Source organism: Anarhichas minor, unplaced genomic scaffold, assembly GCF_050575085.1.
Source record: "Anarhichas minor isolate MPS153535 unplaced genomic scaffold, ASM5057508v1 ptg000033l, whole genome shotgun sequence".
Taxonomy (NCBI): domain Eukaryota; kingdom Metazoa; phylum Chordata; class Actinopteri; order Perciformes; family Anarhichadidae; genus Anarhichas; species Anarhichas minor.
Genome location: NW_027466479.1, coordinates 6,213,845 through 6,437,414, shown reverse-complemented (window position 1 = coordinate 6,437,414; position 223,570 = coordinate 6,213,845). Strand labels below are relative to the sequence as shown.

The following is a 223,570-nucleotide window of genomic DNA, read 5'->3' as shown; positions in this document are numbered from 1 at the left end:
TTGGATTTTCTAGGTGAAAACTTAAGCTTTCATTTGCCATTGTACCACATTTCATCACCATGAGGTCCTGGGTGTGTTGGTTCGCCCGCAGCGGCCGCAGCAGCCAGCGAACAAAGCGGGATCTGTTGCAGGGTGAGTTGTGTCAGAAAACACCCATGCAGCATCGGAATATTAATATTTCGGAAAACAGACGACTTGTTGTTGTGGCTGATTCTTATTTCAAGTCAGAAAGTAACTTGTAGCAATCCAAAACAAAACTGTGTGGCAAACAGATGGATCTGTTTTCATATGACACATGAAAGCAGCACTTTAGAGGAGCAGCTGCAGAATTTCAGAAATTAGTTTCCATTCTCATATCCTGCTGCTTTTATAATGAAGCAAAAATCCAGATGAGCATAATAAGAAGAGAAAAAAAATAACAATGACAAACTGAAAAAAAACAGATTTAAGCTTTGACTACATTTGAGTGACAACCAAGCAGTCAGAGGTGTATTGGACTGAAATAAGCTCAGGAAATATACTCAAAATACTCAATCTAAATGAAAACACGTGGCATGCCTTCTATATAAAACAGGGTGTGAGGAGACTATAAGGAGCTATTTCCTATTTTCTCTCACTGACAAAGCACACAAGATTAAGACGTTTTCTCGGTGGATTAGATTCCCGGCCGACAGACTGTTTGTTTCTGATGCAGCGTGTGAACGGCCGTACAACGTGAGACACATAACGAGTAATACTTGACCGGCTTATGGACTCTCACAGAGGGAGGCCGACCGTGTGCGCTAATCGTGGTTTCTCTCTTTTCCAGTCCTCCCTGCTGATGTCTACACGGGGCAGAGGAGATGGACATTTCTCTCCCTTCACATGAAGATGGGTTTCTTATAAGTGCATTTATTATGAGCTGATATTAGTGGCTGCATTCCAGTTTGGTAAAAGCCACATCATTTCCTCTGAATCCTGATGATTCAGAAGAAAGTCCTCATAAAAACGGAGAAACTCGATCTTTAAAATGAAAGCGTGGGAAGCTTTCATCTAAGCACCCATATCACTGAAGTCTATGGAGGCATCATAGTTGCATAGTTTCCTGTACAAACACATTAAAATGGGGATGGACTCAGAGGGGGCCATGTTTGTCCACTCTGCCTCGCACACAGTGCTCCATCTGTTCGTCCCGCAGGGCCGAGCCTCGGCGCAGCACCCACGGGCCTGACAGAGGTAGGGTACAGGAATGCAGAGAGTGGGCTGGCCACGCTGCTTGTGCCCTCGCGTCCAGAAGAGTCTTGGATTTGTCCCCGGGGCTGGAAGGTTGAGGCCGAGCGCGGGGCAAACAATAGCGGCCATTGCCATAGAGCTGTGGGACACAAACGGGAGATATCCTTGAACCCTGGCAGGAATGTCGATCTAGACCAAAGACGCCCACTCAGAAAGGCAGCTGAATATCTATCTGCTGCTGGAGGGAGAGGGAGAAAGAAAGCCTTCCTCTGTTCCATCACATGTGCACACACAGTTTGGGCTTTTCCAGTAATTGATTAAAACTCTTTTAATGACCTCTGTGAGAAAACAGATGCAGCCATCAGCATGTTTGTAAAAATATCCCAATGCCAGATTTAAAACTAGCAACTAGCGGTTCTACTGTAGAGATGCAGATGCAGGTTGGTCACCACTTTGGTCCAATTTGAAATATCTCAACATTAATTGGATGGATTGCTATGAAACTCTTATGATATATTCATGGTCGCCAGAGGATGGATCTTATCAACTTTAGAGACTCTTTCTCCAGCGCCACAAGCAGGTCAGTTTTCACATATCATGTCAAATATCTCAATATCTACACAATGGATTAGGATAAAACATGGTACTGACATTCATGGTGCCCAGATGAAGAATCACAGAGGGTTTGGCGATTTTCTGACTTTTCTAACGCCACCATGAAGTTAAAACTTCTGGTCTTGAGCGAAAGGTGACGATAGCTATAAGATAGATTGCCATGAAGCTCTGCACATATATTCATTGTGCCCTGAGAATGGATCTTACCAACTTTGGAGAACCCCAGACTATTTCTCCAGCGCCACAAGCAGATTATTTTTACTTATCATGTCAAATATCTCTACATCTACAGGATGCATTCGCATACAACTTGCTACGGACATTTATGGTGCCCAGATGAAGACTCACAGAGGCTTTGGAGATCTTCCGACTTTTATAGCGCCACCATGAGGTTGATATCTGTGGTTTTGAGTGAAATGCGTCGATAGCTATTGGATGAATTGCCATGAAATTTGCCGACGTTCATATCCCCCGCAGGGTGAATTGTTGTAACTTTGTTGATCTCTTAACTTTACATCATGTCATCAGGTCGAAATTGTGCTTCATTCAATGCTTTGGTTTATAACCTAATGACCAACTAATGACCTCAACTTGCTGTGCTGTCGTCGGGAGTCTTGACGTCGGTGTGGTTTTCACGCTACATGACTGACCGGTGACAGGAGGAATCCCTGATGTGTATGTCTGGTCTCCAAACTGAAAAATTTGTGCTAAAGTTGTGTAGTGTGAACTAGACTTTAATGTTTAGTGCTGTTTAGCAGGCAAATGTTAGCATGCTAACATGCAAAACTACACGGAACACAGAAAACCTGTTAACAACATGTTAGCATTGTCATTGTGAGCATGTTAGCGTGTTGACTTAAGCATTTAGCTCGAAGTACAACTCCACAGAGCCGCTAGCATGGCTTTAGACTCCTTTCATGTCTGACTTGACGATATGTCAAAAGTGTTGAAATGCGTCAAACTTGTTTTTCAGTCACAATAAATCAGTCTGACCCTAAAAGCTGCCGTTAAACAACAACAAAGGATTGTTTTCTGTCACTCATTGACAGATTTGTTGTCACTGAAGATCTGTCTCATAAAAGCTTTATAGCCTTTAAGTCTGTAGAGAAGATCAGACAGTGTTACACAAGTTGATTGTTGAAGTGTCGAATTGCTGTGTTCCACTTATTTTTCTCAAATCCAGCACGTATTGACAGGGACTCAAGGTAAAAGCAGGATTCTATGTGAAACCACGGTCAACTAACTGGCTTTAGGAGTGAAAAGCCTTTGTGTTGCTGTGTGTCTTTGTCACCCTGGATGACCTCCTCCTATCGCATCCAGCCCCTGCCGTCTATAGATGACAACATAACTATGATGCTCAGGAGCTGATGTCACCATTCATTGGATGCTCAGGCCAAGAAAAGTCTCACTTCCTCCAACATCATTGTGTCTAACTTCACCTTTTGTGTTCGATAAAACAAAGAACTATTGCCTTTAAAACTTGATGTGCTGCTGATTTTCTGACGCATTTTGTGTCTCTATTGTCTCCGAAAATTCCCATTGTTTGAACTAATAGGATCATCCCTAAGTTGTGAATGGTTTTCTTTTCCCACAGTGCGTCCTCACAGCGAATCCTTTTGGCCGGTAAACAACTCAATGCAAATGTCTTGGTGGTCAGAAGCCAAGTGATTCCATCAACATTTGGCAGGAGCCGCCGCACAGCGCTTGGGCATAATGCTATCATTTGTTTAGCATCTCAACAATATCATTCTCTCTGGTTTCAAAGGGAGGGCCAGCTGCTGTAAATGAAGGAATGATGCAAACAGGAGACTTCTTCTGATGTTAAATGTCAGAAAAGAAGAGAAGTTCGACAGTGATGGTCTTTAATCATTTGCTTTTCTTTTAGGCATTTTCCAATTCCAATTATTTGCATTCACCTTGAGATTTTCACTTCACCATCAGATTTGGGAAAGAAAAGCATGACACACTACGAATGGATGTAATTTCAAGCCTTTTGGGGAATTATGGTTTTCATAGTCCGTCATCTTTGCAGGGCATCTGAAAAATGATCATAATGTTCTCTATAATATAATATGTCATTTTGACATAGATAGTTTATTGAGATAAATTCTTCTTTTCCTCCAGTTCCCCTCCAGATAAACACTCTCAGCTCTTTCTCTCTTTCTCTCATTGTTTGCACCGTTGGCGGCAAATTAAAGGCACAGCCATGTTGAGAGCCACATTGAGCCAATTCCTCAATCATAGATATTCTCTGCAGATTGAATTTAGCATCTATAAACTAAAGATTTATTTTATCAAATGACACTAATTCCTAAAAGATAATTGTATGCGTCTCTGGTGCATCAAAATGTGTGTAATCGACTCATCATCTAATATGTCTTTCTCTTTACTCATTCTTCTGCCTCACACCTGTGAAATAATGTGCAAATGAGATTTTCTCATGCATACAGAAGTTCACAGCGTCCTTTGATTATCACCCGACAGTCACTGCTTCCTATTCATTAGATCCACAGATGTGTTCTCACAAATCTCCTGCGCTGGGTCTAAAAATGGCCACACTTTTGCACCTGGTGCACCCACAGACAGTGGGTGCACCAGGGGGGATGTTAAGTAAATCTTTTTTGGCCATGATGGCTTAAATATCAGAGCTTCCTGTCATATGTGAAAACAGTAAATCCCTCCTGGGATTGGAGGCCGACTGCATCCTCGTGGTACAACCCCGCTGACTGTAACGTATTGGTGGGCAACCAAGGTCACTGAATACAACAAGATGATTCACAGAAGTAGACTAACTGTCACAGCTCTGCCACTATTATCCTGTTTTTCCCATCTCTCACCATAATCAGTTTATTCAGCGCACCTGCCACTCCCACCTCGTCAGTTAATTTCTCTCACCTGCTCACTCCACTGCAGCCACTATCTAAACCCCAGTCACATACACACTCACTGCCAGATCATTTTCATGTCTACCCGCCCGTTTGGCTCGTCTTGTTCCCGGTTTTCACGTCTGCCTGCCTCGCAGAATCGTCTTATTCAGTTCTGAATATATATTATGTCCCTCCTATTTATCTGAACAGAAGAATCTGAGATGTCGTCTCTGCATTTTTCATGTCCTTTTGTTTGGATGAAAAAGTCTGCGTCCACCTTAAGATATTAACACAAATGTTTATTTAAACATTTGTTTAAATTATAATATGTATATATATAAATATATATATAATAATATTCATCTGTAGTCTTTTCTTATTTCTGTCATCTTTTACAGTAAACATGATTGTAATGTTTTAAGATCTTCTTTTCCAAATCTATTCTTTGTACATACACCTTAATATATTTGCCCTCTTTTCAGAATATAAAGGACAAATGACAGGATGCTGCAGATGATTATCGTTGCAGAATGAATGAAAACAGGTGGTTGGCCCGGTACCTCCAACTGCACTTCACACAGTGGTGGGCCGTCAGGGCCAGCTAAGCCTTCTCTGCTGGCCTAGACAGAATCACAAAGTTATAGCTATTTTATAATTTAATAATTTTTCATAAATACACTACATATATTATAATTTTTTTCCCCATTATCTTATTTTCTCATTGCACAGCTCCTGTCTTCCTCAGTTGCTCTGCTTCCAGTGCAGCTTGTTTTAAGTAGAGCTTTTATCCAATCAGATTTCACCTCTGTGTCTCTAGGTAAGAAGAGAGGCCCGAGGCCTGCAGACTCTCAAGTGAATCTCTTTGCAGTTTAAGTGAATGGGGACGATATTGTTGATTGTCATATTCTTCAACCAATCAGATCTTTAGTTTGACATGTTGGGCGTATTCTTTGACGTGCCAGAGCCTGCTAGCTGGCCTACAAGTACGTGATTGGTCAGTGGGCTAGCGTGACATGTTGGGCGGTGACAATCCCAATATCTGCTGCCTCTGCCGAGCAGACATTTTCAGCCTCAAACACATTAAAACGTATTCAAGAAATACAACTGGGGAGGCTCGACTGTCTTCACTGGCGTCCATGAATGGAGAAGGACTTCTTACTGGAACTAAAACAGACGGATGTACTGAACAACCGTGAGATTAAACTCTTTATTAACAAAGAAAGGAGGATGGACTTTGTCTTTAAATAGTGAACAGCAGCTCTGGTAAGTGAACTGCTTTTGTTTTTACATCTGCAGCAGCTTTAATATGCTTGTTTATATATTATTATTTGTACAACTTGTTTTTATGAAGATGGATTTTTGTTTTGTTCTATATGTGATAGGAACTATTGTTACGTCCAATGTAACTGGGGACATATTTAGCCGGTGCCAGTGTTGCCAACTTGGCGACTGTTTTTGTCAAAAGCTACTAGCGACAAATCTAGCGACTTGTACTGGTGTTGTTGGAGACTTTTCTGGTGTTTTGACTCTGATGTGAAAGCACGTACGTTCTGCACTGTCGTGAACGAGCAGCAGGTGCTGTCGTGAGCCGCCCCAAAGCACTCACAGGCGGCTACTCTCACAGCAGCCTCGTGCAGCGGTCCCAGCTGCAGTCAGAGCAGAGAGGAGACACACTCTCTGTGTATTCACGTATCTGCACTCTGCAGTTAGTGTATTTATAGGTGTTGAGCTTCATTTTTACACAAAACAAATAATAACCATAGCTGTGGTGTCATAATGAGGTGTTTCAGCTGCAGGACAGCAATCAAGGCCCAGGTATAAAATGCATGGCCAGCCACTGCACTTTAGGGAAGATGAATGGCCGTTGCAATGACTGGAGTGTGGAGGCAAACCTCCCTCACTCCCTCTGCTGCTGGTGCGAGGAACTGTGCCGGATGGTTTAATACTCTTTAATAATCAATTCAAAAGCATGCAATTAAAAGCACTGGCACTGTGTTGACTCGACTCGATGGTAATCAACGCCTCTCTGACTTACAGTGTCAAATATAAATGCTTGACTCGGCGAGATTTGTCTTGACAGCAGATTGTCCAGTGGTTGAAAGTAACTAAATACATTTACTGAAGTATACCATTATTTTAAGGTACTTCTACTTTACTTACGTATTTCCATTTCATGCCACGTCCTACTTCTACTCCATGACATCTGCAGAGGGAAATTGTCATTGTTACTCGACATTTATCTGAGAGCGTCAGTTAGTTACTTTACAGATTAAGATTTTACAGACAAAACATACCATCAATTTATACGATGTGAAACTGTACTTTATCATTTTAAATAACCTATCCTACATAAAGTACTTCAAATATATTCCGCCTCCACCATTAAATTAAAATGCAGCATTTTAATAATATGATATTGTCATATCTGCCCTGCTCACTGTTTTTATTTTATTTTTATATAATACATGCTTAGTGTTTTCTGTTTTATTTTGTTACCTCTCCTCTGATTTCTGATACTTTCTCATATATATATATATATATGAGAGAGAGATCTTGTAAAAAGGTCCTGTCTTGTATTGTGACAATACATTTGAGAAATAAATTCAATGTATTCATTACAAATGCCTCAATATGAAAAATAACCAGTAAATTAAAATGAAAAATGTGTAATATTTTGAAAATGGTCTTTGACTTTAGTCAAAGGTCAGACTTTAAGTGACGTCATCACCCTCTGCATTTCCCGAAACTCAAACGACCATCATTATCCGAAGACGTACTTTTTGTACGGCTGACCAAAACAAAACACCGCGCTTAATCACCCAAATGGCCAATTACTGACGTAAATGGATGTGCTGTTGCTGTGGTCTCCTCTCACGGCTCAGTGTCATGGTAACAACAGGTCTGAGCAGCAGGGTCCAAAGCAGCTTATCATCTTAAGTTTCTACCAAGGTTGGTAAAGAAGATCACAGAGGCGGGAGGGAGACGATGCAGAGACACTGTAGTGTGATATCATGATATCGCCGTGTACTCGAGCTGAAACACAAATTGAGAGCCTCGTGATTCTGCCCTTTAAGACTTCATTAGTCTGCTTCAGTGGTTTATTTGGGGACTTCTTCTCTGCCTCATGTCTTATTCTGTCGCAACAAAAGTGGATCTCTTCACAGGGCACAAAATCCCAATCTGTACAACACTCCCAAGGTGCAGTTTGATGACAATAGTCAGAAAGATAATGTAGTGTTGCTAAAAAAGCAGGTGCTTTCCTTCATTCAAACCAGGAAGGTTCTTTGTTTTCTCGTTGGAAAACAGGAGAGTTAGATAAAACCTGATTTTGCTAAATGGGTTCAATCTCTAATCCCAAGGACTCTGCCCTCATTTGTTCTATTTGTTCTTCACTGTTCTTCTGTCGTATCGTGTCTTTATGTATTGTATTGAAGAAGTTAATTAAAAAACACTTGATTTACAAGAAGAAAGTATGATATTCAGAAAATATTAAGTATGATCAATTGTAATAAGACTAAAAACAGTAAAGAAGTTATTCTTCAGACATTTTTAGAAAGCAAAAACATGCAGTTGCTCTCATGCTACAAAGAAACGCAACAAAACTGCCCTCTTGGATGCCTTTGTGTTATATTAAAATGATGAAGTGCGCTCGAGGGTGCTCTTCCAGTGGAGAAAACATGAAGTGCCCTCTTTAATGTCTCTACGGTAGATAAAACATAACAAGCACTCTGGGGTGCCCTTCCAGTGGAGAAAACCATCACAAAGTGCCTTCTTGGATGCCCTTACGGTATAGCTTAAACATGATGCCCTCTAGGAGGACTGTTTCAGTGGGGAAAACGAGATGCAGTGCAGTAATGGGTGCCCTTAAATGGAGAAAACGTGATGCAGTGCAACATAGGCTGCCCTATGCTAAAAAATGTTCTGCACGCTGGTGCTCCTGACATGCAGCTGCGATTTTGTGATCTGAGCTGTCGACAGATGAGCTGAAATAATTCAGCACCATGGACAGATATTTCTTAAAATAAATATATGACATTGTCACGATAGATTATATGTTTCTTGAAAAAATTGGATGCTGTCTCAAGGCTTCGGCCTTTCTTCTCCCCAGCAGAGAGATGGATAACATCTTGGTCGATGGAGTACAGAGTTGCCATGGAAACTTCAGGCTGCTTCAGGACCAATTACAAAACAACAGCCATGCTCCCCAAAGTATAATAGGTCAGTGATATAATGGCTGCTATCAAGGTTCAGCTCAAAAAACCCATCACCGGATCATTGCCGTCATCATCTTCACTATCCTTAGGTTTTTCAAAGAGTACTGCATCTGTGTTTAATTCACCTGATCAACACCAGCAAATGAACTACACGCGTGTACAATAGCATCTTCAAAACGTGTGCAATCACCTGAGGACAAGTGGAACCCAAGATAACATCAGCCTCTGCTCTCACGTTACATAGCATGTGCATCATCTCTGTCGTCATTTCCAGATGGTTATCCCCGCGCGGATCTCTCAGCATTGGTTCACCTGAAAACTCACACGCTTGCATAATGATAATTAAATCTGTTCCCAGACCTGGTCAGAGCGGATCAGTAGCGCAGGCTGAAGGCTGAGGACGATCGATGGAAAAATCACAAAGTATTTCCTAGTGAAGTCACGAGCACGTTCACTTATAGTATTCGACCCTTAAGAAAAGGGAGATTTTAGAAGTATTATATCAAAATGTTCTTAAATATTTCAGGAAATTAACGAGCTTATCCACTACTTTCATTTTGCACTTTTAGCCATGCTAGTGGCATCGCTTTAGGGATGACGATGTTGGTCTGTCGGCCGGCTGGCCGGTCAACATATCCTAACAACTACTGGATGGATTATCACGTAATTCTGTATAAACATCTGGCTCTATATAGGGCCCCTCATGCTTTATCTGCTTTCTAATTCACGCTTGGCACGTGGGAGCTTTGGGAATCTGCAACCTCGCCGCTAGATGCCTCCAAAACCTACACACTGGCCCTTTAATTGGTTTTATTATAATATATTATATTATATTCTTTTTGTTTTGTTTGTTTGTTTGTTTGTTCTGTTTGTCCCTGCCTTGTAAAGCGTCTTTGGGTAGTTTGAAAAGCGCTATAGAAAATTGATATATTATTATTATTATTATTATTATTATTATTAAAGACTGGACCCTTTGGGAAAAGTAAAAAGTCTTCTGTTTAATGTAGGCAGACAGATTCATTACACTGCAGAAAAAGTTAGTCATATTAAATCATACGTAATCATACATATTAAAGGCAGACTTAACACACACACTTGAATTCTTAAACATTTATAACTGTAATAACTGTCATGTAATGTGGAATACATTGAATTAATCTGTTTTTGCTAATATTGCAGAAGACATTGTCACTTTTCATATACTCTAAAATGAATAAAATAATAGCAATAATATCTGAATGTGTACATTACGTTTGGTAACACATTCTTGAATAGCAGCCATCATATGTCAACATGTGTTGATGCACTTGTTTGGATAAAGTAACACTGAGTGCTTGATGATGCGTGTACGTGTACGAGAGTTTCTGTTTGTTCCCATCTCACTGGAAACAGTGGAAAGGTATTGGCGCGATGTGTTGCGCGCGGCATGGTGACGTTGCAAAGGAAGGCAGGGGAGGTAGCCTGCACGCGCATGAGTTTCCATCCAGCCTTTGTTCAGGAGAAATTCCAAACCTGAGCTTCAGCGCATCAACATGTAACTTCTCTTCACTGGCTTGAAAAGAACAAAAAGATGGAGCTGCAGGTGGAGAACCAAAGTCAGCCTTTCAACACCAACACTCTGCGGCTGCCAGCTAAACCCGTTTTGGGGATGGGTGTGGATAACTTTATTTCTCTTCTGATATTTGCACTTATTTTCATCCTCGGCGTGCTGGGGAACACTATGGTGATCACGGTGCTGGCGCGCAGCAAACCGGGACAGCCGAGGAGCACCACCAACATCTTCATCCTCAACCTGAGCGTGGCGGACCTGTCCTACCTCCTCTTCTGCGTCCCCTTCCAGTCCACCATCTACATGCTGCCCACGTGGGTGCTGGGAGCGTTCATCTGCAAGTTCATCCACTACTTCTTCACCGTGTCCATGCTGGTCAGCATTTTCACGCTGTCGGCGATGTCCGTGGACCGCTACGTGGCCATCGTCCACGCCAGGAGGTCCTCGTCGATCCGGGTCGGGAGGCACGCCATTCTCGGGGTGGTGCTCATCTGGATCCTGTCCCTGGCCATGGCTGCGCCCGTTGCGCACTACCAGAGCATCGTGGAGAGGGAGGACAACAACACCTTCTGCTGGGAGGTCTGGCCGGACCACCAGAGGAAAGTCTACGTGATGTGCACGTTTGTTTTCGGATACGTCCTGCCTCTCACTTTGATATCGGTCTGCTATGCAAAGGTGGGTGCGCACGGGTCCGTGTGCGCGTAAAATTGCAGACAGATCTCACAGTTTGGAGCAAGCACATATGACTGCAAAGTTAAACATGATGCAAACATTGTGGCTTCAATCTCCATAAAATTCATTTTTTGATATAAAAAGATTGACTTTCAGCTGCAGTGGTTTGTAATTGACAAATGAAACGATCTGTACTCTGATGACCGGTGCTGCGTCGATTGATCATTTACAGTAAATAGTTAAGAATGCATTAAAGATAAAACGTTTATCTTTAATGATACTTTTGTTGTTGCAGGTTTTAAACCATCTGCATAAAAAGCTGAAGAATGTCTCCAAAAAATCAGAGAAGTCCAAAAAGAAGGTTGGTGGGAGCTTATTTCTGTCCCTCTATATGTGTTCATCGTGTTATATTGTAGTGTTGTGACTGGAAACGTGGGAACAGGGAATGTGGACATGCTTCTCTGCAGCTGATGGTTTAGTGATGGACCAGGTCTGTGTCTCTCAAGGGATGCTCAAAAGGAAACTGAGCACAATCCTCACTGGGGGGGGGGGGGGGGGGTAGACATAATAGACTTAGAATACAGAACCGAAATTAGTCTCAAACTATTTTAATTGTTTTCGATAGTTTAATTTAAAAAATGTCTGGAATTTGCTGGCTAGAGCTTCTTAAATATGAGGATTTGCTTCTTTATTGTCTCATATTATAAGAATAAATTAAATATCTTCAGGTTTTGGACAGTTGGTCGGACAAAACTTGACTTTTGAAGATTCTGAGAAACTGGGATGGGCAGTTTTTACTACCTTTTGACATTTCAGGGACTGTCAGTCAGGACGTCATTCTCTCCGCTCCATTCACATGGACTCAAGGATGAACTGATTTGAATTTGTTGGAGGAAGGTCAAAGGTCACTGTGACCTCATAAAAACTTAAGAATTCATGTGCTAATTATGACAAGTTCACTCAAAATGTCTACTAGAATTAAATGATGACGCGGTGATCTGGTGTTGCTCCGCCTCCACAGACTGTCCTGTTACAGTAACATGCGATAACATGACAACAACCAATCATTACCTCCGCAGACCGCCCAGACGGTCCTGGTGGTGGTCGTGGTCTTCTGTCTGTCTTGGTTGCCTCACCACGTCGTCCACCTGTGGGTGGAGTTCGGCTCCTTCCCCCTGAACCAGGCCTCCTTCGTCTTCAGGATGGTGGCTCACTGCTTGGCCTACAGCAACTCCTCCGTCAACCCCATCATCTATGCTTTCCTGTCTGAGAACTTCCGGAACTCCTACAAGCAGGTCTTCTGGTGCCGGGTGCCGAGCACTTGTCCCGTGAAAGACAGCAGGGGGCTGCGCAGAAGGATGCCGCCAACCAACATCAGTGTGACTCACAAAGGTCACGACTCCCAGATCAGTAAAATGCTTTGATGTCGCCGCTGGTGTTGAGAGCATCGTGTTCTAAATAAATACTGGATTTTTGAGGCCAATATGTATATTGAGATTTTAAAAAAAAAGATATTCATTGCCGATATGTTTTACATTTCTTTTTAATGTATTGTAAACTGACCCTACGGATCTTTATCAAAGTCATTAACATGACCTTTTATGGATAAGCTACTCCTGACGGGCACTGTTGCCGTCGTTTGCACCGTTATCTGCTAGCCAACAGCTTAGCCGTCGCCATGTTGAGAGCCGTGTGGAGGCAATCCCTCAATGCTCTGAATTTGGAATATACACGTATCACTGTTTCTAAATCTTTGTTTTTGAAATTTCCTTCCAGATCGGCAGACAAAAACATGTTATATTGCTTTTCTGCAACAAAGCATCGACCTGGGGGTCAAAGGTGGATCATGGGTTAAGCATGGAAAGTACGCAGCCATTTTTAAACCATTTTTGGAAAACAAAGCACAGACAGATTTACAAAAGAATCACCTGTTCAATCTCACACCTATGCATTCAATCATCTTACCCTTTCATGTGAGCCTATTCATCACAGCCACGACGAACACAAAAGGCACCATTCTCTTCCCATATGGGAGCATGGTGAGCTCAGCCTCTGATTGTTTGTGGTATAGGCTGGGTACACACTGTAGGTTGGCACCATACCAGAGATCATGAGGTTACATGTAAATAATAATGCAGCATTTAAATAACCATTCTGTCTCCAAAGACAAAAAGGGCGACGGATAAAGAAAGCCCTTCGCTGGTTCACATCTGAGCTACCAGAGGAACTGGGAGGTCGAGCTCATCACATTCTCATTAGTAGTTTTCAGCAGATTCCCTCCTGCTAGAGTCCATGTCCGCAGGGAAAAGGATTAGAACAAGTAGCTCATTTCCTCCTATTTCTCTTTAATATAATCCCACGGTCACACATGCAGATGCACACATCACACCTGTTGTTTGCGTTTGATTTTCCCCAGTTTTCAATTACTGGGAACCTCTGCGTCAGTGTCTGTACTATAAAGTTAACGTCACTGTGAATGATTTTGTCTTGTTATTATATAAGCAAACGAATGCTTTAAAGTAAGGACAAATAAATAAGTAAACAATGTGCATGTGAAGAGATGAATACAAAGAGATGAATAAATAATATCGCAAACAAATCGATTATTTACTCATGTTTTTAGAAAGAAAAGGCCCCTCTCATACGTGCATGGAGCACAGCTGTAATCAGTGATTTTGTACAGTTTGTAATCAGTTTTAGCAGAGCTGGCGTACCTGGCTCTCTGATCTGCAAAAGGCAGCATTTGATTAAGATGACTTTTGCAAACAGATAGTGCTGCACGTTCCTCTCTAACCCCCTGCAGCCATTTAATATGTTACAGCAGCCTGGCCTTTCACGCTGCCTCAGAAAGCAAAGAAAAGGGATTTGCTTCTCAGTATTACGACGTCATGTAAAGCATGGAAGGATTTAATGTGTGAAAATAAGGTTTATTGTAAAGAAACAGTGCACATAATGTCTGGTGAGGTGTCTCTTTCATGACATTGATAGTAACATGTTTCATAGAAAACATGTGCGTCTCATTTTGATATCCTGTGTGTTGCATAAGGCAGCCTGCTGTTATATAAAGAAGGCAAATGCTCCAAATGACTTGTAAATACTAGAGGAGCTGTCTGGTTCTTGTTTACAGTAAACAACCGATACAAGCAGCAGACACACGGCACAAACATCTCTCTTTTTATTTGTTGTTTTCTTGTTTTTCTGTGTCAGGAATTCAAATGTGTTTTGTTTTTTTCAATACGTCTGAATAAAGATATTAAAATAACAAATGTTTGACAACATACTTAGAAATATGATTAAGATGATTCCTGTTACAAAACCATATTTTCAAATTTCATGTCTTTAAAGAATGAAAATGGAGAGTTAGTACATGCAGCCAATAACCTCACTACAATATGAGATGAAGATTCACCTTGTGCTCGCTCAGCTTACGGTCCTCCAGCAGTGTGAGTACAGCCACCACGGTGCTACATTACTGGAGGACTTAATGGTGAGTTTGTAATTAGGGAGAAATGAGTAAATAAGGCCGCTGAGACATTATTAATAAGGCCTCCTCATGTTTACTAATTGAATTTATTGTGATTGAAAAGTTAGAAATTATGTTCTGTTAATGTTGAACATATTTCTTGATATCAACACAAAAATAAATGAATGAATATAAATAAAACTATAATGCATTCACAGTAGATACAGGGGAATCCCACGTTGAAATGGACCAATATTTTTCACAATTTTGAGGTTCATGGCTTTAAATAACCCTCTCAGCTACAAGTTACCCTGACAGATAAATGATGTAAAAACCTGCATCATCTACCACTTTATTAAAGCATTAAAGCAATGATCTCGACAGAAGACAAAGAACATTTTGTTAACCAGGTAAAACTAAGTTGTTTTATTTTCTCTCTAAAGGACGCTTTAGATCCTCCTCATCCTGTTGTTGTGTCAGGTGATTCATTGATAAAGATGTCGCCGCTGTGCCACGTGCGTAAAATGCGCAGTCGCGCCTCTCTCAATGTGGAGACAACACTGTCAAACACTCGACGATTTGACAGTGGGACAGTCCTGAACCCTCACGCACTTCGCGGGAGCGCGCCTCAAAGTCCGTGAGTCCGTAAGGGGGGACATTGGGATTGGGCCCCAGATGCTGCTGGAAAGACCGGAAGCAGCTTATTTTATGAACTTGAAGAGAAAAGAAAACGACATATGAACAGTAATGATGGACACGAAGTTGCAGTTAAGACTCTGTGTCAAACTTTAAAAAGACGTGTAGCCCAGCTGTTGATGAGACTGGAGACAAACTTCTATCACACAATATGACTGAGGACGCAGACAGATGTGGACATGTCTTCATAGTCACATGTGGACTTGATCTCAGGCCTTTTTGCAGGCTGATCGGATGAACCTTCAGACCATTACAGAGGTGAGATGTGACCGCAAATATGGATACCTAACACGTGAGCACAACATGGACGTGAAGGATTCTATGGTTGTTTCGTCTCCAGGTGCGTGTAGTTTATAGGAGATCATCTTTTAAACAAAAACAAAGCTTCCAGCAGCGAAGAAAAGTTTTTTTAAACAAGTTTCAGTTGACGATTTCATTCAAATTCTGGCTTCTACTGAGGACTTGTTGCATCCTGACAAAGACTAAAGACTTTGTAACATAAGGTTAATGTTTAGGCCTATCTTTACAAACTATAGGGAAATATAGGACTATAGAGAACATAGCTTAACAATATATATTTATTAAATAGTTGTTATTATAGTGTATAGATCAGTTGAGCTTGTATTTCTTCTTTCTGAATTCTTTGACAAGCCATAATAAAACATAATGATAACAGGCTTGTCTTACTATTGTTGGTGTGGATACAAAGTCTGCACATTTTGACTAACCCATTTTTTACTTTCAAACATGTTTACACAAGTAGCCTACTGTACAAATGTATTTCAAAGTAACAGTATCTATACTTCTTTCCATCACTGCTGCTCCTGTAGATGCAGACATGTAATACTTTGCTCACAGGCTGTTATAACCCGAGCTGAACAGCAGATGTCAGGCTTAGACAAGTTTTGAGTTTCTTTCTTTCTTTCTTTCTTTCTTATCTTGGCACAATGTTTGGGGAATACTTGTAGGTTTCATCTTTAAACCACTCTCCATACAAACACATGTCTGTGTGTTTAAATGAGCACTTTGGGATTGGGTTTCTGGGGCTCAAGTCTTTAAAAAACAAAAAGCTGCAACCTGTCTCTCCAAAAACAGGATCCCAGTTACTTTGGCTTCTTGTGTGACGTCGGGGAGATTTCTTCTCCGTGTCGTCTTAAAGTCAACCGGGATTTCTTCCCCCACCGGTGGGAAAATCATTTCTCCATCTTTTATGCTCATCAATAACAGCCTGATAAACTCTCCCATTTCTCATTTCCCTGTGTGGCAGCTGAGGTCTCTATCCCTCCCCTGAGACGCCCACTCCGCCTATTCAAAGTGTCATAAATAATACGGGCTAATTAGATATGAATTGATTGTGTAGAGGCTGCGGCCGTTTTCATCCATCACTCTAAAAGCTGTTTAACAATAGATTACCACCCAGCAACTCCCCATGGAGCCGCAGTGAATGGAGCTGTGGGCTACTTCAGCCTTGTTTGGTACGGGGGGGGGTCATAAATCTGCAAAATAATATATATTACTGTGGTCCATTCTTTCAGTGCTGGAGGTGGTTTTATTAATACAGAGGAAGTTATGAATCATTACAGGACTTCACTGGAGGGTTCTGGGTTGCAACGGAGTAACTCATGATTGTTTGTGTGGATTATTTCTGGCATTTTTATTCTGCTTTTACACTTACGCTCCTCTCCTCTTGCTCAGATTTTCTTTCTTCTTTTTTTTTGAGATCTTTGTGTTCATGTCATTGAAGTTTAGGCACGATGTGAATGTCAACATCGAGTTAAGATCTTCCCCTAACTTGTGAGGGTGACATCGCCTCATTTTACTGCAACGAATGCACATTTACACCAGAAACGTGAGGCTTGATTACCAAGCTGGTGTGGTGAGCCACTGGTTGGTGCTAGTTCAATTTGTAATGTCTGTGGGAATATGCAGCAATAAAGCACAAAGACTGAACTGCATTATCTCTTAATCCTGACGACCCCAGTGTCAAAATCTACTGTGAGACCTTAATTATGTCATTATTGTTGTGCTTGCACTTTTCTATTCCATATTATACTAATTCATGAATTGAATCACCTTATGACACCACTAACCTGGGGGGGGGGGGGGGGGGAGGGGGGGAGTAGTAGCTTATTGTATCAAAACAACAACAAAATAAACTGAATTTAATCAGAAAACAGCAGAATTATTGAGGGCCCAGCAGTTCCTTTTGACCCCTGGGGCCCTCCGGCAGGTGAACCAGTGTATGAGCTTCCTGTTCATTTGAACGTATCCTAGCGTCATGTTGAAACCAGCTACTGTGTATTGCTCTCTGGCCATCTAAATGTTACGTTGGCATTTTCGCTGTGTGCGACAGAAACTGTAGGACTCTACAATGTGCAGAACGCTGCGTTTCCGTTACCGGGTGCTTTACGAAGGAAGGAGTTATAACCTCTCTGGAACTCTTTAACAAAAAAAAGACGGACTTTCTCTTGGACACGACAGCTAACTGTTGGTGTACTGAAAAGGTTCTGTCAGAAAGAGTCGCAAGCGTCACTGCAACAGCGTTGACAACGACACATTGAATGATTTGACACACGGGCAGACAAATCAGTGTTGAATTTAGATGCTTGGTGAATTGTTTGTGCTTTTTCTACTGGGTTGGGAAATAATTGTTCAAGACGAGTATATTATTATTATTATTATTAATTCTGCTGAAAACCGGGACAGTTTGTATTGATCCTGGACAAACCAAAACGTCCGATCACCATGAGTTAAGGGCGTGGTCGCTTCGAGTGACAGGTGGGTGCCATCTCTGGTCGCTCGCCGCAAGCCATCTGCTCTGCTGCGCCACCCGTTTGGCCTCAGCTCCACCGACGATCCACCTATTTTCCCATTTTGGGATTAGCCGGGATGTAGGCCTTATTTTATACGGTTTTATACGGTCTATGAATGTCACACGGAGATATTTTTCAGGGGCTTTGATACGACTATTGCACTACTTCTTACTTCTGACGTGTATTTCCGCTATCTTGAGCTTCCAAACTACAAATTGTGAACTACATTTCCCATGTGTAGCCTCCCTACCACTCCCTACCACTACACTCTTTTTGAACTTTATTATAAAGATTCAATCATTTGCGGTGATGAAGTTGAGTTGAGTAAAAACTTCTTGTGGAAACGCTCAGGTTTGGAGATGGAAATATCTCGGCCCGTGTTGTGACAGAACACCGGAGGTTTAATCTCCATCAACCTCTCCTGGACTCCTCAGCTTTCTCAGTGTATGGTGCGGCTCTCTCTCTGACGACAACCACAGCCGGCCTGGCTGTCACCCTCTCTGATTAATGGCCCTGCTGAAACATGTCCAGCCACATTAGAGCCCCATGTATCTCCCAGAGTCCACACAGGCCCGGCTCTTTGTTCTGATGGGAAATGGTGTCAGCCGCTCACTGCTGCTCGCCCAGAAACAGATAAAGATTTACTGTCATCAGAGGCCAGATTAAAGTGCACAAACGCAGACATTGATTTCTGAGAGGGAGAGAGAGAGGGAGGAGGAGGGGAAGAAAACGACACATTTTGGGTAGGAAACTCATTCCAGGGCCGGCGGAGATATGATCAGCTTATTTGGGAGGTGGATAATATGGAGCCCTCTCCCAGAATGAACTTTGAAAGAAGTAAATTGTAAATATTGATTTCTGAAATGAACTGTCAATCTCACTTGGCGAGATTATTCCTATCATCTTGTCGAGAGGGGGCCGATGAATTCAAAACAGCGGACAAAGAGGGGGGGGGGGGGGGGCGTGCTGGATTTCTGTTAGGGGGCACTCAAAAGAGCTTTATTCGCTTAGTAAAGGTTGTTCAATTTCATCAGATAATAGCTGCGATCCCATCGGCACGGAAGAAATAAAAGGAAGTGCGACTCCGCGTCCAGATCGCTGCTGTCGTCCAGACTGAGATCACCAGAGGAACCCAGTCCACTTCATTACTGGTCCCCACTGGTGGGAACAAAGACCTCCTTCCTGTCTCACCCAGAGGTCAAGCCTGAGGGCCAGTTTGTCGAGGTGCTGACGTTTTGTTAGCCATGCTGGTTTTGGTTTTATTTGTTTTTATTCTTTATTTGGTGTTTTGTGGTGCTCAAAGCAGCAGAAGTCAAAGAAATTGTGAACAATATTCACTCAAAGAAGCTGAATAAATCCTCCCGATCGACCTGCTGCGTTCACGTTATTTGTCCTCAGTTGTCTTTTATTGATTCTAATGCAAAGGGCCAAAGACAATTCAACACTATAAAGCAACAAAAACAACGAACTGGAAACTGTTGCCGTTGTGCTCAAGAGAAACCGAGACCTTTGTTTCTGCAAAGGGACGTTGCCGTTGAGCTATTCAAATGTACTTCAGCAATACTTTGAGCACCTCAAATGAAACTCCATTCACCTCCATTGTTTCTGGGTTAGGAATAAGTAAGAGAACTGCCCCTTTAAAGAGGACGGATGCCAGAAGTCTTCTTCATTTGATAACATAGATACCGAGAGCAAGAAAAAAAAGTCCAAAAACACTTTTTTTGTTTGCTTGTTTGTTTGAGAAGCAGCAAACAAGATGGTATAAAAATGAAGCTTGTGCAGAAGACAATAAGTGGTTGCTGTATTGAAGGTGTTAGAATTAGGAAATCATTGTCTTTCTTATATGTAACTCTGTTAATAGTTCCTGGGTTAGACTCAAAACTGAAAAGAGATTTGCTGGCCTTCAAACTGTCTAAAAATTGTTGTGTGTTATCAGAGACTCCCATTGAATCTCTACTAAAGACAATTGTTGTATTAATTTGCATTTCTGCACTATAGCTGGTCTTTTTTAAAGCTGTCTTTTAATGTTTTCTGACTCATTTTTTGTCCGTCATTTCTGCCATGTTAATTAGTTTTCTGTCCTTTTGAAAGCACTGTTATTTTGTCTTTAAAGTTATTTTTACCATTATTATTTGTACTATTATTACCATCCAGCAACGAGTAAGAAGTCAATTGTAAACCTGGCGTCGTTCTTGCTCTCATCTCTGAGCTTTTGCATAAAAATCTCTCACTAGGTGGCAGTGCCATCCTATGCAAATCATCTCCAATTCCCCTCTGCTGTCTGTGCTGTCAGACAAGCTCTGTGCATCCATTGCTGATTGTTGCCCTCCTCCCCTCTCTTCTTCTTCTCTTCCCCACCCTGGACATCCGACCCCCCCCCCCCCCCTTCGATTACACCGAGAGCCCTTTGAGTTAAAGTGAAACTAATGATGCTCGTTTTGAGCAGCACACCTCAGCACTCCGTCTCCATCATCTATCAGTGTTGTGTTCAGGCCGTGTGGAGTGGACTCAAAAGTTTGGATTTCGGACAAGCGGAGAAAGTAATGTCATCTACAATGTGCACACAGAGTACAGGGTAGATACTGGGTTGTGAACTAATCACTCTGATCACTTTTTCTATTAAACTTAATTGATTTAATGCATAGTGCCAGACCCCCCCCCCCCCCCCCCCCCCCCCCCCCGCCTCATTTTGACAAATGAGGTTCAGAGGCCAGAGGCTTTCAGCAGCTGGGTGTGTTCCTATCAAAACCAACCGTGAAACGCAAGGACAACGCCTGCAGCACTTAGTGTCCTTTAATTGCCATTTACATAGTAGGCTAATCATTATTTTTTTTTTATGTCCCCTATTACCCACGATCACCACTCCGTGCTCCCTCTCTGCGTCTCTGAGGGCTAAAACAATAAGCTGTTTGTCAGAAGTGATGCTCTGATGGTCGGCTCACTGATGGAGGACACGAGAGACAACAGACAGCAGCGAGTGTTTGGATCGACGCTGCGGTTTTTACCGCTCAAAGAAGGTGAACGGTTCTTTTTCAGCACTTTCACGCTCCCACCCCAGTAATGTATTGTCCTGGATGTTCAAGTATATTTAGTTTTCCTTTTTTCCTTTAAATAATGTCTCATGTTGTCCCACTATTTCTAACAGTTACTGTTGACTCCCACCTAAACCCAGCTTGGGCCTCAATTAACAATACATTTTTGATTAGTATACAGATTATTCTTCATCGTATTTGAATAATCGTTTCGTCAAAAACAAATAAAAAAAAGCCAGAAAGTCCAAATCCAAAGATATTCAGTTTACGATGATACAAACAAAAGAAAGACAGATTTAAATGTTGAGAAGCTGGGCAGCAAAACAAAGCATTCACAGCCTCTTGTCTCAGGCTGCACCATGTGGAGTGCAGTGGTGGGCCGTGCATTTTATACCTGGGCCTTCTGTGCTGTCCTACTGAGCTACGGTCATTATTCGTTTCTAGGGGTGTAACAATACACGTATTCGCATTAAACCGTTCAATACGTTTGAATTATACTAGTGCATTTGGAAAATGCAGAAGCTTAAATTGTGGGAAATATAATGTTTTCGGTGGACTGCGCTCACGTAGGAGACAACGGGCTGTGACCTTTTGAACCTGGAACAATAACAAAAAACAGCTGAGGCCCCGCGTGTGTTCAGGGAGGCTAAGCTAAACTAGCTTAGCGGGGAAACAACAGCAGTTAGCTGTTCCCTACTGAACAGAGAATCAAATGTCTGAAATAACCCCGCGATGACGGGATGCTTCGTCATTAACGAACAAGTCAGAATCAATGTAATTAACACAATGACAAGAACCAGTCACATATATTTATATGACAACAAAGCAACAAATCAATCCAGCAACACAGCAGCGCACAAGCATTCATATTATTCATAAAAACATCACGATAGACAAATGAACACAGTAGAAACGCTACTGCAGATGTAAGAAAACAAAAGCAGTTGACTTACCAAAGCTGCTGTTCACTTAAAGACAAAGCCATGGCCACCTCAAACTCCAGTTTCTGATTATCCACTTCAGCAATAAATAAATTCATTCCTGACCAAACTTCAACAAACAAACAAAAAACTTTACCCAAGGTCCACATAAGAGCACTTGGGCTGCTGCACAGAAAATGCATTCGTTCAAACTTTTTAGTATCAAAAGTAAAAGTACTCATTACGTGTCCTTATTATGGCATGCCGTTAAATCAATTAATCATGTATGTAAAGAGAACTGAAAATCTGATAATATTAAATATTGAATAGTAGCTTCGCTGTATCTGCACAAGTGAGCCGGTTACAAATATGGTGGCAACAATCTAGATGTAATAATGATTAGTTATTAGTATTTTCGAACCTCCAAACCGGGACCGTTAGGCGTACTGCACGATCATGCCACATGCATATGGCACCTAACAAGCGCACCTTTCAACACCATGGACAGCAGATTAAAAATTACATTTTGTTCCACCCAAAATCCACCAAAGTATAGTTAATTAAAAAACGGTATAATAACACTAGCAAACACAAAACGCAAGGATTGCATTGGTGTACTATCACAGAGTATAATTATTATATTTACGAGGCCTTTGTGGTCACTTTGTCCTCTAAGGTTATTTGTCTTGTTATATTGTTTGTTATAAAGCATTTGAAAAGCACTTTGTGACTTATGTCTATGAGAAGCGCTATATAAATACATTTCACTTACTTACCTACTGACATAATTGTTGATTGTAGGATACATTTTAAAACTAAACACAAGGTATTAGTCAGCGTGCTCAAGCGCAGGCTGCCGGCTAAATGGGCGACTGTGACACATTCTCTGCCAGCTACTGTACTTTGCTGTCAGGCCGTCTTAATATGACGCCATTTCCACCACACGTGTCCAAAAAATGTACTCTGGCAGTTTGTGCAGAACGCAGCGTTTTCGTTGAGGGGTACTTTACGATTTAAGGAGTCAGCCTCCTGGAGTTCTTTTAGAAAAGATGACTTTCTCTTCGGCATGAAAGCTAACTGTTAGCGTACTAAACTGTCAGAAAAGAGGCGCAACAGCCTTATCAGCGGCACATTGATCGATGAACAAATCAGTGTTGAATTCAGACGCGTTCGTGCCTTGTTTGTTTTTCTATTGATGAAGGTAATAATGATGAGAACTGAGACATTTTAATATTTTACAGATATTTGTCAGGACTCGGGACAAACAGGGATGTCTGGTCACCGTAGTTCACCAGATCTCTGCAGCCCGCTGCTCAGAGGCTCCAGGCTACGTTAGCTGCTGCTAGCATGACACACCCGCATCTGAGACCGAATCTGTCGGAGAATTGCGTGAGTGTGTGTTGGAGTTGCATTGTGGGTAATGTAGGTGCTTGTTTTCACAAGAAGTAGAATGCATGGAACAACGACAAAACACATCTCTGGTTCTGCTCTGTCAATTGTGATTACATTTTTCCGATTGTGAGTCCGACGACGTTAGAAATGCGTTTAATGCTAAATGTGTGGAGTACTCTTTTAAATGGAAAAAACAACTTTCGTTTCGTGTTGATTCTTGCGGTCCTTGTGGACAAAAGCGGTAACGTAGAAAACCTCTCATTTTTACTGCAGCAGGGTCTGACAGTCTGCTCCGCTCAGTCCTGGTTCTCCCTTCCCTTCAGGGGGCCCGGCAATAAGGCCTGGGCCTCCAGCAGCGTGGTGTTCCACCCACGTGGTGTTGGCTCCTATAGTGGAGACCGGCGGAGCATTGAGGTGCAGCTCTGCTCCTGGCTGGAGGAGGAGACGCTGTTGCTGAGCTCTCAGCTCTCCTCCTTCAGGTCGAAGGCCACAGTGAAGCCGGATCTGGGTCTGTCTGCTGTGGACCGGTCACTGACGACATCACTATTTAATTGAGACTGTTTTATAATTCTAAGAACAGTAGTTGAGTAAATGTACATAGTTATTTCCCACTGCTGGGTAGAACTAGACAAATTACTTCCTCTGTCTGGTCTGAGTTTGTATTTGGACTTTCCGAGGTGTTTGCTGCTCATTTTGAACTTTGATGAGTTGCTTGCTGTGCCAGACCTGACCGAACCCCCCCCCCCCCCCCCCTTCTCTCCCTCTCCACGCATCACAGAGTAATAATGACAAATCGGGCCGATGTTGACTAATGATTAGTAGAGATTGTTTCAGCTCACTTGTAAAAAGCCACATTTAAGAGCTATATTTATTGTTCCATTTGCACATTTTGCGAGTGTGTTTGAGAGAAGGACTAATCGTTATTAATTAGGGTCATTGTTCTAGTGTGTGCGCGTGCACGTCAGTTTATGTTTATGTGTCGTTCTTTTGTATGCTGATGTGTCTCTGTGCTTGTATCCGAACGTCTGTGTGTACGCGAGTGTCTGAGCATTCTGTGTGTGTGTTTGTGTGTGTAGCCCTGAAGCCATACTCAGCAAGCTGTGACAAAGGTCCATTACCTTGTCTGATCACAACGGCCTGTGATCTATTAGCATCATCTAAAAGCTACATTAGGATGAAGTGGAAGACACTCATAAACGGAGCGCTCTGATCAGGCCTTTTAATGGGTTCACTGGTTTTACATGGAGCCTCTCTGGCTTATTCCCCCTGGTTTGTAGGTTAATGCATTTTCAAGTACCCACCAGACAACACTCTATTGACAATGAGGCGTATACATCAGCTATTCAATCCGAAGCGAGCGAGGATCCACCAGTGAGTTCAGATGGGAAGTGAATGGCAGCTTTTGTTTTGGTATTGAGTTATTAATTCTGTATCTGAGGATGTCCCAATCCAATTAGAGAGTTGCAGAAAAAACATATATGCATGAATACATCCCTCGCTATCGTTTATATGCTTTAAATCAGTAGAGCCCAACCTGTTTGGCCTTCTTGCGACGCAAACTACAGCATCTCGAACATTATTCTGAGGTTGTTTTTTTTGTGTGTTGGGAAAAAAAAGACAGTCCTGTTGAAAATGTGTGCAGTACAGCACTATTCATTAATTCATGGTTATTTATGAATCTTCAAAGATGATCACTTTAACTCAAACATAACTTTAACACTTTCACTTTAACACTTTAACTTTAACACTTTGCACGGCGCAACATTGGACGTAACAATAGTTCCTATCACATATAAAACCAAACAAAAATCTTCATAAAAACAAGTTGTACAAATAATAATATATAAACAAGCATATTAAAGCTGCTGCAGATGTAAAAACAAAAGCAGTTCACTTACCAGAGCTGCTGTTCACTATTTAAAGACAAAGTCCATCCTCCTTTCTTTGTTAATAAAGAGTTTAATCTCACGGTTGTTCAGTACATCCGTGCGTTTTAGTTCCAGTAAGAAGTCCTTCTCCATTCATGGATGCCAGTGAAGACAGTCGAGCCTCCCCAGTTGTATTTCTTGAATACGTTTTAATGCGTTTGAGGGCTGAAAATGTCCGCTAGGCAGAGGCAGCAGATATTGGGATTGTCACCGCCCAACATGTCACGCTAGCCCACTGACCAATCACGTACTTGTAGGCCAGCTAGCAGGCTCTGGCACGTCAAAGAATACGCCCAACATGTCAAACTAAAGATCTGATTGGTTGAACACTATGACAATCAACAATATCGCCCCCAATATCGCTCACTTAAACTGCAAAGGGATGCACTTGTGAGTCTGCAGGCCTCGGGCAGATATTTTTTAACCTAGCGACAGTATAGGGGCAAAATCTGATTGGATAAAAGCTCTACTTAAAACAAGCTGTGCTGGAAGCAGAGCAACTAAGTAAGACAGTAGCTATGCAATGAGATAATAAGCTAATGGAAGAAATATTGTAATACATGTAGTGTATTTATGAAGAATAATTAAATTATAAAATAGCTATAACTTTGTGATTCTGTTCAGGCCAGCAGAGAAGGCCTTGCTGGCCCTGACGGCCCACCACGTTTAGGCGGAGGGTCGGCCAATGATTACAGGGTTGGTGGTTCGATTCCTGTCCCCACACACACACACACACACACACACACACACACACACATGTTCTCACTCCAATTCATCAAATACAGCAGCTTAAACAAATACAACAATAGCTATATTCAGAAATAATACAATTATGTTCTATGTTGGCTATCATAGACTGTACTGTCGGTCTATAAAATGCATACTTATATTGCTGTTTTACAGGCGGATGCTGGTTTTAAATTGATGTAAATACATTTATTTAAATATAGGTGAGTTTAAGTTTAATTTCTTTAGTGGAAAATTTGACTTTGTCGTGCTCTGGTCTATTTAGAGATTTTGGGCTATCTTACTTCCATAACATCTTTCAGTCTAGTGGAAAGAAAACATCCAAAATACACATTTATATGTTTATTTCACTACTTTGTCTGTTTGCGTCTGTAGATTTCTCCTAAATTCACCAAAAGTTACCATTAGATAATGACTCATTTGCATATTTATACATAATATTTTATAAAACCTTTAATACAAAAAAAAAGAATTGTCTTAATGTGAGTAATCAGCTGAGGAAGTTTCATGGTGATTTTTAGTAGTTTGTTTTACCCTGTTCACCTGTAGTGTCTTCAACATGTCTGTAATTTTACAAAATTTGTTTTTTCTCAGACTGATCCATAAATCTCCACTTCAGTAGCTCTTACACACACCACACTTTACAGTTTCATTCATCTCTATATTCTGGGGTTTGTTCAGATATCACTCATAGACTGATTTATACGACATCAACAGTATTTTCTGATTTATGGAGTGAAACAAAATTCCCTCTGTAAAAACCTTTGACTCTAATATGTCAACAAACTAAAACAAGAATTTTGAACCTGGCTTTATCAAATGTTCAGGTTTCTGAACATTTGAAATGTATGCAAATTAGCACGTATTTAATAAGAAAATGCCAAATTTGAATATTTAAACACAATCTATGGCATTATCGATTAGTTTTCCCCCTATTCAACTGTAGTATCTCCACCTTTATGCTTCTTTCAGGCTTCAGAACAGAGGCATTTTACTTTGGTAGTGGTAGCTTTGTTTGGAATCGGTTGCATTTGGAACAGCTTCCTGCAAAGTCTCAGCAAAACCAAACGAGTGCACATATGTTGTTTACTTCTCTCTGTCACTTCTGTCTCTATCTCTCTTTTTCCTCCTTCATCTTCTTCATATGAAGCACATAGTAACTCCTGTTTTGAAATGTACAAAATAACAAAACTTGCTTGCTTAATCCAGATTTAAAGATTCTCCTCTTCTGCTGCTTTACAGTAATTTGACATTTCAACCTTCTTGAACCTTCTTACAGAAAACATTTTCTCTTTTCCTTTTGTGTTGTCTGTCTCTGAATTATATGTTTGTGCTAAGCTGCTTCGAAAAGATATTAAAGAGAAAGATATTTATTACCAGGATGGAAAAGAAACGAATAAATCATATTCACCATACTTCAAAGGTTTTACTTGTCATTTGCGGAGCTTTGGACCTGAATGTAAATGAGACCGACGGACTAATGCATGAGGTCATGCGGACATAAAAGAAATGTTATTGAGAGGGAGCAAATCAATAGAGTGAACTTGAAACACGATGGAATACATTTGCGACAGTACGATAGCTTTGGGGGCTCATATCTGCAGCTCGCGATCCCTTAATTATATTTTGCATGATATCTGAGATCTTTTCAGAACTAGAATGGTCGGGCGATTCTTCAGAAGAGAGATGAGATGAGTTTGGTCGCGCGGCACATAAACGGGTTGTGTTTTTGATATGCAGAGAGGGAGCATTGAGGCCTGCTTGTGTTATGAGGCTCATGCCAGCGGCCTCATTGTGTGAGGAAATTATCATAACCTCCTGTATACCTTCAGAGTCCTGCAAGATCGGGCTTTCAGCAGTCGCTAAGAGCTTCACTTTACAGGAAATGCAAATGGCCGTGTCTGCAAATTGGATTCTCATAAAAAATAATAAATAGAGGCAAATAGAAGAAGTGTCAAAATAATAAAAAACTGTCCGACACCGCGACAGGATAAACAAATAAAAGATGACAGTCTGCGGTGATGGAAAATAACAGCTCTGGCAATATCACCAAAAAAGACCCTGAGGAGTTTATGTATCGCTGCGTGTTCTCCATTAAGGTGGAGGAGAGGCCGGCGAGCGGCTGGCATATTGAGCTGATTGATATGCTACAGTGAGCCATATGGACACCGTGCTAATCGAATGAGGGACACATCTGTGAGGCGATTTATGATTTTGTTGTGATTTGTAAGCTGCGGGTTGCGTCAATGACATCATCAGCATTACTCAGCCCCCTTTCGCCTGTGATGCCAACACATTTCCTAATTGATGAAGAGAGACGACCAGCAGAGTGCGAAGATTATGGCGGACAAGACAGAGAAATACACATTACTTTACAGTATGGAGGAGTGTTGAGGCCATTGTTTTATCATTTATTATTAAGAGAAAAACAGTAATGAAGGATTTTAAAGAAATCAGTCACTTTAAAAGATACAATTATTCAGACTTAAGGCCTTTATTCACAAAAATTTGTCCGCGCCATTAATTTGTAGGTCACTATATTTTTTTGAACTCTGTACTCCTCCACCATGTCCACATCCTCTCCCCGAACATTCACCGGTTGTGGAGCCGTCATCTTCCTCCTGAAGTCGACCACCATCTCTCTGGTCTTGGCCACGTTCAGACGCAGGTGATTTCTACCAGACCACTCTACAAAGTCATCCACTACTGCCCTGTACTCATCCTCCCGTCCGTCCCTTATACACCCGACCACTGCAGAGTCATCAGAGAACTTCTGCAGATGGCATGACCCCGAGTTGTACTGGAAGTCAGTGGTGTACAAGGTGAACAGGAAGGGAGACAGGACTGTTCCCTGTGGGGCTCCAGTATCACTGACCACCGTATCAGACAGCACACGGCCCAGTCGGTCAAACTGTGGTCTGCCTGTGAGGTAGTCAGTGATCCAGGAGACGGTGGACGCGTTAACCCCCACCACCCGCAGCTTCTCACTCAGCAGCACTGGTTGGATGGTGTTGAATGCACTGGAGAAATCAAAGAAAGTGATTCTCACAGAGCCACCGGTTCCATCCAGGTGCGACTGAGCTCGTTGCAGCAGGTAGATGATGGCGTCGTCCACTCCTACATGAGGCTGGTATGCAAATTGCAGAGGGTCCAGTGAGGATTTCACCTGCGGACGGAGGTGGGCCAAGACCAGCCTCTCCAGCACCTTCATCACATGTGATGTGAGGGCAGCTGCCGGTAGTCATTGAGGCTAGATGGTGTCGTCTTTTTTGGTACAGGAACCAGGCACGACGTCTTCCACAGCACCGGGACTTCCTCCTGCTTCAGGCTCAGGTTGAAGATATGTTGCAGAACATCAGACAGCTGGACGGCGCAGGTCTTCAGGACCCTGGGGCTGATGCCATCAGGTCCTTCAGCTTTGCCTTGGTGGAGTCTCTCCAGCTGTCTTCTCACCTGGCCAGTCGTCACAGAGGGGGGGGGGGGGGGGGGGGGGGGAGGGTGGAAGAGCCCTTTGATGTTGAGGGCTCTGTGTCCATGCAGCTCACCAGGGGGGACAGAGGGGGAGGTGTTTGGGAGGTGTGGTGTGTGGAGGAGACAGATGAGGGCTGTGAACTAAACCTATTGAAGAAAGAGTTTAGCTCGTTGACCCTCTCCAGGGAGCCCCCTGGTTGTCTGCCTCCAACCTTGAAGCCGGTAATCTGCTTCATCCCCGTCCACACCTCCCTCACATTGTTCTGCTGGAGTTTGGCCTCCAGCTTCCTCCTGTAGGAGTCCTTGCACTCTCTGATCTTCATCTTCAGGTCGCGCTGGACTCTCCTTAGCTCATCCCTGTCCCCAGACCTGAAAGCTGCTTTCTTCTTATTAAGAAGAGCTTTCAGGTCACTGGTGATCCAAGGCTTGTTATTGGGGAAGAAAGAGAGAGCGGAAAGGAAACAAATGGAAGAACACAAAATACAGAAAATGCAGCAGGGAAGGTATGGAAGAGAAAGGAAAGGAAGGAAGCAACAGAACAGATAGGACCAAAGGAAAGGAAACCAGGGATCACATACATGTCCATTGACCCAGAATAATGACATGCTGGTAGTGGCGGTGTGACCCAGAGTTGTCATGAACACCTCCTCCACGCTCCTCAACCCCCCTTTAAGCACTTTATTTATTTACCTGCTCAACTAAATGATGGACGGGGCCTGAGCTTGAACTCTTACACAGCTGTCTAATTGAAGGGTTGAACAGCGCTAAAGTAAAAATTTTTTGTGTTTTGACATTAATGTGGTTGTTACCTCTGAGTCAAATGGAGGTGTCAGTGACAAGCAGCAACAACTGATTCTAAGCGACATTTAACTTCAAATATTCCCTTTTTATCCGCCCTGAGAGCACTCTTTATTAAAAACTGACTGAACACAACGGGCCTAATGCAAAAAGCACCCGTACGAACAGATTGGTTCTTAAGTGAGTTGTACGAGTGATTTAGGACAACTTATCACATGACCAATTTTTTCATATTTAGAATTTTCTCTTGGGTACCAACACAATTTTTGAGTAGTCCAGACCTGTCATAGGAGTCATGTGCAGTTTGTCTGCTGTTATCCAGGCCTGAGTTTTTCACTAACTGATTTCGTTACTTTAAAGCAATTTTCTGTTTGAAAACCGTGTATAAATGACACCTCATAATTATGTCGACATTACCCTGTTTGACTCTGCAATTTCGAATTATGATATAGTTCAAAATGGGCTAATGATGCTATTGTATAACAATACAATATCAATATGAGCATCTCAAGCTGCCAAACGACTTACAGTATGCGCTACGTTGAAGGTTGATTTGTCTCTGTAGATAAAAAGGTCAGACAGAAGTGTAACCAGGATCTTCTGGAGGCCTCAGAGCATCAGACCCTGGGAAGAGAGCGTATCTTCAGACAGCGTCTTGATGTTGGCGGAGACGGATGGATCGTTCTTCATATTCATCTTCAGATGCAGGTTCATGCACGTCGCTGTCCAGGGGAACGCTCTCCGTTGCCATGCCTGACAGTGCCACATCACCCACTATGGCACGCATTCTTTTGTCTTTCTCCGTGATGGACCTCCCTCCTGTTGCAGTCCCCGAACGCCTCACTGTTTCTCATATCGAAACCATTCCTTCTTTATTTCTGTGACAGTACGACCCTCAGATGACACGGCATTAACGACTCTCGTTATTCTTTCACCCGAACATAAAGGGGCATAGCCTTAAATGGTATTATTGGGGCGTTAATTGTGCCGTTTAAAAATTCTTGTTAACGTGCGCTCATTTGCGCACAGGTCACTCACACAGTTATCTGAGGTTAGGAGCGTTGCTGATTCTGACGTGGCTCACTCGTACGAGCCCACCATACGAAAAAAAAAAAAAAAGAAAAGAAAGTTAAGTTGGAATACGAAAAATGGTCTTGTATGAGGCCCGTTGATTCCAGTTATGATGGAGTCCGGTTTCCAGGGAAAAAAGTCCTCTGGTGCCCGGGAAGCGTAATTAAACAATGAAAAGAATGATTTCGCAAATTTTTAAAGAATTTATGCAGCTCAATACAATTTTTATTCTGTATGGTGGCCGACAAGGGCAAACACGCTAACACAGCCCAGTAGGAGAAACATGCTACAGCTTCAGAAAGGTTGCCAATTCGAAAATACATACGAAAAATACAACAACGGAACCGTGCCAAATGTAAAAAAACAATACGTACCTTTTTATGTTGCCTCATTACTCCACTTTTCGTCCAGCTTCAAGAACAAACACACCCTCTCGTCTGGTCTCTCTATCGGGTTGAAAATCAAGCCGCTCCACTTAGCGCTCCTCCTAGAGCTCCTCCTAGAGCTCCTCCTAGAGCTCCTCCTAGAGGCCTGGAGAACGTTCTTGTGTTGACCGGATATGCAGCGTTTTTCTCTTGCATTTTGGGGTTTGTGTGTGTAATCATCGACTTCACTACTGAGCTCAATTTAATGTTTTTTTGTTAGGGGCAAATATACTTAGAGAATTGCAATTTTGTTATTTGCATTAAAACTTTATTTATTTGTTTATTTTTATAAATAATAATTTATTTATTGTTAGCCCTTTACCTCTCTCTATTGTTTTTACTTTTCTATGAAGGGCCAAACCATCAACTGGCTTTGGACGGGCCTTCCTACCCAGACTGAGTAGTCCAATCCTGCACACGCATGCTCTTATTATATATAAGAAATAGAGTAATTTATATGCAAATAAATGAATAACAAAATAAAAGAATATATTTTTAGAAATATCAAATAACTTGTCTTTATATTTCCACATTTTTTCTACTTATATTTTGTTCACAAAATATCTATTTTGAATGCACTCCGATGCCTCCATAATCAGAGGTTTCAAGCAAATCCACAGTTTAAACACATTAACTAACTAAAGCCTTCGTTTGAGCGTCACAAATATGAGCCAAACTGTCTGATGTCACTGATGGAGGATCTCTCAGACCAACCTTGACTTTGTCCTACTGTGCTCACCATAGTCGTGGGAACTCACAATGCAACCTTCGTTTCTACTTTTTAGGAATGTACGGTTGCACAAAAATGATATTTCCCTTGTTGTGCACCTTATTATAGTTCAAATCCAATACAGTGTATGAATATTGTAAGTGCATGACAATGCACATTGTTATCTTAAACTGTGCAGTTGTGGTCTTGTGAAAAGGAATCGACTAATTATATTTTGTTTATGCTTTTGTTTTGTCCTTTAAAATAATCCTCCTCAGAATAACATTTGATCTCTGTCCATTTCTTAAGCTTTTCTCTTTTGTTAAAAGTAAAACAGCTTCCACTCTACAGTTTAAAGGGGCAACCCAAACAAATGTTAAATTAAATAATGTATCTTTTACCCGCAACGAGTAAAACCAGCCAACCAGCCAACATTCAGACTCTCCTGAGTGTCTTGTCACCACTAGAGGCAGCAGAAGGAAACTCCTGGTCAGCATTAGGAGAAATGAACATCCTTTAGGTTTTAGGGGATTGTGCTGAGTGTGCAGAACATTTGCCGTCAGAAAAAAAAAAGACAAAGTGACGTTTGTGCATCAATTGAAAGAATGTATTCACTCCAGAAACAACAATAGGAGCCTCTCCATGGGGCTGGCAGATTTTCAGCCAAACATACGAAAGGAAAAAAAACAACAACTAATCTCTCTGTAGGTCCTTCTTTAGGCGTGAGTCTTTAAAAGTAACAGATCAGACATATGACAACAGCAGCAGCAGCATCTCCCACTGACGGCTCAGAGTTTCCCTGGAGAGAAATCCTCTTTGTCTTGGCGGTCCGAGCCGGCCGTGTCTTTCAACAGGATATCCCAACAGAAGGTGAGGTCAACTATGAGCAAACTCTGCACAATGGGATCTGGAGCTGGATTTGATGTTTCACAAAGCAGTGGTCATATTCTTTGAAGATTTTGCCCCCCCGTCAAGTCTGTGAGAGTTAATTAAACATTGGACAGCTTGGGGTCAAGCCTCGGCTCAAAGTGAAAGAGAAAAAGACTTTGTTTTATCATCCCGTCATCTTGACAGGATGTTGCATGAATTATCGGTTGTTATGAAGTTTTTATCATCATGATAAAAACATTTTTTCTTTATTATTTTTCTGAAATTTCAACACATTTTACCACTCACACATCAACTGCTTTCAGTTGTCACATTTAAAATCACAACTGTTTTACGCCAACTGAACTTTTCACTGCATTCATCACGGTTTCTTTTTCTTTCAATGCTTAAACTTTGACACTTTTAGGTTTTCAACGGTTGAACATCAAGTACATACACAATTTACTTTCACTGCTTTCAGTATTTACACTTCAACTTTAGCTGACATCGTCTTTCAGTTTATACACTTTCTTCTCTACACTTCCAGCTCAATTCATCATCTACACTTAAAGTCTTTGCCAACCGAGTCCATATTTTTCCTCCGAAATTGTTGTACCTTTAATATAAATACAACTTCACGTTGTGTCAATCATATTCACACACCAACTCCCAAACTTCCACCTGTCGTTAAAGTTTAAGGAACAGGTTCGATTTTTTTTGTGCTTTTTTTCCACTTCCGTTAGAGTTCACCACCGTAAATGCAAAACGTCATCATCAATAATTGCAACAGATTAGCTGATTCACTTCATTCATTCGTCTTACAGCTCAAAGCACTTTGCGACAAACAAATTAAAGAATGCAGTGATTCGGAATGTAAAGATCGATTGTGGTCGGTGATTGCAGAACTGCTTGGAATCGGGGAGGGTCGCGAAACAAATGATGTAACGTAAGGAAAGACAGTAAGGATTGTGCTCGAGGCAGATAAATGACAGCTTCTTGATAATGTAATTTGGTTACTAGCGCTATCTATCGCACCCACGTTATTAGTCCAGTTCTGTTTTGTATTGCGAATTTTCGCAACAAATAAAATAATTAACCGAATCTCACGCAGATTTCTGTGCTTAGTGATTTTTATTTTTATCAGATTAAGGATTGAAGATTTGCATACTAAAAATGCAGACCCGGTGTGAAAGTGTAACATTTCAACTCAACAAGTTTATGAATTTGAATCTTGAAACAACTGAATCTTTAACTACTTACTGTACTTTCATTATTCTTTCAGTTATTTTTTGACTGCCACTTTAAGTTCAACTTTTTGCAATATTTAAGCTCTTTAGTAAACTTTTTTTTTCATTGGTCTCATGTACGGTAAAAAACAGTTGACACTTCAATTTATCACTTTACATTTTGTCTGACATTTCAACTGCTTTCAGATATTCATCTTCAAGTGAATCTTTCAGTACATTCATCATTTTCATTTCAACTGATACAGATCCAATTATTCAGTCAACGCGTACTCTTAGTTTGACCCTCTTCAACTTCCTTCATTGCGTACATTTAAACTTCAACTTCTTTGACCACTTCCATTTAAACTGCAATATCAACTTCTTTGAGTATTTGTAGTTCAACCGCCACTTAAAAACAACTTCAACTTTTTCGGCATTCCCAAAAATATTAATGCTGCAAAATAAAAAAAAACATGTTGTCTTGCTGTTTTTATGTCACTCTAATGTAAAAGCCTAAATTAATATTGGTAAATGTATGAGGGTTTGAACCCTAGTTATTTTTCATTCCCCTCTTGAGTGAATTTGGCAGAGCGCTCGCCGAAGCTGAGCTGTTGGCTGCCCTTCCATGTCTTCTGTTGTTGTTTTCTGGAGGCCTCAATGGGATGGGTAGTTTGTGAAATGACAGGACATGCCAACAAATTGCATCACTTCTGGCTCAGCGGCCAAGGACAATGCCATGCCATATGCCAATCGGGGGGGTCATGGGTAGAGGGCTGAATGGGGTCTCATTTCCATGTGCTCCCTTCAAAGCCCCCCCCCAAAAAAGAGAAAAAAAATCGCCCGACTCCAAACTCTCTGTTACAACCACACACACATTCACACCCAGAAGGCCCTGTCGGGAGGCTGCCTTGGCCAGTGGTGTGACACAGACATACGAGCTGACACATCAGCCATTAGCCAAAACAACCAGAGATTCATTTCAATACACGGGCGGGCCTGCTGATCTTTCTGTTCCCACAGTCGACAGAGTCATCAGAGCCACGCATACTGTACACACTTTCACTTTCACCTTCTTTTACTCAACGGCTCACAAGTTTGACTTGATTTTCTTTCCTTTTTATTCTCTATTTCATGTATTTTCTAATTTGCGTTGATTTTGGTTTTACTTTCTATTTTGTATCTATTTTGTACTAATTTTGTTTCCACTCTACATGTTGTATCTGCTTCCTCCTTGGTATCTGTTTTGTATCAACCTTCTGCTTTGTATCTACTTTAGATACATTTTTTGTTTACTTTCTACATTCTCTATCTACTTTGTCTATGTTGTATCCACTTTATAATTGTGTATCATCTCTCAACAGTGTATGCACTTCGTAATATGATGCTTGTGATTTTTATGATGAAACATTTGAACTCCTACAAAATATTTGGAGTGAAAATTTTGAAATAAGACTTTTACAGGTATTTTGTTTTACCAATTATTACTATTATTGCTGGTCCTAATTCTCTTGCACTTGTTTCACTCCTAACTGTCTCTGTTCTGTGTCTTTGGGATCACAGATTAAAATAGTGTGAGGTAATTTGACCAGGGAGTGAGGAGCAGTGATTTAGGAGCTGTTGTTTGGTTGACACGATACAAATGAGGATGGTACTAGAAGGTCAAGCAGCCTGCTCCATCGCCATAATCGTGCTAATTGGGACAATATGTGTGTGATAAATCAAAACGGCCTGCCAATCGGATCCTCTAATCGCTTTCATTTTGGTTGAAAAAGTATCATTACACTCACCACGTTTTTTGTTGAAAATTTGCTTTTTTTTTGCGTTTTCATTCAAGATTTGATGTTTTGTTTCCGACCATATGTTTTTAAAGAGCATATGTTCTGTGCTAATGCTGCTGAGGGAGGGAGGGAGGAAACCGTGAAAGGGTTTTAACCTTCTACGAGGGGGAAGTTGTGCGGTTAATACTCCAGCCACCTCTTCACTGGGCCGGTGCCAAGTGTTCCTCCAGCCTCGGCTCTACGAGGGAGGGGAGGACGAGTCCCCTCTACCTCGCAGCCAGATGCCAAGAGGATAAACTCTGGTAGCTTCAGGACAACAACATCAAGGTTGTGTCCAAAACTGGAGCCTGTGATATTAGTCATGGAGAGGGCGTGATGTATGATGCCAGTTTGTGTTCTGGCTCAGCAACATCTGAAATCACAAGAAATTACAACGTAAAATTCATTATATTCATTATAGTATGATGTAATTAACGAGACAGAAAGTTTTACTTCAGTAGAAGAACATTGGTGTAAAACTCTTTGTATGCAGCTGTCAATTTACATAACAATCTACAGCAAACCAGCGAGCAAATATCTAAAACCAATCATTTAAAAAAACATCATCGCCTTCATTAATGTCACTGAATGTACATTAGCTGAACTAAATGCATCAAATGACAAACGTTTGGCTTATGCTAGCACGCAAGTTTGGCTAATAAAGCTAGCATAAAGCTGTTAAAGTAGTTGAGTTTGAAGGGGGTGTAGATGCAAAAAACAAATCAATATATTGATGAATTACGTTTAAGTTTCTGAATGTAATATGATTTGATCCACAAAAGCAAAGAGTGTAGTGACACATAAAAAAGAAAGAAATGATGTTAGCCTACTTTCTATGCTAAGTCATGCTATGTTGGCTAGTATATTTTACTCACCTTATTGAACCTATTCAAACCAATTAATTGAATATTTGCAATTAAACCAACTGTTTGATAGAAGTAAAGCTAATGTTAGCTTGTAAATGAAGCTAATGTAGCTAGCATTGTTATCAATGCAGTCGAGTTTATAGAGGGTTTGGATACAAGGAACAAAATGAATCGGCTAAGAAAAAAAGATCAAAGGAAGTGTGACAGAATTTGTAATCCGTAGTGCCGTTAATTTGACTTCAATTACTGATTTCAAAAGGTACAAATACATCAAAGTAGCCTAACACTCACACACTGACTCCAAACCACAAGCCGATACACTTTAGTGACCTGCATGGTTAAAGTCCACCAATTAGACTATTACAGTTATGGCTCTCGTAACCATTAATAAACATTTTGACCAGATGAAGATCCGTCTTGGATGGAAACATCTATTTGAAATGAGTTTTTGGTTTGGAGTCAGTGTGCAGGTGTTAACAACTTGCACCTGCGTGTCTACACATACAAATGGAACAAACAGAACTCCGTTAAGAGAGTAAGCTTCCAGCTTTGCTAATTAGCCATTTGCAGAAGTTGTTGCTGTGAGAAAAGGAAAAAAAAGTCAAATTAGGACAGCAAATACAGGACATGGAGTACGGAGAATGTGTCACCTTCCTTTGCTAAAGCCCGACTGGTTAAAGTTGTTTCTTTTCTTGCCAGTTATTATGTGAACTGTTGTTTTCTTATGGCTCTGCGTCTGTCTCGGTGTACAGCTCACTTAAAGTAATTAACAGTCTTCAGAAAAGCTGCACACGCAAATGTGGGAACATGTATAATTCATAATTATACATGCAGATTTATTCTATCGATCTTACATAATCTTTTTCTCTCTTGTTTTTAGTTTTTTTTTTTTACAGATAACTATGGGGAGGGAGGGAGTGGGGGAGACAGAGGGAGGGGGGGGGGGGAGACCTGTGGATGATTAGCTTCTTTTTGTCCTCTGTTTTTTCTCTGCTTTATTTTCCCTGAGAAGATTAAATATTTCTGCTTGAGAAAATCTTTTCAAACGGCCACTGACTGCTGTCCTGGCCCCCTCTGTCACTGGCTGAGCACACGGGGTCCCCCTCCAAAAAACCCCACAGTTCTCCCCCATTTTGTCATTCCAAAATGTGGTGAAAAAATGTAATCTTCTAACAAAGAATAGAAAAGGGTGGCTATAGAGGAATTTTTTTTTCTGCAAGTGGCCTCTTTATTGGGTGGGGGATGGGCGGCGGAGGGCTCCTTCACAGTATCCACACACAACAGGGCTCCAATCTGTCAAATAATTAGCCAGTGTGGGAGGACAAAGGATTTTATTTGCCCGAATTTCATACATCACTGCTTGAATACATCATCACTGTATTGTGACGGGTCATGGGAACTTCAGCTCGGAGACGGAGGGACGGAGACGCAGAGAGGTCTCGAAAACTGATAATGGAAAGACCAAACTGACCGGAGAATCTATAAAGATGTTTTAGACGTACGACAGCAGTTTTTTATGCTCATCTGAAATAGTCTTTTTGAAATGTTTGCGCAGAAGTACCGTACTGGTTCTGAACTGAAGCGATCGATTGATCGGCTGATTAAAACCTTTATTTATAAAAGGCAAACTCTCTTCTTTTAAGAGTGTCAAGTTTAGATTTGTCTATCAAACTTTGCCTAAGGCCTAAAAGTCATCTTCAAATTGCTTGTTTTGTCCGACCGAACAGTCCAAAACCAAAAGATATTCAGTTTACCAGAGAAGAGCAGCAAATCCTCACACTTCCACCGCTGGAACTAGAAAAAGTTTTGTTTTAAAACGAGACTGAAATGACTAATCGATTATCAAAATACTCAACAAATCGATTATTAACTAGCCGTTTCAGCTCAAACTGGCTTTTGTTGCATGTCGATGTTTATTCATCGCATTAAAGATTGTTTTAAAAAAACAAACAATAAATGTCAACATATCAAACATTTTTTTACGCGTTTGCTTGATTAATGGTATAATCTATTGTTGTTAATTAATTTGTCATCAAGTGACAATTTAAGATGGCCACTAAAAATTCAAAGTCACATTCAGCTCGTGGTAATCCTTCGATGATTGATGCAAACAGGGAGAGAGAAAAAAAAAAAGTGTCCCGCACACTAACACGGGGGTGAAATAAAGAGGCTCCTCAGATTTAAAGGATATATTTGTACATCCATAGTTTTGTTGTCACCTTACAAGAATCTTGTCCAATGTTCTGGCGCTGTTAAACTTGATTCAAGAGCGCAAACATTTTTACATTCAGCCTCCTAAAAACTAGGACCCGATACAACGAAACTGCGTTGTGTATCATGTTTAGAAGGAAAACTATTTTGTCATGAATTACGTTTGCTTTTGACGTATCACAAATACTCTGAAGACTATTAGTGTCCTGTGTGAACTGGAAAACTACATTTTTGTTGCCTAAACATAACCAAGTACCTCTGTTGAATTTTTGTTTGGTTTTGTTCCGTAGTCATTTTAAACCAAACCATGGTGTTATTTAACACAACCTAACAAAACCTAGTTTTACAGCATTTTCTGTTTGTTATTTTCTTTACATTTACAGCCTTTAACCGTGTAGTTCAAACTGTTACATTTTATAAAATATGTTTCCCTCAAAAGGCGGTGTAGTGCTGTTTACTTGTAGGGGAATGTTATTTCGCAGGAGAAAGAGTTGCTTAAATTATAGGTATTCCGAGAGTCTCAAAATTACAATTCGACAATTTGCACAAAGTCAATGGTGAAAAAGCATTGATGAAGACTTCTAAGTCACCCCTCTCTGTCCCTGCGATAATGGCTGAAAAGTGAAAACAGCTTCAATTCGTCAAGTTTTTAGAGAAAGGAGGCGTTGGAGTGACACTTGGGGTGAAGTTGTGTGAGGCGGAGCGCTGCTTTAGCTTTCAGCGTGTGCGTTTATTTGAGGTGTCTGTCAAAATAAGCTCCGTCCGTTGGATATTTAGACAAGCGAGCAGGGGATTGAACTGTAATTGGCCCTCGGGGGAAACTTTTCTTTCTGTGCTCGTAGAAAATCAGAAGAGAAAAAGTTATCAGGAGCTCGATATTGTCTGCTTCCACAAAGCAGCCGCTCCTTTCACCTCGGAGTTCCCGTGCGAGAGGAATAGACCTCTGCGTGGCCATTGTTTGGTGTGATTGCAGCGGCCCGTCGCACGTCCCTCTGAAGGATTAGATTGATCCACTGACTGAAGGTGAAGTCCTGGTGTCTGTACTGCACCCAGCAACACAAGGGCCAGGAGGGGCTTGTGGTCCTGAAGCTGCTTTTGTCCTTTTTTTTGTTTTTTACTGGGAACTGACATTAATTACCCATTTTAAGCAACTGGGAACCATTGTGTGTGTGTGTGTGTGTGTGTGTGTGTGTGTGTTTGCAGCTGGAAGGTGAATCCTTTAACATGTGCAGGAGTGAAGGTCTAGGGTGAATAAAGTGTCCAGAGAAGTTAAGTAATCTAAAGTAAAAATATCTAAAGTGAAATACTGAACAAAAGCTCAAGATTGTCTATAAAGAGAATATTAGTTATTCAAATTTACCAATTTATCACAAGGTTACCATGAAATTGCATTTTCATTTAGATTTAGATCTTGAGTCAGTGTTTTTTTGTTTTGTTGAGATTTCAATCAATATTCGGATATTAGACACACACACACTTTTTACATACAGCATGTAAAGAATATTATTGACAGTCTCCTTCCACAATTCTATCCTCCATTTTTAAGTTTTCAAAAAGTGCAACTTTTAATACATCTGCATCTGAAGAAGACGCATTCAACATTTTGTCAGAGATTTTGGGTTTTTGCACAAATATTGTATTAAAAAAATGATTGAATGAATTCCAAATAACCAACATTTTTAACTGTCATTTATTTTATTTTTTTTAGAATAATGTCTTTTCATTTTATTTTTTCTAGATAGTTTAAAGTAATAAGCATTTGTCTTTGTTGGTGTCAGTGTGCGGGTGATGCCGTTCGTCACGTCCCCTGATGTGCTGATATTTTGGGATATGTTTTAACACACATAATATATATATATATATGTATATATATATATACTGTATATATATAAATATAGCAGTGTTGCATTTTCCAAAAGATATGACTTATGTTAACATTATTCTGGTCTATTTCTTTCCCTCCTCTCTTAATTTACTGCTCCTCCCTTTTTTTTCTGGATGAAATAATGAATAAAGTCCAGACAGGGAAGAGGACAAGCGGCACATAAAATCAGAAAGTTAAACACACTCTTAATTGTCATGTGTGACTGAGTGACATTCTCAAATCTCGTCTCGGACTGAATGTTTCCCTCCCCTCGTCTTTTTTTTCTCTCTCTCTCTCTCAGGCTGATTTATACACACAACATGTTGCACAATGGGAGCCTTGTTTGCTAAATGGGATAGCCTTAATGGAGACTTATATTTCCAGGATTATATCTGTATTCAGTTGCAAATGATTTGGAGGGGTGGGGGGGATGGGGGCCCGTTTCAATACTCTTCCTCTGTCTATGAATAATAGTATCATTTGAATTAAGTGGACACCTGGTGCAGTGGGTAAGGCTCTGAGGCGCGCTGTTGACCCGCCACCACTGCCAACTTCCCTTTTTCCCAGCCTGTCCTTATCCGTCCCTCCGAGCCTCCGATTTCATTCTCCCTTGCACTAAATGCCACACACTTGTAACTTTAGTCTCCCTTCAGCAAAAAACTTTGCTCTCCCCCTGAAAGGCGAAGGGGTAAGAGAGGGAGAGGAAAAAAAAAAAAAACTTAAAGAGAGGGGGAGAAATTCTTATCAATCTCCTCTTAGATTTGGGGCAAAGTCATTTGAAAGCGCGGTGTAACGTTTCAGGGAAAACTTCCAATTAAATACTGTAAAAAAAAAGATAAAATAACAGTATCCCGGAGCTGCCTGGTGCTCGTATTAAAGCCCCCTTTTGTTGATTTATTGTACATTAGCCACTGAGCCATGCAGGGAAGGGGACATTTCAGAGGGGATTCTATTTGTATGCATCCTGCGTCTACTCCACACACAATCAGGCCTGTATTGCGTTTTGCAAATTTATACCAGGATGTAGGTTTAGAGTGTCCCCCCCCCCCCCTCCCTGCTCCCCTCCCCTGAAAGAAAAAGAAAGTTTTTCAAGTAAGTGTCTGCTTTCATGAGCACAAGTGATTGAGGCTCACAAACAAAGCGTTGTTTCTAAACTCACAGATGTACAGCCCCGCCGTAGCTTTGTCCTCCGCCCCCGAGAAGCATTCATAGATTTTCTATTAGAGCACAACATTGGATTGTTTGGAAATACTCTTTTTCTTTTTTTTAAGAGTGGACATTCAATAATAACCCAAAGCTTTCCCAGGGCTGTATCTTTCACCCAGGAGGAGGAAACGAAAGAAGTCTTTTCTGTCCAGATATCAGATTTAAAATAAAAAGGAAGTGCATCTTTCTTTTTTTCATTCTTTCCTCATGATTTCGCTTTTGTAAAACGCATCGAGAAACTAACAAGACCCGGAGCTCATTCGATCGAACGACAGCAATAATATTTGGCCCTTTAACTCGTTAATGAGAGTTCCGGGAGCAATACAAGTGTCTTATGTTTTAAGACACTTTATAGTGGTGGAGAGTACACTTCTCCTTCATACTTATACCACATCCCAGAGGCAACTATTGTAATTTTACTTCCCTACATTTGTCTGATATCTTCAATTACTAATTCCATAAAACAAACATAATCTTAAATCTCCAACCTCTTAGGCTTGTAACTCTTATAAAAACTAAAATCAGTGTCTAGTCGCGGTCCGTTGTCATGTTTCAGATGTCTATCAGCTGTTAGCAGCAGTGAACCTCTAAACTTCCCACATGGTTTCATTCAATATATGAAAAGAAAAGCAAAGAGCAGAGAAAAATGGAAAAGTGAACACAAATTCATCACAGGATTCTGTTTTCACTAACCAGCTCACGACCCCACCAGGGTTGATCTTGTGACCCTTTGGAGGGGCCTGACCCTCAGGTTGGTGACCGCCTGACTAAAATACCCAACTGTGTACAAAGTACTTAAACGTAGCTCCACCTCGGCCAGTACATGTACATCGATGCATCAGTATCGCTGACCTGCCATCTTTCAGATCGAGTACTTTTACTTATGATACTTTAAGAACGTTGAACTGATAATACTTCTGTACTTCTACATGAGTAGGTAAAAAAAACATCCACATGGCACATCATTTTAAACTCTCCTACAAACTTACATTCCCTCATAACTAAACTCTCAATTGCGTCTCAGAGGAAACGTATTTTCTCACCAGATCACAGTCGTTAACGTTGTGAATTGAAACCAAACAAAAAAATGATACAAAACTACTTTGCCAGCTTTAGGCAACAGAACTACTAATCGGTTATGTTTGTCATATGTTTGGTGTCCAGTCTCCAGTCTCCTCCATCCTACCTGGACTTCAGGGGGACTCGTTTGAAACGTATTTGCGATACGTCAAAAGCAAAAGCAAACATAATCCATGACAAAATACGTTTTTCCCTCGAAACGTAATTCACAATGCACTTTCGTGGCAACGGAATTTTTAAGAGACGGGGCTGTTTTTATTCTGCACACAATTTGAACGTAAATCAACTAATTGTGCATATACATTTCAATTTGTCTTAAATATGTTATATATATATAAAGGTTATTCTTTACTCAGTTTTCAATACAAGTGAGGTGCTTTCTGACAACAGATGACTCTTTAACTTCAAGAAAGTCCCAATGTCAGTCTTTGTACAGACAGCACAGGGAGGAAACACACACACACACACACACACACACACACTGACACTCAGGAAGAGATAGAGGAGGACGGTCATGTTAGAGTTAGATGACGGAGGAACAATTATCCCTCTAATTCTCTTGTCGATGCAGTTATGTCTTATGTGGTCGATGGACATGCGGTTGTTATCCCTGATCGATGCTGAGACACTTCATAACACATCTGAGCGTGATAGAAGCTGATATCCCGCGCGACACCTCCTGATCCCCATTTAGCTATGATTGCAGGCGTGGATCTGCTGGGCTGGTTATGGATTAGCTACTTTGGCCCTGAAGTGGCCGCCGTCGACGATGTGATTAAATCAATGATCATCTCTCCGAAGGCTCTTTGATTCCGTCTCGTTTGGCCGTGCAGCAGAACAGAGCCGACTGTCTCAGCAGCGCCGGGACAAATTACACAGGCGTTCACTGTCTGGATACTGAAGGAGAAATGTATGAGATTTTAAGTGTAGTGTAATGTAGTGCAGTTCATTATTTACCTTGTGTGTGATGGGATGATTTAGACTCAAGGTCCACTTGCTTGCTTTTTTCACCCGCATCTCATTATCTACATCAGTAGTACCAGTAAATGGATTTCTAATAGTTTTTTTGAAAGGTTTTTGAGTTGTTTTTGTGGTATTTTTTTAAAGATGTTTAAGATTCCTGGTTTTTCTGTTTAGAATTTCTCTTTGAATTGTTTATTGAAGGTTTGTAGTTTTAGAAATCTAAGAATTTTAGGGATTTCCATAGCTTTTAAGGTATTTTTAAAATGATGTTTTAGTGTATTTTAAGATTGTTGTTTGAATATTTTTTTTTTCTTCAGGAGTTTTTGTTTGAGAATTTTTGAGTTTATTTTGAGACATTTTTAGCATGTTTAAAGGTTTTTAATTGCATTTTTAGGGACAAAAAAGGTGAAAGGGTTTAAAGGTAATTGATTGTTAGGATTTAGGCTTTCCCTAAAAAAAATTGTTTTTCGGGGGGGATTTTTGAGACTTTTATGGCTTTCTCAAGGATTTTAAAGAAATTTTAAACAGGTTTTTACTGTGTTTTGTAAAATCTCCTCCTTTGTGACCGATATCAGTCTTATAATGGCACTCCATATCATTTACCTTCATCTTCAGTGGCCTTATTAATGAAAAGAAGACATTTCACACAGTCAACGCTGTAACTACTACATCTTGACTAAATCTTTGTCATTTCATTGGTCTCGCAAAACCGCTTCTTTTCCTACACGTGACGATTACTGAGTGCTGCTGCGGCTCGGCCTCGGTTGTGTCTAGACAACAGGAAATGCAAAATTGCATTTGTTTACAGCCTCGCGGAGCTCAGGGCGGGTGGTGGTTTCAAAGTGCAGCAGCCGGCGAGGACGGCGGAGAGTTGGCGAGGCCGCCGCGAACAGGTCGGATGTGAGAGTGAGGGTTTGTCTTCAGGCCGCCGGCGAGGCTCGGCCCAGGATGTGCTGTAAAAACTGCTGTAAAGCAGATTGGACTCTGTTTACTGTTTGCATCGCATGACGTTAGTGTGTGTGTGTGTCTCTCTCTCTATCTCTCTCTCTTCACTCCCCCTATCCTGCCTCCTCCGCTCTCTCGTTTGATGCACGTTCTGCCATTTTCGTGGTGGAGTCCGCCACGTCGTGGCTGCAGGACAACAAGAGTGCGAGGCGGGTAAACATTTACTGGGTTTGATTGAGGCCAAAGTCTTCTCTCCTTTTCATTTCTCTGTAAACACCAGTCCCCGTCAAAAAAGTGACGACGAGCCCCTGGCAGCATCAGGATGTTTGCGGGTTCCTACGCCCGCAGGACCAGACATAATACAAACACAACCCCGATGACAGATCTTGTCAGCTGTCCGGCTGTCTGTCCATCCAGCTATTGATTGTCCTTCAGCAGCAGGTCATAAATGACCCGTGATCATCTGGCTGAAAAACATATTCTCAACATCTGACCTGTCACTAGAGGTTAATCAAATAAACCGTGCCGGCCCTACGGAGCATGACTTTGCAATTATCCGTAACCTGCACCTCCCGTGCTGCCTTTTATTGCATCATTAATACGTGGGGAGCCGGGGTGACAGCTGAGGGTTATGGAACCTCCAAAAAAAACTAAAAACTACACACTACTCGGTGTGTTTAGTTGATTTAACTTCGAGGGGTAATGTGCTAAATCTGATCTTATAAGAGAGAGCATGAACCTATCAAAGCGTTAACAGAGGGAAAAAACAAAGTAATGCCAATAAATGACAAGTTTACTGTCTATCTTAATCCCAGTGGCTTTGATGCCAAGATATTTATTTACAAGGAGACGAATGCATCACCGCAACATCTGCTATGATGGATGTTTGTAAAAATGTGCATCACGAGGGATACCTCGTCTTTCTACTGCGAACAAAATCTACCTGTGGGAATAAATAATAAATAATTATGACCCGAACCGTAACTGTTTATATCTACGATGATTTACATCCAAAGATCTAGTCTCACTGTTTGATTAATTGTTTCTAATTTCAGCTTCAGCTAGCAAATACTGCTTCAGTTGTGAGTCTGATGAGGACCAGCAGAGGCCGAAACGTCGCTGATTAAACCACCGAGAGCATTTCAAGTTGAGTTACTTCCCTGTTGGATCCGCTCCCATGTGCCAAAATATATCCCAAACATATTTGTGACCAAACACGAATGCTGGCTCTCTGGCGTCGCTACGACGAGTGAAATAGAAAACAATCTTACCTATAACTTTAAAATATCCATTCCTGGCATTTCAGGGTTAAAAAACAAACTATTTAAAAACGTAGCCTCTTGTAGAGGGCCTGAACCAGAATGGGAGACCAGCAGCAGGCAAACTGTAACCCTGGGAATGTGTGCCATCCTGCATGATAAATATCAGTGATTTGCTCCAGGCTTCAGACTGTTACTCACAGGAAGTCACTGTTTGAGTGGGTTTACACAGATGGAGACCATTCTTAGTCAACATTCACATAAAAATCAGTCCGGGCCCTTTTTAGTTTCTGTTTTTTTTCTTCTTCTTCTTGCTGGCCTCCTTTTCATTGTGTGTAGACAGTGGCGGAGACTTTGCTGTTTTACTGGGCGGGAGACGACACCTTTATTTGTTTGAGAGCTTTAAACTTCACATTTCACGAGGATCCGCAGCTTCGCACGGACACGAGTAAGCTCGGCCTCATCATTCATGTTTGTCACAAAAGGAAAAAAAAATGTTTTTAACACGTCATGGGAGTTACAATTCTTTAAGACTACTATCATGTAGACAGACAACTGGTTTCATTCTCTTCAGTGTTGCGCTCCCAACCCTACGGGAGCCCTGAGAGGCCAGTGAGAATAAAGTATATACAGAACTATGATGCGTCCATGGTGTCCACATCTGTCCACATCTGTCTGTGATTTATTGTTTTCTTTCCTGTGTTTATGACTTAAGTACAGTGGAAAAAAATCTCAAAGGATGATCTTTCTTTGGAAATAGACAATTTTGTACTTTTGTCACAATCATTCAATTGTTGTTGAAATACTCATTTCCTATATTCAACATGGGGTAGTGGCGCATTTCAATATCTTGTGGCTGAAATGAATATTACAATAATAAACACTCTTACGTACAAATGAACCCCTCCAAAACGTTTTTGTTTTCACAAATTGTAAAAAATGTAAAAAATATCCAGGCAAAAATTTTCCCCGCCACCGGTTTCACCATTTCTTCATCTGTTCTTAAGTCATAAACACAGGAGAAAATCATTTCCATCCGACTTATTTATTTATTTTTTCCTCACTGGCCTCTCAGGGCTTCCGTACAATTGTGATGATGATGATGTGGCAGGAGAAAATTACCAGCAGTTATTGGCCTTCTGGTCTAAGTTATGAGGAAACTCTGTTTCACCTGATGTGCTCCAGGATGAGTTTCCTAATTGTTAGTCCGTCTGCTGTCTGTCTGCTGATGAGAGCCACGCTGGACCAGGAGGCTCAAGCATCCTCACATATGTTGCTCTAACGCGGCGGAGAGGCCTGCAGGCCTCCTCTTACTGCTGCAGTGTGCGTTTGAGCAACTGGTGGCAAAGGTGATCAGATACTAGTAGCAGTGAGCATTTTATATGCAGTTGGGCATTTTAATCTGTAACAATGGAACATTATGTTATGAGTTGATATTATGCTTATATTTAAAATGTTTGTCTGCTAAATAACTCGTAACTATGAGTGTTAAGGAAGGAAAACAATACAGTTACCACTTAAATGTTATCAAGTAGAAGTAGAAAGTTAGAGGCAATGGTAATGCTATAAAATAATAGTATTTTTAGGGATCTATAAAGCATTTAAGGGATTCTCAAAGGTTTTTAAGAATTTCAAGATATTTAAATTCAAATGTTTTTTTAAAAACTATTTCAAAGGAATTTCTTTTTGTATCAAATGTAAAATCTTTAACTTGTTGGCTTCTTTTGTGACCGCGTTTGATCATGTGAATCAGCAATATTTTATTTTACCTACAATATTCTGATCAGTGGACTTCATTAAAAGAGAACGGTGTCCCTGACATTCTGTACAGTTCACACATGTAAAGCATTTAAAATAAATCTTTTCATCATTTTAACTATTTTCTAAACTTTTTACTCCAGCAAAGTACAAGTACCTGAAAATTGTACTTCGACAGAGCCCTTGCACTTAATCTCCGTCACGCGGTGTTGCAAGAAGTCGCATTTAGTTTCAAAAGACATGATTCGTTGTCTGCAGATTCTTACCTTGAATATAAAAGCATTTTGTTTCCCAGATTAAGTGAATGCAAACTAGAATGTTTGTCAGAGTTGATAGGAAATGCTGTTTCTGTTAATGCTCGAGTTGAAACAAAGAGCTACCTGTGGCTAGCCTGCTTTGTTAGTCAGCCCTGAAAAGACCTCTTCCTTTCACTTTGATCTGGAAATACCTATTCTTATTCGAGACATTTGTGCTGTCTAATTGTGTCCGGGATAAGAAAGCGGCATCCCGCTGGCACATTCAAGGCGTTCTCCTCTTTGTTTTAAGAAATCTATTGCCTGAGAAGTCCCTCTTCATTTGAAATGTAACGCTTTCAGCTAAGATGCTTCCACTAAATCTGGTTAAAAAAAACCTGTCACATCAGGCACTGGTGTATTTCATGTAAAGGGGGCGACTGCATTTCATTGTAGTTGTTTCCTCTACCGGCCTCAGATGTTATACTCGCTCTAAGGTTGTAATTAACTACTGTTTTATAGCAGCCATTGTTGTAATTAGCACGCAAGTTTGTGAGAAGGAATAATTTCCTCTTTTTTTTTCCCCCCTGAAATTTGCAGTTTTTTCTTTTTTGCCGTTAGGTTCGTTGTCATGTAAGCTTGCACGTCAACAAAGCCCCAAACACATCATTATGGAGCTTTTATGTGTAAGACAAACAGCAGCCGCGGAGGTGTTTTAATCTGCGTCCTTGGTTCTCCCATGCTGCTCTCAATGGAGAGATTATCTCAACACCTTCACCACAAGTTTCTTCAAAACAACAACAAAAAAGTTACCAGGAGCAAATATTCTCCTTTTTTCTTGCTTGTGCTGCCACAAAATATTGACACCGACGCGATATTATCCTCACACTTTTAGAAATACGTTTCATTTTCGGCCATTCCTTTCCACCTCAGCCAATCTCCCCCCTTTTCGGATCCCAGTTCGCCGGTCTCATCAGCTTCCTCATTTACGGCTTGAAGGCGATCCTGACACCCGGGACGTCATGTGAAACCATGAAGGACAGGAGGCAATAAGTCGGGAGAATAGCAGCAATCTTCGGGAAAGTTCTCCATTCACTCTCACTCCCGTAGTTCTCTGTCCTCTTATCCAGCCTTGAAGATAAAGAAAAAAAAATCAATACAGAAACACAGTGTTAGATAAAAGCGGAGAGGGGGGGAGGGGGACAGGGCCAAGTTGGGTGTAGTGAATTAAAGCGATCAGAAATTTCCCGGCCACTCAGCCCCTCAGTCTACATAACCTAACAGCCCTGTCTCAGTGCTGTCTATCACTCTCCGCTCTCTGCTCAATCCCTCTTTGTTCACTTTTGATTTATTTTTGGTCTATTCCCCGTTTGCTTTGTGTTTTGGGATGAAGGACCTGCTCCCCATTCAGCTACAATAACTGCTGAGTGAAGGTTTTGGATATTGCGAGGGAGCCCGTCTGAGCTTCCATATCGGCGTTGACGATTGCTGGTCTCTCTGGAGCAGAGGTAGCCAACACGGTGCCCGCGGGCACCCTGTCGCCCTCAGGGACCACGTGAGTCGCCCGCAAGGCAAAATAGCACTAGTCACCATGGAGCTCCGTCTAAAATTGTAGTTGCTGTTCTTTTTTAATCAAAAACGCTTGCAGAGAGTTAAGAGAGTTGGGTACCCGGAGGTGCACGGCGGACAGCCAGGACGAGGCCGCCGCACCGCACTAGGTTTTCAGGTTCTGAATGGCGGGCGCTTCCCGTTGGCGCCAGGCGCGCGCCGCGAGCGCACCCCGTCGTCAGGTCCGTAAATCCTCGGAACAGGCCGCGGGGCGATCCGACCGAAAAGGCCCAGACTAGAGGTTTGAACGCGGGCGCCCGAAGACGCTCGCGCGCCTCGGAGGGTTGGATCCCCCGCTCGGCTATAGACGAGACTTTTTACTGGTTTCTTCGTGGAGAAAAAGGTACCATTGGAAAAGCTGGTGTCGGTGACAACAGACGGGGCTCCCGCGATGACGGGCCGGCATGCAGGCTTCATTGCGCAATGCAACGGTGACCCAGACTTCGCAAAATGTCTACATTACCACTGGATCATTCACCAGCAGGCGCTATGTGCAAATGTAACCGGCTTTGATCATGTGATGATACAAAAATATCAGAGATGTGATACCTCTGACTTTCAAATGTTGAAACAGATTTACAGAAATAAAAGTTGCATGCTTAAATATGTATGTGTAGCTATACCATCATTGTTGTGGAAATCATTCTTAATAATTATTGTGAGGAATAATTAACTGACATGTGATCAAACAGTCTCTTCACATATATTATTATTATTAAGGTGATCTGTGCAACTTTGTTATTCAGGAAGTTTGTATCAAACAAGTAGCCCTTCGTACTACTCGGTACCCTTGAAGTAGCTCTCAGTTTAAAAAAGGTTGGTGACCCCTGCTCTGGAGGGACGTTAGGACGGTCTGGAGTGATCAGTCCCTTTGTTTTTAGGCGTGTTTAGCAGCGTGGCTCTATGTTGGTCGGTCAGCCCACCACTTTGGTTCAGACTGAAATATCTGATTTCTATTGGATGGATAGCCAAGATTTGTTTGTGCAGACTTTCATTGTCCCAGAGGATGAACCCTGATGACTTTACTGATCCTCTGACTTCCCTTTTAGCGCCACCATGAGGTTCACATTTGAGTTAAATGTCTTAACCATAAATAGGTTGCCATGAAATTGAGTAGACATGTTCATGTTCCCTGGATTAACTAAAAATGGATGATGCTCCACTGCTTTTTTTTAGAGCCATCATCTGGACAAAATGTGTATTTGTCCAACACTGTTTACAGCTAAATAGCAAGCGTTAGCAGGCTACCACGCTACCATTAAAATCATCATCATCATTCTGCACAAGACCATCAGCGAGAAGATTGTCTATTGTCTAATGCTGTGTTAACACCAAACGCGGCGTAAAATTATTCATGCGAGTAGACGCGATGAGACTGGAGTGACGCGAATTGCCGATGGCGGTATTGGCGGGATTGGCGTGAATGGCGCGGCGTGAATAATGCACATTTGCGTCAATCGTGAGAGTAGACATTTTTCAACTTCGGCGAAACTGCGGGCAGCAGACCGTCAGGCCCTGCTGCAGTATAATGAGAGGCTTTCTAAAGGGACACTGGTGCTCGGGAACACTACCACTTTTGTCCACCGGGATCGCCAAAATCAACAGAATGAAAGTTCCTCCGAGTAACTTTGAAATATCTTTGTATTGTCTTATATACAGTAATGCTTTTGAGTGAATTATAAGTACTTACACAAATCTAAAAAGGAAAACATTCATTATTGAAACAATCATACTTTAACATCAGCTTGTTATGTTGCCCTTGTGAGCATGTTATCCCGCTAATGTTAGCATGTAGCCCAAACGTCGCCATGCCTACTATGAGTAAAGCCTCACAGCACTGCTAATTTAAGTGCCTTAGTCTTGTTTTACCTGCTTCTTGTTCAAATATATATACACCCTTGTTCCCTCTGTCTCTCAGGTCTTCGGCCCTTCACCTCCTCAGGCACCAGATCACACCGACATCTGATGAGCTGTAACAGACACCAGGGTCGCATGTGATGCTCTGCAGGACGTATTTCAAAAGGGGTTGAGGTCATATTTCACCGTTTCAGGCTGAGGCCCGGTCATGTATTAATTAAAATCCAAATACCCTGTATTGATTGTGTTATCAGGCTAGTGCAGCCTGGCCACGGCGTATTGATCCGGCCTGTGATTTATGATCATTTTCGAGAAAAAATCCTTTTGTGTGATTATATGAGGAAACAGAGCCCGAGTGAGTGTAATTCTTTTAGATCTATTATGTAGCGCGGGGCTGGTGGTGGCGGGCCAGACAGACTGCCAGCCTGAAGCCCCCTACAAGAGAGATATTTTTCAACGAAACAATTGTTATGATCCAGTTGGTTTCATTGAAACGTAAATCAAATGAGGCAGCAGGCTCCACAGAGTTATGTGTTTCAAAGTGAGGCTGCACTTCTTACCGTTGGATACTTCTAATCATAGGATTTGACTTTATGCTTGAAAGGGTTAGCTCATCTAATTCGCATATCTTTATCAGAGCAAGTGACGCACAACAAGCAAATCATAGACCAAGTGACGTAGCATATCGAACCACCGATGTTGAAAGTTACATGGTACAACAACGAGTAGAACATTCAAGAAAGTCCTATGGGTGGGTGGGAGTGATGGTGGATGGGTCAAACAAACACAGGACTTTCACCCAGGAGACCTCTGATTATGTCTGATTATGTTAAATCATAAGTAAACAATGACTTAACGCTTATGTAATGTTACGTAAGAAAAATCGGCTAGGTGGTTGTTATTTATTTACTTTAGTTACATTGTTATGTGAAGTTGTTACTTTATTATATTTTATTTTTGTTGCCGAAACCTAACCAATTACGTTTTCCACGTGGTGGCATTGTGCATTTCTGCAAGCGTGATACAAGGCTGATATGTAATGTATCCATAACACATAGTTTTGGTTCAGTAACGGCGAATTTCAACATACCTGCGGTTTGCAGAAACATGTAATGCTACATTTTTTTCTGCCGACTGAGATGGGGTTTGAGGTATTTACTTCATAAAGTGGTACCACCACGGAAATCCAATGGAGGTGAATGAATTTATTCATTTATATTGCTAGAAACAACATTGATATAAAATTGCTATCAAAAAATTGGTAAAAAAAATCCAATGCTAAGATTTGTTATTAAAATCTGTGAGTGCGGTGCGGTAAAGTATAGGGAGTGACTGTGGTTCCATTTTTAAAAAGTAAAAAATATTTAAAATTAGCTGGCAGATTGATGGGCCACAAACTCTCATGGCCATCCACCACTCGGACAACCACATCTATTCATTCTGCCTCGTTACATAAAGGGCACATCACTTCATACGTTACACCGCTGGCATGCTAACTGTGTGCTGCAGATTTTCCCAACTTGAACTTCATTTCTAGAGATACTTAGTTTGCTCAAAGTACTAAAGAAGCACATTAGAAGAGGTTGCCAACAAGGTGTCTTTCCAAAAAAGACAAAAAAAAAAGTACCGGATGAGACTGGGTTGTTTTGTTCAAATGTGTAAAACAACCAATGTTTTACATTGTCACATATATTCTGTACCGGGCCAATGGAATATTCTGGAGAATATCCTAGATGCCTTATGCATCCTTTTATACACGTTTCCTCTCAATTCAATCTCACATATTTGTTTACTTTATGATCTCCTCTAGAATTTAGGTTCTTGGGGTTTGAACAACCTTTGGCTGCACAGCATGAGTTAGCATCGGCCATTAGCTCGTCATCTCTCCATCTGAGGCCTCATGCTCCGAACACATACAGGAGCTCTCACATTCCTCAGCTGGCAGCGCTTCACAGGACGCTCCTCTGCGTTCAGCTGCTATTAACAGACATTTACTGTAATCTTTATATGGGCCTCCTCGCAGGTTCCCGTGGATCCTGGTTATACCTGGACCCAGTGGTGGGCCGTCAGGGCCAGCTAAGCCTTCTCTGCTGGCCTAAACAGAATCACAAAGTTATAGCTATTTTATAATTTAATAATTTTTCTTAAATACCCTACATGTATTATAATTTTCAGCCCTCAAACGCATTAAAACCTATTCAAGAAATACAACTGGGGAGGCTCGACTGTCTTCACTGGCGTCCATGAATGGAGAAGGACTTCTTACTGGGACTAAAACGCATGGATGTACTGAACAACCGTGAGATTAAACTCTTTATTAACAAAGAAAGGAGGATGGACTTTGTCTTTAAATAGTGAACAGCAGCTCTGGTAAGTGAACTGCTTTTGTTTTTACATCTGCAGTAGCTTTATTATGCTTGTTTATATATTATTATTTGTACAACTTGTTTTCATGAAGATGTATTTTTGTTTGGTTTTATATGTGATAGGAACTATTGTTACGTCCAATGTTGCTCTGGGGACATATTTAGGCGGTGCCAGTGTTGCCAATTTGGCGACTTTCCAAACCCTCATGGCGACTTTTTTCGTCAAAAGCTACTAGTGACAAATCTAGCGACTTGTTCTGGTGTTTGACTCGTTAAAGCACGTAGGTTCTGCACTGTCGTGAATGAGCAGCGGGTGCTGCCGTGAGCCCCTCCGCCGTCCCAAAGCACACACAGGCTTCACGCAGCAGTCCCAGCTGCAGTCAGAGCAGAGACGAGACGCACTCTATCTACAGGTGTTGGCTTCATTTTGACACGAAACAAATAATAACCGTAGCTGTGTCTCAGCTGCAGGACAGCAGTGAAGGCCCAGGTATAAAATGCACGTCCCGCCACTGCCTGGACCATGGTCTTGCCTCCTGCCGTGGTTCTGTCATATGCATTGAATGGGTTGTAACTCTGTTATGCTGTTCATTCTGTACACATGACATCTATTGCACTTCTGTCCATCCTGGGAGAGGGATCCCTCCTCTGTTGCTCTCCCACAGGTCTCTCCTGTTCCGATGTGAGGGTTCCGGGACAAGAGGATGTCGCATATGTACCGATTCTAAAGCCCTCTGAGGCAAATTTGTAATTCGTGATTTTAGGCTATACAAAAATAATTTGAATTGAATTGAATTGAATTAAAGCGGGGTGGCCGCAGGGAATATTTTCAATTATGCCGAATCCAAATTGTCACTTTCATATGGACAATACTTCTTTCTTGGTAACAATCGCAGAGTGTAGCTTAAAAGAAACTAAATAAAAGTCTACAAACTTACTATTACAGGGTGTTTTAAATGAAAACTATTTGTATGAATCGCTACCACTTTGTGAAGCCCTGCGTACAATCCCCATTTATTAATCAGCTTTCATCCGTACTTGATTTGTGTTACAGCAGCCCAGTGAGTTGGACAAAATACCATGAACAGCTGCGTGATACATCGCTGTAATTACTGTCATTTCATGAAGTTCTGAGTGTTCAGAGGTGTTAGATTGATGTCCAGAGGGTTGTCAAAGTAACAGAAACACCTCGGAGTTCATTGCAGTATGGTGTGGGAGTTTGCATTGTTCTGTCCATCAACTAAGACAAGAAACACAGTTTACCTTAAAATGTGGGGGATTAAAGAAACCTGTTACATTTTTAGTGGAAACGAGGACTGGATAATGATCACTTACAACTTATATTTTGAAATTTAGCCTCATTATGTCAGATCCCATGGCATACACTGAATGTAATATTGGGGTGAAAATAGCATTTGTGGTGTATTTATTAGTATTTGTAAAATATAAAATTAAATGAAACATCGGTTAAGATCACATCTATATTTCCTTGAAAATAAGAGGTTTGAGTCACTTAGTCTGGATATGATTAAATAGCAAAAAAATAGCAAAAGTCTTCTGGTTTATCATTTCCCAAACAAAGCGGGGAAAGCAAACTAACAAAACACCCAAAGTCTTTCCTGTAAAGGCCTCACGTACGATTTGTGACCTCAGTGTTTCTATTCTATAATTATATTGTAATCTAGTGCAACAACTCGACTAGAACTGTAATTAACTGGAGAGTTGAACCATTTAGACATTACATTACAGTCATTTAGCAGACGCTTTTATCCAAAGCAACTTACAATTCAGAGTCTATCACATTTCTATACCGTAGGCACAACTACGGGGTTAAGTGTCTTGCTCAAGGACACATCGACATGCGACTAGAAGAGCTGGAGCCGGGGATTGAACCGCCGACCCTCTGATTGAAAGATGGCCCTGTTATCCACTTAGCCACAGTCGCCCACAGCTTCACAGCTTCACAGCTGATGCTAATTCTGGTATTTAGTACAACTCCTGCATGTTTTGTTTTTTCCAATGTTTGGTGTAACTTCATGTATTCATTTACTTCCTGCAGCACTTTGATGAACTGAAAAGTTCACATTAAGCGTCATTTATCCTTGAATGTGTAATAATGTATTGAACTTACAAATCTGTCACTCATCACACTGAACAATATAAACTGATACAGTTGTTCCTCTAACAGATGTAGCGGGTACTTCAATTCAAGTGGCGCTCTTCTGGCGGCGTTGGTGCAAGCCGAGTTAGAACCTGGAAGACATATAGTCAAGTAGTTTGATTTTGTGTGCCGACGCTGGTTACAGAGAATCAATATCGAATCAAGGGTGGGGTAGAGGGGAGGTTGAGTTTCCAGATAAGCCCTCTCTTGGCCACTCTGGCTATTCATCATAAGTCTGTAGCAACCTGATAGGTCAGGAGAAATGATATTCCTGCAGGAGCAGTGGGGCCTCCTTATCTCTCCATAGCAGGGGAACAGCAGACACACCGATCAATACCAGGCTGTTGTGTAGTACTTGCAATTATCAACAGCTGATCCTGTCCTCCCCCAGCTGCATCTTTTAATACCACATAATTACAAGTTTTGGGACAATGCCTGGTGGAAAGGGATTACAGCTCTGGTGAAGTATGCTTCGTTCAATTCTCGTCTTTTGAAATCGCTACAGTCTGTGGAAGACAAGGGATCAAACAATAACACACACAAAAAACTGATTTTATTATGCACTTCACACGGCTTACGGCTTCATTCACCACCGTGGTCTTTTGGTTGATAGCTGCAGTGACAGTTTTTAACTGAAAACTGTGACCTGTGGTTGGAGGTCTGAATCACAGCAAAAAAAAACGAAAGTTCCACAAAAGAACTACAAAAGATGAAGTTCTCTTTTCCCCCTCTCATTAAAACGCCACTACATAAGATTACAAGAATGAGCCCAGCTCGGTTTGCCCTCCTCGCATCTCTGATCATCACTCAAAGGAAGGAGTTCTTTTGCAACTTCGAGACATTTTTTCAGCCCATTATGGCGCCAAAATTGTGGGAGGTCGCAGCAAAAGAAGCAAGTGCTCCAACACCTCCTGTGGTATCCTGGCAGTAGCCTATCGCAGGCGGCTGAAGGACATCTAATGATGGACCGGAGGCGGAGGCAACGAGGAGAGCGCCGGTGCTTCGGATAAACCGGGAGAGTCTCACTTCCGACAGCCACCGCTTTCAGATCGGACCTATCTGCGACCTGAGCGTGATTTCTTCACGCGCAAAGTTTTGACTTTACGCACGTGTAAATCCGTTTTTTTACGCAAGGATTGGACTTTACGCAGTTTTTGGAGACTCGGCCTATCGTCCTGTGGCAGGACGTTGGCTCCTGTTAGTGTGCTGCTCAGCTGTCTTACGTGTGTGTGTGTGTGAGGCGTCAGATTCAACCGCGACATCCATCCACATCTCAGGCTGAGAAGTCAGCTCAAACCGGAGCGTCTCTTTGGGCACAAACTCATCCAAGAGCGCACAGAGGAAACCTTTAAAACCTCAAACGGACCACACCGCGATGGCAACGAAGTTAAACCCGAAACGCGCGGGCCACCCACAGTGACTTCATGTCGGACTAAACCATGCCGGAGCTGCTCGGAGAGTTGTGCGTCAAAAAGAAGAAGAAAAGAAGCAGCAGCAGCCGCGCACCGGACAGGAAGTGAACTAATTATTATTAAACCCCATCCCTCATTTCCATATCTAGCGTGAGTTGGCTGGACAGCAGCCAATCCCCCCCCCCCCCCCCCCCCCCCGCCGAAGGGCAGCAGCGAGATTCGTAAAAGCATTATCCTTCCTCCATCACAATCACACTGACATGCGCAATCTGCGCACGGGCATCGACAGCAGCAGCAGTCGCCGTCCGCTTATTTCACCGGCCCCGCTCCCTCCGAAGGGTCCCATTCGCCGCTCGTAGATGAGTCGGCGGACGGCAAGCGGCGAGTCGCAGAGCGAGAGAGAGAGAGAGCAACATGTCCCGCCGCAAGCAAGCCAAGCCGCAGCACCTCCGGTCAGAGGAAGAGGCGACACGGAGCGGACTCCTCCGCGCAAGTGGTAGGCTTTAAAACACGTTTACTGTGTTTTACTTCAAGCTGCTGGACAGCTGCGTTTAGAGGCTTTTATCGCAGAGTATATATTTGACTATAAAGGAACAAATGACAATGATGGTGGATCTAAACATATCTGAAATAGTAGACAAAGTATTTCGTAAATTAAATAAACGTTTCTCCCCGACTCTAAATTATTATTGTTATTTTTTACCTTTTGACATTTTCTACTGCCAAATGAAAACATTATTAGTATTCAAAAAGTTTTTAAAATAATGTTTCGGTCACAAGAAGGGAATTAAATAGTGCATATTTGAATTCGTTTTTAATGTTTATCAACAAAATCTGATCCAGATATATTGGCTGACGATGTTGCCAGTACGCAGTGCTGATAGCAGGCTGCACAATACAAAACTATTTCATTTCATTTTTTTTTAAAATTGTTTTAGGGGGATGAATAGAAACATTGCCTGTTATGAACTGATAAATACACCAAAACGCAGAATAATCCCACCAGGCCAATAATTATATGTTAAAGGGTTATTATTTGTGCACGTTATTCTGGCTCAAGGCCTTCCTGTCAACTACTAAAACTTTCACATTTTAATGAGGAGAAAGGCATCTGAAATAAAAACGTGGCTTTGATCAAATTACTTATTATTTATGATCATAACATTGTATTTACATGTATTTTACTGTTAGTTCTTAATTATTGAATTTTCTATGTTTCATAAATAAGATGAAAAACAAAACAGATTAGATTAAATGGATCTGTATCTGGAGTGCATTGAAATAAACATAAAGAATCATCAGCCATGTATTATGTGTAATTAGATCTCACTTCTTTATCATGTTGCCAGCCTTTGTTGTGGTACACCAGACGCCTAACATCATTTCTAATATTTTAATATTCAATCAAACAATTAGGTTTTCTCCTCATGTACGTTGCAGGAAAGCCTGGATGTTATTTGAACCTTTTAATCAACACTTAACAGCTGAGCACTAACTCACACCAGCATCAGTATATTAACAGTTACACTAACCTTTAAACTGTCGGTTTCAGTCTTTTGGATTGAGTTTGGCCTGCGCTCTCTAGACTCTGTGAAAAAAAACGCTTTGAGAAATTGGCTCGTCCTACCTGGCTTTAACTGACAGTTCATAAATCTGTGTGAAAATGAAATCGAATGTAAAATGGTTCATTTGATTCATACGTGTTTATACCATCATCGACCTTGTTCATCATTAATGGCAAAAGCAAAAAGGTCTGAAAGCCAAATCCACACATTCATTTAAATCATCACCACAGCACTTGCTCACATGTTTGTCAGTGGTTTATTCATTTATTTATTTGTTATTTGTGTCTGTGAGAAGGTGTCGAGTGTGGAAGAGGCCCTCCTCTCTCGGGGGCCCTCCCACAGCCCTGCAGCCGGGCGGGGGGGCTCCGCCACTCGGAGATGGGTTTTGATTGAGCCTGCTGACTTAACCTTTGTCAGCCTCACCCTGCGAGGGGCAAGTGCTCCATGTCTGGATCATAATACAATTAGTACATGCGAACCGCTGACCTCTGCGGCCCCGGAGGTCACACACAGAGAGGCAAAGACTGAGCAGGGTCTGTTTGCTTTTCAGCAAAGAGTCACACCCCCCCCCCCCCCCCTCCTCCTCCTCCCATCTCCAAACCACACAGCAAGAAAACAAGACATAAATCTGTTTACTGCTCCTGACATTGTGGATGGATCGAGCGAGGGTGACATTTCTGTCGGCGTTATTGTATTTGGAAATATACTCAGAGCTTTAAATCAAAACTGATCTTTGCTTTTTCTGGAAGTAAATGTTGCAAAGCGCAGACGGAAACCCCGAGCGAAGACATTGAAAGTGTTTTGGCTCCTGTGTTTGCTGAATCGCCTTGGTGATCCTCAGACCACCCACATGGCGAGCCTGCCGCTCTTGATTATTTACCTTTTGACGAGTTTGACTTTCAAGCTGATTCGACCCACTCAGCCGTCTTTTGTCAACTAAAAAAAAAAAATAAATGATTCAAAATGATTTTTATTATGATCTCAGATACGAGACAGTTGGAAAGCTAAAGCCTGTAATGTATGAAGGGGAGACACTGCAGGGGAGTGTGAAACAGTTAACGAATAAATATTGCCATGAAACTTCCATAGTTGATTACAAGTTTTCTGTTATGTCAAAATATGCAAATTAGTCATTATATTATTAAATATGTGCTAATTCTCATAATTTTCCAGAACAGAAATCTGAACATTTGATAAAAGCCAGGTTTAAAATTCTTATTTAATTTTGTTGATATATTAGAGTTAAAGTTTTTTATAGAGAGAATTTTGAATATTTGGATTTTTGTCACGACAAAATATTACTGCCAAAATCCATTTTTGCCCCGTTTGTAGTAATAAAATGTTAATAAAGCAGGCTCTGAATGATATATGAACAAACCCCTTTTTAAAAACCTTCAGAATATAGAACGGAATAAAACTGTAAAGTTTAGTGCGTAATACTGAAGTGGAGATTTCTGGCTCAGGGTCTGAAAAAAAATGGCTTTTAACTTTAAAGGCCTTTTTCTATAAATTCGATTTTTTTTTTTCTCAGACTATATTGTAAAAATAATATACAGTTTCAAGACACTGCAGGGCAATAGGGTAATAATAAATAAATAATAGATATCATGAAACTTCCCCAGTTGGTTACGTATATTAAGACAATACTTATTTGTATTACAAGTTTTCTGGGATGTTATGTTTAGATATGTAATGAGTTATTATCTAATCCTTACTTTTGGTGTATTTGGGAGAAATCTAGATGCAAAAAAGACAAAGTAGTAAAATAAACCTGAATAAATGTGTATTTGGGATGTTTTCCTTCCACTGGTCTGAAAGATGTAATGGAAGCAAAATTTACAAAACAATCTCAGAATTGACCAGAGCATGAAAAACAATATTTTTGCCTGTAAGGTCTGACCGTTAACAAACACATACCATGAATACACACACTCTGTGTGTTTGCACCAGGATCGGTTGAGTGTAGCTGTAAACACACCAGACGTCCCAGTCTGTGTTTAGCTTGAGCACACTGGCACTCATTCGTTCAGGTGGTGAAACACGGTGATAACCGGAGTGTATTGACCACTTTGGAAACACGAACGCACACACACACACACACACACATGCACACACACATGCACGCACACATACTGGAGCACATACACACACATTCATGTTAAATTCAGCACTAAAACGTGCTTGTTAAAATTGTCCACATACACCGTGTTTAAGAAAAAAGGTGAAGCACATGTGTTGGCCACACACACACACACACACACACACACACACTCAACACACAGATTTAATTATGTAGCGGAAAGAAAATAATTTTTCATAAAAAGAGTAAATTATTGTCACATTGCAAACAAAAAATTTTGAGTGAAAAATAAATGTAATTGCATATTCATACCTAAACTTCACAATATCTTTGTACTTCTGGTCCTTTTTTAAATTGTTGATTTCATTGAGTTTGTTGTGGGGAAGCCCGAGTGTATGTAACAATACTGCACTATTGATTTTCCCAAATCTTTCCATCTGGTATTGCTGTCTGTTTCCTAATGGGGCAAAGCCTGAACAGATGAACATTCTAAAGTGTCAAATCTTAAAGATCTATTGTCAAACAATGCACGAGAGATTTGTCAAAATGTTTTAGATATGTGAGGTGTTTTTTTTTTTTTTCCTTTTTTACCAATATTTTGATTTAAAACGTAACAGTTGATTGATATCACAATGCCACATGAGTTAGGACTTAAAACAACTAATCCGTGTGTTATATATTCAGTTCACATCAAGAAATTCTGGGTCTTTTATTGGTTTATTCTACTTAGATTCAAGTTTGATTACAAAGCAAAAGGTGGCAAACTTTGCACATATCATTCAGGTTCCTACTGTAATAGAAACAACATCAGGTTGATGAAGCTGCTGTTGAAGGTCTGATTTTATATCATTGAGATAAATACACTTTGCCTGATGTTGTTGATGCAGCATCGCAAATGTGTTCTTCTGGAAATCAGAAGAATCGGTAATACAGTAATAATAAAAAATTGACAGCATGTGTTTGAAACTGCTTGGAAGACTAAATGGCTGTGATTCACTGCATTAAAAACACTTGAGTCACAGGGAAGTGTTACAGTTAAATTATCAGGTCTTACAATCAGGTTAGACCACTTTACAAACTAGTCATAGTTTTTTAAAGAAAATGTGGAAAGCGCCCAATTTTTGTGCATAAAGACGAGACACTGAAACATATGACTGCACAAAAACAGAAATCAATGTACAGTATTGGATTTCATTATCTGTCTGAATGCACAATCGAGAGGCCAGATAACTTTGTTGAACTTTATTGATTTGTCAGGGAGATTATTAACATCTGCAAAAGGGGAGTGAGTTTGGAACCTTGTTACGTTATTGTGGGGCCTGTTGAATATGAATGTTTTCTTTAACATCAAATGATCTGTTTCTACACGCATCATTGTATGAAAACCTCCTTGTAATTCAGCTTGACATGTTTGTTATCTTTGGACACTTTGGGATCGCTTGTGGAATTCCAAGTGCAGTGGGTTTGAACAATGCTTGTCCACACAACATGAGTTGAGGAAAGACGGACTCGCTGCTCTGTGTTGGGGATTAATTACAACGTGACGAAAGGAAATGTGTCCCTCTGGTGAAATATCAGGACGATAAAGGATCAATCATGCGTTCTTAATATATCTTTTTTTTTTTGCTTTCAGGCATCATTGAGGGCATGGAGAGAGATGAGACCGATGGACGCCGCCACAGCAGCGAGGACACACACATCTGTGACAAATGCTGTGCTGAGTTCTTCACTTGGACCGAACTGAGTGAACATCAGAAAGTCTGCACCGAGGAGCCCTTGGTGCTGATAGTGAAGGACGATGACGGAATGCCAGCTCCCGAGGAATCTCCTGTCGGACCCTCTCCAGTTCCCAGCGTGGCGTCCAGTGACTCGTCCACGGCCGAGTTCACGTATGGCGGCTTTGAGCTGGGGGAGACGCTGGCGAACGACAACGTCATTGTGGATAATTTAGAGGACGGCGTGGAGCGTGATGAGGCCATGGAGCTCGAGCGGGACAAATACACAGCGACCTCCAGCCCTCGGCCTCCAGATTCAGCCGAGTCCATCTCCCCCCAGGTGTTGGCTGCTGGCGACTACGGCGTGCAGAGCACAAACGTGACGCTGGAGATCCTCCACAGCACCAGGGTGGCCGTCGCTCAGTTCTCCCAGGGGTTCAGCAGCGGTGGCAAGGCGGCTTCAGCGGCAATCCCGGTGATCCTGGAGCACCTGCTGGCTCTGCAGCAGCAACAGGTCCATCAGCTGCAGCTCATCGAGCAGATCTGCAGCCAGGTCGCCATCATGAACCGACAACCGACACAGGCGGCGCTAAACCCGGCCTCCAGATCTCTGTCTCTGGCACCTAACTCTTTCCCTTGTCAAGGCATCGCCCCTCGTCCCATCCTGCCGCTGTCGGGAACGATGCCCTCCGCCGTCAACGGGCAGGCCGCGGTTTCTCTGTCCTCCGTGCTCGAGAAATCATACGGTCTCCCCTCACAAACTGTATGCGGCCAGTCCACCTATAGAGATGTGACATGTACCTCAGCTCCCTCGGAAAATTCAACCCGGCCTCTCTCCAGCTGCAGCAGCGGCACGTTACTGCCTCCTTACGCAGGCTCGCACACCGGCAGCGTGGGCTGTCCTCAGACACTGAGCTCCTCCAGCACGCTCCCCCTGGGGCCGAGCAGCCTCCTCAGCTCATCCTCCAGCCTCCCATTTCTACCTCAGAGCCCCCCCAGCGGCGTCATTTTCCCCAATCCCTTGGCAAGCATCGCCGCTACAGCCAATGCACTTGACCCCCTCGCAGCCCTGATGAAGCACAGGAAGGGCAAGCTGCCCAACGTGCCCTTGTTCGAAACCAAGCCCAGCCCAGAGGAGCCCTTCTTCAAGCATAAATGCAGGTTCTGTGCCAAAGTGTTTGGCAGCGACAGTGCTCTGCAGATCCACCTGCGCTCCCATACAGGAGAGCGGCCCTTCAAGTGCAACATCTGCGGCAATCGCTTCTCCACGAAAGGGAACTTAAAGGTGCACTTCCAGAGGCATAAAGAGAAGTATCCTCACGTTCAGATGAACCCTTACCCGGTGCCAGAGTATCTGGACAGCATGCCAACAAGTTCTGGGATTCCTTACGGAATGTCCTTCCCTCCAGAAAAACCCGCCTCCTCATGGCTGGAGAGCAAACCTGTTGTAGCAACTCTGCCAGCCACCATGGGCCTTCCACTTTCCTCCGCTATTACCAGCATCGGAGGCTCAAATGACCCTGTAAGCGTAACACCATCCGTTAAATCTCCCTACCAGCCAGCCCCTGGTGAATGTGTATCTTTGTCACCCAACCACAGGGGCAGCGAGGTTCATCCCTCTCCTGTTTCACCGTCTCCACAGTCCCACCGTGAGACAGAAGAGTCCAATAAACTGCAAACAGAGGGGGTGCACCTGCCCCAGAACTGCTCCCTGAGACAGAGGGCCAACCCAGTAACAGAAGCAACCAGCACTACGATCCCGTCCTTGGCCACCACGCCTGAACCCGTCCCCTCGGCGTCCCCTGTCTCCCACTCCCCGGCCCTCTCGTTCAGCTCCGACGAAGCTAAATTCCCAACCGGTGGTTTCCTGGACTCTATGCAAACATCCGAAACCTCGAAGCTCCAGCAGCTGGTGGAGAACATTGACAAAAAGATCTCAGACCCCAACCAGTGTGTCCTCTGTCACCGCGTCCTCAGCTGTCAGAGTGCGCTGAAGATGCACTACCGCATTCACACCGGCGAGAGGCCCTACAAATGCAAAGTGTGTGGCAGGGCTTTCACCACCAAGGGCAACCTGAAGACCCACGTCAGTGTCCACCGAGAAGATTCCCCCGTTCAGGTGCAACACTCGTGTCCCATTTGCCAGAAGAAGTTCACCAACGCTGTTGTCCTCCAGCAGCATATCCGTATGCACATGGTGGGGCAGATTCCGGACTCGACCCTGGTGGACGGGCTCCAGGAGATGGACGGCGATGCCTCCCTCAACGAGAGGAGCTTTGACAGCCTCAGCGACAATGACTTCATTGACGACATCTCAATGGAGGATGATGAGGAGGAGGGGGAGGTAGAAAACATGGAGGAGGTTGTAAATCCATCCAAACCCTTGATCTTTGAATATAATTCTCCTCCTAAGTCCTCCAGCATTGTTTCGAGTATAGCCGCACTGGAGAACCAAATGAGGATGATTGATTCCACTTTAAGCCTAAACCACTCCTTCGGCCTAAACCACTCCTTCGGCCTAAAAGCCCTGACAAATGGTTTCAATGACAGTGGCCAGCACAACGTTAAATGCTCGCTATCGGAGAAAAGGCCGGAGAATTGCAGCCCGAACGTGTCGGAGTCGTCCTGTTCCCCTCGTGTATCAGTGTCCACAGTTGAAAGCAGCTCAGAGGGCGTGACCATGAAATACCCTGCAGTGAGCAGCAACAGGCCAGAGCCCCAAGAGCCTTTGGCAGCCTCGGTGAAGAGAGAGCAATCTGAGTCTCCTACCTCTGCATCAGCAGCTGCAGCGGCCCAAGAGCTGAGAGGAATACAGGCCAGCAAGCTCTGTGTGAAAGAGGAGACTCCATATAGTATGTTGTTCCAGCTGAGCAGAGAAAGAGGTACTTTTACGCTGTTGTACTACTTAAGTAAAAATGGCCACGGCCTACTGAAGTTCAATGTGTTGTTTTTAAGGATGTCATTGATATTACATTCTAAGGGAGGAAAACTTTCATTTTTAGCTGCAGGTCACAGCATTCCCAGCCTGGTTACCAGCACGTCGTTGGGCCTGATAAAAGCCGAGGTAAATGGTCACAGCCACGGTCACCCGCACAACCCGCCCGAAGGCCAGCACCCACCATTCAGCGTCCACATCCCCCCGGCTTACGTGTCAGTCGGTAGCTCGGGGATGGCCTCCCTGCTCGGCCCCGCACCTCCCCGGCGAACACCGAAGCAGCACAACTGCAACGCCTGTGGGAAGAACTTCTCGTCAGCCAGCGCCCTGCAGATCCACGAGCGCACTCACACCGGAGAGAAACCGTTTGTGTGCTCCATCTGCGGCAGAGCGTTCACCACGAAAGGCAATCTGAAGGTAGATTTGTGCTGTTTGTGCTGTCCGGATTCAAGCCGATTGATATATTCAGTCAATTTTAAAGTTAAAATTCCACCATAGGTTTAGTGGGTCTATCTCTGCGTAGTGTTGTATAGTGGATAAGACCACACCTCCTGGGAACGTCTTTTAGCATTCACATGTTGTCTTGCATAAAGTCTTCTGTGTCTTCCCAGGGAAAAGTCCAGAATGAAAAGAGAAAGTAAAGCACGTTTGTGAATTTAAACTGCCGTTAAACTTTTCTGGTGCAACACAGAACAATCCCCTTTTATCAGACAATTTACAAATTCTAAATTGCAACATATTTATTTGCATACGCATGTTAGCTTTCACTTTCAAAATACAAGTCTGGGCTAAATCCACATAAGATACATTAGAGATGTATAAGGCCCTGTTCATAATTTAGTGCCACATCTGTCCTGTGATGTTTGTTTCTAGGTCTTTTCCTCTCCACTAAAAAGACAAAAACCCCAAAAGAAATATATCTGAAGCAAACCCCAAAGAGTTTTTCCACATCCATATCATTTCCCCCCCACATCTTTAGTGTGTCAGCTATTCACCACAATTGTCTAAAAAAATAAGTACAGGGCTGCAATTTACAATAATTTTCCTTATTGAGTAGTCTGCTGGTTATTTTCTCTATTAATCAATTATTTGTTTTGTTTATGAAATGTCAGAAAATAATAATGATAAAAATGTGCATCCCAAAGTGACATTTTCAAATTGTTTGTTTTGTCGAACCATCAGGCCAAAACCCAAAGATATTTCAGCTCACTTTCATATAATAAGACAAAGAATAGTGGAACATCTTTACATTTGAGAAGATGGAAACCAACAAATATTTGGCATTTTTTCTTGGAAATTCACTCAAACCATGAATTGATTAGCAAAATTATTGCTGATTAATTTTCCGTTGAATTGATTAATCAACTAATCGACATTCAAAAAAACAATTCCAGTGGAGCTATGGTATTGTCAGATCTTGTAAACACAGATGCCAATGAAAGATCTGTCCAAGTCAAACAAATACATATGAAATTCTTTAAAATTTGGATTTTTGTAATTCTTTTTTAAACATTTACCGAGACCACCCGTGCTAAACATGCTTGTTTAGCACCACAAAAAAAGTATCCACCACATCTAATGTCTTTGCGTGTCGTTTTCAGGTCCACATGGGAACCCACATGTGGAACAACGCACCGGCCAGGAGAGGCCGGCGGCTGTCGGTAGAGAACCCCATGGCCCTGCTAAGTGGGGAGGCGGCGAAGTTTGGAGAGATGTTTCAGAAGGACCTGGCCGCTCGAGCGATGAACGTAGACCCTGGATTTTGGAACCGCTACGCCACAGCCATCGCCAACAGCCTGGCCACCAAGAACAATGAGATCTCAGTGATCCAGAACAGAGGCATCTCTCATCTGCACCCTCTGACTGCAGGCATGAACAGAGTGAGCGCCGCAGGAAGTCCAATAACCAGTCTAACCAAGACAGGCATGGACCTGGGAAATAATAGGCATTTTTCTATGCTCATCGATGACAGCAAAGAAATTGGAATCAATTGAAAAGATGAATGGAGACTTGACACTTATGCAATCTATTGTGGACATTAAACTATTTGTAAATCACCTTGTTTGTTCTTATGTATTGTATATAGACTTAAACAAAAGAACTTTTTAAGAGTTCACAGAGAATTGTAGGGTATTCACATTTTGCTATTTTACTTTTCCGTCATTTGTTTATTTTTTCTTTTGTTCTCATTAAATACGTTGGTTAACTTGTACCTGAAGATTCCTACGGTGCTGAGACGTATGGTTGCTCTGAAGAAGGGGACATATGTTCAAATCAATAATGCAAAGAGTCTGTTATCTCCTCCGGACAGCTGCCCAATGCTGCTAGCGGGTGCAAAGCACAAAACACGCTCATAAATACCCACAATTACCAGTTGTGAGAATGGTTGGACCCGAATAAAAACTAGAACAAACAGTCTGTATGTTCAATTTACTTCCTCACTCTGTTTCAACACTGAAAAGAGCTTTCTTTCGAATAAAAGGTTATACTGAGCTCTTTCCTTTCATTAAGCTTCATCTCCATAACTTACCTCTCTTGGCTTTATGCTTGATGTTAGCAATATTTTTTAACAACTTCTGCATGAAGTTAAACAAGAGCAATCAAGCCTGGACAGACATGCACTCATAGACAAAATGCTTTTGTTAACATGTTGTTATTGTATGTTGGTTATATTTTATGTTGTTGTTGTAGGCCTGGAGCAATACTTATAATATTTTCAATTATAATAATAATTTTGGGGTGCAGTCAGTTTTCACTATTTTTTTTGTTTTTCAAATATTTCTTTACAAACTTTATGATGTAGAGACATGCACATCTTGCTGTTCATCTACAATGTGAGAGAATGATGCAGACGGGTCATTTTCCTCATCCTCACCGCATCATTTATCGGGAACACATCAGAAAGTGGAAGTTTTTCAGAGTAAACCGGAAATTTCTGTTGCTGTTTTTGGGAGACACACACCGATGAAAAACTCAATAAGCCAATTTATTTTGAATATCATCTGGTACTAGAAGAAAAATAAGCAAAGTAAGACAATGTGGTCAGCTTTAGACTTCTTGATAACAATAGAGTTGGGTTTAGGGAAGGCTTAAGTTGACTAATTGTTATTGTTGTTTTTCTATAACATTTTTTCCTAACCGTTAAAACAGTCTCAACTCAAAGGTTCCCTTATTAGCTTTTGGGAAGCTTTCAACCGCATCTCACGGTCTTAATCAGTATTCAGCAAATACATTATCTGCTCTAAATTAGTTTTCAACCGATCAGTTATGCTGCATTCGCTGACTCTCGGAAAGCGGAAACTCCCTAGCAATCTAGCTTCAATATAACGCCAACTTTTGGAAAGAAGACACATTCATTGTTTATTTTGCTTGCTTTAGAAATCCTTTGTTTTAGCGTTATGTTGTGCTACATTGACAGAATAACAGATATAAAAAGTAAAATACACCCTTTATGCTCTTTAATCGTAATCTACGCGTCACTGTACTTCTCATAGTTAAGTCATAGTTACGCTATTTCGGCACAGTCAGCGAACGCATCATAAATCCTAAACGATTTTTTTTAACGTGACGTCAGGATGTGTACTGCCCAGCCAAGATGGCTGACAGTATCCCGTTAAATCCGGTACGGAAGAACTCGAAGCGATTACCGTATTACAACTCAGCCAGACTTTCAAGGTATGGAGGGGGGGTAGCTGTGCTGGTTTCTTCGGCTGCGTACTAACGACTCCGCCGTTTATCTCAAATGTTCACATTTCGCCGCCTCGCTCGCTCGCTCGCGGGGTGGGTGCGTGTTTGTGTTTGGGTCGCGGCTGTTAGCTTGTGTCGCTAGCGCCGCTGCTGACAGCTCTGTCACATTATCTTGTTTGACAGCCGCTTGGCTCGCTCACACCAACACACATAGAGCTCAAAACTCGTCTAATATTTCATCTGCCTTTACGAGTGAACACCACCGACTCTATAGCCTCTTAGTGTGCGCTAGTAAATGGCATATAGCTGTTGAGCACTGCTCGGTCCCCTCCTGGCATTTAACTCACAGTCACATGATGGCTTGTCTGCGTTAACCAAGTTCGTCACATGCTATAAAAGTATTGTTGCATACTTTCACCGACATGCTCATTCTCAGACTGAACGAGGATGAGCTAATAAAGCCCCCAGGGTCAGGAATGGACAGTAAGTGGACTAATTACATGACCAGGTACTTTTAGACCAAGTCGTAGGTTTGTTACTAATTGACTACAAAGTGTAAGCTAATATGTTTAAATGGCAGCTCACAGCGAATGTGTAAACTGCACCACAAGCAGTTGTGATAATGTTTCTTGACCATCCCACATTTAAGCTTAGATAATAAGACACACAGCAGCTCTGCCTTTCTGTTTCCCTCAGTAATAAGATTCATGTGACAGTTAATTGGGCCCAGGAGGGGACTCGTCTGACCCCCCCCCCCCACACCGTGGAGGTCCTTCCTGCAGACTGCTGGGTCAGCTACAGAGCAGTGGTCCTGACTAGATAATAAAAAACACTTCTATGGCATTAATTCTCTGTTTGTATTTGTTGTTTTACACAGGTTTTAATCTGAGCCAGTGGTATCATCACATCTCAAGTTGAGTGAAATGAAAAATACAATTTGAAATCACTGTTTAGCTTGTGAGTGCCGTGCTTTGTTTTGTTTTTTTGCAGTCAGCTCTTAAGCGTTGGACGCTAAAGCTCCGTGCCACAAATAACTAACCTGTGAGAAACACTGCGTTCACACAGCAGTAATGTTAATTCACTTCAGTGCAAATTCCACGACGTATGTACGCCTTCGCTGTTCAGTTAATTATTCTTTGTTTCTTGTGTTGTGAATCGTCCCTCACAGAAGTCTTTGTACATTTTAAAACCGGGCTGGTATTTTTATCATCAGTCTGCTTTTTTGCTTCAAATTCACATCCTTTTGTGCGAAAAAAACATTTATCAGCAAAATGTTCAGCGAGTCTCAACACCTGCAGTTACCACCTCCTCAGCCTCTCACAGCAGGCTTTACACAAGCAAGAGAAGTGATAGATTTAGAAAATAAATGTTCCCCCAGTAGACTGTGATTTGTTTCCCTGAGAGCGTGTTTTTCCATCCAACATGTGGACCTGACACACTTGGTAACATGCACTATAAACCAGTGGCGGGCCGTGCATTTTATACCTGGGCCTTCTGTGCTGTCCTACTACACTTGAGCCAGCTCCTAATAAGCTCATTATGACACCACAGCTACGGTTGTTATTATTATTTGTTTATAGGAGTGTAACAATGCACGTATTCCTATTAAACCGTTCGGTACGAGGCTTACGAACCGAATACGTTTGAATAATACTAATGCATTTGGAAAATGCAGAAGCTTAAATTGTTTTCGGTGGACTGCGCTCATGTATTAGACAACGGGCTGTGTGACCTTTTGAACCCGGAACAATAACAAAAAACAGCTGTGTTCAGGGAGGCTAAGCTAAACTAGCTTAGCGGGGAAACAACAGCGGCACACAATCTACGAACTCTCCCCACAGCGTTTAGCTGTTCCCTACTGATTCAAACAGGACTAAAGCAATCGCCACACAATCCCCATTTCTCCAGACCATCATACTTGCCTTGTAAAAAGAAAACAGCCCGAACGGATTCAATTGTCCGGACAATAACCCCGCGCATGACGGGATGCTTCGTAATTAACGGATAATGCATACAGTCCAAATAAATGTAATTAACACAATGACAAGAACAAACTCACAAGAACCAGTCACATATATTCATATGACAACAAAGCAACAAATCAATCCAGCAACACTGCAGCGCTAGAGCACGAGCCATTCATATTATTCATAAAAACGACACGATAGACAAATGAACACAGTAGTAACGCTACTGCAGATGTAAAAAAACAAAAGCAGTTGACTTACCAAAGCTGCCTTCACTTAAAGACAAAGTCCATCCTCCTTTCTTTAACAAAGTCAGTAACTCCCAAATCCATTTCTCCTCCTCCTTCAGCCATTGAGTGTTAAAAAAACAAAGCTAGGTAAAAACAAAAAAAGAATCTACACCAAGCAAACGCTAAAAATGTCATAACTTCTCTTACACATGTTTCAACCTGAACTCTTACTAAACACTAAGATCTGCTAGCTAGCTTTCTGTTTGACAAAAGTCACGCTGGCCCACTGACCAATCACGGCGCACGTTAATGCAGACGTACTTAGCAGGCTACCTGGGTAGCAGTGGCACGTCAAAGAATACACCCAACATGTCAAACTAAAGATCTGATTGGTTGAACACTATGACAATCAACAATATCGTCCCCATTTACTTTAATCTGCAAAGGCTCTCTAGCGGGCCTCGGGCCTCTCTCCTTACATAGAGACACAGGGGTGAAATCTGATTGGATAAAAGCTCTATTAAAACAAGCTGCACTGGATGCAGAGCAACAGAGGAAGACAGGAGCTGTGCAATGAGAAAATAAGCTAATGGGAAAAAAAATTATAATACATGTAGTGTTTTTGCGAAAAATGATAAAATAGCTATAACTTTGTGATTGTGTTTAGGCCAGCAGAGAAGGCTTAGCTGGCCCTGACGGCCCACCACTGCTATAAACGTGACTGGATCTGAAGGTTTCCTCTCATGTCGTCACTTGCAATATGTCAGATATGAATGTTGATGTTTTGGTGTCTGAAACGCCTCATTGTGCTGGATCGGTGTGATCACCTTTGACATTAATGAAGTAGACGGCTTCCTTTACATCCTATTAATACCAGATTTAGGTTTGCACTGTAATTACTTGACAACTTCAAAACGGTGTTTGAAAACCGAAACCATCTGTCCCACAAACCAAAGATCTGACATTCAGCAGATAAGCAACCTGTGTTGTTTCTTCAGAAAACACAGTATTTTATCATGTTGGGCTACAGACTGCCTTTTATTTTTTCAGAGGGGCCTCATGAATTAGATCTCGGGGTCTTCTCAAGAGGGTTCCCACCGTGTCCTTCATGACGTGAATAGGAGACGTACTCCTGCGGTTCTTAGAGACGGAGGAGCTGGGTCAACTACGCTAACTAGCTTTAATCTTTGCCTTTGCCAGATGTGTAGCCTCCTCTCTTTCTTAAATCTCGACTGTCATCCGACTACAAAATGTCCATAGTTTGGCCACACAGCCTTTCTGTAATTCAGCATCCATGGGGATCAAAAGAGGAGCTTATCATCATGAGAAGAGTGCAGGTTGTATCTCAATGTGCTTCGTACAATTCAAGTTAAAAAATCGTCACGATTCGATGTATATCTGTTTAGATGAGTCTTCTAATGCTGGAACAGTCGTCTTCGTTCAAAATCTTGAGTCCTTCTGAACACAGTCTATCTCAGTTCAGTGTCTTTATGTGTGACGGCGCTCTGTCCTCGCAGATATTCCGTAGAAGATGAGCCCTCTAACCTGGACGAGATGCCTCTGATGATGTCGGAGGAAGGCTTCGAGAACGACGAGAGCGACTACCAGACGCTGCCCCGGGCCAGAGTCAACCAGAGACGGAGAGGCCTCGGCTGGTTCCTCCTAGGAGGCTGGAAAGTCCTCTGTGGCAGGTATTTCTACGCCATTGGAGTCGTTTGTGCGCTTTTATATTAACGCGCGTGACGACTCAAAGAAATGATGCACGGATCACTCTCTGGCCACATGGAGCTGGACCCTTGTCCCCTTGCTTCGGTCCAGTCCTGCTTCTGTTGCTGAAACAAAGTCTAAACAAAAAGCCGTGTAATATTCTCACAATTTCTGCTGTTTCATCTACTAACTACTGTCTGAGTGTCCTTGAATATAAAGTTTAATATAATATTCTTACTTTTAATACACTACTTGTATTAATAATGTATACGTACACAGTACACACATAAATACTGCTTTCCTATAATAAATTCCTCTGCTGCGCTGCAAAGTCACGTCACCAGTTATTGTCCCTCCGTTTGGACCTTTAACCGCTCTGAAAGTTGTCCGTGTTTTGTCATTCTGTAAATGTGTCACAGTGTATAATGTCAGTCAGCGCGCTCGTCGACGATCAGTTTGGATTTCAAACGCACCGGTAGCTGTGCGTGAAGCGCGGAGAGAGGATAAGGCTGTGTTTTCTTTTATTATTTATTTATTTTTGGTCGAGTTCCTCGATGCGCACCATCAACCCAAAAAGATGTGCTGCTCAAACGGAACGCTGCGGGTTTTATCCAGCTAATGATTCATTTGACAGGTTTTGCCCTCTAAAGATGCGGCTTTCTGAGGGGCGTGTGTTTGTTCACGGCAGAACAATAACACGTGACACTTATAAACAAATGTTTGCGCAGCACCAAACCCCAAAAAGAAACATTTACCGATGTAGGAATTTCATAGAATATTCTGTTTTCTGTGCCGTCCTGTCGTTAGTGGTGCGTCTCCGGTTGAAGGCTGCATATTGATTCCCCCCCCCCACTAATGAACAAATCGGATTTTTCACAGCTGACCAGTTTGATGCTTTCCAGTAATTTTATGTGTGCTTAGTGTGGGATTATAAAACACAAATAATTCACGCTGAATAAGCCCCGACTGTTCAAATGGCATATTATTTGAATAGCATTCATTTGCTCAAATAAATGTCTCTTATGAAAGTGGCCCCGGAGTGCACAGAGGCAGAGAACATCGAGGCCAACGCAAACAAGACTTTATTTTTTATTTTTTATACCAAAGTTGATTTATTTAGCTTTATGTTTTGCCAACTTGCTTAGAAAGTGGAAAAGCCAAGTCGATCAGCATGACGGTATACACCGACCCCCCCCCCCCCCCCCACCACTGCTCAGGTGCCAGTTTAGGTCACGCTCACAGCCGCTCTCATTGTAATTTACACCCACACTACACCTCTGTTTGCGTTTGATATCAGATATGCTAGATAAGCCCCAATGTAGTCATTAGCAGGTTGATGGAAAGTCAAATACTTTTTTTTTTTTTTAAAGTGAATGTCAACCCACAATCCATCTCTTCTTAGGACTTTGACAATCTCACAATAATAACACAGTTGTGTGTTCTTAGCATGTTAGAGTCAACATGAGGGGAAATCAGCCAAACGGTATAATGTGTGCGCACACACACATACAGCATACTCTGCTCTAAAACACAGCACTAGCAAAGGGACTTCCTTCCTTGAGAGAGACATTTAAAGCCCTGTAAGCAAATAGCTTCTTCATGAACGTGTGTCAAAAGAAGCCTGGAAGATCTAATTAACACGTTTATGAAAATATTATTGGCTGTAAAAAATAAATAAAATAAAAGGGTCTGTTGAAAAAACAAAATGTTTTAATGTAAAAACGTAAAATCCATGACAGATGCGAAGCAAAGCAAAAAAAAATGCCAAGCTATTTCCCAGCTTCTTAATTGTTAGTATTTTCTGCTTCTCTTTGTCCTACGTGATGGTGCTGCGAAGTGTATTTTCACCTCAGGTACTCATTCGTGTTTATGTGCGTCACTCACGCAAGATGGGCCAGTTAGGAGGAGGAGGAGCTTACCGCCATGTATATACCACATCCAGTTCACCGCAGCGGTATGAAACCAAAATACACAGAATTTGCTGTGATTTAATTGCAGCAAACGGACCAATAACTAGTTAATGATGATTTGTGAATGGAGTTTGGATCGATCACAGCCATGCTACGCTAACATTGTAGCTGCTCCACCAAACCTCAAAATAGCTTCATCTAGGCATAAATACGGCAGCGCATACACATTTATTCACGTCGCCCCGGCACAGATTGGCACCTATTCACATCTTGGCATTGACTTCGTATGTAATGAAAAAAACAAGCAACATAAAGATGTCACCAAGGCTTTGGGGAAATCTTTTTCTTTTTTTTTTTACATATATCTGGACGTTTTCCAAAGCAAATAATGAATCTATTGATGAAGAAAGTAATTGTCGGATTGATTTCATGATTAAATTGATTGTTAGTTTTGGGCCCGATCCATTTAGCAGCGTGTGTGGTTGGTGCGGCTTCCACTGAATCATATGGATGCGTTTCTCTCTCAGCTGCTGCGACTGCCTGGCCCGTTGCTGTCGGAGGAAGAAGGAGCTGAAGGCCAGGACGGTTTGGCTCGGCTGCCCGGAGAAGTGTGAGGAGAAGTACCCCAAAAACGCCATCAAAAACCAGAAGTACAACATCTTCACCTTTGTGCCTGGGGTGAGTCTGATTAGTGTTCGGTTCACCGTCCTTCCTTATGCAATGGATGTCACTTTAAATGCTCTGAAACACAGACGTTATGGCTTTTCTTTTGAGTCAATGTTCCCACAGTGGCACTTCGTCCCTTCCAGTTGAAATATGTCTCAGATTACCAGTATGTGAAGCACAGTAGCATGCGCTGGTTCTAATTGTTAACTGTTCTGTCATTAGGTTAAGGGTTTACACTGTCGGGGACATTAGAGATCCATCAGACTTACTTATTCAAAAAACCAAACGCTTCCATGATTAAGAGGAGCCGCCTTTTGGCCCGGGCCATAAAATGTCAACTGTCTGTTAGAGACGCAGATTTTCTCATCGACGGCGAGCACAACGGCTCTGTTTTTCTCCCACCGCGATGAATTATTAAATACACACAAATTGAGTTCAGCAGTGTGCATTTTTCCTCCAAAGGTCACGGGGGTTCATTAACCGCAGAGCGCGCCGTCAATTGATCGCGGTGCCTCAGATAATCTGTGACCAGACGCAAGGCTCTCATTATTGCAAACATTATTCAAAATCTGACCTTAGATGAATGGAATACTAAGGGATCCTTGTTGATGGATAGCCCATTAGCAAAGAGCCCTCGGTACGTCGCAGGTGGCACTTTGTTCTGTGTGATTCAAGACAGTTGGCCAGTTTTCCTTCTTCATTCATTATGGTGGTTATCTGTTTATTCTGCACCAAGTCACCGTGCCGTGTGAGTTTCCATTAGGTTAATGTAAAGTTACCAGCATTGACATGTATCTGATTCCACCTCTGTACACATGTACAGTAACCCATCCCCGCCCTCTTTGTTTTATCGTCGTCCTCGGCTCACCTCGCTGACTCGCCGTCTTCTTCTCTCCTCTCAGGTTCTCTACCAGCAGTTCAAGTTCTTCCTCAATCTCTACTTCCTGGTGGTGGCCTGCTCCCAGTTTGTGCCGTCTCTGAAAATCGGATACTTGTACACGTACTGGGCACCTCTGGTAAACGCACTTCAGCTTATACACTGTAATGGATGCTGATAAATGATTTGGTCTCAAATCACAAAAAAACAGTTGGAGCTGAAATGATTGATTGGTTAATTGAGTATTTTGATAATCAATTACTCGTTTCAGTCATTTTCTCTCGTTCCAGCTGTGTGAGACGTTGCTGCTTTACTTTCTTTATGTGTCTTTGTGAAAAGAATGTCTTTGGGTTTATTTAGTTTTTCACTATTTGTTTTTGAACACTTTGATTGATGAATCAAGAAGATGATCTTCAGATGAATCAATAGTTAGGATAATCGTTTGTTGCAGACCTACAACCAAACCGATCACCTACTTATTTACACTCTACAAACTTCATAGTCATTCTTACGAACCAATAGAAGAACATTTACCAGGAAAAACGTCCAAGGAACCACATTGCTTCACTTTGCAAAGTTGACTCAACCTCGTCACATCTCACACGCCGCTGCTACACACTGTGGTAACGTGAGCCGCCCAGTGAGAAACCGCCTAAAGTCGTGTTCTTACGGCACGGACGGTGAAACGGTTTCTTTCATGTTCTTCTTGTGTTGTTTTATGAACATAAATACTGGTATAATATTAATGTAATGTCGTTACGGCAGTGTTTAACATTTGCGTGTGTTATATGATGACACCTTGCAAATTGAAGCAATGTGGTTCCTTAACAACGACAACAACAACAAAGCTTTTGTTTGTAAATTTCTGACTTTATGATGTTAGAGAATATTAAAGTTTTTTTTTACTCTCCTTGGTCCATAATTGAACTAAATGTTCTACCTACAATGGCCTTTATCCCACGTAGTTTTAACTGAATTGACAGTTTCCGGCTGTGTATTGTAATTAATGATTTAAGATGTTTAACATTGTTCTTCCAGAAAAAGATAAAGGCAAACAGTTTGTGAGATTCCGAAGTTCAGACTGTTCCAAGTTAAAAGTGACTTGTATTTGTATTAAGAGTTGATAAAGTGACACGTGACCCTTACATGTGTGTGTCAAAGTAAGCTGTATATGTTGATGGGTTCTGGTATTAATGAAGCTTTCTAAACGATCTTGACGCCTTTTGCGTTTGTCTCCCAGGGTTTCGTGTTGGCCGTTACGATAACGCGAGAGGCCGTGGATGAAGTGCGACGGTACCAACGCGACAAAGAGATGAACTCTCAACTCTACAGCAAGCTCACAGTGCGAGGTGAGCGACATCTGTCCACACTCCTCCTCACGGTCTGCTTCCGGCGTATATAGTCGAGCTAGAAGACGGCACTCCGCTGGATCTACACTTGTAACAGAAGTCATTCCTCTCGCTGTGATTGCATCGATTTCTTTTCTCTCGCTCCGTTTCTCAACACCGTATGATCTAAGCTCTGTCCCTTTGTTGAATGTGTGGTGAAATCCCCCTGTGTGGTGTCTGTGACCGTGTGTAGCATCACACACCCTCCATGTGCTCATGTGCATGTACATAGATAGTTATGTGTGCTTGTGAGCACAGAAGAAGAAGAAGAAGGGTTGCGGCGGATATTGAGGCAATAAAATTGAGAGTGACCCTGTGTGCGATTGTTTTTGTCCAGAGATGAAAACAGAGGGGTATTACATTATCATGCTGGAGGTCATCAATCTGGTAGAAGGGGGGAGAGAGAGAGAGAAATAGCAAAAAGTGGGGTGTGGTTTTAGAGAGTCGGCGTCTTTTTCAAGTGCCAGAAATCAAAACCAATATTTTATTTAACAGCAATTAAAACGTTCACAGCAGCATATCTTGAAAATGAACCGTCTAATTCTGATGTGAAGTTGGTCTCTTTTTTCTTTAGGTAAAATTCAAGTGAAGAGTTCAGACATACAGGTCGGGGACCTGATCATCGTCGATAAGGTAAATCTGGATGATTCCTCTAGATGTCTTTACATGTTGTAAAAAGATCCGTTTTCTGTGACAAACACCACTCTACCAAATACTGTATTATGTGTGAACAGCTGTTTAGTTGCCTCCAGTTTAAGTTTATGATAACAATAGAGTCAACTTCAGATCATTAATTAGGAAGTAAGCAATTCAGAATGCATTCTGTACATGTGGCTGCAGCCTTATTATAATCCAGTTCTCTCAGAAAGCAGTCTGCTTCAGAAGAGGCTGGTGTTGTGTGTTCGACAAAGGCGAAGAATTAAGTTCTGCTTTCAACTTCCAACATCCGTTTGCATCACTGGTGTTACAGTACGATGTGACTACATTACAAAGCGAGTGAGTGCATTACTTCACCAGCTTCTCAGAATTCACTCCATTTAAAGAGACAGTTCACACCAAGATATAAAATACATATCTTTGATTTTGGGGTGGGAACTGATTTGCCTCTTTCCCTAATTTTCCATTTTTGTGAAAGTTTTCAATGTAATTCTTTTCTATTCTTGTTTCACATCAGTGATTTTATGCATCACTGCTCATTCTCACCACCTCCAAAAGAGGAAAAAGGGGATTTTTAGGGGATTTTGAGAAGCTGACCAGCCACTTTAAAGCAGATAGAATAACTTCACAGGATTTGAGGCACAGTGTAAATCAGTGTTGGAGTGAGTTTTGCTTCACTGTGACTGTGAAACCGATAATGCACCTTTGATACTATAAACCTCCCAATCACATGTTAAGCATGTGATTCTTTGGTTTCAGCTCAGCCAACATGAAATGTAGCTGCTGCTAAATGTCCATTACTGTGGGTTAGACAGTCTTTAAGAAGCGGTTTCTCCTTCACCCTCTGGTCAACGTATTGACCTTGTTTAATTATTCAGGAAGATTCATCTGGCTTCTGTCACAGTGCTCAGCAACACAGCGCCATATGCACTCTTCTTCTTCTTCTTCTTCTTCTTTCTTTTTTGTAGAACCAAAGGATTCCTGCAGACATGATATTCCTGAGAACATCGGAGAAAAATGGTGAGCAGACAAACTGTTGGTGTAACTTTATCAATGCTGACAAGACATATTCCTGATCAGCAAAACTCCTCCTGGATTGATAAATGTCTTAAAGAGATAGTTTGTATTTAGTTGTATGAGGTACTTATCCGTAGTCGGTGTATAACCTACAGTAGATGACGGTCGGCATTCCCCAGTTTGCAAAAAAAACAAAAAAAAACAGGAGTACCAGCACGGGAGCAAGGCAGTCCGACGGGGAAGTGAAGCAGTTATCTATGCCATCTTCAAAACCACCAGACTCCATTGCCTCACAGAACCCGGAGTTGCTGGTCCTCCGCCGCCCCAATCGGTCAGATAGTTTCTGTTATTGTGTGGCTTTAGTGAATCAAACTAAGCATTTAAAACACCAAAGTCACACAAAAACACGAACGGAGTCTTGTGGCTTAGAAGAGAGCACAGAGATCTGCTTCAGTTCCCTGTTGAAGAAGACTGTCTGGCGGCAAGTCACAGCGGTGACAATACTCTGAATACATCGTGCACTTAAACGGACCGATTCTTCTTAGGCGGGCCTTTCTGTTAGGGGGCTTAAGTAGGTTTCGCTGCTGCCCCTGTCCACAGCAGCACATTGCTTGGCTCCCATGCTGCCTGCTTCTCCATACTGGGGGGCGTGTCGACCGCCATCCATTATACTCCATCAAGTATGAAAAAGTACCTCATACAAACTACTACAATCCAAACTACCCCTTTAAGTTGTAGAAACATTGATAAACCTTTGTAAGAAATAGTAATGTAGAAATAAAATAGGGTAAACAGACAGAACGCATTACAGTGGAACTTGTTGTGGCACTTTAACCAACGGTGTGAAGATCATTCACATGAGAAATGGAACTCTGTCTTTTTTTCCCCACACTTTCAGTCTTTTGACATCATTTCCACAGCGACCTGTGATTCATATGATTTATGTCCCATTCTTTAGTGACTGATGATGCAAATCCCAATTAATCAATGAGCTGCATCCCGGCTCTTTTCTAAGGGGCACCAGGAGGAAATGTTCTGAGGACATCATTTCCATCAATCTGTGATGTGTCAATATGCTTGGCAGGGAGTTGTTGACGTCTTAATGCCTCTAACACACACACACACACACACACACACACACACACACATAAACGCATCTTTATCTTTCACACATACGGTCTCTTGGACTTTGTCTTTCAAATACTCGTACACACACACACACACACACACACACACATCTCAGGGATGCTATGTGAGTGCCATTGCAGCAGAAGGAAGGCATGATTCATCCTCCTCGTGTTAATGTTTTCCATCATAGGTAACCCTCCAGGGATGGTTTATCGCTGCCCTTTGCCCTCTGTGTCAAATAGCTGCTCTCATCCATCAGTTTCATATGTAATAATACCTCGGATCAATACAGGTCACGACTGCTCAATGTTTATCGGACCTTGCGGTGTCCACAGCAGCCACAGACGCTCTGCGTTGAGCTACCGGCTCTAATGCACTGTGCTGTTGGTGTTTGACGTGCTAGTTTATTATAGTAATGTATCAGTGTTACAAGCTGAATGGGTGTACTTTTTTAAAGATGTGTGCCATTCAAGCAGTAAGGGCTCTATTTAACACAAACTCCAAAGAAATTTCTCAAAACGGTCAAATGTCTGTTGGCTGAACATTGATTAAACCTTCAGAACCTTCCAGGGTTCCCAAAAGAAATTCAATATTTAACACTGAATCTTGTGAAAATATATATAAAATCATCGATTTTCTTGTGATACAGCCATGAAAACCTTTTGTCTTTGATTAAAAGTGTGCAAGTCATAAAAGATGAAAACCTTGTGTTCCTCTAACAAATGAAAAGTTGAATTATTAAGCTACAAACTGCACTCTTCATCAACTCATTGCATTTAGGGTTGGTCTGGTGTGACCAGCGTCTTATTGTGGCTAATGTCAGCAAACATTAGCTAGATATGACTCTGTAACTAACACTACAGAGTCAATTCACTGACTTTTCTTCTTTTTGTGTTTAGCATTTACCCCTAGGCAGCTTTTGATTTGAGTAGTCCATAGATCGCAGGTTACGTGATTGGCCTCCGCGACGTTGAGTTGCGTTTCTCCCAAAGTTGACTCTGGGAATTTGTTTTTATGAAATACCCTGCGGTTCGCCGCAGCCTAAACACACTAACCTACATTTAAATGAATGGGAGGACTGGCGTTTTGACCCACAACACCTTTTTTTTTGGTGTCCTGTAGTTGCAGCTTGTGGCCAACAGACCCAACACATCAGTCTTGATGGCATTTCTGTCCTCCTTTTTTTTTTTTTGTCAGGTTCATGTTTCATCAGAACAGACCAGCTGGACGGAGAAACGGACTGGAAGCTGAAGGTTGCTGTCGGCTGCACGCAGCGGCTTCCTGCAGTGGGGGTACGGACACATTACGACGTAGTGCACCTCTGGTAATAGACAAACCGTGTGAATGAGTGGACGAGTTGTTCCGTTATCTCTAAAAGCATTGCTCATCAAATGAAGTTGCCTGGCCGTGATGGAAACCTAATCACCGACGACAGAGAGCAGCAACAGTCTGGACCTTCCCTCTAACTGGAGGCGATACTCAATACTTCACATTTAAGTTGAGTCGATTGTTGCTGTTTTTTTTTTTGCCACTTGGTGTGATCAGAGAATTAAAGTTTCAGCAAGTCGTTTTGATGAATGAGCCGTGGCATCCGTGTTGTTGTGGAATATTTCTTATGACTAGTCGGGAGAAGAAAGTTGAGGTTTTCTATCAATATAAAGTAAAACAGAGTTTTGATGAACGATCAAGGTTGGTAAAGTCAATTTATTTGCTTGCAAGCAAAGAGAACAGTCTCACAGACACATTGCAGTGATCTGTATGAGTGCTCTGCTTAACAGTCACAATGCATGGACATTTATACTCAGACAGCTTCCTGTTATCTGCTTTAGCTAACAAGAATACACAAAGAACACAGTTAAAGGCAGGTCATCCTTCGAGCCTTAGTATACTTCATTTAAGACAGTCAGGAAGATGCTTTATCTCCTGTTTGCAAATCCCTTTGTTCACAGTTTGCCTTACAATAATCAGTTTAAACTCACAACAGACGCTTCCTTTGAAGCCACTGTGACATCGTTAAAATGACCATTGCAGAGACAGAATAGACATTCTTTACCCTCACACATCATATCTGCATGCAAAGGTTTACGCCTTTACAACTTCAGATAATGCGTCACAAAGGAAGTCAAAAGTATTTCAAACAGAGGATCTCTGTTAATCAAGGCCTCTCTGTGTCTCTGTCTTACGAAGAAGAAAGAAACAGTGCACAAGATAACAGATAACAAGACACCTGGATACTAAACTAATTAAAGTCATCTACTGAAACTACAGTTTGGTGTCTGCACTTTTAGGACTTACATTCTTTAAACCTTCACATGAGACTATGACATATTTTCCCATTACAGTGTAGAGTTTCAAGAGACGTGAAGATAGCAAGAGGCAGAAGAGGGTGCTTGATATCTGTGATGGTGGAAAGTCTGCCTGACAACATTATGGAAAGGCCCCTACAGATAAATAAACTTCTTCTTTTCCTTTTCGCTTGATCTGGTCTGTTTGTTATTTAGTGTCTCACCAAGTCTCGCCGAAGGACAAAGTGTCCTTCTGAATAATCTCATCCACTTTGTCGAATTCATTCAAATGTTCAACCACGAACCTTGAAAGTCTTTTAGATCACACAGAGCTACGCTTTCTGTACGCCAACAAGGCAAACTCTCCAACTCTTCCCAGCACTCCTCTCTCCAACTCTCACTCACGTTTCCACCGTTGCCTTCCAGCAACGAATCACATCTCACGATATTTCAAAAATGAGACTTCTCCTTGAGCGAGACTTGGTTGGACACGTAAACAAACAGGCCGGATCGAGCAAAAGCAGCAATTCAGCCAATACTGAACCATACAATTTAAAAAAAAGATTGTCCCCATTAGTCGCTTAAAAAATACCGAGCTTACTCTTTAAGTTTGATAACCACCAACGACTTGAGAGTACTGACTACATTCAGACTTGTGTCTGCTCTAAAACCACTCAATCATTCCAATTGGCTGTGCAGCCGCACTGATCTCTCTTAATGCGTGAAGATGCCCCTGAGTCTCTGAGCATTGCTCTGTGAAATGCCGGAGCAACACTACTCTCCGATGGGGGTTCAGTAAAATAATCCTCCCTGCTCCTCTCTGAACCGCTCTGCCCCATGTTCTCACCAGGAGAACACGATCTGAGCATGACTGAGGGCTGCCTGGCTCTAACAGCCCGCTTAACTGAATAATTTAATATTTACACTCAGTTTAGTTCCAAAGAAAAGGTGTTAGGTGCCTGACGGGCCAAAGACTGCACTCCTACATGCTGGGATGACTGAGAGAAGCAGATGATTGAAGACTTATGGCATCCAATAATAAATATCCAATATTTATTCTAAAATATGAGAGCGCAGGTCCATTTTGCACCTGAAGGGAGAATGGAGAAACTGAAGGTGCACTCGTCTTTTTGTTGTCTCACTTGAGGACCATGACATGTTCATGTAAGTGGACCTTCAGTTGAGGTTATCTTGTGAAATCATCATTTCCAAGGTTGGGAATGAATTTTCATGCTTGAGGACAATTATGTCTTTGTAGGAGTTTAGTTGACACTGAAGGATTGCAGCGTGAATGTAAAGTATACTCAAAGTTCCAAAAATCATACACAGCATTACGGCTGAAACGATTGATTGATTAGATGTCAACTATGTCAAACTAATCTGCAACTATATTAATATTTGATTAATCAGTTTGAGTCATTTTTAAAGAAAAAAAAAAGTCAAAATTCTCTGATTCCAGCTTCTTAAATATGAATATTTTCTGGTTTCTTTACTCCTCTCTGTTACAGTAAACTGAATATCCAAACAAGACATTTGATGACGCCATCTTTCTCTCTTTTCGACATTTTTCTGACATTTGACCAAACAACTAATCGACTAACGGAGAAAATATTTGTCACATTCATCGACAATCAAAATATTCAATATTTGCATTCCTACACAGCACCAAGCAAAAATGTTTGTCACTATAAAAAAAAAAGAAATCTGTATGTAAAAGAATCACTAACTGTGGTAATTGATTAAATAAGACTTGTGAGTTGTATATGAATGTATTAATGCTGCTCCTTCATGCCTCCTTGTCTCAGGACCTCTTCTCCATCAGCTCCTACGTCTACGCCCAGAGGCCTCAGCTGGACATCCACAGCTTTGAGGGGAACTTCACGCGGGTACAGTAGCTCGCTGACGTTTTTACGACCCGTTAAACACACGCAGAGTATTTCTATAGAGGCCGGGTTGACATAGAAGACGTGTATCACCGCTGTGTATCACCGCCGTGTGTTGACAATGAGAGTCTGTGTCCATCCGGGCCTGTTGTTATCTCAGGCAACCATACATCTTACATCACAGGCAGGTTCTCTCGCAGCTCCAGCTCCATCCATCCCGTCCTGCTTGTTGCTCGGTGAATTTTTTTTTTATTAATAGCAGATTAGCGCAGCCCCCACAGAGAGCAGAGCTCCAGTACAAAGGGAGGCTTTGTGGCCCGTCTTCACTCTTGGCCACACACCAGGCTTAGTGAGCGAGCACTTCCTCCGCTCATTCATCCTCCGCGGCCTTCCTTTGCATAGCGTGTGCTTTTAGTCTGAGCAGGATGGGGGGAGAGAAAAAAAAAAAAAAAAGGGTTCCCACAGATCCGCAGCAAATGAACTTACCTATTTATGAGGGTTTCTCTTTTCTTTTCCTCGAGACGGATATGGTGGCTTTGTTTCTGCGGCCTATATCGAGACCCCCTCTGCAGTTATGAACGCTGCAGTGCGATGCCAATGTCAGAGCGGTCGAGCGCTCTGCAACCTGCCATTTATTTTTCATGCACCTCTTCCCACGTCTGAGTGGATTGACAGGATGTGGCTGCTTAGGTATCATAATTATCATATCGGGCAGGCAATTTGAGCCGAAACTGGAGCCTCGACTCTGCACTCCTGACTCCAGCCATTTCCAGCTTTCTTCTTTATTTAAGAGAGAGGGGTAAAACAGAAGGGGGGGGGTGAAACAAGAGGCTCTCCAGGGGCTTTTTTATCACTGAAATCTCATCTACGTGTTCTCTCTATACTGTTTTTTTAAAAGGAGCCTCTATCGCCATGCCAGTTCTAGTGAAAGTATTGATAAAGGGACCACTGTATTGCTTCAGTCTGCACAACTGTGTCAGGTGCTTGTGAAAATTAATGGCACAGAGGAGCCCGTGTGGGCTCTCAGCTCAGCTCCTTTTCCTCACCTCGAGACAGCTGAAAGGTAGAATTCAGGCAGAATTTAGTATATACACAGCTGAGTATATAAGTCATTGCTATAGTATTTCTGATCACTACATGGACTGTAAAGACATTCCTCTGAATGTGAGCCAAGGTTGAACACGTTTTACTATCTTTTTATAATGATTAAATCAAATATTGTAAGAGCCTTCCGAATTAAATTCTGTCAGGAAGTGAAAGTTGAAGCCTGTTTCAGCTTTTTGAAAGATCATTTATTTTTTATAAACATTAATGGTCGTGGTTTTGTTTGTTTGCTCCAGGCCCACACTGAACAATGCTAATTAGTTAATTCATTCATTCAACGTGGCTTTCTGTGCTTTGCACTACACTGCCCTACCTTAGTCACACAAGCTTCTCTTTGTCTTCCCCTGTAGGAAGACGCAGATCCACAGGTCCATGAGAGTCTGAGTATTGAGAACACGCTTTGGGCCAGCACAGTTGTTGCATCCGGTAAGTGAATGACATAAGCTTTTATTACAAGTCTGTTTTTTATTCCTTGCAGCCACAGCGTGTTGGTTCCCAATATCACTGTAGAGCGGCTGATTGGGTTCATGTACTGTTTTATTTATGGTCTGGTGCCCGTTGAATCTCCGAACATGCCTTGTTTGTCAGGAAGTAATTTGAACATATTAAAGCTGCTACGAGGAACTTCAATTTTGTGTTGATTTTGGTGTTCCTGTGGAGGAAAGCGGTAGTGTTTCCGAGCACCAGAGCCTTGACAGTCGGCTACGCGCTGTTCTGGTTCTCCCGTGCCTCCGTTCCCGTCAGCGGGTCCAACATTACACCCTGGTTCTCCAGCAGCGTGGTGTCGGTGTCGGCTCCCAGCGGTACGGAGAGGTGAAGCTCTGCTCCTGGCCGGAGGAGGAGACGCTGCTGCAGAGCGCTGAGCTCCCCTCCGACTGCAAAGCCGGATCTGGGTCTGTGCGTGGCGGGCTGGTCGCTGCTGAAGGCCCATTACTATATTGAGACCGTTCATAACCAGTTAAACTAACTTGAATTAACTTTAAAATACAAAAGGAATGTTTCCATCCACCTGTTTTGTTTGTGCAATTATAATTTACGCTTTAGAAAATGGAGAAAACAAAGGAAAAAATAATCCCAAGAACATTTTATGTAGTTGGGTGAAAACATCAAACAGTCGACCCTGTCCTGCCTCTTCAGTTGTACACAGAGCGTTCATGACTCACCGTTACAGACAACTACTCCACCAAAAAACAGTGCTAGTAAAAAGAGTCAGGGTGCTGGGAGCGTATGTAACCTCACCGACCCTGGTTCAAGTCTAGACAGGGGCCCTTGTTGAGTTTCGCCCCCCCCCCCCGTAGTGGCGCACAGCAGGGTAAATGTGGATCACAGGAGACACATTTATATTCACATAAACGTAGCTGATGGCTTGAAACCCTGAAACAAAAGCGACTCCAGTCCCTCCTCGTCATTGTGCTCTGTGATTTAAGTGATTCCTCTTGTCACAAAGAGTCGTAGCATTAAACCCCGAAAGGCGTTTGATTTGATGCTGCCATGTTGTTCAAAGAATACCCAGAGTTGAGGTAATCCTCCCTCGCTCCGACTTGGCGATTCCCCACAGTAAGGCCTGTGTCAGTTGAGTGTTTGTGACGCTCTCAGCGACGGCCACACCATTGATTTGCGGTGTTGCTCTCCCCTCTGGCCTGACCTTGACCAGAAGAACAAACACACACACACTCGCACTAAAAAGCCTGACTTAGACCCCTTACATCATCGCTACTCGGGAATGTCATTGTCCCTCACAAGCCTCTCCTTGACGGACTCTTCACCGGCATTCTGGGCACTTGAGCCGGCCCGGGATCGCCCTGCATATTCCCTCTCTCACAGGCCCCAGTCCAGCTGTGACGAGAGAATTGGTTGTTCGCATATTCAAATTGAAGCCCCTCTGCATGCTGAGCCACAAACCATTTGTCACATGGCCCGATATTTCTGAATGTAGAAGTCGACGAGAGCAATTCATCACCCCTCTCTCCTCACCACTGGTCTCTTTCCGTCTCTCTCTCTCTCTTTCTCTCTCTCTCTCTGCTCTTCACTTTCCTCCTTTTATAGTTTGGGGATTTCAGGGGCTGTATTTCGTTTTTATTATTGCCTCTGCTCTCCCATTAAGCTCATTTAATATTAATGACTCATTAATCCTCTGTAATAAGGCCACCGTAATGAATTGGCAAATAAAGATGGCAGTGTATTGATCAGGTTTTATGAGCTTCCATAGGGTGGCTGAAGGCCCCGAGACTCTAAGCGTATTAAACTCCTGTCTGTTGGCTTGAGTGGCAATGAGACTAAACGGCCTCAGCTCAGCCTTATTGTGTTTCCTCTCATGCAGTTCATCTTGCTTGACCAAGATGAGTGTGTGCACGTATGTTTGTGTGTGTGTGTGTGAGATGGTGATGGTGGGGGTGGGGTGCAGTTAATGAGCAGCATTACTTTCCTTGTCTCTCTCCTTGGCAGGCACGGTGATCGGGGTGGTGATCTACACGGGCAAGGAGACCAGAAGCGTACTGAACACGTCCTCTGCCAAGAACAAGGTGAATACTTTTTATTTTTTGTAAGTTTGTGATTTGTTTAGCACTTTTTGGTCACAGATACTTTAAATGTGAGGGTATTTTTATTTTTAAACAAATGATGTCCAAGATGACATCTTCAAATGTCAAATGACGGATTTGCACTGATTTTGGGGTCAATTCAAGATTTGTTGTATTTTTCATGCATTGCCCAAACCAAAGGCCCGTCAGGTGATGCCAGCATAAATACACATGTTTTGTACAGGCTTCAAAGGGTGAGACGCCTCTCACAAAGTAACATCTGTTCCAAGTTCCCCTCTCGCCATCGCCCCCCCCGGCCCCCCCGGCCTCTAATCACTAATCAATCACTATGGCGAGGTGGTTTTGTAACCTTGACTTTCTAGATAAAGTTGGACCTGTCAATGCAAAAGGTCAACGCCGGCTGCTAATTAACCAAAAGGGAAATTAACTAACCGAGGATTTAAATGACATTTTCTGCAGAAAGTTAATCCCGCGGAATCCCCATCGAGTGTTTTGTCCCCCGATCGGGGAGATTAATGAAAATCAGATTCTAAATATAAGATTTTACCTGGAAGATAGTGGAGCTAGATAGAGGCGTGCATCGGTGGGATCTCAGAGGCAGCGCTCCGGCCGCGGCGCATCTGCCGTGACTTTTACACACAAAGTTCTCACCTCACAGCAGTCTGCACCGCTAGAGCTCTCTCCGCGGCACAACACGCTACTTCCCCTACTGCAGCACAGTTTTGACACCGTTGTCTTTTATTAAGAACGCTGATGTGGCCGGTCGAACAGCGGTGGGCGGGTGAAGGGGGGGAGGGGGGGGGGAGGGCACTGTTTTGTGTAAGCCCGACAGCTGAGAGGAATTCAATATTTCAAGGAGATGATGTCAGAAGTGCCAATATGGAGACTGGAGATTGGGGATGGAAAGTCGATACAGTGTGGCTAAAGTCGCAGGAACGTTTTGGCCTCATATAATCTGTTGTGACACCGGCCAGGACAATGCCTGCACTTGATCAATCTGACAGAACAGTCGGCCACGGATTCGCTCTTTGTCTCGGCATTGTGAGACGGACCTCCGTCCGAGTAAAGAGGCAGAACAAAGTCATTTGACGAGAGGCTGCTCGTCAATAAGCAGTGTTTGTTTGAAGTACATATCCAAGTACCCAATACTCGTCTCTCTCCACACGTCTCTCAGACTGTTGGAAAAAAAAAAAAAAGTCAATTTCAGTTTATTTTCTTGACTTTCTTGATGTGCAGAGGCACTAAACAACACACTACTTACTGAAGTCTCGATATTCTTCGGTTTTAACTCGATGAATATTCCCGTGGCAACAGTTCTTCATCAGAGGTACAAGCCACACAGCACAGGCTGATTGAATCATTCCTTTCCCTTTTAATGGCTTGGAGATGAATAGAGTAAAAAAAATGCACTTCTTTTTTTTAAATTCATTGATAGCATCTTTAGGTTGAGGTAATTGAGTCCTTTTCCCCTCCCCTTGACTGAATGAATAATGACTTCATCTGATCCCCGGCAAGGCTTGGAAAAATTTTGACCAGCCATTGTTCAAGCAGAAGGGGATCCTTTGCTTTTCAGGCACGCACTGTGCTCTCCGTCCTAATTTTTACTCATTTTAATCCACCCAAACCCTCTATTTTTCTCAATAGCTCAACCATGAACCGTGTAGCGAGGCGCTGGGGTGGGGAGATACCCTTCTCCTCTGCGCACCCTGCTTCTGGGACTTTAACAGCAACTGATAAATCAGTCACACTGGTCTCCCAGCTCTCCCAGTCCTCAGGGGAATGGGCCTGGTGGGGGTTTGGGGCGGTGGAGGAATTCCGCTGCTTTTTATACGCGCTTGCCCCCCCCTCCCCCCCTTCACCTCCCCTCCTTTTCAGAGCCGGTTCCTTTTATTTGAGGGAGGAGAGATGTTATGTTCTGCTGTTTTTGTAAGCGTGGTGCGTCAGAAGAAAGCCCTCTGTGTACAGGGCTTCGCTGTGAGCGCTGCCAGAAAAGGGGAAGGGCACTTCTTTATTTGACATCTTTTTCCCACATGCTCCATTGGCTGGGAGATACACTCAAAAAATAAAGGACAACTCTGACCCCCCTTTTTTTTTTCTCTCTCTCTCTCTCTCCAGAAAGCCATCTCAATATGGGAACTTTATCTATTTATCTGAGACCCTTTGACCCTCCGTTGCATTCAAGCACAATACTTCAGCATGACAATAATGCAGCTTGTGGTTTACCACAAAACAGTGCCACCAATAAACGTATTTATGTCGTACACATGGTTTGCATGATAAAAGCCTGCAGCTAAGAATGTCTTTCACTGGCTTTCTGTAGCATATTGTAAGGCTTTGGGAGCAGATGGGAGCGTTACAAAGAGTCTTCTCTAGCGTAAGCCGTCGGAAAAGGAAAAAGATTTTTACTCTTAATATCCAGTCAAATTATTTGATTCCAGTTGAAGGAAAACCTCACTGTCCTCAAGCGGAGCAGTGTAGAATGGACCAAACCTAATCCACACACGACTGTCTTAATAATGAATTCCATGCTAACCTGCTTAGAGGAAATTAGTAGGGCGGTGATGTTGTAATGTCTGCTGTTTTGACCTCTGACCTCTTGTTACCCACAGGTTGGCTTACTGGACCTGGAGCTGAACCGCCTCACCAAGGCCCTGTTCCTGGCCCAGGTGGTCCTGTCTATTGTCATGGTAGCGGTGCAGGGGTTTGTGGGTCCTTGGTTCCGCAACCTCTTCCGATTCATCGTGCTTTTCTCTTACATCATCCCCATCAGGTACTTTCTTTAGAGATTCTCTTCATTCTTTGATTTTGTTTTTGTTTTTGTTGGGACCATAGCCAAATAAATATGGCTGTATAGTGTTTTTTTTTTTTTCAAGCAGAACATTTGGTCTCAAAATGGAAAAAAATAAATGCAATAAAATAGAAAATAATCAACCCATGCTTTGAAACCATAGCTCCCCATCTGTTTCTTTTTCTTTTTTCTCAAACATACCAGATCTTTAATTGAGCTTTTGTTGCATGTTTTTATTGTCATTAGTTCTGTGATACATCACAGCTTTGGCTTTTTGTTTCCCACGTGTAGCTTGCGTGTAAACCTGGACATGGGGAAGTCGGCCTACGGCTGGATGATCATGAAAGACGAAAACATCCCCGGGACTGTGGTGAGGACCAGCACCATCCCAGAAGAACTGGGCCGGCTCGTCTATCTGCTGACAGACAAGACGGGTAGGTGTCCACACATGCTGAAGAAATATTACCTCTACAGTAGATTTAAGTTAAAGCCAAATTACAACTCGCATCAGGAGGGCAACTGGTTTGCATACAACGTAGGCTGTTCACGTTCTGATGGCAGAATGTGTCTACTGTAGGTGTAAAGGTTTTATAGTCAACACTTATTTTGGGAACTCAAAAAAGCACGATCACGGCTGTGTTATCAAGCATACACAACATTCAGATCTCTTCACTGGCTCCCTGTAGCATTTAGGATCCACGTTAAAATACTCACTCTCACTTACAGAGCACTACACGGTCAGGCTCCTACATACTGTATGTAGCTGATCTACTTTCACCCTTATTCACCCGCCTGCGCTCTCGGGTCAAACATGTTAGGTTATCTGTCCCACGCACTCGCCTTAAGACCCGTGGTGACCGAGCTTTTGAGGCAGTAGCACCGAGGCTGTGGAATGCTCTGCCTGCACCCCTACGCTTTGCAGATTCTGTGAACGCATTCAGAAATCAGTTCAAAACTCACCTCTTTAGACTGGCGTTTGGGTAAAACCCATGTCCTAGACCTGCTTTTAAACCATGTTTTAATTTTGTATTTTCTGTGTGTATGTAAATGATTGGCCCTTATATGGTCTCTTTGTGTTTTTTATGTTTGTAATTCTGCCCTGTTAAGCACTTTGTGACCCTGCGCCAGACATGAATGCATATCAGGTGTTCAGTGGAATTCACTTTCTTAGTACAATTAGAGCTCAATCATATTTAAAAGAGCTGTAACGTGATAATAGTGGAACCTAATGTTCCACTGATATAGGGCATAAAAAAGAAGCACAATAAAAATAATATATATAAATATCATGTAATAATCCCAATAAAATGCACATCACATCACTACAAGTTGGACTAACATCTCCTGTAAAATTGCACTTTGCTCATGTAAGACCTCATACTTTGATACATCATTAATTCACATTACAACTAAGCCACTTAATTGCAGTTGAACAATAAGCTTGTCAATGTTGTGAGTTTAACAAAAGACCTGCGGACCAAAGTTTCACCAAATCTTCTGAATTTGTGTTGTTTATCCTCCTGGCCTGATTTTCTAATAACAAATAGCCGCTCTTTGCTAACGCTAGCCAGTGTGCCAGAGTGATAAACTCCTGCGGTGGCCCGAACATGCTTCTTTGTCTTACCCCGCTGATCTAGGTAGGAATAGATTAGCTGTAGAGCCTATTTATCCAGGTTGATAGTTAAAGCACATGGAAAGAAGAACAAACAATCAATCCAATAGAATTGGTTAACCCCGTGGCTCTAATGTTTTTGGGAGGTAGATGCCCTCTAATCAGCTTTATGCTCTATCGGCACACATTCTGGCAACAGACATCCATTAAATCAGGCCGTTGCCCTCGTTTTCAAAGTTTGTTTTTCATTCGCTCAGTCTTTTTGTATGCGATGGTGTGTCTTGTCTGTTAGTCAGAGAGGACATGCAGTCCATATTGGTAATGAGATTAGGTCAATGAGAAGGCAGTCACACCAGCCTGCAGGTCCCATGATGCATTGTAGGCAGTCCTCTGGGGACAAATGGTGTGTGTGTGTGTGTGTGTGTGTGTGTGTGTGTGTGTGTGTGTGTGTGTGTGTGTGTGTGTGTGTGTGTGTGTGTGTGTGTGTGTGTGTGTGTGTGTGTGTGTGTGTGTGTGTGTGTGTGTGTGTGTGTGTGTGAATGTGTGTGTGTGTGTGTGTGTGTGAATGTGTGTGTGTTCGTTCTTGTGTGTGTGTGTGTTCGTTCTTGTGTGTGTGCTTTCAGAGATGTTAAGTGGCTTTGAATATATTCTATTTTTGCTATGAGGTAGTGGCTGTGTGATTTAAACACCTCTGATGTATTTTTACACCTGGCAGTCTAAGCATAAATTCACCATAAGGATTTTCCTTTTCTTTAGTTTTTGCCCTTAACTGCTTAAGTATTCCCTTATGTGTCGCTCGAAGGTCCTTAGTTAACATTTTCCTCATACTTTTAAGGGACCCATACCATTCTCTAACATAGACTGTATATACGAATGGGATGTAGTCACCGTGACATCCCCCATTAGTTCACCCAATAGTTTGGCCTTTTGATCGTCGCCAACTTTTTTTTGCCACTAAAAGTGACACGAGAGGGTACAGCTAAGTACATCCGAACTCGGAATAAGACATTTCCAGGCGACCAACGTGTTATAATTATCTTTCATGAGCTGAAAACAGACTGTGAAAGGGTTAAAGTTGAAAGATGACCGGACAACGCTGTGGTAGCGACCTGTCAATCACCGTGTAGCCCCGCCCTAAAGCATACCCTGCTTTATGGTCTGTTTGACTCTAAATGGACCATCATTTACTAAATGAACATCATGCTGTATTGAAGAAGACTTGAAACAAGAGATTGAGACCATAAACTCATGTTTACAATGTTTACTGAGGTAATAAATCAAGAGAGAAGTAGTCATTTTCTCATAGACTTCTATACAACCAGAGGAGTCGCCCCCTGATGGTCACTAGAGAGAATGCAGCTTTAAGGCTCTTCAGCATTGGTTTTACTTTTCATACCTGGAGGTTGCTGCATGGTCTCCTAAAAGTGAAATAATTTATTGGACAATGGCTGAATTTAACTAGCTGTTATCGTTATTGGCTACATTGTGACCAGCAACTTTGCAGCTCGCTGTAAGATAAGCCTCTGGGGGGCAAGAGGCTATATTTGTGGGGTTCAGCGGATATCAGGGCCAAGACTTCTTTTTTTGTGTGCTGTGACGATGAGTTGCCAGATTATTTTTCGGCCAATGCGTTACACCTCTTTTTCTTTTTCTTTTTTTTTCAAACGGACTGTTTACCTGCATTCAACCAAAGCTGAGTGGAACGTGATTGGTCAATACTACCCAGACTACAAACGTAAACCAGACCATTTCTGGTACCAAAATCTTGTCCCGTTGCCATCAGATTCTACATATGAATGCGTAATCTGTTTATAGAGATTAGGCTGTGACAATACCAGAAATAAGAGCAGTCATGATGTGAAAGACGGTAACGGAGGAGTACTATGTAGGTGATGTCATTTCTTTAGGATTTGTTTGTAACTGTCTAAACTGGTCTTCTGAACATGCAGGCACTCTGACACAGAACGAAATGGTCTTCAAGCGGCTGCACCTGGGAACAGTATCCTACGGCACTGACACCATGGATGAGATACAGAGCCAAATAGTCCAGTCATATGCACAGGTAAGATGTTCATTCAGGACACTGTAGCGTAGAGTTTCTGTGCTAACTTGGGAGTGGCTCATCTTTCTCCTTTTTATTCCTTTTAGCAGTATGAAGTTATTAATTCCCATTAAATAATATAAAATTGACACGATCCGGTGTGCAACACTGGACAGAACCAACGAAATGAAAGCCGAACTTGTCACTTACAGGGACAGGATATGTTTTTTCCTGCTTATTCAGGCCTCTCCCTGTAGATCACTTTAATCCATTTTTATATTTCGCTCAGGATGCGTTTTCCAGGAAAGGAGCCCGTGTTGCTCATTCATCACGCAGCGTCCCCGAGCGACTCCACATACTGTAAGCAAGTGTTTTCCTCGCCGTGCGGCTCAGATCTGGCCGCAGCCTCGACAGAATGATATTGTTCCGTTCTCAGCCAGCTCCGAACAGCTGGTCGACACTGAAACCATCTGCCCCACACCCTTATGTGTAATCTCAGCTAATGAAAAATGACTAGTCTTTTTAGAGCTGCACAGCTGAGGCAGTGCAGAGCGGCAATGAGTTGCTGTTTCTTTACTGTCACAGCTACATGATTACAGGACGCTTCTTTTAAACATTATTCCATCCAGATTAGTGCAGCAACTAACAGTTAATGTCATTTCATGTCCGTTTTATCGACGAATCAATTGACTGTTTGTTCTATAAATCTTTAAAAATAGTCAGAAATAACCTTTTTTTTTTAATTTACTATCACATATGACAAAGAAAAGCAGCAACTTCTCACATTTCTGATGCTGGAACCAACGAATATTCTGCTTTTTTACTTAAAAAGTGATAAAACAAGTATTTAATAGTTACAGATTAATTGTTTCAGCTCCAATCGACATGAGGACAACTTTAATCATCTGTCAACTCTCTGGGCTACAGAGATACAGAGATGTTTTATGATGTTTGTACATCCGAATATCAATCGCAACCCCATTTATACCTGTTTTTTACTCATAACTTTTATATATACATAATGATGCATACACATTAAGGTATTTAAAAGTTTTGTTGGACTAGTTGAATAACTAATATTTTATTACCTAATCCAGCATAATTAGCCACGTTTGTTTGACACAGACCTGCTGTCTAATACCTCCGCTGTGCATTCACTGACATGCACATGTAGCTCAGACACTAAACTCGTCCGACAACACGACCCGGTGATCTCTCCATTGATCTTCCAGTCACTCTTGATGAAGGTTGTCATCCCTACTGTACTCCCCTCGCTCGCTCCCCTTCCTGGCAGGATCGAAGGTCAATAATAAGCCAAAATCAAACGCTTCAGTAGAGCGCGTCGCCCCCCGTCAAACACAGCTGGGCTGTCTGCCTGCTCGCTAGTCACGACCCACTTAAACTGATGGCTGATGTCAAAACAGCGGAACACATAAAAGGTCCCCGAATCAGATATGACACAATGGAGTCGGTGATACACCACTTATCGTCGCTGTGTCCAGGGGCGTCGGTGTGAATTGAACTGCGAGTGTAGGATTAGATCTAGTTCACTCCAATACACAGCTTCTTGGTCTGAAAAGATTGTGTAATGTATTTCACATCCAGGTTTTCCAACTTGTAGGTATACTGATTGGATAAAAGGATAATTTACTATTGCGACTATATTCAGCTCAGACATGAGTCACAGATAGATGTGACTGAAATGGCATCATTTCGCTCCGTGGCTCACGTTGTTTATTGCGATGCCAGGTGACCTCCCAGCCCTCCAATGGCAGCACCAGCGGCTCCACTCCATCGCGGAAGACCCAGACGTCGGGCCCGAAAGTCCGCAAGAGTGTCAGCAGTCGCATCCACGAGGCGGTGAAGGCCATCGCCTTGTGCCACAACGTCACACCCGTCTACGAGTCGCACGCCATCGTGAACGGAGAGACGGAGTCCGCCGAGGCCGACCAGGACTTCAGTGACGACAACCGCACCTACCAGGCCTCCAGCCCCGACGAGGTACATATGAGATACGGACTTAGCACGTCCAGCCTGAGTCGAAAATAGAAGTCAAAAGAAAAATAATTGGTGGTGTTGGTATTTCAGAGGTTGCTCCCAAACATTCGGCCCTTATTCTACTTGAAAGGTGTTCTATGGGTCCAGTGTCATCGTACTGCACTCAAGCAAATCTGTGTTTTACACACCAGCCGTGTTTCCATCAACGTATTTTTATGTAATGCCTCATTAGAAAAAGCCGAATAGAATCAAAGCAAAATTCAATAAAACTTCCTCAACAGCGCAAAACAGGTTTTCCTCTCGCTTGAGGTGTTTTTTAGTTTTTGTTGAAAAAGAGTTGATGCGCTGAATGAAATGCCTTTTTCAAATAAGTTCTAACGTAGCGAACATTTAATTAACATGACCGATCAGCTCTTTCTGTTATTGGCCTTTTGCCAATGCTCATAATTCAAACCGTTTCAAATCACCTTTGTTAGGATTTGTGGATGTTATTAGAACAAACATCAGTTCTTTACATTTTGACGATCATTTGACTATTTTCAGCCTTTGTTCTAAAATGCTATTTTAGAGAGATAATAAACAATAAACAACCAGAACCAAATTGAAGCGGGAGATTATCAGAAACTCTGTCCCTCTCCACAGTTCCCTGTCTTGTCTTAATGTTTGATTGGTGATCCTGAATGACCCTGGTTCGTCATAATAGTCATTTCATGAACACAAAGTCGGGAGGTCACAAACTCCTCTTCGAGGTTAAGACACCCAATCGTCTGTATTTGCTTCCTGAGAATTTGCCGCTCCAGCTGACGGAAGAATGCAGCACAGAAACGATCCCCGAAGGCATCCCTATGGCCGTTACTCCGTGTAACCCAAGAGCTTTTATGGCTCAAGGTGCTACTCAGCCTTTTATATATATATATATATATAGCCCTCTCTAATCATACTGAAGAATTTATCAATAGAGAAATTTAGCGCTGATGATAATTGAATACAGGCAAAGGTTTTTGATCAGGAAAAGTTGCAGTCAGTATTTGTTTAAAGAGACGTTTAATGCGTAGTGAAGGGTAGTTCATCTTCCCACACACACCCATTTTAAGACAGTTGGCATGTTTATCGCTCGTGAAGCGCGAGGCTTCGTAAAGCCTTTGTGAGAGTTGCGTACTTTGCGTCTTGACGTCTAGTAATCAAAATGAAGATAAAAAAAAAAGCTATCGAAAGATAAATCTCTGTTTTCCATTTTGCCCGTCTGTCCTCCCCCCTGAGTTGATGTATATATTCATTTATATCCCTGCCCACTCTGCTCCATCTCCCCTCTCTCCATTGTCTCTCACTGCTTGAATTGATCAATATTTAATTTTCTCCCGGAGACGATGAGAGGTGGAGGTCTGAGATTGTCGGCGGAGCTCTCCCTTGCCCTCCTGCTCCATTCTTTGTGCTCTCTCCCTCTCTCCCTCCTCGTCTCCTCGCTCTGGTCCACCGCAGCATCAGATCTTTGGCCACCGCTCCTCTGTCAGCGATAGTTTGTTTGGCCCCCGGCTCTCCGCTCAGCCTCTCTAATGTAATGAGCCGTCATTAAGGAGATGAAGTGGGGCCGGCCGCCGAGGTCGGCACGGGGGGTCATCTGACCTGCTGGTCAGCCGCGCTGTGAACAGAGTCCCCCTGTGACCTTTAACCCTTTGTAATATCAGACAGGAGCATTTGACTGTTGGGTTTAATGACCGCCATGACCAGGAAGGTGGGTGCTTTATCATGCAGTTGTCGGTAACTGGCGGTTCCACTGAGTGTACGAGGAATTTGTAGCACAAGGGAGGAAGATTCAGATAAAGAGCTTAAACATGCAGATAAAGTATCAGGTCTTCATGCTGGGCATTTACTTTTAAAAGTTTCTTAGAGGAAAACATGGTCTACGTTGGAAACATTTAAAATCTTATATTCAGATTTATTATTAATAGTCAAATCTTTTAACCAGTCCTGGTCATAACTGCAATATGTTTTAATCATTTAGATGCTGGTGTGTTTACATAATGCCAATGTTGTTGCTTTTATGAAAGGAATGTTGAATGTTGTATTCTGGGATATGTTTATGTTTAGCAACAGCATTGATTTAGTTGCATGCATCAAACCAGTAAAATAGCATGTTTTTGGGAATGGTTCAAAACAGTAATAACTACAGTACAGCACTCTTAAAGCCAGGACTCTAGATTAAGAAGCCTGATATAATAGTGATATATATATATATATATATATATATATATATTAGTGCTGGGCAACTTAACGCGTTAATTTCGCGTTAAAGCATTAATTAATTAACGCCGACAATTATTTTATCGTGCGTCAACGCATTTTTTAAATTTATTATTATAATTTTTTTTTTTTTTTTTTTTTAATTGAAAGACAAGAGACAATACATATACATAACAACAAGAGGATGACAAGAACAGTGGGATAAAAGCCTGTGTGTGTGTGTGTGTGTGTGTGTGTGTGTGTGTGTGTGTGTGTGTGTGTGTGTGTGTGTGTGTGTGTGTGTGTGTGTGTGTGTGTGTGTGTGTGTGTGTGTGTGTGTGTGTGTGTGTGTGTGTGTGTGTGTGTGTGTGTGTGTCCTTGAGCCTTTTGAGATGGGAAAAAAATAATAATAATAATAAAACAACAACAAAAAAAACAGGTAAGTATTTTTAATTTATTATTATTGTAACAGACTGTCTCATGTTTATCATTTTGTATTGGAGATATGATGTCCCTTCAGGGTTGCCGTAGAGAAAAGGCGACTTCCGCTTCTGGTCGAGGGGGGGGGCAGAAATAAAGAGAGAAGCTGCACCAGCTGTTGCTCTCCCTGGAGACTACTGGACATCGCTGCGGTATAGTCAGCAGACACTTACATGTTAGTGCACCTATATGCTGAAATTCTCGGTAAACTCAATGAAACGGCACAGATCTGGAGCGAGAGAAGGACTTTGAAAGTTAGTGGAAACATTAACGTGAGACAACATCCGGTTTCTTCAGACGAACATCCGGTTTTCAGAATAAGATGCCAACAAAGTATGAATTATATTCACATTAAGTATAAAACATGCTACCTGCATCTCGTGAACCAAATGTTATTGCACTTTTGTTCATATAGCAGTACTTTTAAAATAAAAGTGCGCGATACACTACTTTTGAATTCGTTATTGAACTTTGCCATAACAATACGATTAATCGCAAAAAATCCATGCGATTAATTGCGATTAAATATTTTAATCGTTGCCCAGCACTAATATATATATATATATTATATATATATATAGCTGTTGGATTAAAACATGTGTTTTTAAGGCTTTCATTGGGCACATTTTTGTCCTGAACTTCAAAATAGATTAAAGTCCATAGAGATTCTGTACCATATCCGACACATGTGTAACATGTGTTACACTACCTTAACCTGAATTCAGCTCTTGAGTTTTGCACCTTTTTGTATTACCAGTGACATCACAGGAAGAGAATCAAACCGTTAACGGTCATGACATGCTCGAGCTGCTGTTGAGTTTAAAGGCAGTGCTGCCACGGAGATTTGCATGATCACTGGAGCACAGTTGAAACGATTGATCGGGTTGTTTAAGCCGCCCCCCCGTTGTCATAAAGTAGTCCTTTGTATTGCCGTTGAAACACCTGATTCACATGCAGTTTGTGTCAAAGCTAACAATCGCTTTAAATAGTTCCTGTAGATCTGAAAGAGTAGATTTTAGAGCTAGGTTCAGGATCCTCTGCACATGGTCTGTGTATGTGTATGTGCCTGTTAGTGTAGCTACACACCCACACACACACACCAGGATAATGACACACAGATGTGTGTTAAGTAAATATAGGCGGCTCCTTTTTTTACGGAGCTCAAAGGGGGGAGCGGGAAGAAATGACGGGGTATTAAGAGGAAGTTCCAATTTGTAGGTCAGAGTATAATAACAACCTTTGAGTGAGCAAATTGAAAATGAACCCATTGAGGATTGAGTCGTGTGCAGCTGATCGCTCACTCGGGGGGGGGGGGGGGGCCGCAGTTCCTGCTGAGGAGAAAAAGAGGAAAGAGAAACAGAAAAACACTTATCTGGAGCTGAATGAGAAGAGCTCGGCGGCTCTGGAGGATGCCGTAACTCTCTCATGCCTTGTCTTTCAAACGCAAGTGGAATTAGATTCGGTCAGCTTCACGGTCTGCACTCCTTTTGGATTTTTGTTCCCTCAAGTCATTTCCCTGTTAACCTAATACTATTTGGCGGAGAGTGATCATTCTAAGATTTGAAAAGACATGGTATTTTCACTTGTTATTTGTACGTTTTTTTTCCCCAAATCCTTTTATATTTGCTGCTTATTCATTTCTCAGTGTTACGTAATTGAGTAAATGCCAGAATGCTGCACAAATTGTGGGTTAAGTGTATTCTACCTCCACCCTGTATATTTGTATATTTGTGTTGTTGGAATCAGGGCATTAAAGTTTCACTGGGTCCTTTAATTTACATGTTCATCTTCAATCCAGTCAGTTAAAGTTGGAGTGAAAAATGTCAAATTTTACGGTCTTGTTATTTTCTTTTCTGACGTTGTTCCTCAGGTGGAGCTGGTGCGGTGGACGCAGAGCGTCGGCCTGACCCTGGTGAACAGAGACCTGACCGCCCTGCAGCTGAAGACTCCCTCCGGACAGATCATCTCCTTCCACATCCTGCAGATCTTCCCCTTCACCTCCGAGAGCAAAAGGATGGGCATCATCGTCAGGGTGTGGAAACTTGTATTAAACAACATGATGTGTGGAAGGTGTCTGTCCTACCCGTCATCACTGCGATGCTCTGTGCCCTCTGGTGTCTTTCGATACCCGGCCTCTAAAGTTAACATGCTGCACGATGATTGGTGTAGAAACATATTGTTCGTCTGTTTACATTCTCCTGCTGTGGCGCTCAGGAAAACGTACTAATTGTTATTTGTGATTTGATTCAGGAGGAGTCGACGGGAGACATCACTTTCTACATGAAGGGCGCGGATGTTGCCATGGCGAGCATCGTCCAGTACAACGACTGGTTGGAGGAGGAGGTACGAGCTGTGTAATCAATACTACATACCGGGGGTGCGTCTGCACAACACAGACGACATGGGAAGGACAGGAAAAGGTCTTGTTGTTGAGGCTCAGATGTGTTAACATATTTACACTATTGTCGCACAACGACAATTAGGAGCTTCTAGCAGCTGTCGAACAAACTTTAAACTCTTTAAGTTTTGTTCAAACATTTTGTTCTTGGCTTAATCGGCCAGTTGGACCCTGCAGCCATGTGTCATCTTAAAGTGTCTTTTAGCAAAATCATCTTCATCTGCTCACTTGAGGCCCTCTGGATGAGAACATTAGAAAAACGAGAGAAGTGCACTCAGTAGAGTTCAGATCTCCCAAACAAAGAAGAGCTGATCTCACTCCTGGCTTCCTTACAGTCAAGATGGCGGCAGAGATGCCTAAAAACAGGGATGTATTCATCTAGTTTCGTGCCTTATTTTAGTGGATCATAACATATCGGGTATGAATTTAATCGGCAGATGAAAATGAGAGTAAACTTTTCTATGGATGTCAGTTTTGGAGCCACAACAAAGGCCAAAACGTGACCTGCAATAGACCAGGTAAGGTCTAGCCGATTGCCAGAAATGCCTTTTTGGTTTGGTCAGTGACGGTATAAAAATAGGTTTTCCAAAAATTGTGAATCACCGCAACCACGAGAGATCCTCGAGCTTACAGTCACAAATGAGCACAAAAAATGAAAGGGGACAATGGGTCCAGCAGTATGCAAGATTAGCCGTGGACAGACAGACACGCACACACTAACGCCTGGCAGAGGTGATGACAAACATGCAAATGGTTATGAAATGTGAAAGTATAATCGTATACGTTGTCACACATAGTGACATTTATTTCACCCCGGTACCGTCCTGTAATCAGGACATTAATGGAGAGACGCGTCGGGCCGCGTCTACACCAGTCTGGTGGTCGAAGGTCTTGTGTGCATATGTTCATAATTATATTGGCATTATTGAGTCATTTAGCACTGGGGGGCAGCGTTTGATTTAATTAGTGACCTACATCAAGTTGAAGTAATTACCGTATGTCATATTCTTGAACAATGGTGTTCCAGATGTGGCTGTAATATCCCCCTCGTCAGATCAGCCGGCGCTACGGTTTCTCTGCCTGTCAATAACCAATCAACGCCCCATCGGTGTTTCATATTAAAAATAAACCGCCATCCATCCCGTTGTTTTACTGTGCCCTCTGAATCTCACCAGAGGCTATTTTATTCACTATTGATTCCTTTGGTGTTGGTAACAATATGCCGCTATTGGCAGTACTGTACGTGGTGTACTTATACAGCAGCCGCTCTAATAGAACGGATGAGCTGACCTAAGTTTGATTCATTTTCATCTTGGGGTAAAGACATGATGTTTATTTTAGATAACTAAAATCTTCAGATAAAGCTTTAGAAAAATGACCTGAAATGAAAAATACAATATAATTTAAAAAGTGTGTGTGTGTACACTTAATAACATTTACTAACATCTTCCTCTCCTGTGTGTCAGTGTGGGAACATGGCCAGAGAAGGCCTGAGGACACTGGTGGTGGCTAAGAAGTCTCTGTCTGAGGAGCAGTATCAGGACTTTGAGGTATGGATGCACACTACTGGTTGGGAACTAGAGGTTAGTGTTGTACAGTACCAACGTTGGCAATGTGACACCTCTTGGGTTTAAGTCTACAATCATAGCTTAGTGTCTTCTCTTCAGCTCATTTTTATTTTGTTATTTCGCTTGTTGTTGACCAGTTGATTTCTCAGTTGCCTGCTCTGTTCCAGTCCCCTTTTTCAACCCACAATTCCTCATTTATTTTTTCCTCTCCACCTCCCTCTGTGTGTGCAGAACCGCTACAACCAGTCCAAGCTGAGCGTCCACGACCGAAGCCTGAAGGTCGCGGCCGTGGTGGAGAGCCTAGAGAGGGAGATGGAGCTTCTGTGTCTGACCGGCGTGGAAGACCAACTGCAAGCAGACGTCAGGCCCACACTGGAGCTGCTGAGGAACGCTGGCATCAAGGTTAGCACGGAAATGAACACTTCTACCTGGTTGATGCTGGTGAATTCTGTAGATTCTTTTGGATATAAACCCCGGATATGACGACAGTGATTCAGGGTTGTAATCAGATACACGACATGGAGGAAAATGCTAATTAATTGTATTTAATGCCACATCTTCAGTCAACTTGCATCTTGTTTCCTCCTCAGATCTGGATGCTGACGGGGGACAAGCTTGAGACGGCCACGTGCATCGCCAAAAGCTCCCACTTGGTGTCCAGAACCCAGGACATCCACGTCTTCAAACCGGTATGCTTGTTGTGCTTTCCCTCTTTTCCCGGCGCTTTGTTGTGATCATAATGCGCAACGGGACATGGAAAATACATAGCCTAAATGTCCTCGCGGTTAATTTGTCTTGTGTGGCTCTCGAGCAGATCTCGAGCAGAGGAGAGGCCCATCTGGAGCTCAACGCCTTCAGAAGGAAACATGACTGTGCTCTGGTCATCTCTGGAGACTCCTTAGAGGTACTACAACACAGCGCAGCGCACAGCGACAATTCCTTGCAGATGATGCTAAGGGTGCAGCCAAACACGCGATGAGCGAGAGAGAAAAAAAAGTACTTAATACTTTTATACTAGTACTTAAAAAATAATACTTTGGAGTTCAACCAAGGACTTGAGGATTTGAAGAGCGAAACGATTCACTAGATGTTGGTCATCAAGTGAGAAAAGCAAAATCCTGGTGAACCCATATTCTGGTCTAAATTGTTATCTCTTTGGTGTTTATGAATTATGAACAGGTGGAAAAAAGTTATTTTTTCATCTGTGAAAATAGGTGGAAAAAAAGTTTCATTAAAATTTTTTTGTCAGGATCATTTCTCTTTGTGTCTGTTGTTGTAATACTCAAGTATCAATGTTTTCTTCCAGGTTAGTTTCAATGTCTCCATGCACTCTAAACAAGAGGTACATATATTGTGTGTTAGCTATAACACACATGTAAATTATGAAAAAACAAAATCACATGCCAAAACTTTTTTAAAATCTGTTTCACAAATGAAAAAACTAATTTAATCATCTTAGAAAGAATGTCACCTGTTCCTAAGTCATAAACACAAGAGAGAAAACAATAAAGACCAGACTTCCGTACTTTTACATTTCGTTGGAAAAGAAACACATTAGCGTTTTCATTTAAATGTTCTACTAGCTTTGACGGTGGCCTACAAGTCCAACTGATTAATACACTGAAATAAATAATGTAAACACATCCAGGACCTTCAGCATCCCTTGAACTGAGCTTTGCGTCTCTGTCTGTCGTGTTGCAGGTGTGCTTGCGGTATTACGAGCACGAGTTCGTGGAGCTGGCGTGTCAGTGTCCGGCGGTGGTCTGCTGTCGCTGCTCCCCGACTCAGAAGGCCCAGATCGTCACGCTCCTCAAGCAGCACACAGCCAACAGAACCTGCGCCATAGGCGAGTGTTGACAGATGATGCGGCAGCGGCATTACGAGCCGGGAACGGCTGTTGGCACCGGTCCACAGACCGGCCTGGGAAAACTCTGCCGTGGAGGGGGATGAAAATGTCTGTGTAGATTAAGCTCAGTCCCTTAGGGAGCAAAATGCAGGACGGATTAATTAAATACAAAGTCCTGTTTTATACTGTGTTTGAAGATTGGGAGGTGAGTCAGTTTGTGCCTCAAAACTGTCCTTTTACTTGAACTGCCATATCCCAGTTGTCACTACGTAGCTGCACTAATGTTGATTAAGGTGCCAGAGAAAATATTTCTGTTTATCCACAAGATGGCAGTCAAAGCTCACCAAGAGAGGCACCCAGCAATGGCTGCTACTTTTAGAACCTCAAGCGTACTTTGTTAAATAAATGTGTTTGTTTGTTTTGTTGCAGGAGATGGAGGGAATGACGTCAGTATGATCCAGGCTGCAGACTGTGGTATCGGAATTGAAGGAAAGGTAAAAGTCTCAATAAACTACATAAACAGTTAATCCAGAGCTTTTCATTAAGACCTCAAGTGTTGTTCTGGATTAAGGTTTGTAACTTAATTCAGTCAGAGACTTCCTCTGACTGTCTTGAATAAACAAATAAAGCTCTCCGCTTCAAACTGGTATCTTTCCCAGAACTGTGAAGGACTTCAGGGACACTAGAACAACCGTTAACAGCATGAAGAAATGTCTTATGATAACCCTTACTTTGAAACTCAAGTTACACATCCTGCATCTGCCTTTATTTTCAATTTTCAGGCTATTTATTAATTTCTTTAGAAGCAGATGGCACTTAAATACTTCAATGTTTTACAACCCAGCAGCAGCATTTGCATCTTTGTACTTATATGTGTGTGTGTGTGTGTGTGTGTGTGTGTGTGTGTGTGTGTGTGTGTGTGTGTGTGTGTGTGTGTGTGTGTGTGTGTGTGTGTGTGTGTGTGTGTGTGTGTGTGTGTGTGTGTGTGTGTGTGTGTGTGTGGGGACAGGAAGGGAAGCAGGCGTCTCTGGCCGCAGACTTCTCCATCACTCAGTTCAAGCACATCGGTCGGCTGCTCATGGTTCACGGCAGGAACAGCTACAAGCGCTCCGCTGCGTTGGGTCAGTTCGTCATGCACAGAGGCATGATCATCTCCACCATGCAGGTACAGCAACCATTAAACACAATGACGGAATATACTTGTTGGGACTTTTTAATAGTTGTGTTTGCTGACATTTCGTTCTTGACGTCTGCTTTCAGTTAATGTTCTGATTTCCCTAAATAACTGACTTTATGACACCATTCCTGTGTTCTGTCCTCAGGCTGTCTTCTCCTCCGTATTTTACTTTGCCTCTGTGCCCTTGTACCAGGGTTTCCTCATGGTTGGGTATGTACTGTCTCCTAATGAGTACTTAGTGTGTTAACTTCATCCACCACCGCACAGATGCACCCAGCCTACCCAGTGGAGCTAACTCGCTGGCTTTCTCTACGTTGCCTGTTTAGCATCGTAAAGTTTGTCATTACTTAAAGGTATAATACGTCACGCATTAACACGTCTAATAACGACCAGAACTCTGTTATATATTTTGTTGAGCTGTTTACTTACATTATCCCAAATGTTTCCAGCACTTTCCCAAACCAAATCTGTTTATTTGGTCGCCTGTGAATGGCGTCATTTTTCCCAATTTGTCATAAATTGACAATTGTAACACTTTGTAAAATTGATAAATAGACCTCTGCAGATAATAAAAACCTCCCGTGATATCACGCTACTTAACGACGTCACCAAACCCTGTCGTTTGTTATCGTTTTGATTGTTTGACCCCCGGCAGCAGAATATCACATATTATGTGTTTTTAAATACTGCAGCGTTTGGACAGCCGAGATATTAAAAAGGCACAGATGTGTGGATGTTTATGATGATGTCAGCATGTACCTCATCTGCATCTCAACACCGCTTTGTTCCGTGCAGGTATGCCACCATGTACACCATGTTCCCCGTGTTCTCCTTGGTTCTGGACCAGGATGTGAAGCCAGAGATGGCTCTGCTCTACCCAGAGCTTTATAAAGACCTCACCAAGGTACAGCGGCCCTTTTACATCCTTCAGCAGCTCATATCATGTGAACACGCAGTATGTTTCACTCATGGGTGTTGTTTCTCTCTTTCAGGGCCGTTCGTTATCTTTCAAGACTTTCCTCATTTGGGTGCTGATCAGTGTGTATCAAGGTAAGGCACACATACACACATTCTACAGGTTATACATACACACACACACACACACACACACACTCGTCGTTCAAAGGTTTTGTTACAGTCTGATGGATGAGAGCACTGCTCTACCTATTTGAATTGTCTGTCACGCTTTTAGTTTGTAGAAGGCCTTTTTACTAATAGAATGTGAAGGGTTTGCAAAGAAAGAAGGAAACTTAGCATCAGAATGCTTGCAGATTTAAATCGGAACAAGTTCCTGTTTTAGTGTGAAGTGCACAATAATGTTGCTGAAGCACCGTTGTGGTTCAACAAATTCAAAACAGAAAAGTATTTGGGAGGGAAAGTGGTTCCACCCTTATTCTCCTCTGGCATGTAACACTGTGGGGGACATCTGTACAGAATGACCAGTCAGCTGCTGTAGACTGTCAAAGCAACTCCTCAACCACCATTTCATCATGTCTACCGTGCCTTAATACCAGGGTCCCCGGGCCCCTTACAAACTCTCGCACAGTCAGTTTCTCAGTATCTTAGGTTTCCAACAGCCATCCGCCTCTACATGCGGGCTTTTGTCCGTCCAGTAAATCGATATTTCTGTAATCGCTAAGCCGTGCAGCGTGTGAGAAAGATCCATGTTCCTGCTGGAGCGTGACTTCCTGACAGCTCGATGCTTTTTAATTAAAGGCCAATGCCAGGTCTGTTTGGGTGGGGGGGGGGGGGGGAGGGAAAAAAAGAACCGTGAAGACGATATGAGAGGAACGACAGCAGAGGAGGAAAATATTTGGCGCCAATCTTGTTTTAATTTATTACAGAGTTTGACTCGCTGGAATGCGCCGCATGAAGACTGTGAAAAAGCAATCATGTGATCAGTTATAGGCTGTTGGGCTCAATTTGTGTTGTGTTATGACGATATGAAGGGCTATCAGGATACAGGAGGCGCCCGAAGATGAGTGAGTGTCTGGACGCTTGAAGATGTTAATCGGACGGAGACGCACCAGAGCACATTTTACTCTCACGAATAATGTTATTGAATCAGTCCTCGTCTCCAGACGCATTAATCCTTAACTCAACGCCCCAGTCAGCTGATTGTGGAGCAGATCTGAGAAAACAGTCTTAAGAGGGAAAGAATGTCTGAAAACCTGAATCTGTCCCCCGGTAACGACTCGTTCCCTCCGGCACCACCAGGGGGCATCCTCATGTACGGCGCGCTGGTGCTGTTTGAGTCTGAGTTCGTGCACGTGGTCGCCATCTCCTTCACAGCGCTCATCCTCACCGAGCTGCTGATGGTGGCGCTGACGATCCGCACCTGGCACTGGCTCATGGTGGTGGCCGAGTTCTTCAGCCTGGGCAGCTACCTGGCCTCGCTCGCCTTCCTCAACGAGTACTTTGGTAAGGAGACTTTTTCTGTTGTTTAGAATAGTTTGATGTGCCAGATAAGATCAGGTTTTTGGCAAAACAGCTGTTAATTAAGTTGTGTTATCCAATAATCTGCAGATTTTGTTTTCTTTCTAAATTAATCCATTTTTTGACATTTTTTCAATATAAAATTTAACAAAACAGAAAAATGCTGATTACAAATATCCCAGAACCCAAGAGGAAGTATTCAAATCTCTTGTTTTGTCCATTCATCCATCCAAAACCCAAAGAAGTTCAGTTCAACCATCACATGTGACCAATAAAAATCAATAAATTCTCACATTTGAGAAGCTGGAATGATTAAATGGTTATTAAGATAGTTGCTATTTAAAGGGAAATTTTGGATTTTGTGCAGTGGGGTTGTATGAGGTACTTCAGTCAGTGTATTACTAGATGACAGTCGGCACAGCCCCAGTTTAGAGTAACAGACAGGAAGTACCAGCACGAGAGCACAGTAATACTGCTGTGGACGGGGCAGCAGCAACACATGTTTTACACACCTCAACAAATCATTATCATTTTAAGTGTACGTGATATTTATATTTTCACGGCTTTGCCTCGTCATCAGACGGCCCGTTCTGACGGGAGAACTGAAGTCGTTATCTATGCTCTCTTCAAAACCGCTAGACTCATTTGACAAAAACACTCATTTAACACAGGGTTTCCTGGAATACAGCTGCCTCGGTCGGTTAGTTAGTTAGTGTTATTGTGTGACTTTGGTGTTTTTAAAGGGCTAGTTCACAATAACACAAACTAACTGACCGACTGAGTCGGTAGACCAGGAACTCCCGTGTTCTGTGAGGTAAAACTCCTGTTTTTTTGTCAAAGGAGTCTCTGGTGGCTTTGAAGAGAGCATGGCCAAAGGGCTGTCTGGCATCAAGGTAAAGCTGTACAAATATTCTTTATACAGCATACACTTAAAACTATGTTGTTCTTTTTTTAGTTGTCTAAAATACTTTCTCTGTTCACAGCAGTGCGTTGCTTTGCTCCCGTAGCTCCTACAAACCCCACTTCAACACAACCCAAACCATCCCCTTTCATTTCCCCGTCGATCAGTTTCAGATCTACTTCTGTGGAGCGCGCCGCTCCGTCTTCCTCCTAGTGAGCTCACAACACAGTGTAGGATAACTGTACTGTTTGGTTTGAGTCCAGTATTGAGCGGACCGATCACTTCAAGGGGCCTCAGTCGTCTTGGCTGCACCTTGTGTGTGTTGATCTTGATGTGACACTCCCTGACACCCAAGTGTTTGTGCAGCAGTTCAGCCCTCAGCTCTGTGCTTTTATGGCTTCCCCCCCTTTTCTCTCTCTTTCTGTCCCTCTCTGTGTCTCTGTCCACTGCTGACCTGTGTGACGCCCTCACTCTGTTTCTGCTGCATTTCTTTTGCTTCTGTGTGTCGGCGACAGGCATAGGCAGGGTGTCCTTTGGAGCTTTCCTTGGTAGGTGTGCAGCCTGTAAAATGTGTCTCCTCGTTCCCTCATCCCCGTCTCTCTGCATTTGTCGTGTCTGTGTGTTCTGGTTGATGTCTGACTGTGTCATCATTTTGCCTATTTCGCTTGTGTCATTCCCCTGTTTAGTTTTCATGTTTAGTGCTGTGACAGCATGTTGTGATTCAACGCATCAAGACCGTCATCTGATTTCTGACTTTCCAAGCAACCGTTCATGTTGCTTTTCACCGCTTGTGCCGACTCTTTCGTTGCTCGATTGAATTCCTGTGCAATCATGAACACAATACTAAGACACGTGTACTCGAGCTGTTTTCTCTTCCGTTTGCTCCCTCAGACTTGTCGTTCATCACCACCTGGCCTTTCCTGTGGAAGGTGTCCGCCATCACGCTGGTCAGCTGTCTGCCTCTCTACATAATCAAATACCTGAAGCGCAAGTTCTCCCCACCGAGCTACTCCAAACTATCCTCATGAGCCCAACTTGGATCACTAGGATTACGTTTGTTTTGTAGTTTCAGTTTCGTAGTGCTTCTTTCAGCTTTCAGCACTTTTTACTTTACCTTTTTTTTTATTTTACTCACTGATCCTCAGCGATGGATAGGTAAGGAACCACTGGCACAATCACACATGGAGAGAAATGAATCGTGTTCTTTGGATTATATCACTGAGACTTGGGATTACTTGAAAACAAAAATGGAGCACATGAAAACAACGACTATAAAAGGATGGATTTAACCAACAGAAGGGCGACATGGTGCCAGCGACTGCATTTCCAACTTGACCCCAGTCTGTCGGGAAAAAGGGTCAAACTGCCTTCTTTTTTGTTTTTAAAGCATTTTAAACAAATCGGCTTCAAATGTCATTTTATACAGGTCTGATGCATTTCTTTCATTGTTTAGATTTTTGTATGTCGAGTTTAGGAATTTTTTTAAGTGTTCTTTTTTTATTCCAGGTATTATAATAATTACAGTGGCTGCGTCTTTGAGCGGAGTTAAGTTGCTGTAAGGGATTAAGAAGAAATCATTTATGTGAATGTTTTCCTGCGTTCCTGTAAATACATAAAGCCTTTACATGCAGTTTCCTGCTGTCAATGTAAAACCTCACTGCGCTTAACTTCTTCAAATAAGAACATTTACGATGACATTCACACGGAAAAATGCTGATAGGTCTCGCTTCGGACCTCAAACGTTCCACGCTTTACGCCCTTTACGTTTTTAAGACGGCGAATGACATCATCAATCCTCATCCCCGTAGTATGAAAACCAGCACTCCATCGCGGCGTTCAACGTCGTGTCGTCGGCATATTTGGCCTTGATAACACTGCTACATCTGCGACGTCTGTCGGGGGGCCCCCGGTCCTCCTGTCGGGGGCCCCCGGTCCTCCTGTCGGGACGTGGCAGCTCGCTTTGTGCCTCATTATGATGTCTGTTAATGTGCTGAAGCTTTTGTTATGGTCACCTCTGCAGCCAGACCTGAACTTCCAGGAGCATGACAGTGTTTTTTGGGGAAGGTTAAACGTACTTAAAAAAAGTGACAACGAAGGAGCCTGAATCACAGATGGCTGTTTATTTTTAGGCCTTTATCGACAATAAGACTCCCTCTGGGTTTCTGTAGCGGACTTTGACATTCAGCTCTTTTTTTTTTAAGGAGGAATGAGTTTTATCATTCACTCCACGTACTGGAGGTGTTGGTGGAAGAAGATGGTTTGACTATATATACGGTCCAGTAAACAGGATGCAGTCTAGCCATGTTTGTCAGTCAGGTTGTCATCTCTTTGTGAATCCTAACTGAGTTAAGCTCAGGTTGATCATTCCTAAACATCGCTGTATTATTTAGTCCAAATCGGGGCAACCGTACTGTAAAATGTAGCTACGCTGTGAGGATAAATGACCAGATGTGGTTACGTGGGTTGAGAGCGACTGCGACACTTTAATGCAAATTGCGTTTATGTTTTTTTAAATTTCTTATTTACGGTCTTATGAGGAGCATTTCCAAATGTTGATTCCTGTGTTTTCTGTTGAGATCTTTGTTCTGTGTATGTGATGTTGTATAAACTTTGCTTTCCATTCCCAACTACGATTTCCAACAGTCTGTCTGTTATGTATAGTATTGTTATTGATTGATGAATAATAAAAGGAGACAACAGATGCCGAGAAGTTTTCCTTTTTCTCTTCCTAACAGACACTCAAAGACAGGATTTATTCTGTGTGGTGTTCATCATGTGGCCACTAGATGGAGATAGAGACTGAACCCTGAGGAGGATGTGACAGAGCAGGACAGGCTCGGTATTATTGACCTTTTAGAGAGATTGATCAAAGTTTAGTTCATGAAAATACGACTGCTCTGCTGAGATTGTTAATCCCACATGTAATGTTGTCGATGGTCTCATAACTGAATATCAATACATCTGCTTTTTAGTGCAGTAATATGATTAGACAAATGTTGACTTTACAGCTTTCTACACCCTTGAGGTGCTGTTAACACATTGATAATAATGTCACTTACTGAAAGCATTTCTTCTTTAAACTTCTCAGATGATTTCACTTTACACAATTGTTTGAGACTCAAAGAGGGGGAGTTATCTAATATGTTACACACACACACACACAACACGGATAAATGGACTGTACTTGTACTTTTCTAGTCTTCCGACCACTCAAAGCGCTTTCACACTAGTCATCATTCACCCATTCACACACTGATGGGAGGGGCTAAGTGACACCTGCCTATCAGATTCATACACCGTAGGAACAGCTACGGGAGCAATTTTGGGGTTGAGTGTCTTGCTCAAGGACACACCGACATGCGGAGCCGGGGATCGAACCGCCGATCCTCTGATTGAAGGACGACCCTGCTCTCCACAGTCGCCCCTGTTAAGATGTAGATAAGAGAAAACTCTTAACAATGTAATGCTTAAACAGACAAACTAAACACTGGCTCTAGATGGGGCCATTCGCTTTTCTGCGTGGGCCACCGTAGTCGTCGTCCACGTTTGGTTCACAGGAGAAGCTTCAGTTGGTTTCAAACTCACTGCTAGATGCGACCAAATCCTACACAGTAGACCTTAAGTTTAAGGGTCTGAGTACTTTGAACACCACTGAGTCATACCTTAAAGGTGACATATAACCCCTTTCTATGACGACAATGTCTACAATGAATTTTAAACATTTATAATGCGTTATAATCTGCTTATAGCACTGTAACCTTAGTTATACGCACTCATAAATATGCATAATGCTTCATAACGATAAGGGGATACACTTTTGTAGTGTCAAGAAGTCATTTATTTATGTTTCATAGGTATTTAAACCTTTTTGTGGTTAAAAAAAAAAAAAGGATGTTTTAAACATAAACAGGAAATCTTTAAATGTTTCAAATGAAAAGCAGAAGGAGTAGATTTTTAAATGTATTATTCAAAATTGGGGGGGGGGGGGGGCGCTATTGGAAACAAATGACTATTCAGCAGTAATTCTAAGCTGAGTATAAAACTTATTTGGATCTTTGCATAATAAAGCCTCTGTATGTAAAGAGAGCCGTCATAGTTAGAAATCCGTTTTTAAACATGCCAGGATAGTAATTGTGCTTTTAAATGTGAACACTGTAGAGGAAGCTTTATTGTATACAGTAGAAGAGAAGATATATTTTACTATGTAATCTAAGGTGGTCGCGGAGCAAACAGACAATGTGTTATCAATTTCTCCCCTCAGAGGAGGAAGTACTTTGTGGGATGGAGGAGTGAGCGAGTGATGTGATGGTCCGCTGGCTTTAACATGTTAAGAAACGTTCTCTTTCATCTCCCCGTTCTCACTTTGTAGCAGCGAGTCCAGTGCTCCGCTCTAGGTCCTCTTTAACTGTTCCTACAGTATGTGCGTCTATGGGAGATCAGCGTGGTGGTTAATGTGCCGCATGAGGAGCTCTGATGGGCCGGATAATGTCCATGTGACTAATGATTTACTGTACGAACACAGAACAGAGTTTGTCTTTGTTGGATCAATCTTTTCATGTTGATTTTTTTTATGTATTCATTTCTGGTTTCTTGATGAAACAATGTCACGTTGAGATTATTCTGAGGCTTCTTTTCTTCCATTTTAAGGAAAAACAATTTGATAATTAGAAACAAAACTTTTCAAAGTGTTTTAAAAAAAATATATAAAAAACTGACAATACTAACGAGAAATACAACTCGTTAAAAAGCCTTTTCAAATATCAGACGAGACTTAAAATGTAATACAGATTTAACAAATTTGAGCAAAGTTCATAAAGCTGATTCCATCATTTAACACTAATTGGCACTGATTGACTTTTCCTGGTCACTTTTAATTCCTCAAGTTGCTCACATATTCATAGAGTCGTACAATGTGAAACAATAAAGGGAACCTTCCAGAGTTGTACTTTTAGTCGTGTGTGAGGATGCCAATACTTCATCGTTGATGAAGGGTGAACAGAAGAGTGAACGCGTCATCACTGCAGTCGCAGATTTTGCCGTCCTTCTGATGGCACAAAGTGAGGCAGCGAAGCAGAGAGCTGACGTTTGTTTTCTAAGTCGTCCGTAAATAACTTTATATGGAGAAGAAGGTCGAGGCTAAGTGCTCCGGTAGTTTCACATGTCCAGAGAACTTCTAGCTGCTCTTAAAGATGGAAAAAACAGAAAGCAAAATGTTTTTCTGATGCAGAGAAAACAACAATCAGAATGTGAAGTATCATGGAAATAAGAGATAGCGACCACGCAACACATTGTCACTCAGCATGATGCAGGTCTGATTGGTTCAATTAAGTAGGTTCATGTACATTATTTTAATTATTTATTTATGCCCCCAAGAATACTAGACTGTAATAACTGACAGGAATTGAGAAAAGTCAGATATATTGGACATTGGGTTGTATCAGGGGGGGCCAAACTTATTGATTGTGTGTCATATACACAAAATATTAAGAGTCATGGGCCAAACAATAGTGAATGTGGAGGTTTCAACCAACACTGCGAGGAAATCTGTGTTTCTAGACCACAAAACCGCCATGTGCCATAGAAAATACATCAAAATAACTACACACCTCTACTAAACTAAAGCATTTCTCAATCTTCTGCTCTTAAATGTCATTTAAATCAATTCAATACTCGTAAACTCTAATACAGTGGATGGCCTGAATTCCCCTTTAAAATGTTATGATCTGTAAATAAGTCAAGTTAAAACTGGCAGAAATCTAAGGGTCGTATTGAAAGATTTCAATGCAAATGTCAGTCTGATATTAAAATGCAACAAACGGAACAGGCAGAAATGGTGTTTTCAGTGCCGAGAGATTAAGACAGAGGCAAGGCAAGTTTATTTGTATAGCACATTTCAACAACAAGGTAATTCAAAGTGCTTCACATAAAACCATTAAAAGCATCAAAACATAAGGCAAAAGAAAAGGACATTTAAAAACAATTAAGAACATTCATTAAAACATTAAAAAACAGTGTAAGAAATAAAATACAGTAGTAAAATGCAGAAATGCAGGAAATTGATTAATATATTAATTGAATCTGGTTCAATTAAAGGCAGCAGCAAACAGAAAAGTCTTCAATCTTGATTTAAAGGAGCTGAGGGTCTCAGCAGACCTGCAGCTTTCTGGGACTTTGTTCCAGATATGTGGAGCAGAAAAACTGAACGCTGCTTCTCCATGTTTAGTTCTGACTCTGGGAACAGAAAGTAGACCGGTCCCAGACGACCTAAGGGGTCGGGATGGTTCATAAGGTAGCAGCAGATCAGAGATGTATTTTGGCCCTAAACCATTCAGTGCTTTATAAACCAACAGCAGGATTTTAAAGTCAATTCTTTGTTTGACAGGAAGCCAGTGCAAAGACCTCAGAACTGGAGTGATGTGATCCACCCTCCTGGTCTTAGTGAGGACTCGAGCTGCAGCGTTCTGAATCAGCTGCAGCTTTCTGACAGACTTTTTACAGAGACCTGTAAACACACCGTTACAGTAGTCCAGTCTGCTGAAGATAAATGCATGGACAAGTTTTTCCAAATCCTGTTGAGACATAAGTCCTCTAATCCTTGATATATTCTTCAGGTGATAGTAGGCTGATTTTGTAATTGTCTTGATATGGCTGTTCAGGTTGAGGTCTGAATCCTTAACTACACCTAGATTTCTGGCTTGGTTTGTGGGTTCTAACATCAGTGATTGAAGCTGAACTTTCAATCGTTCGTCCTTGGTACCAAAAACAATTACTTCTGTTTTGTCTTTGTTTAATTGAAGAAAATTCTGGCACATCCAGTTGTTGATTTGTTCAATGCAGTTACCCAGCCCTTTTATGGGATTATAGTCCCCTGGTGACATAGTTATGTAGATTTGTGTGTCGTCTGCATAATTATGATAACACACTTTGTTGTTTTCCATAATCTGAGCTAGTGGAAGCGTGTAGATGTTGAACAGAAGAGGCCCCAGTATTGAACCTTGGGGAACACCACATGTCATTTTAGTCAGCTCTGATGTGTAATTAGCTACAGACACAAAGTATTCTCGGTCCTTCAAGTAGGATTCAAACCAGTTAAGTGCTGTGCCAGAAAGTATGGCATGGTCGACCGTGTCGAATGCAGCACTGAGATCCAGTAATACTAAGACTGAACTTCTGCCATTGTCTGTGTTTAAGTGGATGTTGTTGAAAACCTTAACAAGAGCAGTTTCAGCACTGTGGTGCTGTCGAAAGCCTGACTGGAAAACATCAAAGCAGTTATTTACGGCCAAGAAGTTGTTCAGCTGTTGGAAAACCGCTTTTTCAATTATTTTACTTAAAAATGGGAGGTTTGATATTGGCCTATAATTTTTCATTGTTGCGGAGTCCAAATTAGCCTTCTTTAGGAGCGGTTTAATTACTGCAGTTTTTAGGGCTTGTGGGAAGACACCTGAGAGAAGGGATGTGTTTACAATTTGTAAAAGATCAGTGGTCATGCAGTTTGAAATATTTTGAAAAAGTGTGTTGGTAGAATATCCAAGCAGCAGGAGGATGACTGCAGATGTTGTATAGTGTCTTCCAGGCTTCTACGGTCGATTGAATGAAATTGTGTCATGACATTTGAATGGATGTTATTCAGAGAAGGGGACAACACATGTCCTGTGGTTGGTGTGGAGGCACTGACTGCTTGTCTAATTTTCTGAATTTTGTCAGTAAAAAAGGAGGCAAATTGATTGCATGCCCCGGTGGATTGCAGCTCAGCAGCTACCGACAGAGATTACAGAGATAATGTCACTAAATGTTGTTGACATCTATATCAATATTTCAAGATATCACCAGTATAAAGGCTACCTTTCACTATAAAAAGGCACATTTATGGCATTTATGTTTGTATCCCTTGCCTTTTAGGTTTAATTATAAAATATTTACCAGAGCTCACATATATATTAATATATGTCATGTTTTCTGCTTTCAGTCCCTAAAGCACTTTGGCTGTCAGATGTGTTTACATCCATTCAGTGCATAGTTTACGTAAAACCTGCACAGATGAGAGTCCATGCCTGCAGAGCCAGCAATCCTGATCCACATGTAATAGTGTAAGTGCAGAAACCCAACAGTGGAGCTTCTACATTGTCAAAGTGGACGTTTATCATCTAGTGTTTCATCTCTTCTATAGAGATTGTTTGTCCGTAACTGAATTTGAAGCCCTCCAGGAAGAGGCGCTTGTTGAAAAACACTTCTCTGTACGAACTAGATTCAACCCATAAGTGGGATACAAAACACTTACGCAGCAAGAATTTCAGATTCATGGAACATTTGTAAAATTATTATATTTTTTCGCATTTCTGCTGCTTTTTTTTAATATGCTGGAGGGAGACCTGCCATTATGCTATCTTGTTACTCAGCGGCGAAGTGGCTTCTCTAGCCATATTCCATCTGACTGAGGTTGTTGGACTGTTCCACAGCACCGTGTTTGAATTAAGAAACAACAACCAGCAGAGATTAAGTTACTGGTATTATTATTATTATATTCCTTGACTGGCGCGATGGGGGAAGAAGAGCTGAGATGTCCCGAGGAAGGTCCTCATTCCTGGGAAAACGTTCAATTATTTATATACAACATACATTACAGTTGCAATATCAGCTACTGTGATTTACAAATTGCAAACAGCGTCTGCATCTTTGCCAGAAAAGTACTCCAGACGTCTTTTCAAACATTTTATTCTTTTTATGACGTTGAATTCGAGGAGCGGGGTGGTGATCACAAGTTTGTTCGTTTTGTTATTAAGGAGAAATAAAGCTTTCATTTCTTACTCGTCAACTGACACTTCAGCTATTATTTTATTTTCAACTGACAGTTCAGATTCTTCAACTTCACCTGACACTTCAACTGCTAACGGTGCACACACTTCAACTCTCTCTGACACTTTCAATTCAACTTAACTTTTATTTCCTTTCATTGTTTACTGTTAAACTTACATTTCACATGCTTTCCTTAACAGTTCTACTGCTTTCAGTGCATACTTACAACTTTAGTGCATTTATCTCTTACTCTTTAAATTACACTTCATTTGCTTTCAGTGCTAACTCATCAAGTGGCATTTCAACTACTTAGCATTCGACTAACAATTTTATGCAATTAATTCACCCCTTCTATATACTTTTTTGAACTGTTTTTGTCATGAATACTTTCACACGGATGGTGAAGATTATTTTTCTCATAACATTTAAGGCATCAACCAATTATGTTGCGCGGAACAGGTTGAGTTACACCTATTTTTATTTAACAACAACACAGAGGCTCCGTAGTCCAAACCAAGACGGCAAACTTTATCACGGTGCTTAAAAACTGACATTTCAACTGCCGTCAAACTTAACACTACATCTTCAAAGGCTTTCAGTAATACACTGTAATGCACTCTCACACTTTACCAAACACTTCAAACCCTTTCAGTGCTTCAGCTGACACTTCAACTGCTTAAGTACTTAAACATCTCCCCGACAACACCTCATTAGCAAACAATTAAGATCTTAGGATGTTCTTACCTACGATAGTTTGTGGACCCATAGACTCCTATTTTTCTGTAATTTATGTACTTAGTGACTTTGCTTTTATTTTGACCAAAACATATTCTGTGTAGAGTTTTTGTTTTTGCACCCTTTTGTCAGTTCCATAAGACCATAAACTTGTTTTTCTGTTCAGAGTGAAGAAGTATGTTCAAGGTATCTTTACACTGCTTGCAATGCTTGTTAGGATGATTTGCAGAGCGGGATCGTGTAGTGGGGACAAACTTCCTCATGTGGACGGACTGCTTCACAGACCTGCCTCAGTGTGTACCACAGCAACAGACTGGTCTATGGTGACCACACTTCCCTGCAGTTACACTAGTTCCATTCTTGGTTTATGGAAACGGCCGTGGGCACGTGGAGCCTGTGCAGCCATGACCAACAGCTGAGAGATAGTAAAGTGCTGTGTGCCTCGATGGGGGGGGGGGTTGCTCAGTGTTGTGCCTGAGTTGACGCCGGCTCTGGGACATTAGGGAGAGAAAATTAACCTCCCGGCCTTCTGCGAACGCTCTCTCGGCTATAAAAACTCCTCCTTCGGCCGTGACCAAGCAACGGGCCTTCACAACAGGAAACAGAGCAGGGGATTCCGTCACAGCGGCGGAGAAAAAAAAGGAGAACATTGATGGGAGACAGGAAGTCTGACTGTAAGAAATAGCGAGGATGGTGGTGGGGTGCGGTGAGAGGGTCACCGCTTCTCTGACAGGTCGAATTACCTTAATAGATATAAACAGGCATTTATAAAGGTGCAAACATAAGATATTTACTCCCTAATAGCACATACTGACTAATATAAATAAGATCTATTAATACCAGTGACTCAAAGATTAGATCACCAGGTGGTCAGATGTCTGAGCTCCAAAACTCAACATTTCATTTTCAAGTAGTCACATGAGTCATGAAGTGTTTTTGCGTGATGATATGTAACACCTCATATTTTTGTTTGACTACCTTTTTGTTCTTCATCTCTCGTGTCTCCTCAGGTCACTGGAGGCTGCGCCAAAGACTCTTTGAAGTTACTTAATGTCCCCTGAAACCAATTTTCTCTGCACAGTCTGTACTCAACTTGTGGTCACGGACAATATTTACGATGTTTTATTATTATACATCAGGAAACACTTCATAAAATAGCAGTTATGAGTGCACATATGGTGAGAGGGGTGTGTGAGCGGGGATCGAATAAACACAAAGGCGTACAGTAATATCTTTTTTTCAGTTTCCCTCCAATTCGTTTTTTTCCAAAACAAACAGGTGATTCAGCATTGGGAAAGCCAGCATTTTGGGGTTGTTTCTTAGTTTATGAATAACTTACAGCGCTGTCCAATTTTCCATCGTGTTTTTGGTTCGGACACAAATAAAGCCAGGCACTGGATTTTGAGGGATAGAACTGTGGAAAGAAAGGCGAGTTGAGGTCTTTTCCACCTCGCCGTGGCCAAACCACGTCATACCGGGCAGAGTGCTCGCAGAGTTTGGCAGTACGGGATGGCAACGTGTGGGTTTGTGACAGTCAGACCAAGCCTCAAACCCCCGATGCTTCACCCCCTCCCACGCTCTAAAAGCGATGATACGCACCAGGCAAAAACGCAGTTGGGCAATGCTCCTGAGAAGTGGGGATACAAGACTGTATTCAAATGTTTCCTGGACACGAGATGATCTACAGTCTGATTAAATTAGCAATGTGATTGTGTCACTCATTGGCCAAAAGGATTGCACCACAAAGGGTGCAGTGTAAAGTATGTAATTGTGTGTTTTGTGTTGTCCTCACTTGCTCACAGTGAAAGGTCTCACTGTCAACACAGCTTGAATTCAGGGATTAAAACATTTTCACATGGCAAACCGTCATACATCCTTTAGTTATATCGATGCACTTTGGCAATAATAAAAAGCTAAAAGTGTTCACTTGTTTCATGGGCACAAGATTAAAGTGACAACTCTGAGCCAGTACATTGCTGCCCATCCAAGTTGCCAAACAATTGCTCTTTGTGTCACTGCCTTAAACCCTCATTACTGTGTGGGGAAAGTCAGGCTTTGTATTAAAGAGCAACTTAACAGCAGCTAAAAATCTTGTTTTTCGACGTCTCACTTTGTTTCAGCGATGTAGACATGTACACCCTGGGGTGTCTCAGTACGCTGTGACATCACTGTTGGGCGTGGCTACTCGAGCATGGTTGTTTGGCACGACACGGAGTAGTTTGTCCGCTTTTGGTGGAGTAATACTGAAATTGTGACGCGGATACAGCTGCGCATTATTTGACATTATTTTACGTGGCTCAGCCGATCCTAATCAAGGACCTGAACTAAACGTTTTTTACTGTATAAAGGTGCAACAGAGCACACCAACAAACACATGTTTTAAGTTTGCACAGTTTGCTTTACAAATGGAGCAAACACGGAGCAGCATTGGCATTCGTTTGGAGTTTGGTTTTATTCGGGGACACCCGGGGAATGTGAGTCCAACAATAACTTTTATTTAGCTCTGACTTTGGTCTCCACCAACCTCTGAGGGAAATGTCCGTCTCTTTAGCTGCTAAATGCTCCACAAAGTTCACTAGCTAGCTGCTAACTTTGTCTGTTTGTTGCTGAGCCGGCAGAGACCCGGGACTTGACGTGGACTTGTCTCAACTGACTGGAGACTTTGATTTATACTTGACACATGAGACTAAAACACAACTCCAGTATTGAATAAATTCAGCGTCTCTTGACTCACTATCATATCAGCAGTTAAAGCAGCTCGTTGATATCAAACGGAGTTGCTGTGGTTTCTCATTATCTACTGTGCTCCTCTTACAGTTGTGGCTCTGGATCCATCCGGTCTGTAGTGGCCTGTTACCAAGGTGTCCACTAACCAGCGCCAGGCCTGGCTGGAAAAGCTACGAGCCCCAGTGCCGCCATGACGTAGAAGAGACCACGAGTCAATCAGCAGCGGAGCTATTTATTAACTGCAGCCGAGTGGAAGTGTTTACTGCCTCAGTTACACATAACTGTGGAGTGGCGATCCCCCGTTGTGCCCCCCTTTTAGCCACCGAGTACCCATGATGAAACAGACGGCTAGGGTTTCACATGGGCCGTCACTGGGTCAGGAACAAATATTGCTTTGGATGTTAGGGCATGCGTGCCATGTTGTTGCACAATGGAGACGAATTTAAGAGCTGGTGTCCGGGACAGTTTCTCTACAAGCAGTCACTAAAATCACAGAGGGAGGAGGGAATGAGAGTTTTACTTTGATGAAAGTCGTGCAGTTGGACACTCGGGGTTTAGGTACAGGGTATCGATAAGGGGTTGAAAAGAAGGGGATTTAATGTTGTACACTTTGCTCCTTTGTTTCTTAGTCTTGGTGTTTCTTTTTACTTTTCAAACTGTTATCTAATCAGAAACAACGAAAGGTGCCTTTAAGTTAAGACACTTAAAACAGCTGTAGACTCGTAGTCTTGCCGTCTTTTCCTTTGTTGTCATTCAGATCTTTAATGTGTTGGATGCAAGAGCAGTGTGCAACAAGGTTTAGCATCTCCAAAAATGCACGTGCATAAGAATATATTGGATGTCCCAAAATAAATTTAAAGATGCGCAATGACCTTTACATGAAGACACATCCCCCCGTGTCCACCACCTCTAAGGGTCACACCAATCAGGGCCAGCTGATAAGATGCTGCAGTGCAGCAGTGTATAGTTCCCCACCTCCAGAAGGGTGGACAAACTCTTCGAGAGCCACCATGTGACCGTTGTCATCCCAGAAACCACGGGCCCCGCTGCCAGCTGCTGAGAGCTCCAGACCTGACAAAGATAGCAGCAGCCCTGCTTGCAAAAAGAAGAAGCCGAATGAGTACACAGCGAACCCGCAGAGAGCGGCCTATGGAAAACTTTATGAAGATTCTCAGTTCGGCGTGTCAAATGACTGGGTATATATGGCTAGATTTTTATATAGCACTTCCATGAAAGTATGGATAATTATGTGTTCCGTGGCCCCGCAGACTGTCTGTCAGGAGGAAGTGGAGAGCCTTTGCAATGGCTTCAAACAAGACGCCCATATAGAACATCTGAGGGAAGCGTTATGTTTTATATACAGTATGTCTTATGGTGCAGCATTTAGAGCTGTGTGTTCTGGCATGTTTTCACCTGTCCTTGCAATCTGAAAAAAACAAACTCCAACGGCCTTCAACCCGAGCATCCGTCTGCTGTAACCAGCTGATGAATGGCTTCGTCAGGGTGAAAATGGCAGCAGTTAAAAGTAAAAATACTCGTGAGGACTAGTATGCACATAAATCTTGATTTAGGAGATTCCAGGAGCAGCATGTTGATGACTCCACTGTGAATGAAGCCAAGGGGAACAGATACTGTAGATAAAGTGGGTGGAAAATTCAAATGAATGCTCATTAAGTCAGTCAGGGACAAGGGGGACATAGTTTGAGTTTCTTTTTAGCATCTGTCACCCAACAAATCATGGTGCTTTATGCATGATTGTCATTTTAACCCACTGTTTGTATGTTCTCCCGGGCTCATACTCAGCTGCACTAGCTAGGCGCTAGTGCGCCACTGGAGGTTTGGGTTCGTCTCCCCCGCGGCGAGCCTTATTTTACTCATCTCTTCGGGGCTCCACTGCCAGCATCGCTTAATTGGTCTCCTCAGCCTCTGTTTAAAAAAAAAAAAAAAAAAAAAGCAACAACAGTGAGAGGATCCCTCCGCTGGACCCATCTGGTGGCCGGGCGTGTATAGATGCGTCAGAGTGGGGAGGGAGGGGGCGGTGCGCCAGCCAGCCAGCCAGCCGAGGTGATCCCCGAGTTTAAAAAGCGCAGAAGTCCTCCGTGCGCCGGAGCAGTGCGTCACGGCGACCCAGCAGAGCCAGGATCCCCCCCAACGCAGAGTCAGACATAGCGACGAAAATAGCTTTTAGTAAGAGAACGCGTCCGCATCAGACATGATCTTATTTGACTTTTAATCATTTGACGCATCTCTTTTGGATTTTTCCATTTTGGATGCGACTTTTTTTTTCTTTTTCATCACTCTTTTTGAAGTAGTAACAGACCCCTTTTTCTGCTTTTGTCATTTGTAATTCTTGTTGTCTGTTCGCGGTGATACAGCGAGAGAGGATCCCGAGCAACAGCTGTGGACTATATCTAAACTCCGCTACATGGATTAGGGATCGCTCCCGGCTGTTTGATCTCAGACGTTTCTCTCTGCGCAAACACGAAGATGAAATCTGCTGAGGAGGGTAAGTTTGACCTGTATTTAGTACAGCAGCCTTTTCCTTTTTTCAATTATCACAGTGCAGCAAAGCTGTTAATGTGGCATTTAATGAACTTGTCATCATTGTTCGACACTTTACGGCCGGATGCGAGACTGTGTTGAATTGAGGTGTTACAGCTGCGTTCAGCCTCGGCGCCCTGCCGTTACTAACGGGATTAAAGCAGCGGTGGAGATATTCAATGTGCGCCGCTCCCTGTGGTTTGGGTCATGGTGGGCGTGGCTCCACTCATGGCTAATAAGTGCTCTCAGAAATAGTCAAAATTGAAACCTGCGCTAATGACTGGCATGGCATTGTGGGTAAAGTTGCCAGCCCCCCCCCCCCCCCCATAGCCATAACCTGTTATGCTAATTCACACAGAAAACAAACATCTACTGTGTCACATTAAAATGCAAGTACCGTTTTCTGTTTTTTATTATTGCAAGGAGTCACACGATGATGTCATCATCTTCAGAGCAGGGCCCCTAATTCTCTTTAATTTACTGCAGACAGGAGCTGTGGTGACTACAGGCTGTCTGTCTGCAGCAGACGTCTCCATCCACATCAGTGTGCTTCCACTGCGGTCACACTCACCCGGCCTCATGCACCGTACAACCACAGCTCCACAGTTCCCATGCCCCCCCCTACTCTCCCCCTGTCCCCTGGTTGCGACCTCAGCCTTCGCCACAGACGGGCAGAGTTTCATGTGACCCAGCGGGAACGATTGGCACGAGACCACAAGCCCCCCCCCCCCCCACCCCCCTCCGGCTGGGTGCACCTTCACAGCACGCAAATAAAACAATCAATTTCCTCCTGTCTTTAATGTCGATGGCCATAGGAACACGAAACTCGCTAACAAAAGCATTAAGTGTGTGTTTTCGTTCCTGTTACTCTTTATGGGCCGCAGCATGTGCATTAAGTGGCATAAATCTGGCAATGTGGAGTGGAAAAAAACCCACCTGGTTTGGCCTTTGGTTATTTTTAGACTGGGGTTATTTTTGGCACCTTTATTGGCGACACCCACCTTTTAATAATTTGAGCCACTCAGACTTGTTTTTGTGTCACTGGCCTTAGTGCGTTCAGGGATCCCCATTAGATGAGGTGTTAAGTTTTAACTTGCATGCATCTGGGAAATAGCTCAGGCAAAATCTGGTTAGAGAGCCGTTACTCTGCCATGATGGCGGACACCTCTGCTCCGCAGCAGCTCTCATAAGACTCAACTTGGCAACTGCCTCCCACTCAGAAAGGGAATGTGTGTTTGATTATCATGGTAACAAAGTGTGTTTGTATTCCAGAGGCATATGGCTACACACCAAACGTCAGTCTCTCCCTCCCACTGGGCAACCCATGTCTTCCCTCCCAGTACCAAAGCCTCCAATCCAGCCCCACCATATCCGTATCTGAGCCTCACGGTTACGATGCCCAGGACGACATGAGAGCGACCGGCTACTATTCATCCTGCCGCCCGAACGGGGCCCCGACCCTGGAGAGCCCTCGCATCGAGATCACCGCCTATGGTCAGTTTCCCGAGGACGAGGTGGAGGAGAGCAACCTCCCCGTTGCCAAGCGACTCAACTCCATAGTGACGCTGACCCTCCCCAGCGCCGACAGCTACCGCGACCCCAGCTGCCTGAGCCCGGCCAGCAGCATCTCGTCTCGCAGCTGCCACTCCGACGCCTCCTCATACGAATCGAGCTTCTCTTACAACTACGACAACTCGCCCCAGAACTCCCCTTGGCAGTCGCCCTCCGTGTCGCCCAAGGGCTCCACGCTCGCCCTGCCGGGCGACGGCTGCACCTCCGGCAGCTCCCCCCGCCACTCCCCATCCAGCTCCCCGCGCACGAGCGTGACAGACGACACCTGGATAGGCCAGCGCGGCTCCAGGCCCAACTCTCCGTGCGGCGCAAAGAGGAAGTACAGCTTCAACGGCAGCGGGGCATCGCACAAGCACTACCCGTGCTCGCCCAACATCTCCCCCGGACTGTCCCCGCAGACCTCCCCACGCCTCAGTATCACAGAGGAGACCTGGCTGCCGAACACTAACCAGTACACCAACTCGGCCATCCTGGCGGCCATCAACGCCCTGACCACAGACGGGGTGGTTGACCTCGGGGAGGGAATCCCAGTCAAAGCCCGTAAAACCAGCCTGGAGCACAGCCCCACGGTCAGCCTGAAGGTTGAGCCGGGAGGCGAGGAGCTGATTTCAGGGGAGCTCTGTCAGGACAAGCACCCCTCCAACCGCCTGCCGTTAAAGAAGGAGGGCTACTGTGGCGGGTTCCTGGATGTGCCACAGCACCCATACTCCTGGTCCAAGCCAAAGCAGTATATCAGGTAAGAAAATAAAGAGTTACAGATGAGGATTGCCACCCAGAGTAAGGTCTGTCCAAACCTGAAATAAAGCCCGAGGGGGACAACTTTTGGTCTGCTTAAGATTTATCAAAATAAAATTGGTCCACTATTTTTTTTGTCAATTGAGAAATGATATGAAAAGTTGTTTATGCATAAACTAAACGCTAGTTTTAACATAAACAGCTTTATCACGAGCACTGGCATATCGCAGTGTTAACATTCTGCACATTGTACCTTGATAAGCGCATCTAAAATAAGCCCTCCTCACTAAGTTGTCATGTTGGACGTGTTTTGTCCCCCGACAGCCCATCCCTGCCCGCTCTCGACTGGCAGCTGCCATCCAGCTCGGGGCCGTACAGCCTGCAGATCGACGTGCAGCCCAAGTCCCACCACCGAGCCCACTACGAGACGGAGGGCAGCAGGGGAGCGGTGAAGGCCATGGGGGGAGGACACCCAGTCGTACAGGTCTGCCAAACCAGTGCTTCTTAAATTCATTGTTTTGTGATGTCTTCAAACAAAGCAGCATCTCCCTCTTGGCGCCATATCGCAGGTTGCATACTTCTCGATTTACTCGCCTTTTGAGAGTTGAAATGATCCAGTATTTCACAAGAAAAAAAAAGAAAAAATACTTTTACAAAAACATTATTTTCACATTCATCATCTTGCAGTTCCTCAGAGTTATACCCTGACCCCCTCAGGGGCCCAAACCCCATGTTGAGAACCAGTGAACTAGACTGTTTGGTTTCCTGTGATGATTAGAGCAACACACGGTGCAGCCATTAGACCTATTTTCACTCCTTCTCCTTACCTCATCACTTCTCGATACTACCACCCCCCGTTTTCTTTTTCTTTTTTAACCTCTTGTGTTAAAATAGATGTGTTTCATAGCCTGGCTGTTATGTTATTCAAAGATGTCACATTTCTGAATGGAATACCATAGGTATGCTATTAGGCAGACCAGTCCACTCAGTCAGTTCCTGTCCAGACGAGGGTGACTCAGACTTTTCCATTGCGTTTGTCGAGTGCAGCGCAGACAGATACAAAGTGATGTAGCATGGCCAGTAAGAGCTTAGTCATGTGCTTTGACCGCAGTAGCTCTGGTGGTCGAGTCTAAAGGAGAACAAAAAAATGTGGACAACTGCAGATATGTTTTGGTTTTAAACCCATCTGGTCTCCCGACCATTACTCCACACGGCGGACCTCAGTCTGTGAATAAATAAAGGGTCTGCAGCACGGAGTCGGACAAAGTGAGCGGTGAGCCGCGGCTCTCCGTTTAATTAATACCTTTTGACATTTTATTAATTCATTGCAATAACTCTACAAGTTAGCCAGACATTCGTCACATATGGGCCAGAGTTTTCTGTTTGCCCTTCACTTTTAACAAAAATGTCTTTTCAGCGTACGTAGCAGATCGCTAATCATGCCCCTTTATTTTGAATGGGGTATGCTAACCATGCTAAGCAGCCACAAACAGCTGTGTACCAATTCTATATTACTTACTAATTATGAGCAGATTTTGAGTAAGTTAAGAAAGTGACAAACTTAACTAAACTCACAAGAGTATACTGCTACTCTACCTAGCACTCTACGCCAGAGAGATAAAGTTAGCGACTGGCTAGCGAACATGGTGGAGCATTTAGCAGCTAAAGAGACAGATTAGTGAAAACCAAAAGAGAGTTTAAAGGAGAGTGAATATTCAACTTCTATTCGTCAAATGTTACTCTGCGGTTGCTCATATATATATATATATATATATATATATATATATATATATATATATATATATATATATATATATATATATATATATATATACACATACATATATATGTGTATGATTATTTTATTGAGTAAAATAATCTTTTGGTTGATGCTTGTTCTTTTCACACAAACGCATAACCTAAACAAACATTTTTGAAAAGGATCCCTTAAATTTGTTATTGAAGACTTTGTAGACTTCGCAGCACATTGTAGACTAGAAAAGTCAGTCCTGTCTGTCTGGTGGACAAACCACAGTATGGTATGGCAACACTGTTATCAATTCACATCAATAACATTTATACAGTGTACAGTGTCAGTGTGATGAGCTAAAATGGCTGATAATAAATGCTCGGTCCGGATGAGACAGCTCCAGGAAGATCTTGGGAAAAACATATGATAAGTGTAATAATCTCCTTTTGTATGCAGTTGTGAAATATGACAGTTAGAAACCAGCACATGCTGCACCATCCAGCGCGTTGCACCTCCACCCACACACATGTGTACAGGACGAGGCCGTGTTTGTCTATGAGAAGGTGCTAATGATTTAATGACAGGGGTCTGGGTTCACCCCGGCCGAAAAACAGAGTGTGTGTTCTCTTTTAAACCCAAACCCAAACCTCCCCCCTTGCTTTTCCGCCAGCTACCAAGCCCAACTACACAGACTTCCCTTTGTTTAGGAAAGTTCCCCGTGTGTGCGGCTGACATCATCGCGCGCTGCGTCCCGCGGAGGCGGCAGCAGCAGCATACTCAAAACCACACACGTTTCTGGCAGGCTCCGATGGAGATGTTTGAGGGAGCCTTTGGACAAGGCGGCCCCCATCTCTTGTGACTTCCTGATTACATGGTGCACACGGCGCTGCGAGCCTCTGCTGTGCTGGACGCTGGCTGACGAAGCCGCCCCTCTGAATCAAAACCCTGCTCTGAGTTTATTCTGGAAGCTCCTGTTCTGTGTGGTACACTTTTTTTCTTTTTCCCCCTCCACGTCCAGCATCCAGCGCGGCTAAGCCGGCTATTTTCTGTTCTTTCTCAACGCCATCACCGCTGCTCCCCTCAACCACGCCCGCCCTTACGCCAGCAAGCAGACTGAAGTATGCCCCTTCGGAGTGCTGTGTGCAGTCCTCACCGCAGTTAATGCTCAGACTTTCATGCTGCACTTTGGTGGAGAGGAAATACCCCTATTCAGGTCTTCGTTTTTTCCCCCCACCTTTCACGATCGGCCCATTGCTTGAGAAACAGCTGTTTTCTTGTGCATTTTTGTAGATTAATACTCAGGAGTCATGCGCCTTTTCTTGGCCTCGCTCAGATTTAGATTTCCAAGTGTCATTAATGAAAATCATGTGAAGCAAAAAGCGTGACAGGATGAATTGCCCGTCAAACTGAGCTACCTCTCTCTCTCTCGACAAAGTCCATATACTGTATATAAATGCGTTTGTGTGTGTTATCATCCTTCTGGGAGGGTCTATGATAGGAGCGGAGAGGGAGCCCCGGTCGCCCTCACCCCTCTCTCCTCCTCTCTGGTGCCTTGAGCAGCCGCAGTCTCGGCATTCCTCTTGTGAGTGATAATCTGAACTAGGGAGTGAAGGCTGCTTTGGTCAACGTCAAACTGCCAAGGAGGCTTCACATGAAGTGGTATCGGGCTGATTTAATTGCATCGACAAATCACAACTGTTGTCTGCTGCAGCTGCTTTGTGAAAAATAGGATTCAGAGCAGAAAGGTTTCCTGATTTCAGGGTTGCCACTGAGATAATATTACGTCTTAAAATGATAGACGGTAATGCTGAAGTGAGCACAGACGTCTCCACAGAGGCAATCTTTTTGAAGTTTTTTGGAAACGATCAAAAAAAGCAGCTGAAATCGTTCAGAGGACATTTATCAACTGTGATTATCTCTATTTGCTTAGAATGCCGTGCTGATAATAATTCAAAGCAGATAATCAGCAATCTGTTTGTAATCACTGTTTTGAGAGTAACCGTGTGAGCGGGCTTCCTCGCTTCATCACTCTACTTCCTGCTGCCTAAATAAACAGCATTGCTAGGCAGCAACCCATTTCCTTACACAAATACACGAGGCTGTTGCAGGCTCTTAACCCCGACCGGGATCCTCCTCCAAATCACATGTTGTGCCTCCCACCGGTCTGGGCCTTTCACTCTTGTTGTGGGCGCTCTTCTCCTCGAGTGCACTCTCCCTACGCGAGCGCAAGCTTCATTTCGTCACTTCAGCATTTCCCTGTCGCTCGCTTCGGCTGACAATCTCGTCCTACATCTGCCTCTGTTAAGCTTTGGTACGTGGATGGTGACGCGTGCGCACGTTTTGACTCAGAAGGCCAGATTAGTTCAGTTTTATTTTTGTAGGCCTACGCTATAGCTAACGATACAGTAAGAATACTGTTCCCTATGTTTTGTAATTAAGTAGAGTTTATTATTGCATTCATTTGAACATTAACTTCTCATAGATGGAACAATAATATTACTTTACCCAGACAGGCCAACAATAGCAGTTTCTCTTATTCAGCCTCATGGACTGATTGGGAATGAAAAATTTACTTTTTTACCCCAATAACCTGAAATTTTAGACTGAAACTAAAACTAAAGCATTATGTTTTTAAAATAATTATGAATATATTATTATTGCATCAGTCTTTATAATGGAATGGTCTAAAACACCAAAAAAAACATACAGTATTTATAGTCTTGGGAGCGGAAGATGTTGGCATTTCATCTCTTCAGTAAAAACGTACATCTTTATTCGCATACCGGGTTGATTGAGGACGTTTTATTTAAACAAGAACGATGTGAAAACGGAATAAGCTCTTCCATCTCAAATGACACTAGATATGAACACGTTGTTAATCGATACATTTGATGAATTATATTATGTAGTACATTCCTATTTTTTGCCCCTTTTTAATTTCTTATGTACAATGTGTGCTTCTTTCAATTGTTTTGACGTCAAAATGTCAAGTATTCTGCTCTCATTCCTGTATGCACCGTATGGGTAACATACATGGCTCTCACACAGCGTGTCAGTGGTCGCTGCTCTGCTCAGGTTTCGGTCTGTGGGTTTGGGCTCCGTGCCTGCACCCTGCAGTTTGGCTGGTTGAGGTCATCGTGACAGGAGGCCTCCTGTCAAGCAACACCTATGGAGGTCTGGGAGTGCTTTAGAAGCTCTGGGTCGAGCCCGCCAGCCACGGCGAGCAGCACTTCTGTGCCGTCTCCAACTCCGTCGTGGCGGGATCCTTTTACTGATAATAATCAGAGCAGCAGAGTTTTCCTTGACCCTGATTGGCCAGGGCTCGGTGGGACTGACACGACTTAGACTTTTCTGAAACACTAGCTTAGTCTTGTCACAAATCACAACACCGCTCGCTGTGGGTGGCTTTTACTGCCGCTGAGGTTCAGCTACTGAAGAATCAACATCTTGGCAGGCCTGACATTAACTGATGGAGGAAGTGTACACAGGCCATTGATGAAATAGGTGATTACAAGATCCTAAATGGGTGCTTTGTTTGAAAACCATCGCACTGAGGGCCTGACCTCTGAAAGACCTACGTCTTCCTTAACAGCATGCAAGTGGAAGTGTGTTTTTTTGTTTTTTGGAGATGACGTGAGGGCTTAACCGCAACTGTGTCTTTACCTCTTGTCTCCGCTCTCTCAGCTCCACGGCTACATGGAGAGCGAGCCTCTGACCCTGCAGCTGTTCATCGGCACGGCTGACGACAGGCTGCTGAGGCCCCACGCCTTCTACCAGGTCCACCGCATCACCGGGAAGACTGTGTCCACCCCGAGCCACGAAGCCCTGCACAACAACAACACCAAGATCCTGGAGATCCCACTGCTGCCAGAGAACAACATGCGGGCCATGTGAGTATCAGGGGCTGTACCCACTCAGAGAGGCGTCTACAGGAGGTAGATGGGGGGGGGGGAGATATTAAACTGGAGCTAGGGTTATTTCTTAGTCTTTTGGGGAGAGTCAAAGTCACATCTCACAAAATTTTAGACTTTTCTTATATAACTTGAAAGTCCTAAATGACTTGAAAGTCCACGTCAAGTCTCGAGTCCTTTGAGACGAGTCCAAGTCAGGTTTGGAGTCTGTCGAGACAAGTTCTGGTTCTAAATAGAGAAGCCAATGTGGAAGTGTCTGACACCTGCATGGGGCGACTCCTCTGGTTACAGAAAGAAGTCAGATTGTATAGAAGTCTATGAGAAAATGACTCTACTTCTCACTTGATTTATTCGTCCCATTTAGAGTCAACTAGGCCGTAAAGCAGGGTATGCTTTAGGGCGGGGCTACTTTGTGATTGACAGGTCGCTAACAGAGCAGTATACGGCATCGCTTCGTCACACCTCCGCACTCCTAATATAATAATAATAATAATAATAATAATACATTTTATTTATATAGCGCTTTAAAAACTCAAAGACACTTTACATGTTAAAAACAGAAACAATAAAAGCATTTATAATAAAAACAAAATCTACAACATAACAGTAAGAAAAAAAAAAAAAATAAATAAACACGAAGAGAAAGAAAACATACATGACTGACTTTAGAGGTGAAAAGCAGATTTAAATAGGTGAGTTTTAAGTGCAGTTTTGAAGGTGGCGAGTGACGGAGAATGTCTGAGGTAATATGGTCCATTCTGTTCACTGGTTGCAAAAAATCAAGATGAAGTCAAAAGTCTGCATAAGTAATTAGTCATAACTTTGTTAACATAGACTTGACTCGCCTAAACTGGCTTGAGACTGGACCCAAAGGGACAGTGTGCAGGGTTTGGATGGTATCTAGCTGTGTAGCTGTAGACAGCAACTCCTCGAGAGCAAAACCGCAGCAACGCAGTCTGCCTCCCTCTGAGACCATCATTACCATGATACCGCTACTTTAGGAGCAACATTACTCAAACTGCAGTTTCACAAGCGTGTCGGAGATCTACGGGGGCCTTCGGGTAACGTAAAAACGTTAACGGGTCTCTCGAGAGCCAGTGTTCGGTTGTCCTTTCTGGGCTACTGTAGAAACATGGCGGTGCAACATGGCGAACTCTGTGTAGATACAAACAGCTCATTCTGAGCTAGACAAAACACACCACGTTTTAGTTTCAGGTCATTTCACACTGATGAATAGTTTTGAATATTATATTCCATTTCTGCCCAGAAATCAAACACATTTTCTGTAAAACAAAGCAACAATCTGGAGATATGACGTTCAGTATTCTGTGTGTGCGCCTGTTTGGGTTGAGAAAGTGTTGCGTGTGGCTTTCCCATTTTATAAGCCTCAGAGATCAGATTACTGGGGAAGCTCTGGGCTGCTCACAGGAGTTTCTGTCTGAGCTGCAGGCAGCAGCAGCCTGCTAGCATCAGCACTTTCTCTGCGTTTTAATGGATGTAACACATAAGCTCTCCTTACGCGACGCCTTCACCTCGGGATACGGTTTCTCTCTTTTCACGGGGGACACGCATCGGAGTGCTCACAGTGATAGCGAGGGATTTGTGGGAGATTTATTCCTTTTGACGTGTGTGACATTTTTAATGTGGTACAGAGACAGACATTATTATATTCCTGAAATAGTTATTCACGATGATTCAGTTGGGGGGGGATGAAATGATTAATCACCATCAGTTAGCTAACATGAAGCCACAAACGGTCGGTCAACTTGGTATGCCTCCAATTAACTCTTAATTAATAAACACAATGATAGCATTTCTTTCTCAAACTCTGTCTCGGGCACCGAGCGGGGACGCCTCAGTTTGTGCTTTTGCACTCAGCTTGCCTGCGTAGGCGGAGAGCTGAACAGCTGGGGTCCTGAGCATCAACACCTGATTACTTCGCCGGACCCCGGCGTCTGGCGAGAGGAATGTTAGGGAGTGTTCAAATGTGTGTAAAAGTTGACATTTACTAGGCTTTGAGGAATGCAGCATCGAGTAGCTCGGCGATGGAAAAAGCCAGAAAGCGTTTTTTGGAGAGGCTCGAGGTATTTAAGTGTGAAACAGTTAGATGGGTGAAGTGCAGACAGAGAGGGAGGAGGAGGAGGAGGATGGGGGGCTTTTATTAAGTGTCTGATGAAGACTTTGACGCTGTTAAAGAAATCATTACAGCCATTTCGGTGGCTGTAAGATTTGTGGAAGGAAAACAGTATTTCAGCAGCCGTCTCTTGTGGGCCATAACAAAGATATTCCTCGCGTGATGAATGTTGTTTCTGTAGGATTTGAATTTCACCCAAGAGTGGATTCACTGAGGTGAAAAAGCTTGCTCGGGGGTGGTGGCGTTAATCTTCTGTCAGGGCTGCGCTGTTGGAGTCCAGAGCTTAAGAAATCCCTTTTGATTTGGCTGCAACACTGAATCAATCACGGCCTGATTAACTGTGAGAGCGTATATGTCGTTAATGCACGTGATGATTTGCCTGGTGGACTGACAGACTTTGGCAAACTCTCCTTCTTTTGTCTCTTCACAAAACACAGAGTCGACTGCGCGGGGATCTTGAAGCTGCGCAACTCGGACATCGAGCTGAGGAAGGGGGAGACGGACATCGGGCGCAAGAACACGCGCGTGAGGATGGTTTTCAGAGTTCACATCAACCAGGCCACGGGGAGAACGGTGTCCTTGCAGGTTTCATCCAACCCCATTGAGTGCTGTGAGTTCATCTCCTATTTGTTCTTAAAAAATGTCAGTCCTTTTATATATTTATCTAATATTTATTTAATGGCTTTCATATATTTATCGAACCCCTATTTAGATATGTATAGAAAATTGTTTATATATGTATCTTCTTTATGTTTATCTAATGCCTTTTACATTTTTCATATATTTATTAACACCTTTACGGTAGCATTAATGTTGCTAGGTAAACTTTCTATCGACACGACCAGGGGAGGCAGCCTACTTTTTTACCCGATCGTGCTACACTGTCAACAACAAATCCGTCCGGTCGGCATTTGCTGTCTCTGTTGACGAGATCCCGTGTTTATCGTCTCAATCATTGCGGGAGAGACTAAATACTGCAACAAGACCAGTCATCGCTGCACATTAACCCCACGTGGCACCTGAGCGAGGCTGTATTCACGATGATGACCCGATGATGATCTGAGAACAAGAATTTAGAGAAAGATAATGTATTTTAAAATGTCATACATTTGGAAGACACTACAGGTGAATAGGGTCAAGTTTTCTGAGATGTTATACAATTTGCAAATGAGACATTGTCTAATGCTAAATGTTGGCGAATTTAGGAGAAATCTTAAGATGCAAATAGACAAAGCAGTAAAATAAACACCTGAATGTGTATTTTGGATGTTTTCTTTCCACGAGTCAGAGAGAAAGACAAAACACTAGAATAACCAAGTGAAATAGTCATCATTACATGCAGCATTGTAAATACTGGTGCATGTGATAGTGAGCTACATTTGAACTCAACAGTGTTCGTTCCGTGTAAAGTCAATGTAGGCCTTGCTCGATAAACTCTATCGACTCTCTGCGCTGCACCAGAGTTGACCTTTTTCACTGGAGCGGGATAAACTCCGGCACATCAACCACTTCATGTGGTTCCTGGCAGTGAAAGCTGCCATAGAGATTAAGTCTTATGAGGTAAATGAAAGACAGTAGTTAAACCATGATCTCAGCCCCTTGAAATAGACCATTGTCAGTTTCTGAACGACTGCCACAAAGCAATTGTTTCTGACCAAAATTCCCTCTGTGTGTGAGTGAGGCAGAACGAAGCGGAGAGATGTGGGGACGATTGATGGTTTCCAAACACAGAGAATTAGAGTTTTATCAAAATCCATGAATGTTGGTGTCCGTTGGGTAGAATCAAATTACACAAAGATGGTCCTCATGTGAGGAGAATACTCGGATTTCACTGAATCGCTATTTATGTATCCCGGTCAATCGCGATGAAATTACAGCTATATTTCACAAGAGAAGGCTGCCCGAGACATCGGCGTTACATTTAGACGGAAAACGTTTGCAGGTATTTCGTGGCAGCTGATAGATCATTTCAGAAAAACTGAAAGTAAGCAAGGAATGAGAAGCCAAAAGGGGAGAAAGAGAAGAAGAAGAAGAAAAAAAGATACTCTTAAAGTCATTATGTGAGACTAAGTCATCCACCATAATTTGAGGGAAAACACAAATAAACACAGCATGGAGCCTCTCTTTGCTTCCTGGCAAAGAGGCAGCTTAACTCTGACATAAAGAGGTGGAGGCTGTTGCAGCCGTGCCGACTGTGATTCAGCCTGGGCCTGGATGCTCAGGTCTGCATGGGGAGTGGGTGTGTGGGTGTGTGTGTGTGTGTGTGCGTGTGTTAGCTGAACGATGAGGCCGTCCTCTCTCTCTCTCCCTCTCACAGCCCAGAGATCGGCCCAGGAGCTGCCGCTGGTGGACAAGCGGAGCTTGGAGACGTGTCCTGCCCACGGGGGGGAGAGGATGCTCATCGACGGACACAACTTCCAGCACGACTCCAAGGTGGTGTTCGTGGAGAAGGCTCAAGGTAAAATAGGAGGAGTTCTGGACTCTGAGCGCAGCTGTGTGTGTGTGTGTGTGTGTGTGTGTGTGTGTGTGTGTGTGTGTGTCTCCCTCTCCGTTGTTGGAGAAACCCCAGGACTGCCTCCTCCCTCCCTCCCTTCTCTCCCCCCGCCGTCAAAATATCCTCCATCCTGCCAGAGTGCCACATGTGGTGCACATTAATGCGCTGTATTTTTAACCCAGCAGATTTACATTTGCAGAAGTTTCCATTGCCTGTTCAGCAGAGGAATGGATCACAAATGCAGCATGTGTTGTGTGTATGCGTGCGTGTGTGGGTGACTGTGCACATGGTGTGGATGCATGCACTTGTGTGTGTGCGTGTGTGTGCCATGCCTCAGTATTTGTTTCTCTTTTTCTTACTTTAAGCCGTTTTTTGGTTTGGAGGGAGAGGGAACTGCTCCCAGATGTTGATACGAGGAGGTTTACAAACAGCAATTTCCTTGATTAGCTTCAGCAAAGCAACGTGAGGTTCGGTTTGAGCCGAGGCTGAGTGATGTAAACACGTGTGATCCTATCGGCCCGGTGACTCATTCACAAATACAAACAAAACAAGAAATATGAGGGAAGCCTTTGTCGTTGTTCTACCTGTGAAAGGAAGAATTCAAAGCTGCCCCCCCCCCCCACACACACACACACACACACACACACACACACACCCTCACCCTCACCCTCCAGCCCTGTACAATGGAGTGGTGAGATTATTTATCAAAACAAGAAGTGGTTGAATGAGCGGCGGACTTGCTCCCCTCTTCCCAGCCTCTTTGATTAACCCCGATCTCTTCCTGAGTGTTTGGCTCGTACAACAATAAAGTCACAGATTGGAATAAACTTCAGTTAACGGACGAAGAGACACACTTTCACTAGCAACCCATTGTATCATTAGACAAATCTAATCAGAAGAGTCAGAACAGATATAAACCATATTTCCCCGTTAGTTTCCCTTTCGGGGACATTCATCCCTATGGGTTTGCTATAAATGTGTAAAGTATTATCTTTCTAAGCCGAGTACTAAAAATCATCTACTTTTTTTATTTTAATCAAAGCAGATATTTTGTGAGAAAAGCAATGATTCATTTCCTAATAATTTTAAATTTAATTTTAATTCCTAATAATTATTTTAGCAAATAACATCAAGGCTCTGACTTGTTTGCCTAAAAAGAGGGTGTGGCTCCTTTGCAGACCTTAGCTGATGTGGAACACTGTGATTCCAAACATTTACAGTCAGATGACGGCAATCACAGCTCTACATCCTAACAAAGTTATGTCCAATGGTCAGGAGATCTACGGGTTAACTAGCTAGACTCAAGATTATCACAGAGGTTTGAACTTAAATTAAGAATAGTTTTGTGTGGGTTTTTAGTTAGATTGCTATTTACAATGTAAAGATGGCTATTATTTGGTAGCTTTACGTTGAAAAAAGCTTCAGGTTATAAGTAAAGCAAAGGATAAAGTTAATGCATTACATCACGCTGCTACAGGATACATGAGCAAATTAAACTAGTTCCTCAAATCAGTACATTTGACATGCACTCATCTTAAAAGTGAAAAAACGTAGCGCTGTACCAAATGTTTTTTTATTTATTTAATGCTTCCATTGAGGTTTTTAAATTAAGCTTTGTATGCCTGTCGTCATATTTTATGACATCGTAAAAAAAACAAATACAAATCCTCAATTTGAATAAATTCAGCAGATTTAATGATTTTAACAATTTTCTTTGATTAAAATTATTTTTGTTAGATAAAAACATTCTGTGAATTTCAGTAATGATTACGTCTCTTTTTTCCAATACATATTGATTTTTGGACTTTGGATTTTTGGACAACTTTCTGGAGTTATTGGAAATGTTTGTATCACACGAGTCGGAAACAATCCTACGCAGCCACCGATGGAATCTGATTCTACAAATACTGATAACATTACTGTAACCTGAACTTTATCTGCAACACATTTAAATATTGATTGAGAATTAAAATGTCAACGCTCAAAGCTTCAAACTATGCGGTACAGCTCTAGAAAAATGAATCCTGGAATAGTAATTGAATTCTTCTAATAATAATAATTGAAATCCTATAATAATAATGGAAACTCCATCTGCTGAGGAAAGCTACGGAAAAAGCTAATACGTGGAAGTTAAGATTCACAGTAAAAACACTTTTTTTTCTGAGGTCAAGAATAAACTTTTCTCTCCTCTTTTTTTCCCGAAAGGCTCCAAGTCCGACCCTGCTTGACTCGGTCACGGTAACTGTAGTTCTACAGCTCCGCCCTTTAAAGTTCAACCCGACCAATCAGTGTACTTCTGCCTCTGTGAAGCAATTAACTCCGATCAATTGGACAATTGGTTTTCTAGCAGCAAAGACAAAGAAATGACCTGATAAACAACCAAGCTTGACTAGTGTGGGTCAGCAGCTGCTCTGGTTCTGTTTGAACTCTCAATCCGGCTGGGGCCATGTGCGGCCTCTGGACTGGTGTTGATGGGTGTGCTCCCTTGTTTTTGATGAGGGTTTCCCCGCGTCTGGCAACCGCATCAGATTCCTGGGCAATCCTACCATGGAAACACCCTTAAGCCAGGCTTCCACAACGCTGCTTCTCCTCCTTTCTGCTTCCCTCCATCCTTCCACCTCTTTATCCAAGCTGCCTCTGTGCCACCAGTTAATCAACTCTGCGAGCTGCGGGCTCCCCATGGATCATCCTGGGTCTTCTTTCCAGCTGCTTTCCCTATGAATAGATAGGTAAATAGACACTAGAAGTAGAGGTGTCATTAATCCCTGGGGTGAAATGGCATCGTTGGGGGTAATATGATACAATTATAGCTAGAAGCAAAACAAGTCATTTGCATATTTGTGACAATAGAATTTGGAAAGTTAATATGCTTTTATTGTTATTTTAGTCATGCCAAAGCGGCGCTCTGAGAAGCAGTTTAACGATCAAGCTCGTAAATCCAGAGTGGTGGATGTTGTTGCCACTAAGAGTTTAAGCGGTTAATTTGACCAATGTACAATTTTCCTGCAAATTTTCCAATAAAGCACTTCTGCAAAATAACGTTCGCAAAGCTGCGGTAACGAAACATGTGGGCATCGACATATTGGGTGTTTGCATGTGTCCCGTACTTAGAAGTGTGTGTGTGTGTGCGTGTGTCAGGGTTTCCCACCCATCATTATAGGCAGGACGGGTCACCCTGTCTTAAGAGGCTGCCAACAAACTGAAAATTTCATTTGTTTGGTTTTTGTTTTAGTGTCTGATGGTCTAAATGAGGTTTCCACTTGTGGGGGGGGAAACGACACATGGTGTGTGTTTGTGTGTGTGTATGTACATGTGACAGTGAGGCCTCGTATGTCTTTGCACAGTTTCAAAGTCATGTTTTTGAGTGTGTTGTTCTTGCTATCCGTGACTCACGCAGAAGGAAATCCCCCCCCCCCCTCAGATACACACTCTGTCACCTGTTACTCAGCACAACATCTGAAAGCAGTAACTGCATGTCAGCTTTGCTCCATCGCGCCCTCGTGAGCCTCCTGTCTCTGGCCTCAACGCCGCCCCGGTAGAAATAGCCCGAGATAGCATCAGTTCAGTTGTCACTCCTGGTTACAGCCAATCAGTCATAAGAGATTACTGTACGGCCTCGGCGCTGCAGACATCAGCCGGTAATCTAAACCCGACTCAATCTCTCACCTTGCTTTCATTTGCCCACGGCCGGCCCAGAAGATGTTGTCTCTGATAAGTCATACTCGCTCCATTTGGGGGAAATTAGGCCCTCCTGTCCTTTATTCACCTCTGCTTCTTTTGTGGTTTTAGTGTTCTGAGTTTTGCTGGAGGAGACCTCAGATGTAATTTATCGTCTGAAAGAAAAAGGCTAAGGCTGCCAAAAGGCAAAAAGAAATGAAAGTGCAAAGATTGTGAGAGGAAGAAAAAAAGAGTGTAATCTTTATGTCAACGATCCATTAGCTGAGAAAAACAGACCAATACGTTTGTGAGATAATTTAATGGGGTGTTGGCAGTGGTGTATAGTAACGAAGTAGAAATACTTCGTTACTGTACTTAAGTCGTTTTTTTGGATATCTGTACTTTACTTTACTATTCATATTTCTGTTGACTTTTACTTTTACTTCACTACATTTTGCAAAGAAAACTGATACTTTTACTCCGATACATTTCCCCTGAAACCTTCGTTACTCGCTACAAAATCAAATCTATCTTTAGAAACAAAATGAATCATGAGACCAACGTCGGGGACTGTGGTGGAACACAGACTGCAAGCAAGCAGGTTTGGTGAATCAGTGGTCCTAGCTTGCAAGTTAAATCATTGGTTAATCACGTTAATGCGCAAAACAAGTGCTCTCAAAGCCGCGGTGTTTAGATTCCCAGTGATTCCCAGGATGCTACATGCTATAGCTAGCGAGCGACAACACACACAGGACGGGTGGGATGAGGAGAGGTGGATGGGTCAAACAAACACTGGTGTTTCCTCCAGGAGGCCGCAGTTTGTGCCGTGTGTGAAACGAGAAGCCAATGTTGATTTATTTGTGACGTGACTTCCGTACTTAAGCAACGCCACTTCCGTAGATATTTTAACGCAAACCACGATCTTTTCCTAAACCTAACTAAGTAGTTTCATCGCCTAAACCTTAGTTGTTTCCTGTGAAGATGGAAGTTTATTTTGAAAAGACAGTATGCGTGTAACAAGCGAAAACAGACTCATGTTGCTGGACTTTTACAGGAAAAACGCACAAAAAGTGAGGAGTAACTTTTCGTAAGATATCAATAAAACGGGGATGAATTTATATCATTGTATAAAGAGAGTGACATGAGAAGATCAATCTCATGTCTGTAAGTTAAATCAGCTATAATCACTCTTTTAAAGTGATTAGTGACTCGTCTAAAACATTTAAAAAAGGAATAACTTCAATAGAATCATTCTATACAATGTAGCTTCTTTACATTCTAATAGAATGTAAAGAAGCTACATTGTATTAGAATTGTCTTTTGAAGATGAACAGGACATTTTTCAGGTTCCAGTAATGACTGGGTTGTTACTTTCGGTGCTGCTTTAGTATTGATCATGTTTTGATATTTGAGTCATTTTGTGGATGATCAGATGGAGTTATGATGGTAGCAGTCGCCCAATTGCAGATTCAGCTTGAGCAAAACCTTTGCTATTGTGTTCAAATCAGGCCCATAGGAGTTTACAAGGCAAGTGTCCTTTCTCACAACACTGACCTGATGCATCAAGTGGATATTTTTTGCTGAACACAATATTATGCATTTGCCCTCTACATCCTCTAGTCGGAATGAGCATACTTATAAACGCACTGTTACAACTCCTTCATAGTGTCATATTGCTTTTCGGAGAATTATGATGATAAGTTCATAGTAGATGCAAAAGTATACTTATGTACAATATATTATGTTGAACATTGTTGCTCCTGGATGGATCACAGCCAACCCAATTATTAACACAGCTCCATGTCCTTGGTCATGGTGCCACAGCACTTAAAAGAATAAACTTCATAATTCTCAAAATTCTGACCCTTTGTTTTTTTATTAACAGCATTTACTTGTACTTTTACTTTCAATACTTAAGTACATTTAATATCAGAAAATTACTTTTGATTCTTAAGTACAATACATATCAGATACTTTAAGACTTTTACTCAAGTAGTATTCTAATAGGTGACTTTTACTTTTACTGGAGTAATTTTCCAGTAAGGTATCTTTACTTTTACTCAAGTATGGCTTTTGGGTATTTGGGTACTTTATACACTACTGGGTGTTGGTTTGTTATGCTGAAGAAGTCAGAATTTTCTGTTTATCTGAAAATGTCCAAAGCACCAAATTTGGACAGTGACAATGCAACTATGTTATGATACTTCGTAAAATGTATTACTATATTGTAAATTAAGAGTAGGCTTAGGATAGGATTACACTAAAGTAAAAAAAACTAGGCTAGAAATGTAATCAAATTAGCATAATGGTCAACTAGCTTTCAACTGTATCTCTTTATTCAGCAAATGGAGCTGAACTGCAATATTTCCTATCGCAGACAAATGATCCGCCTCTCAGTTGTGTATTACTTCTCAAATTGGGACATGGCAGAGTGGATTACCCCACTTATGCCATAACCACTTAGCAGCACTCATAAATTTGATAACAATTGATTAATTATATTCTACTAGTTCTAAGTTTTAAAAGATTTCAAATAAATGGTTGGTTGAAACCAATTTGATACAGACTACGATCCAATAAGTGATTGAATTTGTATCTAACCGTTGAAACTAGCAACCTGCGAGATAGCAGTGTCGGATTAGAACAACTGCCAACCTCCGGTGCTGATAAATTAAGCCAACAGGAAGTGCCAAAAATTGCAGTTTCTCAAATGGCCACTTGAGGCTGACTCCAAAAGCGAGTCGATCCCCATAGACCCCTATGTTAAAATGCCCAACTCTACTGCAGTACTACTACAGCTTACTGCCTGCTACAAAAAAGTTCCCGTTCATGACAACTCTACAGGGGATGAATTTTTATACAACTCACCCGTTTAAAATTATATTGAGGCTTAAAGTTACGCCTAATTTAGGGTGTGGCCGCTCCAAGTGACAGGTGGGTGCCATCACAGGTGGCTATCCGCTAGCTCTCTGCTAGCTATCTGAACGCAAAAGGCACAAGAAGGAGTCGGCTGTGTAACCTTTTCTCGATAAGTAGGCTAGATTACAAACAAGCCTATTTTTTTGTAGGTAAAATTAGCATCCCAATTATTTTCACAGTTAATGTGAATTACAGATGCATCTTGCTAACCAAGCTAGTCAGCAAGCGGTAGTGTTAGCTGGTTACTTAGCATTGTTTATGCTAACGACGGTACCTAGCCTTGCAGGGCCTCACTCCTCTTCAATCCACCCTCTCGTCCAAATATGGTCACTTTTATGGTCTATGGTTTAGCACAGTGGTTGTGCTTCTGCTTCAGAACTGTGCAGTTATCTGACCGTAATGCACACCGTCCAGCCAATCAGAATCCAGTTCTGGTTAATACTTTATAACGTGGCCATTGTAGAAAGTGTGTGGATACGCTTTGTGTACTAGTGTGTATTACCTCTTTCTTAAAGATTGCGCTCTTCCTTCCAGTCTTTTATAATTAAGCGAGGCTTCCCCACCATGACTGATAATAGCTTAATTTCAGTGGGAGACCCGCTTGAAAAAAGCCCTTTCACATCTGGTCCGTTGCTCAGGACAGCTGCCTGCTCTGCTGCAGCACTCAGTTTCACTGTGAATTACCACTTCCCTGCGCTATCAAATTTCTCAGCTGTGGGGTTACCGCATTTATTTTGTAGACTCATCCTCCTCACCTGTCCATCTTTTTGTAGGCGGATGAGCTCGAGCGTCAAACAGTCAATTGTGTCTAATTGTTGTCGGCCGGAGCAGCCGCACAAGTAACAGGAACCTGAAAATTGAACTGTGAGAGGATTACCGTGCTGCAGGGCTGCCAGATGGCGCCTGGAATTACCTGTAGAAAATTGCAGATAACCATCCTCCTTTTAAGCCCCATGAGAGCTGTGGGCAAGACGACAGTGATGTAGCATGTGGTAGCTCGGTTAGCACCGCTAGCTTTGAGCAGTGGTTCTATTTGGTGGGGAGGGCGGCCGACAAAACGCCTGCTCCATTGCACTAATAGAACAATGACTCCCACTCGAAGCCGTTCAGTGGTTTGGCTGCCTCTGACACTTCTGAGAACAATGGCTGTTTTCATCAACAAATCAATTACAGCCACAAAAACAACAGGATTATGTTTTCATAAATAACAGTGCATGATTCATAAAATTCGCAGGCCCGTTGGAGAAACCCCAGAGTTTTATTTTCTCGCTGAAAGCCCCGCTCTGCGTCCAGAGGACTTTGTGAAAGTGGCAGGCGCCACCGGAGCTGCGAGCAGCGCTGATGCAGAGCGGATCTCAGTATCTCGTCCCCGAACCGCTGCCATTTATCGGCCCTGATCGCTCGGCTCCGTAGCTGGCGCCCCTTCCGCACCGCAGCAGCTTGCATGCGACTTCCAACGTCCATGTGTTTACAGGGCGGGAAGAAGGAAGAAGTCTCAGTCGTCAGTCAGAGGACAAGGGAACTCTTTCAGCATGCCACATGTGCCCGGCCTGGGTAGAGCATGTGTTTATATTTACTGTACGTTATGAGGTCTTGGGCACACGCCACCCGGCTGTTTCACTCTGGGCACCGAGGTTTTACTCCACCCAGCCCCAATTAAGGAGCACAAGGAGCTGTTTGATTCCCTTCATACACCCAACATGACAAATAACTGTATTGTATATTGTTTGATCCCCTCGGCTGCCATGACTCTGTACAACACACCGCCGCTGTGCCATTGGCTGCTCTGTGTTATGACTGTTCTGAGGCAGTAATGATTTGTATAGACCATTGCTAACGAAATGTGAATTGCAAGACTTCTGCGAGGCTGGGACCGCAGCCAAGGCAAGTGGAGCTTGGGCGTTGGGAGAGTTGGAGAGGGGTACCGGGTTTATATGGTCGGGGCGGTTTCGGGGGAGAGGTTTTAGGCTGAGTTGTTTAACTTCGATAATATTGGATATCGTCCAGCACAGTGGGCCAGGGAGTCCGAAATCGGGTAGGAGGGGAGCCGGAGAGTAACTGCTGCTAAAGTTTTTTCATTGGGATCGGTGCAGGCGCTGTGCAGATGTTGCCCTATAACTCTGGAACATTCTGTGGTCATCAATTACATTCCGTGGTTATCAATTATCCGTTTCGCTCTTTTCAAACAAAGGCATCCCACGCATTCAAAGGTCTTCAACTCTCGAGAAGTCTCCTGGCAATAGGTAGCCAGGCACAGAAAACAAAGTGCTAAATTAGATTTTGCTATCTCTGTATTGATATATATATATGAGAGAGAGAGAGAGAGAGAGCGCGCGCACCTCCTGTGGATTGACATCGACTGCAAAGGCTTCCCTTCTGGAGAGGTTCCCAAAGTGAAGAGAGACGGAGTCGGAGAGAAGAAACAGACATAGACTGGCAAACAGAAGTTTTAGTCAAACCAACATTTTTTTTAGAGAGAGAACTGCTTTCATAGTTTACTTTAGTGGGTGAAGTCAAAGTTTTACTTCTCATATGACTAGATGTTTGAGTCAGAATAGGATATAAAATCATCACCATTGGACACTGGTGCAGGATTTTGTACAACTTCCTGCATGACAAACTGTTTTCCTTTTCATTTCTATTGTTTACACATATAGGCTTCCTTGCAACATGGTTAGGAAATGTTCTGTTTGATTCATAGTACCACACACTGGTGCGCCAGATGTCATGCACCATGTCACCATTGTTCCCTGTGGTGCCCAGGAAATGCAGTACTTTGGTTTTAGCAAAAATGTCCACATGTTTTCAGTATTTTGGGGTATTCTTCTTAAGGTTAGGTTTAATGCTGCAGAGTTTGGATTATGCAGTATGCATTTCCTTCAGTTGTCTCCTATATCATTTTTGATATAATGGCAGCACATTATATCTCTACCCTTTTTCCAAGAAAACGTACGTATGAACCTGAACATGAGCACGATACGTCCCCTTTAAAGGCAGAAAGTCAGAATCTCAGAATTCTGACTTTAAACTCAGAACCCAAATAAACCTTTCACATGTGGCACCAATCCTCTTCTGTAGGGTTCATTCTCTTTAAGGTGATACAAATTCATCCTGGAGAGCAGCCGCTACAACTCCAATCCACAGCTGACAGACGCTGTGGGGGAAAGAAAGGGAAAGGGAAACAGGTTTCCAGTGTCTTCTCAGACATAATAGAAGCTGTCAGTGCCAAGCTCCGCCTCCTCCGTCTCTGCCACCTCACAACTCCTCTCCATCTGCACCGGGCTGTCTGCTCAATTCAAATGCTCCACTTGTCAAACTGCAGACAGCCTGTTGAGCAAGGCGGCACATTTCTCAGTTCATTTTCTTCAAGGAAATTAGGCCACATCTGACCTTTTTTCTTTAAACTGCTGTTTCCTTGCCACGAAACGTCACTTTCACAGTCTTTTTACAGGCCCTTTTAATGAGTCAGGAGTCTAAAGAAACTGCAATGGTTTCCTTGTGTGTCTAGTAAATTGGTAAAAATATAGCTTTACTGATACCTCACTGGGCAGAATGACAAATCAACCTCGGTTTTTTTTTTTTAACAGGCCAATTTTCCGCCGGCTCTTATGATGCCTTGTTTTTTTTAATGCCTGATCCTCTTTATTGTGGCAACTTAAGGGAGAAACAAAACACATTACCAGAAAAAGAGCAAATAGCAATAGTATTTAACGATCATTATATGGGGATAACAGAAAGATTCCTATGTGAACAGGAGAAATAAGAGGTTTGAAAGTTGAGTTGTCAGTTTCCAGTCGTCGTGCATTGACGAGCCCACCAGCTGTTGGAGCATGTTGGGATTCCACACGACGATGAAGTCAAGGTTTCTCTCATCCACGAAAAAGGTCGCTCATCTCTTTGCTATGACTCTTTTTAGGATTGCATCAGATTTCTCTCTCTCTCTGTCCCAGGTCTGTTAGACTGAGGAGTTGAGCCCACGAGTGGCGGGTCAGACAGTATGACGTGTAGCTGTTTTATATATCGCTGATGTCACCGATAAAAATAACAACGCTCATACCATTTCTTCATTTCTGTTGGGAGCCAAGTAGGTGGATTATTTTCTGATTTGTCATTGCGTAACTCTTCTTTTCTCTCTCTCTCTCTCTCTCTCTTTTTCAGACGGTCACCACCTCTGGGAGACTGAGGCCAAGGTTGACCGAGACGCCTCAAAGCCTGTAAGTGATACATGTGGCGCCGTTATCGTGACGAATCCGGTCTCATTTCAGGATTAAAGCGTTGACAACGACGCAGCTGCTCTCAAACATTTAACTGAATTAAGTGGCAAAACATATTCGGTCTTCACATGAAAAACCAAACTGATCGTAGGGAAGCCCTGAGACGGAAGTGAAAAGACATTCTGGTGCTCTATTTCCTAAGTCTGATCTCTACTGTTTTCTCTCCTGTCTTGAGAACAGGATCATTTTTCTAAGTGTTGTTATACTCATTTTGGCCACAAGAGGCTGAATTGTGCCACAGCCCCATGTTCTAAATATGCCTCAAAGTATTCATGTTTTCTTCCAGGTGAGTTTTATATATATATGGTAGTGATGCCCTTCAGCCTCTTGTGTCTGAAATGAGTATTACAACAACAAACACCTGACAAAAAAAAAAAAGTAAGCAACTCGGATAATACTGGCAAAACCTTTTTTACACCTGTTCTTAAGGTCACAGGAGAGAAAAACATTTCTCTCTCACTTGCTTCTCAGGGCTTCCGTAAAATCAAGTGAGCTGAGAGTGAATTGATGTTTGTGTCTGAATCATGGACCTAGATTTAGAATACATCTGGGCGCCTGATTCAACCCTTTACTTTTAAGGGTCGGTTCAATCTAAATGTTAAAAAAAACAACGTAATTCCCTGAGGTGATGCATGTTTTGTTACCTTTGGACAGAGGCAGGCTAGCTGTTTCCCTGTGTTTGCAGTCTTTGTGCTACGCTAAGCTAATCAGCTCCCAATCATATTACGTGTACACACATGAGAGTGGTATCGACCTTCTCGTCAAATGAGCTATTCCTTTAAACAATGCACACAACGTTAATATGAACATGGGATATACACAAGCACATTAAGGACACACATTTATAACTGCACTGTAGATTTTCTCAGTCCGGGGCAGAAGCCCTCTCGAGGAGGGAGCAGCAGTGTTGTGTTTGAAACGTGTGGATAAGGTCTTCAAAAGTTCAACCTCCATCCTGAGGGAGTTTGAGCTCGGCAGTGTGTCCCGTCTTGGCCTGAGAGAGGGAGAGAGAGAGAGCGAGAGAGCGAGAGAGAGGGGGGGTGGGAGTCTGTGAGACAGACGAGGGGATTAGAGGGTGTCTGTATGTGAGGCGGTGCACCTGCTCTCAGTGCCTTCGCATTGCGAAACACTTTCTCTCTCTCTCTCACACATATACAGTGACTGCTGGGACCCATCTGTCTGCTTGAATAGACAAAGGGCCTCCCTCCCTTCCTTCCTCCCCTCTCGGCCCAGTCTGCTGGACTGGTCCCATTTCAAACACTGACGCTGCCTCGGACAGGTTTAACCTCGACTGCTGCTCCACCACAACGCGGACCAAACCGCACATTCAGAATACCTCACCGCCTCCGTCACCCCCCCCCCCCCCCCAGAGGAGGTATATTTGCGAGACAAGGGATGATTCAGTTTTAATTCTAAGAATTATTTTCAATTAGATGCAACAGATGACTCATATAGACTCAGACAAATGGCCTTGGAGCGCTCACTTGAGGAGTCCAAGAATGCTCCTTCATGCTCAATTTGTCACATGATATCTTCCTCCCTCCGCATGAGAGAAATTACTTTTGTCAGGTTAAAAACGTCTCAGCGCTATATCTTCGTGGATTCTCCTGCTTTTTGCACAAATTGTCTGTCCTCGGCGGGTTGAGATGATTTTAGAAAACAGATTTCCCCTGTGTTTTTACCCGTATGTATAAATTGACATATTGGACAGCAGCGTCACGAGTGAAACGCTGCAAATATTCCTGTCACACCTGCACGCAGTTACGGTTTACGCAGTGCGAACTGCTTCCAGAGTTTTTATCAGCTATTCCTCTGAAGGACAGACGGATTGTGCTGAATCAAGAGGAGTTGAAAAGCCTCATCTGGCTTCGATTGACTTTACAACTGCAGTGATTTAATACAACGCGTGTCAGCTCTCACCTGTATGGTCGGGGCCGGCCATCCTCCGAAGCACAGTTTTGGAGACAGCTGACTTCCTCCCATGCTACTGAGCAACACCTCCAACCCACCCAGACTTATACATTCACTCACACATGGGGCTGATGAACGTGGTCGCTCCTGGCCTTGGCTCTCTCCTCGGGCAGCAGGAAGCTCTGCTGAGGAAATAAACTATCCGGACGATCGCGAGTTCAATTTATTCACTGTGCAAACAACTGTGGCTCTCCATAACCTTACTTCATGGTCTCCTTGTGGCTCCTGCGTTTGGGATTAGAACCAGATTTTCTGATTTTATCCGCCACCTTTAACACACACAACTTCAGGCTATGGATTTGAAGGAAAGGAGACTAAGTACAATCTAGATCTCACATCCTCTTTGCTGACCTGCAAACAAAAACAGAAACAATACTACGACGGCCCTGAGCCCGGAAAAACCCAGGAAAAACTTCTGATGATCCATCTTCTGTTTTCTCTCCTGTCTTTATGACGTAAGAACTGGTGGAAAGAAGGTTTTGCGAGGATAATCTATAAATAATATAAAATAAAGTCTTTTTCCATCTGCGATTTCACTCGACTCTCAAGCCTTCCGTAAATAATAATAGGCACTAATATTTTGGAAAAAGACAAAGCAACAACAACAAAAAACATCTATAAAGGAGTATAAGTCATGAATAAGCTGTTTCCCCTTTTGGATTCAAATTTTTTTCACTCAGTGTGGTTTCTTCATGTATGAGAGGGCCGTTTCCAGTCCAAAGCCACCAACAGAAATTGCTTTGTCATCGACATTTGCAACCATCGACATTTGCAACCAGCCCCTTTTTAAAATAAGATAAAATAACACGTTATACATTCCCAGGGGGCAATTAAGTATTACAGCCGCACAAGATACAGACCAGATGAAGAAACACATTTTTGATATTTTTAAAAAACAGAAAGAAAAATACAGTCAATAGAAAACCCAATACCATGACTCAAATAAGAAAGCTTTATACAATACAATAATTACGGAATTATCTTTTTGTTTATACAAACTATAAGAATATATTTCTTCATTTAAATTTTCTTTGTTGCAGAATTCCCTACTCGTTGAAATCCCTCCCTATCGGAGCCAAAGACTCTCCACTCCGGTCCACGTCAACTTCTACGTTTGCAATGGCAAGAGGAAAAGAAGCCAGTACCAGCGCTTCACCTACGTCCCTGCCAGTGGTAAAGCTCTCCTCCTCACACACTCTCACGCTTAACTAGACATAAATGTATAGTCTTAAAGGGAATTTTGCATTTAGGGATGTTACAGAGTTCAGCTGTTTCTCCTGTCGGCTTTAGCTAACTTTTTGATTAGATTAAGACATTCAAACAAGACATTTTGAACTGCCCCTGAACTGAAAAGAAAATAATTTAAATCCTTTGATTTACAAGGCCGCCCATCACCAAAACAAATTGCAAAGGCAAATTGAAGTCTTAAACCTCTCAGTTAATTTTTTTATTTCCAAGGGACACTATCGATGCGTTATCATCAGCAGGTGATCAACATGTGACCATAGACTGTATATAAGAAGTGAGCTTAGCCACCGTGACGCCACCCATTGGTTGTTGGCCGTTGCTATCTTGGTATTTTGCAACCAGACTTTTATAACTAAATGCTGAATGAGACAGTTTTGGGCGACCAAAATACAATAAACTGAAACACGCTGTGAAACGGTGAAAGACTAATCCACGGACAACTCCCAGACCGGACAATGTCGTGGTAGCAACCTGTCAATCACAAGTTAGCCCCGCCCTATAGCATACCCTGCTTTATGGTCTGTTTGACTCTAAATGGACCATAATTTACTAAATAATTTATATCATGCTGTATTGAAATAGACTTGAAACTAGAGATTGAGACCATAAACTCACGTTTACAATGTTTACTGAGGTAATAAATCAAGAGAGAAGTTTTCTCATAGACTTCTATACAACCAGACTTCTTTTTTTTGTAACCAGAAGAGGCGCCCCCTGATGGCCATTAGAAAGAATGCAGGTTTTAGGCACTTCCAAATTGATTTCACATTTGGGAACCTGAGGTTGTCGCCTGCATGGAGCGTAGCGCTGAGCGACCACGGACCACAGGTGTAAATGGCCACAATGCACCAAACAGCCTCTTCTATTAGAGTTGTGTGCTGTCCTGACATTTGCCGTCACCAGGGTGCTTCCTACACTTTACATTGTCATACAAATTTGTCACCAAAGTAAGAGAATACCCCGTTATTACCTCTAAGCCCTCGGCACATCGTCGCTTATTCTGCCTTTCTTTTACTTCCTTGTCACCACTCCTCAGACTGCTCCTTGCCTTTCATACCCCAGACTAATGAGAAACATTTTAGCCAGCGTTTCACATCTGAAGACGAGAACAAACAGTTTGTATTCCCCCTCGTCTGGTGGTTTGCTAGGGAGGAACAAAGCAACGCTATTATTCCTTCATTGTTAAAAGAAAAAAAAAAAGAATCTATAAAATCTGTGCTTTTCCATACCTGTACACTACAGCGACTGGACGCACAAGGGCGGGGTGGGGGTGGTGAAGGGGCTGGGTAGAGGGGGTGGGGGGGCATGGGAAAAGCATGTTATTTGAATAGGGTACCTATTGCCAAGCTAAATATAAACACTGACCCGCCAACTGAAATGTAAAAAACACTGCTAATTGCGCTCCAGGCTTGGAGTGAAAGATCCAGTGGGCGGTTCAAAGCGGTGATTCAAGCGAACTGGCCCAGCCCTGTACGTGGGTGACGGAGTGCTCCGCTGTGAAAGTGGAGCATTGTCCTCAGGATCCAGAGAGTGTAAAGGAGAGGAGGGACCGGAGAAGACGGCTAGTCTGGTCAGTAGCTCTTAAAGCCGGCTGAACAAGAGGGACAATAAGAAGGAGAAAGTCAAGAAAAGTGTAAAAAAAAGCTAAAATACATGAAACTCTCAGGTATAATGATGTCTCGTCACTTTTCTTTGCAGCAGCAGGTGTTGCAGATTTATTTTGGGACACGCGGCTGATTTTAAGACTCCGGAAAAACCCCAGGGGCATGCTCCCTTTTTTGCGGCAAGACAAACTTCTTCCTTCGCCCTTTATGTACATGTGCATCTGCCTCTCTCTCCTCCACAGGCAGGCAGACGCACTTCCCTCCAAACAGGCCCCAAATAGGGGTGCATGTACTATTTTAGTGCTGCGGTTTGTTGTAACCATCTCATCGCAGTTCCTCTTTTACAGCTGTTGACAGTGGAGGCTTATGTAAAGGCCTGACACGTCTCCGTTTCACTCCTTTTTGTCGAATTAGCCACTTATTCAGCCTGTTACGCCCTTGTACGTTTGAAATACCTGTATCAAGAGATTTCCCTATGCAACCCCAAAAAAAAAAATATATATATATATATATATATATAGATAAACAACTACAAAATGAACCATGTGGATTAGTAAAATGCAGAATTAAGGGAGTGCCAAATGACTTCAGCGTCCCGGGTTTGGTTCTGGGCCTTGGGACCTCTATTGACTTAAAGGCTGAAAATGCCCAGAAATAAGAAGCACAATCACAGAACGAAGAATAAAGTACAAGTAATTTACTACTGAAGCTTGGATTTCATGGCCATGCTTCATATTGTAATTTAAAACAGCTTCAACCACAAAAGAACATTGGAAAACGATCCAGTTCGGTGATGCAGTGAAGAAGCTCGGGGTCAGAGCCGGGCTGTCGTTTCCTTGTAACCGGGCTGAGGCGCGTGTTGGATGTTGACGTGGTGTCAGGAGCTGCAGCAGATTGAAGGACCACATTTTAACAGCCTTGATGTCCAACATGGCCAGGACTCTGGTCCTCACTTTGTACGCTAACCACCATCCTCAGCCTCCATTTTGTCTTTTTCAGCTACATTTTGAAAGCAGCTTTCACGTTTAGTTAAACTTTCTTCTCTTCGTCTCAATGAGCGAGTGGTCATTTTTTTTAAATTGTGGAACCTTGCTGAGTATAAAGCCCCTGTTGCAGTAGCATATTTCATATCTCACATTTAGCACCGGAGCAGGGTCCAAAGAAAATTGGCATTTTATTATAGAAGCAGCTGGATGTTTCTCGTGTTGATGAGTCATCACTTTTTTTTTTTTTTTACTTTTGTGAATATTTTCAGCAGGGTGGGAGAGCTCGGGCCCAGACACAGAGTCTCATTGATGAGTGTTTGTTTGGCAGCGGGTATCCTAGCCACAAACCCACTCACTCAGTCTCACTTGCAGGAAGGCTGGAATTTGTCTTTACTCATTTAGCGTCTCCTTTCTTCTTGTTTTCTCTCCCAGCCCCGGCGATAAAGACGGAGCCACGCGACGACTTCGACGCCCCTCTGGTGTGCAGCCAGCGCGGCCTGTCCTTGCACCCAAAGCCATACTTCCCCCCTCAGGTCATGGCCCCGATGATGACCTCTGACCTCAGGCCGTGCGTGACGGGCGGGCCTTACTCTGTCAGCTTGGCAGCCAAGCCCTCCCCGCTGCCCGCCTCGTCCTCTCCGAGCACCAGCCCCAAACTGCACGACTTGCCGCCGCCCTTCTCCAAGTGCCTCTCCGCCGGCCCGCAAGTCCAACACCCGGGCCAACAGTCCCCCATCTCTCATGTCTCCATCATCCAGGAGACGCCCGGGCGCTACCAGCTGCCCAGCTTCTACCCACCGAGCAGCTCCTCCTCCTCCTCCTCCCCCCCGACCTCGCAGCCGTCCACGCCGACGGACGGCCCTTTCTCTCCGGCCGTCTGCGTGACACCAGCCCATCCGGGCAGTGGCAACGCCAGCCCAGGAGCTCAGCAGCACCCCAAGGTGCCACCGAGGGGGCGGGGTTCCCTTCAGGAGGACGGCAGCCCGCCGGCGCTGGCTGTCAGCATCAAACAAGAACCTCAGGAGCTGGACCAGATGTACCTCGATGATGGTGAGTGAAAAAGTTATTAGAATTATCCAAAATCAAACAATTTTTTGAAATCCAGTGCACCGATACAAATATGAATAGAACAACCTGTCCAACAATTACCAAGACAAGAAAGTTTTAACTGCGCCCCATAAGATATCTGCAGCTGATTTTTGATCAATATGGAGCGTTTGTTTCAGAGAAAATCTCCATCATTTAAAGGAATAGTTCAATATTTTAGGATAACGCTTCTTTGCTTTCTTGTTGAGAGTTAAATGAGAATTTTGTTATCGCAGCTGGTTAGCTTTTTTACATTGCCAATGTAGTGAAACCCTGATATTACTGTCTGTGTCAGTTACAGGCCACTGTAGGAGGAGTAGCTTGATGTGGGAGGGATGACTGTGCCGAAAGGTTCATCACTGCTGTTGCGAGTCCTATACTTTATGTGATTAGAGGCTGTCAAAAGTCCAGCATTTTATAACATCTCTTTACCAATTCTCTCACTTTTGTGGCTTTCCGTCGCTGTGAGCTTTCTCCCAGTCGTCTCAATTCTGAGGTAATTCGATCAAAGAAACCCGGTGGTCTAGCGTTTGATATATTCGTCTGTAAACCCAGAATGAGACAAGCCTGCCTAAAGCTCGCTGATATAATGAATACCGGGGTTTTTTTTTTGTGACCGCTTTTTTTATTCATCTCACAGAGAGCAGCTTTTTTTGTTTTTTTTTAGGAGCACAAACTTTATGATCTCACTGCTCAGGCCCTCCGCGCTCACCGCTGAGGTTTCGCGGGCCGCATGCTCCATGGTGATTTGAAATAAATTGGATAAATGATCTTCCCCGGGGCGAGAAGAAAACAGTCCCCGGCTGTGTGTAAGTCCCGTGGAGGAAGGGGAGCGGAGTAGATGAAGCATCAATAACCAGCAGCTATCAGCGGGCTTTGATCCATCACTAAGACCCCCCCCCCACTGAATCGTCTGGCCGAGCTTCCTGGCGATGGCGAGTGAGATGCTGTTGTTGGGACTCAGACTGCGGGACTCAGACTGCTCCCATGCCGCTTCCCCTGAGCAGTCTGGGTAAATGTATTAACACTTGTTACCCCCGTCTGTGGGGATATTTGGCCGGCTCGAGCTAAAGATTTGATTACACTGAAAAACTGGTGCTCATGTCTCTTGAGGGTTTCTGCTGTTTAAATCAGGTGTCGTTAAAGTCTGAGTCTTAAAGTACGCCACCGTCACCACCATAACGGACATTTGTGAGGAGCTGGGCCCCACCGATCACACTTGTATTCTTTGGCACATTGGCGGAAAGTATACGAAGCATTCCAAACTTAACGTGGCTTCTCACTTCATTAAAACCTTTGGCAGCGTTTCATACGACTCCTTGCTTTATGGTCTCGCTCAGGTGTGGCGTTGCTGTGATTTCATGTCGGCCATGCTCGTTAATACTCACGATATTCTGACTGTTATTACAAATAAAAGTAGGATCGTGTTTGTGTTTATGCGCTGTGGTTTAGTATATCATTGCCTGTGCATTACTGCCAGGAACCAAGGTTAATCATTGGCATTTCTTTTTTTAAAGTAGTGCAATTTAATTTAATTTGAGAAGAATTTAACGCAATTACGTCTTATTATTTAAATGGGTGAACCTGCAACCACTCATCCTGTCCAGCAGCTGCAGTAAACTTCACTTTTGAATAAAAGTGACACAGTCAGGTGTCTGTAATCAGAGCTGAGGTTTGTGCAGCCCTCTCGTATTAATCAGTATCCCTCCTCCTGTTCTGCTCATGGAAAGTCTGAATGGTGCCGTCTGGCCTCGAGCCGGAGGTATATAGGCTGCAGGGTGCACAGTCCACCGCTGCTGAGGCCGAGGGAGATGGAGGCCGGCCACGCTGCCATAAAACTTGCTGACTGGAGAGGCATACATGCTTCCCTTTGGCTCAGAGGACGGTCCGGGAGAGGTGGCCAAAGCCATACGTTATACTGCACGGTAGTGTGCCGCCGACTCTTTGTCAGCGGTGAGGTAACACGAGCAAAACATGTGCATTCTGAACCCAGATCTGAGCCAAAAGGCATTACGGAATGCTTTTTTATGGCGTGTTGTGGCCTTGTTGGATGTCAGAACAGTAGAATTGATGAGCAGAGACTTTGGGGGATCATAGGAGAAGTATTTGTGAGAAGCATCTGACGGATTTTATATAGTAAAACTCACTTGGTTCCGCAAATCATTTGCAGCCACACGTGGGAAAAATCGGCAATAGTTTGTATGATTTACAGGCATTATTATCCCGACTTCACATATATGGTTGTAATTAATTATCAGCCTTTCTTTTTATGAATAGTTTGGACTGTATCTTTTTCAGGAGAGACAGGCGCTGAAACAGAGTGTTCCAGACACAGGGTGGAAACAGGTATATTCAGACAGACAGTATGAGAAAAATAAAGTGTTTTGTGAACATTAAAGCACGTAAACATTTTCTAGTAGAAACCCAAAACACAAGTATGAGCCTGAAAATGAGCACGATATGTCCCCTTTAAAAAGTTCAGTTTTGGCAGAGACCACTTTCACTTTCCTACTTTATTAGCTTTTCGAGTTGTGTTTACTTAATTTGTACTTTGGTGCTGAACTTTGTAATGGGGTTGACTTGTAAGTAATTGCAAGGCGTTTCTAATATTTTGTCCACTTCACTTGAATATTTGGAGGGGCATAAATCGTAGAAACATTTTACAGTCTATCACAATCCGATACGACAACAGAAACTACAGCCTCAGTAAAGACCGCAGAGCTGACTTTTAAATCGATCTTTATTTGACAGTGACGATAAAGATAAACACAAGGCAACATATGTGCTGTGTGTACATAGGGCGTCTAGCTGAAGCTAATTCACTCAGGCTTTTAGGTTGAAGTTATTTTTCTACGTGTATGAAAAAACATTTTCACTCTAACGTTTTGTTGAAGGCCTCACCCTTTCTATTTTTCCGTTACCTTAAAGCCTACAACGTTTACAAAAAGCTGTTGTCCGCAGACGTTTTCTTTTTTTGAATAATACCTGGGGTAAAAAGAAATAGTTGGCAGAGCGTGTGGTGAACTGCAGAACCGCTCTGTGGGACTGACTTGCAGTAACCCAGTAGGAGCCTCATTATGTAGGCCAAGAACATCTCGTGGCTTGTGGCCTGGACTTGACGTGGCAGTAAAGAGGGTGTGTGGGGGGGGTTTCTACCCCCCAGCCTATTATTCTCTCATTGTCTCAGCTCTGGTCCCTCAGCTGATTTATTTACAGTGCTCAGAGAGAGAGTTTTATATCTATACTGTGTGTGTATATATATATATATCTTGCCGGTTCCTCCTGCAGTATTGTGTTGTTTCAGTGCCGGTTCATGTTGACGCGTTTCAGCCCTTAATGAGGCAAACAGCGCCGGCCCGCTAATTGTTTGGGAGTTCCTCGTTTGTCGGGGGTTTCCTGGTTAAGGGAGCCGGGCTGTATCAGCCAGGTCCAGCTGCTGTGGACCTCCATGGGACAGGAAACCAGTTCCTGGATTCCTTCATATCAAACCCCAACTTTTGAGGCAAATTTAGTGCAGTGCCTTGTGTTGAATTAACAGCAATGCAGTCAGGCTATCGAAGGCGTTTGTGGGGTTATAGCACTTGATTTCATTCTTGATTTTAAGTATGAACAAAGAGTAACAGAGTTATAAGAATAACCACAGAAAATGAAAAAACTGTCTATGGATTTTTCATATTTTTTCCATTCAGACTCTGTTGTTTCATAAGTAGCCGGTCCTATACCTTCTGTTCTCAGCTGTACTTAAAGTCTGAAGTTCATTCTTGACCGTGGAAACAGCAGTCGAGTAAACAATATCACCACAAGGTCCATGTAGCAGAAGTGTGGACTTGAGTCACATGACTAGGACTCCAGTCACAAATTGAATGACTTTATAGACTTGACAAAAGCAAAAAAGACTTGCAAGTCGACTTGGACTTCAACGCCAATAACTCGTGACTTCACTCGGTGTTGAGCCTTTAGACTTATATATTTGAGACCTTCCTTCAAGCCCAAAGATAAAAAAGTATTTTGCTTAAAAAGTGTGCAACGAATCAATTCATTTCCTGAATCGACTAATGTTAACGCTATTCATTCCCAGCAACACATAATTCCCCTGATCCACTTTGTTTGTGGAGGTTGAAAATGACAGGTGAGGAGCACATTAGGACTTGTTTAGGACTCGAAACTCAAAGTTTAGAACTTGGGACTTGACCTGGGACTTGTCAGGTTTGACTTAAGACTTGAGTGCAAAGACTTGAGACTTACTTGTGACTTTGGTCCTACCTCTGCCATTTAGTAGCTGTTCTGGAGCTTTCAGTCATATTGCATGATCTTCCTCAGCAGATGGTGTTTTGACCAGATGTCGGGATTGTAGATTTTCACATTTCGACATTTTGTTTTCCTCCATGTGGGCTTAAAAGCTAAAGTTCCTTATTGACCCTGGAAACATCAGCTGATGAACAATCTCACTTTAAGGTCCATCTAGTAGCTGTTCCGGAGCTTTTGCTCACATCACAGTTTTATCAATAATGAACTTGGAACCTCAACATGAACGAGAAGTCCTAAAAATGTGAACATTTGAGCAACTGGGAAAACTCCTTCATCTGATGGAGATCATGTGATGTGATGGAAACCTCCAGAAAAGTTACTAGATGGACATCGAAGTGAGATTGTTTTATTTAACTGATTTTATAATATTTCTGTAGACCAATAGGAATCCCTACAGCAACTGAGCTCCGTCTCTTTCAAGATCACACATACCTTCAAAAGAATGTTTTTTAAAAAGTTTCAATTTCAATCAAAATTCATTTATATTTCTCTGAATGACACCCCAGAGTTTACGTTCCCACTCAGTGGACGTTAGCTTGTCTGAACACCCTCCTGTCTCTCGAACAAATCGATGTGAGCGGAGAACACATGACACAGATGTCACACTGGTGCTGGGCCTATTTCTAGGGCTTTGCTGTGAACACACTTAGAGATCAATACATTGCCTTTTTTTCCCAATTAGATCCTCCGCGTCAAATGTGACGGCACAATGAAAAGTGGGCCATGGTAACGGACACATACACAGCTGATGTTGGTGTCCTCAGTGGGGCAAAAAGAGAAAGAGTTTTACTCCCCGGCCTTCCTTTGTTTTATATCAGGATAAACTACTGAATTCTGTCTTTTTAATCGTGAGACTTGTTTAGTTGCGTGCAAGCTGGTCAACCACACATGGCTCACGATGCCGCGTCAGGAAAAATACCTGATAGCAACCGGACAGGCCATAGCATGATGTCGGGGTCTGACGATGTCCTAAATTTACAGCCGTGCTCGCTGAGAAGCCATTGTAATAACGTCCCCCTGAGGTTCTTGAACTCAACGATCATATCCTTCCACCTCCAGATGCGCAGGAGGTCAAAGCCAGATCAAATAGAGGAGAGGAGGTCAGTCAGTTCAGTCTGGGCCGGGACCAGCACACATGGCAGCGGAACGACACGCTGTAGGAGGGTGGAGATGAGGTTAGAGTGTTTATTTCTTCTGGTTCACGTGTGTCTTTTTGGTTGATGTATTGGTTCACATGGCTGGTGGCGGCATGCTGTCCTGATGATGAGCTGTGTTAGAAAGCATCCTGCATTACAATACACACAGCAACATTAACCATTCCAATGCTACTGATCCCGACGGAACTGCAGCTAACGTCTGGAGAGTTTAGGTGCAGTTCACCTCTGTTCTCTCCACTGTTCTCCAACAGATGGGTTTATTCAGTCATCCTGAAATAAGTTCTGCATGTTTTAGTTTAGCCCATTGCATGTAAAACACAAATACAAATAGCAGAAGTTATTAAGTCGATTTTAATAAAAAGTGGAGCAAAAATGGATATTGAAGGCACCATTAGTGTGTCTGTGATCCTTGCTCTCAACAGCGCTACCGCACAAAATATAACAACAACAACAAAGAGCAAAGGTGCAAAAACATTTAGAGCGACTGATGCATAATGGCGACCAATCGCTGCCTGCCGGGTAGAAAAGCAATGTAGAAGCTTGGCACAATGATACGTGATTTCTACTTGATGCAATAAAACCTACATTTCCCAGAATGCAACGAATAGCACAATCTTGTTTTGGTGTAGTCTCCAAACCCAACATAATCAATGTTTGCTCCTTGATCCAGAACCACAGATGACATTAAACATTGTGTGAACTTGGTGGACTTCCCCTTTAAGATTCAACTTTTGAACGTGAATGATGAGTTGTTGTTTTTTTGGTTTTGGACCACTCTGCTAAATTTAGACGAAGTGATTCAGAGCACCTGCGTATAAATGTCGCTGTCGTCTTGACGAGTATCTTCCACACTGAAGACACACTGCTGTGAATCTCACCCTGTCTTCGTAGTCACTTAATAGGTCCAATGTGTTTCTGTGACACGCTCATGAGAGGTCGCGCTGCACTGCGCTTATCAAACCCGCTCGAGAGGTCTTCCTGTTGCTGTAACAGCAGTCGATCAGCGAGGCCAACATGACCCTCATGTCTAGAGTGTTTTGCAGCCACACTTTTAACCAAGCCTCCTCCATTCCTTGTGAGGCACGTACACCCCTGTCTGCTTTGGTGATGGGAAGCGAGGGGTATTTATGGGAGGAAGCTGCCGTGCCAGCGCTGGTTCTGCGAGGGAAATAAACGTTTTGGAAAAAAAGAAGTAATTCCATTGTGTGGAGAGGAAAGGCTGCTTTTCCAAGCGTCCAGTCAGTCAGAGGGAATTCCTCCCTTGGTTTCTCCGAGGCCCGATCCGGCCAGGGGTGTTCCCCTTCCCCTCTCACATTTCTCATCCCTGTGAGATCTAATAAAGAAAAAAACAGGGGGGGGGGCTGATCCTGAACCTGCAGGCTGATTAGAAAAAATGAGAAGCTGATTAGAGATGGATGATCTGTGGAGACTATCTCTTGAAAGTGATAAATGAGTTCACGGATAAGAACGGTGAAAGCTAATAAAAAATGAACCCGCTCAATCCCCTTTAGAGAGGGGAAAACTGTGAGTGATATGTCCTTATGTCTCAGTTATCTATATATATATATATATATATATATATATATATATATATATATATATATATATATATATATATATATATATATATATATATATATATATATATATATATATATATATATATATATATATATATATATATATATATATATATATATATATATATATATATATATATATATATATATATATATATATATATTTCCCTGGTTTAGCTTCAGTCCGCCTGCTCAGTTGAACACAGCTGATAAAAACAGATAAACAAGTGCACCTGGATCCTTTAGAGACAGCGGGAGGTTGCATCATCTCTCTTGATAAAGAAAGGTCTGGGGATCTCTGATATAAAGTGATTCTATTAGGTTGACTCAGAGGAAATAACAGATCCTATAGAGCTCAGAGAACTTTAAAGCACTAAAATATATATCTTTTTACATCAGCTTCGTTCGGCTCATTGTCTTGGGTTTTTTGCGGTCCATAACCGCTCTCATCAGTGTCCTTTTTATTTGTAGCAGGCAGCTGTTTTCACGACTGCACACTACCTGCTAAGCACCAAACAGCGAACCAACAAAGTCAGCAACCAGTCGGTTATCAAAGTGGAACATTTAGCAACTTAAGAGCCAGATATTAACCTCAAATCTGAACTAAAAGGAGAGTAAATATTGAATGCTAATGTTGCTAACTGGTCTGCTGGATGTGTTTTAACAACTGTTAGCTGACTTTTTAGCCAAATCCACTGTATAGGGTTACTTTTGAAAGCCAATAAAAACCAGTTGTAGATGTTTAGTAAACATTGTAAATAAAGTTTAGAAAAAAAGTGTCACGAGCAAGAAGCTAATTGAAAAAAGTAGGTTTTCAGGGTCTTTAAAGATATTACATGCGGTGTTATACTGTACATGCACTCCCTCTGCATGACATCCATGTGGAGGTCATGAACACTGATCGCCCTTTTCTCTCTTTTCCTTTGCAGTCAATGAGATCATCAGGAACGACCTGTCGACCATCTCCGTCCACAGCCATGCGTAGTTTCCTGTCCGCGACAAAACTGACACGGGAACCCCCCCCCCCCTCCCCAAAAAAGGGAAACACCAAACAAAAAGATTTGACGTTGTGCTTTTCATGCTTGGACTACAGCGTGCAGGAAGCAGCAAAAAAAGGAAATGCAAAGAGAACAAATGTAAATGTATAGTCCAGATGACCCAGGGTCCAACGTGTGCCTTGTTTTAACATGTATAATGCCTTTACACAGAAGTTATCCGAGGAATACATCACATGACTGACTTTAGCAACCATACCTGCCGCCCCCCGCCTCAACAACAATGTTGCTTTTAGAGGACCAAAACATGTTTTTATATGTCTTTTTTTGTTGCAGTTTGTAAATGATTCAGTGCCTTTGAGTTATGTGATTTGTATATAGAGCATCTGTAGTACTTCAGTTTGCATATCTGACTTTTCAGAGAGACAGTTTCAAAAGAGAAGTGCCTTCTTGACTGGTTTGGCTTCAGTTATTCTCCAGCAAAAGATTTTATAAAGCGAGATAATGTACCGTTTGCTGAATAGTGACAACAAATGGTAATAATGGGATAATGTTACATGCTAAAAGACGGTGTAACTGTAGCACAATTGGAGAATTGTCATTAGCCACCTAAAGCTACTGGTCATACCAGACCAAGTGAGGCTGTAGCAACAAAACCCCTGAGTATATTGAATTGATCAAAGGTGAGTTTTATTTCTCATGAGTTCAACTTTTCATTTGTAAAAGGAAGAATGTGTCGTTTTTTTTTTTCAAAAGTTGCATAGTCACACTTTAAATCATAATTTGTTTGGACCAATTAAGTTAAGATGATTAAGAATTGAATACATTTTCTGTATTTGCAACCAACAATAAGCACTTAGCCACTAAACGTGTGGTATCACCAGTTTATTCCATTTAGGCGTCTTGTTACTGTCACTTAAAGTCACAACAACAATGGCAAAACTGTTCAGACGATTCAAAGTTACCCAAACCTCATATAGAGTTCTTATGTTGTTATGCACTCGTACAGTACAAAAAACAACGGGAGGCCAGAGACGAAAGTGAGGAAATCTTTTTCTGTTGTTGTAATACTCATTCCAGCCACAAGAGGCGGTAGTGGATCACTACGCCATGTTCTAAACAGGACTCGGAGCATTCATGTTTTCTTCTAGAGGAGTTCTAATGTCTCCATGCACTCTAAACAGAAAGGTACATATACATAGTGTTCTACCAAGTTATGACAATTAAAACTCCCGTGGAGGAAAACATACATTTTGGAGCTATTTGGAGCATGGGGTAGTGGTGCTCTTTAGCCTCTTGTGGTCGTAATGAGTATTACAACTTTTTTTCACACCTGTAAAAATAAAGTTTTAGGAATATTTTTGTCACCTGGTCTTAACAGGAGAGATCAGTTAAGACCAGACTATGAAAATGGATCACCAGAATTTCATTTTCTCCCTTGCCTCTCATGGCTTCCGTAAAAAATGAGACATTTTGAGTCTTTTCTGCATACTGACTCTAAAACAACATAGACTTTGCAGTAAACTGTTAGTAATACTGCTTTGACTTTTATCGGAGAAGAAAGTTAGCCTGGAAGCTATGCAACATGCAGGTAGTCTCCCAAAGAATGTAACGGAGAAGGCCTCGAACCCGATGAATACGTAATAACAGTGAACAGCAATACAAATATATAGATTCTTTAATGTTTGTTTTTTGTATTTTCATATTTATTCTCTTAGCATGTGCTCTGTTTATGCACGTTCATCATACAGCCTCTTTGACATGGTTCCCTACGTTACATGATCTACTCATTTGTTTGCTCTCTTATAGTCAAACTAAATGGGCTTACACACTTTTGCTCCCAGGTTTTATAAGTATTTATGAGTCTTAATCCTTGTAACTGAAGCCATACTGGAATGTTTACCGCGGAGGTTGTTGTTAGTGAACAACTCAAAGTTTTGCTTTGTGATCTATTTTTGTGTATTTGTCAATAAAGAAGTCTTCATCTCTTTCATCTTATTGATCTGTTTCTTACCTTTACACAGCGTCTTACTCTTCACAGTAACCACAGATGGTTAACAGTGTTTTATAATCACTAAAGAATATCAGTTTCTCACGAATCTTCATGATCGATAACTCCAGTAAGAATAAATCCTACTTCACAAACCCAACATCTACTGTTTCACAAGTCTTTCTTTTTTTACATTATTATGTAATGTTACTACTCAAGGCCTCTCCGGTGCAGTGGGTGTCTGTTGTGTTTCAGGGCACACTGACACCGTGTGGTCTGCAGATCTCCTACACATTGAATGACTCAGTGCTGACAAACACTTCATAGATGATTTGGCGTCTGTATGTTTTCTTTTCTCTACCTGACTGTGTCACGGCCGAACCTTAACCGACACCGAAACTCTGCAGTTATGGAAATCAGGGCGTGATGTTTGTTGGTTTTGCTGGGCTGCCTCGCACCTGTCTTACATCTATTAGGAAAATCAGGCGTCATTTTTACTTAAACAGTCGATTGATCCACGGGTCACTCTTCGGTTTGGTCTGAGCAGCAGCTGAATACACCTGGTAAGCTCTGACTTCGCGAGTGTTGAGTAATAAATGATATATAATTATATGATTGTAGGTATAATTGACAGTTCAAGGTAACTTGGAACAAGACGGTATTTATGACACTGTTAATATTGAGTCTTCAGTGTTTAATATATCTGCTTATATGTCCTCATATTAATGTAACATCATTTATAAAAATGTATTGGATCAAGTTTCTTTACTTTCTAAAACCAAACTAAGAATTCTGCCAGTACGGGCTTTTAATTTGACTTTTTTATTTACAAACTCTAAACAAATTTGCTTTTGATCATTTTTTAAGAATCAAGTGATGTGCTTTATTCTGTCAAGGTTCAAGATATTAAAATATACATTTGGCTTTAAAGATCTCCATTTGTACTGGAGGAAAGGTTGAATTAATATTGCATCGGTGTATTTTATAGAATTCAAAATGTATAGAAAATACTGTACGGATGTTTCTTTAAAAAAGTTCAACTTTGAATCACTTTAGAGCATGAAGGAATCAGAGGATGCTTGTGCATTGTACAGCACAGTATGCCTCTCTGGATGTATGTTCCTTGGCTTTCATATTCAACGTTTAAACTTAGAAAATACACACTTTTAAATGTCCATCAGTCTCTTTGATGCCTTGTTTCTTTCAGCTCTGAACAGCAGTCTGGTGAAATGACGAACGTTACCAACGTCTGTACGTTTGGACCGGCCCAGATCGGGGGTCTCTCACTGGTCGACATCATTACTATCCTCATGGGACAACCGGTGATCGTCAAACTGCTGCGGATCACCATCACATCCAAGAAGACTACAGATATCCTGAATTTCAATTTAGCTCTCTTCCACTACTTCCAGTACTGGATCTCCTTCTTCCATCTAATCTGCCTGTTGGTGCCGACAGACACCCACCAACTAATCTCCAGGTTTCTGTTGGTGTACGTACAAATCGGGGGGCCAATGAGTTTGTCTTATATCTGCCTGGAGAGATACGTTGCAGTGATTCACCCCACATCTTATCCTCTGCTGAAGAAATACAGATTCAGGGAGGTTTGTGCTCTCACGGTGTGGCTCCTCTCTGTGCCCTGTGCTTCGCTGACTATTTTGGGTCCGAGCGTTTCCTCCATCCTCATGGAGTCCGTGGTGAATCGAATCCCATCAAGCGTGATGTTGACAATGGTGATAATGACGGTGGGGTGCAGCATCATGATTGCGAGGGCGCTGAAGAAGTCCAGCCCGGGGAGAGACGAGATGCACCCTGTCAAGAAGAGAGCCTTTAAGACTGTCTGTGCCACCTCAATCCTCACCATGTCCTGTTACCTTCCAGTTACTTTAATGCAAAACTTAACATATGAGGAGGCATCAATTTATGAATGTTTGGTGATTCCAGCATCTATCTTCTTGCTGTCTGTTGCGAGTGTTGTGCATCCAGTGCTCTACCTCTCCACCCAGGGGAAGCTGCTTGCCTTCTTAAAGCCTCTCTATGCGCCATGCAGAGCATTGATGTAGCAGCAAAACAACTATTTGCTCTGTAAATATATAATGGAGTAATATCTAAGTAATAATAATAACAGTTATTATAATAAAAATAAAAATAATTGTTATTATAATGATAATTATTATTATTATATAATTATAATTATATGATAATGTTAATAATCATGACAACAATAATAATATTAATAACTTTATTTGTATTCAATCCTTTAATACAAGAAATGCAACACAATGTGTTTTACAATAAAGAAGGATAGACAGAATGAATATATAAAAAAAACATAGTACCTAGGTCAGAAGTAAACAAAGACCCTCCCGATTTCCAGCCGGATGCAAATTCAGTACAGGTCTCGATTACACCATGACAAGAATTTTTGTAATGTGAGCTTCCCTGGGCTTTGTTGACGCAGACAGGCCGGTCGTGCGTGCCTTTTAAGTGTATGTAATGGGTCAAATTCTGCATTTTAGCCGTCTCCATCTTGTTTTTTGGCAACCATAAGTAACATGAGAGGGTAAATAGAATCGAACGCTAATTAAGACATTTTTAGGCAACCAAAAATGCTAAAATTAACTTTCATGAACTAAAAAGGGTTAAAGTTCAAAGGCAAAAAAGATGGACGACTCCCAGACCGGACAACGCTGTGGTAGCGACCTGTCAATCATAAGGTAGCCCCGCCCTAAAGCATCCCCTGCTTTATGGTCTATTTGACTCTAAATGGACCATAATGTACTAAATCAACATCATGTTGTATTGAAGAAGACTTGAAACTAGAGCTTGAGACCATAAACTCATGTTTACAATGTTTACTGAGGGAATAAATCAAGAGAGAAGTAGAGTCATTTTCTCATAGACTTCTATACAACCAGAGGAGTCGCCCCCTGCTGGCTTTTAGAAAGACTGCCAGTTTAAGACACTTCTGCATTGGCTTCACTTTCAAACCGGAAGCGTAGCGCAAGTGTACACTTGTGTACACGAGTGTATTCTCACATCATCTGATTGTAGAAATCTGGTAATCTAGATTTGAAATGCTTGATGGACGTTTAGCCAAAACAATAATGCTTTGATGGAGAAATTATACCATTGGTTTAATAAGGAGCCACAGCAGGTTGATGACCAAATGATTCATCATTTTTGCCGGTTTCTTTCAAAATAAAAATCAAAGAATGAATAATGGAGTATGGAAATTATATGATCATATTAAAATAATATGTAAATTAAGAGGACATCATTTTTTAGAGAAGACTTTATCTTGTAGGCTATTTTTTAGGTTGAGCTGTATAGCCATGTCACCAGACTTTGTCCTGTGGCCACAAACGTGGACAAGCCGTGTCTTTATCCCGTTGTGTCCCTTTGGTCCGGAGGCTGTTTTCAGGGTTCGGACCACTGTAAGTTGTCCCAGTCAGGTCGACATATAAAGAAGTACGTTGTGTTCTTTCAGTAATGTTGGGATTATATCTTTATAGTGTAATCATTACATCATATTGTTTATTGCATAGTATGACATTATAGCTACCATGCAATAAACAATATGGATGGACAATCTGTGTGGAGTTTGCACGTTCTCCCCGTTGCAGCGTGGGTTCCCTCCGGGTTCTCCGGCTTCCTCCCACAGTCCAAAGACATGCAGCTTAGGTTATTTGGAGACTCGAAATTGCCCGTAGGTGTGAATGTGAGCGTGAATGTTTGTCTGTCTCTATATGTGCCCTGCGATGAACTGGCGACCTGTCCAGGGTGTTCCCTGCCTTCGCCCAATGTTAGCTGGGATCGGCTCCAGCGCCCCGCGACCCTCAACAGGATAAGCGGTTTGGATAATGGATGGATGGATAAACAATATGATTATGCCACTTGTAAATAAAATATTGTGATTGCAGAATTATTATATTACTACTTATTTGCCAATTCAATGGACTTTTGCTCCTGGCTGATAAAAAGTTTTTTTTAAGGGATAAAACATCAAGGCAAAAAGTTGCTTTATCCCAAATAATTGTAGTTCTGTGCTATATAGCATGACCACACATACAGCTGCCAGGGTAGCTTCATACAGTGGTGGATTATAAATACGTACATTTTCTCAAGCACTAGCCTACTTAAATACAAATTCAACATACTTGTACTTTTCTTGAGTTTTACCATTTGATGTTATGTACTTCTCCTCCACTGGGGTGAACATAGTATACTGTTTACTCCACTACATGTCCTACTGTCCAGGAAAAAAAACATGATATCCAAATTTGGGGATTTTGAATGTTAGTGATAAACAGAAAGGGTGAAGTGTTTCTTTATGTGTTGAAAATGTTTTCCTACTTCTTGAGCTAATTAAACTAATTTAAAAAGGCGTGTTGGATCAGCTGGAAAATGCATCTTCATGAATCTGAAACAGGACAGCGACGCTATCCAAACATGTGATGATCTTATAGAATATGATGCATTGCTGCAGATTAAACTATAGTCAGCCCGATATGAAGGAGTTACAATGCAACATATGCATTAATGCTGCAGTAATATTAATCCAGACACATCATATACATAGAATAGTAAAACACTGACAGGGAACATTTCACTGCACAGCGAGCACTTTTACTTAAGTACGGTTTTTGAATGTTGGAGTTTTACTTGTAAGTGGTGTATTTTCATAACGTGCAAATACTAGTATAAATAGTGTTCATCCTGTCTGCAGCAGCACGGTCTGTACGGCTACATTATAGCTTTTCTTGTAACAAATGACATGCTCAGATTCAGACGTTGCCAAGCAAAAACAAAACAAAAATGGTGGTAAAAAGAACATAACATTCAATTGTCTCCTCCGTTGAATATCTCGGTTCACACACGGATGTCGAGTCTTTATTGGCATTTCGTGTTGCACGGGTCCCCGGATGAGAAGAGGCCGTACACGCTGACCACGGGGAACATGGTCACGGCTCCCAGCAGGGAGCCCAGCTGCACTACCGCCCCGCACCACACGAGGGCGCCGTGGCCCTCGTCGCGCAGGATCAGCCCGATGATCACCTTCACGTAGGACAGAGTGAGAATAAACAGGACCCAGGCCAGCACCTGGTGGAGGGAGACGGAGGTGACTTTGAAACCTACAATTAACTCCATGTCGGTTGCCTGCATGTGGTGTTTCAGTAACGCCCACGCGAGCAAGGTAAGCATAGCCGGACAGTGTCCTACTCACAATGACGACGCCGCCGGAAGTTCCATGAACCAGCAGTGGACACGGACTCAGCGCCGCCATGCCCATTATATAAGCTCCGACCCCGCTTCCTGTCACCGTGAGAGCGCCCATCAGCAGCAGAGATCTGCGGGGAAATGACACATTACCCTTTACCCATTGTCATTTTGATGAGTCATCCAAACAACTGAATTAGTCCTTTAGGTTTATGTAGGTAAAGATTGACATAATACTCCACACAATTTATTCATACACAACAAAAGGGGAAGTTCAGTTTCCAATAGAAATCAACTGTGAACTCTTTTTTTTTTTTGTCACTATCTTGAAACAAAATACTAAAAACAAATTAGAATTGATTCTATGCATTTTGGACTCAGAACCAGAAGAAAAAAACACACTCAAGAACATTTAAAAACCTGTGAAGTTTAAAAAATAAGTTGCTTTATTTATCAATTAATTTTCCTTTTTAAAGGGTGTTCATGTTGCCGTGACCTGAAGGCATTACGTTTCCGTGTTGTCCGTGTACACGTGTTCCCATTCTCGTGGACGCGGTATCTCAGGAACACCTTCAGGGAATCTCTTCAAATTTGACACAAATGTCCTGGACTCAAGATGAACTAATTCAAATTTGATGGTCAAATGTCACTTTTTGGCCATAAATAAAGAATTCCTGTGCTAATTGCATAGACTGTATATGAGAAGTGGACGTGGTCATCGTGACATCACCCATTGGTTTGTGGACTGCTGTTATGAAGCCTCGAGATCAGCGATTTGGTCGTCGCCATCTTGTCTTTTTTGCAACCAATGAATGGAATTGTCAAAGCATACCCTGCTTTATGGTCTGTTTGACTCTAAATGGACCATAATCTACTAAATGAACATCATGCTGTATTGAAGAAGACTTGAAACTAGAGATTGAGACCATAAACTCATGTTTACAATGTTTATTACTGAGGGAATAAATCAAGTGAGGAGTAGAGTCAGACTTCTATACAATCTGACTTCTTTTTGCATCTGGAGGAGACGCCCCCTGCTGGTCAGTAGAGAGAATGCAAGACATGGGTACAAACTACAACTTGACTGGTTGGTGGAGGCGTACAACCGTGAGGCGGTAATTCTAGTTTCTCATGCAAACTGAGGTTCTAGGATAGAGGGTCTCGCAGGCTGCCCCTATTATTATCAATAATCTTTAATAGTTATTATTAGCTTCAAGGCAAACTTGTGATTTTGAGCTATTGAAATCAAACTGACTAATGTAGTGAAAAAGGTGTATCAAGCCACACACTGACCTTACGGGGAAGAACATGGCAATGAAGCAGGCGAGAGGGTTTGCTACAGCAGCCATGGTGGCTGATAAGTGATAGGTGTTGCTCCCGTACGGCAGGCACGAGTAGGACTGCACCGAGGGAAGCACCACGTTGGTCAGAGCGTTGGCCCAGGCCAGGATCACAAAGATGTACAACACCTGCGTCCAGCTGTACAAGCCTGTACCGAAGCTGCTCCTGCGCTTCTGGCTCGCAGGTCTGTACGGATCCATCATGGGCTTCTGCTCCGCCCACTTCCTGTCCTTCTCCGACTTCTCCTTCCCCTCGTTGGTGTATCGACCGCTGGGATGCTCCCTGGCCACGGATGGGTGGTAGTTCAGCAGCAGGAACGCCACCAGGCACACCAGCATCATGGCGCTGAGGAAGAAGAAAAACACCTCGGTGGAGAAGTTGGCCGGCTGATACTGGGCCCGCAGGTCAAAGGTCACGGAGCTGTCGGAAGAGTTCAGGGTGTTGTTGAAAGACCCGGTGCTGTTTATGCAGTGGACCACTCCGACTCCCTGGATCAGAGCCACCAGGGCAGGCAGCAGGCCGCTCAAGCCCTCCCCAATGTAGTACGTGGTCAGGTACCGAGCCTTGAGACGCATCATGAAGGGGAGGAAGGTGACGGAGGAGGTGCAGTCAACGGTGGCGAGGAAGAAAGTCAAGACGAGCAGCGCCACGCTGCGAGGAGCGCCCGCCACCACCACGGTCTCCTTCCAGAAGAAAGCCAGCAGGAAGCTCGCGGCCGTGCCCAGGCCGATGATCGCGTATATGACGGCCGCTTCGTTCAGGGCGCCGGGCCGGAAGCGGTGCATCAGGGTGACGAAGAGGGGCCCGACGTTGGCCATCTGGATGAGGACGGAGAGGTACGAGGGCAGGTACCAACCCTCGGGGATGTGGGGGACGACGAGGGGCAGCTCCACCCACAGCCCGTTGATGGAGACCCAGGAGCCCATCCCGAACAGACACGCCAACAGGTGGGTGAGAAGGGACATGTTGGAGGCGTGTTTCTAGTGCTAGGAAACAAATAGACGTCTATTAATTATGGTTAGTTGCATCCCAACTTTATCAAATGAAGTCTGACCTCAACCCAACTACTATATCGATTGCTAGGAATTCTGGTACATGTATGTCTGATCCCCAGATGATACATCCCATCGCCTCAGGGGATCACTTGCAAGGAAAATTTGTCATCTTTTAATGTGGCTCTCCAACCAGAAAGCAGATTTCTCCTGCCTACGGAGCCGTGCCGGCAGCGCCTACATGTACCAGGATGCTGTTAGAAATGTTCACTCGAGCCGATGTAAAAAATCACTATCACAGGATATTTATTCTTGCAAGAAGGAACAGAGTTGAATCACATACGAAATGTAGCTCAAGGCTGCTCGGAGATCTGTCTCCGAGTCTCTTGATATTCATGCTGAGTAAACAACATGCAGCGGGCTGGCACAGGGTAATTTACGTCACAAAGGGATAACACATGAATTGCGTTTCACACAGTACGTAGAGTATCTGGAACATCACTTTAACAATTTGTTCTAGTACAAAGGTCACTTTATCGTAATCAGGAAGTCATGGTCGCAAATTAGCCAGGCGTGAGTATTGACGCCTCTACGGGTTTATTATGGCTTATTTAGGGTAAACAGCTTGAAGTGTTCTTTCTGCCGTCAACTGCTTCTTCATAGACTAAACATTTGCTGAGACACCGAGTGTCACAGAAAGTTCACACGAAACCATTTGAGGACACATCTCTAAACACTTACAGAGGACATGAGCTAATGTTAAATGTATAACATTCACTAATTATTAAATGCATGATAATTAGTCATTTAGGTTTTTTCCCCAACAATGCATTGCACGCCAGCATCTGTCCAACGTCGCCTCGTGGCACCCCCTCATTCCCACTCAGCAGCCAGGAAGTAAGACACGGCAAACTTCTGTTGGTCTTGTAGCACACACTGATTTATCAATAGCACTGATTGGACATTCACATAAAAGGTGCCAAATGTTCCCTTTAACTTTTCATTTTGCACCATAATTGCGTTATAATTTCATCATAAAAAAAATGTGCAAATCACAGTTTATCTAATATTGTTGGTCACCAAATTCCTGCAAAACGCTTTAATTGCCTCTTGTGGTATTTGTGTGTTTAGCACATGTTAGCACTGACATGCTAAACTAAGAAGGTGACCTTCGTCAACATTCCACCTGCTAAACATCAGCGAGTCATTGTGTGCATGGCTGTAGACTCGGGCTACCATTATCATTGTCGATTAATCTGTCAATAATTATTTTACTCAGTCGTTTTGTCTAAAAATATTCAGAAAGAGGTGAAAAAATTGAATCTGTTTCCCAAAGCTCACGATGGCGTCCTTAAATGTCTTGTTTTGTCCACAACTCAAAGACATTCCCTTTACGGTCACAGAGGAGTAAAGAAACCAGAAATAAATCACTTTAAAAGCTGAGATCAGAGAATTTTGACTTTTTCTCTCCTGAAAAATGAGTCAAACCGATTATCAAAATAGTTGGCAATTCATTTATAGGATGATAACTTATTGATTGATATTCACAGCTCTACTGTAGACTCTTAGGTGGTCTTTTATACATTGTGGCTGCAAACCAGAGGGTAATACTATCTGTAAAGGGACAGTTCACCCCAAAACACAATTCATAGTCTCATTTATCTATCCACGCGTATTGTTTTTCAGTGGAATGTGTTGAGTCACTGCTGACGATTTATTTTACAGCTCCGTCATTTCCTAATGTTTTCGTATAAATGTATTTTCTGGAGAGAACTATGCTATTCGTTATAAAATATGAGACAACAAAGACTGTATTCAGTTAGCATAACAACAATTAGTTCATACAAATGAAGTGTGCGACCTGGAGAACCTTTTAGTCGTTGCACAGCAGGTCAACTGAACATGAACACAAGCAATGCAATTCAACGTTTATGAAGAATAAAGTTTTCAGAAATAAATAATACGTGAATCATTACTTTGGGTTCAAATAGAGCCATTCTCTCAATGAAAATAAACAATGTATTTCCTTGTTAATCAGTACCAGATTATACAGTTCTTTCAAAATATTAGAAATTGATGGACCTGTAAAGTATTATAGAGTAATCTTGTAATTATATTTGCAATATAAGAAGAAAACTCAATTCATCTTTGGGGTTTGACTGCATCATCGCAGCAGCAAAGAATGAGAATGAAAGTGAGTACAAACAGTAAGACAAGTGAAGGAAATGTCAACGATAAACTCAACATCACAGATTAATATGTGACCACCAAGTAGCATCCCTCCTCCAGCACTTGTTAAACGGCAGTGTGTGTGTGTGTGACTTGATCCTGCATGTGGTTAATGTTTACCGTCTGTTTAATGTGAAATGAACGCCGTTTGATTTTGTGCAGATTTCTCCGTCGGCCACGTGAGCAGAAACGTGATTTCATCCACGTTTGGTTGTTTTCTTCTGATCACAGGCAGGGTGTGGGTTAAACCCGCTTAAAACACCAAGAATACAACAAAGTACAACATGGCCACCTGCTGCTCTGGTAACTGTTACATAACCTGAGAAAACATCTGACCGGTGCATTGTTTATTGGGAAAAGAGTCTTTGATCAGAGAAAAGAAAGAGTCGGAAGAGAAAGTCCTCAAAGCAGAGTGTTAAACAACAAAAGAGAATTATCTGTTAGATCTTGGAGCACAATCATGATTTTTAGTTAAATTCATATTCAGCGTACAGACATTAGAATATTATCTAATCATCAAATAAACATCTACACGTTTTGATTGATATTCTGTACAAAAGAGTTTCCCTGACACCATTTAAAACCAATTAAATGGATGAAATGCATCCCTGCAGATACTCACATGCTGCTCGGTGGAGAGTTTGGAGTTTTCTGCAGAGAGAAGGAAGCCAAAGTCCTTTGCAGTAAACTCTGTGTGTGTGTGTGTGCGTGTGTGTGTGTACCAAGAAATTAAGCCCTCCTCAGGGGCGAGTGGGTGTGAGAACATGTAGCCAACCATGACACATGTCTTGTTAACCGCTCATTGTCTCAACCTTAAGTACCTTCACTGCCGGGACTTTGAGGATGATCAGTAAACATCACATGTTGTGTTTTGCAACTGCAACTTTTTTGTTTGTTTTTTTGCCTTGAGGCATTTATTTTTTATTTTTTTATCAGTGAGACTCATTCAAGAATTTGCTAATACTGCTTAAGGGGATCATGGGAGCAAGAGGTGAAAATGGCAGACAGGTTATTACAAAAACCCCATACTCAAAAAAATAGAAAAAGGATTAATATAATCGTATGTAAACAAAAATCCAAATGACCAAAAGCCAATCTGTGTTTATTGAATTGATCAAGTGAGACATCATATGTCCAATATTTAAAGGAAAAGTTCAACATTCTTGAGAAATAGTTAGTGGTGAATATCAATATCCTTCTCATAAATGTCAGTTAGAAATAAGACAACAGCCAGTTAGCTTAGCTTAGCATAAAAACTGGACACAGGGGGAAATGGCTTGGCTAATTGATCAAAGTCCACCCGACTAAGAAATAGTCTCGTACGTTCCCCTCGTGAAACCACAACATGTCTTAGTTTCACTTTGATTTCCATAAGAATAAAACAAATGAGATGAAACATGTTCATTAAAGAACTTTAGAGACAAAGCCAGGCTAGCTGTTTCCCCCTGTTTTCAGTCTTTATGCTAAGCTAAGCTAACTGGCCATACCTTCATAATTTGCATACAAACATGAGTGTTAAATAAAATCTTGGCTTCCCAAAATGTCGGGACCATTCCTTTATTTTCACATTTTGCAATGTAACTAGCAATGTTCTTCAATGTGTACTTTATTTAAATATATATATTTTTATACTTTATTCTTGTAATGAATAAATGGAAACTATTCCAAATTCTTCAGATCAGTAGCTTTATTGTTTACCATTGATTTCGTAGACTTCATAATACACTTCAACATCAGCAATTTGAAAATCAATTTTAAAAAACTAACTCCACGTAAAATGGTGAGTCATGAAATAAAGAAAAAGCACCTCAATCGCTCAACAACCAGTCCATTTACAGTCACTCAGAATTGAAGATTGATCTTTTAAAAAAAACAAACATAAAATGAAGACGTTAACGGATACATTTCCTCTGTAAACCTTGTGATGGCTAATTTCCACTATGACTTATCTATCTGTTCTTATTGTCTGACCACTCAGTGTTTTGGCCCTTTCTGTATTAACAAAGTGAATCAATGTCAGACATGGTCAGTAGGGGTCCTCTCAGGTTGAATAATATTATGTGTGTGTCTTAATCAAGGGCGTGATACTGTCAACTTAGATGGGGGGCTGAATGGGGATGCAATCAGTGATCAACAATTCAATGGTTGATCAGTGAATGATCACTGTTGTCCAGATGTCCTAGTGATGAGCTCCTCCGATCCCACCATGTGCTCAAGGCCTTTATAAGTCGTACACAACCAACACTGGGTCCTTCCTCCTTCAGACCGCATTGCATTCTGTATGACGATTGAACCGTCTCTGTGCAGAGAATAAATACTTTAAAGACAAACTTCTTTCCTCGATGTTTCTTAATTCCAGTATCGTAGGACTCACTCGGTACTATTTTTTTCCACCACAAAAATCAGCTCAGAATTTAACAGATTGATCTTTTAAAAAAAAAAACACAACATAAAATGAAGACGCCGTTAACAAATACTTTTCCTCTGTAAACCTGTTGAGTTTAATAAAGTAATTAAATGGGATGTACGGTAGCATCATGGTTCATAAATTGCCTTACAAGGTAGAATAAGTACATAAGACATAAATTATTACGTTTAAAAGACTGAGATGACAGTATCCCTTTGGATACCAAAACTGTTAACCGTTACTTTGCTTGCGTTACTTTGCGTTACTTTCCCAAATGACGAGTAAATAAACTATAATTCTAAAGTATAAAACATGATCAGAACCACAATCGAGTCCAAAGTAAACGGAAACCCCGTGTTTTATAAAGTTCAAGTCACTGCATTTATGAACTGTATGTTTAAAAGTAGCTATATTACAAATGATACACTTTTCATAATCGCTGACTCAACTGAATTGTATAAATGACTGAAGCTAAATAAAATCATGTTATATGCTCACAATGGAATCAAAGCGACGAGGTAGACAAACATTTGAAAATGGCCACAAAAAAGAACTCCTACGTTCCATTCTGTGTGGACGGGATCTGTGGTTAGCCTGCCACAATAATTACCATATTGACTTCTCGTACGATATATGGACATGACCTCGTTCATTTTTATGTTATCGTCATTTTTCCAAAGAAATGAGTTCCTGTGAAAGGCCTGTCTGCAGTTTGCAACTACTAGTGTGAGTATTTCTCATTAATTAGACTGAGCAACAAATGTGGATGAATAAGTGAATGATTGTGTCCCTGAGTAAAGAATGTTTCTCGTGGTCTGTTGTGGGGAAAAAAAATCCCTCAGCTGGTTTTTGCCACAGAGATTCAAAATACCACACAAAGCACTTGTGGTATTACTGCATCATATGCATTTTACATCCCCTTGGCCAATGTGCAGCATAACAATGCTTCCATTATCTAGGAATGTTTTCACAGGCCCCGAGGCCTCTGAATCAGGAGAGGACTGATCTGGTCCTTCACCCTGGAGCTCCAAAAACTGGGTTAAAACAGTCAGTTGCCTTGTCGAACGAATGGGAACTATGTGGTGCAGTTATCCACACATTCTTGAGCCCGCTCGAACACTTGGTAGACGTTGACCAAAGGGAACATGGTGAGGGCTCCGATAAGGGAGCCGGCCTGGATAGAGATGCCGCCCCACAGCAGGGCGGCGTGACCCGCCTCGTGCAGCAGAGTCCCAATCGCCACCTTGAGATAGGAGTAGAGTCCCGTGAAAATGATTCCAGAGGTGACCTGTAGGGGGCACAAGCAGGTAGCTGAAATCAGTGATGGACACGGTGGACAGGGACAAAGAAACAGACGAGGCTTTAGCTTCTGTGTTTTAAGGATGTGATATGACGAACATCAACTGTGCCTTCCAATACCCGTACTAGCATACTGTTAAGTATGCCGGCAAAAGATGTACTGTGTCCCAATACATAGTACATTCAAATGCAGTATGCAAAAAATACTTTAGAAATATGTATTTCCACTCACCACTAAGGCCATGCCAGCGGAGGTTCCCAAAAGTGGAGGGCAAGGGCTGAGTGCTGCTAAGGCCATGAGATATGCAGCAAATACTCCTCCTGCTAAAGACAAGAGGCCCAGACCAGCAGAGGACCTGGAGGACAACAGGGCCCATTAAAAAACATGTCTTACACATATCTAAAAAGTAATGCATGTGTTCAACTTCTCTTATATTTTCTCACCTCAGGATAACAAACATAGCGAAGAAGCAGGCCAGGGGGTTGGCTATGTTGCCAAGGACCACGGAGAGGTGAAAGGTCATGGGTCCATAAGGCAAACAGGAGAAACTCTGCACGGACGGCAGGACCCCGTTGGTGAGGGCGTTGGAGACGGCGAGCAGCGACAGCAGGTAAATGTTCCGCCGTGTCCAAAATGTCCGCGGCTGTTCCTCCACCCGCACCTGATCCTCAGACACCGGCGCCCCCCCGTTGTGCAGCGGGTGCGTTTCCTCTCCGTTTTTTGCCGCTGCATTGTCAGCCTCCTGTTGCGGTGCATTGTCCTGCAACCTCGTCTGCCTTTGCATCAAAGCCTGGAAGCTCAGAGCCGAGATCGACAGCATGACACACAGGAACCAGAAGAAGTTCTGCGCAGGAAAGTTCTCCTTCAAATACTGCCAATGCACCGTGCCATTCACAGTTTTGCACTCCAGCTTGCTAACGCCTTGCCCTAAAGCCACAATGCAAGGGAACAAGGCGCTGAAGCCCTGACCGATGAAGAAAGTACGAATATACTGAGGGGGGTAGCTAAACATGTAGGGCAGGAAGGTGACGTTGGAGGTACAGCAGACCAACGACATCACAAACGTGAAGAGCAGGAACGGCAGTGACCTTTCCGCTCCGGCTATCGTGACGGTGTGCGACCAGAAGATGGCCAGAAGAGCGGACGCCACGACTGCCAGCACCTGGATGCAGTGGATGACCAGGCGCTCGTTTAAACGCCCTGGAGCGCAGTGGTGTGTGATGGTCACTGCTATTGGACCGATGTTCCCAAACGCTATCAGCACTGAGATATAGGCAGGCAGGTTCCACCCTAAAACAAGGAAAGACAATGATCCGTATCGGTTAAAAAACATATTCACTGTAGTTTTTACATCTTAAAATTAAAAAATGATGACTGTTTTTTGTATATGCAACTGGTATCAGAAACGGTAACAAACTTATTTTAAATTACCCATCCAGCATTTTTAGTTCATTTTTAGGCTTCTACTTCTCTTGTTACAGTGATACTTCATAAAGTTTGGATTTATTTCAATAACAACGCATCTACAACAACATTTAAATAAAGGAATTTGCTTGCAAGACATGTAACAGCTGTCGGAACCCATTGTGTCTTTATTGTTGAATAAATCATTGGATTAATTATTCTTATGAATGGATTGACCTGTAAGCAGTATTTTAAATGTGTAGCTGGTGGAGGTGCTGTTATTAGTTAATATAACGTTAATCTGACCATAACAATAATACATGTTTTAAACTGAAAACATGCTTTGTAACAACTACAGCTGCCAAATAGATGTAGTGGAATAATACGTTTAATGTTCCCCTCTGAAATGTACTGAAAAAACATGAAGTAACGCCAAAAACATGAAGTAACGCCATTATTAAATACGTTTAAACTGACCTAACCGACAGAAACACCTGCTTGAGTTGAGCACTCGAATGATTTTATTCCATCACTGAAAAGAGGTAAGGTGTTGTTCCGGTTACTATTTGTATTAATAGATACTATTAACGTTATAGCCGTAACTGCCATGTCCTTTACATATTTACATGTAAAGTTAGTATTTCGTAATCCTGATATTAGAAACGATAATAGTAATACAGTCACAATAGTAACGTTACACCTGCAGTAAGTACACCTACAGCTAACGTTAGCTAGAAGTCGCGTTCACGCTACAAGCTAGCGTTCACGTCGCAGGCTTTCACCTCACGTTAACTGAAGACACCACCAAATATTGAATAATAAACAAAGGGTCAAAATGAGGTGACTATGTTATAACAAAAGATTTAAACTAATAGGCCAAATCCAGATAAGGTGAACGTCTGTTATCTCTCGGAGCGGACTACTGACCTTCGGGCAGCACGTTGACTATCACCGGGAGCTCTACCCATAGACTGTTGACGGAAACCCAGGAGCCCATGGCGAACAGAGCCACCAGCCCGTGGGTCACCGCTGCACTGCTCCACCAGCTACCGGACATGGTGAAGCTTACTCCGGCCAAAAGAACGAACACAATGCTGATAACAAGTTTGGATTAAACAATGAGTGCGTTCTTCCCATTCATGCTGCCCTGACTTGAAGAATAGTGGACACTTGCGCAAAGTTCCCGCCCCTTCTGTTGCCTTCGCTTACCCCTCGTAAATTCCTACGTCATAGTTGACATTGTTTGCCTATTCGCTCTGACAGACGTAAATTGTGCTCCAATTGAGTGAGAAACTAGTAATGTTACATTATATTCTCGCCTTTAATTCAAACATTTGCCTCTTACTTGCGCGTACATCGATTCCTATTCCATGGACTATCCATTTTTGTGTAAAAAAAAAAAATCAGTCCCTAAACTTAACTGTGACTGGTATATGTGACTAACTATCACGCCCGGGTTATTACTCCATCAGTTTTCCGAGGAACATGAAGGCACCATCGTTACAGAAACCCCTCATGAGCTGTGACAAGTGATGTGGGCGGGGTCTCCGAGATGACTCATAAAAAGCATTTTCTTTCCCCTAAAAAAGGTTACACTTGCGACTTTTATTTGACAGTTCGTTGCTGGATATGATTCATGCACCGAGTAGCTGTAAATATGTTCATATTTTCTGTGGTGACATGTATCAAAGCTGTCTTCTGCATAAAAAGCAAGTGCATAAGCAATTCCAATATTGAATCAAATGGCTGTTAATTTTAACGTGCAGGGACTCTAAGACTCATAGTGGGCTTGGTATATTTAATAAATACACTAATCAAGGCCTTAACATTTGGCACAGTGTCAATAAGCCCCTCTTTCTTTAGTGCCTCCCTATTTCCTTGAGTTCCTCAGTGTCACCTCTTCTATTAACTCGTTGACATTGCATGTGATCCCACCACAAATACCCGTTGAATCTGAGGAACAGAAGAGTTATTATGTGACTTACATCAACCAAAACCCTGACAGATGCTGGAAAATTAACTTGAGCCGAGTTGATTTTGAAAGAGTGAACTCTTGTCCCAATAACTAGACATTAGCTTATCACACAGGTTGACAGAGTAAACATCAACAAAATACACACAAAGATGTTTATTCTGTCAGTGGTTCATACATCTTTTAAGTCAGGAGTGATTATTGACTGACCTTGAATAAAAATATAAGGCTCCTTCTCAGCAACAAAAAAAGTTAATAAAAAGCCGTGTTTCAATACAGCACCATGCAAATTATACGGCAATATCAAAAGTATAAGAGCCACAAAATCAGACTTCATAATTCCAACTATTGGCATTGACAATAGTGTGTAACACACACACACGACAGCTGAATCTGGTATCTAGAGAATAATACACATCATTTGTGTGAAAAGATTGAGGTCATTGTGTGTATTTTTGATTACTTTGCAACTGTAAAAATCATATGAGGAAATCAGGCCATAATTCCCTTCCCTCAATATCACCCTCATGTGCCGCTGTTTTCACTCAAACCAGCTGCAGCATCGGGCGCGTCTTGGAGCACACGCTTTATTTTCGTCCTTCTAGGCGCCCAAACGAGAGAGTACCCAGGTTTGACTCGGGGAAGTGAGAGCTTCAGCTTCATCCCCATTTGTGTGGAGTTGTTGAAGACGCCGTACAAGTTCCGGTCCGTGTTGTTCAGAACTATCTTCTGGTACAAGATCTCACAACGGACTGCTTCCCGCTTTTCAGCTCGGGGTTTCCCGTCAAAGCGCAGCATCATTTTGTCCACATCTGGCTGTGACTTGCACGGCCCCCCGTTTCTGCTCACCGTGGCTATTATGTAGTCCCTATCCATGTTCTCCTCGCGTACTTCGGGTACCTTTGGTGCCTTTTCTTTTTTAACACTTGGACCTTTCTTCATCTGCGGACTGAGAGCGTCTTTCTGGCCAATTTGGGTATTATTTTTCTTCCACCGACCGGAAGCTTCATCGGAGCTGCCGTCAGATGAACCAGATCGGCCATCATCTCCCTGAGAACTTTCCAAGCTCTTGCGCGGGGAGCGCTTGGAGGACTTTGGGGCGCTTGGTTTGTTTTCCTTCTTGCAAGGGTATGTCTGGTTGGAGGGATACTCCGCCATCAAGACGGAGAACGTGCAACTCACCATTTGTAGACTCAGATCTGGTGATGGGACTTTAGAAAATGTTCCTCCTGGCAGGAAATCCTTGAGGTGTTCCTCAGTGACGGCAGCAATCACCTTTACCAACCTCTTCAAGCAAGATCGGATTAAGTCCCTGTTCGTGTGCCACTGGCCACAGAAATGAAACACTCCATCAAAGGTTTTCTCCTGCAACGGGAACTGCAGAAAAACATTCGTGGTCCCTTCAGGTTCCAGCAGTGTTGAAGGATCTTTGGACCAATCGAGGAACTTTTGGTAGAGACAGAGCATGTACTGGCTGTAGAGAGAGTACTCGCCTCCGCTTTTCAGGAGCTGCCAGTAAGGGCCGAGGATTTTGCAGTAAACGATGGCCAGAACACACACAAGGCTTTGTATCATACAGTCGTTGGCATCAGCAGCAACACACTCCAAAATAATATTCGGGCACTCGTCGTTGAACATCGACAGCAAATCGGAGAAGAAGAGAGCCATCTCTTTGTGATGGTGGATGAGACCCGCCGCAGCTTGGAAGTAGTTTGTGAATCGGTTTGACTGATTTACTGCCAGTCTGGAGGGGTTTTTCTTCTCCTCACAGAAGGCTACCCAGTGTTTCCTGTAGTTCTGCGTGCCGGGGATGCTGGTGCTCAAGACATCACAAGCCATGTGGATGTAGCGCGAAGTGGCACTTTCGGACAAATTCACAAAGTTCTTGAATTTCGGAAGCTTGTCGCGGCCGAGTTTCTCTCCCGTCGACAGAATGATCTCTTTTTCAAAGCCCATGATCTGCTCCTCCACGGCGTCGTGCATTTTGACGAGGAAATTGGCGTTGTAGTTTAAAAACACCACAGGGTAAACGAGTGACATGTCCCCACAGAGCGCGTCCAGTTTTTTCTCAAACTCGGCCATGGCCGGATGCTCCTTGCATGTCAGAGCATACTGATTTTTGAGGAGATCCAAGCAAACTTGCCTGCACGCTTCATTCTTCTCACCGTACATACTGGACAGCTTTTGGACAGACACCATGGCAATGTCGAGCAGGTTCAGCGACTCTTGTTTTTCATCCGAGGTGTCTTCTCCATTGCTGGATTCATCAAAGTCCTCATCGCTTTCATCGCACGCAGAGACATCATCTTGCAGTGTCATTTTCCTCACACCTTCTCTGTTCATCTCGGACTCTTCGGCTTGCATGATCTCATAGCTCTCGTATTCCTCCTTGATTGTAACTTTTTCATATTGTATGACGTCCTCTCTTTTCATACGTTTCTTCACAATATATCGTGTTGCCCTTTTCCGCACAAGTTCAAATGGGCTCTGAAGCAGATTTTCCATCGCCGCGTTCCTCCTGTGACTCCTTGTCTCATAATTGCGGTAATGCAGTTTTAACTTTTTTATCTTGGCCCTTAGGACTTTATATGCCTTTTGAATATCCCCATTCTTACAGAAGTCAGAGTTGAAGTTTCTAAGCCAAGTGACTAAAACAACTGGTGCGAGTTTCTCCCTGGTAACAAAGTTGCTCAACTCGAAAATCAATCCATTTGTGACTTCGATTGACTGCGCTCGCTCTGAAAAATCCCTAATTTCCAAAAGATGTTGCCGTTCAACTCCTATGCTGTCACATATCGGGCCGACAAAGTTAAAGTTGGCGTCTGATCCCAGAAAGGTCAGCCTCGCATCACTTCCCAGACTCAACGTCGTTGCGATGCCTCTTTCAATCAAACGACGAAAGTCAGCCGATTGATGACTGGGGAAGATTTTCATGAGCCAATATACAATGGCCATCCACGGAAAATTATTGTCCTCTCTCATAAGTCCTACTTGAATCAAAAGTCTGTTCTTGCATGGCGCCTTTTCCAGCTCGAGTCCTTCTCCCGATTGAGGACCAATGAAGTCTGCAACAAGCTTCCAATAGTACTCGTCTCCTGAAAAACAGAAAAGTTGGAAAGTGAGCAGAAAAGTAGTGCATGGAGAAGGTTGCTAAAACATTGTGTAATTGTACTCTGTTAAATGTATTTATTTATGCTTTCGGAAAAATAACAATGTAACCACTCAAGATGCAAAGTTTTCTGTTAGTATTGGGATTATAAAATACAATAATGCTAAAACAAAGTAAAGTATTACATGTGTTATATAGAGAATTAGGTCATATAGCATCGTTACTAAATGGCCATTTTACTTACTCAGATTAACTTCAGTTACAGCTGCTTTACCACAAAGAGAGAAATCCTGTCTCTCCTCCATTATGTGCTATTTTAAAAGAGAAACACAAAGACAAAAAGTTGCACTCATCAGCATCCAGAAGTATAACAATTTAAAGAAGAAAGGGGGTGTGTGTACAGAAAGACAACTGTCCTCTATGTGTAATCTACCTAAAGCCTGATTGAAACTTACATGTGTGAAATTGAATAGTTCAATTGAGATTTGTGTTTTTGATGTCCACCATCCCTTTGTTTCCCATGTATTACAGTTAAAGATAGGTTGTTTTTCATTACGTTTGTCACAGCTTTAGGTTCATTCACTCTCATTCAACCTCAAAAAGCAGAGAAAACAAACAAATCTGGAAACCAATACCAACAGTAGGAGGACAATAATGCTGTTAAGCACAAGTGCGTCCCGGTACTAGCAACAAGTAACAAGCAAGTAACGATTACTTGTGTTTTTCAGTCAGTGTTTCATATAGTGTGTGAGCTCCTGAATGGCAAAGAGTTGAAAGAGAACAGGATTAAGAGTCATACTTTCAGTGTTGTCCTGTTGATAAAACCCTTCAGAAAAAATGCCTCCCCTCAGCATCAGTGTGCACAACGACACCACAGTGACGCAACTATTCTCCTTCCCTGAAAAAGAAAATAAATTGTGAACGTGTTTCGTCATTCCAGTTAACATCAATGTTGCTAAATTGTATTTAAAGAGGTTAGTAGTTGAGGTGGTGCTGTTGAATGGTATTGTGTTGTAGTGGGAGGTGTAAATTAAATTTGGTCTACTCTCATTGATATACAGAGGAGGGTCAAAGTACGAACTAACGCCTCTCATCGTAACAGACCACAGTTCAACAGCACCGCGAACTACAGCTTCCGAAATTAACAGCATGTTTAATCGACACCTCTCCCAAACAGTTTCATCATAACTCCTATAAGCACTATAACCGTCATGAGGGTTTACTGCAGGGCCGTTGTATTAGACTGCATTGTTTATTGAAAGGTATACACTGGAAATTAGTGTACATGTGGCTTATTCTGCGTACATGTGGGTTAAGTTGTGCCCCCCACAACCCCTGGATATTCTTTATTAGCTGTACTCGTGCGAGAATAATACTTTTATTTCTTTCCCATAAAAGGCAGATTTAAACAACAGCCCAATACAATCGGTGTGGTTTACTGGCGCTAACAATATTCAGAACGTTACAGAATGCAAGCCTTGAGGCTACATCTGCAGATCAGTGCTAATGTTGCACTAGTTACCTCTGCATGCTAATGTTAGCCTTTTTTGTAAGCAACTTGCTAGTGTCAGTACCAACTTTGCCTGCATGATATACAGCGTACTAAACTACAATACTCCGTGAATAATACCAGAGCATAAGCACAGCGTTGCATGCTGTAGCATTTGCAAATTATTTCAAATGTACGAGCAGTAAAAGTGGCATTTAAAATCGTAAGTTCTTACCCAGAGACTACACCGTCGTGAAACTCATCTTCGTTCCTGATCTGGTCAACACAGCGTGGTGAAGTCAATACGGAACAGTGAGCCGGTCAGTGATTGGATAGTTTTATAGAAGGCGGGCTGTTGTCGAGATTTCCACCAATCACAGAGGGGATGTGAAATGCATTGTGGGTCTACTACTGAGACTGGAGCTGGAGGTTGCAAGCCGCCTAGCAGCAGGTAATGCAAAAATAACAACAGAATACTATTTTTTATTTTCAGAAAATATACTTTTAATTGTGTTTGTTGTTGAAGTGGCAACAGCTGCCATGCCATTGTTGTGCTACGTTTCGTTAAGCTGCATAGCGACTCGGTAACTAACTAGCCAGCGGTAATTGTACCAGTATCGTTAGCTTAGTTGACATTAACAACCTATTTGATTCCTTTAGCTAACTGCTAGTTAACACATCCGGGTTGCCAGACATTCATGCTATGATGTGTATATGTTTAGTTTGTATTTAACGCCTCAGAAAACGTTGTATTATCATGTGTTATTAACTAGCCACATCTTGAATGGATGTGACTGTTTGGTCTTCCGTTTACAAACAATCGGGGATGCGCACGCAGGTTTGAAACAGAAAACACATCAGAAAACGATGAAGTCAGTGTGTAGAAGACGTTAACTTGTCTTCGTCTTCCATTATCAAAATCGTTTTTAATACGCTGAACGTTGGTAGACAACAAAAACATTAACCACGGAGTCCTACCGTATCCAAGACTACAAATGGTCAGCACAGGGTTACACACCATACATACTGGTAGATTGAACAACACCCCACTGTGTATCATTATAGTTTTTGCACTTTTATAGTTTCACTAACGCAAAGTAATGCAATAAGATCAGAACCATGAAATAACATAAAATAGAAAAAACTTAGTTTAAGTAAATGTACCTCAAAAAAGTAACACGGAAATTCCTTTTTTTGCCGGCAAAATATGGAAATATGCTAGATAACATTCTTGGAGATACAGACTGATCTCATTCTTATTCTATTTTCAGATGCCGATACTTTACCTGTCCGTCAATGTCAGATTTTCTTTGAATGAAGCTCTGGATAAAGACTTAATTAGCAGCACACGATGGACTCCCCAGAAGCAGAGGCTTCAACCCACAGTGAGAGAAGAGAAGACACCGCGCCAAGCACATCAAATACCTCAGGCCAAGGACAAGATGGACCAACAAAGCCAAAGAAGGTGTCATTGAAGAGGACCAATGGTAAGCCTACAGATGCAAAAGCCAAGAAGCATAAAAAGGCCAGAGTCTCCAGGCCTGCCCAGCCTGGCTACACTGTCCATCAAGGGGAAGACATGCTTCTTGTCATATCGAGTTCTACTTCTCACTACGATGGTCCAGCCTGGACCCTCCCAAAGAAGGGAAGCAAAAAGAAGAAGCTCACTAAAGGAAAAGTGAAAGCTAAACAGATTAAGAAGAAGAGGAAGACAGTCCGTGCTATGCCTAAACCGGCAAATATGCCAGTTCCCAAGGAAAAGGAGGAGAGTGACTTGTTTGTGCCACAGAAAGCAACAGACCACAGATGGGGTCAAAGTCTTCCTGAGGAGGTGCTAATCAGTATTTTTCAGATGGTGGTCGTCCAAGATGGTGCTGTACCATTTCTCTGCAGGTAATAAACACATATTTGATCTGATGATTACTGAATGCTAACAAATACAAGCTTTAGATTGTGACCTGATTAAGATACAGGGCATGAGAATGGTAGATCCTTCTTTTTAATGATATCGTCTGTCGACTTTATATTTTGATGATCATAGCGTGTTATAAAGCTTTACAAAATTATGTACAAATGAATGATTCCAAAATAGTATTTAAACTATAGCCTAAAATACATGGGAAGAGTTTTTTAATGCGTAACACATTTCATTGCATTGAACATCTATTTCATTATTTCATGTCTGATTCTGTCTACATAAACAAGACTGCAGATCATTGTTATTGTCATAGTTGTTTAAACTGCTCATTGTTTTATTCATTAATCATTTGGTCCATAAAATGTCAGAACATAGTTTAAAAAAAGAGCCCAATGTGACGCCTTAAACTTCTCTAACCATCAGTCCAACGCCCAAATGTGTTCAGTTTAATAAAATAGAAGACCAGGAGAACCAGCAAACATTCAGATTTCATTATAGTTATTAATGTTATTTTATAAGTATCATTATGTAGTTTTCAACAGTATCTTCCAGCTGCAGTATATCACTTGTCATGCCCCCGCGGGCAGAGCCATTATGTTTTTTGGGTTGTTCGTCCAAACTTCCTTAAGTCTGTACGTCCATCCGCTTGTCTTAGGGACGCCTGGAGGGAATTTCCTTAAAATCTGGCACAAACGTGCCCCTGAACTCAAGGAGGAACTGATTAGAATTTGGTGGCCAAAGGTCACTGTGTCCTCTCAAAAAAACGTTTTTGGCAATAATTCAATTTCACACAAATAGGATACAGTGATGACAATTTGGACACTCGTGGATGTAAAACTGCAACTTGACTGGTTGGCAGAGGCATACATGGTAGTTGTAGTTTCCTCTGTGTTTGTGGTGTAGGGCGGGGAGAGTTTGCCGTCTGTGGAACGCTGCTGCCTCCAGCCCGGTCCTGTGGCGTAAAGTGACTGTAGGTCACTGCTGGATTGCTCCAGCGAAATCTCAGCTACCTAAAACTGAGAAGAAGATTAAGGACACTTTTAACTGGCTGGCACAGAACAGGTCTGTATTGTTAGTTTGATGTGAGCCGTGATGTAGTGTGTGCGGATCTACCTATCTTATATTTTTGATATCTGGAAAAGGAAAGTATAAAGTGCACTTCTTGCTCTCTAGGTTCTCTCAGCTACGAGACTTCTCTCTCTGTCACTGGTCAAAGAATGTTACTACCTATGCAGTAGAGGTAAGTCGTCAAGACTAGATATCTGTCCTTTTCAATCTACTATTTCATAAGCTTCTGAAAAGAATGGCTATTTTGACAATCATGTTTCTGTTAGATTTGATCCAAAAATACTTGCTGCTTCCATCTTCTCAAATGTGAGGATTTGATTTTGTTCTTTGTCATACACGACAATAAAGCTAAAGAATATTTTTCTTGTTTGACAATTTTAATACAACACCTTGGCCTCAGGGAAGTTATAGTCTGACATTTTAAATATAAGGCAATGAATCAAGAAAATAATAATAATATATAATCTGTTGATGAATCAATCATGAAAGTAATTGTTAATTGAGTCTTAATAGGATCGATTTAATGAACTTTGTTCTGAAACAAGAGATTCTACATTCGATAAGAAATGGGTCAATGTTGAAGTTAAGAGTCTAAAGGTTTATATTTATATATATATGTACAAAATATTGCCTGATAAATTATATGTTGCCGTTTTTTTTAACACGTTTATATATTTTTTTCCATATGTCTTTTCTGCTTATGTTGTGATCACATTTAGGTTGTGGCGCAGTTCTGCCCTCACCTTCGCTCCCTCAAGCTCTCCTACTGTACCGGCCTGACAGCAGCAGCCTTCCACACACTGGCTCTACACAGCCGGTCTCTGCAAAGCATGAACCTCCAATATTCAGAGGTACATCAAGAACTTGCTCAGTAGTTGTTTTAGTTTCAAGGTAGCAAAGACCAGGTATTACATATTGATATGTAAATGTGTAAAAAAACAGGAGTATGAAAACTGTCCAGTTTGGACCGGCTGCTGATCGTTTGTCGATGACTGCAGTCCACGTCTCTGAGGCAGGTCCCATGAGAGCAGTTCATCCTCTTTTGTATGGGCGCCCTGTCTACGCAGGACAATACATGATCCAACAGTTACAGTACAGGAATGGTTATAAATGGAATAGTTATTGTTCAATTTAATACACCAGTCACAGTCAGCAATTCCCAGCAGGTGTTCATTCACCACCTGTTTGGGTACATATTGAATTGATAATTTGTAGAAAATTAGTTTTTGTTGTAGTTTCAGGTTGAGGGACTCCTGGAGTACCTCGAAAATCATGGGAGCCAGATCAAGCAAATGTTGTTCACTCATGGACTAAAGAACGACAGACTTCTAACTGCAATCACCGTAAGCTCCACATCCCTTTTCTCTCCTAACTGTATGCTTTTATATGTATGTATCACACATAGCCCGAGCTACGGGGGACAAATAAACATTGTACACTCATTATATGGTATTTGTCTTTTCAGAGGGGGAACTGTCCTGATTTGGAGTTGCTGGAGGTCAACACTAAGCTCGACAGTAAAGATTGTGAACTTCCCGTTTGCATCCAGGCACTACAGATGGCCTGCCCTAAACTCAAGGTAAACAAATCATCTAATTTTTCAGTTTCCTACACCAATGGGATCAATATGATCATTGTGACTATACTTAAATGTGACTCTGAGTTGCGATGGTAATAAAGTGACCATTATAAATAGTACATTTTGCAGCTCTTGTATACATATGAAGGAAAATGCTTTTATAGCTGAAACAATTAACATAAAAATTAATCAGCAGTTATTTTGATATCTGATTAATCGTTCCAGTCATTTTTAAAGCATAAATCCCAAACTTTAGCTGATACCAGGTTTTCAATACCGGCAGATACGAATACTTGTTAATTGCAGCTTTAATTTCTGTCTAGTGATACATTTAGCACGTTCCATTTCACGTGTCAGTGAATGAATCAGTTTACTGTTTGTGTGGACCATGTTTACCTGTTCTAACTTCCCATCAGACCTTCCGGATGCTGAATGTCAGACCTCTGCATAAGACGATGCGTAATGGCGCCGACTCAACACTAGGCTTCCCGTTGCTGGAGGAGCTGTGTATCGCAACCACCTCTTTTTCCTACATGACAGACAAAGACTTGTTGGACATCCTCTTTGGCTCCACCAGGCTGCGGGTGTTGGACCTGCGAGGCTGTTCTCGAATCACACCCTCCGGTCTCACAACACTACCCTGTCTTGGTAGGCCTAACTCGTGCAATCTATACTCTCACTTTTGTCAATTCGGAGACGTTAAGTTACTTAAGTATGATTTATAATGGGACCTAATTTTGGGCTCATACTCAAAAACTTAGTGTGGTCTTTTCATATTTTAATTTTAGGTGTAGAAATAAGTACTTTTGCTCTGCTCTTCTTTATACTTTATACATTTCAGCTCTTGTTAAAAGAAAAAAGTTGTATCAAAAACCCATTTATGAATCGATACTACCTTCTTTATTTGTTTGCTGTTTGGCAGGGCTTGAGTGTCTGTTCTGGGGACAGTATTTCAGCAGCAATGTTGCGTTGCCATCACCTAAGAAGGGGCTTCACATGGTGACCCAGAAATGGAGTCGAACACTGCAACAGCTTGACATCGCAAACCAGCTCTTCTCCGGGGAGGACTTGGAGATGGCGATGAGTCACCTTGCCCACGCCACAGAGGCAGATACCCTGCGCTCACTAAACCTGAGTGGCACCAGGATCACACCACCTGCCCTCAGGTACGTCATGTATAGTTTCCCCTCTTAACTCTCCCAGTCCAAATAAACTATGAAACAGCACTTTTAAGAGACAATCTGCAGTATGAATAGAAATCAAGCATTGACGTTTGTAAATCCTGAGAACTGAAGGTTTAGCATGGTCATTATCTTTGTGAAGGATTTCTCAAGGAAAAAATAACGATCTCTGTTCTTTATTTTTGCAGGCCAGTCATCGGCCAAATGAGTGCTCTTAGCTACCTCAACATTTCATCCTGCCGTTATCTTCCAAGAGGACTGAAGAGAATTTACCGTGGCCAAGAGGACATTCGCCAGCTGCTGGACAAATTGAAGTAGTCGTCATATTCATTTAGTTCCAGAAATGGTTCCAGGCTTAGGTGAATGCCGTAAAGCAGTGGTCCCCAACCTTTTTTGCGCCACGGACCGGTTTGATGTAAGACGATATTTTCACGGACCGGCCTTCAAGGTGTGGCGGATAAACACGCCGAAATAAAATGATACTATCGGCATGAAAACAAATATAAAATGCATACAAAATACAACTCACAATAACGCTGAATCAGTGAGAGCCCTGAGCTTGTTTCTCGGCAACGGGACGGTCCCATCTGGGGTAATGGGAGACAATGGCACCCGAAGTCTGTTCCTTATGTCCAGTCTACTTCCTAATATTGTTTTGATTGCTGTGACTGCAGAACATCCTGCTTCACAAACAGGATGTGTGAAATGGAAGCAGGGTTTTCAGTGCTTTAGTGGCGATCTCCGGATATTCAGCCTTGATTTGAATCCAAACACCAGCAGAGTTGTTGTCTCAAACATACTTTTAAGGCCACCATCATTTGCAATCTCCAGCAGCTGATTTTCCTCTGTCGCCACATATTCTGCAGAGCGGGTTTGGCGTGTCAGAATTACTCCTGATATTTAATCAGACTCTTGATATTGTCTGTTAAATGAAGCTTTCTTTTTCTTGGAAGTTGTAGGCTCTTCTTCTGTCTCCTTAGTGGGCCTTTCTCCCTTTGCAAAGAAGCTCTCCAAAAGTTATTTACTCATTTTCGCTAGTTTGCGGCTTGATTTTTGAGGTAACATATCACGTGACCGAGACGAGCGTCTTGACATGTGTCAAGAGCCACAGGCGGATGAAATTGGGAGAGAATCCGGTCATTTTTCAAAATAAAACTTCTTTCATACTCTGATAATCAATAAAACGGAAATAATATAATATTTATTCTTTCTGTGCGGCCCGGTACCAAATGACCCACGGCCCGGTACTGGTCCGCGGCCCGGTGGTTGGGGACCGCTGCCTTAAAACACACCCCTTTGTGGATTATGTGGTTCAAGTAATGATGGATGATGGATTGTTGTAAGATATTTTACACACAGGTGTTTTTGTAAATGTTGTTTTATATGTATACCGCACCAATAAAGCCCTCCTTACTGTTCAAGAAAGCAAGGGTGTGGAGTCCACTGCTGTGTCACTCAGATAATATGAGTTAAGAGCACTGTCTACTCTACATGTAGCTAAGGGGGTGACATTGACATGTTTGATTTGAATACATTTATATGAATCACCCTAACTGTTAATCTACAGGGACATTCAGTTGTTTATACCTAGGATTCCTAGATTTGTTTTTTACTCTTTTTCTTACATACATTTTACACCAAGTTACAATATTACCAGACAAAAGTTTGTCAAGACATATTTGACATTAAAAATGAGTGTTCAACATGTCATGAAGTTTGTTGTATACTGTCTTTCCAATAGAGAGTGCTGTACACTCAAGGTAAATGTGCAGATTGACAGAGTGGGGTCATTCTTGCTGCATTCAAGCTGTTGTTGAGGACATTGTTTCAAATTTTTCCAACAGACATTTTTTTCCCACTCTTACACATTACAAATGGTTGAATTTGATTTGCTTTATTGTTGTTGAACAGGAAGTTTTATGGGTGCTTTTAGGGCTCTTAAACGTTGTCCAATCCACATGAAGACTCTTCAACCAGGAAATTATTTACACTATGTGTTGTACTGAACTAATACACAAATCAAGTTCCAAAAATGTCAAAATGTTCTTACAAAATTGTTGAAAGAAAGTCAAGACATGGTGGTCATATCTCACTTGTTTATTGAGCCACACAATGTAATAGTTGAAGCAGGACCGGTTTTACAATGACACAAAAAAAGCAACAGATGCATGGCTTGCTTCCAGGTGAGATCAACACAAAGTATACTTGGGAAGCACAATATTTCAGTAGAAACAGCTTTTGCCTAAATGCTGTAAAACATAACTAAATCCAGATTATATAGGCCAGGTAATAATATGCTCAGCTGAATCCCATCTAGTTACACTGATAATGCAGGAAAAACACAAGAGTAAATGATTGTAGAAAGCTTTACTTTCCTTCACCTGTGCAATGGGAGTAAGCTGAGGCCCGTGATGGGATCTGTGATACACCTCTCAACCAGCTGAAGATAGGTGAGATTCTCTTTTGTGTTGGGGTCAAAGAAGCCCTTTGTGTCGTCATCAGGGTCAGACAGAATCTGGTTCATTTCTTCATCAAAGTATCCTCTTTGGTACGCCACCTGTACAGGCACTCGATGACTGTGGACTGGGTCAATTATGCCGCCGGTGGCAATTTGTGCTTCAAGGAGACGGATTCCATGATCTTTAACAATGAGATCCTTTTTCAAGGCCTGGAACAATGAAATTATGTCTCCAGTGTAGGGATCTTTGTATCCTGTAACTGCCCTTTCTGCTGAAAGCAGCTTGTTTTTCCACTCACTGCCAACCACCCTTTGAGCTACAGCTTCCTCTACAGAAAGTTTCTTGTTTTTCACTGGGTCTATGACAAAGCCAGTGGCAGCTTGGGCCTCCAGCAGTATCAGAGAAGTACCAGGAGTCAGCAGGCTTTTGCTTTTGGCCTCATAGATGCTTAGTGTCTCTTTGGTGGACTGCAGGTACACTCCTGCAATGCTGTTGGTCCCTTCAAGGTACCTACGCACTGAATCCATTTCACTTACTTCTGTCACTGTGACACTCCCAGCAGTAAGACTTTTGTAGAGGTCCTCATTGATGATTTTTGATTCAAGCAACTCAGCAGCAGTGACGTCCTTTCTGATTCCATGGAAGTTTTTAACTTCATTTGTCTCTGTGACTGTAGTAGTGGTGGTAGTTTGAGTTGTGCTGCTATCCACTTTTGTTTCTGGGGGTTGGCACATGACAATTGAAGATGATGAGGTTGACGTGGTCTGCTGCTGATTGATTGTCAGGATGATTTCCAAGAAGCATTCGATTGTGATTGATCCAGACTTATACTGCTGCACAAGCTCTCTCCTCTTCTCCTCAGTGATGTATTTGGAGTAGAGCAGATCCCACAGAGACACTGTTGTTCCTTGATATTTCCCTCCTGCTCTGGTTGTTGTTGTAGACTTCAGAATGAGTTTTGTTGCCTCATCAACGAAGAAATAAAACTCGCCTTTCTTGGCAATCACCAGTAAGCTAAGGCCCGTGATGGGATCTGTGATACACCTTTCAACCAGCTGAAGATAGGTGAGATTCTCTTTTGTGTTGGGGTCAAAGAAGCCCTTTGTGTCGTCATCAGGGTCAGACAGAATCTGGTTCATTTCTTCATCAAAGTATCCTCTTTGGTACGCCACCTGTACAGGCACTCGATGACTGTGGACTGGGTCAATTATGCCTCCGGTGGCAATTTGTGCTTCAAGGAGACGGATTCCATGATCTTTGACAATGAGATCCTTTTTCAAGGCCTGGAACAACGAAATTGTGTCTCCAGTGTAGGGATCGTTGTATCCTGTAACTGCCCTTTCTGCTGAAAGCAGCTTGTTTTTCCACTCACTGCCAACCACCCTTTGAGCTACAGCTTCCTCTACAGAAAGTTTCTTGTTTTTCACTGGGTCTATGAGAAAGCCAGTGGCAGCTTGGGCCTCCAGCAGAACCAGAGTGGTACCAGGAGTCAGCAGGCTTTTGCTTTTGGCCTCATAGATGCTAAGTGTCTCTTTGGTGGACTGCAGGTACACTCCTGCAATGCTGTTGGTCCCTTCAAGGTACCTACGCACTGAATCCATTTCACTTACTTCTGTCACTGTGACACTCCCAGCAGTAAGACTTTTGTAGAGGTCCTCATTGATGATTTTTGATTCAAGCAACTCAGCAGCAGTGACGTCCTTTCTGATTCCATGGAAGTTTTTAACTTCATTTGTCTCTGTGACTGTAGTAGTGGTGGTAGTTTTAGTTGTGCTGCTATCCACTGTTGTTTCTGGGGGTTGGCACATGACAATTGAAGATGATGAGGTTGACGTGGTCTGCTGCTGATTGATTGTCAGGATGATTTCCAAGAAGCGTTCGATTGTGATTGATCCAGACTTATACTGCTGCACAAGCTCTCTCCTCTTCTCCTCAATGATGTATTTGGAGTAGAGCAGATCCCAGAGAGACACTGTTGTTCCTTGATATTTCCCTCCTGCTCTGGTTGTTGTTGTAGACTTCAGAATGAGTTTTGTTGCCTCATCAACGAAGAAATAAAACTCGCCTTTCTTGGCAATCACCAGTAAGCTAAGGCCCGTGATGGGATCTGTGATACACCTTTCAACCAGCTGAAGATAGGTGAGATTCTCTTTTGTGTTGGGGTCAAAGAAGCCCTTTGTGTCGTCATCAGGGTCAGACAGAATCTGGTTCATTTCTTCATCAAAGTATCCTCTTTGGTACGCCACCTGTACAGGCACTCGATGACTGTGGACTGGGTCAATTATGCCTCCGGTGGCAATTTGTGCTTCAAGGAGACGGATTCCATGATCTTTGACAATGAGATCCTTTTTCAAGGCCTGGAACAACGAAATTGTGTCTCCAGTGTAGGGATCGTTGTATCCTGTAACTGCCCTTTCTGCTGAAAGCAGCTTGTTTTTCCACTCACTGCCAACCACCCTTTGAGCTACAGCTTCCTCTACAGAAAGTTTCTTGTTTTTCACTGGGTCTATGAGAAAGCCAGTGGCAGCTTGGGCCTCCAGCAGAACCAGAGTGGTACCAGGAGTCAGCAGGCTTTTGCTTTTGGCCTCATAGATGCTAAGTGTCTCTTTGGTGGACTGCAGGTACACTCCTGCAATGCTATTGGTCCCTTCAAGGTACCTACGCACTGAATCCATTTCACTTACTTCTGTCACTGTGACACTCCCAGCAGTAAGATTTTTGTAGAGGTCCTCATTGATGATTTTTGATTCAAGCAACTCAGCAGCAGTGACGTCCTTTCTGATTCCATGGAAGTTTTTAACTTCATTTGTCTCTGTGACTGTAGTAGTGGTGGTAGTTTTAGTTGTGCTGCTATCCACTGTTGTTTCTGGGGGTTGGCACATGACAATTGAAGATGATGAGGTTGACGTGGTCTGCTGTTGATTGATTGTCAGGATGATTTCCAAGAAGCGTTCGATTGTGATTGATCCAGACTTATACTGCTGCACAAGCTCTCTCCTCTTCTCCTCAGTGATGTATTTGGAGTAGAGCAGATCCCAGAGAGACACTGTTGTTCCTTGATATTTCCCTCCTGCTCTGGTTGTTGTTGTAGACTTCAGAATGAGTTTTGTTGCCTCATCAACGAAGAAATAAAACTCGCCTTTCTTGGCAATCACCAGTAAGCTAAGGCCCGTGATGGGATCTGTGATACACCTTTCAACCAGCTGAAGATAGGTGAGATTCTCTTTTGTGTTGGGGTCAAAGAAGCCCTTTGTGTCGTCATCAGGGTCAGACAGAATCTGGTTCATTTCTTCATCAAAGTATCCTCTTTGGTACGCCACCTGTACAGGCACTCGATGACTGTGGACTGGGTCAATTATGCCTCCGGTGGCAATTTGTGCTTCAAGGAGACGGATTCCATGATCTTTAACAATGAGATCCTTTTTCAAGGCCTGGAACAACGAAATTTTGTCTCCAGTGTAGGGATCGTTGTATCCTGTAACTGCCCTTTCTGCTGAAAGCAGCTTGTTTTTCCACTCACTGCCAACCACCCTTTGAGCTACAGCTTCCTCTACAGAAAGTTTCTTGTTTTTCACTGGGTCTATGAGAAAGCCAGTGGCAGCTTGGGCCTCCAGCAGAACCAGAGTGGTACCAGGAGTCAGCAGGCTTTTGCTTTTGGCCTCATAGATGCTAAGTGTCTCTTTGGTGGACTGCAGGTACACTCCTGCAATGCTATTGGTCCCTTCAAGGTACCTACGCACTGAATCCATTTCACTTACTTCTGTCACTGTGACACTCCCAGCAGTAAGATTTTTGTAGAGGTCCTCATTGATGATTTTTGATTCAAGCAACTCAGCAGCAGTGACGTCCTTTCTGATTCCATGGAAGTTTTTAACTTCATTTGTCTCTGTGACTGTAGTAGTGGTGGTAGTTTGAGTTGTGCTGCTATCCACTTTTGTTTCTGGGGGTTGGCACATGATAATTGAAGATGATGAGGTTGACGTTGTCTGCTGCTGATTGATTGTCAGGATGATTTCCAAGAAGCGTTCGATTGTGATTGATCCAGACTTATACTGCTGCACAAGCTCTCTCCTCTTCTCCTCAGTGATGTATTTGGAGTAGAGCAGATCCCAGAGAGACACTGTTGTTCCTTGATATTTCCCTCCTGCTCTGGTTGTTGTTGTAGATTTCAGAATGAGTTTTGTTGCCTCATCAACGAAGAAATAAAACTCGCCTTTCTTGGCAATCACCAGTAAGCTAAGGCCCGTGATGGGATCTGTGATACACCTCTCAACCAGCTGAAGATAGGTGAGATTCTCTTTTGTGTTGGGGTCAAAGAAGCCCTTTGTGTCGTCATCAGGGTCAGACAGAATCTGGTTCATTTCTTCATCAAAGTATCCTCTTTGGTACGCCACCTGTACAGGCACTCGATGACTGTGGACTGGGTCAATTATGCCTCCGGTGGCAATTTGTGCTTCAAGGAGACGGATTCCATGATCTTTGACAATGAGATCCTTTTTCAAGGCCTGGAACAACGAAATTGTGTCTCCAGTGTAGGGATCGTTGTATCCTGTAACTGCCCTTTCTGCTGAAAGCAGCTTGTTTTTCCACTCACTGCCAACCACCCTTTGAGCTACAGCTTCCTCTACAGAAAGTTTCTTGTTTTTCACTGGGTCTATGAGAAAGCCAGTGGCAGCTTGGGCCTCCAGCAGAACCAGAGTGGTACCAGGAGTCAGCAGGCTTTTGCTTTTGGCCTCATAGATGCTAAGTGTCTCTTTGGTGGACTGCAGGTACACTCCTGCAATGCTATTGGTCCCTTCAAGGTACCTACGCACTGAATCCATTTCACTTACTTCTGTCACTGTGACACTCCCAGCAGTAAGATTTTTGTAGAGGTCCTCATTGATGATTTTTGATTCAAGCAACTCAGCAGCAGTGACGTCCTTTCTGATTCCATGGAAGTTTTTAACTTCATTTGTCTCTGTGACTGTAGTAGTGGTGGTAGTTTGAGTTGTGCTGCTATCCACTTTTGTTTCTGGGGGTTGGCACATGATAATTGAAGATGATGAGGTTGACGTTGTCTGCTGCTGATTGATTGTCAGGATGATTTCCAAGAAGCGTTCGATTGTGATTGATCCAGACTTATACTGCTGCACAAGCTCTCTCCTCTTCTCCTCAGTGATGTATTTGGAGTAGAGCAGATCCCAGAGAGACACTGTTGTTCCTTGATATTTCCCTCCTGCTCTGGTTGTTGTTGTAGATTTCAGAATGAGTTTTGTTGCCTCATCAACGAAGAAATAAAACTCGCCTTTCTTGGCAATCACCAGTAAGCTAAGGCCCGTGATGGGATCTGTGATACACCTCTCAACCAGCTGAAGATAGGTGAGATTCTCTTTTGTGTTGGGGTCAAAGAAGCCCTTTGTGTCGTCATCAGGGTCAGACAGAATCTGGTTCATTTCTTCATCAAAGTATCCTCTTTGGTACGCCACCTGTACAGGCACTCGATGACTGTGGACTGGGTCAATTATGCCTCCGGTGGCAATTTGTGCTTCAAGGAGACGGATTCCATGATCTTTGACAATGAGATCCTTTTTCAAGGCCTGGAACAACGAAATTGTGTCTCCAGTGTAGGGATCGTTGTATCCTGTAACTGCCCTTTCTGCTGAAAGCAGCTTGTTTTTCCACTCACTGCCAACCACCCTTTGAGCTACAGCTTCCTCTACAGAAAGTTTCTTGTTTTTCACTGGGTCTATGAGAAAGCCAGTGGCAGCTTGGGCCTCCAGCAGAACCAGAGTGGTACCAGGAGTCAGCAGGCTTTTGCTTTTGGCCTCATAGATGCTAAGTGTCTCTTTGGTGGACTGCAGGTACACTCCTGCAATGCTATTGGTCCCTTCAAGGTACCTACGCACTGAATCCATTTCACTTACTTCTGTCACTGTGACACTCCCAGCAGTAAGATTTTTGTAGAGGTCCTCATTGATGATTTTTGATTCAAGCAACTCAGCAGCAGTGACGTCCTTTCTGATTCCATGGAAGTTTTTAACTTCATTTGTCTCTGTGACTGTAGTAGTGGTGGTAGTTTTAGTTGTGCTGCTATCCACTGTTGTTTCTGGGGGTTGGCACATGACAATTGAAGATGATGAGGTTGACGTGGTCTGCTGTTGATTGATTGTCAGGATGATTTCCAAGAAGCGTTCGATTGTGATTGATCCAGACTTATACTGCTGCACAAGCTCTCTCCTCTTCTCCTCAGTGATGTATTTGGAGTAGAGCAGATCCCAGAGAGACACTGTTGTTCCTTGATATTTCCCTCCTGCTCTGGTTGTTGTTGTAGACTTCAGAATGAGTTTTGTTGCCTCATCAACGAAGAAATAAAACTCGCCTTTCTTGGCAATCACCAGTAAGCTAAGGCCCGTGATGGGATCTGTGATACACCTTTCAACCAGCTGAAGATAGGTGAGATTCTCTTTTGTGTTGGGGTCAAAGAAGCCCTTTGTGTCGTCATCAGGGTCAGACAGAATCTGGTTCATTTCTTCATCAAAGTATCCTCTTTGGTACGCCACCTGTACAGGCACTCGATGACTGTGGACTGGGTCAATTATGCCTCCGGTGGCAATTTGTGCTTCAAGGAGACGGATTCCATGATCTTTAACAATGAGATCCTTTTTCAAGGCCTGGAACAACGAAATTTTGTCTCCAGTGTAGGGATCGTTGTATCCTGTAACTGCCCTTTCTGCTGAAAGCAGCTTGTTTTTCCACTCACTGCCAACCACCCTTTGAGCTACAGCTTCCTCTACAGAAAGTTTCTTGTTTTTCACTGGGTCTATGAGAAAGCCAGTGGCAGCTTGGGCCTCCAGCAGAACCAGAGTGGTACCAGGAGTCAGCAGGCTTTTGCTTTTGGCCTCATAGATGCTAAGTGTCTCTTTGGTGGACTGCAGGTACACTCCTGCAATGCTATTGGTCCCTTCAAGGTACCTACGCACTGAATCCATTTCACTTACTTCTGTCACTGTGACACTCCCAGCAGTAAGATTTTTGTAGAGGTCCTCATTGATGATTTTTGATTCAAGCAACTCAGCAGCAGTGACGTCCTTTCTGATTCCATGGAAGTTTTTAACTTCATTTGTCTCTGTGACTGTAGTAGTGGTGGTAGTTTGAGTTGTGCTGCTATCCACTTTTGTTTCTGGGGGTTGGCACATGATAATTGAAGATGATGAGGTTGACGTTGTCTGCTGCTGATTGATTGTCAGGATGATTTCCAAGAAGCGTTCGATTGTGATTGATCCAGACTTATACTGCTGCACAAGCTCTCTCCTCTTCTCCTCAGTGATGTATTTGGAGTAGAGCAGATCCCAGAGAGACACTGTTGTTCCTTGATATTTCCCTCCTGCTCTGGTTGTTGTTGTAGATTTCAGAATGAGTTTTGTTGCCTCATCAACGAAGAAATAAAACTCGCCTTTCTTGGCAATCACCAGTAAGCTAAGGCCCGTGATGGGATCTGTGATACACCTCTCAACCAGCTGAAGATAGGTGAGATTCTCTTTTGTGTTGGGGTCAAAGAAGCCCTTTGTGTCGTCATCAGGGTCAGACAGAATCTGGTTCATTTCTTCATCAAAGTATCCTCTTTGGTACGCCACCTGTACAGGCACTCGATGACTGTGGACTGGGTCAATTATGCCTCCGGTGGCAATTTGTGCTTCAAGGAGACGGATTCCATGATCTTTAACAATGAGATCCTTTTTTAAGGCCTGGAACAACGAAATTTTGTCTCCAGTGTAGGGATCGTTGTATCCTGTAACTGCCCTTTCTGCTGAAAGCAGCTTGTTTTTCCACTCACTGCCAACCACCCTTTGAGCTACAGCTTCCTCTACAGAAAGTTTCTTGTTTTTCACTGGGTCTATGAGAAAGCCAGTGGCAGCTTGGGCCTCCAGCAGAACCAGAGTGGTACCAGGAGTCAGCAGGCTTTTGCTTTTGGCCTCATAGATGCTAAGTGTCTCTTTGGTGGACTGCAGGTACACTCCTGCAATGCTATTGGTCCCTTCAAGGTACCTACGCACTGAATCCATTTCACTTACTTCTGTCACTGTGACACTCCCAGCAGTAAGATTTTTGTAGAGGTCCTCATTGATGATTTTTGATTCAAGCAACTCAGCAGCAGTGACGTCCTTTCTGATTCCATGGAAGTTTTTAACTTCATTTGTCTCTGTGACTGTAGTAGTGGTGGTAGTTTGAGTTGTGCTGCTATCCACTTTTGTTTCTGGGGGTTGGCACATGACAATTGAAGATGATGAGGTTGACGTGGTCTGCTGCTGATTGATTGTCAGGATGATTTCCAAGAAGCGTTCGATTGTGATTGATCCAGACTTATACTGCTGCACAAGCTCTCTCCTCTTCTCCTCAGTGATGTATTTGGAGTAGAGCAGATCCCAGAGAGACACTGTTGTTCCTTGATATTTCCCTCCTGCTCTGGTTGTTGTTGTAGATTTCAGAATGAGTTTTGTTGCCTCATCAACGAAGAAATAAAACTCGCCTTTCTTGGCAATCACCAGTAAGCTAAGGCCCGTGATGGGATCTGTGATACACCTCTCAACCAGCTGAAGATAGGTGAGATTCTCTTTTGTGTTGGGGTCAAAGAAGCCCTTTGTGTCGTCATCAGGGTCAGACAGAATCTGGTTCATTTCTTCATCAAAGTATCCTCTTTGGTACGCCACCTGTACAGGCACTCGATGACTGTGGACTGGGTCAATTATGCCTCCGGTGGCAATTTGTGCTTCAAGGAGACGGATTCCATGATCTTTAACAATGAGATCCTTTTTCAAGGCCTGGAACAACGAAATTGTGTCTCCAGTGTAGGGATCGTTGTATCCTGTAACTGCCCTTTCTGCTGAAAGCAGCTTGTTTTTCCACTCACTGCCAACCACCCTTTGAGCTACAGCTTCCTCTACAGAAAGTTTCTTGTTTTTCACTGGGTCTATGAGAAAGCCAGTGGCAGCTTGGGCCTCCAGCAGAATCAGAGTGGTACCAGGAGTCAGCAGGCTTTTGCTTTTGGCCTCATAGATGCTAAGTGTCTCTTTGGTGGACTGCAGGTACACTCCTGCAATGCTATTGGTCCCTTCAAGGTACCTACGCACTGAATCCATTTCACTTACTTCTGTCACTGTGACACTCCCAGCAGTAAGATTTTTGTAGAGGTCCTCATTGATGATTTTTGATTCAAGCAACTCAGCAGCAGTGACGTCCTTTCTGATTCCATGGAAGTTTTTAACTTCATTTGTCTCTGTGACTGTAGTAGTTGTGGTAGTTTTAGTTGTGCTGCTATCCACTGTTGTTTCTGGTGGTTGGCACATGACAATTGAAGATGATGAGGTTGACGTGGTCTGCTGCTGATTGATTGTCAGGATGATTTCCAAGAAGCGTTCGATTGTGATTGATCCAGACTTATACTGCTGCACAAGCTCTCTCCTCTTCTCCTCAGTGATGTATTTGGAGTAGAGCAGATCCCAGAGAGACACTGTTGTTCCTTGATATTTCCCTCCTGCTCTGGTTGTTGTTGTAGATTTCAGAATGAGTTTTGTTGCCTCATCAACGAAGAAATAAAACTCGCCTTTCTTGGCAATCACCAGTAAGCTAAGGCCCGTGATGGGATCTGTGATACACCTCTCAACCAGCTGAAGATAGGTGAGATTCTCTTTTGTGTTGGGGTCAAAGAAGCCCTTTGTGTCGTCATCAGGGTCAGACAGAATCTGGTTCATTTCTTCATCAAAGTATCCTCTTTGGTACGCCACCTGTACAGGCACTCGATGACTGTGGACTGGGTCAATTATGCCTCCGGTGGCAATTTGTGCTTCAAGGAGACGGATTCCATGATCTTTAACAATGAGATCCTTTTTCAAGGCCTGGAACAACGAAATTTTGTCTCCAGTGTAGGGATCGTTGTATCCTGTAACTGCCCTTTCTGCTGAAAGCAGCTTGTTTTTCCACTCACTGCCAACCACCCTTTGAGCTACAGCTTCCTCTACAGAAAGTTTCTTGTTTTTCACTGGGTCTATGAGAAAGCCAGTGGCAGCTTGGGCCTCCAGCAGAACCAGAGTGGTACCAGGAGTCAGCAGGCTTTTGCTTTTGGCCTCATAGATGCTAAGTGTCTCTTTGGTGGACTGCAGGTACACTCCTGCAATGCTATTGGTCCCTTCAAGGTACCTACGCACTGAATCCATTTCACTTACTTCTGTCACTGTGACACTCCCAGCAGTAAGATTTTTGTAGAGGTCCTCATTGATGATTTTTGATTCAAGCAACTCAGCAGCAGTGACGTCCTTTCTGATTCCATGGAAGTTTTTAACTTCATTTGTCTCTGTGACTGTAGTAGTGGTGGTAGTTTGAGTTGTGCTGCTATCCACTTTTGTTTCTGGGGGTTGGCACATGACAATTGAAGATGATGAGGTTGACGTGGTCTGCTGCTGATTGATTGTCAGGATGATTTCCAAGAAGCGTTCGATTGTGATTGATCCAGACTTATACTGCTGCACAAGCTCTCTCCTCTTCTCCTCAGTGATGTATTTGGAGTAGAGCAGATCCCAGAGAGACACTGTTGTTCCTTGATATTTCCCTCCTGCTCTGGTTGTTGTTGTAGATTTCAGAATGAGTTTTGTTGCCTCATCAACGAAGAAATAAAACTCGCCTTTCTTGGCAATCACCAGTAAGCTAAGGCCCGTGATGGGATCTGTGATACACCTCTCAACCAGCTGAAGATAGGTGAGATTCTCTTTTGTGTTGGGGTCAAAGAAGCCCTTTGTGTCGTCATCAGGGTCAGACAGAATCTGGTTCATTTCTTCATCAAAGTATCCTCTTTGGTACGCCACCTGTACAGGCACTCGATGACTGTGGACTGGGTCAATTATGCCTCCGGTGGCAATTTGTGCTTCAAGGAGACGGATTCCATGATCTTTAACAATGAGATCCTTTTTCAAGGCCTGGAACAACGAAATTGTGTCTCCAGTGTAGGGATCGTTGTATCCTGTAACTGCCCTTTCTGCTGAAAGCAGCTTGTTTTTCCACTCACTTCCAACCACCCTTTGAGCTACAGCTTCCTCTACAGAAAGTTTCTTGTTTTTCACTGGGTCTATGAGAAAGCCAGTGGCAGCTTGGGCCTCCAGCAGAATCAGAGTGGTACCAGGAGTCAGCAGGCTTTTGCTTTTGGCCTCATAGATGCTAAGTGTCTCTTTGGTGGACTGCAGGTACACTCCTGCAATGCTGTTGGTCCCTTCAAGGTACCTACGCACTGAATCCATTTCACTTACTTCTGTCACTGTGACACTCCCAGCAGTAAGATTTTTGTAGAGGTCCTCATTGATGATTTTTGATTCAAGCAACTCAGCAGCAGTGACGTCCTTTCTGATTCCATGGAAGTTTTTAACTTCATTTGTCTCTGTGACTGTAGTAGTGGTGGTAGTTTTAGTTGTGCTGCTATCCACTGTTGTTTCTGGGGGTTGGCACATGACAATTGAAGATGATGAGGTTGACGTGGTCTGCTGCTGATTGATTGTCAGGATGATTTCCAAGAAGCGTTCGATTGTGATTGATCCAGACTTATACTGCTGCACAAGCTCTCTCCTCTTCTCCTCAGTGATGTATTTGGAGTAGAGCAGATCCCAGAGAGACACTGTTGTTCCTTGATATTTCCCTCCTGCTCTGGTTGTTGTTGTAGACTTCAGAATGAGTTTTGTTGCCTCATCAACGAAGAAATAAAACTCGCCTTTCTTGGCAATCACCAGTAAGCTAAGGCCCGTGATGGGATCTGTGATACACCTCTCAACCAGCTGAAGATAGGTGAGATTCTCTTTTGTGTTGGGGTCAAAGAAGCCCTTTGTGTCGTCATCAGGGTCAGACAGAATCTGGTTCATTTCTTCATCAAAGTATCCTCTTTGGTACGCCACCTGTACAGGCACTCGATGACTGTGGACTGGGTCAATTATGCCTCCGGTGGCAATTTGTGCTTCAAGGAGACGGATTCCATGATCTTTAACAATGAGATCCTTTTTCAAGGCCTGGAACAACGAAATTGTGTCTCCAGTGTAGGGATCGTTGTATCCTGTAACTGCCCTTTCTGCTGAAAGCAGCTTGTTTTTCCACTCACTGCCAACCACCCTTTGAGCTACAGCTTCCTCTACAGAAAGTTTCTTGTTTTTCACTGGGTCTATGAGAAAGCCAGTGGCAGCTTGGGCCTCCAGCAGAACCAGAGTGGTACCAGGAGTCAGCAGGCTTTTGCTTTTGGCCTCATAGATGCTAAGTGTCTCTTTGGTGGACTGCAGGTACACTCCTGCAATGCTATTGGTCCCTTCAAGGTACCTACGCACTGAATCCATTTCACTTACTTCTGTCACTGTGACACTCCCAGCAGTAAGATTTTTGTAGAGGTCCTCATTGATGATTTTTGATTCAAGCAACTCAGCAGCAGTGACGTCCTTTCTGATTCCATGGAAGTTTTTAACTTCATTTGTCTCTGTGACTGTAGTAGTTGTGGTAGTTTTAGTTGTGCTGCTATCCACTGTTGTTTCTGGTGGTTGGCACATGACAATTGAAGATGATGAGGTTGACGTGGTCTGCTGCTGATTGATTGTCAGGATGATTTCCAAGAAGCGTTCGATTGTGATTGATCCAGACTTATACTGCTGCACAAGCTCTCTCCTCTTCTCCTCAGTGATGTATTTGGAGTAGAGCAGATCCCAGAGAGACACTGTTGTTCCTTGATATTTCCCTCCTGCTCTGGTTGTTGTTGTAGACTTCAGAATGAGTTTTGTTGCCTCATCAACGAAGAAATAAAACTCGCCTTTCTTGGCAATCACCAGTAAGCTAAGGCCCGTGATGGGATCTGTGATACACCTCTCAACCAGCTGAAGATAGGTGAGATTCTCTTTTGTGTTGGGGTCAAAGAAGCCCTTTGTGTCGTCATCAGGGTCAGACAGAATCTGGTTCATTTCTTCATCAAAGTATCCTCTTTGGTACGCCACCTGTACAGGCACTCGATGACTGTGGACTGGGTCAATTATGCCTCCGGTGGCAATTTGTGCTTCAAGGAGACGGATTCCATGATCTTTAACAATGAGATCCTTTTTCAAGGCCTGGAACAACGAAATTGTGTCTCCAGTATAGGGATCGTTGTATCCTGTAACTGCCCTTTCTGCTGAAAGCAGCTTGTTTTTCCACTCACTGCCAACCACCCTTTGAGCTACAGCTTCCTCTACAGAAAGTTTCTTGTTTTTCACTGGGTCTATGAGAAAGCCAGTGGCAGCTTGGGCCTCCAGCAGAACCAGAGTGGTACCAGGAGTCAGCAGGCTTTTGCTTTTGGCCTCATAGATGCTAAGTGTCTCTTTGGTGGACTGCAGGTACACTCCTGCAATGCTATTGGTCCCTTCAAGGTACCTACGCACTGAATCCATTTCACTTACTTCTGTCACTGTGACACTCCCAGCAGTAAGATTTTTGTAGAGGTCCTCATTGATGATTTTTGATTCAAGCAACTCAGCAGCAGTGACGTCCTTTCTGATTCCATGGAAGTTTTTAACTTCATTTGTCTCTGTGACTGTAGTAGTTGTGGTAGTTTTAGTTGTGCTGCTATCCACTGTTGTTTCTGGTGGTTGGCACATGACAATTGAAGATGATGAGGTTGACGTGGTCTGCTGCTGATTGATTGTCAGGATGATTTCCAAGAAGCGTTCGATTGTGATTGATCCAGACTTATACTGCTGCACAAGCTCTCTCCTCTTCTCCTCAGTGATGTATTTGGAGTAGAGCAGATCCCAGAGAGACACTGTTGTTCCTTGATATTTCCCTCCTGCTCTGGTTGTTGTTGTAGATTTCAGAATGAGTTTTGTTGCCTCATCAACAAAGAAATAAAACTCGCCTTTCTTGGCAATCACCAGTAAGCTAAGGCCCGTGATGGGATCTGTGATACACCTCTCAACCAGCTGAAGATAGGTGAGATTCTCTTGAGTGTTGGGGTCAAAGAAGCCCTTTGTGTCGTCATCAGGGTCAGACAGAATCTCATTCATTTCTTCATCAAAGTATCCTCTTTGGTACGCCACCTGTACAGGCACTCGATGGCTGTGGACTGGGTCAATTATGCCTCCGGTGGCAATTTGTGCTTCAAGGAGACGGATTCCATGATCTTTAACAATGAGATCCTTTTTCAAGGCCTGGAACAACGAAATTGTGTCTCCAGTGTAAGGATCTTTGTATCCTGTAACTGCTCGTTCTGCTGAAAGCAGCTTTTTCCCCCACTCACTGCCAACCACCCTTTGAGCTACAGCTTCCTCTACAGAAAGTTTCTTATTGTTCACTGGGTCTATGACAAATCCAGTTGCAGCTTGTGCCTCCAGCAGTACAAGAGATGTGCCAGGGGTCAGCAGGTGTTTGGTTTTGGCTTCGTAGATGCTCATAACTTTCTTTGTAGACTCAACTCTGACACCTGCTATACAGTTTGTAGCTCCAAGGTACTTCTGAATCGATTCCATTTTGGTAACATTCTCTTCAGTTACTTCCCCTCGTATAATCTGTGCGAAAAGCTTCTTTGAGATAATCTTTGACTCATACAACTCACTGGCTGAGACATGCTTTCTTAGTCCTTTGAACTTTCTTTCTTTGGATGATACCTCTGTAATGATGACAGTGAGTATTTCAATGATCTCCTCCATTTTCATGGTTCCTGTCTTGTATTGTTGTATGAGCTGTTCCCTTTTTTGTTTTGATATGTATTCAGAGAGCAACACTTCCCATAATGTCACCTTTTTGTCTTTGAATTTCCCTGCATTCATGGTGATAGCTTTGTTTTTGAATTCAAGCTCGATTTGCTCATCTGTGTGAAATACATGGGATTCTTCTTGATACAGGGGTAGAAGAAGTAGCCCTGTTTCAGGATCTTTCTCACATCGCTTTATCAGCTGAAGGTAAGAGAGGTTTTCTTTGGTGTTTGGGTCAAAGAATCCCTTTGTGTCACCAGTGGGGTTCAACAGAGTTTTTCTTATTTCTTCATCCAGATGTCCCTTTTTAATAGCAACATGAATAGGAAGCCTGTGACTTTGATTCGGGTCAATGATTCCTCCAGTTGCTTTCTGTGTCTCAAGAAGACGAATACCATCACTTCTTTTAATCAGCTGTTCATCCATGGCTTCAAACAGTGATATTGTTGCGTCTGTGTATGGATCTTTATAGCCAGTGACAGCACGTTCTGCTAAGAGAAGTTGCTCATGTACATCTGGTCCAATTACTTTCTCTCGTGCTGCCTCATCAACACCATAGAACTTGTTTTTGAGAGGATCAATGATCCATCCTGTTGCAGCCTGCGCTTCAAGCAGTGCAAGTGCAATGCCAGGTGTCAACAGATCTTCTTTTTTTGCGTCATATATGCTCATTACCTTCTGGGATGGATAAACCTTAATTCCAGCAATGCTCCCAGTTCCCCTTAGGTATCCTCTCACAGGTTCACTTTGGATTAGTGCCTCAAGAGTGAGTTTTCCTTCTTTCACCTGTTTGAATGTATTTGCATCAATGATATCAGAATCCAGTAGTTGTTGTGCAGAGACAGGTTTTCTTAGGCCCATTATCATTTTGGGAGTTTCATTCTCCAGTTTTTCAATGGTGGAAATCACTATTGTGATTATGGTTTGTGTGGTTATCTTCCTTGTTCTGTATTTTTCAAAGAATTCAAGCTGCTGATCCTCAGTGAAGTACCCAGAGTGAATCAAGTCCCACAGAGAAACTGATTTTCCTGCATAACGTCCTACTAGTATGCTAACAGCTGTCTTTTCAAACTCTTGCTTTATCTCTGTGTTAGTGGACATATTTGTCTTTGTTCCCATAGCTGTTGGTTTGTAATTAAGTGGCAGAAGAAACAGTCCTGTTTCCTCATCTTTTACACATCTACCCAACATCTCCTTGTATGTCAGATGGTCTTGTGTCTTTGGGTCAAAAAAGCCCTTTGTGTCATCAGTTGGGTCTGATAGGATCTGATTAAGTTCTGCATCAAAATATCCTCTCCTGTATGCAACCTCAAGGGGCAAGTGAAGACACTTCAAAGGATCAATGATACCACCTGTTGCAATCTGGGCCTCAAGTAACCGAATGCCATGCTGCTTGACAATTAGATCCTTTTGCAAGGCTTGGAAAAGTGAGATCTTTTGACCTGTGTATGGATCTCTGTAACCAGTGACAGCCCTCTCTGCAGACAAAAGCTTTTCTTGCATCTGTGGACCAACCACCTTCTCTCTGAGAGCTTGTTCCACTGTAAGTTTTTTGTTTTTCAGAGGATCAACAATGAACCCTGTGGCCGCTTGTGCTTCAAGGAGGCAGAGAGCAGTACCAGGTGTGAGAACACCAATTCTCTGTGCCTCGTAGATGCTTAGCTTCTGATTGGAGGGTTGCAGTATCACCCCAGCCACGCAACCTTTCCCTTGTAGGTAGGTTCTCACACTCTCCATTTTCATCAGATCTGTGCTTGTCATCTTTCCATCGACCATACTGTTGTATGTTTTTTCGTCCACAATTTGAAGCTGCAAAAGATCCACAACAGAGACCTCTCCTCTGAGACCAGCAAAGCTCAACCCTGCTTGTCGTTTTATCTCCTTGCTCTCAACGATCTCTACAATGGTGACAATGAGCTGCTCAATTGTGATTTTCCTTGACTTGAAGAGCTTAAAAAACTCCTGTCTTTTGTCCTCCGTCACATACTCTGAGTTGATAAGATCCCACAGTGTTGTGTGCTTGCCCTTGAACCTGCCATACTTAACAGTAATTGTTGTTGTTTTGAACTTTTCCCTAATATTATCATCTATGTTAATTCGGCTGCTTTTGCTTTTGAGTGGCAATAGGCACAGACCTGTAATGGGATCTCTGACACATCTGGCCAGGAGCTGCAAGTATGTCAGGTTCTCATGGGTGTTAGGATCAAAGAATCCTTTGGTGTCATCACTTGGATCATTCAGGATCTCATTCATTTCCTCATTAAAGTATCCCTTCTTATAGGCCACATGGACAGGAATGCGATGGCTGTTCACTGGGTCAATGATTCCACCAGTGGCAATTTGTGACTCCAGAAGTCGAATTCCATGGTCTTTTACGATGAGATCATTTTGCATGGCTTGGAACAAAGAAATGATTTGGCCATCATATGGATTTTTGTACCCAGTGACCGCTCTCTCCGCTGAGCGCAATTTTTGGCACACATCAGGCCCCACAATCTTTGCTTTGACAGCATCATCCACTGAAAACTTCCGGTTTCCAATAGGGTCAATTATGAACCCTGTTGCTGCCTGTGCCTCTAGTAGAATCAGAGCAGTGCCTGGCATCAGCTTTCCTTTTTGTCTGGCCTGGTAGATGGTCATAATGCGAGAATCGGGAAGCAGAATGCCTGCAATGCTGTCTTTCCCCTGTAGGTAGACATTTACATTTTCATCTGCTATCACTTCCTTCACTGACATTTTTCCATTTTTCAGATCCTCCATAACCTCCTTACTAATGATGTCTGCATCCATAAGCTGTTTGGCTGTGACAGTTTCTCTGATGCCTTCAAAGACAACATTTGTTGTTTTCACTGACTTTTCTATGACTTCCAGAACCGTTGTGATAATCATCTTGATATTGATCTTCCCCTCTCTGTACTTCTGAATGATGTCTTGCCTCTGGTGTTCATCAAAGTATTCTGACATCAGGAGTTCCCACAGAGATACTGTCATTCCCATGTACTTTCCACATGTCACGTTCACCTTCTCCTCTTTGAAGGCCATTTTAGTTTGGTAGTCAATGAAGTTGAAATTCAGCCTGTCTGACTTACCAAGGAGAGGGAGGAGGCACAGTCCAGTGATGGGATCAATGACACACCTTTGCATCAGCTGAAGATAAGTTAGATTATCTTCTGTGTTTGGGTCAAAGAAACCCTTTGTGTCATCCCCTGAATCCTCTAGTATGGCGTTCATTTCTTGATCAAAATAACCTCTCTTGAAGGCCACTTCTGTTGGTAGCCTGTGACTGTTGATGGGGTCTATTACTCCACCTGTGGCAATTTGCGCCTCAAGTAGGCGGATCCCATGTTCCTTAACTATGAGGTCTTTTGACAATGCTTGAAACAGGGATATAGTTTCGCCTGAGTATGGGTCTTTGTAGCCAGTTACTGCTCGCTCAGCAGAACGCAGCTTTGCATGATATTCAGGGCCAACAAGTTTGTTTTTGATGGCCTCATTCACAGTGAACTTTTTATTTTCTACAGGATCAATCATGAATCCAGTTGAAGCTTGTGCCTCCAGTAGAACTAGTGCTGTCCCAGGCATCAGTACGCCTTTCCTCATGGCTTCATAAATGCTCATTCTCTGATTGGATGAGAGTACAGCAATGCCTGCGATACTGCCTTTGCCTTGCAGGTATTCTTTTACTGTTTCCATCAACATCACATCCTGTGTCGTGGTATTTCCCCTCTGTAGGTTATCAAATGTTTTTTTGTCAATGATCTTTGATTCAAGGAGTTCAATGGAGGAAATACCTCTTCGCAGACCTTTGAACGTGATGCAAACGGGAAGGAGGAACAGGCCTGTGTCAGGCTCCAAAGTGCATTTCTCTAGGAGGCTTCGGTAGTTAAGATTTTCTTGTAAGCTTGGATTGTAGTACACTTTGAGCTCTGACATCTGGTCATTGAGCAAACCTTTTTCATAGAAGCCCTTTTGAATCGCAGATTCAACTGAAATATTTGACTTCTCAATAGGATCAAACAGGCCTTGTGTGGCGATTTGTGCTTCCAGTAGCCTCAATCCATAGTCTCTTGGGACTAAATCTTTTTGCACAGCTTGGTATAAAGATATCATTTGGTTGGTGTAGGGGTCTACATAGCCATTGACAGCTTTCTCGGCTGTGAGGAGTTTCTCTTTCATCTCCGGTCCAACTATTCCCTCCTTAACAGCATCAGCAACGGGAAGTATTCGATGGTTTATTGGGTCTACAATGCCCACTGTGGCAGCTTGTGCTTCAAGCAGGGCTAATGCTGTTCCTGGCTTAAGCAGACGTTTCTTCATGGCTTGATATATGGTTATCTTCTCCTTTGTTTTCTCCAGAAAAACACCAGCCACAGGTCCATGGACCTCTGTGTGGCCATTTTGATTAGAGTCCATCTTGTCCTATAGATCCATATAACACAAAAAATTGTTGCTTAAATTTGTTTAGATATTGCATGCATTGTCTGCACGTAACATTAAAAATATGTTGTGACATCTACAACATTTTATAGATACATAAAAGATGTTAGATGGATGATAGATGTGTAGAGTGTTGGAATTATATGGCTATGAAATAGTATGGTCATTTTGAAGGCTGTAATTTATGTTTCTGTTGAATAGTGTTACACTGAGAGGTGCTTCTACTTTGTATAAATAAAAGTAGACTATTTTCGAAAAATCTCTCCTAATACATCAATGGAATTCAACATCACCTCTGACTACAGTCTCAAATTTTCCATTTTTAGTATAGACAGTACGGTCCACCTATATATCTAATCAAATGTTAGGGTATTGGCTGTGGGGATTCTTTTTAATATTTTGCATTATGTTGCAGTTGGTTTGCATCTTTTCATTCCTTCACACAGTGTTATGTTGCTAGCTTTGCATGGTTGACACTGTTTATTTTTAATCATGCACTAATTGTAAAACCAGGTTTCATTGTGGCGCTGATTACTGATCCCCTCCATATCTGCTTGTACATGTTAACATCAAAGACAAAGCTTGTCTGATTCCAAGCTTGTATTGGTTGGCTAAGAATTTGGATTTTGCTCAGTCAGTTATTTATCGTCTGTAGAAGTCATAATTCAAGACCATTGCCGTGTTTGAATGCCTAAATTATCTAAAAACCTGTAAACCCTTCCTAAATGACTGAACACAGCTGCTCACTACAACTTCAAAGCATTTTAAACATATAAACACTATGGTTACTTTGGTTGTCTTATAGTGATTTAGAACTGCAGCTTACTTTTATTTCTTTTAAATTATTTTTGTCAAGATAATGCAAACACTTTTTCAGGGAATGCAAATGTTCTTAAAACAAATCTGTCCACCTTAGACCTTAAGGGAATATGTAATATAATGCAGCAAAATACTGAAGGTAAAATGTTATTGTCAGTTTGAGCCCATTAAGTTTCAAAATAATGAGGTAATGCCTTAAAATCACCAGTCTGTGGGAGAAAATACAACGGTAAATCATAATTTGATCACATCCAAGTAATGATTTTTTGTTTCCCTTAAAATTCAGGAAGTGAACTTGAATTGCAGCCATAAGATGTTTTTTTTACAAGATGGGATCTGTCTTCCAAACCTTTCAGTTTCGTTATGAGTCTGTGGGCAGCCTCAGATCCTCGGGTGCTCCGTTTCCTTTCCAAAATCCAGGATGTGGGCATATATGGTCATGAAACTCCCTTCCTGTAGAGATAAGGCAAGTAAACAACATTTTGTTTATCAAATCTCTTCCTCATAAGCATGTCTATCATTTGACGTTGTTATTTTATGATGTTTAGTTGTTGTTTTTTATCATGTACTCTAAGTATTTATTGCACCTGTGTATTTATATTATATATGTTCTTTGTTTTAAAGCAACACCATCAAATTAAATTGATACACACAATATCAGATTAATAATCAACAAAGACGAAGATTATAGATAAAAATATATATTGCAATCGAGGTCAAATTTTCATTTTGGTGCGTGCACAGATTAGACATAAACTCTGCGAGTTCATGAACTTCTTTCACAAGCTTGTATTTGCTTTGGCATTATGAGACAAGTGAAACAGCCAGATGCCCTGTGTTGTAACAACAGTTACAACACTTTGCAAGTCTTAAGCCTTTAAACCTCGTCATTACAATTCTCAATGTTCACCCTCCTTTTACCCTTTGTTTTTGGCCTCCACCACCTCCTGAGGGAAATATCTGTCTCTTTAGATGCAAAATGCTCCACAATGTTCACCAGCTAGTTGCTAACTGTCTGTACGCCGCTTAGTGCTGGGCAGGTACTGTACAGCCTGCTGCAGCTGCAACAACATTGATATGTGCAGAACAAGATGCTAAAATGCTCCTTAAAGATGCTAATTTTCACTAAGAGCACTTCCTGTTACGTGCAAGTAGTCATGCAATCCAGTATTCATATGAAAGTATTGGTTATAGCCACTTCAAAGGGGTGGAAACTCTAACACTGGAGTCAAAATTTCTCACTTTTAATGCATACGTTTTAATGCACAACTGAAAGGGCAAAGCCAGACAAGGCCCTATTCTTTACATTATTAGCTTCATATGCTACTTACTGTGGGAATTCTGTCAGAAAATCACCATTATTAGCTTCACTGCATGAGATGGAAATCACTCATCTACCGCTCAAGCCTTTTTGCACAGTAGCCTATGAGCACCTTTTAGTTAAAAATGGGTCTCTCCTGTCATTTCTAATCTCAGTGGACTAAAGGTGTGTACTGCTTTTCACTGCATGCGATGCGACACCTGTAAGGGTACAACATCACATGTATCTGTAGCCTATACAACAGCAGTCATGCAGTGCAGCAGTATCTCTGCCTGCAGCTGCTGAATGTGCTGTTTGAGACCGTCACCCACTTTGTAAATGTTTGAATGTTTATAGAGATGTTGAACATTTACTTTGCATTTATTACGCCATGTGAGCTCGCTCATCATATCGTAAAAACAAATGCATCACCTGCATGAAGCTTCAGAGTTGTTTAAATACCATAGCTTCACTGTTTACTGTTCGCTTTATGTACTTAATCAAATATACTTTCCTGCCCCGGAGGAGGCAGTGACAATGAAGCAGTGTTAAACTTCTTTGTGTCGTGAAAAAAAGTGGCCACCATGTATGATTTAGTGCAGCACAGTACAACAGCTCTGCCATAACGTCATAATATCTAACTCCTAATGTTCCACTTTGTCATTGTCAGAAACGTGTCTGTTCAATTACAGGTGTTTTATTGAGGTCCTAGTTAAAGGTGGTGTTGAACTGGACAGCATTATGTTGTGACGTCTTTCTTGTACAAACATGAAGGGGGGCAGAATATTTCAAACACCTCTAAATATAATGCAGTCCAGTACAACACCAAAGTGCTAAAACATGTCATTTAATTAGCACTTCCATGACAGTGTCAACAAAAAAAGATTATAGGTGTTTTCACTAATCCTTTTAGCCAACAAAGAAAATCTGGTTACCTTTAACTTTGACCAGATATTAGATAGATAGTTTAATTAAGGAAAGAGCGGTAACTCTTTCTATGATGCCCAATAAAAACATACATATAATGCATTATAATCTGCTTTTTAACACCACTGTATAATTAGTTATAAGCCTTCACAAATATATTTAAATAAATATATATATATCATAATGCTTAATAACAATAACCATAACATATTTTATAAGTCCAAGTATAATACTTCATAATTGCTGGTCACTCACTGACATTTGGATCATTGTTGTAATATGTTATAATCTTCGAATAATACATTAAAATGTGATCATAGGTTACTCTCTGTGGTCATTGTTTGCTTTAAATAGAGTGAAAAAATATCGCATTAAATCTATGCAAGAACAACACGCAGTGTTGTGAAATGAATGTCTTATTGTTTTAATGGGTCGTATCAGAAATCGAGTCAATTTGCCTCAACTTTTAATGATGAACAACTGAATGATGGACATTTACATTTCACAAATATAACGTTTCCCCAAAAAACTAAACACTTAATTGACTCAAACTACTGTCTTTATCGCACATGAAACAATTTCTACATGTACTGTAGCTGTATATAACGGGCCATTGGTTGAGTCCTAACCAGTACTCAGTTTACTGTCTGTTATGAGCCGTTATATACAGCTGGAGGAAATAGAGTGGTTTTCAAGTATTATCTATATTTTGAGTCCTTAGAGTGAGTTTTTGGGAAGACAATACATTTGTGAAATGTAAATGTGACACAGGTTTAATTATATATTTACTCACTTTACTTAAAGCAAACAATGACTACTTAGAGTAACTTGTAATCACACTGTAATGCATTATAAGAATATTATAATGTATTACACGTTGGTGAATTATAATACACTATGAGTCAGTGCGTAAACAGAAATTATGAAGTATTATAACACTTGACCTTATAATTCATTATAAAGCATATTCATGAGTGCAATAATCCGATCCAACAATCTGTAAGCCCAGCGGACCAGCTGCAAACTGCCTATCTGTTCTCCCCCTTTGGATCTCACACAGCACACGTCATATACATTGCATCATGTATATGACGCCCAAGTCTTTATCATTGCATTCTTGACACCATCTCAGCAGTAAAAGAAACAGGAATGAATGAGGCAATGGAGTATCAATTGTTACATAATACTTTCTGTCGCTGTGGAAAAGCCTTCACGGTGACACACAGGCTATGTGTAAAACTATATCTTAACAAGTGTGGTCAAAGGTAATCAGTGAGGAATGTTTGCTTTCCCTTTTTATCAGAAGGGAGTTGGCTGATACACAATATTTTCTGTTCCCTTTTGGCTGTTTCAACACTATGTCGGTCCCGCTCCAAAGCAAACTAAGCTGCAGCTTAAATGTGCTCTTTACTCTGGATTAAACAACACTTTCACTAAAACAATTAGCTTTTCTTTGACAATTTTCTTTAGAACTTAGAAATATTGAATTTCCAATCATCAATCTTCAAATAATACAGTATTTTGCTCTTACCTGACGTTTGTAGAAAGTCCCACTCCGGTTAGCAGTCGGTGTCCGCCGGTGTGAGAGGGATTGGGACCTTGATGTGCTCCCAATGTCTCAGCGGTAGTCCTCTGTGCTCACCGGACTCATATACAGCAGGTCCAGCTGTTAAGTCCCTCCCCCCCAACCAACAGCCTCCTCTCCTCAGACTGAGCTCAGGGTGCCAAAACTTCCTGCAGACTTCCTAAGAGCATGTCCATTGTGCTATTAGACAATAACAAGCAAGCAAATTGATCCTTTCTTACTGTGCTATAGGTGAGCAGATAATTAAACTGACAATAATGTAACCGAAGCTCAGATAATGTATTGTTACTTGTGTAAAAAAAAAAGCCTTAAAGATTGTTCTGGGTCAAACACAGGTGTCATAAACCCTCGTTGTCTTTTATTGATGCACAGTAAATGATTTTTCTTTTACATACTAAAAGTGAGGTGATAATCTTCCTTATCTTGTGGGACAAGCAGAGCTGGATGCATTGATGATTACAGAGAACATTGTCTTTGTATGGGTACTTCCCTCAGGGGGGGGGGGGGGGGGATTATAGTGTTGTGAAACAAAACAGACAGCCTTTCCACAAAACATGTCTTATTAGTGCATAAACCAGATGCGGAGACATTAGTCACATTCTATTGACGACACTGAAGTCTGACTAATGTGCAGTTAGTCTAAACGTTTTTTCCCAGGTGTACCCAACGACAAAAGGTGATGACGACGTTTCACTCAGTCAAGCGTGAGAACACTTCAAATTAGTGTCTCAAAGGAACAGAAGTCACCCTTTAAAAAAAAAAAAATCTGATTAACTCACGATTAGATCTTGAATCAAAGTGACACTTCTTTCTCAATTGTGCATAAAACTACAAATACAGGATATAAAAAAATATTTAAACTGAAAATGTTCCTTTTATTTTACTAATAAATGAACTCTTATGTCAAGAGAAGTAATAGATCATGTTCATAACCTTTTGGTTTCCTGAGAATTGAGCTAGATATGCAATCTAAGTCAACTTGACATGATGAAACCGGTACTATGAGACGTCAAACGACAAGTGACTCTCTGTGCTAGAAATTGGCTAGATTACAAAATCAAATGCCTAATCAAGCCAAGTTGGCTATCAAGTGCTGTCTTCTCACATTTGTCCCACAGAATCATCAGACTCAGGTTCCTAATTAAAGACGGGCGCGGTAGCCAGGAGCTCCGGGAGGAGGGAGGATGTTTTGATGTGACACACCTTTGAGCAACTTGGAACCAGACTGATAAACTCCTTAAGGGGTCACGGGGCAAGGCTCTCTGACATTTGGTTTGTTGGCTCTGAGGGAGACAATTATCATTTTTCTAAAGAAGTTAAGAAGAATGTCTTTGTCAGTTAAGATTTAAAGGTCGGCAAATGCTGGTAGAGATGAGATCCAACTTGCAATAATGAAATGGGATGGTTTCGATGATGAACTCTTTGTATTGTATTTTATTGAACAGATGTCAGCATGATTTATAAGCTACAGGGCATATTTTACTTTAATCCAATTTACAACAACACCACCTGTGCACGCTCTACAGTATGTCGGCAGTTAGAGTTACGATGACTTTGTTTAATCTTACCTCGCCAACCTGTAGTTGTATAGTAGACTTTATAAGGTAACAAAGATACATATCGAGGGTTGCTGGATGTTAATCAAAGACATTTGATAATATTCCCAAAAATGATCTCATTTTACAGTAGCAATACAACAAAGTAAAACTATTAAGAGCAAAATGTCCTGCATTTACATAAGTTAAATAGAGATGTATTGGCAAAATATACCTAATCAATACTTTTCTGATATGTTTCTGAGGATTTGGAGGATGCCAAAACAGAACTAAAAAGAGCGTGATTATTGGACCTCTACAACGTCAAATGAATGCAAACATTGCTTTGAGTCTGCTGGCGGTGTGATTGTACTTATGCACTTTAAAAGATGATAATATGTTGGTGTGGTGTTTACAGTGTGGTTCTGCTGACCCCAAGTGGCCAAAAACAAGTTACTGCAGGTTGAAAGTATCAAAAGTCAGAAATACTTGTTGAACGGCTTGTCTATGAATGTTATTAATATGTACAGTTTTTTACAAAATAATAATTTAAGCTTTTTATATGCCTTGGTAATGTCGTATCCCATCTAGTTGGAGCTAAATAACCACTTTATATTTCTATATTTTGCTTTATTTTGTAATCTACCAACACGCTAAATGAAAAACGTGTCATATGTTTCGTATATAAAATATTTATGCAAATATGTAACTATAGCTGTCGGACAAGAGGGAAAAGCAATATTTCTATCTGAAATGTGGTACAAGCACCTCAAAGCTGTGCTTGAGTAAATGTACTTTGTTGTGTCCCAACCCTCGGCACTACTTACAGAACTTGAAGATGAACAAGTGCTTTTTCTTTTTCCATTCTCACTCTTAATCCTACTGAACACCTACTCAGGCAGTGTTTGGCTCCTCATTACATTCTGTTTAAACAATCTTACACCACACAGCCTGTTGTTTTACACGTTCACGCACAAAGGAACATGCTGTTGTATTTACTTAAGAAATTGCTTTGATGGAACCATGAATAGATGAAACTTGAGAGTGCTAAACCTCACACGCCTTATAGTTTTAGATTACACCGTTACAGCCTTATTCAACAAACCTGCAGAGACTTGTGAGGATGCAGACGCCCTTGCCAGTAAACAATTTTTTTTTCCTTTCACCTTTAATGAAAACGTTACTTGCCAAACATCCTGTTTGGCAAGTAAACAAGATAAATCATGTTTTGAAAGGTTAATTGTTTCTCAAGATAATGACCACCTTTGCAGAATACAGACGCCAAAAGACACGAAGCACGAATTGGAATACAAATGGACATGTTGAGTGTCCTGTTCAGCACAGAGTTTATGTGTTTATTACACAGAATTATTTCTGCACACTAATGTGACAGCGGACAATTCCCTGTTTACATATTCAGCAGACACGGAGCAACATCAGCAGTTATTGGGAGTTGATGAATCTACGACCAATATTTACTTTAATTTTAGCTCAGCTTTGGTCTCCACCGGCCTCAGTTTGTGCCTTTAGTGTATTAACATCAAAAAGCTCTTCTTACATCCTAATGAAAACAATATTCAATTTGCTGCACGCCAAAAATGATATGTTGCATCTCTTTTTCTCAATCCATACAAATCCCATAGCATGTTCGTGCTCAATTTGTATGACGTAAACCAAAATGTAATACTTTTATTATCAGGGGCTTTAACTGGAAGCTGCACGAACCTGACTTTGTGCTGTACTACTTAAAAGAAACACCAGATTACCACACCGCAATATTTATAGAAACTAAAAACAATCCCTGTTGTGCACAATTCCAACAAAGATAGATGGGTATTTTGAAAGTCGCTCCTTTCATTTCATTGCACTCTGCATAACCGTCCTCACATGTCTGTCATTGCCCACTTGTGAGCAGAGGATTTCTTCCTGTAGCTCTCCACACTGTGGAATCTCCTGCAGGATATTGCTCAGTCTGTTCCCAGTCCGCCTGATACTAATGCACCGGGCCAGGAATGTTAAACCATTGTCCGTTCATGCCGGCACCACATCCTCTGCTCTGAGAGCCCCTGACTGCCTCACCTCAATACTATCTTTAGCAGCATCTATAGGCAAATTGCCTAGATTATGTTCAGATTATTTAAAGTCATAACAACTCTCTCTCTCTCTCTCTCTACTGACAACAAACATTCCTTACCTTCCTTACTTTCCTTAAGCTCTGCACTGCTTGCATGCGAACTCTGTCTCTTACCTAACCCTCGTGCTAACGGCCACTTTAGATCTAAACCAGATTTCTAATCTGAAACCCTGAAGAAGTGA

At 42.4% G+C, this 223,570-nt stretch overlaps 9 protein-coding genes across 13 annotated transcripts; 5 read left to right on the top strand and 4 right to left on the bottom strand.

The window, feature by feature from the left end:
- The first annotated feature begins 10,478 nt into the window (after positions 1-10,478).
- galr1a (galanin receptor 1a) lies at positions 10,479-12,553 on the top strand. The gene is made up of 3 exons (XM_076106292.1): positions 10,479-11,132; positions 11,425-11,490; positions 12,209-12,553. The coding sequence occupies exons 1-3, from the start codon at positions 10,479-10,481 to the stop codon at positions 12,551-12,553; spliced, it is 1,065 nt and encodes a 354-aa protein (XP_075962407.1).
- A 46,154-nt stretch (positions 12,554-58,707) lies between these two features.
- sall3b (spalt-like transcription factor 3b) lies at positions 58,708-68,582 on the top strand. The gene is made up of 4 exons (XM_076106075.1): positions 58,708-58,789; positions 63,572-66,535; positions 66,656-67,005; positions 68,190-68,582. Exons 1-4 carry the CDS (start codon positions 58,708-58,710, stop codon positions 68,580-68,582), a joined length of 3,789 nt encoding a protein of 1,262 aa, XP_075962190.1.
- Positions 68,583-70,140: 1,558 nt separating this feature from the next.
- atp9b (ATPase phospholipid transporting 9B) lies at positions 70,141-113,801 on the top strand. Of its 4 annotated transcripts, none has more exons than XM_076105450.1 (30): positions 70,150-70,263; positions 71,153-71,188; positions 73,990-74,163; positions 76,617-76,767; positions 77,658-77,771; positions 78,873-78,981; positions 79,595-79,653; positions 80,646-80,697; positions 83,020-83,114; positions 85,913-85,993; positions 87,445-87,520; positions 89,540-89,616; positions 92,244-92,404; positions 92,714-92,856; positions 95,984-96,096; positions 97,825-98,076; positions 102,644-102,805; positions 103,024-103,116; positions 104,638-104,721; positions 104,971-105,141; positions 105,330-105,428; positions 105,554-105,643; positions 106,441-106,585; positions 107,015-107,079; positions 107,595-107,750; positions 107,908-107,972; positions 108,558-108,666; positions 108,755-108,812; positions 109,980-110,183; positions 111,991-113,801. In XM_076105450.1, exons 3-30 carry the CDS (start codon positions 74,027-74,029, stop codon positions 112,125-112,127), a joined length of 3,258 nt encoding a protein of 1,085 aa, XP_075961565.1. In that variant the 5' UTR covers positions 70,150-70,263; positions 71,153-71,188; positions 73,990-74,026; the 3' UTR covers positions 112,128-113,801. The 4 variants fall into 4 exon arrangements, with proteins under 4 accessions (XP_075961563.1, XP_075961565.1, XP_075961566.1 ...); XM_076105451.1 differs by lacking the exon at positions 70,150-70,263 and adding an exon at positions 70,361-70,758; XM_076105448.1 differs by lacking the exon at positions 71,153-71,188 and having other exon boundaries at positions 70,141-70,263.
- A 12,043-nt stretch (positions 113,802-125,844) lies between these two features.
- Positions 125,845-164,269, top strand: nfatc1 (nuclear factor of activated T cells 1). Its single transcript, XM_076106375.1, has 10 exons — positions 125,845-125,863; positions 127,171-128,206; positions 128,530-128,689; positions 133,640-133,845; positions 136,438-136,610; positions 138,318-138,458; positions 149,229-149,284; positions 152,356-152,488; positions 155,586-156,203; positions 164,214-164,269. Exons 1-10 carry the CDS (start codon positions 125,845-125,847, stop codon positions 164,267-164,269), a joined length of 2,598 nt encoding a protein of 865 aa, XP_075962490.1.
- A 6,893-nt stretch (positions 164,270-171,162) lies between these two features.
- slc52a3-2a (solute carrier family 52 member 3-2a) lies at positions 171,163-173,795 on the bottom strand. The gene is made up of 3 exons (XM_076106268.1): positions 172,783-173,795; positions 171,497-171,620; positions 171,163-171,372 (listed from the first exon to the last, which is right to left on the bottom strand). The coding sequence occupies exons 1-3, from the start codon at positions 173,793-173,795 to the stop codon at positions 171,163-171,165; spliced, it is 1,347 nt and encodes a 448-aa protein (XP_075962383.1).
- Positions 173,796-177,720: 3,925 nt separating this feature from the next.
- slc52a2 (solute carrier family 52 member 2) lies at positions 177,721-183,137 on the bottom strand. The gene is made up of 4 exons (XM_076105786.1): positions 182,090-183,137; positions 180,202-181,048; positions 179,990-180,113; positions 177,721-179,746 (listed from the first exon to the last, which is right to left on the bottom strand). Exons 1-4 carry the CDS (start codon positions 182,217-182,219, stop codon positions 179,534-179,536), a joined length of 1,314 nt encoding a protein of 437 aa, XP_075961901.1. The 5' UTR covers positions 182,220-183,137; the 3' UTR covers positions 177,721-179,533.
- A 138-nt stretch (positions 183,138-183,275) lies between these two features.
- Positions 183,276-188,049, bottom strand: LOC142965068 (uncharacterized). Of its 2 annotated transcripts, XM_076105784.1 has the most exons (4): positions 187,968-188,049; positions 187,043-187,141; positions 186,488-186,554; positions 183,276-186,229 (listed from the first exon to the last, which is right to left on the bottom strand). In XM_076105784.1, exons 3-4 carry the CDS (start codon positions 186,546-186,548, stop codon positions 183,660-183,662), a joined length of 2,631 nt encoding a protein of 876 aa, XP_075961899.1. In that variant the 5' UTR covers positions 186,549-186,554; positions 187,043-187,141; positions 187,968-188,049; the 3' UTR covers positions 183,276-183,659. The 2 variants fall into 2 exon arrangements, with proteins under 2 accessions (XP_075961899.1, XP_075961900.1); XM_076105785.1 differs by lacking the exon at positions 187,043-187,141 and having other exon boundaries at positions 187,968-188,019.
- A 64-nt stretch (positions 188,050-188,113) lies between these two features.
- Positions 188,114-195,186, top strand: fbxl6 (F-box and leucine-rich repeat protein 6). The gene is made up of 10 exons (XM_076105621.1): positions 188,114-188,183; positions 189,004-189,625; positions 190,554-190,712; positions 190,824-190,890; positions 191,438-191,569; positions 191,954-192,061; positions 192,184-192,297; positions 192,714-192,945; positions 193,220-193,463; positions 193,667-195,186. Exons 2-10 carry the CDS (start codon positions 189,084-189,086, stop codon positions 193,794-193,796), a joined length of 1,728 nt encoding a protein of 575 aa, XP_075961736.1. The 5' UTR covers positions 188,114-188,183; positions 189,004-189,083; the 3' UTR covers positions 193,797-195,186.
- Positions 195,187-195,560: 374 nt separating this feature from the next.
- eppk1 (epiplakin 1) lies at positions 195,561-209,641 on the bottom strand. The gene has a single exon (XM_076105619.1). The coding sequence runs from the start codon at positions 209,557-209,559 to the stop codon at positions 195,856-195,858; it is 13,704 nt and encodes a 4,567-aa protein (XP_075961734.1). The 5' UTR covers positions 209,560-209,641; the 3' UTR covers positions 195,561-195,855.
- Between the last annotated feature and the right edge of the window lie 13,929 nt (positions 209,642-223,570).

What these genes read in the sequence shown, in the direction of transcription:
- galr1a (XM_076106292.1), top strand. Translation starts at nt 10,479, where the DNA reads ATGGAGCTGCAGGTGGAGAACCAAAGTCAGCCTTTCAACACCAACACT. An exon ending in TATCGGTCTGCTATGCAAAG is followed by an intron (nt 11,133 to 11,424) that starts GTGGGTGCGCAC and finishes TTGTTGTTGCAG; the next exon opens with GTTTTAAACCATCTGCATAA. An exon ending in CAGAGAAGTCCAAAAAGAAG is followed by an intron (nt 11,491 to 12,208) that starts GTTGGTGGGAGC and finishes TTACCTCCGCAG; the next exon opens with ACCGCCCAGACGGTCCTGGT.
- sall3b (XM_076106075.1), top strand. Translation starts at nt 58,708, where the DNA reads ATGTCCCGCCGCAAGCAAGCCAAGCCGCAGCACCTCCGGTCAGAGGAA. An exon ending in CGGACTCCTCCGCGCAAGTG is followed by an intron (nt 58,790 to 63,571) that starts GTAGGCTTTAAA and finishes TTTTGCTTTCAG; the next exon opens with GCATCATTGAGGGCATGGAG. An exon ending in CCAGCTGAGCAGAGAAAGAG is followed by an intron (nt 66,536 to 66,655) that starts GTACTTTTACGC and finishes TTTCATTTTTAG; the next exon opens with CTGCAGGTCACAGCATTCCC.
- atp9b (XM_076105448.1), top strand. Translation starts at nt 70,184, where the DNA reads ATGGCTGACAGTATCCCGTTAAATCCGGTACGGAAGAACTCGAAGCGA. An exon ending in TTGAGGGGAACTTCACGCGG is followed by an intron (nt 85,994 to 87,444) that starts GTACAGTAGCTC and finishes CTTCCCCTGTAG; the next exon opens with GAAGACGCAGATCCACAGGT. An exon ending in GGATGGGCATCATCGTCAGG is followed by an intron (nt 102,806 to 103,023) that starts GTGTGGAAACTT and finishes GATTTGATTCAG; the next exon opens with GAGGAGTCGACGGGAGACAT.
- nfatc1 (XM_076106375.1), top strand. An exon ending in ACCGAGACGCCTCAAAGCCT is followed by an intron (nt 149,285 to 152,355) that starts GTAAGTGATACA and finishes TCTTTGTTGCAG; the next exon opens with AATTCCCTACTCGTTGAAAT. An exon ending in CCAGATGTACCTCGATGATG is followed by an intron (nt 156,204 to 164,213) that starts GTGAGTGAAAAA and finishes TTTCCTTTGCAG; the next exon opens with TCAATGAGATCATCAGGAAC.
- slc52a3-2a (XM_076106268.1), bottom strand. Translation starts at nt 173,795, where the DNA reads ATGTCCCTTCTCACCCACCTGTTGGCGTGTCTGTTCGGGATGGGCTCC. An exon ending in GCCATGTTCTTCCCCGTAAG is followed by an intron (nt 171,621 to 172,782) that starts GTCAGTGTGTGG and finishes ATTTCCCCGCAG; the next exon opens with ATCTCTGCTGCTGATGGGCG. An exon ending in CTTCCGGCGGCGTCGTCATT is followed by an intron (nt 171,373 to 171,496) that starts GTGAGTAGGACA and finishes TCCCTCCACCAG; the next exon opens with GTGCTGGCCTGGGTCCTGTT.
- slc52a2 (XM_076105786.1), bottom strand. Translation starts at nt 182,219, where the DNA reads ATGTCCGGTAGCTGGTGGAGCAGTGCAGCGGTGACCCACGGGCTGGTG. An exon ending in AGTCAACGTGCTGCCCGAAG is followed by an intron (nt 181,049 to 182,089) that starts GTCAGTAGTCCG and finishes TCCTTGTTTTAG; the next exon opens with GGTGGAACCTGCCTGCCTAT. An exon ending in GCTATGTTTGTTATCCTGAG is followed by an intron (nt 180,114 to 180,201) that starts GTGAGAAAATAT and finishes GTTGTCCTCCAG; the next exon opens with GTCCTCTGCTGGTCTGGGCC.
- LOC142965068 (XM_076105784.1), bottom strand. Translation starts at nt 186,548, where the DNA reads ATGGAGGAGAGACAGGATTTCTCTCTTTGTGGTAAAGCAGCTGTAACT. An exon ending in TGTAACTGAAGTTAATCTGA is followed by an intron (nt 186,230 to 186,487) that starts GTAAGTAAAATG and finishes TCTGTTTTTCAG; the next exon opens with GAGACGAGTACTATTGGAAG.
- fbxl6 (XM_076105621.1), top strand. Translation starts at nt 189,084, where the DNA reads ATGGACTCCCCAGAAGCAGAGGCTTCAACCCACAGTGAGAGAAGAGAA. An exon ending in TTACTACCTATGCAGTAGAG is followed by an intron (nt 190,891 to 191,437) that starts GTAAGTCGTCAA and finishes GATCACATTTAG; the next exon opens with GTTGTGGCGCAGTTCTGCCC. An exon ending in CACAACACTACCCTGTCTTG is followed by an intron (nt 192,946 to 193,219) that starts GTAGGCCTAACT and finishes GCTGTTTGGCAG; the next exon opens with GGCTTGAGTGTCTGTTCTGG.
- eppk1 (XM_076105619.1), bottom strand. Translation starts at nt 209,559, where the DNA reads ATGTGCCAACCACCAGAAACAACAGTGGATAGCAGCACAACTAAAACT.